This window comes from Pan paniscus, chromosome 1, assembly GCF_029289425.2.
Source record: "Pan paniscus chromosome 1, NHGRI_mPanPan1-v2.0_pri, whole genome shotgun sequence".
Classification (NCBI taxonomy): domain Eukaryota; kingdom Metazoa; phylum Chordata; class Mammalia; order Primates; family Hominidae; genus Pan; species Pan paniscus.
The window spans coordinates 34,831,585-35,064,813 of record NC_073249.2 but is presented as its reverse complement, the minus strand read 5'-3'; the positions used below and the strand labels follow the sequence as shown (position 1 = coordinate 35,064,813).

The 233,229-nt window shown below is 41.2% G+C and overlaps 2 protein-coding genes across 4 annotated transcripts; both read right to left on the bottom strand.

The window, feature by feature from the left end:
- Positions 1-11,252: 11,252 nt before the first annotated feature.
- On the bottom strand, positions 11,253-215,552 carry PTPN14 (protein tyrosine phosphatase non-receptor type 14). 3 transcript variants are annotated; one of them, XM_063597171.1, is made up of 20 exons: positions 213,047-215,548; positions 178,944-179,043; positions 126,326-126,653; positions 113,596-113,765; positions 77,112-77,209; positions 74,174-74,241; positions 65,390-65,460; positions 64,172-64,259; positions 60,381-60,469; positions 57,486-57,573; positions 56,265-56,347; positions 53,553-53,610; positions 49,355-49,433; positions 45,895-47,372; positions 40,547-40,690; positions 38,811-39,029; positions 35,328-35,456; positions 32,068-32,302; positions 27,089-27,252; positions 11,253-20,615 (listed from the first exon to the last, which is right to left on the bottom strand). In XM_063597171.1, exons 3-20 carry the CDS (start codon positions 126,497-126,499, stop codon positions 20,487-20,489), a joined length of 3,564 nt encoding a protein of 1,187 aa, XP_063453241.1. In that variant the 5' UTR covers positions 126,500-126,653; positions 178,944-179,043; positions 213,047-215,548; the 3' UTR covers positions 11,253-20,486. The 3 variants fall into 3 exon arrangements, with proteins under 3 accessions (XP_063453241.1, XP_054964142.1, XP_054964146.1); XM_055108167.2 differs by lacking the exon at positions 178,944-179,043; XM_055108171.2 differs by lacking the exons at positions 35,328-35,456; positions 178,944-179,043 and having other exon boundaries at positions 213,047-215,552.
- Positions 127,956-148,636, bottom strand: LOC100993908 (AP-3 complex subunit sigma-1-like). Its single transcript, XM_063597182.1, has one exon. The coding sequence runs from the start codon at positions 145,084-145,086 to the stop codon at positions 144,505-144,507; it is 582 nt and encodes a 193-aa protein (XP_063453252.1). The 5' UTR covers positions 145,087-148,636; the 3' UTR covers positions 127,956-144,504.
- Positions 215,553-233,229: the final 17,677 nt, after the last annotated feature.

Sequence of the window (233,229 nt, the reverse complement as noted above, 5' to 3'; positions counted from 1 at the left end):
AATCTGTTCTCTGGTGCCTGGTATTCCTTCAGTGTGTAAAGGTGCTTAGTGCGTGCTTTGCTTTCTTGGCTTTTCTGTCCCCATCTGTCTGAAAGCAGACTTGCCATCTCTCATTCTGTTGATTGTTCTGTGCAGTACTCTCCTTTTTGGAAAGACTCCAGGGTATGCTTGGGAAGGAAAAAAATTTTTTTCCTTACCAACCAACCCTGTGTTGTTGAGTAAACACTGATCTCTACCCACACAGACAACAGGAATCCAGCTTTCTGCAGCCCCACAGCCTAGACAGCAGCAACCTGGGGAGTTGTTTGTTAGCAACCATTGCACAGAAGGACCCAGCACACGTTCCTGAGTGCAGGGGTGTTACTCTTAGAAAAGCATCTTGTAGTCGAAAGAGAGGAACTTCCCCACTGGTTAATAAGTAAAGCCTGTTGAAATTTACACGTCAATTACCTTTCATAGTCATGGTCCGAAAACAGCTAGAACAGCTGTAAATCTGGTACATTTTCCTTCCCTCCTCATCTACATGCACCCACATCTTCACACACACTCATGCCCCTCTTTCACACGCAGTTTGCTGCACACAGTGGGATTTAGCAGATAGAATGCATTCTCTTGTCCTGCGTAGTCCAATAAGACATTTATTGAACACCTGGTACTATCTATGCTAAATGCTCTGAATAGCTCTCTAGGTGCAAAGAGAAGAGTAAGGCATGGTCCCAGATCAGTGGAACTTAGGTTTTTAAGAATGTTCATTTACTATACATTCTGTGACAAAGCCTAAAATAAACTTAGCCTACCATCTCTCTCTATAGGTTTTATAAAATTTGCAAAAGTAATCCTTTCTCAGTAAATTCAAGTAATGGAAAGGTATATGAAAAAGTAAACTTCTTTGTTCTTCACCAGTCCCACTGCGTGGAGCTAACTGCCATAAACAGTTTGCTTTATATGGTCCCAGGTTTTTCCATTCCTGGATGATGATGTAGCTATATAAATAGATTTAGAAGAACAAAGACAGGATGGTACTGACATAGGATTTTGTAACCTGCTTCTCCAAACGAACAAAATGGATCTCTTTGCATTTCAGCACTTACAGATTTGCCTCATTCTATTTAGAGGCAGAATATTGCATTGGATGCATGTCATCATGGACTCGGTACTTCTATTTATGGACAGGAGGTTTTTTCCCAGTTTGCTGCTATTACAAACAAACAATGCCACAGTGAATGATCTGAAACATAAAACTTTGCGTTGTGTGGTAGCATTTTTGGGGAATAGATTCCTGGAAGTGCAATTTCAAGATCCAATAGTGGGAATATTTTTAAAATTTGAATAAATATAGCCACATTTCCTTTTGTAAAAAAAAAAAAAACTGCATCAGATACAAATAAGATAGATATAATAGTATTTGCTTTCCTCTCCCTCATAACATTGTATTATCATTAAAATGTTTTTGGCAATGTAATGTGTGAAATATTTTGTTTTATACGCATTTATTAGTGAGATTGGACTGTTTTTCATATATTCAGGATTTATTTTATTTCTTCGGTGAATTGACATTCATGGCTGAGCTGTTTTTAGCACAACACTTTCTGACACCGAATGTTTGAGGTTTTATCTCACACCAGCTATTCTCTAACTCTTTGGACACCAACTGTGTGTCCTACAATTCAGTTCTATTCTGATACTGCCCTGGAGTTAGCGTCAGACTCCACAGGTTTAAAGACTCCATCCCACAAGACTTCCCTCACTTCAGATGCCAGTTGGAAGGATCTCACTCGGTCACCCAGGCTGGAGTGCAGTGGCGTTATTTTTGTTGTTGTTTTTAGAGGTGGGGTCTTGCTGTCTTGCCCAGGCTGGTCTCAAACTCCTGGCCTAAAGGGATCCTCCCACCTCGGCTTCCCAAAGTACTGGAATTACAGGCACGAACCACCTTGCCTGGCTCCCAGGTTACCCAGTTTCTATCTGACTTGGCCACAAAGTCAGGGGGTTGCCACAATCCCCTCGCCTTCATGTTCGATAATTTGCTAGAATGGCTTATCAGAGTCCGGAAAACATTTTACTTCCTATTACTGGCTTATTATAAAGGATACAAATGAACAGGCAAATGAAGGGTACATAGGGCAAGGTCTGGAAGGGTCCCGGGTACAGGAACTTCCATCCTCATGGAGCTGGGGGTGTGACATCTTCCTGGCACATGGACGTGTACACCAACTCGGAAGCCCTCCAAACCCCATTGTACGGGGTTTAAATCATTGATCATTTGACTTAAATGATCATTAGTCATTTAATAAAATCATTAGCTATTGATGATTAACTCAGTCTGCAGCCCTTCTATCTTCCCCACAGGTTGGGGAGTTGAGGCTGAACACTCCAAGCTTCTAATTAAGGCTTGGTCTTTCTGGAGGTCACCCCTCATCCTGAAGCTACCTAGAGGCACACCAAGAGTTGCTGTATTAGAACAAAAGAGACTCCTATCACTTAGGAAATTCCAAGGGTCTTAAGAGGAGCTGTGTCCCAGGAACTGAGGACAATGACCAAATAATCTTTCTATGACACTAAAGGACACCCTTTTGGTCTCTGACCACAGATTACTCATAAAAAAGGATGACATTTACCGGCACATTTCTAGCTTCCCGTGTAGTCACTGGTAATCCAGTCTATCATCCTACTGCATGAAAATGTCTCCCTAGCTGAGGCCACTCAGGCGTACAGGCTTCTATTTGATCTTGTCAGGTTCCACAGGCGAGAGTGATCTTGGCAATATGTCTTTACCCTTTCAGGCCTCTGGTATAATTGAGCTGAGACAATATCATCTCTTGTTCTGAGCCTTTTTCAAGATGTCAGCACGATACTGGATTTCCCCTATTACGTAACTCATTTAATCATTCCTTTGCCCTCAGCTGCTATTTCTCCTCTCCATTTATCCCCTTTGTTCATTCACCTTTGGAAGAGACATTAGGTTCCACCTCTGTGCTTGTCTAGGTTGCAGACAGCAATACTAGTCTAACAAAAATGCCTCCCCTTCAGTCCGCTCCCTTCAGGTAGGGTAGGATTCTGTAGGTACAGAACTAATGGGCTATTTCTGACACTAGGCAATAGAGCTGCATTCACTGGTAACCCTGATTTTGCCAGATAGGATGAAGGCCTGACCTGCCCCATCAGGCCCTTAAGAATTCTGACATAAAGGTTTAGAAACATAGTTCAGTTTCTTGCTTAGAAATCATCCCTGCTTCTAGCACTGGTAGTTGCAGCCCTGGTCCTGGGACCACTGCATCAGATAGGAAAAAGAAAGTTGAGATGATGTAGGAAAGGAAAAAAAAAAAAAAGTATGGTTATACCAGCATCTTTTCCTTGGGAAGAATGGTGGTCATACCAGCACTCTTTCCCAACCCCTCTGCCCCAGTTTCACCAGGAAAACAGGACTCTCTCCAGTGGGGACACTCCCTTAGGCCCCCCTTATTTTATGTGAGCACACACTTGTGAAGGCATGGAAGCCAGCCCTTCCTGCCTTTATCTCCCCCCATTTTAGACAGTAAATATTTCAACTGCCTGTTCCAATTCTCTATTAAGCCATTTCTCTGAGGATAATATGCAACACAAAGCGCCCATTTGCTGAGATATCTCTCCCCACTGGAGGACACGGTGGGCTGCAAAGTGTGTCCCTTGGTCTGGAATGGGTGCAGTATCTTCTGGTTCTTTTGTAGCACTCTAAGCATAGTTGCATCTACCACTGGGTAAGCAAATCCCAGTCCAGAGTCAGTGTTGATTTCTCTCGGGACCCAGTTGTAGCCTCCTGGGCCTACTGGCATTAACCTGACTTGTGAGCTATGTTCAGGGCCCCCTACCCTACCCAAAACAGCCCTTACTGGCATTTTGTTTCTCAGAGGGTGCAACAGGAGTATGTCTAGATTGAGTCCATCTCTGCATTATTGCAGCCTGTCCCTGCCATGTCCACTCATTTCATGGACCTAGGTGGCCACCTAGGTGAGCACATGAGGGTATATGCTGTTGATTCCATTTACCTTCTGATGTCAGAAGGGTTTTCTTTTGATGGGCATTGATACGTCCTACTTTAATGCACTCTTCAAATTCCTATGGTGGTTCCCATCTGTGTGGCCCGTCCCTTTAATGGCCCAGCTTTCCATTCCCCTTCTGCCTGGCCATATTCACCAGCACCAGTGAGCTGGTAAAAACCAAAACGTGGTGACAAACAGCAAGCAGTTCAGTCCACCAAGCTGACTTTTACCCTTCTCTGATCAGAGTAGTGACCTTCCAAACTAGATGTCCATTCACTTTGGAACTGTAGTCCATAAACCAAGCAGTTCTTTGTTGGTTAGTGAAAGGCTGTTTCTGGGCACTGTCCAAGTGGCAATAGATCCGACAGCTTCTCATGCAGTACCAGTCAGTCCTAGGACAAAACAGCTTCCTTGTTTGTGAATATGTCCTTGCATTCCTCAGGTAACAAGATCCTGTAGAAACCATTTCATTTTATGATGGAACTCTTCTGGGCACTGCCATCCACGTTAGAGTGCTTCTCCAACATCATCTAAGGCATTATGGGTATTTCAGGTTTCAAGATTATTTTATGCCCTTCAGTCATAGGAGTATTTTCAATTAATGTCTGATGAGATGAATTGCTTCTCAAATGGAAATTTTCTAGTCCACAGTCCCAGTAGTCATCGCTGGGAGGTGCTCACAGGCTTTTGCCATAAGTCCCAGCCAGTGCTCCACAAAGAACTATCCCACAGAGATTTTGTGTATATCAGCACTCCAGCTTTTATTCTACACTGTGTGGGCTTGGGCAATCTTACTGGTTCCCATTTAGCATGTCCAATTAATATTGCTTGAAGATGATTTATACACCTTCTTCTTTGCAGACACAGTTCCTCAGTTAAACCTAATGTCCATCTCCATAATACATTCAGATGCAACTTTTTGTACAAATTTTCACCTTAATCTCATCAACCCTTACAGTCCTAACTGTAGCCACCATCGGACATCATCAACAAGTTTTAGTTTTACAATATTAGGTAAAGAAAGTGTTCCCCAAGATGACATAATATCCATTCCCACAAAACATTCAAGTAAAGGAGACACAATTTTACAAAAAGTCTGTTTAAACATTCTAACTTTCATAATCCTGTCAACTCTTCTGTATTCCCTCAACCTAATTCTAGCTTATGTTAAGAGCTTCACCAGTGGGTTTGGATACCACAGTCCATGAAGCCCCCATGTAAAGGAGTTCCAGAAATTTCTCCACCCCCTAAATGGGTGGAGTACATAACCCATTCATGTACATAACCCATTCATTTACATAAAGCTTTGGGTCCCCAGCAGGGGGTTGAGGCAAAGAACTCTGACCTTTTTGTCAGTCTTGGTCTTGGTTAATCTTACTATTGTCCTGTGATTCCAGGTCAGGTTTCTCATTGTAATCTTGGCCTTTTGGCTTTTAAAATTTCTCCAAACTGGAGTAAATAGAGTGAACTTGTTTGGGACCCTTTAATGTTGGGTGACTGATATGTTTTTGCTGTGTCCCCACCCAAATCTCATTTTGAATTGTAGCTCCCATAATTCCCATGTGTTGTGGGAGGGACCTGGTGGGACATAATTGAATCATGGGGGTGGTTTCCCCCATACTGTTCTCATGGTAGTGAATAAGTCTCACGAGATCTGATGGTTTTATAAGGGGAAACCTCTTTCCCTTTGGCTCTCATTCTCTCTTATCTGCTGCCACGTAAGACGTGCCTTTTGCCTTCCACCATGATTGTGAGGCCACCCCAGCCACATGGAAGTGTGAGTCCGTTAAACTTCTTTTTCTTTATACCCAGTCTGATAAAGACATACCCGAGACTGGGTATGTCTTTATCAGCAGTGTGAAAATGGACTAATACCATTAGGAGACACTTTGGTCCACCCAAACTTTAATAGTGCTGTATTAAGACCTTTGTTTTAACCCTATCAATGTCTGTCTTAGTCATACCTTTTTTTTGTTTGTTTTTTTGAGATGAAGTCTCACTCTGTCACCCAGGCTGGAGTGCAATGGCATGATCTCAGCTCGCTGCAACCTCCTCCTCCCAGGTTCAAGCGATTCTCCTGCCTCAGCCTCCCAAGTAGCTGGGATTACAGGTGTGCACCACCATGCCCGGCTAATTTTTTTATTTTTAGTAGATATGGGGTTTCACCATGTCGGCCAGGCTGGTCTCAAACTCCTAACCTCAGGTGATCCACCCACCTTGTCCTCCCAAAGTGCTGAGATTACAGGCGTGAGCCACTGTACCCGGCCTCATCCCATTTTTTAATAACCATTCAAGGTTTTCACCCTGCTGGGACAAGTCTGTTGACTCTTTCCCTTTCTTTTTGCTTTTTGTTTTGCCACTATCAATGTTTTCTTTATTCACTCCATTTCTTAACCATTTAAAAATTTCTACCCTCTTAGGATGAATCCCTGGACTCATCCCTCTACCTTTCACACCTACGCCTAATTCATATTTTCCTGTGAATTAGTCTAGTGTTTTAATTAGCGTCAGTAAGAACCATGAGAGGAAGCAGAGATAGCAAATTTGATAGGGCTTCTAAGACTGTTGCTCAGTTTTGCAGCAGTAAAGTTATATGCGACACCCACGCAAAAGGTGCCCGTGCCTCTTAATCATAACATTGACCATGATCTTGGCAATGGGCATATTCAATGGGTGAGTGTCCCAATTACCAAAAAGCCAGTCCCACATGACTTGCATACACAGTTTATCAGGTACTTCATCAGAGTGTTGCTTTTAACATTTATAGGGGGAGTTGGACAGCCTCACTTCTCAGAGTAAACATACCTCATAGTGCCTTTTATCCAGTCCACCAGGCTGGTTGTTTCTTCAGGAATAACCTGCTGTGTGTCTGTGTCAGATATAGCCATCTGTGATTGTTCCACAGTGAGCAGTGAGTCCTCTGTCAACCCAGACATGCTCTTCCATTCTGCAGCATTCAAAACCAAAGATACTGTCTCTAAATCAGTTACTCTCAGAATCCACTTAAGTAAGGGTTTTTCAGGAAGCTGATGGTATTGATCTACAAATGCGACAACTCTTCCACACTATCCCCCCTGGTTTCAATAGTTTATTGGTTGTACCTTCCCCCTACACGCACCACCTTCTTAGTGACCAGAGGTCTTAGAGGTACCCTTTGTTGTCTCCACATAATTCTACCCTTTGAGGGCAGCTTCAAGGCTAGTGGCCAAAGTTCAGACTGACCAAAATCTGAGTTTGGTTTAGCATCAAAGTCCATCCAGCACTCTTTTAATTTCACTTTAGCTATTACAGATATAACAAAAACCAAGGAGTTATATGTTCTGCACTTTTCCTATTCATTTACATTTCCTTACGCATCCAAAGAACCAATTCCTCAGCAGTTAGATCCACCTCCAAATTCCATTTGTAACTAAATTTAGTCACTGATAACAGCACAGCTGTCATGCTGGTCCATATCATGGGTGACCACATGACCACCCAGGAATCAAAGGTTCTGTATCTCCCACCCTTTCATCCTTTCTCTTCCCAAACCACTTTTCCAGTAGCTAGGACCATTCTAGTGAATCCTAAATTTTCTGACACTAAATAATCAGGGTCTTTCTAATCCCACTTCTGACACCAATATGAGCTGTTTTGACTCACAACAGTTCTGAAACCAAATGTGTGGTGTTTTTGTTTTTATGCCTCACAACCATTCTCTAACTCTTCAGACACCAACTGTGTGTCCTACAATTCAATTCAACTCTGACACTAATTACCCAGAGTTAGTGTCAGACTACACTGGTTTAAGGGCTCAGTCCCACAAGACTGCCCTCACTTCAGATGCCAGTCACAAGTTATTCAGGTTCCCAGGTTAACCATACTTCTGTCTGACTTGGCTACAAAGTCAAGGGGTTCCCACAACACCTCCTCCCTTATTTTATGTTCATTAATTTGCTAGAATAGCTCACAAAACTCTAGAACACACTTTACTTTCTATTACTGGTTTATTATAAAAAAGACGAATAGGCCAATGAAGAGGGTGAACATAGGGTAAAGTCTGGAAGGATCCTGAGAGAAGCTTCTGTTCCCATGGAGTTGTGGTATGCCACAATCCTGGCATGTGGATGTATTCACCAACTCAGAAGCTCTCTGAATGCTATTGGTCAGGGGGTTTTATGGCAATTCCATTACATAAGCACAATTGATTAATTCACCATTGAAATTGACTCAATCTCTAGGATCTCTTTCTTTCCAGAGGTTGGGGATGGGGCTGAAAGTTCTAAGCTCCTAATCAAGTTTTAGTCTTTCTGAAGACCCGCCCCCATCCTGAAGCTATCTAGGGTACCACTAAGAATTGTCTCACTACAGCCGGGCGCGGTGGCTCACGCCTGTAATGCCAGCACTTTGGGAGGCCGAGGCGGGTAGATCACAATGTCAGGAGATTGAGACCATCCTGGCTAACATGGTGAAACCCCATCTCTACTAAAAATACAAAAAATTAGCCAGGCTTGGTGGCAGGCACCTGTAGTCCCAGCTACTCGGGAGGCTGAGGCAGGAGAATGGCTTGAACCTGGGAGGCGGAGCTTGCAGTGAGCCGAGATCGCACCACTTCACTCCAGCCTGGGTGACAGAGCGAGACTGTGTCTCAAAAAAAAAAAAAAAAATTGTCTCACTAAAACAAAAGAGCCTCCTATCACCCTTGATATGAAATTCCAGAATTTTCTGTGATACCACATGGCCATTGTTTGTTTTGCTATTTGTTAATGTCTTTCATAATAACTTCTGAGCTCTGTATATACTGGGGTATTAGCTCCTTGTCATATATTAAAAATATTTTTACTCTAGTTGTCCATTAACTTTGTTTTTCATGACACTTGCTGTACAAAAGCAGATTGTTTTCATCTTTAAGTGAATAAAACTATTACTGGTTTATTGTAAAAAGTAATATTAATTTTTATTTAAATCTTTGATCTAGCTAGAATTTTTTTTTTTTTTTTTTTTTTTTTGAGACTGATCTCGCTCTGTCACCCAGGCTGGAGTACAATAGCGCAATCTCGGCTCACTACAACCTCCGCCTCCTGGGTTCAAGCGATTCTCCTGTCTCAGCCTCCTAAGTAGCTGGGATTACAGGCACGCGCCACCACACCTGGCTAATTTTTGCATTTTTAGTAGAGACAGGGTTTCACCACGTTGGTCAGGCTGGTCCCAAACTCCTGACCTCGTGATCCACCCGCCTCGGCCTCCCGAAGTGCTGGGATTATAGGCGTGAGCCACCACGCCTGGCAGAATTGTTTAATAAGATATACAGGCCAAGCACGGTGGCTCATGTGTGTAATCCCAGCACTTTGGGAATCCAAGGTGGGCTGATCACTTGAGCCCAGGAGTTCAGGATGAGCCTGTGCAACATGGCAAAACCCCATCTCTATAATAAATACAAAAATTAGCCGGGCATGGTGGTGCATGCCTGTAGTCCCAGCTACTCGGGAGGCCGAGGTGGGATCACCTGCACCCAGGAGGCACAGGGTTCAGTAAGCCAAGATCGTGCCACTGCACTCCAGGCTGGGCGACAGAGCGAGACCCAGTCTTAAATAAATAAAAATAATAAAATATCCCATGGTATTCCTTAATAAATTTTAATTTTCATTTATTGAATTACTTGTTGAATTATTTATTATTTTCCCATGCTGATTTGGAAGGGTACCATTATCATTTCTCTAAGACTTTGGTTTATTTCTGCAGTATTTCATTCTATTGATCTATTCTTGTGCCAGTAAAATACTCTATTGTTGCACTGCAAAACTTTTAGTATATACTAGGGCTAATCCTTCTGGGTTCCCTTGAATTTTTCTGGTGGTGTTGTGATTTTTTTATTGGACTGGCACTAGAGTCAGTGATATACAGAGAACTGGCCTCTTCAGGAGTCTTCCTATTCAAGAATGTGGTAAGTTTATCAATTTGTCTAAGTTTTGCCTCAGAAGGAGTTTTGCTGTGTTTATACAAGTCTCGTTTATTCTTTTTGTTAGATGTTTCTTTTCTTTAGCTGAGTTTTTTTTTTTGCACCCATTATGTTTCTTAACTAGTAAATCTGGTGAGTTTTTCCCATTTATTTTCATTAAATAAAACAAGAGGTAAAATCACATAAAATAGCCATATTTGGTTCTGGTATTTTCATCTTATTGCATATTTGTGTGTGTGCGTTGCTGTTTCTTATACTTATCTTTAGTTTTGTGGGGAATTATTCTGTTTCTTTTTAAAAATTTTCTTCCCCAGCTCTGCTAACAGTATATTTGAAGACAAATACGTCTACCAGGTTACTGTTTTATCTCTCAATTATATAACAAACCTCTACTTTTTCTGTTTATCAACCAAAGAAAAGAAACTGGTTCTATTTGCTCAGCTCACAAAAGAGAAAATGAATTAGTGTATCTGTTCTCCTGCCATTCTACCCGATTTATCTCCATTTTCATTGGCCTATTTTGTCTACTATCATCTTTTTTAACATTATGTAGCCTTTCTTTCAATAATTATAATTGCTTTGTTGCCACAGTCGCCACAGAGAATTAAGTGTATGTTTAATGAGATTTGCTTGCCATATCCTCTCACCCCAGAGTGGCTTACAGTATTCTCATTTTTTTGATGTGAAACTAGTTGGGATCTCTGGTAGTTCAACAACTGCTTGTATAGTCATGGGGTTGTCAATGCATTACTGGGAGAAGTTGTTATACTTTTCTGTTACTTACCAAGGATACATAAAGCATCTACCCACATATGAGGGGTTCACCGTGAATGTGCTATGGTGGTTACTGGCTCAAAGTCTGGGACAGGATAGCCACCTTTAAACCTGGAGACAAGTTGAGCTGTTATAAAGCTGAAAGGCAAAAGCAAGAATTTAAATTTTCTACAGCAGCCTGGTTGGTGCCTGCCTTTTCCACATCAACAGTTTGGTACCTGAGTAAATGACAGTGAAGGAGGAGTGAGGAGGGGCTTGGAGCTTAACGAGGCTTATTGCTGCATTTGTGAGAAAGACCCATTTCTATGTATTCTTCACTCCACTTGCCTAGTGATCACCCCTTTCAGGTTTCTTCTAACAGTGACAACCTTGGGAATTTCAAACTAAATCTTCAGTATGATAAGGTTATGCAGGACTAAAAAGTGGGCAGCAATAAATGGGCTTTAGAAAACAAAGCATGCAGGTTTTCCCAGGCACTTTCAACTAATGCAAACATATACAGTACAGAAAAGAGAAGATGTAACTTTTCTCTGAAAAAAAGGTTTATTGCATATGGAAATCAATAGATATCTTTTACAAAAAAAGGTTAGAATAAAGATCTCACATTTGTAAAGGCACATATGAAACATTTTATAGCAAGCACAAGGGCAGTGAGAACATCAACAAGGTCCAATATCTAAATAAGACTTTATAAAAACAGATAGGAAACAGTGCAAAAAATACTGTCAAAGTCAGTTCTATACACCTCATAACTGTGTATACAACTGGCAAGCATAAGCTTATTTACTGATATAAAATAGCACATAGAATAGCATGCATAGTTTTATTTTAGGCTTTTCATATTATTAAAGTGATAGGGAGTCTATACCAAAGTACAGTTGACATGAATATTGATAAAAATCACTCCCCAGCTTAGGGAATGTCCTATAAACATCTCACCCCTCCCTCTGCTTACAACTACAGTTTGGTAGTAAGGAGACTGGGCTTCCATCTTGCAAGGTGGCAAGCGGCCACCACAGGGGGCGAATGTGCTCTCAGGATCCCAAGTCCCAACCTGGAATGCATTTCTTACGGCAACAACATAAGAGATGGTGATTAAATGTCTGGGTCAGCCCACAAAAGCCAACCAGATCTGGCTATCACAGCCCTCCATTTGGGCTGTGGTGGAGGTCAGTGGGCTTCTATGGGCTGACGCAAGAACCTTAAGAACAAACCGGTTTCTAAATTGGGGACTTGTCTGTACATCGTTTCAAAATGAAACCTAATAAATGTCATTTGTTTTGAATGATACCAAAATTCACAACATTTTGTGAAACAAAGATCAAGGAAAGCATCAAAATACTGAAGTAGGGAGCACAAGCCTAGTCCAGTGAAACAAACTAGATTAGCTTGTTACTTGGTGTAACACAAGTTACATAAGGTTACACGTTTATTAGTAATTTGCATATTTAAACCTTTTTTTCTACTGAAGTATCCTCAAGCACATTAATTAGCTATTGAAGGAACAAAGGACATACATAGGAACTCATCTCTGATGAAGAGTAACTTTATGTCAGAAAGGAGAAGGCTAATGAATTTTTAAGATTCCAAACAGTGGCAAGAAAGTTCAAAGGAAATTGCAGTAAAATTGTACAATGTTTAAGTTGAAAAAAAAAAATGGCTCTGAATTACAGCATTCAGTTCTATGCTCAAGGTATGTATTAGCTAACACTGCAGTTGTCAGAGGTGGGAGGCCCCTGAGAAATGCTGAGAATGCCAGGCACCCCAGCTCTGAGAGCCACCCTAGCTAAACTCAAAGCAGCATTCTTGAGATTTTAGCAAAAGGCTCCGCCCCAAGCCACAAAAAGATCCCAATCCAATCTTTTCAGCTTTATCCTCTAAAACCTTTTGTCAGATGAGATAGCATTTGTGTTTCCCAGGAGGAGAAGGTTGGGGAAGAAAATGAAGATAGCTTACATACAGATTTTGGATGACCCGCTAATCTTACCCCTTCCTAGGTAAGTGAAAACAGATAAAATGTTTCTGGGCAGCCCAAAGGTTTACCACCTGTTTCACTAGAATGGCCAGTCTGTGTAGAGGCTATAATGACGAAAGCATTTTCCCTGCAGGGAGAAGCTAGAAACAAATGGGTCTTCCTACACATCAGTCTGCCAAATGCAGCCTCTCAATCTATATAAGTTCACCTCGAAATACATATTAAGTGCTGCTGTCATCATTGTTTTAAACAGAGTGTCTTTCATTTTTTCTAATAGTGACTGATTCTATCGGCAAGGGAGCAAAAGGGTGAGAAAGGGAGCTTCCTGCTTGCTGAGTTTTCTAGCTATTTTCATTCTGGTTATTTTCATCCGCCAGATCTTTTTTTTTTTTTTTTTTTTTTTTTGAGACAAAGTTTCACTCTGTTGCCCAGGCTGGAGTGCAGTGGCATGATCTCGGCTCACTGCAACCTCCACCTCCCGGGTTCAAGCAATTATCCTGCCTCAGCCTCCTGAGTAGCTGGGATTACAGGCATGTGCCACCATGCCTGGCTATTTTTTTTTTTTTTTTTTTTGTATTTTTAGTAGAGACAGGATTTCACCGTGTTGGCCAGGCTGGTCTTGAACGCCTGACCTCAGGTGATCTGCCTGCCTCAGCCTCCCAAAGTGCTGGTTTGATTACAGGTGTGAGCCACCGCATCTGGCCATTTGCCAGATCTCATTCTTTGAAACTATACAAGCAATTTTTAAAAAATTAAAATAAGATTTCCTAATTACATATTTCTGAGAGGTTTAAGGCAATGATTCTCTGACGAGGTTTAACTCTTTCATCTGGGTTGCACTCATAGGGTAGGTAAAGAAAAGAAAAAGTGTACTGTTGAGAGTTGATCCATAAAGCAGATGGGGAAATATGAAAAGGCAGCAGAGGCTGGGTGTGGTGGCTCACACCTGTAATCCCAGCACTTTGGGAGGCCGAGGGGGGTCATCACGAGGTCAGAGGTTTGAGACCAGTCTGGCCAACATGGCGAAACCCCGTCTCTACTAAAAATATAAAAATTAGCCAGGTGTGGTGGTGCACGCCTATAATCCTAGCTACTTTGGAGGCTGCACTCCAGCCTGCACAACAGGAGGGAGACACGATCTCAAAAACTAAAAAAAAAAAAAAAAAAAAAAGAAAAAGAAAAAAAAAAAGGCAGCAGACCCTAAGTGAACAAGGTGCTCATGGAATGAAGAGGGTGACAGCACACAACAGTCCCACCCGTTCCCCTGAACAAGACAAGGAACACCAAAGTCACTGCATGTACATCCCAGTTTTGTGGCCTGAATAGAAACATGACTTGCTCTAAAGGGGAATGTGCTCTGCAGCACCTCTGAGATCACAGGGGAGAAGAATCAAGAAATCCAAGAGCCGGGGCTGCTAACTCTGGGAGCCACATGGGTAAGCAGAATGCTTTGCTAACAAGCAAGGCAAGGAAAGGCTGCCAGCAGCAGGCGAGGGAAGATGGTGCTTTTGATCAGCAAATCCAGGCAAATATGATAAACCACACATCATAATCCATGACATTCATCAAGCTCTACCTCAACAGTGAAGACAGTTTAAAACTATGAGCTAGGGTGAAATAGACTCCAACACTGCTGCAGGCTTTCCCTAGCATGCCACTTGGTGGTTTCCATCACTCTGACATTACAGAAAGGGAGGCAGGGAGTAGGAGAGGCATTCCAGAATTCAGAAAATTATTTGTGAAACAGAGAACTTTTGGATAGCAACTTCAGGACTGATGCAAAAATCCTTCCTCTCCCTCTTCCCATTTATAGAAACTCTTGAGCAAGTTTATGGCACTTCTGGGAAAGAATGATCCTGATGGCCCAAAGTGTGGCAGAAGGAGCAATGACTTTCTACACAAATGCTTGTCATATTCAGGCTGCCCAGTAGCTCCAGCCCTCCTGCCTTGTAACTCAATGTCCTTGAATTTATTTTTAAAATGGGAAGGCTAAAAACAAAGCTCCAAACGGTAGGAACTGATGCACATCCTCCTCTTTACTGTACCAAACAACAATCATTTTCCAGTCTATGAAATTGATGGATGCCAGACACTCAATGCTAGGCTCATGGACATTTTAATAGGGAATATCTTAGTTTGGCCTTGAGAAAGAAGATGCAGCTATATTAAGCTGGAAAGATAAGAAAGGTAGTCTACTGAATAAAAATACTTACCTATCTGAGTTTCTAACAGAAACACAAAAGCTGAGAGCAGGCTGGATAAAGGCTGAGTGTTGATGGCGCAAGCTGGTGGTCAAGTTTCACAGGGCCCCCTGAATAACACTGACTTCTGGACAACACATTTGAGGTGGCAGAATTTGATGAGATTTCCCCCACGTTTCTCCCTGGCATGTTGCTGTTACTTTCAACAGACGCCATCTGTAAGGTCCTTTGCCCCAAAATGTCTTAGAAGCTTAAGTAAAGACAAGAACTATTTTGCTTCCTTGCTCAGCGTTCAAGAGAAGTATCAAATGCAGTTTAACATCTTACAGCTTTATTTCCACCCTATAGGGACAACTAGTTTGCCAACCATAAAGCTGTAGGCCATTGGAGAATTTGTGTGGTTTCTACAGAAGACCCAAATTTCTCCATTTGGAAACCATGCTGGATGAGCTGTTGCTCTGCTCATGAAAAGAAATCACTAAATAAGAGCATGATGAGTGTCTCAAAACCATTGGCAATATAATAAAACACAGCAGCAGAATAACTATTGGTAAAACATGGGAATGCTCAATTCCCTAAAAGGGCTACCCTAAGAGCCCAACAGTAATTATGTGGTGCTTCCAGAAATTTCTTACTCTAGGAGCTCCATAGAGTTATTTCTGACACTGAGTAAGAACACAGGTCTGACCCAATCCCATCCCTTGAATCTGTGCTCCCTGGCACACATCCTAGAATGCCCTGTACCCTCCATCCCCCCAACACCCCCCCCACCTCAAGGGATTGACAGATCTTCCCCAAACAAAAATCAGTAACGAAATAGTTGTCCTTTACCAAAGGGGGCAATCAAGGACCCTCTGAGAATACCAGAATCCATGGATGTTCAAGTCTTTTATATAAAATAGCATAGTATTTGCATATAACCTGTGCACATCTCTTGTATACTTTAAATCATCTCTAGATTATTTACAATACCCAACTCAATGCCTACACATCACTTCATTTGTGTGAATTCAATGTAGTATTCAGCATGTGGCAAATTCAACTTTTGCTTTTTGGAACTTTGTGGGTTTCCCCTCTTCCCCAAATATTTTTCAATCTGTACTTGGTTGAATATAGGGATGTGGAACCCACAGATAGGGGTGGTCAACTGTACTCATCTTCACCATCGAATACACCATTAGATGGGGAAAGGGAGACTAGAAGGCACATTCTGCTTTTTGACAAAGGACACTTTTGGGACCCATATGTCACGTAACAAGTAGGCTGAGGTCAGCTAATACAGACTGCTCATCGGGAAAGGACAGCAGCTAAAAACTCCAAAGTGATAGGCCTGATGGCCAATCCGGCTTAAGAGAAGCTGCAGTGCACTATCTACCTCTGCAACTTCCATGTCCCAGGAGACGGCCCATTCACCAAGTGATGCAAGGATCACTATGAGCAGGGCAGCAGGTTCATGAAAAGAGCTGGGCCACCCAGGGTATACCTTTTGTGTTCATTAGCACTGCTCTGGAGAAATGACATCTGGTGTTGGGACCCACAGTGTATCAGGGGGAAGATATAGGTGATCCATGCGAATACTGTCTATTCGCAGAAAATATGGCCCATTATTGGAAATTTCATATGGGTCAATCTATATTAAGCTGGAAAAATAATCAGCTGGATGAAAAGGCCAGCCTGCTGTACCCACTGGAGTTTATAACTGAAAAGCACAAGCTGAAAGAAAGCAGGATAAAGGTTAAGTAGGTGTAAGCCGTGGTCAAGTCCTACAAGGCCCACCCTCAGCAGTCTACAAAGACTCTCTCTTCAGGCTGATGAAAGAGGGGGCCAGAGATGGCCAAGTGACTCTTAGGAAAACAATGGTAGTTTAGCTATAATTTTAAAAAGTGGTTCCTCTTTTCAATCTACAAAATTAAAAGTAAAATTCTCTCAATTGAAGCTCCTCAAAAGCTTACGATTCAAAATATTCCATATAGGTGTTTTTACCTTCCCTGATCTTATTGTTTAGCTCCGACTGAATAGAGCAGCTCATTCATCTCTACTCCTATGTAATCAATGTTTAACATCCTTTTTTCATGCAACTAAATCCTCCTTTACTTCCTATCTGGGGAAAGAAGTGCATACCAATGTCTATGCTATCTGTAAATGCTACCAGATACTCTTGCTAAAAGATGGTATATCCAGTATATCCTTAGAACCCAAGGAAACCAAAGAAACCTCAGCAGGACATTCCTCAGCTAAGCCAGGAGGCTCATCTCAAGGATGAAGACATCAAATTCAGCCCCCATGATTCAGGGACCACAGTAAACAAGGATGAATACCTCGGGTCAATGTATCCAAATGAGTGTGGATGAAAGAAACCAAACAGTTCAATTGGAAAACCTCGAAAACAGCGGCTGGAAAATGTTTGATGGCTTTGCTGTGAGATGGTAACTTTTTTTTCCTCCATTTTAAATTTTCTCCCTTCAAATCCAAACTGCAGCAATAGACACTGACAGCTCCAGCTTCAGACTTGATACATCATCAGGAAATCATTCCAAAAGCTCTAACTAGATAACTAATTTAATACACTTTGCTTCAAGGTTTATTCCTTGGCTTGCTTCCCAGATATAAAGCATCTCTGGGCAATTATTATGCAGATGCCACCGAAAGGACTTTAAATGGCTGCTGCTAATTTAACAGGAGATATGTTGGCATTTACTGGAGATGTGAAAAGGAATGCAAAATGTGCTAAAGAACCAAAGGCATTTGTTTTTAAAAGTGAAATATGTGGAACAACTCTTAAATGTTTTCTTTTGGGTTTCAATATAAACTTTGGCTAGAAAGTTGAATATTAAACCTACTTCCTCCCTGCATTTTGTACACTAATGCATATTCCCGTAGCATACGGCAGGGACAGTGGATGAATTTCAAGGAAGCCCATGAGCTCTGACGACCTCAAAGACACACCAGATCTATATGCTGTCCACATGAGACATATTCTAACAGTGCCCACCTTGGGGCTTAGAGATAAAAGATAAATACTGATGTTGTTCATCATGCAATAAACCAGTAACTGAGACCACTTGCTAAAACATCCCTAACAGCAGAATATCCCAAGGATGGAAAAACCTCCAAGGAAAGGAAACAAGTATCTTTTTGCTTATTGATGAGCTTCTTATAATAAGGGTTATAAGCTCTGTTCACTGAAAATACATGTAATACTAATGGTTTTCTTTCCAGGACATACAACAAAACTCCAGAATCTACAAAGATCAGCAGATTATACTCCTTCACTGAGTCTTCAGACCTTGAAGTAGAAGACAGAGGGGAAGCCCTCCATCCCCAGATATTCTGAGTCTAACTAGAGTACAGCCACCACAACACCCGGCCAGGTTGAAACAGAGGATTCCTATTCCGAAGAACTTAATGGGGAATATACACCTGTTGGCATGTGGTGATGGGATGTCACAAAGGCATACTTTTTCTGGTTGATTTGATGTCACTCCATCTTTTTAGCTCAGGGGGGACAAAAGCAGCAATGAAGAAAGGCATATGGAACTCTCACAGCAGTCAATTCTAAGAAAAAAAACTGCAATTAAATTTTCCTTTCTCCTACATCTAGTTTTTCTTGACAACCTTTTTTTCCTTTTTTTTTTTTTTGAGGCAGGGTCTCTCCGTAGCCCAGCCTGGACTGCAGTGGCAAGATCACGGCTCACTGCAGTCTCGAATTCTTAGAATCAGGTGATCCTCCCGCCTCAGCCTCCTGAGCAGCTGGGACTACCAGGGCATACCACCACGCCTGGCTAATTTTTGTACTTTTTGTAGAGATGGGGTTTCATCATGTTGCTCAGGCTGGTCTCGAACTCCTTAGCTCAAGCAATCTGCCCGCCTTGGCCTTTCAAAGTGCTGGGATTACAGGTGTGAACCACCGTGCCTGGCTGACTACAGTTTTTTAATTGCACGTTTGTTCTTTGAACTGACCACTGTGGGCATTCCATGCCTTCCTCCACTGCCGCCTTTTTCCCAAGCTGAAAAGACAAGGAAGATGTGGCATCAAATTAACTAGAAAGAGCACGCCCTGTGACTTCCCATCACCACGTAACAACAGGTGCATATCAAAGCTGTACTCAAGAAAAGGTAGACATAGAATGATAAATCCCCCAAAATGCAGTAAGAGGAAAAAAGTACAAAACATGATTTATTGTGTACCAACCTTGGAAATTCAGAAGGACACTGACCAATGAAGCCACAGGAAGAAACTAAGAACTGGGCTTCAAAGTGAAGATAACTGACCAGAGAGTGGATTTTATGAAGAAAAGGAAAGAAGCACAGGGCTTTGCCAATGACAATTCTACCATCGTTCATCAAGTGGCCCCAAGTTTGGACTATGGGGTCCCGAGTGGGATTAATTCTGATCTTGCAGACCAAAGCCTGAAGATGATACCAGCACAGTGGGGGTCACATCTGATGTGTTTCCTGGCCAGGACCCCTGTTATGTAGCTAAATGCCATACAGCTCCCATAAATCAGCTTCCCCATCTGTTTCCTTGATGGCCTTTCCAATGACTTAGTGACCTCAACTTTTAGGTCTCTGTCCAGCACACACATCTTATTTAAATAAAAAACAACGATCATCAAGGCCCTGCCTGAAAAACACAATCCTCAAAGGCCCTGCCCAACTCCTTTCTCTTTCTAGGTCTGCTATCCTCTCTCAATCAGGGTAGAGCCTTAACTGCACAAATGGTCTGGTCCAGAGCCTCAATGCCACCAGACAGGGTCCTACTGAGCAAACGGGAGAGGTAGCAACAAATACCCAAGGTACAGTCGCCAGCAGGGAAACACAAGCTCCAGAGCCCAGAATAAGGGGTGGTCAAGAAAAGCACAACACAGAGCTTGTCTTTCGGCCTCAAAGATGGCAATTACTGCACTGTAAAGGCAGCACTGTCTTTAGCTATTCTGTCTTTAACTCAAGCTTGGGGGGGAAGTTGGGGTGGGGTGTGGGGGAGAGGAGACTACTGAGGATGAGGGGTGGAAATGAAGACGAGAGGAAACTGTCTATCAAGGCTCATGAGCCCCAAAATATAAGAGAATCGTGTTTGTTCCTTCAGACCCTTTTCTTTATATTTCAGGATGAATTCATTTTCTTACCGTCTTTGCTTTGGATATAAGCAATGAATGATGAATGAATCAAGCTGATAAATGAATTAAGCTGATGAATTTCAGGGTTGGTTACAAATCTGGCTGCAACTTCACAAGAGATGTGCTCCCTCATGCCTCTGTCCTCAAAATGATCCAGCAGGCAACCTTACCTGCTGACATATATTACAATACAGATCAGTCAAGATGTGGTTCAAATGAAAAGTACTATATTACTAGGGAAACTGCATTACAATAATTCACAAAAGTTATTCCAAAGGGGAAAAAATAAATTATCTCATATAAAATAATACATGGTATGTGTGAATAATCTTGGCTACTGTCTTCAGAGAGCCTGTTTGCTGCCAGCCACCTGCACCCCTGTGGGGGGAGCAGATGTTGTCTGGAGGTGACTCTCCTCCAGCACGATGGAGCTGGGTCCCTCCTCCAGGAGCTGGATTGGGGTGATTAAATGAGTCTGGAGTTTTGGAGGAACTGGATGAGGACTTGGTAGACAAACTTGTACTGAGCGATAGTCTGGATCATGAACATCCTCTGCTCCCTGAGGAGCCTCAGCATCATGGGCACTTCCACCTTCTGCAAGAAAAGAGAGAAAGCACAAGGTCCTGAGACAGGAGGCTTCCCTTTGAGCATTCCTCATTCCCTCACTCAGGAAGCACTCACCCACTGCCCATGTCCAGGTACAAGAGAAAGCAAGGGACTCTGCCCTGGCTGGGTTTTATGCATCAAACAGTTTATACCAGCAACTGGAGAACCTGGTCATCATGTGTCACTGGTGGGATATTTTATTTTTATTTCATTTCAAATTTTCTGAGAGGGTCTTGCTGTGTCACCCAGGCTGGAGTACAGTGGCACAGTCATAGTTCACTGCAGCCTTCAACTCCTGGGCTCAAGCAATCCTCCTACCTGAGTCTCCCAAAGTGCTGGGGTTACAGGCGTGGGCCACCACACCTGTCCTGGTGTATTATTTTGAATACAGACTAGTCTGCTGGTTAAAACATAAAGGCAGGAGTTAGACCTGAATGGTACTCTCAACTCCCCCGCAACCCAATGACAGGATTTAAGACGTCTCAGGGTCTTAGTTTCCTCATCTGTAAAATCAGGATAATAATGCTTTCCTCTAACAGCAGTGTGGCCTTGCCCTAGCTAGTTACATTTCCTCAGCAATAACATGGGGTATGCAATAACATTTGCCTCATGGGATCAAATGATGAAACACCTATCAAGCATTTAGTGCACAGTGAGTGCTTAATAAATATTACTCATTATTCCTTTTTTTTTTTTTTTGAGACAGAGTTTCACTCTTGTTGCCCAGGCTGGAGTGTAGTGGTGTGATCTCGGCTCACTGCAACCTCTGCCTCCCAGGTTCAAGAAATACTCTTGCCTCAGCCTCCGGAGTAGCTGGGATTACAGGTGCGCACCACCACGCCCGGCTAATTTTTTGTATTTTTAGTAGAGGCAGGGTTTCGTCCTGTTGGCCAGGGTGGTCTCGAACTCCTGACCTCTGGTGATCCGCCCACTTAGGCCTCCCAAAGTGCTGGGATTACAGGCGTGAGCCACCCCGCCTGGCCTCATTATTCCTTTATTAACATTAATAAATGTAATTAATGCAATTATAATCTCACAGGACTGTGGTCATGATCAAGTGAGATAATTTAAGTGTAAACCTTTAAAATGTCAAAGCGCCATCTCTGAACACCAGTCCTACTTGGAGTAAAAGCCTTCAACTGAGAACACTTTTTTTCTTTTTTTTTTTTTTTTGAGACAGAGTCTCCCTCTGTCTCCCAGGCTGGAGTGCAGTGGCTCAATCTCTGCTCACTATAACCTCCGCCTCCCAGGTTCTAGCAATTCTCCTGCCTCAGCCTCCTGAGTAGCTGGGATTACAGGCACGCACCACCATGCCTGGCTAATTTTTTTTTTTTTTTTTTTTTTGTATTTTTAGTAGAGACGGGGTTTCAACATGTTGGTCAGGCTGGTCTCGAACTCCTGACCTCGTGATCCGCCCGCCTCAGCCTCCCAAAAGTGCTGGGATTATAAGCGTGAGCCACTGCGCCTGGCCGAGAACACCTATTTTGAAACAGGGTCTTGCTCTGTCGCCCAGGCTAGAGTGCGGTGGTGCGATCATAACTCATTGCAACATCAACCTCCTAGGCTCAAGCAATCCTCCCACTTCAGCCTCCTGAGTAGCTGGAACTACAGATGCACAACACCACACCCGGCTAACTTTTAAAATTTTGTGTAGAGACGAGGTCTCACTCTGTTGCCCAGGCTGGTCTCAAACTCCTGAGCTCAAGTAATCCTCCAGCCTTGGCCTCTAAAAGTCTTAGCATTATGGGCATGAGCCACTGTGCCTAGCCTTGAGTCTTAAATGAGAACATTTTGAGTATTAAATGAGATTGCCTATGTGTGAATTCTCTGAGAATATATACGATGATATATACTATCATTAATGAAAGGAAATTAATACAGTGTCATGGGTACTTGAGCAGATCAGAGGCTGTCACAGTGTCCTCTCCCCTCACCTTCACCATGTCCATCCTCCTGGACTAGCCAGGACACATACGGCTGGAGCACCCCTGAGCTGTGGAGGCCATGGTGGCCTCAGCACATTCACTCTGCTCTGGGAGCTCTTAACCCAGGGCAAATGATGGCACCCAGGAAGTTTTCAAGGGCTAAGCAAGTGTTTAAAAGAAAATAATAAAAACTCAGCTGTATGCCTGACTTTGTAACCTTTGAACCTTAAAAAATAATTTAAGCTATTTCCAAGCTGTGTATAGTTATGACATGACACGTGCCATCAGTCACTCTTGTTCAACACCAACTAAGGAATGCACATCACAAACTTGCGACGTTGCCTGGGCTAGAGTGCAGTGGTGCAATCACAGTGGTGCAAAGGGACAAAGTCAAGTCCCTGCCTAATAAGAAAAGAAAAAAAAGGCATGTGAATCTTCGAACTATGAATCAAAATACAGAGCCTAGGTTATAAGCTTCTGACAGTAACAAGTAGGTCTCTGCCTAAATTATATTGCAAAGTGACCAGTATAAGATGTGACCTAGAGCCACCTAATAATGAACTTAATTTCATGTTTGATGAGGATTACTCTGCGGTTGGGCACTGAAGATAAAAGAATAGAGAGAATAAGGCTGTTCCCTCCCCTACCCACCAAAGGTTTTAGCCAGGAGGCAGGATCACACTGGTGTTCAGAGCACAGGCTCTGAGTAAGGCTTCATCTGCTGAATCTCAGCTCTACCACTTCTTGGCTGTGGGAAGTGGGCACATTACTTCATTTACTTATGACTCAGTTTCTCTTCTGTTATGTGAGGATACTGATATGGTCTTGGCTCTGTGTCTCCACCCAAATCTCATGTTGACTGGTAATCCCCAGTGTTGGGGGAGGGACCTGGTGGGAGGTGATTGGAACATGGGGGCAGATTTCCCTCTTGCTGTTCTTGTGACAGTGAATTCTCATGAGAGCCAGTTGTTTAGAAGTATGTTGCACTTCCCCCTTTGCTCTCTCTCTCTCCTGCTGCCATGTGAAGACGTGCTTAATTCCCCTTTATCCTTCCACCATGATTGTAAGTTTCCTGAGGCCTCCCAGCCATGCTTCCTGTACAGCCTGCAGAATTATGAGTCAACTAAACCTCTTTCCTTCATAAATTACCCAGTCTCAGGTAGTTCTTTATAGCAGTGTGAGAATGGACTAACACAGATACTAACAGGACTTAGCTCACAGTGTCACTGCAAAGGCTACTTGTGTTAATACTATCAGGCTCTTAGAATAGTGCATACACATGGTAAACACTAGACACAAGTTAGCTGTTACGATATTATTTTCAATGTTGTCACCATCACCACCTCCTCCACCACCACATCCTCCTCCTCCTCCTCTACCATCATCCCCATCTCAATTATCTGTAGGACTGAGCCTAAATGACAGTATATTGTCTGATATGGACAAGTCTGGGGACATGACAAAGAAAGTTCTCCTGGTCTTCAGTGAAAGGGTCCCAGCTGGCTTAAAGATTCATTCACTCCCACAGGCTCTGCTCTTAACTGCCCCCAAGCCAAGGAAGCACAAAGCAGTTGACAATTGCTCAACCTTGTCTAGAAGACATTTTCTCCTCCTCACTTTATGAAGGAGGTATAACTTACTCAGAAAAGCAGCAAGATCAAGACATCTGCCCTTTGGCTACTGAGATCCTGACCTTTTGTAATTAGCTGTAGCTGGAACAGACAGCTACATCCAAGGGACTGAGTGTCCTGCAGACCATAAAACGAGTGCTTTCTGAAAAACTCTACGCACCTTAAAAAGTCTCAGCTAACACTCGGTGACCAAAAGCACTGGGCCACAGGGAGGCTTCCCAGAGCAGCCTGGGACAGCTGTCCCCACTCCCCACTGCACAGCTACCAACCTCATTGTAAGTGTCTGCGTTTCATTGTTTCTGCTCAACTTTTCTGTGTTTAGAATGAGACTGAGAGGGACAAGTCCAGGAAAAAGAAAGGCCATTTCATTGACAGAATTAAAACTGCATGAATTACAGACTAAAATATAAAGTATGCTAAATCCAGAAGCTGTGGAAAGAAGGCAGGGGAGTTTGGACAGGAGAAAAATGGGTCCCACAATTTAATATATATTTGTTAAAATCTTTGCTTGAAACACAAAATAAACTAAACATGGTCTACTCTTCTCCTGAAATAGGGGCTTGGATCTTACTAGCCAGGCCTGAACAGTACCAGAACAAAAGGAGAGCATTTCTCCCCGCTAACCATCTACCAATAGCAACCATGGGAAATAGGACAGATAAGACTGGCTATATTTGTGCTAGGGGAAGAGAAGTGAAAAATATGAGTCATCTTGCTATCTTTGAATATCAATGGGAACAGAAGTTCTTTTTGGGTTGACCACGTCCCAGCAAAGAATGTTCTGGCATGCAGTTGGGCACTGAGGAAATCCGCTATGTTTGGACACACCATAGAGCATTTAACCACCCTGAGCCTTCACCAAGTCCACAGGAGGCCACACTGGCCAAATCCCTTACTCCAAACTGTTCCGGATTTGATATGCTTGTCTGTGCTCTGCCAGACCAGTAACATCTGGTGTTCAGTGAGCCCCCATGTCATTGCCTCACTGAGGCTCAGCCTTTGATGGGTCTCCAAAGAGCTCAGAACAGAATAGTCTTTCATGTCAGACAAGACAGAATGGCTTCTTGAGTTGAAAAGGGGAAGTGGGGAGCGGAGCACAGGGAATGGGGAAAGAAGTGGAGTGGCCAGGCTTACGCCTGTAATCCCATCAACTCAGGAGACCGAGGTGGAAGGACTACTTGAGCCTAGGAGTTTGAGGCCAGCCTGGGCAACATAGCAAAACCCTGTCTCAAAAAAAAGAAAAAAAGAAAAGAAAACAAGGGGGGAATTTGGTGACAAAAGTGATATGAAAGGAAGGAAAGGACGATTAGGTGGGGAAGGTGATGATGAGGCCCTCAAGCCATGCACACACTGATTCTACCTCATCTTATTTTGTCTTCCTAGCAATGGATGGATTGAGACTCAGTGGCAGGTTACTCATTGTTCTAGAGATTTCTAGAGACCTCTAGTAGTGACGGGAATAGAGAGGCAAACAATAAAAAAATCCTATGTGGGGCAAAATGGTAAAAACTCAGAGGGCAAGGACATTTCTGTTATGTAGTCTCAACTGATTCCATGATGAGCATTTCGCTCAAGCTTTGTTTTATGTTTTTCTAACATTAGGCTACAGTTGGGATTGCCCCTTTTCCAATTTTTAGCAGCACAAACACTCATTCCCATGGACAGGCTAGAAGATTCTCAAAATTATCTTTTCATAGGCAGAGAGTTTAATGTCTAAGCTTAGCATTTGTTGTTTTCCTGGATGATTCAATATGACAAACTTTATGTAGCAATATTTAATCTGATTTTCAAACGATTCATGCTATTGAATAAATAGGTATATTATCATATAAATTCCTCCACAGAGTGGCAACAAATCATTCTGTAATTTAAAAACTACCAAACCACAAGTTTCCTTTAATTTTTCAAGCCATATAATTTGAAAACTGAGTAAGAACCAAATCTTATTCAGCTTTTGGAGGCAGAGTGAAGACAGGAAATAACTCTGGACCCAGACACAGACCTTGCTTCTGGCTTCAGTACCACTGCGTAAGAGCCACATGGCACTAGACAAATCATGTAATTATTTCTGGGCCTCAGTTTCCTCTTCTGTGAAACAGGAAGAGTGACATGTTCATGGCTCCTCTACTTGGCTGATATGGCAGGCAAAAGCCCCTTAAAACTTCTAATGTCCCACGTAGCTAGAAGGTAGAACTATTCCTTAGCTTTTGACTGCTGTTTGTCTCACCTACACAAAATTGAAAGTCTCTCAGTGTAACTCCCTAATCCTACGGCAGCAAAGGAATGCCATGCACCTTGTGTGCACAGGCTCAGCAGCACCCCACTTCTGCAGGGAGAAGGGGTAGGGTGACCCGCCGATGCAAAGACGGGGATGTTTGCGTGCTCAAAGTATCTACTCTGCTCCGCTACACCACGCAACAACCAGACTAGACAAGCAAACAACCCGCCAAACCTCACTCTGAAGAATGAAAAACATTTTCCAAGTAGACACATTTTCACCTAGCATTTAGGCCAGAACACATCCTAGAAATGCAAGATGCATCGAAACTATATGGAGTCAAATAACTCACCATGGAAAATTACCCACAATAAAACCAGGTTATCTACAAAATGCCAAAGACTTCTGGAAGTAGATGCCGCCTAAGATCACATTTTCTAAGTGTTTTCTATTGCACACCCTCATTTCTCCTGTTTTATCTGGGTATGTACACGGAGCAGTGGGAGGGCAAAAAGATAAGGAGGGCTGTAAATGTCAGAGTCAAACTAGGAACCAGGAGCCTGGAAAACTCTGGTTGGGAGAGAGGAAATTAACCACTGAAAATGCAAGGGTGCAGGCAAAGGTTTGGCCAGGGTGTAGACTTGTCCCCAAGGTGGAGTATCCGGAGAGAAGCCCAGAATGACTCACTTCGTTATGCTCCAAGCAGTAGATCATCAGCTCAGAAAGAATGAGCACGCCGGTCCTTCCCACCCCAGCACTACAGTGGACCACGATGGGCGGGTGCCGGTTCTTGGTGCCTTCCAGCATGCTGTTGGTATGGCGACGGACCGACTGGATCTCCTCCAAGTAGGCTGCAGGACAAAATGCAAATTCTGTCACCAAAGTCCTCCATGGCTTCGCATGTAAGTTGGGGAGGGGGGAGCGGAAGAGAACTGATGGTGAATGTGTGTGTGTGTGTGTGTGTGTGTGTGTGTGTGTGTGTGTGTGTGTGTGTGTGTGTGTGTGTTTTAAGTGACAATAATTTATAGTTCTTACAAGACACTAATTATTTGGCTGGTACCCAATGTACAGTCCTGGATCCAGAAAGGCCCAGCTGGGAGTCAATTAGTTCATGGGAGAATTTGTTCTTTAAATTAAATAGTTCTTTTTTAAAAATTAAATTCTGTTTTCCCCTCTGCAAATCCCTAAGTCCCTCAAGCAGATGATTCTAGACATTACTTACAGCAATTCCTGCTATTAACAGACTGGGATCAGAACAACTGCTAAGTCCCCTTGAAACGCCCGCCTGTCAGAGCCAATTTCTGGTGGGGAGAGAGCATCCATCTGCCCCTTCTTCCTTCCCCTCACTGATGAGTGAATGTCAACTGAGGCTTGACTTCATTTTTGGGTTTTAAAGTAGACTTTGGGGAGTCTGCTTTTCAGCATGGATTCCACGGGGCTATGTGAGTAGCCCAAGATGAACCCCCTTTCTGGAGGCAACATGTGTGTGAGGTGGAGGGGGTCATGATACCCCCCATGCCTTCTAGCATCTGCTTGGCTCAGCAGGGCTGTGCAGGGAGGGGTGTGTTCATGACTCCAATTGGGCACAAAAGAAAAATCACAGGATTCCAAGCCTTAATGACTTTTTCACAACCATGACAAAAGAGAAAAGTATGGAAATGTAATCCTCAGACACTCCAAAAACCCCCAGAATGTAATTAATAATTTAGATTTTGTAGTAGCTCAGGACAGAAACAGGTTTAAAGGTTCTTGATACTCAGTGAACCTCATCCTAAGGCAAAAGTGTAAACCAGACTATAGGGGAAATGTTTACATTGTTGAAGAGAAAAAAGTAGGTTTGAACCATTCAAATAATTTCAAAGCACCTGTTTACAGACATATATAAATAATCCATACTTTCCTTTATAAACTTATCTAATTACAAAATAATCTGAAGTGGTTTACCAAAAAACCAAACTATTATTATCACTACTACTACTACTACGATGATGATGACTAGTAGTAGTTATTAGTACTAGTCATAGCAGTACTACTAGTAGTAGTAATGTACAATGAGATAGGACAAAATAAAAAAGAAAGAAGGGCTGGGCTCAGTGGCTCATGCCTATAATCCCAGCACTTTAGGAGGCTGAGGTGGGCGGATCACCTGAGGTCAGGAGTTTGAGACCAGCCTGACCAAGATGATGAAACCCTGTCTCTACTAAAAATACAAAAATCAATCGGATGTGGTGGCACGAGCCTGTAATCCCAGCTAGTAATTCCAGCTACTCAGGAGGCTGAGACAGGAGAATTGCTTAAAAACGGGAGGCGGAGGTTGCAGTGAGCCAAGATCCCGCCACTGCACCCCAGCCTGGGCACCAAGAGCAAAACTCCGTCTCAATTAAAAAAAGAAAAAGAAAAGGAGATGCCGTGAGATGCATAGAGGGAGTAGTTACTATTAGGTACCAATACAAGCTAGATATTGTGTGTGGAATCTTCTTTACAATTTTTCTGCGAGGGGGAAAAGACATTAGGCAACTGAGTATTCTATCTGACCAAAGGCAATATTTACATACAAGAGAGAAAGCTTTACTTGAGCTAAATTTAAGAAGAAAAATAAAAGGAATGTTGGGTAATACAGTAGATGCCACTTTCAAATAGAGCTTTTCATGTAATGGAGAGAAGGTGGATTCAAAGGATGTTTCCTCTATCAGTCATACTAATAAAGTTCCTTACGCTGTAACTCAATAAAGACTTCTGGCGGGCAGTAAACAATTTGGCTCAGGTACTCTGCATCCAGGTAATCTAATTTAAACATGGGCAAAAATCTTTTAAAACCTAGGAGAAACAGATTCAACATTTCTAATGCCCTGCACAGAATACGTGTATTGACTTTCCTAAAAGCATAATACATACATTTACATTCTTTAAAAATACTATGTATTGGCCGGGCGCGGTGGCTCACGTTTGTAATCCCAGCACTTTGGGAGGCCGATTCGGGCGGATCACGAGGTCAGGAGATGGAGACCCCGTCTCTACTAAAAATACAAAAAATTAGCCAGGCGTGGTGGTGGGCACCTGTAGTCCCAGCTACTCGGAGAGGCTGAGGCAGGAGAATGGCATGAACTCGGGAGGCGGAGCTTGCAGTGAGCCGAGATCTTGCCACTGTACTCCAGCCTGGGTGACAGAGTGAGACTCCCGTCTCAAAAAAAAAAAAAAAAAAACTACTATGTATTTTTCAGTAATTTAGACAGGCTTTCCTTAATTGGTTCTGATTTAAAAGACTATACTTTAAAGTGCCTTATAAGCTCACTCTTTCATCAGAGCTGTTAGCCAATCAACAAACTGATCTATTTATATTATTTCCCTTTTCTCCTTCTTGGAGAAAATTTTAATAAGTCAATTAGCACGTGATCAGGTGAAAGAAATACAATGAGCACTGTTAGGAGGAAAAGAAGTTCTGCAAAGGTCACTGCCCTTATTTCAAGCTACAGATAACAAGCCGTTTGACTTCAGGCAAATCACGAGTCCTCTCTGGATCTTACTCTAGATTCTCTGACTCCAATCATCCTTCTACTCTCTGCTTTCAGTGCCAAACCCCTCAAGTACCATCGTCACTTTCATGGAAATGAAATGCTTGTATTGCTGGATAAGTACACATCAGAATATTTATTGGAACTTGTAAATCAGTATTTTTAGGTCTTGAGAACCTGTTCTCTCCCTCTGTCATTCCCCTTTTCTCCCATTCTAAATGAATACCAAAATAAAATCAAAGTTTTGACATGATCCAACATCTGGATCATGGTCCCTCCATGGTGGTCACAGGTCTTCCACTAGCTGGAGAGTCAACAACAGAGCAGGCACAAGGCTACAGGGAGCATCTGGGGCTCCTTTCCAGGTGGGTGAGTAAAGAACGGGGTCTCCTGACAACCACAGGACAGTTAGATGAGCACGTGGAAAGCAAGAGGGAGAGCTGCAGCCACCGCTGAAAAGCAGAGGAGGGTATCAGATCTCATCTTTGGACGATGATGACTGGCCTGTCTTTCCCATTAGGCTCTGAGTACCTCGAAAGCGAAGACTGAACTCAGTGTCATCTCTGCATTCTCAGAGCCCGATCCAGTGCCTGGCATGTAGCGGATACATGCCCAATTTTGGGTCTTTCAAATAAAAATACTGCACATAATCTGGTGAATTAGTTTCTAATATAACCACATTCTAAAAGTACACATACACAGAAATTAATGAATTAGCCATTGAGCAAATTTCAGTTTCAAAAACTACAAGAGGGTTTCAATACTTCTTAGTGTCTTCATAAAAATATGAGAAAGTACGAGAAAGTACTGAGATGCTCAACTGTAGGGAAATATAGGTCTTGTGAGATGCAAACCTTCATGAAAACAATTTTTTTAATGTTATTCGTTTTTATTTATTTATTTATTTATTTATTTATTTATTTATTTTTGAGATGGAGTTTTGCTCTTGTTGCCCAGACTGAAGTGCAATGATGCAATCTCGGTTCACTCCGCCTCCCAGGTTCAAGCAATTTTCCTGCCTCAGCCTCCCCAGTAGCTGGGATTACAGACATGCGCCACCACACCTGGCTAATTTTGTATTTTTAGTAGAGATGGGGTTTCACCATGTTGGCCACGCTGGTCTCAAACGCCTCACCTCAGGTGATCCGCCCACCTCGGCCTCCCAAAGTGCTGGGATTATAGGTGTGAGCCACCATGCCCGGCCTATTTTTAAATTTTATTTCTCCTTTTTTTTAAAATGTGCTAAAGTGGGCACAACATAAAACTTAGCAGTTTAACCATTTTTAAGTACACAGTTCAGTGGCATTAAGCATAGTCATAGTTGTGCAACCATCACCATCATCCATGTCCAGTACTTTTTCCCTGTCCCAAACAGAAATGTTGCACCCATCAAATGTAATTCCTGGCTGGGCACAGTGGCTCACACCTGTAATCCCTGCAATTTGGGAGGCTGATGCGGGCAGATCACTTGAGACCAGGAGTTCAAGACTAGCCTGGCGAACATGGTGAAACCTCATCTCTACTAAAAATACAAAAATTAGCTAGATGTGGTGGCTGTGCCTATAGTCCCAGCTACTTGGGAGGTTGAGGCAGAAGAATTGCTTGAATCTGAGAGGCGGAGGTTGCAGTGAGCTGAGATTGTGCCACTGCACTCCAGCCTGGGTGACAGAGTGAGACTCCGCCTCAGAAAAAAATTTGTAATTTCCCAATCCCCCTTTGCCCCAGCCCCTGGTAACCTCTCACCTACTTTCTGTCTCTGACCTTGCCTATTCTAGGAACCTCATATAAGTGGAATCACACAGTTTTTGTCCTTTTGTGACTGGATTATTTCCACTCAGCATCATTCCTCAAAGTTCATCCTTGTTGTAACATGTGTCAGAATAGTTACTGATTAAATGAGTAGCTAAAGGTCTGAATCAAGGTAGAGCCAATATGTTGATCACAGTCTTAGCTTATGTGCATGAAAGGTAAACAGAATAAGTGACATGTATTATTATACTCTGTTCTACATAGTAAGAAAGGAATATATATTTCAATATTATAATACTTTTGCCACTTAAGAGAAAGCATCCTCTTTTTCATCTCCAACGGATGGATTATTGACACAGATCATAAAAGTCAGTCAGGTAGCAGACTGGGAAGAAAAACACTTACATAAAAATCCTTGGACATCCTCTGGACAGCCGTGATCTGGCCAGTCAGTATATTGTAAATGCCACACTGTCCTTTCTTGCCCAGACAAAAGGTGCTTGACCTTCAAGCCCGTGGTTGCATAGCAAACAGAATCCGTTCGAAACTTCGTGGTGACCTTGAACTTGCCATAGGTAGCTGAGCTGTGCTTTGAACCTAGTTTGGGCCAGTATCGGTGGCTTTTGGTTCGTCCACCCTCCTAAATCACATATAAAAGCAAAATTGGAAATAGGTCAAGGGAAGCTCTCATCCTTTTAATCCTAAGATATGAAGACAGAAGAAAATGCAAATAGCTTCTAAATTGCTAGTTCAGTAGCACTCTGCAGTGTCTACCACAGGGTAGATCCTATAAATGCTAGTTAAGACCAATAACACAATTTACAATGACAGTTACATCACTGGAAAATTTAAAAGATTCACAACCGAGGTGCAGTAGAGTGTTAGAGAGAAGTGCAAGTGCAAAGTCTAGAAGCAGGAACAAGCTTCGTGCATTCAAGAAACAAAGGTCGGCCGGGCGTGGCGGCTCACGCCTGTAATCCCAGCACTTTGGGAGGCCAAGGCGCGTGTATCACAAGGTCAGGAGATCGAGACCATCCTGGCTAACATGGTGAAACCCCATCTCTACTAAAAATACAAACAATTAGCAAGGCGCAGTGGCGGGTGCCTGTAGTCCTAGCTGCTGGGGAGGCTGAGGCAGGAGAATGGCGTGAACCCGGGAGGCGGAGCTTGCAGTGAGCCAAGATCATGCCACTGCACCCCAGCCTGGGCAACAGAGGGGAGATTCCATCTCAAAAAAAAAAAAGAAAAAAGAAAAAAGAAACAAAGGTCTTCGGGGTGGCTGGAGTGTGACATGTGAGGGGGCAGGCGATCAGAGAGGAGACTGGAAAGGCCTCACAGTCCATGGTGGAAAGTTTGGATTTCATCCCATGGGCACGGGAAGTCATTCAAAGGTTTTAAACAAGGCGGGAAGGGGTTCCAGCAATCGCTGTAGGTCACGTTACTCCTTTCAGATGTTCAGCGCAGAGCTCTTTCTGTTACAGCACACTGACTACCCATGCTGTCTTTATCTAGTGTCGATTTCACATTTGTTTCAGCCTGACCAATGCGTTTTAGTTCAATCTACAACTAGAACTGAGAACAGCTGCTTACATCACCATTCTTTCTCCCTTGATTTTATAAACTTTTCTGAGAATATGTATTCTCAACCATTTACACAAGGTCTATGTTTCAGCTTTGCACAGTTTTAAAATCTCTGGAGAAGGGGCGGAGTGTGGAGGAGGTGGTAGCTGAGGAGATTCAGGGCAAGGAGTAGGTGGTGAGAGAGAAGGAGCACTGAACACATACAGCTGCAGTGGTGACAGGCTCTGGGAACCCTGATGGCTGTTTACAGGAACATTAGAGTTCCTCTTGTAAAGCCCACTTGTAAAGCAACACATCTTTGCAGAATATGTAAATCACCTTGCCTGGCTTCATTTGGTTTAATTGAGTCTCCTTAAGTTGGAAGCATACCTTCCTCTTTTATTTACCAATCCTGTGAAAGCAGATTTACCTCGAATTTACATTTCTGCTGAGTGTCTAAATCAGTTATGGATTTTAAAAGACTATAAGTCCCCAGCTGTCCCACAGATTACTAGATGCTACTTTGTCTTGGCAAGGCTGGCTCCTTGTCACTCCGGTCTCACCTCCAATGCCACTCCCTCAGAGGGTCCTTGGCCACCCCCCTGATCTAAAGTAGACCCCAGTCACTCTCTTTCTTAACCCTTTTTCCATTTTTAAAAATTTTCTCCCTTGAATTTATGCTCCTATTAATAAGGTTTTTACTTCCAGCCTTCCAGCAAGTGTGCGACATGATACAGAGCCTGGAGCTCAGGGTTGCACATCGTGAAGCCACCCTTTAGTAGGAGTCCCCTAGCGTGAATGACAGTTTTGCAGCTGAAACCCACACAAAGAGGAGGAGGGATGAGGCAGGAGGACCTGTACTCACCCAGACCCACTCTGGACTGTAGTTTTCCATTTCTGCCACGGCACTTACTGCTATCTGCACTGATTTTATCTGTTCACTTTTGAATGTCCCTCCCACTAGGACATAAGCTCTATGGGGACAGGGATGGTGCCTGTCTCGTTTACCGTGTACTCCTGAAGTTAGCACAGATGGTACGCTGTGTTTAGGTGAATGAATGCCTTGCAATGGTGTGATCTGATAAGGTGATAAATCTATTCTAGAAGCTTTAAGGAGGATTCATTCTCTTTGTGGGAAGGTCAAACAGGTCAGCCCAGGGAAGTACAACTGGCTTTAAAGAGCCTGATGTCCCTTTCATTATTTTCTTCTAATGGACTGTGCTGAGAAGCAAATGCTCAACACAGTCAATGAAGGAAAATATGACTTTTTCCTCCCCAATTTTCTTTGTTCCTGACCCCTTTAACATAGCTAGGAAAGGCCACTGCAATACCATGGGTATTGGTAAACACACATGAAACTAGTCCCTTGAATGATTTCAAAACATAAATTGGAATTTAATGAAAGAAATAAAAGAAGGTGGTTAAAGAAATTTTGAGAATGTGACAAGAGAAGAAATACAACACTTCTCCCCGCAAAGACAGCAAGCTGAACACCGATTGGATTGACTGGCAGTGTAGGCTGGTTTTTTATAACATCACATAGAGTTCTCTAGTTACAGCAGAAAAACTATGTTTGGCTTGGCAAAAGAAGAAAAAGATATTTTTTCTTCCCCCAAAGAACAGAGGCCTCTCCAGGAACAACAGCTTCTGGTCTCTTTTCAGCTGATAAGGATGATGCCATGTGGAGCTGGGTGCCTGGAGTCGGGCGTCTATGTCGATTTGCCCAGAGCAGCCTGAGACTCCCAAATTCCAGTGGAAAGATCACTGTTTTCGTTTGGCACAGAAAGTCAGCAGGTTGAACTAAAGTCTGTCATTTTTGGGTTTTCTGTTGTTTTATTTTCAGTTTAGTGCATTACAATCCAAGGAAAAGAGTTAAAAGCCAGATGAAAATGGGAGGAGGAAAAGCTACAACAATCAATTATCTCCAGGGGAAAAAATATCTATCTGGAAGTAAGAAAATACACGTATACCAAAGAGAAAAGCATGTGCAGAGAAACAGCACCGCAGGAAGAAGGATAGGGTAGCAAAGTTGACAGCACAAAGCCCGTCTTCTGGCCACCCTTTCCCCTGGGGAAAAAGGATATGGAGTAGGCCATTCCCCTTACCTCCTCTGCAGTGACCATGGCAATCACATTCACTCCCTGCTCCCACACCATCTGCCAGAAGTCGTGGCACGTGTGTGGCAGGGGCCCCTGGGTGGCTATGTAGTGCCATTCTGCCCCGCCAACCACCACCTAAAAACCAAGAAAAGTATCGGTAAATAAACCCCAAGTCCGGACAACATTACCTGCTGATCACCTGTCCATCTGTATCCACCTTAAAACCTTGGATATATTTTTGGGGCCAAATGAATTAGTTCAATGAACAAAAACCCTGAGATTACAGAGGCTAGTGTAGTGACACATTCTCACATGAAAATACTTTTTGCCACTCAAGCCTATTAAAATATTTATGTAATCCTGGTTTTTGAGACTGAGTCTTGCTCTGTTGCTCAGGCGGGAGTGCAGTGGCACGATCTTGGCTCACTGCAACCTCCGCCTCCTGGGTTCAAGCAATTCTCCCGTCTCAGACTCCCAAGGAGCTGGGATTACAGGCACTCGCCATCATGCCCGGCTAATTTTTGTATTTTTGTAGAGATGGCGTTTCACCATGTTGGCCAGGCTGGTCTTGAACTCCTGACTTCAGGTGATACGCCCATCTCAGCCTCCCAAAGTGCTGGGATTACAGGCCTGAGCCACCAGGCTTGGCCTTTACCTGATCTTTGTTTGCAACTCACAGTATATGCAAACTAGTGCCTATTAAAAACCATACACATACACACAAGTATAGATGCATATATATGAACATGTATAACTTAGGATTTACTTGTTACAGAAATAATAGTTAATGCTTACTATGTGCAATGTACTCTGACATTTTCCATTCTTTTCTCTTTTCTAGTCGATTTCATTGAAACACACACACACACACACACACCTGGTCATGACCACTAAACTGATTTCACATTCTACCACTGTGTTGTAATCCAGTTTGAAAAGCAGTGCTTCATGGCATCCAATTAAACAAAAAACAAACAAACAAAAAGATCATGAAACAACATCCCTTTTGGAGCACTATCTTTCTCCTGTGGATCTGAGATGAAGTGTATCATAAACCTCTGCTGTCACTGCTGCTCTGTGGTGCCATGCACGGCAGAGATGCTACGAATGCTCTTGTCAACAGCATATATTTTATCAATAGCTTCACCTTGGTAGTACCACAGCATCCAACTGAACTACAGTCATGACATGACTTTGGATAATAAAATTATTACCCCTGCAGCTCAGGGTGATCAGGGGAAGATAATTCTACAGCTATAAATACTAGCTGCAGAGAACCATAAATAAGAAGTTGTACCCAAAGTGTTAAAGGTCATGCTGTCAAGGTGAAATGGTGGCCTTTGGAGGAATTCTTTCTGTTCTCCCTTCCAGGTCTGTGCCTTGATATTGCAAAGTCAGGTCCCTTCTACATCTATACAATGCAGATCTCTGGAGAGTTCAAAAAGTAATGAAGTAATCATTGTTTGAAACTTTTTCCCCTCATTTATTTGATAAAACTGTATGCTAACTTGGTTCAAACAAAAACAATGTAAGTTATTGTCTAATTACACAAGGCATGTTTAGGTCAAAGCTGGCAAGAAAAATCCATTTTCCAAATACTGGTGGGAGATAACATTCATATATTTGCTGGCTAGGAGTTTGGTTTATCCGTGGAATTGTGATTTTAAACATTAGCCTCTCTGGCACCCAACGTATAGGAAACATAAATACTTCCAGAGAATGCTGCTGCTGCCTGGGGCCTTTCAGTATATTCCAAGTATTAACAGAAGGGTATTAAAAACTGCATTAAAAACACAACAAGCAGTGCTGCTGAGGTAGATTTCACACATGTGATTCCACCTCTGGAGCAAATAAATCTCTGTTCTGTGTTAACGGCTGCTTGGAACCCAGGGGGGAAAACACTGGCAAAATATACTCCTCTATTCCAAAACACAGGGACAAGTTCTTGCAAGCTCCACGGGTCTATTAAATGCACCCATGTCTAACCCGGATCCACAGGATGAAATGTGGGCCACAGAGAATACCAAGGAAGGGAATGCTCCTCGGTTAACAATGCCCGATGGGCTCAGTTTATACAAAGTGACAGCTTTTTTCAGAGAGCAGATGGAAAATAGTGGAAGAGATCTGGCCAAAAGAAGAAGATAATATAATATTTCTATGTAAGATTTTCATAGACACTCTATCAGGAAGCAGCTGTGTGATCTGCATCTTTGTTGGAATACATTACTTTGGTCATTGTTTCATAATGTAAACTAAGCCCATGAAACCCACCACTGACAGTTTATTTAAGAGTTTCCTAGAGTTCACTTTTTACTTCTCACTCTCAAAAATCCAAGTTAAAATTAGTAATATGATCTATGATAGTTACTCTTTTATATTTCTTTTGACAGTACTTTCTAATTATTAAAAACTATGGTTATCTGTGTATATTAATAAAAATAGTATATACCCAACCATACTATACTTTTCCCATTCTGTATCAAAACTAGTTATAATTGATACACAAGCTAGATATCTAACTCGCCTTTTACAGGCTTAAAAAAACCTGTTAATAATTCTGCTACAGTTGAAAAGTCCAATGAGGAAAGTAAGTAATTCTAGACAAGGCCGAAAACAGGTTTCTAAGGCTATTGATCACAGTGGACTATCAATTGAACCTTGTGTTATTTAACAACACCTATAACACTGGCTTTAACATTAATAGATGAACAAATCTCCCACTTCACAGTTCAGAGCAAATGGTGACATTCTAAATAAGTGTCCCTCTGTTAACAGGGACTCTGAGGAAGGTAAGCTATTTAAGAAACATTTAACTACAGGTACACATGTATCCATAAGTCAAAGTTTTAACTGCAGAAGTGCTAAACTATGTAATACTGACATATAAAGGTTTGAAGTATTTGAAATAATAACAAAAATTTAGTAACACAAATTCATTGACTAATGTGGCAAATCTTTCAAGATTCAATATTAACCACACTTTTATAGTGTAGGTGAAAATTACTCCACTCTTCTAAATATCATGCAATAATAGGACTCGCGCTTTTATAAAATGCATAACCTGCAGTATTATGAGGGAAAAACAATAGTTTCTATTGTTATTGAACATAACACTTTTATGTCAGTAATGCAATACCTGTAACTTCCAAAGTCTCCAGCACCTGCTAATTACAAACTGAAAAGGATAATCTGAGTATAGAGAGAGTTACAGCCCACAGAGAGAAGGAAAAGTTAAAGCCTCTGTAACGAGCGAGCTTCAGAAATCGCTGACCTGAAGTTCTTCCTGAGGCTGCTAGACTTCCTTCTCTCTGCAGTGATAGACATGCCCTTCCACTTGACTAAGAAAAGCACAGGAGTTCAAAAACAATCCCTGAGGGTCTGGTGACAAGCCAAAAGGTACAATTGCAGCCCACACATTTTCTTCTCCCCGCATTTTTACCTTTAACCCAGCCATCTTTACCAAACCTTCTAACAGGCTTGCCTTCTTACCTTGATGTGGGAGGCATTAATGTATCCTGTGTTATTTTCTTTGGTTGGTATCAGCTCTACTCGATTCTCCTCATAGGGGACAACTTCACGGATTCGGCTGCGCTCGGCGTTTTCTGGCAGAGCTGCTGTGCTGAAAATGCCATTCGCCTTTTTCTTTGGAATTTGCTCATATTCTGTGAACACCATTCCCTCTTCTAGTTTCTTCTTCAGGGTTCTGAACTGCAACAGAAATTGATCTTCAGCTCTCTAAATTATCTGATCCAAAAACTCAATGAAACAACCAAATTTCTTTAAATATTTAGCGATTGTGTTAAAAGAGATTTCAAGTTCTACAATCAATGCTTGGTTTGTCTCATTATCAACCATATTGATATTTTCCCTTGTCTAATAACCATTTTCCTTCTTACTCATATTATAAGTAGAACAAATCTGCAAGAACTAGCAAGAGTTGAAATTCAAAAATCAATATTTTTGCTATTAACAACTCTAAAGTCCTAATGATAAAGAGACTGTTAATCTTAATTATCCAAACATCCTTTCCTCCACCTATATAGCTGTTTTTAAGATGATACTGGTCCACAGTTCTATAGCTCTGAGGATTAAATCACTCTCTTTTTTCCTCCTTCTTGGCCAAACTACTAATTACAATAACATGGTATTAATTGGGTTAAATGATTTCTCTGAAGTCCCTTCTGGCTTTAAAAACATTCTAATTCTGGATACATACTGGCAGAAATCGAACACCCTGGTGTTATTAGTACTTTGTTACATTTATACAACCTGTTTCTTAACCTTCTGACAGCAATTTCGGGAACTAAGGATCCACCTTTCTTCACTTCTGAAACACTACCATGCAGCTGCTTTCTGCTTTTCAAAACCCATGTTGTCACAATGCATTATCCAGACAATTATAAATCAGCCTCATTTTATGGTCATACGAGGGGACAGCATTTTTAAAGAACTCTATAAATGCTTGGATACAAGGTCATGTCTTTTGCGGGAAACATGGATGGAGCTGGAGGCTATTATCCTTAGCAAACTAAAGCAGAAACAGAAAACCAAATACTGTATGTTGTCACTTATAAGTGGGAGCTAAATGATAAGAATTTATGAACACAAAGAAGGAAACAACAGACACTGGGGCCTACCTGAGGGTGGAGGGTGGAAGGAGGGAGAGGAACAGAGAGGATAACCATGGGGTACTGGGCTTAATACCTGGGTGATGAAATAATACGTACAACAAACCCCTGTGACATGTGTTTACCTATGTAATAAACCTTCACATGTGCCCCCAAAACTAAAATAAAAGTTTAAAAAAATTAAAAATAAAAATAAATGCTTGGATAAAATAATCACTTCCTAAGAAGTGGCAATTGCTCACAAAAATTATAGAAATTCAGAGCTACTGCAAGTGTTTAACTTGTGCATTTTACAAAACAGGAAGTGGGCCCAAAGAAATTGAGTGACTTGACCAAGTCATACAGCATGTTAGGGGCTGATGGTTTTAGTCAACCAATGATCCGCCAACCGGACAAAGCAGGAAGACCGGAACGGAGAAACATGAGATGCTGAAAGAGACTGATTTAATGCAACACAGTTATACCTGATCTTCCTAATCTCAGATTGAAGAAAGAATGCATCACACAAATCTCAATGCTGGCATATTCGGGCAAGGAGGGTGTTTTGGGATCCTAAGACTACAGAGAATGAATCACATTGACAAGCCTGCCACTTACCCTCTCGTCCATGGGAACCCGGGTGGCATCAACTCGATTCTCTTCCCGCCCTGAGACTCGAGCCACCGAGAGCCCGTTCAATGCTGCCAACATCAGCGGCCTCTTCTGTGCCTCCAGGCCTGCCATCTTCTGCTTCTCTAGATTCTTGCGGCAAGAAAAGGCATGTGCTCATTGTTTATAATACTAGTAGAATGTTGGAATGTGTTTTAATCTCCTCAAATCTGTAACTCCCCAGCCAAGGAATGCAGACAATCACCATCAGTAGGGCGAATTCAAACACAGCCTTCCCACTATTCCCACTGGGCCCCTGGAAGCCAGTTCCTACAGGACTCCTGAGCTTTTATTCTTAATTAACTCCTTAGCTAGATAGACCAATAAATAAGAAAAAAGACTCTCTACAAATACACCCTGCCATAGGGCAAAACAAAACAAAACAAAAACAAAATAGGGTACATGCAATACACTTTAGAAAGATAAGGATGACAGGACAAGGAAAAGAGAAACAGGGTTATATGAATCATCTAATCCAATCACAGTGACAGACCTTCTGCACAGACGGAATGGAGCAAAACTTGTAAAACAGTTTGTTGTTGATTGAGAGATCCACACACATAAACTGTAGAGGAAAATCTTCCTAAGTTTCCGTCCTGAGGGGCTAATGCTGAGGATGTTAATTCTATAATTAATCTCTGATCCTTGGAATACCTAAGGGTGGTGTCATCCCCAGAATTGAGAGCTGATGTGGTTTAGCAAACTCACTAACAGCAAAGCCTGGCTGGGGTCATCTAAGATGATCCGCAGGCATTACCCTTCAGGCTTCACCCAGAGGGCCCACAATAACAGAGACTGTGCCTCCCAACACAAATGGTGGGACATCACTGCATGCCACTAAGCTATGGGGGAACATGGACTCCGGAACTGAGCAGACCACTTAGGGAAAGGTTTTGATGTTTATACCTGGTCCTGGTTTGTGGCTTTTTGATTTCCATCCTCTATGCCCTCACCTCTAAATTGAAATTGGATTGGGCAGGGCTGGTTTTTACCCTCCTGCTGTGCTTCCTCAGGTCCTTGAAACTGACCGAGTATGAAAAAGCTCTCTTTATGCTCACTTCAAGCAAGCCACGAAGGGCCTTTCCTAAAATTAAGTGTGTCTTTGAAGTTAAGGGAAGAACACAGGCATTCCTCATAGAAGCAGATGAGTTTTGCAGGGTTTAGGGATTCACACTGAAGGGCAACCAATTTGCAGATTCATTTGACTGACACAGATGAAGAGCCATTGAATCCTTGGTTTCTTTTCAAGCCTTGAGAGACTTTTTTCCTTATTCTATGATGTATAAATTCACTCCCCAGGAAGAGGTCTTGACGGAGCCATCCCACAGGGTTATGAATTATTCTAATTGCGGGTGGGAGGACTGCATGACGCCCTTCCATGTGTCTCCACAATGTCACCTACAATCAGAATGAAGCCTGTGTGAGTGACACTGACAACAGGATGCCTATCCTGGTGGCAGCCGACTCATCAGACAAACCAAAGGAGTATCTCAGAGGAGGTTACTGGGAGAAAGTGAGAAAAGCACTGTGAAAGGAAAATATCTTGGGCCCCAAATCACTAAGCTAAAAGGAAAAGTCAAGCTGGGCACTGCTTGGGCAAACCTGCCTCCCATTCTATTCAAAGTCACCCCTCTGCTCACTGAGATAAATGCATATCTGATTGCCTCCTTTGGAGAGGCTAATCAGAAACAAAAGAATGCAACCATTTGCCTTTCACCTACCTGTGACGTGGAAGCCCCCTCCCTACTTCAAGTCTTCCTGCCTTTGCTTCAAGTTGTCCTGCCTTTCCAGACAGAAACAATATTGACTGATGTCTCATCTCTCCCTAAAATGTATAAAACCAAGCCATGCCCCGACCACCTTGGGCACATGTCATCAGGACCTCCTGAGGCTGTGTGACAGGTGTGTACCCTCAACCTTGGCAGAATAAACTTTCTACATTAACTGAGACCTGTCTCAGATTTTCTGGGTTTACAGTACCCAAGGACTTACCACCAAAAGATATAATATTCTTACAAATGGCCCTGGTCTCTCAATTCTCGGGAACCCCCTGGGGGAAGATTCTGGATTAAAATTTTTAGGTCTTTGTTTGCTTGCTGCTAGTTTTGGGGAGAAAGAGTTTTTCTTTCTTTTTTTTTATTTCTGCCACCTCTTTCACTTGGGAATCTATTTTCACTGCTCTCCAAAGTTTTGAGAAGGCAGTAGTTCTGGAAAATGGGTCCTGAGCTCCTCTCAGCAGTCCTGCTTTCTTTCCACCTGCACTGTAAGGTGACCCTAACTGGGTCTAAGACAAAAAGTAATTAACTTGTCTTTCTTGGAAAAGGATTATTACTCAGTGATAAATCAAAGTATGTCTCTTTGATCCTTCTCACTCACCCTATCAGCTTGTTACCAGAGATAAAAAATAATAATAATAATTCACAAGCTCTGATCTGTGATCAGAGGGCCTTTTCTTCTCAGCGCATCAACTTCTGGCTAGGGGACTACAAGCAGGGAAGTATCTTCAAGGAAGCAGTAGGAGCCAGAATGAGGAGCTATAAAAGCGGCGGAACCATCCATCAAACAGACAAGCAGCTCCAGGAGAGCTGCCCAGAGGGCAAATTCTCACCATACCTGCACACCCCGCCAGCCCCTGAGTTTTCTTTTGCTAAAAGTTTCTCATTGTGTTCTGATCAAGAGGGCCCTTAGAATGGCCATCACCTCTCATGAATTCCCATCAAGCTGGCAAAAGCTGCCCATAGTGAGGAGAGCAGAGAAGTATCTGACCTGTGGGGATGTTGCTTAGGCTATGGGGTGAGTTTTTGCATTAAAAACAAAACAGATGGAGACTCATCTTGGGCTCAAAGCCACTGGCATTGTCACCACCTTGCCTGGCCTCCTGGCTCACTGAAGCAGCTCCTAATCCACCTCTAAGGTCTGCCGGTGTCCTTGAGCTCCTGAGTGTAGCAGATTTGGGGGGGAAAAAATCAACAGGGAAAATGAAGTAGAAATGGGGTAATTATTTTCTTGAACTAAAGGTTAATGGCTAAAATTTGCTAGTCATTATTACCCACATGAATGGAATGGAAAAGCATCTGGAGAAAAAACAATAGTGAAAATCTCCTTGTTCCTTTGTGATAATGCAAGGAACTCTAAGGAGGAGACCCATGCCAAGATTTTGGCTACAGGCTATTTGTTTAATATGAGTAACAAGAGAAGAGGATGAATACAGCCAAAATGAGGTTATGGGACCATGTGGACATCATTAAGTATCAAGTTGGCAGGGGAAATAGCTAAATTAAATGCTTAGACTGATAGGTTCTTGATGCTAATGTTGCTTTTAAGTGGTCTGGAAGAAGTATTGAAAAATCATTTTCTACCAAAAAATTGCTTTCTTCCATGCTGGGAAAGCTCTCTCCCAACAGCACCCACCCATTTCTTCCATTCCAAGCCAAAGGTTTTCTTTGCTAGAGGCAAAGGTACACCTTGCACAATTTCCTTCTAGGTTTGCAAAAAGTCATGTCTGTATAAAAATCTCTTAGCACTACTCTAGTGGGGCTGGCCAGAACTGTGAGGTTGAGAATGTTCTTAAGGTTTTCCAAAAGTAACAAGGTTGTTACAGATTCAATTTCTGACCCCAGGAACTTGGCTTCCTTAAATCTTTGGGCCTTGATTGTTCTTTTCAGGTTGAATCCCAGTGATGGGTTAGGAAGACCTGGAAATGAAGGTGGCCTAATGGAATCCATCAAAGCAAATTTTAAGTTACAACTGTTTCGGAGTTCCTAAAATTAGGCTTGGCTACCTTATGGTGCAGCCATGGTGAATGAAGAGAAGTCAATCTGGCTTTGATTAGTTCTAGTTAATAGGTTTTTTTTAAAGGAGTGAAAATGTTCATGGCAAGCAGCAATGGAGATTTTTTTTTTGTTTTTCTGAGACGGGGTCTTGCTCTGTCATCCAGGCTGGAGTGCAGTGGTGCCATCTCGGCTCACAGCAACCTCCGCCTTGTGGGTTCAAGTGATTCTCCTGCCTCCCTCCTGAGTAACTGGGATTACAGGTGCACGCCACCACACCCGGCTAATTTTTGTATTTTTAGTACTGATGGGGTTTCACCATGTTGGTCAGGCTGGTCTTGAACTCCTGACCTTGTGATCTGCCCACCTTGGCCTCCCAAAGTGCTGGGATTACAGGCGTGAGCCACAGTGCCCAGCCGAGATTTTTTAAAGTAGCTATAATCCAAACATTTTCTCATTAGTAAGAGCAGATTCGCTTCGTTGTTCTATATGTGCCTGCATAGTCCTGTTCTGACAACTTAACTGTCTCCCCAAATTGTACAATTTTTTTTTTAAAGCGATGAGGTTTAGTCCTGTCATCCAGGCTGGAGTGCAGTGGCAAAATCATAGGTCACTAAAGCCTTGAATTCCTGGGCTCAAGCGATCCTCCCACCTCAGCCTCCTGATTAGCTAGGACTACAGGCTCCTGCCATCATGTCTGGCTGGTTCTTTTTTTATTATTATTTTATTTTAGAGATAAGATCTCATTATACTGCCCAGGCTGGCTTCATACTCCTGGCTTCAAGTGCTCTTCCTACCTCAGCCTCCCAAGTAGCTGGGACTACAGGTGTCCCCCACCATACCTGGCTCTGTACATATTATGAAGAAGAGCTATTCATGTCTAGTACTAGGATGGATCTTCAAGTGGTAATATGTATGTATATATGTACGTGTGTATTCACGTATGTGTGTGAATTTTTGACAGAATAAGTTCAATGGAGAATTATTTATCCAATTACTAAGTTATATATCCAATTACTATAATTTTCTTGAATCTGTGTGAAACATCTATTGAAAGAAAATCTGAATACAAAGCTAGACATATCACAGTCCAGACAATATTGGTGAGTCTTGACTTACGGATCTATACAGAAGGCGGTATAGGGATGTTGCTCTTTAATACCTAACTGGATGTGGGGGACAGCTTTCCTTCAAGAAAACAAAACACTAAAAGACACAGCAAGGTGAACTTCCCCAATACCAGCTTACCCAATTGGAAGTCTGAGCTTTGAATAAACAGCAAAATGCTGGCTGAGGCACTGGCCTCAATAACGTACCAAGTACACCTGTTAGAAGCCACAAATGAGAATGGAAGATTTATCTGAAAGGGCAAAAACTCAACACTTTGTGTAATAAAGTACTACCTTTTAAATGCTCAATGATTCCTTAAAAACCTACCACGTTCCCTGCATAAGCCCTGCCCCTTGCTCAGTGCCTGAAGCATGTGCTTTCACACTGGAAAATGCCCTGGGAGAGGAGGACACTCACCCTGATCATCATCTCTCTCTCTATAATGCTGTCTTCCAGGGAAAACATTTCAGACACAGGTCTCTCCTTCACAGGCTCTTTTTTGACCCGCTCCTTCACACTAGTCAGGTCGGGTTCCGAGATGGATGGGCCGAGAGAGGCCCCGTTGACAGCCGGCGGGTCAGTCCGAGACACGCTGATGGCCTTGGCTGGCCCATGCCTCAGCACCCTGGCTCTGGCCATGGCGGGAGGAAGGCTGGCTTGGTCCTGCCTCAGAGCCCCATTGCTCACACTCTTCCTTGGACCGGGGTACTCAGGCGGGGGCTTGTTGGGGATGCGGGCCAGGGCCGCCTGCAGCTGGGCACTGTACTCCATCTTCTCCCGGAGCATGGGGATCTGGGGCACCGATTCTGGAGCCTCCTCCTCCTCCTCCTCGCTCTCGCTGCTGTGGATCAGCATAGTGGCATCAGAGAAGGTCTTCTTGTGGTGATACTGAGGGAGCTGGGGGACCTCGTGGCTGCCCGACCCCTCCTCGGGCGGTCCCTGCTCCCGGAGCGTGTTGCGGCGAGCCATGGGGAGGTGGAGCGACTTGAGCGTCATGGCCTCCATGCCCCGCACCATGCTGTTCATCACCTCCAGGCTGTGGCGCTTGTTCACCGTGCCGTGGTGCTTGGTGGCCGTGAGGGGCTCGCTCACCTCCTGGAGAGACTGATGAACCACCGGAGAGCTGTCCTCTTGGAAGGTCTTCACCGAGAGCTGCACCTTCCGGGTCACCAGGTCCGGGCTGCTGCCGCTGACGTACTTGTGGCGGTGGCTGGCCAGGTCTGGGGTGCTGGTGGCAGGTCGTGGCCGTGGGTAGGGGGGCGGTGGCCTGAAGAGATAGTTCTTAAGCATGTGGGCCGTGCTGTAGTTATGGCTGCCCTGCAGCTGCATGTTGGCCAGCTCTGGGGTGCTCACCGTGTGCGAGATGGCGCTTGCCCCCGGCTTGCTTGGTACCACATTATTCTTTGGGTTCCTCTGGTCAGATGGACTGACAAGTTTGTTGCTGTAGACCCCCTGTGGCCCATAAGGGACAGTGTAGGGGTGCCTCTCCCGCATCTCCGGTTGGCTGTACACCAGATCCTCTGGCTGGTTGTAGGCATGGGCGTTGATAATGTTGAGGTTTCTCAGAGACTGGCTCTGGCTGTCTGTATGCAGGATCCCCCTCTTCATCTGGCGCATGACTGTCTCATAATCGGGGGTTGGCCTGTACGAGGGCACGATGATCGCGCTGTGCCGGTGGCTCGGGATGTAGTCGGCCCGCATGATGTCACTCCCAGGGATACTGAGGTTGGAGGATACAGGGGAGGCCTGGATGAAACTTTGCGAGCAGTTGAGGGAGTTGACGCTGTGAACGCTACACACGCTGCCATTGGTGACAGTGCCATTTAAATAATTTAAGTCCAGGCTGTTGTGAGAGTTGCAATACAAGGCTTCTTCATTCCCATGAAAAATGCTGTCTACAAGAAGTCAAACAAAGGCACGTGAACCTCCAAGCCATCCTGCCACAACAAAGTACATCCTTATACTCATGAGGTGACTTTTAATTTAAACAAGTCATAAAAAGTGAAATCCCATGGTCTCCACCCACATGTTCTATAGAATAACAGATACTATCTTGGATGAAATGCCAACATACAGAAAGAACACCTTAAGACATACTGAAAAGAAAAAGGGAAGCTAATGGAAGAAGGCATGCACACATTTGGAGTAGGTGTCACTTGAGGAAGTTCTCAATTTTGCCATAAGCTTTGAAATCAGGCACCAACAACAGCCCTCCAGTTGGGGAGGCCTGTCCTCTTGTGCAGGGCTCGGCAATAGGACTGAATATTTAGACAAGACAGTCAAGAACTTTAATAGGGCAATAGATTTCAATTACTAAGTGCTCAGAGCTGCTCTTCCTGACGGCAATGGAAAAAGCCCCTTCACCCAGGGGACTGCAGGGCATTCTAAAGACACACAAAAAAAGATGTAGCCAGGGTGTCCACACAGCTAGTTCATCCTGAGCAGCAATAAAGGGCAAAATTAGAATCAAGAGTTCTTTTTGGTAATTCCCCAAATCCCCTCTAGATCTGGTTTCATCACTTAGGTCAATTCAAGTAAAAATTAATTATAGTTTAAAGAAGTACCTAAAGAGAGAAAAAGCAGATTTCTACAATCAGGCCCATTCTAGGTGTCTGGTGTTCTCTTACACACACACACACCCCAAGGAAGGCAACCTCTTGCCTTTCTGTGGCCAAAATATATTCATTTTCACACTACAGATTTAAACATGAGCAAAACAGAGAAACAGAAAATCAGAGAAGGTGAAAAACAGAAAAGGCGACTGAAGACATTCAACTCTCTGAAGAGGAGGAATGTGGAAAGAGATCTGATCAGATGAGACAGGCACAAAAAACAGGGGGAACACAGAGACAAATGTGCCGCAATTTATCCACCTCCCATGGGGTTTGGCGCCTTCCCATAGAAATGTGGTAACTTTGCTAGTCTCCTTATAAAAAGTACTATTTTTATTAAATTAAATAGTCTTGATTGTCTTGGTTTTCATGCTCACACTTTCAGACAGCAGAGGATTCAAAATGGCCAGGAGTTGATAACGTAGAAACTATATTATCCATTTACTACATTTCCAACATCCAAGGTTTTCTACCATCTCTCTTTTTGAAATGCAGTTAGCATAATGATTACAAGTTACCGATTTTCATATATAAGTTCCATCATTAATCTCTCTGTATTCCAATTTCTATAACTGTAAAATAGAAATAATAATAGTACCTATAGGTTTATTTTAAGGATGACATAAGACAATATATAGCAAGTACTTACAGCAATACCACAATTGCTCTATGAATGTTAGTTGTTATCATGAAGTCATTACTAGCAGAAGAAGCTTTTTCACACATTTTGCATGGGAGATGTTTTGGGAGAAAGAGAGGAATAAAACAGATTTACCTTACTCAGAGAAGAAAAAAGCAAGTGTACCAAGAAAGGGGCTGGAGAAAGAGATGAGAAAAACAGCTAAAAGAAAAGGCTGACTTTGTTTATTTCTTCCAATTATTCTGCATGCCCGTGTTCTACGTCACCATGAAAAGCTGAGTGACTGCCACGAGCTTTCTGATACTGGCAATGAAGGTGAAGTGCATTCGCTTGGGCTGAGCTGTCATACTCTCTTCTCTAAGCTCCCTTAGGAAAGGGAGGAGAAAAGGACTTGCTCACTGCCTTGGCCCCGACTCCCTGAGCAGCCAATACTGGGGAAATTTTTTGATCAGAGGTAACTGACAGTCTGGGCCTTCCACAAATTGAAGCTGTTAGCTACTGTCATTCAGACGATGACAAAGTTGAAAAGAAAGCATCCCTGTCATCTTTTTTTTAAAGCCTTCTTTACTGCTTACTGGTATTCAACTTTTTGTCTTAAGAAGGGAGAACGGCAAGCCAGAGTTACCTTGCGAGGTGTGCGTTTCCGAGTAGTGCTCACCACACTGGACGTGAACGGGAGGCAGGATGTACGGCTGCTGCCTGGGCTGAAACAGAGAACACAGAGGAGTTGGGGAGGCCTGGGCAGACACAGCTGGTGACTCACACAGCCAGCCCGGGCACACGGCAGTCCCGCCACGTTGTAAGGGAGGCTCGTGGCAGCTGCTGTCCCTGCCACCCCTTTGACTCAACCTTCTTCTACCTGTCTGCACTCCCATCTCATCACTAAGTTTGGAACTGGAGAAACGGTAAGGGAGAAATGAAGTTGGTTCAAGATCAGAAAGAGAAAGAGGTTACCATCAAAGACTAAATGTAACCATTTACTATCTATGTTCTAATATATTTGCAAAGTTCTCTATGCCTTCTTTCACAAGAATAACTTTTAGAAAAGGTAAATTATTCAAGGCAGGCAGATTGACTGAGCTCAGGAGTTCAAGACCAGCCTGGGCAACACATTGAAATGCCATTTCTATTAAAAATACAAAAATTAGCCAGGCATGGTGGCGCATGCCTGTAGTCCGAGCTACTCGCGAGCTGAGGCAGGAGAATCACTTGAACCTGGGACTTGGAGGTTGCAGTGAGCCATGATCGTGCCACTGCACTTCAGGTTGGGCAACAGATTGAGACTTCGTCTCCAAGAAAAAAAGAAAAAAATTATCTGGGCGTGGCGACATGCACCTGTAGTCCCAGCTACTTGGGAGGCTGAGGCGTGAGAGTCGTTGAACCTGAGCGGCGGAGGCTGCAGTAAGCCAAGATCATGCTACTGCACTCCAGCCTGGCGACAGAGCAAGACTCCGTCAATAAAAAAAAAAGAAAGAAAGAAAGAAAAGAAAGAAAGAAAGAAAGAAAGAAAGAAAGAAAGAAAGAAAGAAAGAAAGAAAGAAAGAGAAAGTAAATTATTATAACCCATCTCAGAAATGAGAATAAGGGGGACACCTGTTTTGTTCTCAAAATTCCATTCACAAGCTCCTACACATCAACATAGCTGTGCCTGAGACCCCAGTTCACAGCTCCACATCAACCTTAAATAGGAACAGGGTTAGTGTTAAGCTGAGCCCAGGGTGAATCTATTTAAATATCTAAAATGTGGCCCACAACAATGAGTGTGTAGCTGTCAAGACCACTTGCTGACCTTCCCCACTGCAGAACCAAGTGTGCAAAGGGCCCTGTCTACCCACCACCGCAGCGCAGAATCTTCCACAGTCTATTAAAGATGGCTATTTAGACTGAACCTGAATAACTTCATGCTGCGGAAGAGGGACAAGTTTTCAGAGAAAAAAACAAAACAAAACAAAACAAAAAAACTTCAATGGATTAAATATTTGGTGAACCAACAAAGGAAAGACGGTTATGCACTAATGTAATCTAGAGCAAGCCATTTAACCTCAGTCGGTCTCAGTTTCCTGTCAGTCAAATCAAGCTCCTCTCTTCCCCTACCTCAAGCATTCTCCATTTTATTTATGTACTGAGGTTCCAGGTAAGAATTTGTTTGAAATAAGAGTTTTGATTTGCGGGGGAAAAAACCCTCAAAACCCTTACGTTTGTAAGCCACCAAACAGGATAATCTCTCATATTTCTTTTTTCTTTTTTTTTTATTTTCTGAGACATTGTCTCACTCTATTGCCCAGGCTGGACTGCAGTGGCACGATCTCGGCTCACTGCAACCTCCGCCTCCCGGGTTCAAGAGATTCTCATGCCTCAGCCTCCCTAGTAGCTGGGATTACAGACGCTGTGCCACCAGGCCCTTTTAGTTTTTGTATTTTTAGTAGAGACGGGGTTTCACCATGTTGGCCAGGCTGGTCTTGAACTCTTGACCTCAAGTGATCCACCCACCTTGGCCTCCCAAAGTGCTGGGATTACAGGTGTGAGCTACCGTGCCCAGCCAATCTCTTATATTTCTATTAGCCTTATAGATTTTAAAGGTTACTATTTTGAGAGAAGAATCTGAGATCAAACCAAGAAACCCAAATCCAGCAGGGGTCACACTTTCTCAGCATCCCTCAATGGAAGAAACGCACTGGCCAAGAGCTTGAAGCTGGGTGAATAACTCACCTATCATTTTCTTTGCCACAAACAATGCTTGATCTTCAAAGGGGTAATTAAAAAAAAGGGATCCAAGAATTAAAAGGAATCAAGACAGAAGAAATGAAGAACTGAAATCAATCTAAGAAAGCAGTTCGGGCCTACCAAAGAAAAGGTGCTATATTCCCAAGTCTCCCTTTGGCTGATTTTTGAGTTGCAATTTAAAAATATTTTTCCTTTTCTTGGCAATACATAATTCAACTAAATTTTTCCATGGTAGCACAACCATTTTAAGGCTTTAAAGAAAAACACAGTGGGGAGGGATTTGTACAAGGGAATAGAAATACACAGCAAGGCAAAATTGGTTTACTGTGTTTTCTTGCCTTATTTTAAAAAATCCAATAAGTAAGTTACGGTTTATGAACTGACATAAATGAGCAGACTTATGCCAGTTCACAAACAGCATTGTCAAAAGACAATAATAGCTAATCCCTCAAACATCATTTCAGGATTATATTATTTATTTCATCTCGTTACATATTCTAATACATTATTCCATTTCTTCCCAGACCTGCTAATAGAGAAACAAACTTGACGCCAAAATATAGACAGAAGAGGGCAGGTGAAAAACAGCAATGAGAAGTCCTGGTTATCAGCAAGGAAGCCAAGAGACAATGTTATTTGGTCTTACTCACTCATTGTAAGAAACTCTTGGTGAAATGGTTTAAACCTAAAGGACAGGGGAAAGGGGGAAGCCATGAATTGGATCAGACTTCCTATAAACTGTCTTCATCCAAATAAAATAGGTAAGCCTCTGCATCCTCTCTGGATAATGAGGACAAGATAAGATCACAAGAGAGCTTTAAAACACTTTACCTCCCATAGGGTTTCAAGGGTGTAAATGAAAAATTATTTTGCTAATAAAGACATCTATACTCTAAAGAAGGGAAAAGGAAGATAACATTCATAAAGGAGAAGAATAAATAAATCAGTGCCATGAACAAATCTATTGGTACTCGGGGGAAAGCCCAAGGTATCTGTTACATTTCCAGGGCCCAGGACCACATGTGAGATATTGTGCATAATACTGAGAGAAATAATATTCACACAGGCACTCAGGAATTACTGCGATAATATAATGACTCAACTCAAGAATTCAGAGTCCCCACATCTAAGCATTTTCAAGGAAATAAATTTTTCTCAAAACATTCCCTTCAAAAGACAAGTTAAAGACATGCTATAGTGTATACACTGAATATGAAGAAAAATTCAATTGCATTCTATCAGCTTGAAAGAATTGTTGATCTAGAGAAGTTAAAAGGTCATATGCTTATTTTGATTTTGTGTAAAAAAATCATAACCTAAAATAAAAGGATTGTGAGTTAAAACAAGTGGAAAACATTAAAGAAAACCAATTCTTAACATCTGTTATCCTTGAGTAATCCTCAAAATAAAACATAGCCTAAGACAGAACACATGCATTGAAATTAATTGTGTTTCCTTATTCACATGATGAGGAGAGCAGCTTCAAACAAACAAACAAACAAAAAAGCAGCAGCTAAAGCTAGGTCAATTCAAACTCTGCTGGCTAATTAAAGCCTAAAATTATGGAAGTGCTTTGGAATTCTGATTTTTTTTAAAAGGCCTAAAATTAGGAAATATGCAATCAATTTTCCCCATCAGATACTCTGCCTGAGACCATCAACTAGATCCGTTCAATTTTTGCTCATTTAGAAGGCATTTTCTCACTAGTTTATTAAGCTCTCTCTACGGCAGTGAACACAAAGGAATTTGTGGAGCTCGTAACTGAAGATGTATCTTCACACAACAACCAGAACAGATGAGCAAGGGAATGAAAACACACCATGGGCTGTATGCTGATGGAACATGGTCCCACGGGCCTGGAATAAGACCTACTCTCAGGGTAAACCCTCAGCCTCAGCCACACTTAGAGTAGTGGTGGGCATGGATGGGTCCAAGGGGGACAAAATGGGTGTCCATCGCGTCTGCTTGACAGAATGACGCCTCTGTGTTCTCATAAAATTTCACCTCATCATGATGCCCTCATCATCCCCCCACCTCAAATTAATAACAAAGAATGCTCAACAGTCAGATCACTTGATCACTGCAGCTTCTATACATACCAGAGAGGACCGGCTCCAGGTGGGCTGGCGTCTGATGGGGGGTGGAGAATTTGACTGTCTACATGAAGAGGTGAAAAAATGAGAATGGTTATTATTATTGATATAAAAAGACCAGATAGACAACGGAGGGAGAGGAAGAGAATAAACAAGACTGGTAATCGTTACATCAAAACATAAACGTGGCTTATTTCTGGGTGGTAACACTAAGAACAATCTTGATTTCCTTTGTTTTTCTTTATTTTCAAAATGTTCGGATAGGATACTTTTAGAATAAATTTTACAAAGTAATATTAAACCAATGGAGGCTTATTTCTATAGAAAGACTGAGGGAAATAAGCCAGACTGAAAAATATCACCATTATTACATGGATTTTAAAAAATTGTACTCTTTCTACTGTTGTATATATGTAAAATCTTTCACAGTTTTTAAAAAAAATGCAAGAAAAAATATTTTTAAAATACTTCCAGTCAAATGAAAATACAAAATAGATACAATATTTTTAGTGTGACCATATAAAGATACTTTTTATTAAGATAACACATTTTACAAACATTGATCAGATATTTTCCAGACTAAGAACCAACATATTTTTAAATGTAGAGATTAAAAAATGAATTGGAAGTATTAGCAAATTCTTTAGAGTTGAAATCAAAGACGCCTTCAAGCAACAGGTCCCAAATGCTATAATACTTTCCCTCGTTCTCAGTGTTACCATAAAAAAAAAAAAAAAAAAAAAAACCCAGGACATGTACAGTTTTTTATTAAGGTAAGTTCTTCAATTTAAAGGACTCTCCTTATTCTGAGATTTCATCCTTCCTAATTTTTTGGTGATAAAATATCTTTTATGAACTGATGGAGGTAATATAGCAATGGTGGATTTTTAAATGACTGGCTAAATAATACAATATTATCAGACCTATGTTATATATACTGCCGCCTAATTTTTCTCCCTATAACAAGAAATTGAGGAGCCACTCAATTGAGCTATACCTCCAGATGACAAGCAGCAGCTCTGCAGGAGCAGAAAAATCAATAACGATCTTTTAGAGGTCAGAGAGTATCGCCCTCTGGAGAAGGATGCTGCTGTGCATGCGTGGAGAAGGATGCTGTTAAGATTATGGAGTTCACAGAACTCCAGAGGGATGCCCCAGGCCATAACATCGTGCTGGGACGCTGAACTGCATACGGAATTTAATGGGGGAGAGAGAGAAAGAGAGAGAGAGAGCGAGAGAGAGTATAATTTTGAGAGTGTGCCCCAGGTTTTAATCAGGTAAGAGGTTAGGAACCTCTTATACTTGGTTAGGAAGAAGAAAGGAATGGTTATTACAGAAGCAGAATTGAGAAACAGAATTTCTTCTTCATTTTCAGACTAATATGTGATGTTCACTAATACTGAAGGAAAAGACCACAAAAGAAAAATAAACACTCCGTAAATTTTATAGTAAAACCATCTGCTGAGCTGTGGTTAAATCAGAAGACAAGAGTAAAATCCAGTTCTCAGTTTTTAAATTCATCCTTCAGAAGTCAAGGATAGCATTCTTGTTCGTGTCAAAGACACCCCCAGAAGTCAAAGGCAACAGCAGAGTAGAAATACACAGAAGTGACCTATCAGGAACCTGCTCAAGAGAATGGTGTGGTGCGGCACATGCGAGAATGTGTCTAGAAGAAACGTACAGCCGCTTCACTTGCCACTCCCCGATCAGGCCTTCTTCTGATTCACATTTGCAAACCAAGCGGGTAGGCCTAATACTGTCAGACATACTTTCAGACCCCGACAGTGACCAATTGCAGTGACTGGCTTGAAAGAGCCTCCACGGTGTGGAGAAAAAAGTCTGCCATGACCTGGCGCTCCAGCTATAAAGCGGCCGCGTTCTTCAGCAGGAACTGCTCTAGGACAATACTCTACATACTCTCGGATGTGTCCACTGTGGGAGTGGAAAAGCAGTTCTTCTCTTGCATTTATAACCCTGACGCTCTTTGAAACAAAATTAAACACATTGGGCGCTCAAACCGCTGAATGTATTCAGCTGAGGAACGTCTTTTGAAGGTAACCAAGAAAAAGACAACGATAGAGTGAGCCCCAGCACGCTCCATCTGAGGTCAGGCCGCATTTAAGTGCCCTCATCACACGCTTCTTTATCATCTTTATTTCCAAATTAAATTAAAAAAATACACACGGATTTGTGACACCTATGAGTGTCTTCCACATCTTCCTCTAATTACCCTGGCCTCTCATTTACAGTCAGATGACATGACCCAGGAGCACACGCAGGGTTAGCCAACTGTGTAAGCGACACGGGGCTGAGGATGACAGGAGCGTCTTCTCTTTCAAGCTAGCTCGTCACTCTGTTACCCACTTCTGAACACACTCCGCGTCTGACACGAAGGGGCACCCTGGCAAATTGGGAACTGCACCGCTTCTCCAAACTTCTAGCAGAGGGTTGGAAAGGCGCTAATGTGGGCCAACCCATCCAGGCAGCCAAGCATTCACAGTCAATTTGTGAATTATTCTCTCTCTGGGCATATGCACGACACTAGACAGTCTTCATCATTAAAGTTTTCATTCCTGCCCTGGCTTTAGCTTACTTCATTAGCTTCTACAAGGAACAAGGAAAAAGAGTGAATAGGAAAAGAGATCTACAGCACCCCAAAAGGACATTAGTTTAATCTGACAAAGCCATCAAGTCGGGGGGGATTAAATGTTTACTTACTCAGTGCAGATTTTGTTTTGTTTGTAAAACTTGTGTCGTGTGGCAAACAGCCGAGAAATATACTTGGCATTTTCGATATCATCCTTGGAAAAGAAGAGACAGAGAAAAAAATAAACATTTGTTGAATTAGTTATACATTTCATTAAGATTCTTCTGAGGAGGGACACATATCCCTTCCAACCTTCATCTCGAGCACAAAATAATACATGGGCCAGCAAAGTAAACCAGCCTGCTGAATTTCAGCAGCAGCTATGCCTACAAAGCCTGCCAAAGAGTGGCAGAACCTGCTGTCTGCTAAGGAATCCCTATGCCCAAAGTGCTGGGGTTACACTGATGAACCGGCATGTCTTTATGTAATTTCCGACCAAGTGCTTTCAAAATAAATAACTGAATCAAGGCACAGCATAGAATAAACACCAGACTTCATTAAATTGGAGGCAGTGAGATGCCTTGGCTCTCGAGGAGGCACTCAACAGGAGGTCAGTCCCTCAGCTACTTCAGATTAAGCTAAGGCTATGATGGGAAAGAAAACTTAGGTCCTCCAGCAAAAGCAAATGGAATGCAATAGAATCAGGGTGTCACTAGATGAGGGTTGTAACTAGAGTGCTGAGGAAGGCGGCACACCAGACAATGTGATCCATCACACATAAGGCAGTTGGAGGGACCAGAGTCCTAGAGTCAAAAGTCAGCTTGGAAACCTGGTATTTTATTTTCTTTTATTATTTTATTTTGTGAGACGGAGTCTAGCTCTATTGTCCAGGCCGGAGTGCAGTGGCGCGATCTCGGCTCATTGCAACCTCTGCCTCCTGGGTTCAAGCAATTCTCCTGCCTCAGCCTCCCGAGTAGCTGGGACTACAGGTGCCCGCCACCATGCTTGGGTAATTTTTGTATTTTTAGTAGAGATGGGGTTTCGCCATATTGGCCAGGCTGGTCTCAAACTCCTGACCTCAAGTGATCCACTGGCCTCGGCCTCCCAAAGTGTTGGGATTACAGGCATGAGCCACTGCGCCTGGCCAGAAACTTGGTATTTTAAACATGGGTATTTCATCACCACTATCCTGGAATGAGTAATGACAGCATTGACCAAGTATTAGAAAGCATCTCTTCAAGGGAGTATTTATTATCTCAACATATGGAGAGCAAGGAAAGGACATTAGGAGTTGAAAAGTCCAAAAGCCAGTATCTTGTCAGACCCTGACTCTGTTTGTCTGTTTTGCTTACCGTGTGAAAGAGGGCAGTCTCTTCTTTGTTGATGAGCTCCACTAGAATGGTCGACTTGTTATGAGTGATATTCCCCATGTCATTCCACCTGGTTAGAAGAAATGTCACTGTGTTTACCCAACGATATTCCAGGCATTTATGATACAGCAGAGGAGGGCTGTTTGCTGCTATCAAGTCTCATTTAACAAACTATGATTTAACTATTTTTTAAGTGAAATGTTCTTTCAAAAGAGAAAAGAAAATGCAACACATATCCATTCAAATTGCTAAAAATTCTACATAAAATACGTCTAGACATCGCTATTTATAAACTATAGTTTTCTGAGGAGCACATATTATTAAAAATCATGTGTTTCCAGGAACCTAAACAGAAGAATCCACATATTCTGTATTGCAATATGCACTACAGATTCATGATGCCACTAAGAAAAAACGCCTGTTGAAGCAGGAATGACAAGAAAGATCTTTCAGGCTATAGAATAAACTTTTTGACTTTGGACTTAGTGTCAGCTCCATATGCCTGCCACTAAGTATAAATTAATTGACTCTTTAATGTGCCTACACTTTGGGACCCAACACACACACACACACACACACACACACACACACACACACAAACACACACACAGTTTCCTTCCCTGTCTTCATGGAGACCTTATCTAAAAGGAGATACACCAAAATAAGCACCAGATGAGGAAAGATAAGCTACTGCTTCCCATCCAACTTGGAACCAATTTCTAACCATCTTTTACCCTTCACCTGGTGCCCCAACCTATAATTCCCTGCCACCGCTTTTTCACTCGTATGATGCATCTGCTCATTAATACTTCTACCATCCTCTGTTTGGATAATAATTTTGAGACTCAGCTCTGGGAGTCACCTTCTCTAGGAATCCCTTCATCACATCCCCCTACCCACACGTGAGGAGAAGAGCCTGCTGCAGTCCCCTACTGGTCACCACATTGCATTATAATTTTTACTTCTGTGACGAGATCTCTGATGAGACCAAGCAGACCACAGGCCCCATACCCGGTGCAGGGATTCTGCCTTCTTCGTTTCTGTGTTCCAAGCACTGAATCGAGTACCTGGCACAGAGCACTCAATAAATGTTTGCTAGAAGAATAAAAAGCAATAATATTGTCTCTTAACTGTATAGAGTCCGATTCTTACACCAACTCTTTATGGCAGCTATTTTTGCTCCTACTTTAAAAATGAGGCAATATAGACACAAATAAGTACCTGACTTAGCATGTTTACTCTCTATGTCAAGGATGGATGAGTTCTTTACCTGGGGTTTCCAGCCTTTCCTCCAGTCATCATTCCCTTATACCAGTACTAAATGTTTTTAGGTACCTCTGCTGGGGCAATACTCTCTAATAGTGCTGCACCCAACAACCTACAGTTCTATCAGATTACATCTACGTGGACTCATAGCTACATGCTCCTTAGTGAAGGTCTCTAGAGATAAGAGATATTTGGTTTCCTCTGGCCTCATTCCTTCAAATCAACTGCTGAAATCCTAGATATACTCGGAGCCCCGCCACATGACTTCATCTAGTGGTATAATTAACATGACACTACAGTAGATGTGAATTCTCATCTTGTAGTGGTTTCAAGATAAATGAAAAGGTCTGGAAGCAGTTTCTAAGGAAACTAAGCAAAACCTGTGAGTGGCTTATGCTCATGAAATTTCCAAATTGCAATTTTCTTCTATTTCACTTCAATAGCTGGTGTGCAAGACTTGTTTACTTCTCTGCTGTGCTGTAGGTTCAAACAGAAACTGAAACATTGATTTAACTATGAAGAACTGGTAGGACTCAATGCCTGGATAGCTTTGAATGGGTATAAAAATTTATAGTTACAACTCTGCACATATTTACATATTTTCCTCAATTAATTTATACTTTGTGGCAGATATATGGAGCTGACAGTAAGTCCAAAAGTCAAAAAATTTATTCTATAGCCTGAAAGAGCTCTCTTGTCACTCCTGCTTCAATAATGTCTCTATTGAGAGAGCAAGAGAATATCATAAAAACAATGACAGACTGGGGATCTAGGAAAATAAAAGCCTACCAGGAAGCTTTTGGTTAGAAAGCTGACTCAAAATGACCTGCTGTAGTTACTGATCCAGAGAGTACATGGCCAGTTAAGAGTCACTTCCAGAAGGTGGGCTATGCTTGCCTCCAAGAGCTATCTTTGACAGTGGGCCCTGGATACACAGATCCGCCTCAGACACACATACAAGAAAGCTGTTCTTCCAATCATGGGCCATGTTGCCCTTGTAAATGAAAGCTAGAACACAGTTTTTCAGATCGTTGGCATGATAAAATCTATGGGCACCAATACAAAGCAAGCATACTGACGTGAAATGCAGGGGGGAGATGGCTGCATCTCTACACTGGTGCCATTCCTGATAAATGGAAAAGAGGACTGAAGTGTCAAAATAATGAAAAGTACCAAAGCCCCCTAATTCATCATAATAAATAGATTGCTTTTTCAAAACACATTTTTAAAACTAATCACCTTTTGTTCACATAAAAATCAGTTTGCACTCTTGTGGCACAGGTGGTTCAGAACAATGGAAAGAAGTGTTTAGATTTAATGACTGACTGGAGAGCCAGTTTTCAACCAGACTCACGAAGTTTAGTTTCATCCTTCTAACTCAATAGGGTTCAACAATGTAGTTCCTGGAATCAGGTGGGATGGGTTTCTACGAAAAGTGAGATGAATTTAACTGCTTAAACCCTGCAGAGGGCTCACCTTATATGAGCTGAGAGAAGTCAAATCTTATCCACAGTTTGGCTCTTAATTCATTTGGATGTTAATGTAACATTAACATTACAGTTCCTCAAGGTGAAAAAGAAAAAAGAAAAACAAACAAACAAATAAGACTACCTGTATATTACCGCTTGTCTTCCAATTCTGTTCCTCACGAAAATCCCCATAAAGAAAATGCCAAGGTGTACACAGTTTCCATGATTGTCCTGGGTAAGACCAACAAAAGATACTTGTGATGACCCATGTTCACTGCAATGTTATTCACAATAGCTAAGATATGGAATTGACCTGAGTGTCCATCCACAGATGAATGGATAAAGAAAACGTGGTACATGTGTGTACAAGGGAGTACCATTCAGCCTTAAAACAGAACAAAATTGGCATTTGCCACAATACAGATAGAATTGGAGAACACAATGCTAAATGAAATAAGCCAGGTACAGAAAGCAAATAACACGTGTTCTCACTTACACACGGAATCTAAAAAACTGAACTCATAGAAGGATAGAGTATAATGGTGGTTACCAGAGGCTGGAGAATGGGAGGAATGGGGAGATGATGGTCAAAGGAAATCAAGCCTTGTTAGACAGGAGGATTAAGTTCAAGGTATCATTGTGACCATAGCACAGTTAGTAACAATATATTGGTGTTTGTTGTTGATTGTTTGTTTGTTTTGAAACAAGGTCTCACTGTTGCCCAGGGTGGAGAGCAGTGGCACAATTTTGGCTCACTGCAGCCTTGACCTCCTGGGCTCAGACAATCCTCCTACCTTAGTCTCCCAAGTAGCTGGGACTACAAGCATGCACCACCATGCCCTGCTAATTTTCTTTTTTTTTTTTTTTTTTTTTTTTTTACAGACAGGGTCTTGCTATGCTGCCCAGGCTAGTGATCCTCCATCCTCGGCCTCCCAAAGTGTTGGGATTACGGGTGTGAGCCACTGTGCCCAGCAACAATATACTGTATTCTTGAAATCACTAAAAGAGTAAATTTTTTTTTTTTTTTTTTTTGAGACGTAGTCTCACTCTGTCGCCAGGCTGGGGTGCAGTGGCGTGATCCCGGCTAACTGCAACCTCCACCTCCCAGCAGGTTCAAGCGATTCTCCTGCCTCAGCCTCCTGAGTGGCTGGGACTACAGGTGCATGTCACCACGCCTGGCTAATTTTTATATTTTTAGTAGAGACAGGGTTTCACCATGTTGGCTGGGATGGTCTCGATCTCTCGACCTCGTGATCCACCCGCCTCGGACTCCCAAAGTGCTGGGATTACAGGCGTGAGCCACCGTGCCCGGCCTAAAGGAGTAAATTTTAAGTGTTCTAACCACAAAGAAATATGTGAGGTAACGCATATGTTAACTGGTTTGATTTAGCCACTCCACAATATACACGTTATTTCAAAATCCACAGGCATCACATCCCATTTCTCACCCATGAGTAGAATAAATCATAGACAACATCATAGCAATAAGGTGACCAGCTGTGTCGGCAGGGTCAGGTCCTACAGGAACTCACCCACCACACATCCTAGTGGACTATATAGATAGAGAGAGAGATTTTTTTTTCCTTTTTTCTCAATTTGTCACAACACAGGTCCAGTTTAAGAGACAATCTCTGGATTTTCTCAGATTCACTGGCATTTGGATTTTCTCTTTCATGAACATCTATTGATGTCTTTTATTTTTTAACCTTACCAAAGTTTTTGTTTTTTAAATCGTTATACATGCAATAATTTGAAGAGTTGAATATTCTTCAGGGCTTGTTTAAAGGAAGCCAAGAGGAGACCTGTCCCTACCACTTCCTCTGCACAGAGGCCAAAACTTTCACCTCTTAAAGCTCTCGATGTGTCTCTTTGCAGCTACCATCTCTGGCCCTTTCAGTGCAGAAACTCCCATTCTTCAGTGCAGGGATATTTTCTCGAATAATTACCTTTTGTTTCCCTTGTTCACTCTTTTTAGAACTCTCATTATTCAAATATTGGACATCCTGGACAGGTCCTCTAATTCTTTTATCTCCTGTCCCTGACTTACCATTACTTTGTTTTTTGGTGAGACTTTCTCAGTTTTATCTTCTAACCTGTCTATTAGGTTGTACACTTCTGATATCACATTTTAAATTTCAGAGTTTATTTTTGTTTTCTAGATGCATCTTTTTGTAAGTATCTTACTCCTTCAAGGAGGCAAAATTTAAAAAAAATATATCCTGAGGCTCACTGGATAGTATTTTGAGCAGGGGGTTCTTCTTCCTGTACAACATCTGCATCTGCCAGTCCACTGCTGTTCTTCTACTCTTGAAAATTTTTGAGGAACCACTCACGGAAAAGTTCATGCTAAATTCAAGTATTTTTCCTAGAATATATCATGACATGCTTTTTGTCAATAAGAACCTGTACCAATCAAAAGAGACTCCAGTCCTACTCACAGTCTTTCCCTGCATATTTTCTTGTCTGCTTTTTCACTTATTGCAGAGCTGACCACATTACCACCCCCACTGGTACTGTTGCTCCCACCCTCATCCTTGGGTCACCAGGAATCATGCGGTCTATAGGTGGTCACCTTAGATATGCACACATATGTGGGGGGAAAGAGAAGAAAAAGAGGCAGTCCAGCTCAGTTACCCGAGCTTGGCAATAAGTCAGAAGCGCCTATCTTCCAACTCAGAGGAAGGTATTATAACCCTGTTGGTCCCACTAAAGAAAGAACATACTAGAAAGCACATCAGAACCAACCACAGCAGATTTCAACATGACCTCAACTGCCCCTGTTTCCCGCAGTCCACATTAAAAAACAACACAAGCAAATTGCCACAACAAAACCTCCAACTTCCAGAGATTGAGAAGTCAGTTTTCTAGAAGCAGAGAAAAGTTTACTCTGATTTTTCAATGACCCAAAATATGACTATATATGGGCTGCAGAAATGTAAGTGGGATGCAGATGGCTTCATAAGGCATTATTGCAAGGAAAATGGATTACAACCCTATGAAGGGCAGCTATTAGAGAAGCAAAAGAAAATTAAACAAATCTAAAAAAGAGCCATTTAGCCCTTTCTGAAAGCTGCGGCCACCCTGCTCGATTCTACTTGATGCACATGGGCAGTTCTCATTAAGGCAAATTGCAAACGTGCAACAGAGGGGGAACTGAACACTTATAAAACAGCCAGTGGAGCTAGTCTGGAGTGAAATGTTTTTGCTGAAATTGCAGGCATCTCCCAAATTGCTGAAATGTGCCAGTTGCTTTAGGTTTCTGATAAATCTCCATTTTTTGTAAAGTTGGTCAACAGAGAGCGGAAAATGAGTTTGGATGATGGGCTCAGCTCTATAAATGACTATGATCCATGACCCCCCCAACCACACCCACTTCAGGAGGTGGATGTGCTGCAAAGGATGTGATGTGCTATAGCAGTTTCCGAGGCATAGCTTCCATAAAACACCAAAGGGGCTAGGAACCCACAGTGGAGGGCCCTATAAAGCTGGAGAAATAAAGCATGATTGTATACAAGAAACGTTTCATTCTACCTCACAAACAATTATCCCTGTATTGGCTCAATGAAGAGAAAAAGAGAATAAGAAAACTACTGACTAGAGTCTTCATTAATGTTACACATGACATTGGCTACTTGTCCTGTTATAAGGCTGGATATCAGCCTTGATACCTCCAAGGTGCCGGATTGGCTGATGCTTGGTACTCACTTAGATGGACTGTCTTATTGAACTATTCTGCTGAGGACCATGGCAAACTTCAAAACGTCTTGGTTAAGAAAAAGCATTTGTTTATCTATAATAAATTGGACTTGCCAACTAAGGCTGCATAGCAAAAAGAAGGCCAAGCCATTCTGGCCCACTGCTATCAACACTGGTTTTCCAAATGCCAGTACCGGTCTGAGAAGGTTAAAGCCAGCACAGGGCACAGCATATTACCTTTACAGGGAAGATTTCCTGTCCAAATCCATCCAAACGTTCAACTTCATTGATGTACATCAGTTCAGCTTCTGCTGGCAGGATTCCACTAAAATCAAAATAGCATCAAAGGAAGAAATGGTTAAGGGCAGCCAGTGGAAGATCCCACTCTCCTGATGGCAAATTCCAGAGCTGTGGTTTAGCTCTAGTTTCTGGGAAGAGCAATCATTACCCAACTGTGAGGGTAGGGTGCATTACTAAGTAATTCATTGACATCTTTCCCAGTAGCCTTTTACTCAACAGCGAATAATAAGAGGAAGGTAAAGTATTTAATTAAGAGCCACAGCCCTGTAAACATGAAATCATTATTCCAGACATCCCTTCGAATATGTTGCCTACTTTAAAAAGAAGTTATTTTTCTCCCATCTGGGAGAAATCTTCATTATTAAAAAAAAAAAAGGAAAAAGTTTATCATAATATTTTGGGAGTCAAATGGCCGTGGCTCATGCCTATATTCCCAGCACTTTGGGAGGCCGAGGCAGGCAGATCACTTGAGGTCAGGCATTTGAGATCAGCCTGGCCCACATGGTGAAACCCCATCTCCACTAAAAATACAAAAATTAGCTGGGTGTGGTGGTGCATGTGCCTGTAATCCCAGCTACTCGAGAGTCTGAGGCATGAGAATTGCTTGAACCCCGGAGGTGGAGGTTGCAGTGGACCGAGATCGCACCACTGCACTCCAGCCTGGGTGACAGAGCGAGACTCTGTCAAAAAAAAAAAAAAAAAAAGCCATGATGAGAGAACTTAGGATCACTGCATAGGCCTGGATATCAAACTCCTGGTGCTTCCTTGAATTAAAGTTTCTCTCTTTTTCTTTCCTTCACCTGCCTACCACCCAACACAGCACTTTAGGTCTTCACTCTCTCAGCACAGGCTGTCTCAGGCTTCCCAGATTCTCTAAGGAAGGAAGGAAGGAAGGAAGGAAGGAAGGAAGGGAGGGAGGGAGGGAGGGAGGGAGGAAGGGAAGGAGGGAAGGAAGGAGGGAAGGAAGGAACGGAGCAGTTTTCAAGTGGACATTCACTTTTGCAGAATGGAAGTACAGAGCTGAGTCACGTGGTGGAATAAATACAAGTGTGTTGGCTCAAGCCCAGAGTTGCTGATAGGGAGATGGATGCCTCCTGCCCCATGGGCTGTAAACATCTGTTGTGCAGGCAGCCCCTTACCCTCTGCCTGCCTTACCTGTGGGCTTTGTGTTCTTGGGCTACCTTCTGGGTCAGCTCCTCCAGAACAGCCTCTTCCAGGGCCAAATCCTATAAGAATAGAAAGTGCTTAAGGTCACATGAGGGTGTGGGCATTTGCTATTTTGCTTGCAAATCTTAAAGCTCCCTTCCTCAGATGTTCCTGATTAGTCACATTTCCTCAATATCTCCTTTACTGCTGTAGAATTAAAGGTTGTAATTTTTAGAACTGAGTTATGATTTCTACTGTTATAACATGGCTCTCCATTATAACAGGTTATTTCCAGGTATATTTTGGGTTGCCGCGTAAGTTCTGTGGTGCCAGGGAATAGCTCTTTTCATTCATTCTTCCCTATCCGCCTGCCTCTCAGATGTACGTTTATAAAAAATGCTTTGCGTGTGCTTACATATTTCTAATGATTGGGGTATAGGCCAATGAGTTTCCAGGCCATCATCCCTTCAAAAGTTGAGCCTAGGAAGGGACTGTGCCAGGCCTTTCTGTATACCAGGAAACGAATTCAAAACCACTGAAGGCAGAGTAGGCTCATTCTGATGTTACTTGATGGTCACGGGGGCAGAGGAAGCCATGATGGCTAAAACATCTCCAGAGAGCTCTGTAAGGCAACAGTTGTGTAGCTGACTAGTCAGCATCTCTACCAGCTGAACCCCAGGCCCCTGGAACCTGTGATGTGCTGACTACTATGGGCTCAGAACTGATTACACACATCTTTTCCCAACTCCCCTTCCGTAACACCACAGTGGGAGGATTTACATCACAGAAATAGGCTTGCTAAACACTGGCCAGGGAAGCACTGCTTAGGATGGTGAGATGGAATCAAGAGGAATAATCCAAAATAAGCAGACCAAAGCAATACATTCTTGAGAAATTGATAGAGGTAGAGATTCTAGAGTTTGTCTCATGCCTGTGGTGGCCTGGGGCTCAAGCCCCAAGCCAGCTGCCTCTAGCTTTCCCAGGCAGCAGGTCCCACATATTCCAGGCTAGTAAGCACCAAGAGGGGCACAGATGGGCACCATTTTCCTGTGACCTCCAGAGGGGATGTCAGAAGGAACTCTGAGCTACACCCTGATGGGTACCTGAAGCTCATCCTACTAGGATGGGAGGTAGGGACTGATGTTTTGGCAGAAATCATACCAAATGCCCCATTCCCTTGATTCTAAAATACCATTTATATAAAGATTCATCTCCAACTTAACTTTACATGGATGAAAACACTACCCCTAAAAATGTACACCTCAAAACTGTGAAAAACATCCCATCTCAAATCATTAAAATCTGAAAAATCAATATATTTTAAAACTGGAAAGCACAGACATAAATATATGCTAAAAATTCTATAGCTCTGCACGTCCTGCTAATTCTAGAGTTCACGAGAGACTTTAGAGCAGACGAGGAATTATGGCAGCTCTTACTTTTCACATAACTGATTAATTTGCGGTTTCCTGTTTAGCCATCCATTGAAATGACTCAAGTCCATGATAGGAAATAAGCTCAACATTTTTAGTTTCATGTTGTGGAGTAACAAAGATATCACAAGGCTTAGAAAGTTAGCTATGTATGTGCATCCAGGTATTGAGTAAAAACCCCATTAATTTTGAAAAGCTAATGAAGGGCATGTGGCAACAGAATATAAAATAAAGTGAAGATCAAAAAGTGTTCCATTAAATCTCCGTTTCCTACTTTTAAAAAGAAGCCCAAAGGTACCCCCTCTGCTATTGTTCTCAACTTAACCGCCTCCATCTGCACCTGGGGCCTCCCTGAGGTATGTGCCCTGCCAGGGAGAGTGCGAGCATGGCCCTGTGGGAATGAAAAATGGCAGAATGCATGCCTGTACACAGCCACACACCTGTGGAGCGCCTTGTGTACTTGACTTTGTTCTTTTCTCTGCTGAAGAAATGCCATTTAACAAATTCAATTACTTCATAAGATCAAACACAGCCATTCATCCTATCTTCCCTCCCCCACCAAAGGAATGCATTCTCTTTGAAAGCTCCAGTGGAACCAAGGAGAAAGTTTACACCCTTCTAAGACTACCCCCGGCCTACTCAGCAAGGTCAACACCTGGGCCTGGCATGCAGATCATTCTTCAATGTGACTCAGCTTCCCCTTCCAGACCTCCTTGCCCAAGAGGTCAAGCCCCAGGCCGACACCTCTTCTAACACACACTGCTTTTACATTTCCATTCGGAAAGGATGGGCCTTTACATGCCCATCCCCTCTGGGAGAACCATCCCATCACATCATGCAGTGTGAAATGCCACATCATCCTTACGTCCTGTCTCAGCTACCACTTCCCTCAGTAGGGCTCTCCTCTCTCCCCAGCTGGACGTAAGCATTTTTGCCTTTTGAACTACCTCTTCCCCTTGTGCGTGTCTCTTCTCGTATTCTGCCTACTGCATTTCTTACACAGTTATGTGTATACTCGTCTTATCCTTGATCCTTGTCTCCCACCCTCTATCAGAGTACAGGCTCCTCGAGGGCAGCAATTCTTCTTCATATCACTTAAGGGGCCTATCATAGGGCTTTTGTGCAATGACAGCTTATAAGGGCTAAATATATAGTAAGTGATCAATACATGCTTCTTGAACTGAACTCACTATGCGACATGTAAATTTCATATTGTCAAACAAAAGTTTAATTACACAGAGCTGATTAACAATCACTTGTACCTTCTGCCTGCACTCTGTCTGCTCACATAACAAAATCCAAAAAAAAAAAAAAAAAAAGCATAGAGTGATGTTACCTGGAAAACACACTCTTCAACGGTCTTATATTTGCAAGACATAGAGACAGAATAATAGTGCTAATAACAATGATAATATGACAACTAAATAAACAGTTATTGAGAATTTACCATGTGGCAACTTGTATTATGTATTTCATACTAGGTATTTCACATGTATTATGTCTTTTAATGCTTACAACGAAATTAGGCTTGTTATTCTCATTTTTAGATGAGAAAACTGAGGGTTGGAAAGGTTAAATAACTTGCCCAAAGTCATATAGCCAATAAGAGGCACAGCTGGGATAGGGTCACAGCACTGCCTAGCAAAGGTGCCATGAAATTGCCAACCACAGGTCACAGTGCACCCAGGATACAATGGGGCAGGGGCAGGGGCTGAAAGTGGGCAGCTGATAACTAAAGCCTAGGAATATTCACAACTCAGATAAGGCTTCTGCCACATCATCTTCAGCGTCCAACAGGACTTTTTGGGATGACGAAAGTGTTCCATATCTGAGCTTTCCAATACAGTAGCCTCTAGACACATGCGGCTATGGTGCACTAAAAATGTAGCCAAGGCCGTTGCAGTGGCTCAGCCTGTAATACCGGCACTTTGGGAGGCCAAGGAGGGAAGATCACTTGAGGCCAAGAGTTTGAGACCAGCCTAGCCAACATGGTGAAACTCCATCTCTACTAAAAATACAAAAATTAGCCAGGCATGGTGGCACATGCCTGTTGTCACAGGAGGGACTTAGGAAGCTGAGGCAGGAGAATCGCTTGAACCCAGGAGGCGGAGGTTGCAGTGAGCTGAGATTGCGCCACTGCACTCCAGCCTGGGTGACAGAGCGAGATTGTCTGAAAAAAAAAAGAAAAAAAAAAAGTAGCCAATGCAATCTAGCAACTAAATTTTTAATTTTATTTAACTTGCATTAATTTAAATTTGAATATAAATATCCACACATGGCTAGCGGCTACCACCTTGAAGAGAGCCATTTTAGATCCAAGAATAACAATGTCAATATCTGTCTGTCCAATGATGAGATTTATGAAGTTTATGTTGTTTACATATCTGATTTGCCTAGAGTTTAGTGGAAACACAGTCTCATTCTGAAAGAGGTATGATGCACGAAATAACTCCTTTACTACTTCATAGCACTTTAACCTGTCAGAGCATTTTACCATTTACAAACTCATAAATATCATGCTGGTAATCACCTTTGAAAACTCTGAGAAGCACCCAAACCTGATCTCTTCCTAAAGGCAACGTAATAAAGGCCTTTAATGAGAGTAAGGCGAATAAAAAATAGGAAATTATCAACCCTCCAATACCAACTACCCCATTTGACACAAACATGTACACACTCTAAAATTCTAAGGTTTGAGCCTCACTTCCCTCCCACCAAGCACGTTGGGAAACACCCTGACTTTTGGGATGAGCTTCTGAGACATTAGAAATGTTGAGTCAAGCATATTGACATTAAGCCCTATGAAGAACTTGTCTGTTAAGTAATATGTTAATCTCTGGAGTTTCATTTAATGAGTAGAATTAATAAGGTATGAAAACAGCAGGCACAGCTGATAATACCACTGTTTACTTGGAGGGAAATAAAATAAGAATGGAGGCTGGACACAGTGGCTCACGCCTGTAATCCCAGCACTTTGGGAGGCTGAGGCGGGTGGATCACCTGAGGTTAGGAGTTCAAGACCAGTCTGGCCAACATGGTGAAACCCCCCGTCTCTACTAAAAATACAAAAAATTAGCTGGGCATGGTGTTGGGCATCTGTAATCCCAGCTACTCAGGAGGCTGAGGCAGGAGGCGGAGGTTGTAGTGAGCTGAGATGGTGCCATTGCATTCCAGCCTGGCAACAAGAGTGAAACTCTGTCTCAAAAAAAAAAAAAAAAAAAAAAAAAAGAATGAATGGAGTTATTCATGAAAAGTTAGAGATGTGCAATATTCCCTAACCATTAAGACCAAGATTAGCTTTGGACCAATTTAGACTGACCTCATGCACTAATATGGATAATTCCAGACTTACCTATCCCAGTCTCTCAAAACCTAAAACCTTTGTCACCAGACACTCTACTTTCTCCCATATGCCATCACTGATAAGTTGCCAGATTTTGCCTATTTTACTTCAAAATATCCCTTGCTTTGCTTTCTTGTTTTTCTTTCACTAACACCTAAATTATACCCTTTGCCCAGAACACAACAAGATTCCCAGCTGACCAGCTTGAATCCAGCAGTTCTCAAAGTGTGGGGTCTGCAGAACTCAAAGGAGCCCACGCATTCTAACTCCTCAGAAGTTTCCAGTCTCATCTGCCACAACTCCCCACCAGTAGCTACAGTCAAACCAGCCAGTGGATGCTTTCTGAACACCCAGGCCACACTGCCTCTGCTCCTTCTCTCTCTGTCTAAATCATTCCTTGCTCCCTATCTTTTTGCCTAACAGCACACATGCCATTAGTCTTTCAGCCTTCCCTAATCCCCCAAGGGCATGTGACCTCTCCCCATATAAAATTTTGATCACACTTTATCACACTTGGCTTTTTATTCTGATTTTGCAAACTTCCTATTTAAACAACCACACTGTAGTCTCCTTCAAAACAAGCACCATTTCTTATATAATTTCATCCCCTGGGTGTTAGTCCCCCAGGTCAGTGCTTGGGGTGAAAGAGTTGACGGAAAAAATAAGTAGTGAATGTTCATGATTTCTGGAACCAGAGCCAGAATGTTGATTGGTTAGAGCTGTTCCCTAAAATGGCTTTCAAAATTTTTTAATCCCTCCTCATTAACACTCTTCTCTTTTACTCTGAAGCTACCCACCAACCAACCAACAAACCAACCAACAAAAATTCCCCAGGGGTTAAAACCTAGTCTTATCTTTACTTCAACCCAGGAATGGGCATTTTACTTCATTGATTCACTCTAAAATGTTTGTGAGCACAGGCTGTGTGCCAGATGACAGTGAAGAAGACAGGGTCCCTGTTTAAAGACCATAGAACTGACCATCTAGCTGACAATAATAAATACATACATATGTACATACATAAGAATGAATAACGCCAGATACAGAACTACACATACGAAAACTGATTTAACAGGAAGGATGGTGAGGGTGTATGAGACAGGTGGTTAAGGAAAGGAAGAGCTCTCTGGGAGGTGATATTTGAATTGAGACCTGAATGTCATAAAGATCCGGAGCAGGGCATTCCAGGCAGAGGAAACCCACCTACAAAGGCTCTGGGGTGAGAAGAAGCTCAGTACGTTCAGAAAAAAAAAGAGCCAGCGTGCCAGAGGGTAGAGAGTAAATGAGAGAGAGGGAAGCAAAGCAGGGAAATGTATTTTTTGTTAAAACAAAACAAAACTTTAATTCTATTGACAAATAATAATTGCATCTATTTATAGTACAATGTGATGTTGTGACACATGTATATATTGTGGAATTGGCAAGTTAGTCTAACATATCCATCATCTCTTATAATTATCATTTCTTTGTGGTGAGAACATTTAAAATCTACTCTTTTAGCAATTTTGAAATACACATTATTATCAATGATAGTCACCTTGCTGTGCAACAGATCACCAGCACTTATTCCTAACTTTGTACCCTTTGATCAACATTTCCTCCTTCCACCCAACACTCAGCTTTGGTAACCACTATTCCACTCTCTACATCTATAAGTTCAACTTCTTTTGATTCCACATACAAGTGAGATTGGGCAGTATTTGTCTTTCTGTGCCTGGATTTTTCACTTAGCATAATGTACTCTACATTCATCCATCTTATGGCAAATGACAAAATTCTGTTCTAAGGCCAAATAGTATTCCATTGTGAGTATACACCATTTTTACCCATTGATCTGCTAGTGAGAACTTAGGTTGTTTCCATATCTTGGCAATTATGAATAATGTGGCAATGATCATGGGAGTGTAGACATCTCTTTGACATACCATTTCATTTTCTTTAGATATATACCCAGAAGTGAGACTGCTGGATTATATGGTAGTTCTATTTTTAATTTTTCAAGGAACCTCTAAACTGTTTTCCAAAATGGCTGGAAGTTATACCTCCTTTACTCCTCATGCTCAGTGACATTTGTTAGCTTTTACTCCTCATGCTCACTACTCCTCATGCTCAGTAAGACTTTACTCCTCATACTCAATAACACTTGTTATTGTTCATCTTTTTGATAACAGCCAATCCAACAGGTGTGAGGTAGTATTTCATTGTGGTTTCAATTTGCATTTCCCTGATGATTAGTGATGTTGGGCATTTTTCATATGTCTGGCCTTCTGTATATTTCTTTTGAGAAATGTCGATTCAGGTCCCTTGACCATTTTTTTAATAGGGCTATTTGTTCTCTTGTTGAGTAGTTTGAGTTCCTTACATATTTTGAGACCCTTATCTGATGTATAATTTGCAAATATTTTCTTTCAATGTGTGGGTTGTCTCTTTATATCTGTTGTTTCCTTTGTTGCACAGAAGCTTTTTAGTTTGATACAATCTCATTTATTTATTTTTACTTTTGTTGCCTATGTTTTTGGGGTCATATGCAAGAAATCGCTGCCCAGACCAATGTCATGTAGCTTTTCCCCCATGTTTTCTTCTAGTGTTTTATACTTTCAGGTCTTACATTTAAGTCTTTTATTTATTTATTTATTTATTTTTTTTTGAGACAAAGTCTTGCTTTGTTGCCAGGCTGGAGTGCAGTGGCACAATCTCTGCTCACTGCAACCGCCGCCAGGGGTTCAAGCGATTCTCCTGCCTCAGCCTCCTGAGTAGCTGGGACTAGAGGTGTGCGCCACCAAGCCCAGATAATTTTTGTAGTTTTAGTAGAGATGGGGTTTCACCATATTGTCCAGGATGGTCTCCATCTTTTGACCTTGTGATCCGGCCACCTAGGCCTCCCAAAGTGCTGGGATTATGGGCATGAGCCACCGCGCCTAGCCACATTTAAGTCTTTAATACATTTCGAATTTACTTTTGTACAAAGGGTGAGATAAGGATCCAAATTCAGTCCTCTGCATGTAGATGGCCAGTTTTCCCAGCACCAATTGCTGAATATACTGCCCTTTCACCAGTGTGTTCTTGGCCCCTCTGTTGAAAAATCTATTGGTTTTAGATGTGTGTGATTTACTTCTGGGCGTTCTATTCTTTTCCATTGGTCATTGTGCCTATTTTTTTGCTAGTCCCATATTGTTTTAATTACTATAGCTTTGAAATATAGTTTGAAATAAGGTCGTGTGGTATCTCCTGCTTAGTTCTTTTGCTCAAAATTACTTGGGCTATTTGGGGTCTTTGGTGACTCCAAATGAATTTTAGGATTGTTTTCTATTTCCATGAAGAATGATGTTGGAATTTTGATACGGATTGCATTAATTTATAGATTACTTTTCGCAGACATTTTAACAATATTGATTCTTCCGATCCACGAAGATGGGGTATCTTTCCATTTGTGTCATCTTAAATTTCTTTCATCAATGTTTTCTAGTTTCCAGCATACAGAATTTTCACCTCCTCAGTTAAATTTACTCCTAGGTATTTTTTTTTAATGCTATTGCAAATGGGATTGTTTTCTGCCAACTCTCACTACTTCTATTAAACATAGTACTGGAAGTCCTTGCCAGAGCAATTAGGCAAGAGAAATAAAAAGCAGCCAAATGGGAAAGGAAGAAGTAAAATTGTGCTTGATGATGACGTGATCTTATATGTAGAAAACCCTAAAGATTCCACAAAAAAACTGATAGAACTGAGAAACAAATTTAGTAAAGTTTCAGGTTACAAAATCAGCATAGAAAAATCAGTAGCATTTTTATATACTAAAAAGAAACTATCTGAAAAAGAAATTAGGGAAGTGTCTTGAGGCAGAAGAAGGCATTTGTACCTTCTCAGTGTGTTTTATAAAACTTGCCCCTACTTTATAAACCCATCGACTTTTTCCCCAGGGAATATGCATATGTAAAATCCTGAAATTTTCAAAGGAAAGAACTAAATGTCCAAAGAAGGTAGAAAATTAATTAAGAAAAATGAAATTACACTTACCATAGGAAATAGCACATACTCTCTGAGGAAATCTTGAGAATCAAACTGATTATAGTCTCCAAAATCAGCTGAGAAGAAAAGAAGATGGAAGGGCAGTATTTATTATATTAAATTAAAGATGGAATAAAATAGGGCAAACTCATCACTACATTATTCTTCACATTTCATCCTATTTTTATTAAATAAAAATAGTGCCAAGATATGTTTGACATAGTTACTTTTATCTAACAATATGGTAAATATCAGCATGTAAGCACCACTACATGAATTTTTAGAAATAATGAAGAAATTTGAAAACAATTCCTAAAGGCCATTTAAAAAAATTTAAACAAACCTATATCTATCTGTTTGTTAAATATGCATCAATTCGTATCTTAAGAATATCTGCCAAGAGGACTTTTTAACTCAAGGTTAATCTGGAGAACTGAAGAGCCAAACCCATCTGCATCTTTTCATATATATGCAGCTGGAAATTCCCACTGTAAATCACCCTTGGCAAGCAACCTCAAATATCTTTACACCTTCTAAATAACTTCACATGTTACAAGATGCCAAAAATTCTGTTTTCCCTGTTTTCATGTCACCGTGGTACAGTTCGAGCACATGCAAAATGAAATATATAAAGTCTTGCTTCTTATCTTGCTTGCTCTCCTAAAAACTAAACTTGCATGAAATTTTAATCTCATGTAAAATATTTAGCATCAGATAGAAATGGATCCAGGTATCTTTAAGGTAACAAGAGATATAGGATGAGAGGATACACACACCATGCACCAATGTTGAGAAGTTGCTAGAAGGTAAAAAATAAACGTCAACCTACAACCTCAGCATGTAACAAATTACCAATTAGGTGCAGCATTCAAGAATAGCAAACATCACTCACTCTGCCTATTTCCAAGTTCAATAATTGGTTATCACATTCCACCACAACTTATATTTCTGTTGATGTATCTTTCTAAAAACACAATAAGCGTTCTCAAAAAAAAGTTATTTGAAAAGGATTAGTTAGAGAAGGTTTCATCAGACTGAACAGCTAGCTTCAAGGACCCAACAAAAAGGGAATCCAGAGTAAGTTCACCAAATTCCTCGAGGATCCTCCAATATCCAGGATGCCCACAATAAGCCTAATGATTGAGTAGTGAGAGGAAAGAGTACATGCAGTAAACAAAGCTTCTTATTTATTTATTTACTTTTTTAGAGACAGGGTCTTGCTTTGTCATCTGGGCTGGGGTGTAGTGAATTGATCATAGCCCACTGCAGCCTCAAACTCCTGGTCTCAGGCAATCCTCCCACCTCAGTCTCCTGAGTAGCTGGGACTACAGGTGCACAACACCATGCTGGGCTAATTTTTTATTTTTACTTTTTTTCGTAGAGACAGAGTCTCGTTTTGTTGCCCAGGGTGGTCTCAAACTCCTGGTTTCAAGTAATCCTCTTGCCTTGGCCTCCCAAAGTGCTGGGATTACAGGCATGAGCCACCACACCCAGCCCAATGAAAGCTTTTTAAAAGAAGAAAGACCCAATTTGACAATGAGGGACATATTGATCTTCTCCATTATTTCAACAATGCTACCTCTGATTTCTCTATCATAACTGGCCATTGTTTCTTCCCCTCCAGTCTTTAAGCAGACAGAGGCGATACATCAGATTTTGCCTGTTTCCATCCACAGAATTACAACAGAAGCTAACTGTATAGAAATTGCACTTCTAACAGAAATTGTTAAGTTGTTAATACTTCAGAATGAAAGAGGTCAGGAGAAGGGCTGCCTCTTCAGACACTTAAATCTGAGATGATTCAATTCAGCCCAGTGTTTGGGATGGGAAGTCAGTTCACACCTTCTAAAACAACAGTCCATGCAGGAAGAACCCAGCTGCCGGCTGGCTCACACTTGCAGATAAGCTGGTTTTCAAGAAAATGACTAAAAGGAAAAGTTTCTTTTCAAAAACTATATTACCATCTTCTTGCTTTTTAAAAAAAATGTTTTTAATTTTTACTTTTTGAGACAGAGTCTAGCTTTGTCACCCAGGCTGGAGTGTGGTGGTATGATCTCAGCTCACTGTAACCTCCACCTCCCACGTTCAAGCAATTCTCGTGCTCCAGCCTCCTGAGTAGCTGGAATTACAGGCGTGTGCCACCATGGTTGGCTAATTCTTGTATTTTTATTAGAGACAAGGTTTTACCATGTTGGCCAGGCTGGTCTTGAACTCCTGACTTCCAGTGATTCACCTGCCTCAACCTCCCAAAGTGCTGGGATTACAGGCATGAGCCACCGCGCTGGCCTATCTTGCTTTCAATATGGCCTATCTTGCTTTTAGTGTAACTGAAGGCAGTTAAGCCACCACTCAATAAACCATAATGTATAAAATATACATATAAAGTCCCACACATAACAATTTAGAGAAGGCAAAAAACAGCTATGTAATATAAACCTTTACAGGATGGATTGAAAGATAAATTCAGTCCAATACACATTTGTTGTTTTATGTTACAATCATGGATTTTAAATTTACCTCTTTAATTGCATTAGAATGCATTATACTATAATGTTTAAAGCTATCACACTCAAAGAAGTTGTGACAGTAACACCTTTGCGCATCAAGCCACAGAATATGACCACATTGTGCCTTGGAATAATTCTGAGAAAATGTTCCACAAACCCTGAAATGTAGCCTTAATTAAAGGCAGAATAAAAGCTGCTATTTCCTCAAATAAAACTGTAATTATACAAGCATGAGCAGTTTGCAAACAGCTTTGAGAAATCTACCACCCAGCCACCAAAAATCACTAACTTTGCATTTTTCACGTAAGATAACTTGAAATAAAAAGGGAGCATTACTAAGGGATCATTTAAGTAAATCTAACTTCTCACTCTGAGAGGCCGGCAACACCATGATCAAACAGAAAATGGAATTTCACATGCTGCTCATAACTATGTCTTACCTTGCACAGCTAGGCCGGCTAGCCGAATCACCTGGTCCAACGTACATCGTAATCGCCCTTCAAGCACATCTTTTTTGACTTGCAGGTAATACTGATATCTGTTCATGGGAATAGAGGAACAAACAACCTTAAAAACACATACTTGGAATATATTCCCACAACACAGATGCCTCTAGATGTAAAACCTTGTGTACACAGCAGGACATGCCTGTGATGCTGATAAAGGTCATTTCTATAAAAGATGGAAAGTGACCTCTGCCTGTGTTTATCTTTGTTTGATGTAGCAGGTGCCACATCCTGTTCATTCTGAGCTTGAGAGGATTCTCATCACATCACTTATTTGTAGGCCAGCAGGATAAACCACTGATAAGGACCAGGTCCTCATAACAGAATCCGAGAATGAAAATACTTTTGCACACCTGGCGACCCACGACAACACGACTGCCAAAGCTACATTCAACAGTGTGCATTCCTGAATGCATTCTAGAAACACATCACCTTTCAAACTCAAAAGTTCGGTAAGGCAGATCACAAACAGGCCAAATAATTTGTAATTCCACTAAAAAATCAAATACAGTTTTCACCTTACACATCTGTGAATCAGAAAAATCTAATCTGATGCAACTTTCGAAACTGAAGTAAATTCTCAAACCAGCAAAGTACAGATGGACAGAATCGTGCCCAAACACATCAAGTCTCAGACTAGACAAGTGCCCTCAGGAGCTAATACAGTGTACTGTTTCCCTACCAATAAAATAGCACTCTTAGAATTACCTAAAACATTTAGAAAACTTCTCACTCAAGACGTTTATTTCCCAGGACTCCACTTCCTTTGCCCATACTCTCAACACATAGTCACAACGACAACAATCACACTTCTCTAGCATTAATTCCTGGTAAATGCTAACAATCCTTTTGCTCCTGGTAACTGTAACTCTGTATTTTAACTTCACTTTGGCATCTCAATCAAGGGAACCCATAAGTGAACCAAAGCCCAACTTTCCTGGAGAGAGGCAATCGGCGCTGAGAGCTAATTACTGCTGGCTCTACCATGTTGATGTCACAGGCATCATTACACGTCAGTCAATCCAATGCCTGTTTGAGGGAAGGAACTGGGCTCCGTGCATGCTCCAGTAGAGTCCTTCTTCTCTCCTCTTGGGTGTACTAAACAGGATAAAGACAGCCATACCACTCTTTGGTGGGAAAAACCTATACTCAAATCAGAAGGGCAAACACTGGGAGTTACTTAAAAATCCTTTTTAGTCAAACCTAATATGGGCTAGAAAAAATCACGAAGCAAAACAAAAAGCAAAATCTCAAGGTAGAAAAGAACGGTAAATTTCACTGATTCCTACTAATTATAAAATGTTTGAATCTCATCTACATGCCATTCATTCCTTCTTATCTTTCTGGAGTGGTTTTGACTTATTTGCTGCTCTCCAAGCCAGAAAGACAAACAGATATTTTAACCCATAGCTATCATTCATGCACTTTCTATGGGTGTAAGTCTGCTAGATGCTGAGTAGTATCTTGGAGAGTGCTAAAACAGTCTCCACCTTACAAGGATGCACATATCTTTTTGATCACTGTGATCATGTTTTTGTCTAGTGTACTATCTAAGGATTCAGTGATTAAGAACCAAGGAGTAAAACATCTGAAAAGGTGTTAACCTGGCATTATCTGCCAGAGGTAGAGCTTTGTTACCTGTTACCTTGGAGATGAAAATGATCAGCTAAGATTATTTATTAGAGAATACCTTTGGGAGTAGACCAGTAACCAATTAATCTGCCACCAAAACAATAGCTCTAGTTCTTAAAAATCTGCTGCTTCCAACTTTCATCTACAGCTATCATTTGTATAATGTGTCAGCAAGTTCTATTACAGATCCATTCTATCCTAGGAAACAGTGACTCACAATCCACTAGCAAGGAACACCAGGAACGTTCCTAATCATGTAGGTTGGGTGTAGGATTTTGCTGGAATATAAAAATAAGGAGCTGAAGCAAGCAGGGCTCTCTCCTGGAAGCCATCCAAACTAGGAGAGAATCTAAACAGCAGCAATGATAGGGTGCTATTACCACGAGATTGTGGGTACTACTGTGTAAGACTGCAGAAATGAGAATGAAATTCAAACCACTTTGAAAATTGTTTGGCTGGTACAATTTTGCACAAAAGGCAGTTTTATAAAATATTATAATTCTATCGAATATGATGACTAAATTTGACAACAGGAGTTGAAATTCTATTTCTAGAATGCCTGCTCTTTGCTTATTTCTCATTAGCGATTCAATTATAACAGTAGTAAAATATAACAGTGAATTCTATTTTGGAAGCATGCAATTTCATGGAAGTATACTCCACCCTGTCATAGCTTTGGGTGGAGGGGAAAAGGAAAAAAAAAAAAAAAACAATTTTCATGCCAGGAAAGTAAGCATTTGCCAACTTTCCAAAGAGATCCTCTTTGAAAATCCAAGCTCACAAGGAAAACTTTTTAATATTTTTCATATTCAAAGACCTGGAAATAGTCCATCTGACTCTTGAGGCCCAATGAATGGTTTTAGGTTAGGATTCTGCTCTTCCTCTAAGAATTGGTGAACATAATTTTGCTTCTCGAATGAAGGTAAAATTTTGTATTTTCAAATTTTTAAATTTTGTTTTTAAAGATTAACTTTTTATTAAATACAGATTTCTCGGGGTGAAATAAAAAAGGTGTCCTAATAATCAGTGTTATCTATTGGGAACTAACATGCTATGACCTAGTCTCTGGGGGCCTCATCTATCTAGAATCTCCTCATCCGATGGTAAGAAAATAAGTGACTTTTCCAAGTCACTTCCTCCCATAGGAGTTTGAAAAATCAAGTTTGAAAAAATGCCCTATTGGGTCAAATCAACAGAGCCTTCAGTACTTTTGACAGAGGTATCAAAGGATCCCTTCAAAATTATAGCCCATAACAATATCTTCAACATTTAGAGATGAATTGCTAAGATCTTCATGCTCTCTTTTAAATTCATGTATGAGGAATTTATCTCAGCACGTCTGCAACTGTGTTTTACTTGCAGTTCTGTTCATGCTTCTCAGAGTGAGCAGGTCCGTGTGGTGTTCTGAAAGGCATGGGCTGTATTACCACAGAACTACAAATAAGGCACCAGGAACTCAGAGGCCGGGTACGTGTTGCTTTTAAAATATTTCACCCACCCCTCCCCACAAGTGAAATCTTCATTCCAAGTCCAGTTCAGCAGACGTGCCCAAAACAGGAGAGAGCCATGTAAAATGGTTAAAGCCTTGGCATCTGATTTTGGTCATACTACCACCCTAGGATGCAACATGCTCAGCGTTAAGTCACAGGATGGTGAAGACAGGAGGAGCAGGGCCCTTGCCACGGTTCCAAATGTCTGCTGCCTTCCCAACAGGGTCATGCCTGCCTACCTCATTACTCCTGGGACTAGCTTTGGGGCCAGTGAAATGGGAATGGAAGCGGGAAGTGATTGTTGCTCCCAAGCAAAAGTGTCCAGAGCCAGTGACCGGTTCTCCACCTCTGCTTCCCTTTGCTCTGAGGCCTGCAGTGAGCAGGGAGGGCAGGCTGCTCAGTGAGCCTGAGCCCTGGGCAAAGACAGCTGAGAACAGAGCCTCAGACGACCCACAGTGGATCTGTCAGGTGGGCAGCAAATAAACCTTTGTTTGTGAAAGCCACAGAGGCTTGGGGGCCATACATCACTGCAGCATGATGGAGCCTAAGCTATTTAATAAGGGAAGGATTTTTAAATTCCCAGTCCAATCCTTTCATTTCTTAGAGAAGGCAACTGTGTTGAGGGAGGAGAATGACTTGTCCAAGGTAATACTGCTTCCTTAAAGACATGGCCAGAACCAGATCTGAGCATGAACAACCACAGGGATGAAGGCAGGATCTGATCCCTGCCCATTCTGGGCAAACCACCAATTTCACTGAAGTCTAAAAATAAAAGTGAAAATAAAACACCACTACCCGGTGATTTTTATGACGCTTCTAAAGAAGGGCTTCAATCACCAAGCTTTTCTCCACCCCTACTTAGACAGTCTGAGCTACAGCATATGAGGCAAATGTTGAAATGAGAAACTTTTCCATAAAAATCCTATTACAGGACATGTTTCATACTGTGGCCAATGGTTATTCAGATCTGTTTTTTCTCCTGGCAGCAGCCTCTGAGATATTTCACTTTTCTGCCCCAGAGATAGAAGGAAGGGAAAGAAGACTGAGTTATACATTTTAACTACATGTTAATTTTCGAAGAAGGATGGAGGGATAGAAGTAAAATCTATAGACCAGAGTTTCTGATTGTAGGCTCCCATCTGGAAGGAGTGGCTGTGTCCAACAGCAGGTACAAACTGGGCCGTTATGTGTATATATTTCTAAATGCAGATTTTTAAAAAGTAAAATGCAATTCATCGTCAGTATCACACACAGGCGTTTACTTGTTTGCACTGAGCAGCTTCTATATTATCGATCATAAAAAATGTTATCCAAATTTAATAGCACATATCAACTATTCATTACTCCTTCTCCCCCTACTCTCAAGGAGGTCTGAGTAAGAAAGAAAACTTTCTTTCCTAATTTGAAAAACAGGTTAGTGAAAGCACTCTGTAAGCTGTAACTACCAACCTGCAGAATCATTATCATCACACACGGCTCCCGGTCTGCTCTTCCCTCCTCTAGAATTCAAATTTAGTTAAACCAACTTATCTCTCCCCATAGGCACGGTCAGTAGGGATGTGACAATTTGGAGAGAGGGGCCATCCTTAAATTCCTCACTTTTTGAAGCCTTTCCATAAAACTACTGGAGTGGAGGACCAGACCAGGACCCGGAAAGACAAATTGTCCTGTCAGTGTTATGAAGAGCAGGGTAAGACTTAAAATGTGCTTTCCTCACTAGAAAACTTTCTTCATAACTAGCAATATCAGAGGAATCTTGCTAGAATGTACTGGAACCCAGTTCTCCCAAGTGCAGCATGTACCAAAGTGCCAGACAGCATTGGTTTCTGGCTGATGTTATATTCTGCAAATGGAAACGTTTCTCTACTATAAAAGACAAAAAAAAAGAGGGAAAAGAGGACAAGTAGTCCTAGAGTCCTGGGGTACAGGAGAGCAAAGGGGAATAATTTAAAATCTTAGATTGACAGAGATACCCATAGGAGGGAACCAACGCATTCCATCCATTCCAGCGGGTGTTCACAGCTGTAAATCCAGATAAAGGACAGGGTGGCCCATGCTGTTCTCGGTCTGCCAGGACCAGATAAATACTATGTATGCAGGCATGCAACCAGATAAACCTGAATGCCTCCCTCCCTCCATCCCTCTATCCTCAAAACTCTTGAGAAGAATTTCAGTTTATGACTATTAAAGTCTAATAATGCGTTTGGTACCTGACCCATGCACTATCTAAAAGCTTTTACATTTAATGACTGTTCAAGTTGACAGTCAATTAAAAGTCTGCACTGTCTAACAAACTACAAAGCGAATACTCCTGCAACTATGCAAAACTGAAATAACCCCATAGGGAGGGGGAAAACACAAACAAACAAAAGGAAAAGCTACAACTAAAACTCTAGCAAAGATACCCTTAAAAGGGAAAGTTTTTCTTCTAGGCTTTTTCATACTATAAGCTAATACATGTACATGCATGAGAAGAAAAGCATGTGCATATACCCAAACACAGACAAGATTTTCTTGGCAAACGTTCAAGTCTAGAAGTTTTCAACATTCATTGATCAATAAATACCCTATTTTGCCAGAGACACCCAACTTCTTAATAAGATTCCTTCAGTTTCAATGAGCCAAAGGATTGCAATTATTTCCTAAAAAGGATAATATTTGTTTAAATGCATACAAAGACACACACAGGCCTTAACTAGTGAAAAAAGGCCAATGATAGCAAGGTGTTGCAAAAGAGAAAGACATGCCACGACCTGATCCTTGCTTTCTGCTCTTGAACTCTTGCATTAATTATAACAAATTACAGGGAATCCAAGTACTGTTTATAAGTATAATAAATTCCCTAATAGTAGCCTATCATCTAATCAGGGGTTCTGTTTAGAAAAGAAAAACTCATTTCTGAAATACACCATACAGGGAGAGAGAATGTCCTGACACCACTTCTTTCTGTCCTATCCTATGCTATTGGGTACAGATTTCTTTATAGCAATCAATCCATAGCATTTAAAAGAGCCCGACATGGTTCCCTGCTGAGGGCTGTGATGCCCTGAATTAGGAAAACATGCCAACAGAAGTAGAAATAGTTAGCATCGAAAGAAAATACTGTGCTAAAGTGTTTGATGTTAAAATGAAATGAGTCTGTTTTGATCTGTCTTAAAAATCTCCAATGACTTGGGAAAGTTTTTCAGTTCCTTCAGAAGTTAAACATAGAATTATCACATGATTCAGCAATTATGCTCCTCAGTATATAGCCACACAAACTGAGAACACATGTTCACACCAAAACTGATACATGAATGGCAATGTTATTCGCAACAGCCAAAAAGAGGAAACAACCCAAAAGTCCAACACCTGACGGATGGATAAACAAAATGTGGTCTCTTCAAACAATGGAATATTATTCAGCCATAAAAAGAATGATATATTGATACATGCTGTGACATGGATGAACTCTGAGGCATTATGCTAAGTAAAAGATGCCAGACACAAAGAGTCACATCTGTGATTCCATTCATAAGAAATGTCCAGAATAGGCAAATTCATAGAGACAGAAAATAGACGAATGGTTGCCAGAGGTTGAGGGAAGAAGAGGCTGAGGAATGCCTGCTAACGTTTTGAAATTAGCCAGTGACAGTGGCTGCACAACTTTGTTAAAACACTAAAAGTCACTGAATTGTATACTTTAAAGTGGTTAAAATGATGGATTTACTCAGCACCATAAGACAGGGTGAGGAGAAAAAAAAATTTAATGGTGAATTTACATTATGTGGATTTTAGCTCAAAAAAATCAGAACAAAACACCCAATGATCCTAATCAGGAAAAAATCCAAACTCTTGACACAGTACACCAGGCTCTTCACGATCCAGTCAAAACTATTTTTTTTTCCAACTTCATATCTCACCACATACCCCATACCTGAGCTGTCGTAAGTGTGTGGTGCTCCCCAATAGTTGCCATGTTCTTTCCTGCCTCCTCGCCATTTCCTTGGTCTAACCACCCTTGCCTATCCTCCATTTGCCCAATCATCTGTCCATGCTCCAAGGCTCAGAGGAAATGTATCTCCTCTCCAAAAGCTTCCCAAACCCTCTCAACAAGTTAGTGAACCCTTTCACATCCGCCACTATACTTCCCCCAGGCCTCTCCTGCACTGGCACCAGCGCCTCCCCAACTCTGTCGTGATCAGTACCTGGCACTAAGTAGAAGCTCAATAAACATTTCTGAGTAGATGAAATAATGACAGAGAGACAAAGACAGAAGAAAGGAGGGAGAAAGGGAGGAAGATTAATCACCTCCTAGCAAAGCTATTAGATGTTATTTCTATAATATGAAAGAGCGCCTAAAAATTCTAGAAATGGAACTCATCACACATCAAGCAGGAAGTCTTGGGAAACTTGTCTTTATGCAAAGAGCAAAACTACTCATTCAGTGTGAAATGTTTATTTATTTTTAAATGACTTAAACTGATCTCTGAGCCACCATGCAGCAAAGAAAGAACTCAAGGATGAATCACAGTCAGGGACCAACAGCATTAAACCAGGTGGGCAAAAGGAGCACAGATCAGGGAACACCAATGCTCCATGCTAATTGGCCAACCAAAACTACTCCTCTAAATTGCAGCTGTCAACTACGGAGCCTCATCCCTCTTACACTAGCAATAAATATGTCTTGACTCATCAGCTCAAAATACATATCTGCCTGCCCTGAAAATCGTGTGTTCATAATATTACCTACAACTCACTGTGGGAAAAGGGAGCTCAAATTATATCTGGAAGCTGGGTGAGTCAATTGCCCAAAGATTTGTCTTCCTGGTAAACAGCCACGTTCCCGGCTAAGGATTCTGCATAACATCCTTGAAGCTTTGGTGAGCTACCAGGTGGAAGTACAGTGCTGTTATTACTGATATGCCTGGTCTGAAGGATAAAATACATAAAAATCAACAAATGAAAGGCAAGAAGATCATCTCTGTGAATGGGCACGAGTTCTTCCCTAGAATCCCTAATTAAAGGTAGTCCCTACCTTTTCACAGGTAAGCAACTGCTAAAAGATGTCAATTCTCTGTCGATGAAGTAATGTCCCAGAAATGAGTAGGAAATACTATGTGCTTAATAAATGTCTGATGAACGAATGAGGCAATGAAAGTAAATACTTCATTCTATGTCCCTCAAGACTATGACAAAAATGGAAAGAATAGAATTTCCTGCCAAAAGCAGAGGCTCATGTCTGTCATCTCAGCACTTTGAGGGGCTGAGGTGAGGAGATCGCTTCAGCCCAGACCAGCCTGGGCAACATGGCGAAACCCAAAAGAAACAAAAAAGGAAAGGGAAGAGGGAAAGGGGAGAGGGAGGGAGGGAGGGAGGGGAAGGAAAGTCAGCCAAACTAGCTGGACGTGGTGGCATGCACCTATTGTCCCAGGTACTCAGGAGGCGGAGGTGGGAGAATCAGTTGAGCCCAGGATTTTGGAGGCTGCGGTGAGTTGTGATTGCACCACTGCACTACAAGCTGAGCAACAGAATGAGACTGTCTCCCCGCAACACCCCCCAAAAAAAGAAAGATAAAGAAAAAGAAATTCCCAGCCCATGTTAAGTCATATGGCTAGGCACACTTCCGGTGACCACAGACTCTGTATGAATGGGAGTGCCATCTACATTCCTTACTCCAGCATCTCTGTCACTGTAACCATGAGCCCACTTTCCAAGTTTTGTCCCGAAGAGCCAGCCAAGCCTAACTTTAAACTTTGGTTGATGTTTTGTTTACTGGCCAGTCTAAATTTTGAAAATTTCTAATTGCTGGCTTCTAGGCTTTTGTGCTTCATCACTGCAGGTGCCCCTACTCACCCCATGCTCTCTTAATCACTGAAGGCGCATTTTCTCATATTCACAGCTTAAAAATATCTGAGTACCTGCAGGGCGTTGTGGCTCATGCCTGTAATCCCAGCACTTTGGAAGGCTGAGGCAAGTGGATCACAAGGTCAGGAGTTCAAGACCAGCCTGGCCAAGATGGTGAAACCCCATCTCTATGAAAAATACAAAAAGTAGGTGGGTGTGGTGGCGGGCGCCTGTAATCCCAGCTACTCAGGAGGCTGAGGCAGAGAATTGCCTGAACTTGGGAGGTGGAGGTTGCAGTGAGCCGAGATTGCACCACTGCACTCCAGCCTGGGCAACAGAGTGAGACTCTATTAAAAAAAAAAAAAATCAGAGTACCACACAAGTAACCCATATTAAAAGAACATTTGAAAACACAGACATAATAAACAAACACAAAAGCTGGATGGAATGTTTATCAGAAATAGCAAAATAGGGGCTATCTGCTCAGAAGTCAGCAATATGAGAGATAATTCGGAGATCCTGCTGGATGACTTTAATTTCCATAGCATGGACCTGTGGTGAGACAGTTGAGTGGGACACCCCACCTTCTTTTTTTTTTTTTTAGACAGAGTCTTGCTCTGTTGCCCAGGCTGGAGTGCGGTGATGCAATCTTGGCTCATTGCAACCTCCATCTCCCGGGTTCAAGTGATTCTCCTGCCTCAGCCTCCCGAGTAGCTGGGACTAAAGGTGTGTGCCACCACACCTGGCTAATTTTTTTTTATTTTTTTTTATTTTTGGTATTTTTAGTAGAGATGCAGTTTTGCCATGTTGGCAAGGCTGGTCTTGAACTCCTGACCTCAGACGATCTCCATGCCTTGGCCTTCCAAAGTGCTGGGATTGCAGGTGTGAGACACCGTGCCTGGCCCGCCCACCCTACATTCCATGTGGCCACTATGATCCATGTTCAGCCTCTCCCCAATCACAGCAATTTAATATTAAAGATTTTATGCATTTGTAATGATAACATGCCTATCCATCTCTGTTTTTTTTTAGTAGAGGCAGAGGTTATGCCATGTTGGCCAGGCTGGTCCCGAATTCCTGGCCTCAAGTGATCCACCTGCCTCGGCCTCCCAAAGCGCTGGGATTACAGCCATGGGCCACCAGGTCCAGCCCATCAATCTCTATTTAGCACCCTACTAGCCCAGAAGTACCTTGAAGGCGGGAACCACCTCTCTCTATTCTATAATTCACAGACTCAGTAGATGATCCTAGACTTGGTAGTTGCACAAAAAGCATTATGATCATTTACTGACTCAGAGACACCCAGTGGGTAAAAAAGAATGCTTTTCTGGAAGTTAGCCACCCAAATAGTTGGCATAAAACAACACTGGACTCAGCAGAAAGAAAAAAACAAAATCACCTATACTCTAGGTATTACATAATATAAAGCCTTTCCCCAGTCAACAAATTGGAATAACTCATTCCGCCCTCTGTGTTCCCATTGATTTTGTAACTCTAACATGGTACTGATCAAACAACTTAATTATGTGCATCTATTTTGCCTCCTTTGCTGTTTTATAAGACTGCCTTGTTCATGTCTGTACTTCCCCCAACAGACCGCCTTACTATGCATTCACATTAAAGCAGGATATTATTATGGCCACATATTTAAAAGACAGTCAATTACATACTGGCTGAAAGAAACTTTACGTTGTTCCTAGTGTACTATGAAAAAAATAATAAAAACACACCACATGTCTATCAAAAGCTTTGGAAGAACTGAATTCTCCACAATTGGAATTTTTATCAATTTCTCTAGATATTAAGAAATCAGAGCCTTCAAATAGTTATTAACAATGATAGCCCTTTGCATTTGCGCAGTTGTTTTCCAAGAATTGTCATGTATAATATTTCCTGTCATTTAATATTCGCAACAACCCTGCAAGATAGCCACTATCCCATTTATCCACGGGGAAACGGAGGCTCCCAGGGGGTAGGTGACTTGCCAAGTCTTCTGATTTTACAGTCAAGTGCTCTTTTATTACAACATTGTGCCTGCGTAGTAGGTTAGTCTATAGTTTCTACAAGTCTGGAGCATAAATCGCAAAAAAAAAAAAAAAAAAGGAAGGAAGAAGAGAAAAAAACTACAGAAGGCTATAAACAGATCACAACATGAATCCATTGACAACATAATGAATTTTTAATGTTAGAAATGAATAATTTTCTTTTGCAGAATCTTCAAAGCAGCTGAAGACATCAAATGTGGCAACAACTGCCAGAGATAAAATACCAAACCAGCAAACATCTCACTGCCCAAGAATCTAGTATCTTCCTATGCTGTGATTTCTGCCAAAATCATGCTTGATATTTTCAAGCATGGAAATGTCTCTCTACAATTCTTCCTTTCAAACCCTTCTTGAGGCTCTAGGATTAAAGGAGGAGATACTTCATTTGTTAAATGCAATTTAAAAATCATTTTGAACATCCTTTCTTCTTTTAGAGTTTTAGTTTTCTAATTGCCTCAGTTTCTACAAGACCATCTTTTATAACTCTTGACACATAGTAAACTTTAAGTTAGAAACTGTAACTTCCTAGAGAAAAAAAAAAATGATGGCCAAAGTGACAAGTAACTACACATAAATATAGGAAACCTTTTGTTTAGGACATGGGTAGAGGGATGGAGGATTGCCAAGCAGAGAACTATAATTCCCAAATCAGAGAAATTCTTCAATTCTTTCATTTCATGAAAGAAGGCTGCTATAAACACACTCCTCCTTTTCATCCTAGACTTAAGAACTTAAAACTCTCTCATTAGAAACCAGAATAGGAGCGCATTAAATGTCTCTTTAGGAACCAAAAATTCAGGGGCATGAAGCCCAGGGAAGATGCCAGTGTGGGGCAGTCAGTGGCTGTACGGGGCACACCCTGCGGGCATCAGGCCATATTCAAAGGAGAGCACTCTCCAGAAAAGAAGTACTAAGTAGGTATTCAAATTCTCTCTTTAAAAACAAAAATAAAATAAAAAAATCTCAGCAGGCTTCTCCTAAAAAAAATTACGATTACAGGCCGGCGTGGTGGCTCACGCCTGTAATCCCAGCACTTTGTGGGGCCGAGGCGGGCGGATCACAAGGTCAGGAGATCGAGACCATCCTGGCCAACCTGGTAAAACCCCATCTCTACTAAAAATACAAAAATTAGCCAGGCATGGTGTGCATGCCTATAGTCCCAGCTGCTCGGGAGGCTAAGGCAGGAGAATCACTTGAACCAGGGAGTTGGAGTTTGCAGGGAGCCGAGATCGTGCCACTGCACTCCAGCTTGGCGACAGAGTGAGTCTCCATCTCAAAAACAAAAAACAAAAAATTATGATTGCAGAAAATATAAGGCCTCCTATAATTTGTTAATATGTTCATGAAACCAGCACAAAATGTATTGAATAGAAATCATTATAAAAGCTGTCAGATTCTATTAAATTAGTATAACGATTTCTTATCCTTTTATAGTACTTTCATTTAAAAAGTAAACCAACTTAGTTTACTGGTAAAATATCAGAAGTATATACATACATATATTCCATTATTTATTCATTCATATTTGACAAAAGCTTAATGAGCACCTACTACATGCCAGAAGTTATTCTAGGCACTAGGGATATCACAGTGAACAAAACAAACCCATTCTCTGCTCTTGCTCATGGAGCTCACAGTCTAGTGGGGAAGAAAAGCAAAAATCAAGTAAATAAACAATAGGTCCAATGAGAAAAAAGCAGGCAAGAGACACAGAGAGTAACAAGGTAGGAGGTGGTCAAGAAAGGTTTCTCTAATAAAAGCGAACTCTGAGCAAAGATCTGAAAAAAAAATGAGGAACTAGCCATGTGGATATTTGGGGGATGGAGGTTTTCACTTCAAACAAAGGGAATGGCAAGTAGAAAGGCTTTCAGGAGAGCTAGCACCGTGCATTCATGAATGTTCAAGAGGTCAATGTAGCAAAGAGTGAGCAAGAGGATGAATTGTTGGGCTGACAGAAAAGGCAGGAAGTGGTACAAACCACAAAAGGCCTCGCAGGGCACGGTAAGGGTTCTGACTACAGTAAGATGGCAAACCAGTGGAAGGTACTGAGCAAAGGAGCTGCATAAACAGGCACCCATTTAACAAGATGGTACTGGCTGCTTTGTAGACACTGGACTGTGAGGGGCAAGGGTGGAAGCGGAAATGCCAGTCAGAAAAAATGACAGCAGACTGGATTAGAGAGGTAACAGTGGACGCAGAAGGAAGTAGTCAGAATCTAGACATATTTTGAAGGCTGGATGTGGTGTATGGGAGAAAGAATTCAAGGATAACTGCAAGATTTTTGGCCTGAGCAACTAAACTAAACCTTTCAGATAAAGACTTCTCACTTTTTGAAAACTGACAGACAAAACAGATTTGGGGGAAACGGATTTGACTGTCTTCTAAAAATTATAACCACATAATCTTTCATTAAAACCTACATATTCAAAATAGTCATCAAACCACGTCAGTCAAACATTTTATCTAATCATTTTAAAAGAGGAAGTATCTTTGATATAGTAATGGATTCTCCCTTTTCCTTTTTATCATCTTCTTCCTCTTCCTTGTCCCTCAAATCCTCTGCCTATTTTTGTAAAAGAACTATCTTTATAGAACGAAGTCCACACATATTTCCCTCTGATTTCTATTATTTGACTTTTGAGTCCAGATTAAGAATGGCAAAGAGACCGTGTAGTAAATGTGCAGTGAATAAGTGGACAGGTGGTAGGAATCGGGAAATGAAACACTGCTCTCACCCAGGGTTTGGCAAAATCTCTGGAAGGCCCAAATAAAGGGTATTTCCTTTCTTCCCACTTGAGCCCTATTATCAAACCACTACACTTTAAAAACATCATCATTTTTTGTAACTTTAAAAATGGTCTTTGCAGTATAACTTGATCAAAAGGCATGCACTAAAAAGACTGGGGAGAAAAAACAAGTTTGTGCAATTAATAATATAGTTACTAAGCCATGCATTTCTGCCATCTGAAGTTTCTTATTTCTATGAAAACTCATCTAGAGCCACCACCGACTTTACATTGGTAAACTAAGTCCAGTACATTTTCCTCACAGAATGAAATCCCAAATATTGCCTCACTTTTTCATGTTAGCCCGTTCCGTATAATTTTCATGAATTCTTAAAGGCATGACCATGCTTATAGACAGGATGATTTCCTCATAAAAGTCATGATCACAGATTTAAGTCTAAAGAAGAATATGATCATAAGTATATGCAAATAAGAATAAACATAATGGACTCCTTTATAGTTTACCACCCAGAAATAGATATGTTCACATGACCATCTTCTATATGTTTATCATCTTCTCAGTGAAGGAGATCTGTAATAATATTACATGAAAACAAGCTATTATTTAGGAATTAAAATGCATTGTTTCACAATTGTTTGAGAGAATACAATACAATTTGGTAGCTGATTTTGATGATTCAGATAGCTAGAGTACTACATGCTTTTATAATTCTTAATTTGAACTCTGTAAAAACATTGACAGTCATAAACTACTACAAATATTTGAAAAAAGGTGACTTTCAGGAGATCAAGGACTTCATCTGTTTTGTTCAGTGCTGTATTACCAGTAACCAGAAGTTTCCTTGTATATAACAGATGCTCAGTAAATATTTATTTTTTTATCCCCCAAATGGTCTTCAAGTAAACTTATTGAATGCATGCATGAACAATGAATGAAAAATCCTTGATATTTTGCCCAAAATGGGCTGTCCAAGCCAACTAGAATATTAATTATGTAAAATTGTGTTAAGTTACACTACTTACTTCATGCTAAGGATCAATATAGGGTATTTGACAAAATAATTTTAGGAAGTACTAAAGGTAGATACATTTTTTCAAAACATAGGGTTTTATGAGAAGAAAGAAAAGGAATTTATTTTATAATGAACATACTGGGAATTCTAGATTAAGAAAATATTTTTCCTTAATGACCTCATCAGATTAAAATTCTAAAGAAGAAATTGCATGACTTAGTTTCAAGATACAGAAGGAGATTTCATCCTGTGAACGTGTGACCCAACAGTAATAGGGAAACCTTGAACTTTAAGAAATTCTTTAGCTGAAATATAAATCCAGGGCTAACTGTGCTATGATTATTTGCTTCTTACCACATTCTAGGTATCCTTGAGGACTTTGCACTGCAATTTTCCTCCCCTCTTACATAATTTCCTTGGCTCGGAATGTTCTCCCTTCACACTTTCCGCTCATCCATCAGTGAGCCCTTGATACTGATGGGAGCTACCGCTTTAGGTATCTGGGAGAGATAACAGGCTTATAGCCCCTGGTCCAGGCTGTTTTCCTGCCTAACAATGCTGACTCACCAAAATCCAATGTCTTCTTCAAAGCCCCAATTCCAGGGACATCTCTTGTCATGGTTAATTTTATGTGTCAATTTGGCTAGGCCACGATATCCATATATTTGGTCATTTTTCTAGATGCTTCTGTGAAGGTATTTTTTGATGAGATTAACACATTTAAATCAGTAGACTTTGAGTAAAGCAGAATGCTTGTCACAATATGAATGGGTCTCATCCAATCAGTTGAAGGTCTTACAGAGAAAAGATGGACCACGCAGAAGGAAGAATTTGTGTTTGGACTTGAACTACAATCTTCCCTGGGTCTCCAGCCTGCTGGCCTGCCCTGCAGATTTTGCATTTGTCAAGTCTCCCCATTTATGTGAGCCAATTCCTTAAAATAAGTTTCTCTCCCTATTTACATATACATCTCATTAGTTCTGTTTCTCTGGAGATCACTGAATAATGCCCGTCTCCAAAGCTCCTCCTTATCATTCCACCCATGAAAGGTACCTTCAGCTGGCATCCAACACATACTAATATGTTGCTCAAATATTTTTATGTGACCATCTAATCTACCCAAATAGATTGAAAACCCCATTCAGGACAGGACTGACATCTTGTGCCACTCTATATCTTGCAGAATACCTTATACTTTGAAAATCATTAATGTGTTGAATGAATGCCCAGAGGTGAGTCTGGAAGGCAAAGGAGGCTTCTAAGGCAAGAAGGAAAGAGGAAAAGGGAGATACTTCAAGTACTGCAAAGAGCAGAGGAAGAAGTGAGAAACCCAGGGTGTCCAGAGACACTGAACGGCACAGACAAGTAAAATAGGGCTATGTAAGGAAGCAGAAGACAAAAAGGAAGATAGAGGCTTGCCGTGCTTCAAATGCCTCTGGATGTCTGTCTTTATCTTCTAAGCAATGGTAAGACATTATGTATTTTTGACAAAGGAAGGAAAATGATGAAAGCAATCCTTTAGAAGGATGCTTTAGAGTTGGTATGTACACCACATTATATAAATGGGTGGTACAGATACAAATTAGGAGGTCAAATAATAATGATGATAGTGTTAGGTACTACAAAGTGTGCTTTTCTGTTTATTAACCAGTATAATCTTCACAAGAGCTTCTGTTCATGGAGAAACTGAGTCTTAAGAAGGATAAATAACTCACCTGAACATACAAAGAGTGAATGGCAGAGCAGAATTCAAATCCAAGTCTGTCTGACTGTAAAGCCTGTGCTCTTTACCATTTCGTTATATTTAAGGCTGGAGGTAAGAAGACATAAATTGGGGGCAGAGCGGACTAGAATGGATTTAACTGGAAAGGCACAGCACATAGTGGTAAATGTGTGGATTCTGGAGCTACACTGTGTAGGCTTGGATCACAGCTCTGTCATGTACTCAAACTGCGGGCAAGTTACTCAACCTCTCTGTGCCTTAGTTTCCTATTCTGTGAAATCAGAATAATAGTACTAACTCAAAAAGTTGTTACAAGGGCTAAACGGGTTAATATGGATGAAGAGCTTAGAATTGTGCTTGGCCATAAACACTCATGAAATGTCAGGAGTCATCATTGTTAATATTAAGAAAGATCAGCCAAGCGCAGTGGCTCACGCCTATAATCCCAGCACTTTGGGAGGCCAAGGCAGAAGGATTGCTTGAGCCCAGGAGTTCAAGACCAACCTGAGCAATACGGTGAGACCTTGTATCTACAAAAAAGTTTTTAAAAAATTAGCCAGGCATGGTGGCACATGCCTGTAGTCCCAGCTACACCCAGGCTGAGGTAGGAGGATCTCCTGGGCCAGGAACTATGGGCAAGGAGGCTGCAGTGAGCTATGATTGCAACACTGCACTACAGCCTGGATGAAAGAACAAGACCCTGTCTCAAGAAAAAAAAAAAAAAATCAATAGGATTTGCAACTAAATAAATGCCACAATACTTGCTTTTATGATTACTGATATCCCTTGAGGGCCTCAAACATAAAAGGTACTTAACATTTGTTTAATGAATAACAAATTCAATACAGAAAGAAAGAAAAAAGAAACATAAGACCAAGTATTTAAGATTTCTCAGCCTTACAATTTGCTTTTCATTTCGCTGGCAGTAATACAATTTTTGGAAAACTACTAACTAGCATATGCATATTCAGCAGAAATAAGTACATTCATGAGAGCCTGTGTGAGACTGTCCATAAAACATGTACTAGAAATGTTCACAGCAACACAGTTCCATTTGTAATAGCTCCCAAATGTAAACAATTCAAATGTCCTTTGTAGAATGGGTAAATTGTAATGTATGTCTTCCTTTGATAGAATATTAGGCAGCAATGAAAATGAATGATCTCTATACACAACAATATAGATGACTCACAAAATGTTGATCAATGAAGTAAGACATCAAAGAGCATATACTGTATTACTCTACCTAAAAAGTTTTTTTTTAAAAGAAAAGCAAAACTAATATATGATATTAGAATTCAGGATCATGGTTATCCTGATCCATAGACACTGAGAGGGAGCACAAAGAAGGATTCTGAGTGGCTGGTGATGCTCTGATTCTTGAACTAGTGACTGACTGCATGGGTGTGTTCACTTTACAAAGATTCATTGAGCTGTACACTTTTCTTACAGTCTCATCTGTCGCCCAGGCTGGAGTGCAGTGGCACGATCTCGGTTCACTGCAAGCTCTGCCTCCCAGGTTCACACCATTCTCCTGCCTCAGCCTCCTGAGTAGCTAGGACTACAGGCGCCCACCACCACGCCCGGCTATTTTTTTGTATTTTTAGTAGAGACAGGGTTTCCCAGTGTTTGCCAGGATGGTCTTCATCTCCTGACCTCATGATCCATCCACCTCGGCCTCCCAAAGTGCTGGGATTACAGGTGTGAGCCCGGCCTCACTTTTCATTTTTGCACTTGTCTGTGCATATGTTATATTTCACCAAAAAGCCTATCTTAAAAAATGACCACTAGCACAAAGACAACAATTTGACTCCAAGTATGGAAATGTCTACCAAGCAGAGGTGGAGCTTGAAGAAACTGGCAGGGTCTAGTGTAACAAATGACATGAGGAAGTGGGGGGCTCTGGTGACAGATTTGCAATTTGTGACAGTGAAAGAATCTTAGAGCTACTTATAGAAAAATGGGATATTTAAGGGAGGATTTAAAATCAAGAGAAGGCAGCAAGTAACTAACAGTTCATCACTGTCTACCTTTCTGATTCCTACAAGGATTGATTGAGCCAGAGTATTGTGGGTAGAGATGATTGACAAATAGTCGTCATCACCACTCTGAGGACACTGAAGCAAGAATGTAACAACAAGCAGAGGGGCCATAAATACACGCTTAAGAAAAAGGTTGTATTCTGCTTATACATCCAGTTCCCAGCACACAGCAGATATTCAATATATAAATGAATGAATGACTGTCTTCTGTCAGCAAGAAATCAAGACTAAGATGTGGGTAAATGGTAAAAAGTTAGGCCACATCTGTCAAAAATTACTTCTAGAGCCGGGCGTGGTAGCTCATGCCTGTAGCTCTAGCACTTTGAGAGGCTGAGGCAGGACGACTGCTTGAGCCGAGGGGTTCTAGACCAGCCTGGGCAACATAGTGAGACATTATTTCCACACACACACACACACACACACACACACACACACTCAAAAAATTTAGCCAGGCATGGTGGTGCATGCCTGTGCTCCCAGTTACTTGGGAGGCTGAGGTGGGAGGTTCACTTGAGCCCAGGAGTTTAGGGCTGCAGTGAGCTGTGATTGTGCCACTGTACTCCAGCCTGGGCGACAGAGTAAGACCCTGTCTCAAGAAAAACCCAAAAAAGTACTTCTAAAGGCTAAAGACAATTGAGCTGTATTGCACAGCAAATATAAAGAGGGAAAAAATTAGAAGAAGGACAGGGTTCCAGTAAATTGGAGATTGCAAGATGAAAATAGGCAGGTCAGAGATGAGATAAGGTGAAGGTCACCAAAAGCCAAGGAAAGAGAGGATTTTGAGGAGTGGGCTCTCCATGTGTAACGTTGTCTAAAAGTGAGAAAAGGCCCCTGGCCCAGGGCTGGCAGTGTCCTCTGGTAACCTTCAAGAGGCAAATATAAGCAAAATCAACGATGGACATGCTTTTTCAAGGACTCAAGAAGGAACAGATAAAAACTGATGAAAGCAATGAGTAAGTTAACAGAAAGCGAATCAAAAGAAAAAAAAAAGAAAAGGCATCCAATGGTAGTAGAGATATTAAATAGTAATTAGGAAGTATAAAAGTGTGAAACATTTTGTGGTTAATTTTTAATATAGAAAAAGCAAAGTGTGGTTGGAAATCAAAAGCAAGGAATCTATGAGAAGCAGATATTAAAGATATTTGAAAATTACATGAAATTGGAGTCGCCCTGGATGAAGTGTTGAGGACCCAGAGAAAAGGTGGAAGAACCGAGAGCAGAATAGGGAGTCGGTCTTTGGGCTGCACACAGGGTGGGAGAGGGACCCACGGCGAAACATGTTTAGTGGAGGATGTGGCACAGGATGCCATTCCAAAAGCACATGCCTGGACTTCTTTGCCCTGGTCAATAATCATGTGACTATGAGACTGGTTTCTTGAAAGAGGGATTCAATTTGATGATTTGTAACGCCCTTATCCTTACAAAATTCTGTTTCTTAAGTGAAAGCCACAAGAGGAGAATCTGTACAATGCCCATGTGAATTTGTATTGGGCTGCATTCAAAGCCATCCTAGGCTGCATGTGGCCCGCAGGCTGCGGGTTGCACAAACTTGATCTAAACAATTAAAAATATAGGAGTACTTCATTCCCATTATCAAAAGTGAAATTGATTCCCCCTCACCTACTTTAATGCTCTCTAATCAATTATTTATATATTGGGCCAGGATGAAAAGAAGTAAAATGGTTCAGTCCGGTAGTGTGTCTGCTGTGTGTGTGTGTGTGTGTGTGTGTGTGTGTGTGTTGAGATAAAATGCAGGTATCACAGAGCAACAGGCAACAATATCCGTAATTCAACCCACCATTCTTCTTTAGATGTTCAAAGCTTTAAATGAAGTTCTAATCATATTCTAGTTATAATTATGTTATAATTATACAATGTCCTAAATTAGAAAATAATCATTTTAAACCAGAAAGGAAAAATGCCTGCTTTAGAGTATAATGGTTAAATAGTTCATGAAACCCTTTAAAAAAAAAAAGTATTCAGTGAACTGGGTGTAAACAATACAGATTTTCAAATTAACAAGGAAAAAACAAACAATCCCATTAAAAAGTAAGCAAAGGACATGAATACTTTTCAGAAGAAGACATATATGTGGCCAACAAGCATAAGAAAAAATGCTCATCACCACTAATCATTACAGAAATGCAAATCAAAACCACCATGAGGTATACACCACCTTACATCAGTCAGAGAATGTAAATTAGTCATGGTAAATCAGCCATGGTAGAAAGCAGTTTGGCGATTTCTCAAAGAACTTAAGGCAGAATTTCCATTCGACCCAGCAATCTCATTATGGGGTATATACCCAAAGGAATATAAATCATTCTATTATAAAGACACATGCACATGTACGTTCACTGCAGCACCATTCACAATAGCAAAGACATGGAATCAACCTAAATATCCATCGGTGGTAGACTGGATAAAGAAAATATGTTACATATACACCATGGAATACTATGCAGCCACAAAAAATGACAAGATCATGTCCTCTGCAGCAACATGGATGCAGGTGGAGGTCATTATTCTAAGTGAGCTAACATAGGAACAGAAAACCAAATACCGCATGTTCTCACTTTTAAGTGGGAGCTAAACATCTAGAACACATGGACACAAAGAAGGGAATAACAAACACCAGGGCCTACTTGAGGATGGAGGGTGAGAGGAGGGTAAGGATTGAAAAACTACTTATCAGGTGCTATGCTTATTGCCTGGGTGATGAAATAATCTGTACACTAAACTCCCGTGACACACAATTTACCTATATAACAAACCCACACGTATACCCCTGTATCTAAAATAAAGTTAAAAAAAAATACAGTTTTCTTTTACCTGGCATTTGCCAACTTGTGGTGGATAAAATATTTTCAAACCATATTTTTTAAAGTAAGTGTGAGATTTTTGGTTAAAGACAGTTAGGGCTGGGTACAGTGGCTCATGCCTGTAATCCCAGCACTTTGGGAGGCTGAGGCGGGCAGATCACCTGAGGTCAGGAGTTCAAGACCAGCTGGCCAACATGGTGAAACCCCTTCTCTAAAAAAATTAGCTGGTATGGTGGTGGCGCCTGTAATCCCAGCTACTGGGGAGGCTGAGGCAGGAGAATCACTTGAACCCGGGAGGCGGAGGTTGCAGTGAGCCGAGATCGCACCATTGCACTCCAGCCTGGGCGACAGAGAAAGACTCCGTCTCAAAAAAAAAAAAAAGGTTTGTCAGAATATTAGCTCTCAGGATAATGCTTTTCAAGTACTCTTAACAAGAGTCAGCACATCACAAAATCATGGGTGTGTTTGTATGCATGCAAATGCAACACACAAAATCTCTCAATGTATATAGTAAGGAAGTAGTCACAGATGTCTGGAAAATTAAGATAACTGCTATCTAGAACCAAGCCTCTCTGTATTTCTTTTTTTACTTAAATATAGTGTACTTCTAGTTGGTAGTTGAAATCAAGTATTTCATGAACCAGTGCCAGAAATAATATTTTTTCAAATAACTGATAATGGAAAGAAAGAATGTTTTCACAACCTTGAATTTTATTTGGCTGAAATTATTTTATTTTTTTCTTAATTTACCTATTATTTCGTCTTACACTTACCTAAATGCAGTAAATATCAATAAATCAGACAGTGGCAAAAGAATTACTGAAATCCATATGTAGAATTCTCAGTTTTGCAAAATTCTCACTTTAAAAATTAAAATTCAATCTGTAACTTCAAAGCCTGCAGAAACAGTGGGAAGTTGTGTTTAAGGTTTTAGGGTCCTAGAGTAGTATAATTCAGGCCAGTTTTTATTATTCTTATAGGAATAATAAATTTAATAATAAATAAAGGATGCACAAAAGGCTAAATTCTTATGCAATAAATAGTATTTAATATATCCCCTAAACCCACTTAGGAGATGTATTACTCATTATATTATGCATAATCTATTGTGCATTACAGAAGTTGACCTAGAAGGCTAAAATATTCTGAAAGAGAGGAAATACAATCAAACTGTACAAAATTGCTACAGAAGAACCTTGGATTCTCCATTCTGTTCCTTCTAGGATCCCCAGGAAGACGCCCATAATTTTTCTACTAAATAAGACCACGCCATCTATTCTCTAAATTCCTCAGCCTGAACCAAATGTTTTAAGCTTTGCAACTCTTTAATTCCTTCCCAGTTCCCCAAAATCCCCCCTGAGATTCTCCAACATCCATCTACTAACAGAAAAGACCAGCTACAGCTGAAAAGACATCAGGATACGGTTGTCTTCCATTTAACCAAACTTAAATGATAAGAATCACCCATGGCAATGATCAAAAACAGATTTTGATTCAGGGAGTCAGGACTGGGGTACAATAACCTATATATGTTTTAAAATGCCATAGGCAATACTGATGCACGTAGTGTGAAGACCACACTCAAAGAACCAACAGGCTCCCAATGTCTTATTTTTATTTTTTAAATAACTGTCACTCATCAGGAGTCCATCATCTCTTTAAATAATCTTTCACTGGAATCTGTTTATCTTTTCAGACTACAGTCTCTTCAAGTTACAAGTACTGCGAGATTACCATTGGGTCAGCCTGGCCCGTCCTGTGGCAGCCAACCTGGCTTCCCTGTTCTGAACAGCTGCTCTGACCATCTGGGAAGCTGTGAGGCAAGGCCCACTTTATCCTGTCTCCTTGCACGGGCCTGATAACCTTAGCCTTCCTACACTCGGCACAGGACAAAGCACCAGCCCGCGTCCTCTGCAGCAGATCTGCTCCCTCATATGGGACTGGAATGAGGGTGGGGAACCTCCCTGGGAATACATGTCTATGATAATAACACAAAATGTTTGCTTAAATTATTGTTTGCAATTCCACTTTTGGGAATTGCCTGAGGGAATTAGGGACAAATTTGAAGTTATCTTCAATAATATCAAATCATTTGTTTTGAGGGAGTAATTCTGAATTTTGGAACTCGCCAGTCAGTACAAAATTTGTACTCAGTAGAGTTTCTAGTAGGGTATGGTTTACAGTGATTTGGGTTTTACTAATCATTAATAATGTACGAAGCCTCACAGTGGCATTGTAATGTCTCAACCTGACTAGGCTGCACTCCATTTCCCAGAATGTTCTTCCCCTATGTTTCTGGTTAGTGTAGGTCACAGAGAATCTTCTGCCAGGTGACTGATACCAGCACAGCTCTCTGAGGGATGCAGCAGTTTCCTGCTACCTTCTAGTATATCTTTTCGTTTAAAAAAATATATATTATTTGAAGACCTACTATATGCTAAGCACAATGGCAAATGCTTTCTGAACTCATCCTTACAATAGCTATGCTAGCATCATCTCCTGATTCTAAACACAAGAACTTAATTTTGGGGAGTTTACAGAGCCTGACCAAGAAACAAACACCAGAGAGTGAGGTCTTCAAGTCTGTTCTCCTTCTTTTTCCTTTTTTTTTTCCCTACTTCCCACATTAATGTATGTTCTCCTTTGTAGTGTTTTTTTTATTGTTTTATTTCCAGCTATTATTTTCCTTGAAGATTAAACCAAAAAATACTAGTTCTTTGCTGATTCCAACAATCATTCAAAACATACAGAGCTCTAGCAGATACATAACTTGCTTCAAATTTTCCATCAGTATCCTCATCAGTAGCTATCTTTTCACAGTTGGCCATTTTATTTCAAGGATCCAAATTACCGACCTTTTTCATGTTTTCCTTAGTTAGACCTATGGGTTTCTCACATTAGTCACTGTCATAAACATCTATCTTTTCTACCTTCTTCAAAACATTTATGCTGGTCAAAAGCATTTGCTTCCAACATTGCTTCATCTCTGTGATTTTCTACTAAAGGACCATGTGTCTAACTCGCATTTCAGTTAAACTTACGTCAGAGTTGCTGGGATTTGCTCTGAATAACGGTAACTCATTTTTATGCTGGCAGCAAACGTCAGGCGAAATGTCTACTCACTCTTCCCAGCTGCAAGCACAAGATTGACGAGCTGACCTTGAGAGTTAGGAGGCTGTAAACTGAAACATGTTGCAACATGTCCCGCTATGATTACGCCTCCTCTGCTTTTACAAAGTACACCAGAAAGCAGTATCATTATTTGAGTCACACCTGGTAACTTGACACCTGCTGACACCTTTCTACTGTTTACTTGCAATGTCTCAATTTTCCACCCTTCTAAAGGACTTAGTGTCATCTGAAAGCTTGGCACTTTCACTATGTGCCCAGGGCTGGAGATCACTGATAAAGACTTTAAATAAAACCCATTTTAGTTCCACTCTCTACATAATGCTCGCTATTTAAAGGACTCACTCAAAGAAGTGCCTGTTTCCCTCTACCCTTTGTTTCTTCTGTCTGAACTACTTCCTTCTCTTTGACAAAACTCATCCCTTCCAATTCCACAGTGTGTCTTAGCTGTTACAGCTAAGGGGAGGGGAGGGGAGGATTGGCAAAGACTTTTTGAACGTTTAAATAAATCCTATCTATGGGCTCTCCCATGTCAGCATGCTTGGTTCACCTAAAACCATTCCAGAACCAGCTTAAAAGCCAGGCTTGTCACTAAACAGCTGTGTGACTATGGGCAGAGTCCCTTTATCTGTCTGTTTCTCAGTTTCTTCATCTGTAAAACAAAGCAACTGGTCTCTGTGATTTATTGATACGTGGGGTCTCATATTTAGATATAAAACTCTATCATTCTGGTCTGTCTTGATATAAGGCAAAGGGCTCTTTCTCAAATAGGCTGTGTTTATTTAAGATTTGAACGATGTCTTTATTGGCCTATAAGACGCTTGGTACTCTTTCTATGCATGAACCTTTTATGGGTAATCAGAGATGAGACAGATATTGTGAGCAATAAAGAGAGGAAATCTGAATAATTTGAGCCATGGCTCTGCAGTAGAAAGTTGACAGGGACATATAATCTAGCCCTCCGGAGTGATCTTTACACAGAAATAAAGTTTTCAAATGAGCACTTAGGGAAGTTATACTCTCACACTCAGCTCAACCACCTACAGTCTCTTATAGGCAGCTAAAGTGTTAATACAGCTGGACACTGAATGACATAAAATCAACTGGGTCAATGAAGAGATATGGGCTGACCCAAGTACTGAGATGCACTTCAAGTTATACAGAAAGTGCAAGTATCGGCAGTCAGGACCTAAATACCTACAAGGCCAGACAGGTCACAGGAATGTGTAAATGCTGCTGACTATTAACTCCCTAGGGAGTGGAGAACTAGGCCCAGTTAGACAGCACATGCCTCTCTGCAAGGCATCCCAATTCAGTTCTTTCAAAAATGATCCTGGTGAAACAAAACCCACCTGAAGACCAGAATCAGCCCTCATAGTACTAGTTTATAATCTCTGATCTTACTGGTAGGTCAGCCCTCTGGATTTCTTTGTTGACTTTTTATAGAACTAAACTCCCTGTTACTCTGATAAAGCCAGTGAAGAAAGGCATGAACGGATGTATTTCTCTGGCAAAGTAATATAAAAGACTCCATTTATGTGATGACCTAAATCTACTCCACTTGTTAGAGAAAAAAACTTTCTCTATTATTTAAACTTTCTCTGTTATTTAAAAAACAAACAGTTCTTTTTCAGGGTGCCCACTTTATAGAGTTCTAGTGAAGACTGAAAAAGATAATAATCTGAGATACTTAGCATAGCATCTTGCACATAAATGTTAGCTGCTACCATGACTACTACTGTTACATTATATCCGGTGATGGAACGCAACTACATTTTTCCACAGAACCACAAAGAACTATAATATCCTCAGGCTGGGGAAGTTTTGAGGTTTTGGATTCTTGTGCTTTCTAGATTCTGCTGCTGCTCAGACACTGTAAGTTTCTTTAACGTGTGGATGTAGCACATCTGTCACTTCCCTCCTCTCTCTCCACCCACTCCACTCCAGCTGAATGTCCCAATGCTGATATTCAGGAAAAAAGGTAGAGCAAACAATTATAAAACATCTATTCTTTGCACCTCTTCCAACGTCAAGATTTTTTTTTAAATCCTTTTTTTTTTTTTTTTTTTTTGAAATTAACACACCATTCTCAATCCCACCCATTGTAATGATACCCCTACAATCTTGAGAATCCTTTATGGGGAAGCGGATGTCTCTTAAAAATTCATAAGGCACAGCCTACATGCTTCAACATGACAAAACACCTCTTCATATAGCTTCTGTTGTTTTTCCCCCTTCTTTTCACACCTTTGTTAAAGGTAAACACTACAATGTGGCATCATCGTATTCTACTCAAGCTTTAGAAAAAGTAGACTATTTTAACATTTTAACTCATGCTCTATTACAAATCTTTATTATTTCATGGGTTCAATTGTTTAATCTTTCTCAGTCCTGCAATGTAACACTAATAAAGAACAATTTGGAATCAATGAATGAATGAACAAATGAATGAATGTATCTTTGAAAAATCAAGGAATTCACAAAGGATAAAAATCAATACCTCTGCTTAAGAACTTATTTTCAAAATAGCTCAATAGCACATTATTTTTGTTTGCTTTTGAGAAAAGTTCCAAATAGACCAAATACTAACAAACACATTAACCATGTGATTTAAAGATGTAATAATAAAATTATCACTTCTTTGAAGTATACTAAACAGGTTAGTACCCCTTATGCAAAATGTTAGGGACGAGAAGTGTTTGGGATTTCAGATTTTGAAATATTTGCTATACTTACCCAGTAGAGCATCTCTCATCCAAAAATCAGAAATCCTGAATGCTTCAACGAGCATTTCCTTTGAGCATCATGTTGGTGCTCAAAAAGTTTTCAATTTTGGTGCATTATAGATTTTGAATTTTTGAATTAGGGATGCTCAACCTATTTTTTTGGTAAACTTTGTTTTTCTAACGGTTAAAACATACATATAAGCATATCTTGCTTTATAAAGCATCTCAATCAAACATCTCAGATGCATTAAAGAACACAAACATTACATGAAGACTCCTTTTGAAATACGAATAATGCCTCTGATTTATTTCCTTTTGAAATTCTGAGTTTCCTCTTCATTATAGGACACCTACAATAAATAATAAGTTATGCCAAGTGATATTACAAAAGAACACTGATTTATTTTACTATTTGTTTTCCCTAAAGGGAAAGAATATCAGAGAAACAGCTAGATTATGTTTACGGCTAAGTTAACTTCGGCTAAGTTAACTTCATCTTATTTGTCTATACTTCATTGTTCTAGTAGCAGTAGGTTGCCTCAATAGCTAACTACCTAACTGCATAGCTTTCTTTTTTTTTTTTCTCTTTGCGACGGAGTTTCACTCTTGTTGCCCAGACTGGAGTGCTATGGTGCGATCTCCGCTCACCACAACCTCTTGCTCCTGGGTTCAAGCGATTCTCCCGCCTCAGCCTCCTGAGTAGCTGGGATTACAGGTATGTGCCACCATGCCAGGCTAATTTTGTACTTTTAGTAGAGACAGGGTTTCTCCACATTGGTCAGACTGGTCTCGAACTCCCGACCTCAAGTGATCCACCCGCCTCAGCCTCCCAAAGTGCTGGGATTACAGGCGTGAACCACCGCGCCCAGCCTAACTGCATATCTTTCACACCATATCTTTTTCTTAAGAGCAAAGAAAGAAACAAGAAGCAACTTCATGTATTTGGACAACTTGTACTATGAAGTAGGCATCTACTGTATAGTCTTGATTTATAGTCTTCTTCACAGTAAAACATAAGAAAATCCTAGTTGAGGATCAAGACAAGCTAATCCAATCAGCTTTCCTAAAAGAAATCAAATTGACTTTACACCACCTCCCCAATTCCTGCAAGGATTTCCCAGTGAGTCAGATCCAGAAGCAGAAATGGTTACCAGCGCTACATTTCTATTTTCTTATTTGCAAAGACAGTGAAAATTTTAGTTTTGTTCCCTTGAGGGTTTATTAAATTTACTTTTTCTCTTTGATCACACCCATAACAGTAGATTCAAATCAGTAAATCCACCGATACTTAAGAATAAATCGCAAGATAACAACAAAACAAGCAGAGGTGAATGAACAGAGATGCATGTATGAGGAACAGGAGGCTGTCCTTGTCCTGGGAAGGGCTGGTTACTTAATTTGCAGAGTCTAGCGCAAAGTGAAAATGCAGAATCCACTGTTGAAAAACCAAAAACTTCAGGATGGCAACAGCAGAGCACTAAACCAACTACAGGGCACTTCTGAGCATGGGGTACTGTGCAACTAACTGCACAGGTCACAGACCCATGAAGCTGGTCCTGGTCCCAGGAGACATTTGCCCTTGGGTTTCACCAAAGCAGTGGCATTGCCTTGTCCTGGAAGTAAATAGGGTCAGCAATGTAGACGTTAAAGACAAATTCAAATAAACTTCTAGTAAATCAAATACACGGAAATGAAATAAAAGCTGCTTGGAGATACAGCTCTGTGGTGGGAGTGAGAGTGGGAGGGAGGTGGGGAGTTGAGACCTATTTGTTATTACATTCCCACTAACTAGCAAAGTGTCTAACACAGAATAGGTACTTAATAAAGGTTGAAATAAAAAACAATGCAAATGACAATCAACTTATCTCATTTTGGGAAGGTAATTCTTCTTCCCTCCAAGGTTGCACTGTTTATTACAGACAGCCATCTTCTCTCATCACATTGTACATTACATTAACCACACAGAATGTTTGAGATTAGATCCCAATGTCAACTGCATCTTAAAATATCTAAAATATCTGGCAGAAATAATTCCATTCTCAATAACCAACATAAAGAGAACAATTTCCCATTCACTAGCTGGAGCTGGCCAGGAGGAGAATCTGCTATTCTCAGCAAATTATATTATCCACAGGGAATTCATGCTGAATCTTAAGACTTGAAGGGAGTCCCTATATCCCAGCCCACGGGTAGACTTTAAATATCCAGTAAAATGACATTTCAAAATAATAAAAAGAACTAAAAGAACTGGAGGAACAAAATAAAGGGTGTTGTAAAAGGAAATGGAAATACTACCATAATTAGAGCTTTTAAAACAGACACTTTAAACACTGGTTGAACACTAACTTGTTTACAACAGCACACAAGGCAGATTGCAGGAGTCTAAGGGGGAAAAGTATTGGTATTTATAAGAAAGAAAATGTGAAGAAAGCTACTGTAAGGTCACTTCCTGAAACCTAGTTTAAGCACACACATGCACACACACAGAGAGACACACACATGCACACACCAAAACACCATTTTAACCCTTATGAAGATATACAGCTTCACTTAGTCTGGCTTTCCCATCAACATGCCATGGGCCCAAATATGTGACTGGAAAAAGGAGACCCCCATCATAGTTTAAAAATGCATTAACCTAACTCCCTTGTCACTCACTTCACACGCAGAAATGCACTTACCCTCTTTCTGGTACCTAAACAGCACAGCTTTAAATGTGGGTATTTATTCTCAGTTGGGTGAAAGACAACCTGTCCACTTGGTTCTTCCCAGACAGGAACCATCTTTAACATTTAAGAATGCTCCATGCAAGCCCATACAGAGATTAAGTATTTTAAAAATCCTCCTGGTGATAACTGCTAGGCAGTTTTACCTGGCTGACTAGAATACCCAGGACTTTGGAAGAACTGGGAGATGTACAATAGATCACTGATCCTAAGAGTAGGGGATACCCATAGCTGCTGAGAAGCACCGAAAACAGACATAGCATCCACCAGATAGAGGGTACTTGGAACAGGTCCTGTGGACCTGATGTGTCTGCCAGATGTACGACAGTGTACTAAAATCGTCCTTGGCAAATGGAATGACTGTGCTGGCTACAGCAGTAGTTGCACTCTGTCAATTCTGTAGAGTGCTCACCATTAATAGGGTGGACAGCCCCACCCAAACAGGCAGGCTACTAAGATGTCCTGGAAAAGTAGGAAATGTTATCTGACCTCATTAGGACAATTAGAAGCTCCTGTGCACTGTGCAACCATAACATTCAACAGTGAGTAATGCAAAGACAAACATGTTTTGGTTAAAAAAAAAAAAACACACAAAATTAAAAATTTTAGAAACCATGCATGCACTCAGCAACTTAGAAGTTTGTAGCCTAAATTCACTCTTCAAAAATTAAGTTTTCTTTTAAAAGTTTTCTCTCTAGTATTGAAGAAATTAAAGAGGGACTTCCATGCTTGAGGAAGACTTGGAAAAACCCCAGACCTAAACTAAAAGCAGTGATCTTGGCCAGCAATTTTCTGGCTTCCCCTTGCTATTATTAAGTATCCTTCTGTTTGAGTAAGAATTTATCCACCTCTCAGAAGCCATCTTTTTTCTTTCCGTGTCCAGAAAAATGTGAAAACCATGTGTTTATAATGAGCCTGTTGCTATGCAAATCATTAAAACACATTACAAAAATCTTTCCTTTGAGTCAGGAGAACATGCTGGGGAAGATGAACTGCTCAAGAGTCCCTTTGCTGGACAGAAAAGCTGGCAAAAAGGAATCTGAGAAGCAAAGCAAAATGGAAAAAATGACAGTGGTCCCATCCCTTGAGTCATTTTAACCAACAGGGGAAAACTAACATTTTCAAAGCCCCAAGGTAATAAATCTTACAGTTTGGGGTTAACAAACTCGGTGGTTCTTAATCTCTTTAAATCCTATGGTTTCATGACTCATCCCCCATCTGTCTACCAGAGTGTGTCCTTCTTTTCACTATTTTCTTTTAACACTTCTATAACAATATCAAGGGATTTCTTCTTTTTTCCTTTTATTTGTAGCCCTGTGTGTATTTTCCTTTTAATATATTTTGTTTTCTCATTCAATTAACACCTTAAAGTAGGGCCTGAGTTATCCATTTCTTATCCAACACAATCATAGTGTCTTGGCAGGTTTCCCTCACTTATGAAGGGACTTGCCCCTCAAAAGCCATATCTAGCAGATGAGACACAGTATGTCAAATTAATGTCAAAAAAAGCAGTGCTTCCTAATTTTCTAATTTAAACCAATTTGGACTTGATAATTTTAATAAAGCCAATCACTTTATTAAACAATTTGCAATCAATGTCACTCTCAAATTTTTGTTGTGTTGTTCTGAATACACTACTGACCTAAAAATTTCCATGGGTGTGATTCTCTGGGGACAATAAATTAAATAAACAGCTTTTAAATGTATCTTCCTTTGACTCCTATGTGTCTTGATATATATATGGGTTCATATACACAGCAAAAAAAAAAAAAAAAAAAAAGGAAAACCCAACCAGAGTATTAATCTAGACTCTTTGTCCTTGTTCAGAGAGAAGAAATGGCTGGTCATGACTAATGCTATAGAACCTGTTCTCAAACAGAAGTAGCCAAACCATTGCAAACATGTGTTGGATGAAAACAAGTTTGGTTGGCTCCAGACAAAGGCTTATTTTTTTCAGCACAGATGGTTGAATGGTTGCCTCCTCCAACGGGTTGCCGGCAAATGAAAGACAGATTTCTATTTCTAATCTATGCAAATACCTTACTCTGCAGGGCATCACAAAGACTAACTGTTTTGTGTCAGACACTGCAGATCCCAGGTGCTCTCAGAGATGCCAAAGCCCATCTCCACCTGAGATGCCTGGTAACTGGGATAACAGCGGATGACTGGAGAGTTAGTCATTAACCCGCTCCTAATGAATGTTGTTGGGGCCTTCTGTGAAACATTCCTCTGGAATCCTGCCCCACCACCACTGCTTCCCCTTGGCTGAGCTGCCTGGAAGGCAGTTTCAATATTCAGTTCGGACCTCAGATGCTGCTAAAACCTCCCAAGAAGGCTGAGATTCCCAAAGGCTCTTAAGGACTGTAGCATTTTTCACCTTGTGTTCAGCACATCTGTCCATCTCCAACACCACACCAAGAAAACTCAAGCATTTAAAAATGTTATTCTGTCCAAACCAGATCTCCTTTATTCTCTAGTCCATAAGCCTACAACCTACGGCATGTCTTGCTGAATCACACCTGATCGTTGTTGGTGGCCCTCAACCTTCCCAAATAAATGTAATTCCTTTTTTCTTTTCTTCCTAACAACTTTTCTTTGATTTCTTACATTTCTTTTCTCATGTTCCTCCATATTCCCAGCTTAAATCTTTTACTCACTCTGACACCCCTTGGCACATTCCAGTTTTAGGGCCCCTTGGAGGCAACAAAAATTTCTGCAATGCTGCAAACATACACACATACTCACGCACAGACAAAATGTTGCATGCTAATCCAACTCCTAACTTTCAACATTCTTTGCCATAAAGAGTTGGTTAGACCTGAAATCTACATAATTTAGTTCCAGCGCTTAAATCTAAAAATATCTTTCAAAGTTGAAAATTTTTTGTTAGTTTTTCTGATCAAATGTCAGCAACACAGTTTGCTTCAAAATCCTGTGTTGGAAAACACTTCTTTCCCTCCTTATTAACCTTCATCTGAAATAAACCAGGCTAATTAAGCAAAAAGAAATTCTAAAGAAAAAAGAAAAGTCCTTCCTAAATCCCACAGTTAATAACCACCACTACCAAAACTTTTTACTCTATACCTCCCTCTTTGAAATTTAAATACCTTTTGTTTTAGTCTATGAATGCAAACATTGACAGTCAAACAATGCAGCATTAAGTTTACTTCCTTGGAAAATCTAAAATTGTAAAGAGTTTTAGAGGTTAACTGATTCATTGATTCCTGAGGCTGGGTGAGTGTCAGAAACACCAGAGGAGTACTATTCATTTTCTCTTTTTTTTTTGAGATGGAATCTCGCTCTGTCGCCCAGGCTGGAGTGCAGTGGCGCGATCTCGGCTCACTGCAAGCTCCGCCTCCCAGGTTCACGCCATTCTCCTGCCTCAGACTCCCGCGTAGCTGGGACTACAGGTGCCCCTAACCAAGCCCGGCTAATTTTTTTTTTTTTTTTTGTATTTTTTTAGTAGAGATCGGGTTTCACCATGTTAGCCAGGATGGTCTCAATCTCCTGACCTCGTGATCCGCCCGCCTCGGTCTCCCAAAGTGCTGGAATTACAGGCGTGAGCCACCGTGTGTCAGACACTGCCCGGCCTATTCATTTTAAACAATAACATCCTCTTGATTCTCAGCTCTAGACATTACAACCAGACTTCTGGTACAGCTCTAGAATTATTTATAAGTGCTCCAGGTAACTATGATACAGCAGGCCCTGTTCTTTTGAGAACCACTGATCTATTCCAACATCCTACCCAATATGGTGGCTCCCTCTACAGGATACCACATGGGCTACCTGATCCACGTGACAACATTCACAGAGACCAGTGCTCTCACCCTTTTGTAAGTCTTGTTCCATTTTTAGATGGCTTAGTTACTAGAAACTGTATTCTTACATTGAGCCAAATAGTCAAAGTTCTTTGGCTCCTTGGACTTCACTTACTTAGACCCTAATTTTGTGCTCCAGAACTGACAAAGAATTCCCCCTTCTACAACAGTCTGTAAATATCTAAAGGCAGCTACTACTGTGCCCTTGTAAGACTTAATTTTTCTAAGCTTAAACAACCTTTTTCTTTTAACTTCATAAAGCATAACTTCTGAGTCCCTCCTTATTTCAACTGCTTTCTCACCAATAGGCCTTACAGGATAGGTCTGTCTAGAGTAACAATTCTTCATTTTTCTTACAGACAGAACTTTTTTCAATATGCACTAATTTCTAGTCCACGTTTCACCCTCATCACTCATTACCTTGCAGTTAATGGCCGAGAGCCAAGAATCAGCAAGTATTTATTAACTTAATGCTGTGTTCCTAGCACCGTGTAAAGTACTCAAGGAGGATTCAAAAGCCAACGGAAATCATCACATTTTGAGGAGTTAATAATTTCTTGTACAGGAAGAACTTGGATATGTGAATCAACTTGAAAACAGGGAGCAATGGTATGCAACAGAGTGCTTTAAATGTCTATCACATGAAAAACTGAACACTAGGTTTTTTGGATCAAGCTGTAAGCTAACTCACGGCCTCTGTTTGCAATTATGCCATCTACTTACAATACCTTTTGATTTAAAAATAAAAATAAAAAAAAAGGAAAGAACGAAAGTGAAAAAAATAAGCACTTTGGGAGGCCAAGGTAGAAGGATCACCTGAGGCCAGGAGTTCAAGACAGCCTGGGAAATACAGCGAGACTTCATCTCTACAAAATTAGAAGAAAATTTAGCCAGGCTTGGTGGCACATGCCTGTAGTCCCAGCTACTCAGGAGGCTGACGCAGGAGGATTGCGGGAGCCCAGGAGTTTGTGGCTGCAGTGAACTATGATTGTGCCACTGCACTCCAGTGTAAGTGATAGAGCAAGACTCCGTCTCAAAATAAATAAATAAATAAATAAAAGCCAAATTAAAGAAAGCAAGCAGAGGCCGGGCGCAGTGGCTCACGCCTGTCATCCTAGCACTTTGGAAGGCCAAGGCGGGCAGATCATTTGAGGTCAGGAGTTCGAGACCAGCCTGGCCAACATGGTGAAACCCCGTCTCTACCATAAATACAAAAATTAGCCAGCCGTGGTGGCAGGCGCCTATAATCCCAGCCACTCGGGAGGCTCAGGCACGAGAATCGCTTGAACCTGGGAGGTGGAGGCTGCAGTAAGCCAAGATCGTGCCACTGCACTCCAGCTTGGGTGACAGAGCAAGACTCCGTCTCAAATTAAAAAAAAGAAAGAAAGAAAAAAGAAAAAGCAAGCAAGCAGAATATTGCCTTAAAATACACTTAAAAATTTCAAGAGCATCCTTACATCAGAAATTTAAAATCTAAAAACTACACAAAAGTCAGGTAGAATACTCTTCCTTCTTCAAAGCATGTTCCCGCATTGCTTCCCAAGCATTCAGAATGACAAGGTCCGGGTAAAAGGCAAAAAGTAAAGGGTTTATGTGATTCCTTTTCTTACCAGAAATATCCATTTGATGAGGAGACTTCCCAGGTATTTTAATGGAAAACTCTTACCAATAAATGAACTATACCAACATCAAAAAAAGCACTTATTCCATTCACTGAATATGCTTTATGAACTTACACAAATCCCTCACTTTACAGATGAGAGGGGAAAACATCATTTCAAAGGCAGCACACGGTTTCTCCAAGCTAAAGCAGACACTGAGTAGCTGCAATACCTGGTTCTCCTCTTCTACTGATGGCTTCTTGTCTCCTCTTATTTAGTAGGGACAATCATCAAAACTCCTGCTCTCGCAACATTTTCCTCCTTAGCTTTACTCCCACTTTTAGTTACCTTTCCAATCTTCAAATTCGAAGTCTGATACCACATTTTGTTTGGGGATATTTTTAGGAAAAGGGTGGACAAAACAGAATTAGGTTTTTGTTTTTGTTTTTGAGACAGGGTCTCAGTCTGTTGCCCAGGCTGGAGTACAGTGGCATGATCACGGCTCACTGCAGCCTTGAACTTCTGGGCTCAAGTGATCTTCCAACCTCAGTGTCCCGAGGAGCTGGAACTAAAAGCACAAAACACCATGTCTAGCTAGTTTTTATATTTTTTTCTTTTTGTAGAGACAGGGTCTTGCTATGCTGCCCAGGCTGGTCTCAAACTCTTGGCCTCAAGCTCTCCTCCCACCTCAGCTTCCCAAAGTGTTGATATTACAGGTATGAGCCACCATGCCTGGCCAGGTCATTAATTTTTTATTAAATCCTTGCATGCCTATTTTACCCACAGTCTCTGATGAATATTTCCACGCTGCTAGAGACGAAATTCTGCCTGGCTCAGGATCCCTACTGCCTTACCAGCATTACAGAAAACTGCTGGGGTTAGCTACATGGATTCAACCAAAACTCTAAAGCTGCAAAGCAATGAGTAAACAACCCCCAACTATTTTACCCTCTCCCCCACCACACACCCGCACCCACACCCACACACCCCTACATCAACCAGCTCATCTACTTCATTGGAAGCTTCACAGTTAGTCAACACCCTTATATGGCACACAGGGGGAAAATGCACCTACCTTGTGGCCTCTTGCTGAAGCCATGACACATTTGGCACATAGAACATGACTCCAAAGAAAAGCAAAGGCTCATTAGCGAATTTGTCCAGATGTTTCTTCAGAGGTTTCTCCAGCTCCACCCATCGTGCTTGCTGGCTCTTGCTGAGAAACCAAAGGCCAAAGTAGTGCGTCTAGATAAAAGGGTAAAATAGCATCAGTTCGTGCTCACCACAAGCATCCCAAGGCCACACAAGAAACGAGACTCCAGCATGCTGCATCCCACCCTGGGTTCCCCGGCCCATATACAAGATCCAGCTTTGACATATAACTTTGGGACTAATCAAAAGAAACCACAACCACACACTACTGTAACATACATGGAGTATCCAGATGCAGTATCCCTACTCATTACTACTGTTTGTGCTTGTAGATACCAAAGCGCCCATGTAAGGTAAGGGGAGTCGTGCAGGGAAGGGACAGTGCTGACTTTTCCCCTGATATCTGAAGACTGCCTTTTCTGTGTGCCTTCTGCATGCTTCATGATCTCACATGGAGCACACTGGCAAAGACCAACACCGCTCCTGCACCTGCTGCAATGTAACTTATTACTCAATTCCTAAGACAAAACCGCCTGCCAACTGAAAGCTTCTGCACTGTAGAATATTTTCATACAGTACCAGATTTTAAAGGAGAATTTATTCACTCTTTTCGTGTACTTTAAAAAGTATCATCCTCTTCCACTTTATTATACACGAACCGCAGCAAATCTCTCCCCATATCAAGCTTTGAGAGAGGAAGGATCGCCTCTTCACAGCTGCTGCAGGAGCCCCTGGTGGCTGTTCTTGGCAGATTATGGTGGGATTTGTTAGATGAAAGTGAGATTTTCGCCCTTAGACTTGAAGCCTAAACCAGTTTAGTTTTGAACAACATGCTAAATGATTAAAACAGGTACTTTTATGCACCCAATCCCATCTTTTATATTAATTCATGCTAGGATTTCAGGATTAGCACAACAATCACCAAAAAATAGATCACTGCTTTTGAAGATTCTTTTATATCTCAATTATAGCCTAGAATGGTTTACAGCACACCTGGAAATCTGCCTTCAAAAGAATGTTTTCATTACAATGTTTAATTTCCAAAGGCATTCTTATGCTGATGTTCCCACTCCAGCTGGCTGCCCCCTCAACATTACACAGATCAATCCCTGCCACAACGCCACCAAAATCTCTCATGAAGCTTTGACTCTGACTTTACTAGAAAACCAGACGTGCCCTTGCCTATATAAAGCTGCAGACCCAGATGCTTTAAAGATATTTTAAATGGATTTACTTTGAGATGGGGGTAATGATTTGATTAGCTTTCCCCCATGATGTTCCAAAGGACAAGTTCACATCAGAAATCTATGCATTTCTTGAGCAACAAAATGCCAACCAGAGCCAAGGTTATATTTCTATCAACTTAGACAAACTTACTTGGATGAATTCTGACCCTATTATTCATTTCCTAGCTCCACTGAGTCCATTAGTTGTTCCAACCTGAGTGATGACATAGAGGAAATGAAATGTGGCTGAATAGAAAGAAAACAGACTTGGAGGTCAGTCCATCTCCCATCTTTTGCACTCACTGTCTCAGTAACTTTACACAAGTCATTGAGCCTTCTAGACTCTCAAGAGTTTTCTCCTCTGCAAAATGGGGATGATGGTTACAACTTTTGCCCACAGGCTCTGAGAGGTGTAAATGAGATAATGCCTGTCAATCACCTGCATGACACATGGTAAGTAACTACCTCATAAGTGGTACCTTCTATTGCTGCTGCGGCTGCACGACTACTACTCCTGTTACCACCACCACCACCACCATCATCATCATCAGTAAATCAAAGCAGGTAAACCTCATGAATCTTTTTCATCAGCACTACTGACATCTCTGTGAACCAGAGAATTAGGAAACAGAGGTTATCTGGGAGTCAGTGAGAAAAAGCAGGCAAAGGTAGAAGCTGGAACATCTACAAATAACATAAATATCCAAAAGATGTAAGGAAAAAAAAATCACAAAGCTATACCTCCACTAAGATTTTGAGGATCTCATGACAGATGATATTGGGACACTGGAACATCGCTCTGATGCTATCCTCTGAGATCTATGATGTAGGCTTAAGCTAACCTTAACATGAAGTCATTTGGGTATTCAATTCAAGAAACTTATCTGAAAAGGGTCCAAAGTAGCTCTGCATTATACTGAATTCCTGTATGGAACACAGGGCTGTATGAGGGTATTCCACGGTATTTCGGATGCCTAGGAGTGAGTCTCCATATAATAAATTATGTAATATATGTAATTAACATGCTATGCAGCAATTATTAAAGTTGGAAAAGAGCCCTTTTATAAGCATGAGTGGAAAAACAGAGGGCAAACTTCACAATTGCTTAACAGGCTAACCATGATTTATCATCTTTCACTAAAAGTAGTTTTGACATTTGGGAGATATTTTTATGGTCCACACTTCATTCAAATTAGTAATATTCAAATTATAGAGGGCCACAGTAACTGCATAAATGTTCTACAATCGATTTTAAAAAACGGTTAAAATTTTTATTGCTTCTTTGTCTTGAAAGCTATTTTAAATTTCCTTTTCTCATTCCCATCCATCCAGATCATTAAACCAGACCTGACCTCCACCCCAGAAATCCCTCAGAGAAAGAATATTCCATGGAGTATACACACACGAACATGTATGTGCACACATACAACACACACAAAATGCACACTACAGCTGCACATACACACACTCCTGTGCATACACACATATGGATATGTTGAGGAGGATGATGAGGTACAAGAGAAATGACAGTAAGGCAATAATCTTGAGCCAGAGCTCTAAATAACAAAGTAAACCACTTCTAATAGAAAAACCTAATTCATGGCATAAATTCATCACTGCTGTTGTACAGCACCTTCCAGAGGACACAGAATATTTCAGGGTGACTCACCAGGTAATTATCCAGTGAAATAATTACATAACTATGGAAGAAACGGGGTGTCCAGTGCAGGGCAGAATTGGGGGAGGCAGGTAATCTGGAGGACAGAGTTTGTATCTACTCACAGCCAGAACATCCTAACTTTAGAACTGTCAAATTCAGTTCTCTAGCAGGAAGAAAAGTCCATCCCCACCCTGATTTTTGAAGCTATGCCCAAAGTAACCTTTTCCATTCCCACCCTACTCCTCCCGTTCTTCCTCTAGCTATTTTCCTACTCTGGAGTAGAAAGACCCTGCCTTGAAAGTCCAATACAGCACACGTTTATTCTCCCACGTCTACACAGTGCCTCACAGGAAATGGAATCAGAGCCTAGGCTTTCATTTCAACTAGCATGTGCACCAATCAACTTCCTGTGTATTATCCAAGGAACTACTAATCCTGTCAAGCCCAGCTGAGACCCCACCAGGCTGGTTTGTGGTTGACTTGCCAATTTAAACTCTAGCTCAATTTTGAAAGCTGAGCTTAGCTGCTAACCATTGCCACATGGTTGAAGAAAGCATGGTGGATGATTGCAAATAGAAACCACCTTCTCCATGACAGCAAGAGGATCCCATCATATTACCTGAGTAAATGCCTGAAATATCTGTTCTGTCTATATCTCAGGCACCAAAAGTAAGCCAGACTCATTTAATCCTCATGATACCTCCTCTGGGTGAGGTATGAATCCCATTTTATTGCTCCAGTTTTCTTAAGAAAACTAGAACACACAGCTCTGGTGCCATGAGTTCTGCAATAAGTTTACTGCAATGATGAGAAAAGAAGACAGAAGAGCCAGTCCTCAGGGACAAGAACCACATCCCTGAACCACTTACAAAAAATGCACTACGATGAAACCAAGTAGGGAAAGCCACACTAAAATGTCATTTTTATGTGAGCAGCTTCCTCATTTATTTGGTTTGGTGTACTGCATTTTAACACAGGAAACATACATTTAAGCATATACTAAAAAATCGGCTAGTTTCTTCAGTGGCAGATTGGTGTGTGGATACTACAGCGTCAAAATGTCCATCTTTTGGTATTATGGAAAGATTCTAGAGAATAAGGGCCCTTAAAAGTAGTTTTGAGGGCAGGGGACATATGGGAACTCTCCGTACCTTTTGCTCAATCTTGCTGTGAAACTAAAACTGCTCTAAAGAAATAAAATCTATTAAAAAGTAGTTTGGGGTGGTTTTTATTTGTTTGTTCATTTATTTGTAAAGAGATGGTATAATCCCCCACCTTAGCTATTAAAAGGGAAATATTTTTTGAGGGTTTTGTTTTTCCAGTTTTGTGACAATGGCACAGACTTTAATGCTATTTGTAAGAGGTTTAGATGCAGTCTTGGCAATTACCAAGGATTAAAGCCATGATCTTATCTCAAGCATTTTGAAGAGTTACTCATCCAGAAGCAAAAGTTTAAAATATCTTGCATTTAGTTGTAATAGGTTGCCTATCTTACCCAGTATTTCAGCTGTAAATTAAGAAACGGTGTGCTTCCACATAAAATATATGAATTACATATTATACAAGCACGAACAGTTTCACTGAGGCATGGAAAATACTTCAAAAGATGACTATAAGCAGACTCTGAAATAGCACTTCATGCAATTACATTCCAATGGCTTTGGAAAATAAGCCACTGTACATCAGTTGGATAACGGTAGAAAAGAACTTGTGTGTAATCAACCTCTACTCTGGGTAGGTCTGAGATTTCTATAACTGACACATCTATAATTAACAACTGCACCCTCTTCATTTTCCTAGCCAATCTCTTTATAAAAGTACATGAAAAGAAACTGCAGAGTAACACAGACCCAAGAAGCAAGTCCCATAGCCAAGAAAAACCACTCTTCTGAGACTGTACGACTCACCTAGAATACACAGAAAGATGAAGACGTACAAGTTAAGACTGGCGAATAGTTCACCCACAATCTCTATACCTAGAAAATGGAGATGCCGGTGCCATTACATTCTAGGACTGACATTAAGCTAATAATGTTTCACACTGTCATTTTTACAAGGACAAAAAGCAACACAAAACTTAAAGATGAGAAATCTCCCCCAGCAGTCTACTCTTCAGTCGATTCTTAATCAGCATTGATTATTTTAATCCTTTGCAAATACACATATATACTGACGTGATTAAACAAGCTATAAAATACAGCAGAATTCCACTATTATCTGCCAGGGCATGAGGTGTTGCATTTAATTGAGTACCCCCCAAATCCCACATAAATTATTAATTGCCAAAAGATTAGCATGAAATCAAACCACAGAAATATTCTTCATGTAAGTTAACTTTTATGTGATAATAGGAAATGCATGTTAAGTTTCTTATCTTTATAATCTCTAGTCATTATGAAAATAGCAAAATGTGGAAAATTTCTACTGTAGTGATAGCTTTGGGTAAAACAGCTTTTAGTAAAGATCAAAATATAAATTTGCAAAAGAAAACGGGGATAAATTAGAGGATAAGGACTTACTCTTTGAAATGATTATAGTTTGGTTTTTAAAAGCTTTTTTACACTCTTTTAAAAACCAAGGCTCTTAGGCTTAGCCTTAGGAGAGAGCCGAGAGTTATGAAAGTCACCATTCTCCAGAGCACTGGATTTCCCCAGAGCAGTTCTCTACCTCAAATAGGGTTTACCAATGAACTGAAGGGTATCTCAGGTGCCTTTGTTATATCATTTATCCTTCTTCCACTTGTTAAAAGTAGAGCCAAGGTTATTCTAGCATATTTTTACATTTTATTAGAATGCTTATACTCACTATTACCATTAAATGCCCCCCTTGCGTTTCTTAGAATAGCACTGTTCAGCAGAAATCAAATGTGAGTTACATATTTAATTTTAAATCTTCTAGAAGCCACATTGATTTAAAAGTACCAAAAGTGAAATTACTTTTAATAAATATTATTTAAAACACGTTCAAAATATCATTGCAACCTGTACTCAAACATACATATAATTAATGAGTATTTTAGTTTTCTCATACTATGTCTTCAAAATCTGATGTGTTTTTACACTTACCACACATTTCAGTTCAAAATAGCCACATTTCACGTGTTCCATAACCACATGTGGCTACCATATTGGACAGCACAACCTTAAATTAATCCTAGCTATTCGAGGAACTGAAAGACTTTGCTATTTTAACTCAATATAAGATCACAGTTTCATCTATATCTATATCTATACCGAGAGAGAGAGAGAGAGAGAGAGAGAGAGAGACAGAGAGATTCACTCTGTCACCCAGGCTGGAGTGCAGTAGTATGTTAATAGCTCACTGCAGCCTCGTTCTCCCAAGCTCAAGGGATCTTCCTGCCTCAGACTCCCAAGTAGCTGGGACTACAGGCATGCATCACCATGCCTGGCTAATTTTTTATTTTTTTTGTAGAGCTGGATCTCACTATGTTCTCAGGCTGGTCTTGAACCCCTGAGCTCATGTGACCTTCCATCTTGGCCTCCCAGTGTTAGGACTATAGTTGTGAGCTACCAGGCCTGGCCCCAGTTTCTCATAATTAAAGTCATCTAAAAATGGAACAAGCAGACTTACAAAAGGGTGACAGCCCAGTCTCTGGAAGTGTCATGGCAGAGGCTGGATGGCTTGGGTGGTGTTTTGCAAAGAAGGCAGCCACGTCAAGTGCTTCCTATGCCAGGCACTGTGATACTGTGGCAACTATGAAAAACTAACTCTCTGAATCCTCCCAACAATTTGTAGAGGTGGCTACTATTACCATCTCCATTTTACAGATAAGAAAACTGAGGCACAGGGTACTTCAGTAGCTATTTAAGGTTACATAGCTAGTAAATGGCAGAACCAGGATTCAAACTCAGGCAGTTTGGTCCAAGCTGACATTCCTAGCCACCAAACTCTGCTGTGTTTTCATGTACTTCTTTTTTAAACCATGAGAATCAGTCATAAGGCACCAGTGTTTTAACTCTTTTTCCCTTAACCTAGGCTAGTTATTTTCAAACTGAGATAGGGCTCCAGATATCCTATCTCCTCTGTAAAAGGCCCAGCTCCATTTACACATCCATGTTCTACCAAAGATTTGCAGAAAAGGGTTAAACCCACTGATCCAGACATATTATAATGACATTATCAGAATTCTGATTTTCTGAGCTTCCTATATCTCTGGAATGTCTTTGTTAATAGAGCTCCCAAGCAGCAACTTATCCCTGATTTTTCCCTCATCTTTAAAACAATGAAAACACACTTTTCCTAAGCAGTTCATCTCATGACCTCTTGCCAGGTTTACAGTTGTGCCCACTGGCATCTCTGTTCCTCCCCTCTGATCCCCACTCTTTTCTTCTTTTTTTTTTTTTTTGAGACAGAGTCTCACTCTGTCACCCAGGCTGCAGTGCAGTGGCACAATCTCAATCTCGCCTCACTGCAACCTCCACCTCCCAGATTCAAGCGATTCTCCTGCCTCAGCCTCCTGAGTGGCTGGGATTACAGGCATGCACCACCTTGCCCGGGTAATTTCTGTATTTTTAGTAGAGATGGGGTTTCACTATGTTGGCCAGGCTGGTCTCGAACTCCTGACTTCAGGCGATCTGCCCGCCTCAGCCTCCCAAAGTGCTGGGATTACAGGCATGAGCCACTGTGCCCAGCTGATCCCCACTCTTTTCTTTTTTTTTTTTTGAGACGGTATCTCACTCTGTCACCAAGCTGGAGTGCAGTGGCGCGATCTTGGTTCACTGCAACCTCCAACTCCCTGGTTCAAGCGATTCTCCTCCCTCAGCCTCCCAAATAGTTGGGATTACAGGCATGTGCCACCACGCCCAGATAATTTTTTGTATTTTAGTAGGGACGGGGTTTCACCATGTTGGCCAGGATGGACTCGATCTCCTGACCTCGTGATCCGCCTGCCTCGGCCTCCCAAAGTGCTGGGATTACAGGCGCAAGCCACCACGCCTGGCCGATCCCCACTCTTTTCTACTACTGAGTTCTACTGAGTTCTTTACCTAACATGCAAGGTAACCATGTCATGCTCCTCCTTGGAGTCCTCTGATGACCTTACACTTCACAGCAATGTTTTATTCCCCACATAGTTCAAAAGAGTATTTTCTGGAAGGCTAGGATAACTGTGAAACACTTACTGGAACACCGTTTTCTTTCTTTTACTATAGAATTGAGGAAAGAATGTTTCCCAAAGCATTTTACCATACTCCCTGTTCCCCCACTACAAGTCTCTGGGAACTGGAACAGTGGCGTCAGCTGCCAGGGTTTGAACCGGCCTCACAACTTACCAGCCCAGTGACTGTGGGCAGGTCACCCTATGCTGCAGCCTCCCCATCTGTAACATAGGAACAACAAGAGTAGGGACACATCACAGACTTGTTATGAGAACTACATGAGCTGATATATGGAAACTGCTCAGCAGAGTATATACAATCAAAAGGTGGTAATCATCCTTTGTAACTTATTTTAGAAATACTATCCTATAGATCTAGTTAAAACTCCCTAGGCAGACACAGCAAACCCTTCAAAAGCAGACTCCATCCTGCCCCTTCCTCCTTTACCCTCCTTCCCTTCCATGACCCTTTCATACACACACATAAACAACACACACACACACACACATCAGTGCAAACTGAACTCTGCCTTTCCCTGAAAATTCCCCTCCACACACACACACACACACACAGAGATCAGTGCAAACTGAACTCTGCCTTTCCCTGAAAATTCTAACACACACACACACACACACACATCAGTGCAAACTGAATTCCGCCTTTCCCTGAAAATTCCATGTTCTTTCCTGTTTCTGTACGCAGCACAAGCCGTTCCCTTTGCTTTGTTTCTTGTTTGTCCTGTTCTCTAAACTCTAGGAGCAAAGACCCTATCTGGTTTCTGGGAGCAGGGACCCTATCACATTCAGCTTTCCCAGAGCATGACTGTTTGCTGACAATAGGAACCAGGCCTGGATCCTTCTGAATGCCACGTTAAATAGCAGCATATCATATTTGTCCAAATCTATAGAATGTACAACACCAAAAGTAAGCCCTAATGTAAACTCCAGACTCTGGATGATAATGATGTGTCAATGTAGGTTCAATAATCATAACAAATGTACCACTCGGGGGGTGATGTTGACAGTGGGGGAGGGTGTACATGCACGGGGCCAGGGGTATATGGAAATTCTCTGTACCTTCCTCTCAATTTTACTGTGAATCTAAAATTGCTCTAAGAAATCAAAGTCTTAAAAGTAAAAATAAAGTCTATTAAAAATTATCTAATAAAATTTAGTGGCAAAACAATTAATGTAAATAAAAAATTTAATAAAAAAATTTTAATCCACCATACATCCTTTCCTAATATAAAGCTATTACAAAATTTATGATATACCTAAACTACTTCTAATGGCAAAGCCAAATATCCACCATAATCTAGTTTCCAAGACTTCATAAAGGCTAAACATATTGCCCTGGGCACAGTGTCTCACATCTATAATCCCAGCACTTTGGGAGGCTGAAGCGGGAGGATCACTTGAGCCCAGGAGTTTGAGACCAGCCTGGGCAATACAGTGAGATCCCATCTGTACAAAAAATTTAAAAATTTGCTGGGCATGGTAGCATGTGCCTGTAGTCTCAGCTACTTGGGAGGCTGAGGTGGGAGGATCACTTGAGCCCAGGAGGTTGAGGCTGTAGTGAGTCATGATCGTACCAGTGCACTCCAGTCTGGGCAATAGAGCAAGATCCTGTCTCAACTGGAAAAAAAAAAAAAAAAAGATTAAATATATTTTGGCTGGGTGTGTGGCTCACACCTGTAATCCCAGCACTTTGGGAGACCAAGGCAGGAAGATCACTTGAGCCAGGAGGTGGAGGCTGAATGAGCCATGATCGTGCCACTGCACTCCATCTTGTGCAACAGAGTTAGGCCCCAACACCCCTCCCAAAAAAGACTAAACTTTTTGTTATATTTTAGATTGGCTGTCACCTTCTCCTCTAAAGCAGCATCGGCTCTATTTGAAAAATGACCCAAATACAAATTCAAGGTATGAGGAGCAGACCCTGAGTTCACCTCCTCTTACTTCTGCTTTTGGATAGAGGATGCATTCTTCTTTAAGGTGTGTGTGTGCAAAAGAAGAACAAAGTATCAGATTACTCTATCTGATCCTTTAATTCAGGAGAATCCAGAGGATTGATTCCCAAAAGGGCACAACTTCAATGTTACCTGTCATGGAAGGAAAGCATAAAATTCAAAAAGAAAGTGATTTGGTCGAATGTGGATGCACCCATTAGGACGTGTCAAAATAAAGTCAGTATTAAACACAAACCCCACCTCAGCAATGGAATGTGAATCACACTACGGCACACATTTGGCAATGCACTGCTTTATTCTTTGTGATAAGGTAGTTGTGGGATGATCCAGGGTTGACTTTTGCCTTCTCACTGAGAAAACCAATAGTCTGCTGAAAGCCATTATTACCATACACATCTCCACACACCCCCCACCATTTGTTATAAACTCTTGCTTGACCTAGTGATTCAGAGGGATGCCTTCTCAGCCCCCAAAATGTTGGCTGCTCTTTCACATCCTTGGATCTTTGATAATCCAGTCCCCCACACTAAAGATGACATGGTCTTCTTTTCTACCTGCTGGACTCATACATATCCTTCAAGTTTTGGTTCAGAGTGAAGGCTTTGTTCATCTTCCATCAACTCTTTCACTCTCAACAGCAAGACTGCAGTGTTCAGTGGGCTGGATTGCGCACTGCACAACACTAAGGAAGCCATCGCCTTTTGGGCCTACCCCTGCATTCTATTTTAGCTTGGACCACATTCGATATTAACTGTTCATCTAAAGGCTGGACTCCCCTATTGTTCTGTGCATGTCTTGAAGGTAAAATTGTACCTTATTTATCTTCATTTCACCAAGTTCTAAAAAAGTGCCTGGCACAAAATGGTTGTTCAATATTTTCTTTAACAAAAAATGTTTTTTTTTAAGTTGTTTATTAAGACTCTCAAATTTGAACAATTATAAATTATTAAACACAGCACTATACATTTTCCATACAGGAACTCTTTTAATATTTACAACAGCCCTGTGAAGTAAGCGTTATTATTGCCATTTTATAGGTAGGAAACTTATGCCTCAAAAGATTCAGTAACTTTTCCATTGTCACCCAGCTAATAAATGACAGAAGAGTAAGCTGAACCCAAGACCAAGATTCCAATGCCTATCCTTGTAACCACATGCTACACTGTCCCCCGATGCATATGAGGAATAATTAGTTGCTCTAATTTGAGTGACTGGAAGTACTTAAAAGTAAAAATACTAGTTTTCTATAAGAACTTAGACAAGTCTCTTCCCCAATCAGTATTTGTTTTTCCTTTATGCCCAGGCATACATGCAAATGTGTGTTTAAATGTGTGTATCCTAATGTGTTACCAACGAGAAAAAGAGAGCCAGCTACCCATCAACAAGATGAGAACATTTCACACATTTATTCTACTGTGGCAGTTACCAAGCTACTAATACATACATCCATTGTCCAAGACAGTCTCCTGCACAGAAAAATATACCTAAAAGGAATACCTGATCACTGAAACCAAAGTATAAACACCAAGAACAGCAGGAGACAGATGCATTTCAGGTGAAACAGTTTCCCTGAGAAAAACAGCCAGCCTGTAGAAGACGTCTTTAGAAGGGACTTTCAGAGCAGGAAAGGGGAGAGGAAGACCCTCCTGGGCCCCCATTCCTTTGTAAGCAGGTGGAGAGAGGCCACATGCAATCACTTCCAACAGTGATTGCCACCCCTCTTCTGTCATCGAGGTCCTGGGCAATGCTGTCACTTGGACTCTCCAAGAGCCCAGGGACCTAGGACAATTACACACAGCTTTTCCTTGCCCTCAGGAATGTCTCAGCCTCAGGGGCTTGCAGTCATTCAGTATTGGCAACCACTCAACCATACCACCTTCCCCACTGCTCAATATGTCAGACAGCTCTCAAGACACAGATGCTGAAGTGTGGATTGCTCACAAAAGTTTCTTGTCCTAAACGTCTGTATGACTGAAAACAGAAGGGCTTGGCTGTCATAAACAACATACTGCTCTGAAAGTCCCTTCTAAAGAGTGATAGCATGACTTTCTAAGTGGTCAGCCCTGCTTTTGCTTAAAAGCCATCTCACAGACGGCGTGAAGGCAACGAGGGCTGTGAGGAATCTTAAAAAGAAGAAAACCTCTGTTTTGCAGGCTCCCACAAAAAGCCTCACTGGTCATGCTCACTCTAAATGGTTTTTCTCTTTATTCGGTGGGGTTTTTTTTTTTTAGAGGAAAATATAGAAACAACCAAAAAAAAAAAAAAAAAAAAAAAGGCAGCTGCATGCATCCGTATGTGGGCGTTTTTTCTCCTTAATGTGCAGCCAGAATGCCAAAATACCAGCTACCCACTCAATTGTTTTAAAGAGAGAAAATGACTTTGGTGGGGAGAGTCTCTCATTTTCAACTCCCCCAAAACCTCTTCCCCAGCTGAAATAAAAGGAAACCTGCCACGCCATGCAGCTCTACGCGGTGTTCACATCAGCACAAGTCTCCCCATCCAATGATGGATAAGATCACAGCCGTGCTAAGAATAACAGGATTCTTATAAACACATCGTCGCTTAGGCCAAAAAACACGACAGATGCCAAGAAACAGATGGCTGGTCCCTTCGGTGAGTTCTCCTTCACGTACCCAACACGCATGCACGCGCACATGCGCACACAGACACACCCCTCTTACCTCTCGCAGCTCCAGCCTCTGGGCCACAGCCTCCAGGCATTCTTGCCCTGTGCTTTCCACCGACAGCGTGCACTCGATAACATTGCTGTCCAGCAGGCGAATCCGTGTGACAAAGCAGTTCTTGCTCAGGACGTTGTAGCGCCGTGTCCGGCGGAGCTTCAGACCAAAAGGCATGGCTATGTGGTCCTCGGACGCCGCCCTCCTATCCTGGCGCACACGCCCCTGAGATGGCCTTAGCAGTTTCGTGACTGGAAAATTACACTATCACCTGTGCTCCTCCAGGCAGGGAAAAGGGTGTCCATGCCCAGTGTGGCCCTCTGGAAGATAGCTGTAAATGCAAAAGAAACGCCATGGTCATGCTCCAGAAGGGACCTGTCAATGGTACCATATTCCACACACACAGAAGCCCCTCCCGCCCAAACGGATCAACACTCAGGTTTGATAAGCTGCAAGTTCTGGAGTTCCTAAGTGTCTTGGCAGAGCCCATGCCCTATGCCTTATCTTACAAGGGTGATACGATAAAAGCTACTTTACAGTTGAAGAAAGGAAGGTTCAAAGAGATTAAAGCATTCATTCACAGGTGCACAGTGTAAATGGCAAAGCCAGAATTTAAACCAATGTCTATGTAACTTCAGTTCACATGCGTTTTTCACTATGCAATACTGTCCACTCAAGAAAGTGCTAGGAGGCTGGGCGTGGTGGCTCATGCCTGTAATCCCAGCATTTTGGGAGGTTGAGGCGGAAGGGTTACTTAAGCCCAGGAGTCCAAAACCAGCCTGGACAACACAATGAGACCCTGTCTGTACAAAAAAATAAATAAATAAATAAAAATTAGCCAGGCATGATGGCGTGTGCCTGTAGTCCCAGCTACTTGGGAGGCTGAGATGGGAGGATCTCTTGAGCCTGGGAGGCCAAGGCTGCAGTGACCCATGATCATGCCTGCACTCCAGCTTGGGCAACAGAGTAAGATTCTGTCTCAAATAAAAAAAAATTAAATTAAATTTAAAAGCCCACTAGGAATGGAACTTGAACACTGGTGTTTTGTTTTTTAAATTTCTAAATATATTGTCTCATTCCAACTTCATGAACAACCCTATGGTGTCTATTTTACAGATGAAAACAGTAAGGTTTAATGACTTAAGTGCCTCACTGAATTTAAAATTTGATCTTGTTCCTCCTCACTCTTTGTAACACTGCCTCTTTACTCTTATTAACATTATTTACTTTTATTTTCATGTCTTATGTTTTAACTTTATTATTTACTTAGAATGAATGATAAAGTGGTGGGAATATGCATTTAATATAATCAGTTACTTCCTTTTTTTTTTTTTTTTTTTTGTGAAGACGGAGTCTCACCTTGTTGCCCAGGCTGGAGTGCAGTGGTGCAATCTTGGCTCAGTGCAACCTCCGCCTCCCAGGTCCAAGAGATTCTCCTGCCTCAGCTTCCCAAGTAGCTGGGATTACAGGCACCCGCCACCACACCTGGCTATTTTTTTAATTTTATTTTTAATAGAGCCGGGGTTTCACCATATTGGCCAGGCTGGTCTTGAACTCCTGAACTCATGTGATCCACCCGCCTTGGCCTCCCAAAGTACTGGGGTTACAAGCGTGAGCCAACGCACCCGGCCAGTTACTTCCTTTTTTTTTTTTTTTAATGGAAAGATATGAATTATTCAAAGCACTTAAAAATCACAACTCTTTGTCCTTTTTTTAACAAATATTTAGACAGATGTGGGGAACCACCCTACCATCATCTTGTTCCTTTACAAAATCTTGATGCAAAAGTCCTGTAACCAAATCACAGATAATTTAATTTACTATTATAGTAACAAGACTTACTGACACCCTGATGTCCCACCAAATGAAAATGATGACATTATTGCCATGGACAACACAAGAATAAAATAACAACAAAAGTGGCCTTATTGCTCCACCCTGAGCCAGCAATCTTGCTGGAAGGCTCATTAAACTTGTCTTTCAAAGAAGCCAGAAATGTCCAGAAAACTTTTCTGTCCAAATGTTCTGTTCTCCATTAAGCCCAACGGACTATCTCTTGCTCATCTGATTGTTTTGTTAACTTGATTCCCTAACTCAGGCAGATCCACTAGGATTTACACTCTTCATCCATCTGCCGACACAGGATTACCCCCTGAGCCCCAAGACACTTGGATGTACAAATAGGAATAGCTACTACTTGTAGGAATTCTTAAAGTAATAAATAAAATGGCTTCAATATTTATAAACCACTCCCTGCCAGTACTCATGCCTCATGGAGGTTGTCAGGTTATAACCCTGCAACACAGCAAAACACACTCCTCAGCCTCCCACAGCAGGTCTTTGATACTTGCCGTGGGCACATTCCTTAACATGACAGGTATATGTTTTATGACGGCTTAAAATACATATGCTAGAAACTCTGGCTTGGTAAAATATATTAACATTTCTAAATCACTTTATGTTGGCAGAGTATCATGTTTACCTCTAAGGTAAGCCAATCTGATTTCTTGATAGGTACAGAAAAGAATATGAAATGACCCACCCACCCCCAACCCCAAGAAAAACAGTGGGGGGAAGCCAAAATTCAAATAGACAGCCCTTAGATGTTTACTACTCATGAATTCCCCTCAACTTATTAAAGCACAGAACACAAGAGGCCAAGATTCAATTCCTGCATTAACCAGAGAGCCTCAAACAGAGAAAAATATTTGCTCTGTGGGCACAAGCCACATTTCTAACCCTGAGCCAGGCACTTTACATTTGGGTGTGTCTCACTGTAAACACCTAGGAAAGAATGTGGCTGGCTTGGTACGCATTTATCCCAGCAAAAACAATCTCTACTACATATTCTATGGGACATCATTTGCAATGCATAACTAGTGAAATAAAAAGTAAACTTTAAACAACATGTATAGATGATTGGAATTTTTATGATACACAAAAACACATTAACAGGAAAGAATGTAAGTTTGGCAAAATTATTATCTCAGAGCTACTTGATATTAAATAGAATTCTAACCTTAGGCATTTCTACATTGTTCTAGCATCTTACAGCTGCCTTATATTATTTTTGTAAATAAAGATTATTTTAAAGTACATTATCTACTGAAAATGGTGTATCAGGAGCGATGGCTTTATATTCATGGCTAGCAGATAATCTGGTAATATATCTCCTAGAAAATACATATTTTGATTTCTAAAAGACTTTTAAAATCTCCAGTTGACAAAAATACTTGCAAGATACGGTATCAGCAAAATGTAAGAAAACTGGTCTGATCCTTTTAAAAGTCAATGTCATGAAACAAAAATTGGGCATGAGGAGGGGGAGGCCGTACAGGCTGCTGTAGAATAAAAGAGATTTAGGAATTATGAAAACAAAATGTAGTGTGTGAACCCTGACTAAATCCAGGTGTGAAAAAAAAATAGCTGTAAAAGATACAGATAATTAGGGAAGTTTGAAAAACAGAAATTAGATGATATTAATGTATTTTTATTAATTTTCTTCAGATTTTGATAGAATTGTGGTTATGTAGGAGAATAGATGGAATTGTGTTAAGAGATGCCAGTGGATATATCAGGGGTAAAGAAGTCATGATGCCTGTAACTTGCTTTCCAATGGTTTTTTGCAAAACCAACACATACGGCTGGGTGCGGTGGCTCACACCCATAATCCTAGCACTTTGGGAGGCCAAGGCCAGTGGATCACCTGAGGTCAAGAGTTTGAGACCAGCCTGGCCAACATGGTGAAACCTAGTCTCTACCAAAAATACAAAAATTAGCCAGGCATGGTGGTGTGTGCCTGTAATCCCAGCTACTCGGGAGGCTGAGGCAGGAGAATTGCCTGAACCCAGGAGGCAGAGGTTGCAGTGAGCTGAGATGGCACTATTGCACTCCAGCCTGAGCAACAGAGCAAAAACTCTCAAAAACAAAAAAAAGAAAAGAAAAGAAAAGAAAAACCAACACATACACCATACACACATAAGCACATCTATAAATTCAAAGTTAAAATAAATATACAAAATGTTAACAGTTGTTGAATCTGTGAGTATACAGATACTCACTCTACTGTTCTTTTAGGTTTTCTATATACCTAAAAGTTTTCATAATCAAAAGTTAAAAAGAAGGCAATCCTCAATGCCGATAGTAAACATGCTCATATCTAGTCACTGCTGAATTTAAATGATGCTGCCTCTTTCTATGGACTTCTCTGATCCTTAATATCACAGGTAATCTTTTCTGTCTGAATTCCCACAGCCATTGGTGCTTATTTTAATATACTAATCTAGCTTATGTTAAAAATATCAGCACACTTTGACACTAAACTTCCTCAGAGCTAGAAACACATTTTTTTCACCTCTAACACACACATCGTTTACCTACATTAAAAGCTCATGACATTTTCACCCAGAATTTGCATAGCCACAGAGCCGTGCTTCTGGAAAGAACTTTCAGGCACTCATTTAAGGCATCTCTTACCTTTAGGAAAGGCTACACCTAAATTATTCCAGGTAAACAATCTGCTTGACACTAATCTATAATAATAGGATTAGAGAAGAAGATCTCTTAGTCCCTTTCATTTCAACATTTTTATATTCTATGAATTTATCCACTACGTTTAAGCTCTCAAAAAAGCCACTGCACATATGTTAAAATTCCATCTTTTAGCCATTCACACAGGCGTAGAGTTCCACCTCAAACTCAGCTCCCTCCTATATTTTATGTCCAATAGGAATACCTCTGCTTTGTCATTAGAGCAGGGAGCAAAATATCCACTATAAAATGGACTTGATGTGAAATCCACTCTAAGCATCTCCTTTCTGTTAAATAGTCTGGCCTCCTGGAACCTTTCCAACTTTCCCCATGTGGCTCTCTGGGGCCCCATCATATTCATTTTATCACACATACATTATAAAACCACATGCTCACAGAAAGGTCACAGGTTTAGACACTTTAGATTTTCCTAATAAAAACTGTTTTTCAAAAGAGATAAAAGTATAGAGCCCTCATTCTATTTACTGTAATTTTTTTTTTTAAGAGAAAGGTCCATTAAAAATAAAAAGTCAGAGTGAGCCCTAATGGAAACTATGGACTTTGGGTGCTAGAGATGTGTCAATTTAGGTTCAATAATTGTAACCAAGGAACCACTCTAGTGGGGGATGGTGATAGTGGGGGCGCATGGGGAAAGGCGGGGGTATGTGGGAAATCCTTAAGACTTCCTTTCAATTTTGCTGTGAACCTAAAAGTGCTCCCAAAAATCGAGTCTATTTTTAAAAAATAAACAGAAATAAGTTACTTAATATATAGTTTTATTGATCTATTCTTTAAGAACATATCTAATAAATACTACTAAGCTGCAACTCTTGCTGAGACCCATTTATAGAAATTAAAGAAACTACATATCTGGGAGGCCAGAGTGGGAGGGTCACTTGAGTCCACGAATTCAAGAACAGCCTGGGCAAAATAGCGAGACTTTGACCCTACAAAATAAAAATAAAAATAGCTGGACATGGTTTTGTGCACCTGTAGTCTCAGCTACTTGGGAGGCTGAGGCAGGAGGATCACTTGAGCCCAGGAATTTGAGACTGCAGTGAGCTATAATCATGCCACTGCACTCCAGCTGGGCAATAGAGCAAGACTCTATTTCTAAGTAAAATATAGATCATAAAGCTAACAATGCTGACTCCTAATTTTTTTCAATACTGTGATTTTTTTCGAATTTCAAAACAATCTTCTAACCCTCTTTTTCCTAGGCGCATCTTATAAAGAAAAGTAGCCTGGGACACTATTGGGGTAATGGTTACACTAAAAGCCCAGACTTCACCATTATGCAATATAGCCACGTAAAAACACTGCACTTGGCCAGGCACGGTGACTCAGGCCTGTAATCCCAACACTTTTGGAGGCCGGGGCGAGTGGATCACTTGAGATCAGGAGTTCAGGACCAGCCTGGCCAATATGGTAAAACCCCATCGCTACTAAAAATACAAAAAATTAGCCGGATGTGGTGGCAGATGCCCGTAATCCCAGCTGCTCGGGAGGCTGAGGCAGGAGAGTCGCTTGAACTCAGGAAGCAGAGGTTGCAGTGAGCCGAGATCGTGCCACTGCACTCCAGCCTGGGCAACAAGAGTGAAATTCCATCTCAAAAAAAAAAAAAAAAAAAAAAAAAACTGCACTTGAGTGCCCAACCGGGCCAACATGGCGAAACCCCATCTCTACTAAAAAAAAATATATATATATAAAAATTAGCCGGGCATGGTGGCAGGTGCCTGTAATCCCAGCTACTCGGGAGGCTGAGACAGGAGAATCACTTGAACCTGGGAGGCAGAGGTTTCAGTGAACCAAGATCACACCACGGCACTCCAGCCTAGGTGACAAGAGCAAAATTCCATCTCAAAAAAACAAAAAAAAACAACTACACTTGAACCCCCTAAATCTTTTTTTTTTTTTTAAACACTTAGACTTTCACCCTTCCGTGATGAAAGTAATTTGGAATACAAAGTACAGGGGGAATGACAGGGAAAGTGCAGTAAACCCTGGACTCTTCAACTTCTAGGGTCTTTGTCTCAGTAAAGCAACTGGAAACCGAAAACTAAAGACTAAAGAAAGGGAAAAATCCTCACTCGACTGAAGTTGAGCTGAGGGGTTCTAAGAACCAAGGTTTACTATTAGGGATAGGAACATGCACAAACTTTCATGCAAGTACTGGCTTTAACCAGAGAGGGGCAGAATGAATGGCAAAGTACTTATCCTCTTTTAGCCTCAGTCTACTCACTTATGAAGTTAATACATATCCTACCTATTTGTGAGAAGTAAATCAGAAAACAGTGCTAGTGAGCACTCAGAAAGTGTGGACAAGTTCCCTTCCTACTCTTCTCATAGTTTCAGAGTATGCTAGGTTTGCTCAAAGCATGGCCAAGCAGTTGTGCAAAGAGGAAATTGAGTACTTGACCTACTGTAGAGAAAGTCTTTTAAAAGGTTAAAAATGAAGGTGGGGGGTGAGGTGGCAAAGCATAGAGTTTAACATGAAGCTATGACAATCCCATGGAAAAACTGACCGAGTAGAATGCTGAATCATGCATTCTCTTAGTCCAACCACGGCTACCTGGTTATCCCACAAACTCAGACACCTGAAGCATAAAGGAGAGAATCTTAGACTAAATGTCCTCTGAAGAGCCCATCCTGGGTGGGAAGAAGATTTCTTATTCTAGCCAACAGCATGTGTATATCATCCAGTGTTGCCCATTGTTCTTTTTTTTCCCCAGGGGAAATTGATATGAAATTCCCTTGGTCTTATAAAATCCATGAGGCCATGTCTCTACAGCTCCTGGTGTATCACAGAGTCTCTCATCCTACAATCACTCTCAGGTGTGTCTCACCTCCCCCGTCAGAGTCCTGAAGGGAAAGACCTGTGTGGGCGTCAGCTTTGTAACCTTCTATAATCATAACATGGAGCTTTATACATGGCAGGAAGTGAAATAAATGTTTCTCATTGATATGGTTTGAATATATGTCCTCACCAAATCACATGTTGAATTGTAATCCCCGATGTCAGAGGTGTTCAGGTCATAGGGGTGGATCCCTTCTGGCTTGGTGCTATCCTCAGGATACTGAGTTCTCCCGAGATCTAGTTGTTGTAAAGTCTAGCACCTCCCCTGACCCCGCTCGCTCTCTTGCCCCCTCCTCTCCTGCCATATGCGATGCCTGCTCCCCTCCTTCACCTTCCACCATGATTGAAAGCTCCCTGAGGCCCTCACCAGAAGCAGAGCAGATGCTGGTGCCATGCTTCCTGTACAGCCTGCAGAAGCATGAGCCAATTCAATCCCTTTTCTTGTAAGTTACCCAGTCTCAGGTATTTCTTCATAGCCATGCAAGAACAGACTAACACAGTCATTATGAAGAAAGAATGAATCCTGAGATCACTAGCTTTTTGACATTAAGGCAGGGCAGGAGTCTCCAGCATGACCTCAGTGACTCTTCCAATCATTTAAGGAATCTGGAACCTTAGATGGGTCTGAATTCTGGCTTCTTAAGAGAGGGTTAAGCTACAGAGAAAAGGGATGAGAGTTAAGTTATTCCACTGACTCATGCTTTTTCAGGGGAAAAAATTGAACTTGGGTTTCCAAAAGAACATTCCCACCACCCAAGTTTTCCTTTTCTAGCCCCTGATCTGTTTTATACTGGGGGTATTCTCACAGACAGAGATTGCAGATCCAGACACGTTCCTTGCAACAAATACAATGGAACTACTGAGATAATAAAAAGTGTTGTAGTGTGCCCATGCTTGCTGAAAGCAATTCGTTGAGATATTTGCTCTGTAAACATCACATCTTAAAGGTCTTTTATATAGAATAGGCTACATTGCAAGAGAACATACAGAAAACCTTCAGGCACTTCTAAAATTCACTTCTGAGTAGTCAATCAGCTTCCTAAGCTCTAAAGTGTAAGTTTCGATCTTTACCTATTAACTGTGGATTTCCAGTATTTTGTTCTCTCATTTTTAATTAAAAAAAATTTTTCAAAGTTAAAAACACAAAGCAAAGAAAGACAGCTTTCTCACAATTTAGAAAAGGTCATTTGGCAGAGCAAGTAAATCTTTAAATATGATGGATAAGCAGAGGAGAGATCTTTCACAAATATCAACCAAATGCATCGTATTCCTCTTTATTGAATTACCTGCACAGTCTTTGTTTAGTCTTTTATTGAATTACCTGCACAGGCAAATGAAAGACAGAAGTTCAAATCCAAATCCTAACCATGGTCACCGCACTTTCTTTTTAGCTCCCATGCTATGCTATGTATACTTAACTCTTTATTTTTTTTCTTAAAGATAAGTTCTGAAATCACCAAAAGAAGCTAACTGCTATTCAATTGCATCCTATATTTACCAACAGTCTTTGGAATTTCTCCAGCATTCCATACTATTACAACTCCCAAGGACATCTCACAGAGCTATGTAATCTTGGTGAGGGTGTAAGAAAGGAAAAACTGATGCAACCAGTCTGTGCTGTGTATAAACCTGCATATGGCACGTCTCAGTTTTGATAGTACTAGGTCATTTTCCTAAGGAAAGGCTAAAAGAAGGGATGAGGTGGGAGGGGATGGGAAATAAAAGAATACTAAAAATGTCTACTCTTATTTTCCTTTAAAGGAAGGCAGAAAGGAAATTAGTTTTGTGCAGTGCAAATGAGATTATTAGTTTCTTCTATCAATCAGTTTTAGAGCTGTACAGTACCCAAATCATATCCATACATCAAATTATTTTTAGCCAAGTAAAGCTCTTTCTGCAAAGTTTAAAACACAAGCCCCTGACTTTAGTTGCTAATGAAAATAACATCAACAACAAAAACTTTAAAAAGCACATTTTAAGATTCCATTATTTCCCTCCTAACTCACTTTTAGTCAGTGGTGAGATGGAAACTTGTCCTAAAACACATTTTCCATCTCTCTTACGCACTAACCACGTAAATGACCTTTCAAGCCTTTCTAAAGCTGTATGTGAAATTGGAAAACAAAGATTCCTACTGTGTTATAATTCATTACAGTAATACCTCACCTATACGAAACATGGCTACACAGCAACCTGATCTATGTAGAACACAGCCAAAAACCAAGAAATGGAGCCAAAACATCCTTTGAGCAGTTGAATATCACCAAATCCTTAATTCCAACATTATACACTTTGCTCAGGAAACAAAAGAACACCCTCAGTTCATTTACTCTGACTTTAAGTACAGTTCTTTACAAGTTCCTTGACCTGACTTCTCAGCCCTTAACAGATTTCAAAGAGACAAGGGGCTGTCATTACAGACAAGCACATTGACATAGGATAAAAAATGGCAACAAGGGAGGTGACACGTAAATGATTAACATACACACTCCACAGCATACAAATCGGTGTCCAAAACTCCCTGTAGTAAATAGGAACAATAGTACCCAGCATAATCTGTTTAAGAAGGAAGAAAATAAATACATTTTTAAGTAAGTCCCATCCATGGTGGTTAAAAAGCCTCCATAACCCGGAAGCACTTTCCCCAAAGAGGTGGTTCTCTATCTTGTACATCTCTAACACTTTCTGTGAACTCTTGGAGTAAGGGGATGGCTTCAGCAGGCAATCTTCTAGGAGGACAAGTTAGTCTGAAAAAGCTCCCCGGTTATTGTTTAAAAAGATCATTTCTCCACCCCCTGCTTTAAGGATTACTGTCTTGAGATTTCCAGAGAGACATGATTTTCCCACAGGAAGCAACTTAGAACATGCAGGTTTTCATTTTTGACCTTAGCGAAACTTTCCTCTGAAGGCATTCTAAGCACATCTTGAATACTTATGGATAAAATAATGTTGTCTGGGATTTGCTTTAAAAATCATGAGGGTTTGGGAACGGGGTGGGGCTGCAGATGAGGCACCACTATGAGTTGACAGTTCTTGAAGGTGGGAGACAGGTATGTCAGGGGTCTCACCATTCTCTATGTATGTGCCTTTGTATGTGCCTAAAATTTCCATAATAATAAGCTGGAGTTTGTAAAATAAAAAAATTTACTAAATGATACTTTTTAAAGTAACCTGGTAAAACAGATAACAGTGCTCACTAAAAAGGGTCAGAATTTTCCCTCCAAACTAACTCCTTTGTCCTTCCAAAACAGAACGTGGATTTCACTAGATAAAACCAAAAGCAACAGTTTTTCCCTTCCTTATTAAAAGGCAGTAGGAAAAATTCTTTCTGTAAGTAAAATGACAAGTTCTTTAAAATGTAAAGAACCGTCAATTGGGCATAAAATAAAGGACTCTTCCTGGTCCAGCTTGCATAATCAATTCCATCAGAAGAATACCTGACTCTGGTTTACTCTCAAATGAGCTTTGTCTAGTCACGCCAGGAATGCTTTGTTGTAAGACACCCCACCCTTCTTTGGGAGATGTGCAATCTGCAACTCTTCAATTCCACTTCTTTTTGCTGTCAGTATCTATATCCACAATGATGTATGTCCTGGAATGTCAGAGCTTATTATACCTAAAAATCAGAATGGGAAATTCCCCACAAGTGTCAGAGCACTAAGAAGATGATAATCAGCACCGCCATTTGTGAAGCAGACACATTGATGGGGGCACTCTGCTGAGCACAACCTCAACACCCCTATGACGACAGGGCTTCTCTTACTATATCACCCCATTTTACACACTAAGGACTGAGGCTAAAGAGAGGAAATAACTTCCCCCCACGATCACTCAGTGACTAAAGACAATCAAGTTCAAACCCAGAGCTTCATCTGACCCCATGTTCTTACCCAATGAGCCATGCTGATATGACGCAGAAAGAGGGTTATCAGCTATGACCTTATGATATAAAAGTAACAATGACAATAGCAAGCACCCACATTCTACAAAAAACAACTATGACATACCATCAGCAGTTTATCTTTGCTCACCCACAGCGGACATTACTCAGACATGGTGGAGGGGGCCCTGAGGCTGGGACCCAATTTCAGCCCAAGGAAGCTCTATCCAGAAGGCATGGCGGCAGAATCAGGGTCCCATCCCAGCCGTACCACCCTGCCAGAGCCTCTTACCTAGACGGCCTATTCTACTGTACCACTGTGTTGTGGAGTGAGAGAACCTGAGCATGTCGCATAGAACCTCTTCAAAAACCAATTTGAAAAACACAATCACAAAAGCAAATGGAAAGGTTTTCCAGCCAGGGCAGATGACTCACTCATCAAATCAAAAGAAACTCGCTGAGGATAAACATACCTTGAGCTTGCTTCGCTCTTCTCCAGAGAGGTGCGCCCTGCAGGGACAGAAGTAGCCAAGAAAGAAGGGCTCTCCTGGAGAGACAGTTGCTTGTGACCTCCCTCAGCAAAGCTTTCCACACCTTCCTTTCCCCCGTTTCCTTCCTCCCATGCCTGAGTGAGTTCCCTCAACTTCTCTCCCATGTCCAGGGTGTCACTTCCTATCCAAACAGTGAGCAGCAGCTAAGCCACTCTGCCAGCTCTCTCCATCTGGGTCTGAGCATCCAGCACTGAGCTTCCCTGGGAATGTCGCCTCATTCACCAGTTTCTCCAGCCCCACCAGCAAGCCTCACCCAGAAGCAGTCATTTCCATGCCTAAGCCACTTACACACTGCATAACCATGGGTCCGAAGCTGGCTCGCTCCCTGCATTTCTAACATGGGGATGAAAACGGTCCCCACCACCTAGAGTTGTTGGGAGGGTTATGAGTTAATAATCTATAAATTCCTGGCACATGGTAAGCATTGTTTATGTGTTTGCTATCACCGCCATTATTATCCTTGCTACTTCACGGAATACTGCAGGAAACCCAAGGAAACACAATGACTGCTAAATACCACAGCTGTAAAAATGTTTTCCCAACAAGCCAATTGTTACAGAGCAGAGAATTTTTAAAGTTAAGGCTGTTCATCACAAAGAGAAAAAATATGAAACCAAAACATGCAACTACAGGTCCCACTGACTGGAAACCACGACAGGGTGCCCAGTGGGTTTCAGATATGTGACCACTCCAGTGAATCAGTACAACCAAGTGGATTCTAGTGTATAACGCAATCACTTCTCCAGAGCCAAGAAGCTGAATCAGAGGGGAGAAAGAATGAAAACAGGTATGAACTAGTATCAGCTGTTAAAGAGTTGTATAATCCCAACTGATGTAACCAAATGTTAATTACTAACAGGGAAAAACAAAGCTTCTAAACAGACATGGTCGTGCTGCTCATTAAAGGTATACTGTGGCCACACATGCACGTACATGCACCACAAACCCATTACAATTGTTCTTTCTTCTCTCTGTCCCCTGCCTTGTAAAGACACACAACACACACATACCCCACACTACTTAAGTGGACACTTGGAACAACTTATGTTGTACTAAGTAGCTCTCAGTGATATTACAAAGAAAAAGAACCTGTCTAATGCTAACACAGTAACTTTACTGTTGTAAAAGTAATTTGTTAGCATACTATCATTCCTGTTACCATCGGTGACCTCAAAACAAGATTTGTTCAGCTGCTTGCATCAGTGCTGAGCAAGCCTGGGCCTCTAGAGAGGAGATACTGCATGTGGGGATGGCTCTTCCCCTGTCTGCAACCCTGTAGGGTGTAAGCACACTAAGGAACAAGAGGGCAAAAGTCAGGTGCTTCAGTTTTCAAGTGGGACTCTTAGCTCTTAAAAACTGCAAGACTTAACTATGTACAATTTCTAACAAATTTGTGTCTAATAAATACAGCAAACACTATACAGAGTAAACCTAATTCAAGAGACTCTTTTTGCTCTTCTGATTTATGTTTCAGAATGCTAAGGATTTCAAACCTCCCTAGGAATAAACACCATTTACTAAAATTGTTGTACATAAGCAAAGAAATCCACAGAAAAATAAATGCATACTTCTTCTACAATTAGATTATAAAAGGGCAGAAACCAACAAAGTTTTATATATTATTTGCACCCCAAATCCCTTTGCACTATAATTAGCACTGACTCTGAACTCAGCAGTGTCACTCTAGGGAAACTTTCGTTGGAAATAAAAGCAATGAATCTTAAAAATTCTGTATAAGGATGCTGCATTCAACGTCATTTGTAGTAGAGGGTGGCAATTTGTAACAACCTGAGTATCCATAATACATAGTTCAAGTACATTTTGGCATATCTATATTATTTAGGCTATTCTGCAGTTATTAAAAATTAGTTCAATCTATATTAGCTCTGAACAATGCTCATGATGTGTTACTAAGTAGGAAAAGTTGCAGAGTAATATATAAGGCAAAACCAAAGCAAATAAACCAGTTACCTTGTGTATGTTTAGGTTTATATGAGCTTGGAGAAAACCAGGGAGTATTTCCATACTCAGAGATATAAGAGGAGGAACAGAGAAGAAACATCTACTTTCTCTTACACAATCTTTGGATTATCACCATTGTATTCGGAAAAAAAACAAAAAACAAAAAAACCTTAATCACCTAACATATATCCCTCCTAAATACTATATGTAAGAAAATTTGGAAGAAGGGTTCTTTCAGTAGAACACTCATGATTCATTGATCGTTTCAGCTATAATAGCCTTTAAATGATTACTATGTGCCAAGAAGTGTGCTAAAGAATTTTACGTGTATTTTCTCATTTATCTTCACACGTCCAATTTACAGATAAGGAAACTGAGGCTACATAACCTGGCCAAAGTTCCAGAGCTAGCAGGTGGCAAAGGCTGGCTCCAAAGCTCAATCTTTCACCATTAGGTTATACCATAAGATGTACATTTACATAATAAGTACCAACAGTTAATTATTTATTAATAAATACTATTTAGAGCACTCTCCCATTATCACATGGCTTTCAGCACCATATACAATCATACATTGACTAAATACAAAATGTACAAAGTAGTACATTTTGCTTAAAAAAAAAGGGATCAAGCATTCCTTTTTAAAATTAGAATTTTTTGGTCTGGCACAGTGGCTCATGCCTATAATCTTGGCACTTTGGGAGATCGAGGTGGAATGATCACTAGAGTCCAGGAGTTTGTGACCAGCCTGGTCAACAAAGCAAGACCCACATCTCTACAAAAAATTTAAACATTAACTGAATGTGGTGGTGCATGCATGTAGTCTCAGCTACTCAGGAGGCTGAGGCAGGAGGATTGCTTGAGCCTAGGAGTTCAAGGCTGCAGTGAGCTATTGCATCACTGCCCTCCAACTGGGGCAACAGAGCAAAACCCTGTCTTTTTTTTTTTTTTTTTTGAGATGCAGTCTCGCTCTGTCACCCAGGCTGGAGTGCAATGGCGTGATCTTGGCTCACTGCAACCTCTGCCTCCCAGGTTCAAACGATTCTCCTGCCTCAGTCTCCCAAGTAGCTGGGATTATAGGCGCCCACCACCAAGCCCGGCTAATTTTTGTATTTTTAGTGGAGATAGGGTTTCACCATGTTGGCCAGGCTGGTCTCAAACTCCTGACCTCAGTTCATCTATCGCCTCAGCCTCCCAAATTGCTGAGATTACAGGCGTGAGCCACCGCACCCGACCCTGTCTTTATTATCCCAAAAAAACAAACAAAAAAAGACTTATTAAAACAGCTTATGTCCTGAAATTTATTCTTTTGAATTATTAGGGTTAGAAAGCTCAGTCGTTTTCTACTTTACCTAAATATTTTAATAACCTTTAATATTTTCTGATTATAATTCATTATAAGAATATTGGAAATGACAGAAAACTAAAAGAAAAAAATCACCCACGTCACCACCCACAGAGGACCAATATTAAAATGTTTGCGTATTTTATTTCATTTTAATTAAGTACGTTTAATTCATTGTAACTGAGATTGTACCATCTTATTTGATATCTTTCATTATTTATGATTACTATGTATTATTTTCTCATGCTATTAAAAATTTTTCAAAAACAATTTTAAACTGTTGCATAATATTCCAGTGTATGGCTCACCATTTATTTAACCATTTGCTATTGTTGACAACTTAGGTTGGTTCTAATTTTTTGCTATTTTTCAAAAAGAGTTCCCTATACTTCTGATTCTTTCATTGGAATAGATTCTTCAAGACTGTTATTGAGTCAAAAACTACACATTTTTAGAAGTCTCTTATTGCATACTCCTAAATTGCTTCCCAAATAACTGTTAAATGCAGAGGCTATCACAAATGACTATGATTTCCATTTCTTCACTTGTAAGATGACTGAAACAATATGTTTTCTTAACCACTTCAATAAAAAGAAAAGACCCACGCTTGGAGTCAAAAGAACCAAGTTCTTGCTATAGCTTTTTTCTCTTACTGGGTTACCTTAAGCATGATTCCTCAAGATGGCAGAAAAGCTTTAGTAAAGGAGAATATCGATCCCAAAAGGGATACCTCAAAGTCTCAATGTCCTCATGTGACAGGAAGTCTAAGAAGCAGAAAGCCTCCCAAAATCCAGTCTGTAACAAATAGGTGAACTGTGAATCTTAGGCATGGCCCTGGGTATGATCAACCATCAAAAATATCAACAATCCTATCTCTCAATAGCTACAGTGCCATGTCACAGCACCTCAACCTCGGAAGCAGATCTAAGGATAGCTTTTGAGAAATGTAATACTGCTGCCCCCCACCAAGTGTTAACCACAGAAACATTACTTGGCCCAAACATCAAATGACTGTACTCCCTTATATTTATATATCATTTTCTCAAAAACCATTATTCGCACAGCACATAATATTGATCTCAATATTCCCCAAAGAACAAGAAAAGGCACCCTCTCTGCCTACCAAGTCGTATGAAGTGATAGGTAAGGATATGAATAGAGCAGCAGATATGCTGGGCGGCTGGGAAGAGAAGAGCCCACACAGAGGCAAGGGCGAGAAAGAAACAAGAAGCAGATGAAAATTTGCAGCCATCCACACACTGTTCTAGGGCTCAGGATAATCTACAAAACGTGTCAAGTAAAAAAGGAGAAAAGGAGATGACAAGGGTACATAATGGCTCAAAGAGAAAATAAGAACTTCAAGTAAGTTTTTTTGAGTAAAGATTAAATCCAATCTCACTTTATTTCACATAAATGCAACATTTGAAACAGAAGCAACTGCAGGGTCAAACAAATGCAGCACAAGAATAAAAACTGCCGGGTGCAGTGGCTCACGCCTATAATCCCCAGCACTTTGGGAGGCCAAGGTGGGCAGATCATCTGAGGTCAGGAGTTCGAGACCACCATGGCCAACATGGTGAAACCCCATCTCTACTAAAAATACAAAAAAAATTTAGCTGGGCGTGGTGGCATGCGCCTGTAGTCCCACCTACTTGGGAGGCTGAGGCAGGAGAATTGCTCGAACCTGGGAGGCCAAGGTTGCAGTGAGCCAAGATGGCACCATTGCACTCCAGCCTGGGAAACAAGAGCGAAACTCTCGCTCAAAAAAAAAAAAAAAGAATAAAAATTAAAATACTCTAGTTACCTATTACATATGATTTTTGAAAACTGTCTCATTTACACAGACACTGGAGCCTTATGAAGTCATTAGTTTTCTCAAGAGTACTGCTGCTCTGAAGTAAGATTGGTAAACAAGGATTCCAATATAGACATTAAAATAGGTAAGAATGAGCTAGGCACGGTGGCTCACGCCTGTAATTCCAACACTTTGGGAAGCCGAGGCGGGTGGATCACGAGGTCAGGAGATCAAGATCATCCTGGCTAACACAGTGAAACCCCATCTCTACTAAAAATACAAAAAAAATTAGCTGGGCATGGTGGCGGGCACCTGTAGTCCCAGCTACTTGGGAGGCTGAGGCAGGAGAATGGCGTGAACTCAGGAGGCGGAGCTTGCAGCGAGCCCAGATCACGCCACTGCACTCCAGCCTGGGTGACAGAGCAAGAGTCTGTCTCCAAAAAAAAAAAAAAAAAAAAAAAGGCAAGAATGAAGACTTCTTTCTATTACCTGTGCATGGATACTCTCAAGACACTCAAGACAAAATGAACTGATTTGGACACACAAAAAAAGTAATGGTGCTTAGTCATTTATTAGCTAAATTAGAACCTGTAGGTGATGCTAAACACTATCAAATAAAAATTATTCAAGGTGACCATCCCTTGATAGCTCATTCCAGTAACAACTTTTTTTTTTTTTAGTGATAAAATATACTTTTATTTACTTTGTTGAGTCAGAGGGTTGTAAAAAAAATTATTGCTAAAGTAGATATCAGGCAAACAGAAAGGTGCTTTAGAAGTCCAGTTACCTTGGAGTTTATTTAAACTAAGAGAAAAAAGTCATAATGTTTTCATGCAATACATACTTGGTTCTTTAAATAACAATTGTGTGACAAATAGCAGAAGGAATTAAGGAATGCTGCACTTGTGATCCATACAAAACACCAACATTTTAGGTTGTACGTAATTAAAGAAATATCTGAAACACTTTTTAAAACACTGTAGTAGCTAATACATAGAGGCATGCCGTAGATGGGCACCCGAATGCAGTTTAGAAAAGAAAAAAAAATCACATAGAAACTACTCAATTTCTTTAAAATCACTGAGCAAGAAAAGCAACGTTGAACTTTCATACTGATTTTACACAACTTCTATATAGTACCTTGACTTAAATTCAAGAGCAAAAGTTAAGACTCTCCTCCTCTATTTTTGGTAAACAACTGCATGGTAAACTTAGATGACTCTTCCCCCTGGATTTTACCTGGGAGTGGCCTTTTTACATTTTTATTTAAAAGAGGACAGGTTTGGCACTTTTATACTGATGTCACCAATGTTAATATTTCTTGGGATCTCAGGAAGATTCATATTCTTTACAGCTGATACAGCACAGGCTGGAGCTCCCACTAAGCCAGCCTCAGGTTTTTCCAGCTTATTTTGTGCATCAATTTGTGTAACAATCTCATTCATGTTTGTCTCCAATACCATTCCCCCCATCACTATTTCTGCAAGAATACTGTGAACCTTGTCTACATGGAAAATCAAATCCAGTTCACAGACATTTTCAAAACATTTGTCTAATGTTTCCACAAATACTTGAATGAGATCTAAAGTGTCAAGTTCACTTTCTGAAGAATCTACACAGAAGACAAAATATAACGTGGTGTAATGTCTATAAATCAGTTTGTTGTCAGATGCTTCAATTAATAATCCCCCTTCTAGGAAATTACAAACATTTTCATCTCTCTTAGATACCAAATGGAAAGTCTCCCTGATGATTTGCTGTTGTGTATCTTCACTGTAGGGCTGGTAGAACTTGGAGAGCCGCGGCTTCCCGTGGTTGTTGAAAATTAGGATCGCCTTGATCATGGCTGTGCCAGGCCGACCGGGTGGGCACTGGTGGCCAGGGCGGGAGCGGGCGCACAAGCCTCGCCTAGTAATCTTGCCTGCGACCCTTCCCCACCCGCCTCCAGTTAACCACTTTCACTGTCTTGAAGTTTCTTCTTTGTAAAATATACTTACTCTACTGCTATTTTTATACTCTGTTATGCTATTTACAGACTCTACTGCTAATTTAATCTATTTCCTCTTGAAGTCTTTCATTTTAAAAGGGCAACTGGGTGCCATCTTCTCTACACTGCACCTTTATATATTTAACTCTCATTATGACACTCACTCCCTCATATACTCCGATATAAATAATCCTACCTTTCTTACTTTTTCTTTTTAGGTATTATTTCTTCACCTTTTAATTATCTCAGTGGTTCTCCCTTAACTCTAAATTCTCCTTGTCTTCTTAAGTTATAGTACTAAAATGAAACAAATTACCTTTACCACCTGACTCATAGAGATGGGCTTATTTAACAGAAAACACAGAGCAGGCCAGTTGGATTTTCCCATAAAATCTGCATTTGAAAGAAAAGAGTTCTCACTAGAGAAAGACCCTTTCATCTCCAAAAGATAAGCATGCTATCATTTGTATCCAATAATAAAGAATAGGACAAAAGGAAAAAGAAATCGTAGAATGGGTCTAGAAAATATAGGTGTATTTAGTTCCTTGCCTGGCATGGTTATTTTAATCCAGTCAATCATTAGGAATTTGGTGTTGGATGTGGTGGCTCATGCCTGTAATCCCAGCACTTCAGGAAGCCAAGGCATGACGATCTCTTGAGCCCAGGAGTTCAAGACCAGCCTGATCAACACAGTATCACCTAGTCTCTATAAAAAATTTAAAAATTAGCCAGGCATGGCAGCACACACCTGTGGTCCTAGCTCCTCGGGAAGCTGGGGCAAGAGAATAGCTTGTATCTGGGAGATCAAGGCTGCAATGAGCCATGATCCTATGATTGCATTACTGCACTAAGCCTAGGTGACAGAGTGAGACCCTATCTCTTTAAAAAATAATAAATAAACATGAATTTGGAACTAGAAGTTAGGAGATGGCTGAGTTAAAGTGGTAAAATGCAGGTGTTCCCATTTTTTCCCCAACTGAAAAATCGCTTCAAATCATTGAGAAAACAAGATACAGATGCAAAGAGTTCCATGTTTGATGAAACAAGGGGGTTTCAGAAACCCCCCCAACACAACATATAAATACAGAAGGTAAAAACCTGGCAGAGAAAGCTAAACTTGCTGTCTGTACACTTAACTTTAGAGACGCAAGGTACCAGGTGTTTTGTTTTGCGAGGGAAATGGGTAGGTTATGGGTAGGGAAGGACTTGAAAATAGGAGACTTGTGTGAATGTCTTTATTCCTCTCCATGCAGATGGGAACAGAAGGTCATTAAAGGTCTCCAAGAGGGATGTCTTCAGGGGAAGCAAAAGTGCGAGGTGCTGAGATTATCTGAAAAGGTTGGACAATGTGGAAAGTTATACAAGAGGCGTTTGTTTCACAAAGCAGTTGGAGGTGTGTGGGAAGACTTAGATGCTCAAAGAAAACCAAGAGAATGAAAAGGTTAGGCATTTTTTCAAGGAAAAACAAAAATGTGTTCAACAAAGAAAATGCCATCTCAACACCACACTTGTCTTAGCAGTAAACAATACTCACTTATTCATATCGAATAGAAAGCATTGAGCTGAGTCTAACCAGATTATTAGTGCTGCTAATTATCCTGGAAGGACAGTGGAGGAGAAGATGGAGCATAAATGAGATTAAATCATTTATCACCCACCACCACCACCATCCTAGCTAACATTATTGAGCACTTACTGTGTTTTGTATTTTTATTCTGAGCACTTATAAGTGAGCCTCGTATCTCGTATCTCTCCCAGGAAGCTGCCACAAGACAAAAAGCACCGTGAAGCATTCTAGACTCACAACAGAGGAATGCTTCTAGCAGAAGGAAGGATCCCCTTGACTGCGTTGACGGAAGCTTTGGAATTCTTTCAGAAAGGGGAATAAGTGGAGCATTTCATTCAATTTTGGGAAATCTGTGATAACCACCGGGATCAAGGCCTCATTAGACAAGTGGTATGAAATTCTCCTTCCTGTAATTGCTGAGAACAGATGAATACGGAAGAGCTAATGGACTCTGAGCTGGCAGAAGTGGACCTACAGGTAAATTCAAAGTACAACTGACCTAGACTTCCAACTCCTCACCTCCAACCACTGAGTAATACAGAGGCGAATGTAACCACAGACATGGAGAGTTTCTGTACTGCGCCTAAATGCATGAAGAGGAACCACCACAGGGCTGAAGACATCTAGTCTTTTATACTTCTTTTTTTTTTTTTTTTTTTTGAGACGGAGTCTCACTCTGTCACCCAGGCCGGAGTGCAGTGGCGCGGTCTCAGCTCACTGCAAGCTCCGCCTCCCGGGTTCACGTCATTCTCCTGCCTCAGCCTCCCGAGTAGCTGGGACTACAGGCACCCGCCGCCACACCCAGCTAATTTTTTGTATTTTTTAGTAGAGACGGGGTTTCACCATGTTAGCCAGGATGGTCTCGATCTCCTGACCTCATGATCCGCCCGCCTTGGCCTCTCAAAGTACTGGGATTACAGGCGTGAGCCACCGCACCCGGCCTAGTCTTTTATATTTCATTGGTGAGTCCTTGTTCACAGATATCCACAGGTGCTGGCACTTAAAATGATCAGAATTACTCTGCAGGCAGGGATAGAGGGAGGGGTGTTAATAAGTTATTATCAATAAATGTTCATGTCCCAAAACCATACCCTAATTTAACCAAAAATCATAGTTACCATCTATGGAGCACTTCCTCCATACTAAACTGTACATATGTTATCTCTCATACTCATGTCATCAACTCTGTAGAGGCATTATCCTCAGTCTACAGAACAGTAAATCAAACTTTAGAGAGTCTAATTAACTTACCTGAGATACACTAGCTAGTGATGGAACTCACACTGTCTCCATTAGGCTACATGGTCTCCCATCTTCCAGAATGTCTTAAAGTATGAGCCTTTATTGTGATTTTTCCTTAGATTCTAGTGGGATACAGCAAAGTAAGTCTCTACCAATGGAAATATAACTTACAGCTCACCGCCTGCTGACAGTGTTGTATAAAACTACTTACCACATTAGAGAAATAGATTCTTCGGAATACTTAGGGTTCGGACAATAGGAACAAAGTTGCTAGACTACCCAGGGCCCAGAACAAAAAGGAAAAAAACTGAGATGAGAGGCAATGGGAGGCTAGAAATCAGGGTCTTTACCCAATGTATGTGTTTGCTGGAGGCACACACCCAGGGGCATTTGCTAAGCATTGTTCCCCTTCTGTTTGAAAAACAAAAACAACCTCCCTGAACCCTCTCCCATTCCCCCTAGTAGTGAACATAGGCCAATCTCAATACTGCAGTGAAAAAAATAAATCAAAACATGCCAAGTTCTCAGATGTTTACATGGCATATCCCATGTTTTAACTTTGGTACATCTCCGTAAATCTGGAAAAGTTGACCCCCTGTCACCCAGATGCATCAACCTTCAGCTATTCACATTAATTTATGCGCTTTGATCAGATCCCCAAAGCATCTATTTTTTTTCATTCTACCACAAAATAATAAATACTGGAAAAAAATCTATATGCCTTTATATTTTCACAGGTAAGTGCAGAAATGAACTGCATTGCATCCACTTCTTTTAACCCAATTCCTATACTAAAACAAATTCAAGTAAAATATGCCTATTTTTCAAAGCACAAACCTAAAGTCACTAATTCATGGGTAGTTCACATATGACTAGAGAAAGAAAAGGAGAAGGAAAGACAGGAATTAAAGTGAAGGAAGGAGGAGGAGGCAGGGAACACCTTATGAGAGGTCCCCCAAACTTAGCCAGACTAGAATTAAAGAAGGTGCATCAAAGACTATTACATCCAGCTGGGTGCGGTGGCTCATGCCTGTAATCCCAGCATGTTGGGAGGCTGAGGTGGGCAGATCAGCTGAGGTCAGGAGTTCGAGACCAGCCTGGCCAACACGGTGAAACCCCGTCTCTGCTAAAAATACAAAAGTTAGCCAGGCATAGTGGCATGTGCCTGTAATCCCAGTTGCTCAGGAGGCTGAGGCAGGAGAATCACTTGAACCCTTGAACCCGGGAAGGAGAGGTTGCAACAAGCAGAGATCACGCCACTGCACTCCAGCCTGGGAGACAGAGCAAGACTCCGTCTCAAAAAAAAAAAACGACTGTTACATCCAATTAGAAGAGCAACAGGGCAAAAAAGCTCCATCAACATATACTTTGCAAATAGTCTGTGAAGAAGGTTTGAAAGCACTTTGTTGAGAGCTAACATGTTAAGCAGTGACCTAAAAGATGAAAGATAAGCGGCTGGGTTGTAGGGGCCCTTCTCTAACACACCTGGGAAGAAGAGGTAGATGCTGTCCATATGATCTTGGGCCAATGGCAACATAAATAGCTGCATTTGAGAGAGAACGAGGACCAAGCATTACAGGATCGCTTTCCTAGAGATGCTATGACATTCCTCCAACATTGCAGTCATGTTGTCAAGAGCAGACAGATGCAGTGCAGAGTTGGGGCCTAAAGTCGACATCTAAAACACTGTAGCCATTCAGCCCAAAGACCTTACCTTATAACAACAGTGAATGACACAAGGGAGAAAGCAAGGGTCCTATACACCATACAACATAGAAGCCAACCTTTTAAACATTAAGAGCATCTCCACCCAAACTTGAATGAAATTTTGTATTGAGCACAGATAATCTTCTACTTGTACTTATGGGCCAAGAAAAGTAAGTTAAATTTGTTAAATTAAGATTATGTTTCAGAGTAATTTGACCCACATTTTTAATAGAAATTTATTATTACAAATATTTATCATGTCCCTTGTAGGGGCCAGGCACTACATTAGACAATAGGGATAAAACTGTTTAAGACAGACACAGCTGTGCTGCTCTCACAAAGCCCACCTACCATAAAACACTTTAATCATCTCCAAAACAACTCTCTGTACAGGCACACAAAAGAATCAAAATCACTAAAGCATCTAAGCAGGGCAATATCAGAGCTGAGCACATAAAACCCATGTAAAAGGAATGAAACAGCATGCTGTCATAAGTCTTATCTTTTTCTTAACAATATCTGCCCTTTGTAAAATGCCAAATACCAGAACATTCAGGAGCATCATTAACTTTCACCCATTTTCACTGAGCAACTGAAAGGCGTCAGACACTGTGGATCTAAAGATGAGTACAACCTGGCTTTTGTCTTCAGAAAGCTCATAATCTAGTGGGGATGAATTCTTCAGGATCACAGAGGGCAAATGGCCTTCTCTGGAAAGAGGTTTTTGACAGCTGTGCTTAAGAAGATTTTTGCAAAAGTGACACTGTAATATTATTGCCTTTTCCTCAATACAAATTTTCCCATCACAAGCACAGACATCAGAAAAGGCTCTTGACCTCTCTGCTATGTTGTAATACATTTCATCAAAATGAACTTGTTACCGCTTCTCGAAACATGAAATTCTCTCTATCCTTCCACCCAGCATTCAAAGACATCAGAATTTCCGCTAGTTCATGGTGTAGCTAAGGCTGCATCGAAAGACAACATAAGGTGGTTTGAGAAAGGTCCTTTAAGATCTGGGCCTTGCCTACCTAAATAATGAGGAAAAGGAAGACAGTGACAATAATGATGGTGATTAGTAACCGCAGCTTCAATGGACTGAGCATTTATGATGTGTCAAGCATGGTGTTAAGCATTTTCAGTTTGTTGTATCATTTGGCCCTCATAACAGTACTGAGGTAAGTATATTATTTATCCTCATGTTATGGGTGACGAAACTGAGGCTTGCGGAGGTTGAGATTTTGCTCAAGGACACAAAGCTAGGAAGTGGCAGAGCCAAACCCAAAACCGTATCCATCTGTACCATGCCCTCTCCCCTTGCCCACCCTTTTCCCATATGCGCCAGTCACCTGCAAAGAGCAGGAACCATGGAACCACCATACCATTTCTAATCTCCAAGCCTTTGAGTATTATTGCTTCTGAGAGGCCACACTTCCCAATTTTCATCCAGTTGACTCCTATTTGTCTTTCAGAACGCGTTTGGAGTCAACTTTCCAGGAAAGTTCTCTAAATTGCCCCTCTCTAAGGTTTGATGCCTCATCTCTGGATTTGCTTAGCCCTGGACATAGACTCCCTCTCTCCCAGCACTTGTCCCACTGTGCCATGCAGTCATGAGCTGCTCAAGGTCATGGATCATTTTATATTCAACTCTGCAGCTCCAGAGCCTCGTAGGGTACTTACTAGCAGCAGGCATCACATCACTGTGTTGGCTGACTGAACAAATGCATGAGAAAGAGAACTGAAGTTAAGGACTTATTCTAGGATGGTCTCTCTGGAGCTAGAGATGCCTGAATTCAAGTCCTGACTCCACCTCTTATCAACTGGCCAATTTATTTAACCTCTCTAAGCCTCAGTGTCTCGTCTATAAAATAAAGGCTAACAGTAGCATCTAGCTCTAAAGTCTCTTCTGAGAGTTTAGATTTTGCAGCTTAGCTCGGTAAGTGACACATATGTTAATAAATGTTAGTTACTAGTAATAAAGTATAGGCCAAAGCCAATCCTCTTATAATAAACCACTTTGCCCTTGGTTCCCAGCTTTGCTTTTTCCTCCAATCCCAAGGCTTTGAGCAAGCACAAAGTCACTCCTCTTACAATGAGGCAATGGGGTGGTGGAATCACTTCGTCAACCAACCCAGGTCCCTTCCAGAGCTAGATATTTAAGGATCCTTTAGGTTTTTCCACAAAGTTACAAGGGGGAAATGTTTCACATATAACCTTGAAGTAAATCTTTTCTCCCAAAATAAGCATTTCCCTGGGAATTGATACCCCAGCTGAGAATAAAGCAGCTGTTGCTGTTAACATTTACCTTTGACAGAGCACTATTAATTCTATCATGTTGATCAGATCACAGTAAAACTGTATAGTTAAAAATCATATTGTTTCATGTCATATTCAACAAAGCATCTTTGGCTATAAATAGGACAAACAAGTGTCTCCCATTGTGTATGCATAAATGAGAATACTGTGGAAGATGTTAGAATTCACAGTTATATTTGTGTTCCTTTAAGAAACACAAATTGTGGCTCACACCTGTAATCTCAATACTTTGGGAGGCCAAGGCTGGCAGATCATTTGAGGGCAGAAGTTCACGACCAGCCTAGCCAACATGGTGAAACCCTGTCTCTACTAAAAATACAAAAGTTAGCCAGGCGTGGTGGTGCGCGCCTGTAATCCCAGCTACTTTGGAAGCTACGGCAGAAGAATCACTTGAACCCGGGAGGTGGAGGTTGCAGTGAGCTGAGATTGCGCCACTGCACTCCAGCCTGGGTGACAGAGCGAGACCTTGTGAAAGAAAGAAAGAAAAGAAAGAAAAGAAAAGAAAAAAGAAAAGAAAAGAGAAAAGAGAAAAGAAAAGAAAGTAAAGAAAGAAAGGAAGGAAGGAAGGAAGGAAGGAAGGAAAGAAACAAAGAAAGAAAGAAAGAAAGAAAGAAAGAAAGAAAGAAAGAAAGAAAGAAAGAAAGAAAGAAAGAGAAGGGAAGGGAAGGAAAGGAAGGAAAGGAAGGAAAGGAAGGAAGGAAGGAAGGAAGGAAGGAAGGAAGGAAGGAAGAAAGAAAGAAAGGAAAGAAAGAAAGAAAAAGAAAGAAAGACAAATTGCTTAATATGGTATAACCCCCTACCCAGTGGCATGGGCAAGATTTTTTAAATTATATTTTCTTTAATATGATTTTTAAATCCATAGATGATAGTAATGATGTAGGACTGAGAATGGCCTGGTAAAACTCTAAACCCAAACTTCATTTTATATGCTCTCACAATGCTGCAATGTAATGTTAGTTCACAGATAAAACTGCTGTGTATGAGCTCTATCTACAGCGGCTGCAGGCTGCCTGTTCTGCCAGGGTATTCCAACTTTTATTCACTGGTCGATAAAGCAGAGGTCCCCAACCTTTTTGACACTAGGGACTGGTTTCAAGGAAGACAATCTTTCCACAAATGGGAGTGGGGAGCGATGGTTTTGGAATAAAACCGTTGCACCTCAGATCATCAGGCATGAGTTAGATTCTCATAAGGAGTGTGCAACCTAGATCCCTGGCTTGAGCTGTTCACGATAGGGTTCCTGCTCCCATGAGAATCAACTGCTGCTGTGGATCCAACAGGAGGTGGAGCTCAGGCGGTACTCACCTCCTCCTGTGACGCCAGTTCCTAACAGGCCAGGGACTGGTACTGGTCTGGGACCCCTGTGATAAAGCACAACTGGATGGCCCTCTAGGCTTACAATGAAAAACTTCAGCACTTAGAAAGCTGGATTTGGAAGGAGACTAAAGGACAAGACAGGAACACAAGACTTGGGGAAATCTTTCCCCAAGTCTAGTTCATCTGGGTCACCTGCCAGAGCAAACGTCCACCTGCTTCCTTCCATCCTTTTCTTTTCTATCCTCCCCCTCAAAAGCAGTTTAGTTACTACACTCGATCTTGGTTTAAAGACCCAGGTGTCATATCTCACAAATACAGCACTTACAGTCACATCTAGATTACTCAGTCTATTCTTAAACCCTGACTTGTCGCTTCCATTTTCAGGTTGCCCATCCTCATTTCAAATAGAGGATTTTCTTTTTCTACTCCATTCTCTACTTATTTCCATTTTGGGATGAGATTTTATTTTAAAATATGATATTCATTAATTCATTTAATGAAGACACATTTACTAAAGGAACCTATCAAATGCAGGATACTGTGTTAAAAAAAAAAAAGAAAAAGAAAAACTTCGGGAGAATATAATAATGAGTAAAAGATCATCCCTGCCCCCCAAAAGGCAGAAGAAATAAGCAGACATGTCCACAACCATGTAGCTATCACTTAGGAGATAGATGGCCCCTAGGAAAATCAGTTTGGGCCTCTGGCATCTGCAGATTCAGCATCTGTAAATTCAACCCCAAAGGTCCATAAATAATGAGTTACAAACCTGTAGAGACACACATATAACACTGATTTAATTTTAATGGCACAATTCATTTAAATGCCTTTATAAATGATTTTAGCTTTGCATGACCCTAAGGAGAATCAGATTAAAGTTTTGTGTATACGTTGGGACATTTGATGATGACAGAGTGTAACAATGGTATCATCAAATGAGGCATTCCTTGCTGGTGCCGCATGCCTGGCTACAAAGAATGTGTTGTCGGCCGGGCATGGTGGCTCAGACCTGTAATCCAAGCCCTTTGGGAGGCCATGGCAGGTGGATCACTTGAGGTCAGGAGTTTGATACCAGCCTGGCCAACATGGCAAAACCCCGTCTCGATTAAAGATACAAAAATTAGCTGGGGGTGGTGGTGCATGCCTGTAATCCTAGCTACCCAGGAGGCTGAGGCATGAGAATTGCAAGGCAGAGGTTGCAGTGAGCCAAGATCACACTACAGCATTCCAGCCCGGGCAAGAGTGCAAGAATCTGTCTCAAAGAAAAAAAAAAAAAAAAAGAATGCGGCAGAATTCACAACACATAGCAGGAGGGTATGAGGGTATGAGAAAGGTGCCATTAAGGAAACTGAGCTAAGGCTTTATTTATGTCTAGCAGGATTCCAACAGGCAGTGGTGGTGACTGTTTTCAGAGGGGGGATGATCATTCCCAGTGTTTCTAATTCCTAAGTGGGAAAGCAAGACATGTTTGGAGGTCAGAAGGCCCAAATCGGGCTGGCTGCAGGGCAGAGGGGTCCTGGGTGCAAGGAAGCCTCAGAACGGACTGCCTATGAGGTTCTGACTGGGGACAGCTGCAAGTGAAGCCAATGGTCAGAGTGATGGCCTGGGCGATGTGTTGGAAACAGGAACTTCTGATCAAGAACCTGCAGGTGGAAGGGCTCCAAGAGATGAAAAAGAAGTGAATCAGTTTCTTGGGGAACCTCCAAGCTAATCCTCCACGGTGGTTGTACTAATTTACATTCCCACCAACCATGTACAAGACAGCACAAAGGATAAATCCTTGAGGGGATGGGTACCCCATTTTCCATGATGTGATTATTATGTATTATATGCCTGTATCAAAATAGCTCATGTGCTCCATAAGTATATATACTTACTATGTACCCACAAAAATTAAAAATAAAAAAGTATTAAAAAAAGAAATGAATTAGGCAATCAATAAAGAGTCATCACATTCCAACGAATTAGGAGAGATGGCGAGCGAGCATAACAGGAAATTGATCTTTTATACATAACTGTAATCTATTCAGAGACACAGTGGGATCAGTGACAATGATACATGCTAACATACTGACCCAGGTTAAACACATTTTATATGCAAGACTCGTATATATAATGTCACACATATATGGTCAAGATTTCAAATGTGAAATGACAGAATGATTACACTAGTTAAGATCTTTCACAGAACATATTCTTGTTGGCATCTATCAAAAAAAAGTAAGAACAACTTCTGCACCTGTACCCCAGAACTTAAAATTTAAAAAATTTAAAAATACAAATAAGTTTTTTAAAAAGAACCACTTCTAAAGGTGTAGCACTCAATTTACGTGGACACATCAAAGAAAGAGAACCAAAGAAATCACTGGCAGCACTCCACCAGTGTCCTCTCTCCCATCCTTAGTGCCTTCCTTTTCCTCTTCTCTCTTTCTTTCTCTTTTTTTTTCTTTTGAGACCGAGTCTCGCACTGTCGCCCAGGCTGGAGTGCAGTGGCGCGATCTCAGCTCACTGCAAGCTCCGCCTCCCAGGTTCACGCCATTCTCCTGCCTCAGCCTCCAGAGCAGCTGGGACTACAGGCGCCCAGCTAATTTTTTGTGTTTTTAGTAGAGACAGGGTTTCACCATGTTAGCCAGGATGGTGTCTCTCGATCTCCTGACCTCGTGATCCACCCGCCTTGGCTTCCCAAAGTGCTGGGATTACAGGTGTGAGCCACAGCGCCCGGCCCCTCTTCTCTCTTTCTTACCTTACTCCTTGTACCAGTCATCTTGTTGTCAGCCCTATTACACAGGCTAATGTTCCCCAAGCTTAGAGAGGTTGGCGATTCCTGCCATATAAGAATACACTTTAATGCTTTTTGGTCAAAATAGGAACAAGCCCTGGATGTACTTCTTTTTACCCTGCCAAGTTAGCCAACTTTAACTTTATGCTCTATTGTGGTGCACTGTTATTGTGTTGCCTTGTCATCTAACATTAAGCTCTTTTTTTGCAATGGTAGAAAGAGATGACACTAGGGAATTGGTCATATAAATGAAGCTTTACATGAACAAAGCAGGGAGAACTAAAGCTAACAAAATGTTTGGACGTCTAAAGGAAGAGTGGCCTCTCCTGATGTTTCTAAGACTGAGTTACCACTACACTACTGAATGGAAGGGAGGGAAGGGGGAAGGGCAGTTGTGTTCCTTGACAATATTCAAGGAAAAGGAAGACCAAAGTATAATTAGAAACACTGACCACGTGTCATCTTCACCACAAGTGAACCTGAGGGAAGTTGATGCCTGAAAGACCTGGAATTCTTCTTGCTTGACTCATGAAACTCAACAGGTCTTAGAGATGACTGCACATTAAAATCACTTTGGACCAAGAAGCAACTGTCTGAGAACTGGGACCAGCATTAGTGGTGAGATGTATTTTCTCCTCTCTCAGCATCATCCCAGAAAGGGACACACAGAGTTACTCATTAAGATGAAAAAATCTAAAGACACTATACTAGTGAAAAGCTTGGGATCTGAAGAAAGAGCACTGAATTTCAATACTATGTTTGAATTTCAGCCAACTGTAAAATCTTTGGCATACTATTTAAACTCTCTGAGCCTCGGTTTCCTCATCTGTAAGATGAAAACAGTAACTACATGTCACAGCGTCAGTGAAAAGATTAAATAAGATAATGTATATAAAGCACTATCAGAGTCCCTGGCCCAGATAACAATGCCTAATAATTACCTATTACTGTAGCTATTACAAGTAGGGGGACAGTGGTTTAAAAATCAACACTGAAGGAATAAAAAGGAGATCTGAAAGATGACACCAAAACCAAAATTTAATTCAAATCTTCTGAAGCAAACTAAGTACCATTAAGGAGAGGAATAACAATTGGTCAGAAAATCTGCAGTAATTCAAGAGTCTAAAAAAATAGTGTTCCATTAATCCACTCCAGGAGAAAAGGTACTTAGACAAGACTGACATTATCAAATTAAGATGGGGGAGGAAAAGTGCTTTTCAGAATAGTTATCATGTGCTATTTTATTTTATTTATTATTTATTTATTTATTTATTTATTTATTTACTTCGCGACGGAAATTCGCTCTTGTTGCCCAGGCTGGAGTGCAATGGTGAGATCTCAGCTCACCGCAACCTCCGCCTCCCTGGTTCAAGCGATGTTCCTGCCTCAGCCTCCCGAGTGGCTGGGATTACAGGCACACGCCACCATGCCCAGCTAATTTTGTATTTTTAGTAGAGACGGGGGTTTCACCATGTTGGTCAGGCTGGTCTCGAACTCCCGACCTCCGGCGATCTGCCCTGCCTCGGCCTCCCAAAGTGCTGGGATTACAGGCATGAGCCACCACACTCGGCCTCATGTGTTATTTTAATACATTTTTCACACCCACAGATAAACAACACTTCATGTTTCTTTTCTAAACAAAAAACTCTCCTGGCATTCTTGGTCCTGAGCTTATAATTTGCTCAGTAATTTTCCATTTCAGTTTCGTGCTCACAGATTTAGAAACGTACTTCATTTCCTAACAAAAATACTTATGCTCTGCAGTATTTATTGCTTCTGCATAACTAGATCCCAGTGAACAGATGAGAGAGGTATCCAAGAGGAAATGTGGAATAATAGTGTGCAAAGTGTTCTAGAGCAGAAGGTCACACTGCGGAACATACTTTATAACTGTAACAGGATACGGCTTAGCCCAGTGTTAGGCTTAGCCCAGCTCTGTCAGGGGAGCTCAGCCAAGGTCCTCAGGGGCAAGGAATTCTAGTTATACTGCACACTGACCTCACTCATGACCCATACCAACTCACTGAAACCCCTCAGGGAAAATGAGTTACTAGTACCTGCCCTGCTCCCCAAACTTCCAATGGAATAGCAAATTGTGGGTTTTCTGTTTCTTGTTTTCAGCAGCACCTTTATTTTCAAATGAAATATTACAGATAAAAGCAGAACTGATTTGATGATACCTGTATATTCTTTTTAAACACTCCTTACCCCCTACCCAAGTGCTGGGATCCCTAAGGGAGCAGAGAACACTATTAGAAACTAAATGACAGCTGGAGAGAGATTTTTAAAGTCCTAAAGAACAATTTATCCATAATCTGAATTTCTATGATTCAGTTTTAACTTAATATCTAATTTGATCTATATTCCACAGAACTGCTTTGGTAAGTCATAAAAATCCTATATAAAAATATATCAATTTTCATGATTAAACTACAAAGGAAAAGAAATAAAGTTCAATCATTCCTTCAGTCTAGCTCAGTCTTTGTAAGAAAACAAAATCATAAAAGTGCTAGAAAAAAAACATAAGAAAATACATTTTTAAATTGGAGGGTCTTTGTAAATAAGATCCAAAACTGAGAGACCATACAGATTTTATTAAATAAATTAAAACTCCTGTATGGCTAAAGACAACAAGAAATAAGTTAGCAAACAACAACCTGGTCTCCAGAAATTGAGCTCTATTGGGGCAGCGGTGGGGGGTCGGGGGGAAGAAAGAAAGAAAGAAAACAACAACCTGGAGGAAAATACTTGCAACATATGTAACAGACAAAAAAGTTAATATCAAAGAAATCTCAATAATCGATCAGAAACTAGAAAAATGGAAAACTTATAGCTGAAAGACACACAGCTAAGAAGCATATGAAAACATTCAACCTTACCATCAGGAAAATGTAAATGAAACATGCACAAGAGGCAATGTTTTTAATCTATCAAGTTAAAAAAATTAAAGAGATCATTTTCAGAGCTGATGAGGATAGTGAGGCTATTTATTGGAATACACACAGGTAAAACATTTTTAAGCAGAAATTTGGCATTATCCATCAAAATTTAAGTGTGTATAGCATTTAGCCCAGTCATTCCACTTTTAATCTCTGCTACAAGGTTCTACATACATCTATGAAAAAGGATGTCACTTTTGCATTATTTATAATACAGAAAACATGGTATCACTGGAAGCCTATGGGACCTGGTGCAAAGGTACAAACATTTATAAGAACTAGAATGATCTATACTTACTCCTGAGACAGGCAGCTTACCACATATTACTGAGTGGCAAAAGCAAATGCAGCATTATGCATAGTACAATTTTGTTTCTAATGTCTTTTTTCAAAACTTTCTCTACATTTCATATTATGTATATATACATGCATAGGAAAAGTTCTGTGAGGAAATACCCCAAGCCATCAGCTATTCTTAGGGGGAAAAAAAAGGAAAATATAAAACTATATCAGCATGTTGCTGTCAATTTCATTAGAAACACACATGAGAGAGAGAGAGAAACACACAATGAGAAAGAAAAGGACAAAAGAAATGATGGCCATGAGTACTCATAGCTGATAGGGTTCTGGGTGATTTTTATTTTCTGCTTTATAAAATGTTTTATATTTCTTATATTTTCTATAATGATCATTATTACTTTTATATTCAGAAAAATAATACAAGTTATGCTTAAAATATTATAACAAAGTACTGGGGGAAGTATTTCTTATTTAAAACTAAGAAAATAGTATCTACTGAATGTTATTGTTTCTGTCCCTAGAGCTAGATAAAAATCACAGGGCAAAGCCAAGAGTTAAGCTCCTCCTTGCTCTTTCCCTTCTAATGCTGTGAGTCTCCTAACATGGCACACAAACATGATACTGTAGAGATTCATTCTAATAAAAGCATATCACTGAGTACAGGCTCTGCTACCCCAGGTCAATAAGAGCTGGAATAATTGTGGAAGGTTTCATGGAAGAAGGCAAGACTCAGTTGGATCTTAAATAATTCAGAGCGATGTAAGGGAGAAAGGGCAAGAAACTAAAAGTTCCTCAGATTACCTTATTATCCATATTTTTTCAACCTAATAGCTCTCAATGTTTGAAAACTGCCACATAAACTTACCTAGCCTCCAAAAAGAGAATCAAATATGATTACTCAATAATAAAATATATGGAAACATACCTAAATATGCATATATACTTAACATATTATTCTAAAGATGCATATTTTAAAATTCTCAATTTCCCATCCACAAGAAAATGTGTTCAAAGCCAATAGTCTACACAGCACCACAATATATTGCTGAAAATTTGGTATAATTTCCATGGCAAACAATTTGGCCATATAAATTAAAATTTAAAATACCCATATGCCCATACCCTTTAAAATTTTTTTTTTCCTGCGAGATCCTTGTTCTGATTTAAGAGATAGGGTCTCACTCTGTTGCCCAAGCTGGAGTACAGTGGTGTGATCATAGCTCATAACAGCCTTGACCTCCTGGACTCAAGTGATCCTCCCATTTCAGCCTCCTGAAAAGCTACGACTACAGGTATGCGCCACCACCCTTGGCTAATTTTTTTATTTTATAGAGACAGTCTCACTATGTTGTCCAGGCTGGCCTCAAACTCCCAGACTCAAGCCATCCTCCCACCTCTGCCTCCCAAAGTACTGGGATAAGAGATACTAGCCACCACACCTGGCGGCCCACACCCTTTGACCTACCATTACACTAACAGGAGTTTATTCTAAGACTCATACTTATGTGAGAAAATTCTTCGTTCACTGCAAAATCTGGAAGCAACATAGAAACTGCACCACAGAGAGGTTATGTGGACAGTCTGTGCATGTAACAGAAAAAAATGAATGAGGAGGTTCGCTATATACTAGAATTAATGCCTGTCAAAATAAGAGACCATAGTGATATAGAACCCTAGAGAGACTGATCAGTAGAATGAGTGTGTGGAAAAAGAGGGTAGGCATATATATATATGCTGGTATACATACAAAATATCTCTGAAGAATATATTAATAACTATCAACTATTGGCCTCTGGAAGGTGGACCAGGAGACTGCCGAGCAGGAGTGGAATGAAAACTTTTTACTGTACGCCAAAAAGATCTGTACTTTTAAAATTTGCATCATGTTCATCTTTCAGCCATTCAAACAAAAACAAACATAATTTAATTTTAACGCATTTTATCTCTTCCCTCAAAAGAAAACTTCAAAGCTAACACTTTACATGGTAAAACTATCCATTTATGTGAATTCAGAAAGTTTGCCAGAGTTCACGTAACTGCAGTTTTTTAAATGGTTAGGCTATCAAATGAATGCTCCATAAATTTGTTATATTATTTCTAATTTAAGCATTCATTTTTTTAGATTGCCTAGGAGACAACTCTTAAAAAGAAAATAATACTCAGTTTTGTTTTATGTCTCAAATACAGAAAGCCTCTTCACATTACAGGAAACTCAACTTCAAAAGCCATTACATTTCCTACAGGAACTCTTACTCTCGTGACACTTCTGTGCCAGCAGGCTTGAGGAGGGGAAAGGACAAATGGTTCTACCTTCCAGAGCGTTTCAGTAACACTCTTGAAGCAACATCATCTAGAATGAGAAAATGTCACACATTGTCCGCAAATGTCCACAAATGTGTGACATTTTCTCATTCTAGATGATGGATCATGATTCCAGTTTATGGCATTTTTGCTTTATATTTTATTCTAATGTATCAATAAGGATATGACCAAGAATCAAAGTTTCCAGAAAAATATTCCCCCAAATATGTAAGACATACCCACATGGGTCCATATTCTTGTATTTGTGGCAATTGTCAAAGACACTGGAAAAATAATCTTAGCAGCCTGGGACAAAGGCAGACTCTGGACACAAACTCTTAATTAGAAGGAGCCAGAGATCTACCCCCTTCCCTTCCTAAATAAGATGCAATCTCAATAACATCCCATGTCAACTCAAACTTTGTTTAAACACCCAGATTTTCCTAGTTCTTTGGATTCAACTCTCTACTTGAAAGGCTTCTTATAATCAGATCCATCTTTCCGGCAACAAAGAAAGCCACCAACACCCTCCTCCTTCAACTTGGTGAACTGACAGCTCTTGTATGGTTCCAAATACAAGTGGCTTGAGGTATCGGCTCACTGAGTGAAGTGCTGAGATTTCTCTCAAGAAGGACAACCTCCTAATGTTTCAGAACCACTGAGGGGCAGACAGAAGCAATCAATTCACCACAGGTTTCACCAGATTTTAACCAATATAAGGCACCTTGGCTCTCACAGAAGGGGAAAAGGGGATAATCTGTTACATCCTATCTAAGGTCTTCATTAAAAAAGAAAAAAAAAATTATTGAAAGAAATCTGAAGCCAGCAAATGACTGCCCTGACTACCCTGGAATGACAACATCTGTGGGGCATGTGGAGCCTCAGGTCCCTCATCATTAACATGAAGAAAAGGCAGATTAGCTTGGAAGGATGGCTGTGAGCATTAGAGGAAAGGTTTAAAAACATCTGGTCCTTGGTAATTATTCATTACTGCTAGAAACTATGTAAAACACTAACAATGAAAAGATTCACCATGCCCAAGAGCAGCTTGAGAAAACTAAATATAGCAAAGATAAAAATGTATTCTTCATTGATAGGCTGTACAATTTTAAGGCAACACCAAAGTTCAAGGAATAATGTGATAAATAGTGCAATTCGTCTCATGGAGCTGGGTAAAATGCCAAATTCGTCTTTTCATATTTTAATAATGTTACAGTGTGACTGTTATTAAGCCATGTGAGAGCTGGTTAAACACAGAAAACTTAATCCATGAAAACAGAGTAAGCATTCTTTTTTTTTGGAGACGGAGTTTCACTCTTTTCACCCAGACTGCAGTCCAGTGGCACTCTCAACTCAGTGCAACCTCCGCCTCCCAGGTTCAAGTGATTCTCCTTCCTCAGCCTCCTGAGTGGCTGGGACTACAGGTGCCCACCACCACACCCTGCTAATTTTTTGTACTTTTTAGTAGAGACGGGGCTTCGCCATGTTGGGCAGGCTGGTCTTGAACTCCTGACCTCAAGTGATCCACCCTCCTCAGCCTCCCAAAGTGCTGGGATTACAGGCATGAATGACCACGCCCAGCCCAAAACAGAGTAAGTATTCTATGAACAATTAGGCTATAAACTCCTTCAGAGGTAACCCTATGCCTCTCTTTTTCCTGTTGAACTCCCACCTAACACTGGGCCTGGAATAATAAACAATATTTAGTGGCTCAATAAACACTAATTAAGGAAATGAATTGGGATCACCAGGTGTAGTATAGAGAAAAACCAAGTTAAATCCATTTTTCATGGCACATAACTTCAAAAGTTATTTTTTAGGCCAGGTGCAGTGGCTCACGCCTGTAATCCCAGCACTTTGGGAGGCCAAGGCCGGTGGATCACAAGTTCAGGAGATCCAGACCATCCTGGCTAACACGGTGAAACCCCATCTCTATAAAAAATACAAAAAATTAGCCAGGCATGGTGGTGGGCGCCTGTAGTCCCAGCTACTGGGGAGGCTGAGGCAGGAGAATGGCATGAACTCAGGAGGCGGAGCTTGCAGTGAGCCGAGACTGTGCCACTGCCCTCCAGCCTGGGCAACGGTGCAAGGCTGTGTCTCAAAAAAAAAAAAAAAAAAAAAAAAAAAGTTATTTTTCAAACCACTTTATAAGGTATGATTGACATACAAAAAGTTGCACATATTTAATGCACAGAACTGAATTTGGGAGCCCTCATAATGATTTTTCATCCCTGGAGGGTTGTTAAATAGGTGCTTCTATGGGGGGAAGAGGGCTGGACCCCCTATTCCACCATCCTACTGATGGCGGTAGGGTCATTTTGAAAAAGTTTTACCATGATAATTAAGAGCCTGAGATTAACAGAGAGAGATCTGTGTTCAACCCAACTCTGTTCTTTACTAGCCAAACAATGATGTGCATTTTATAAACCTGTTTTCCTATATGCAAAATAGCTTCATTGTCCTATAATACAATACAGCTCAGAGTGGTAAACAAGAAAAACATATGCAAATAGTGTGCAACACACAGCAGGTCTTGAAAAATATTTGTAATATTCATTCAACTTATTTTTTATTTATTTATTTTTAGAGACAGGATCTCACTATGTTGCCCAGGCTGGTCTCATACTCCCGGTATCAAGTAACCCTCCCACCTCAGCCTCCTAAAGTGCTGGGATTACAGGCAGGAGCCACTGTGCGGGGCCAACTAAACAGTTTTAGCATTTAAACGTTAAGAAAAAATGTTGAAGACTTGGAACAAATGATCAAAATAAAGACAGAGTGATTTAGTTGTGTAAAAAAGTGTTCCATAATAAAATATAGCACAATAATGTTAAAAATAACAATATCACAGAAAAAAATAGGGAAAACATAAATGAAACTGTGTTATCCTTATGTCAATTATTTGCATAGGATGTATTCAGGCTTCCCTCAGTTTTTGCAGAAGATCTTAGAAAAATTAAGTGAAAAGTTGCTCAAATCTGTCATTTTAAAAACCTATTAGTATTGATTATTGAAAATATATATTACCAGCCTAACTCTACAAAAGTTGACAAAGTATCTCTAAAGGAAATTCCAACCAAAAGGATAAGATCCAATTAAATGAGAGATTCAGAGTTTTAAATTCACACTGTGAAAATTATACTAGCATACACTTGGAGAAACATGTCACTACAAGCAAATTTAAATATAATTTTTGTTAAAAATAAGCAATAACAATAATAAAATGGCAAACACTATACAGTATTTATTATGAAAGGCACTATTCTAAGTACTTTACAGGAACTCATTAAATCTTCAAAACTAATATCTAATGACATGTAAGAGATAATCTGTTCTAAGTATATGTGAGTATTGAAGATGAAGTAGGAAAGACGTTGACTTCTTTTTTAGATATGGCATCTTTGACACAGCTCAGTAATCAGAAGGACTGAATCTTAGAAGAGACTGCAGCCAGAATTTAACGGCAGCTGCCTCGCTTCCATTTTTATGTCTAATATGTAGACGTACATTTGTAAGACAAAATAAACATTTAAAATAGAGTTTAAGAAACAGAAAACTCAAAATTGGCATTCTATTTTCACTTCAAATCTCGGTACAGAATTATTACATTTCAGTCAGCTCTCCTCAGGTTCATTCTTCCCTTTCCTCTCTCAAAGCAAAGTGCAGCACTGTCATATGTGGTCTTGTGATCCCACTAGTGTGATGTTGGTCAATGAACAATTAGTCGGTGTAATTCGGTAAAATCCTATGATGTACTTAGCTGCAGGAAGAACATACACTAATGTCAGCAATGTTGTGAGTCATTTTATTTTATCTGCATATAAAGTGTTTGTATGTGTTCAGCAGCAAACACACCCGACATCACCTACTTCAGTAAGGTTTGCCTTATGGCTTTTTGTTTATTTATTTTAGATCAAAGGTGAGTCTCTGAGCTTCCACAGTAAGGACAAGCCTAGAGCAAATGATGCTTCTTGGGACTCTCATCATTTTGTACATAGAGCTTTCTTGTGATGGAGAAGTGTGAGAAATAGTCAGGAAACTTGGGTGCCTTCCTCAAACACACCTCTTCTGTAGAACCAGAGAATGGTCATAGGAATGCTGCGAATAATGTCACCACTTTCCAATTCCTCCCCAACTAGTAATGAGAATGTGGAAAACTCAGCTTAAAACTAAAGAAAAATCTTTCAATTTACATTATAGAACATTGAACAACTGCCGCTGCCTCTCCGTTAGCCCTACCTCTGCGAAGATCTTTATATTACACTCGAGGAGTCAGAAATACAATAGGAAGGCGACCCACAGTCAATCACCACATAGCCAGATAGGAAACCTTTTAGCCATGGTTGCATCCAAGCACATGGCAAGCACCGGGCAATGGGCAGCTGCCTCAAACACACCATTCCTGAGAACAGACTCAGCATCAGGTACTTCTGATGCATTATTCTCTCCTGATCTTACAGCAAAGCCCTGGAAGCCTGTGCTCTTCCTGTCGCACCAAAACTGCCTTCTGCCCTCAATCATTTTCCCGTAGCTGTCATGTCCAACTTGACGCAAGCAAATGGCAGGCACCCAGGAACAGGGCTCTTAGGACCACAATGTCCACAGAGGTGATGTCCCAGCCCCATCTCTGAATGACAAGAGTAGCACGCCCATTAGCCATGAAATCGTACTAAGACACTTCCACCAAATTACATTATTTCCAAGGCACCACCCTGCTAGGCCCTGGGGAAATGATGGTGAATGAGGCAAGGCACCAGCCTGAATGAGCTTAATCGAGGGGAGACCAATCCCAGGATAAGGGCTGGGTACAGAATGCTGGGGAATTTTCCTGCAGGAGGTAAGGTAACATACTGAATCTGCAGACAAGTAGGACTGGCTTGGACTAGGAAAAAGGAACTACCTTAGAGTAACAGGAAAGACTTGGTACTTACTGCATAAAGAGGGTGAAGGAAAATGAGTTTAGGTTGATCCAAACCCCCAGTGTGTTTAACTTCATCAGAGGTGACACCCTCACCAAGGTAGGGAATATAGGAGAAAAGATAGGTTTGAGGAAAAAGTAGATGAATTCTGTCTAAGAATTCTCTGTTTAAGATACTTGTGGCCAGTCTCATGGAAAGATCCTGACAAGCAGCTGAAATGTGGGGGGCCCCCAACGAGAGGTTACGTATGAGTTCAATGTGGCGGTCATGTAAACAAACCCAGCTGTGAATACCCGCCAGGGAAAAAAAAAAAAGTGTGACAGGAGGACATGGGATCCAATGCTAGATGACACCTGACACCTACATTCAATGGGTGACCAGCAGGAGGAGAACCTTCAACAAACAGTGAAAGGGAACACCCAGGGAAGCAGGAGAAACATCTCGAGCAGGGGACTACCCGAGATGGTAACGCTTCAAGGAGAAGGATCTGGTCAATGTCCAATTCCAAAGGGAGGTCAGATAAGGACTGAAAAACATTCACCATGGCCAACAGGAGATGGCTGGTCCCTTCGGGGGGGTGGGGTGGTCAGTGCCCACACAGTGGTGGAGCTGCCAGCTGCGATGTAAGGAGCTGAGGACGGAATGGGAGATGCAGCAGCCTCAGAACTTTCTCAAGAGGCTTAGCTACAAAGAAAGGAGCTCAGCCTTTCATTACTTTTTCTTAATAGTTTGCAGCTGGGTGCAGTGTCTCACACCTGTAACCCCAAAACTTTGAGAGGACAAAGCTGGAGGATTGCTTGAATTCAGAAATTTGAGACATGCCTGGGCAACACAGCAAGACCTCACCTCTCCCAAAACTTTTTAAAATTAGCCGATGTGGTGGCATGTGTCTGTAGTCCCAGCTACTGGGGAGGCTGAGGCAGGAGGATCACTTGAGTCTGGGAGTTTGAGGCTGCAGTAAGTTATGATTGTGCCACTGGACTCCTGCCTGGACAACAGAGTTAGACTTTGTCTCAAAAAAAATCGAGTTTGTAATAAGCAAAAAATATTCCAACTCAGAGCGAATAGTCAGTTCAGCACAGATTTACAATGAACTCTCTCAGGGTAAACCTAAGCCCAGACACAGAGACAGAGAGACACTGGCCACATAACCATGAATCCACTGCTTAGGCAGCAGTGAGATTACTATGAAGAAGGGAAGCCAAGGACAATTCCTTCGATTACTAAGGAAAGGAAACTAAGACTGATAACAAGTTAGGAATCATCAATAGCATTAATCGAAAAACTTCTCAGAACTGGGAAGAGCCAATTTCCGCTAGCTTTCTTCCTAAATATAAAAACTGGCCAGGCACGGTGGCTCACACCCTGTAACCTCAATGCTATGGGAGGCCACAGTGGGAGGATTGCTTGAGGTCAGGAATTCGAGACCAGATTGGGCAACACAGGAGGCCCCGTCTCTTAAATTTTTTTTTTTAATTTTTTAAATGAGCTGGGTGTTGGTGGCATGTGCCTATAATTCCAGCTACTCCCGAGGCTGAGACGGGAGGACCACCTGAGTTGCAGAGTTCAGGGCTGCAGTAAGTTGTGATGGTGCCACTGCACTCCAACCTGGAAGACAGAGATCCTGTGTCTAAAAGAAGAAAATAAATAAATAAATAAATAAATAAATAAATATAAAAACTATTTCTAATGTTTACAGAATGTTTTTTAAGTAGGCAAGAATGCCAAAACCTTTAATTGGATGTGACAAACGGTAAAAGTGAAACTGCATCTTCGTGGTAGTGGGGTTCTGCCAGGTGGCCAATGCTCATTAACCAGCGATACAGGTGGCTCTCTCCCTGGAGTTAGCCATCAGATAACTGACGCTGCACCCAGCCCAAAACAGCCCCTGTGAGGGGAGGGAGGCCTCGAATTTTTCTTTGCTCCCTTTATTTTCTTTTAAAAATCTTTTTCCAGTCCAGATGACTGGTCCTCATAAATAAGAATGTCTCGGTGGCATGTGCAGCGTAACACACTAACATCTGCTAACAAGAGCGCGGGTTTTTTTTTTTTTCCATGTTTTGTACTGAGGAAAGGACCACTTTATATTGTCTCTACACAGCTGTGTTTAAGTTAAATGAAAATTCGATAGCAATCATTCTACTAGTCTCTAAAAGATGACAAACTATTCATGGATATCACCTGCTTTCTTTGCCAGGAATGAGTCATAAAACTTCCGTGATATGTAAATGTTATTTGCAAAAGAAAAAAAACTTCACAGTTCCACATACTTTAAAAAACAAACTATGAAAGGTATATGGTCTTAGTCAAAGGTAAGGAATGGTTAACCATTATTCATTCTGAGCAGTAGGTCTCATCAAAGATTAGGTGTATCTCTGGCATGTTGCAGGGATTAACCATTAATCCACTGGCTAACAATCTCCACTACCATGCCCCACCCCCATCCTTTTCAGCCCTCCATGTCTGCAAACCAGAAAGGCAGGAATGCCTCCTGTCTCTAAGGCTACAGATATGATTAATCCTGCATCCATGCTCTATCAGTAAAGGACATCTCAGAAGTCAAGACACAGCATATATACCTTTTATAATTAATCCTGAGTCAGTATAGCTCATCCTAGAAGAACACTTTCAAGACATATATAGAACACCTTTTAACAATGAAACTACAAATCAGCTGTCACAGAGTTAAATTTGTTCTTCTCTAGGATTTGGGGACAGTAGACATGACCACTATTTGCACCAAACTGATGTAATCAACTTTCTTTTGTTCCAGTCAATATCAATTACAGGCATATCTCGGAGACATTGTGGGTTTGGCTCCATACCACTGCGATAAAACGAATCTCACAATAAAGCAAGTCACACAAACTTTTTGCTTTCCCAGTGCATATAAAAGTTATGTTTGTTTTACACTATTAGTCTATAAAGTGTGCAAACGCATCATGTCTAAAAAGCCAATGTTACCTTAATTTTAAAATGCTTTATTGTAGTCCCCACTACTCAGGAGGCTGAGGCGGAAGGATCCATTGAACCCAGGAGTTCCAGGCTGCAGTGAGCTATGATTGAACCTGTCAATAGTCACAGCACACCGGCCTGCGCAACATAATGAGACTCTATCTCTAAGAAAAAAAGAATACTGTATTGCTAAAAAAGGCTAAGGATCATCTAAGCCTTCAGCAAGTCCTAATGTTTTTGCTGGTGGAGGGTCTTGCCTTGATGTTGATGGCTGCTGATCAGCATGGTGGCTGCTGGAAGTTGGGTGGCTATGGCCATTTCTTAAAATAAAGACAATGAAGTTTGCCATATCAGTTGACTCTTCCTTTCATGAAAGATTTCTCTGGAGAACCCAATGCTGTTTGACAGCATTTTACCCACAGTAGAGTATCTTTCCAAATTGGAGTCAATCCTCTCACACTCTGCCACTGCTTTATCAACTAAGTATATGTTATATTCTAAATCCTTTCTTGTCGTTTTAACAATGTTCACAGCATCATCACCAGGAGTAGATTCCATCTCAGGAAACCACTTTTTTTGCTCATCCATAAAAAGTAACCCTCATCCTTTCAAGTTTTATCATGAGACCGCAGCAATTCAGTCCCATATTCAGGCTCCACTTCTAATTCTAGTTCTCTTGCTATTTCCACCACCTCTGCAGTTACTTCCTCTGCTAAAGTTTGAACCCCTCAAAATCATTCATGAGACTTGGAATCAACATCTTCCAAACTCCTGTTATTATTATTTTAACCTCCTCTCATGAATTGGGAATGTTGTTAATGGCACTGAGAATGGTAAATCCATTCCAGGTCTGCAATTTACTCTGCCCAGATCCATCACAGGAAACACTATCTACGGCAGCTATAGCCTTAAAAAATGTAGTTCTTAAATAATAAGACTTGAAAGTCGAAATTACTCCTTGATCCATGGGCTGCTGAATGGATGCTGTGTTAACAAGCATGAAAGCAACGTTCATCTTCTTATACATCTCCATCAGAACTCTTGGGTGACAAGATGCATTGTCAATGAGCAATAACATTTTGAAAGAAATTTTGTTAGAGCCGTAGGTCTCAACAGTGAGCTTAAAATATTCAGTAAACCATGCTGAAAACAGATGTGCTATCGTCCAGGCTTTGTTGTTCCATTTACAGAGCACAGGTAGAGTAGATTTAGCATAATTCTTAAAGACTCTAGGATTTGGGGAATGATCAATGAGCACTTACTTCAACTTAAAGTCATCAGCTGCAATAGCCCCTAAGAAGAAAGCCTGTCCCTTGAAGTTTTGAAGCCAGGCACTGACTTCTCCCTAGCTATGAAATTTCTAGAAAAGGCTGTTTCATCCACATTGAAAATCTGTTATTTAGTGTAGCCACCTTCATCAGTGATCTTAGCTAGATCTTCTGGATAACTTGCTGCAGCTTCTACATCAGCACTTGCTGCTTAAACTTGCACTTTCATGTTATGGAGACAGCTTCTTTCCTTAAACTTCATCAATCAACCTCTGCTAGCTCCAGCTTTTCTTCTGCAGCTTTCTCACCTCTCTCAGTCTTCACAGAATTGAAGAGAGTTAGGGCTTAGCTCGGGATTAGGCTTTAGCTTAAGGAAAGTTTGTGGTTGGTTCAATCTATCCAGACCACTCAATTTTTCTCCCTATTAGCAATAAGGCTGTTTTGCTGTTGCTGTTGCACATGTTATCATTCATGTGGTTCACTGGAGTAGCAATTTTTATTTCTTTCAAGAACTTTTCCTTTCAGTCACAACTTAGCAAACTGGCACAAGAGGATTATAAATCATGCTACTATAAAGACACATGCACACGTATGTTTATTGCAGCACTATTCACAATAGCAAAGACTTGGAACCAACCCAAATGTCCATCAGTGATAGACTGGATTAAGAAAATGTGGCACACATACACCATGGAATACTATACAGCCATAAAAAATGATGAGTTCACATCCTTTGTAGGGACATGGATGAAGCTGGAAACTATCATTCTGAGCAAACTATTGCAAGGACAGAAAACCAAACACCGCATGTTCTCACTCGTAGGTGGGAATTGAACAATGTGAACACTTGGACACAGGGTGGGGAACATCACACACCGGGGCCTTTCAGGTAGCTTTCAGGCTATCTTGGCTTTCAATGTCTCCCTCACTAAATTTAATCATTTCTAGATGTTGCTGAGGTAACTGTAGGGTTCTTAATTGGCCTAATTTCAATATTGTTGTGTCTCAGGGAATAGGGAGGCGGGAGGAGAGGGAGAGATAAGGGAGGGAGTGGCTGGGCCATAGAACAGTCAAAACACACACAACTTTTATCAATTTAGTTTGCCATCTTATGTGGCACGGTTTGTGACACCCCAAAACAACTACAACATTAACATCAAAGATCCCTGATCACAGATCACTTTAACAGATATCAAGATAATGAAAGCGTCTGAAATATTGTGAGAAATGCCAAAATGTGACACAGAGACTTGAAGTAAGCACGTGCTGTTGGAAAAACAGACTTGCTCAATGCATGGTTGTCACAAACCTTCCATCTATACAAGAAAACAGCAATACCTGTGAAACGCAATAAAATGGTGTATGCCTGTAATGACATTGCAATGAAATATAAAGATCACTTATTTACTTTTCCTATAGGTCCACTTTAGTTTTTCAATCCTTTCTAAATACACTAAACTCTGCCATTATCAGATGGTTCAGCTTTCTGAATAAAAACTCACACTCAGTTCTACTTCTCCTTCACCTGATTTGCCCTCCCAATCTCACCCCAAAAAGTTTAATCAGCTTCCATAGAGAAGTGCTCTCAGGATGTAAGGCAATCCCTCTACTTTGGACACATAGCTAGAGACCATCTCCATATGTTTGGACTTGGTCTGGGCAGTTCTATGCCTTGGCTACCACACAGTAGGTCCTCTGTGAATGAATGATCTGCCCTCCAAGTGCTTAAAGCCAGAGGCCACAGTCCCCAGGTATAGTTATCAATTTGTTTTTTGTTTTGTTTTTTTTTTAAGAGATGAGGTCTTGCTCTGTCACCTAGGCTGAAGTGCAGTGGCACAATCACAACTCACTGCAGCCTCGAACTGCTGGGCTCAAGCAAGTCTCCCACCTCAGCTCCTGAGTATCTGTGACTACAGGCACACATGCCACCAGGCCAAACTAAGTTTTTGGGTTTTTTTTTATTTTTAAAACCACATCTCGCTGTGTTGCCCAAGCTGATCTCAAACTCCTGGTGTCAAGTGATCCTCCTGCTTTCCAAGTCACTAGGATTACAAGGCATAAGCCACTGCTAGTTGCTGATTCTTTAACAGCTTCTGAAGTTAGGCTGAATGGATAACCTTTTGCCTCTCTGTGCAAAAAAGCAATCACCTTGAGAAGACTTTCCCGTACTACAAAAGGTACTAATAAAAAATACGTTTTTATAACTCTTCAAAACTCACACTTAAATTGTGTGACTCAATTTAAAAACACAGACTACCAAATTGTAAAATACAAAAGCATCACTAATAAGCACATGAAAAGATGCTTAGCAACACTAATCATCAGTAGAAATCAAAGCCACAGTGAGACAATGAGGTATCACCTCACAGGATGGCCCTTATCAAAAAAAAAGAAAGAAAGAAAGAAAAGAAAATAACAAGTGTTGGCGAGGATGTGGGAAAAATTGGAACTCTTGTGCACTGTTGGTGGGAATACAGAATGGTGCAGCTGCTACAGAAAACAGTTCAGCAGTACCTTTAACAAATTAAAAACAGAATTCCCTTAGGATCTATGGATTCTCTTTCTGAGTATAGACCCAAAAGAATTTAAAACAGAGTCTTGAAGAGATATTTGCACACCCATGTCACAGCAGCATTATTCATGGCAGGCAAAAGGTGGAAGCAACCCAAGTGTCCATCAACACATGAATGGTTGGATAAACAACTTGTGGTCTATACATACAATGGAAGGAAATCCTGATACATGCTACAACATGGATGAACCTTGAGGATATTATGCTGAGTGGATTAAGTGTTCTGTCTTTTTTTAGATTCTATAATTCTCTGTTTGGCATCCATCACAGGGCCAGTTGCTATAAACTACATTGTATTATTTTCTGCCTTCTCGATGGTCTTAGATTTGTGGCCTTGCTGACTGGGGAAAGGCTGCATCTCCCAGGGCTAGTCAATTCTTAGAGGGCTAGTAAATTCTGAGGCCCCTGCCCCAGCACATCTTCCACAGGCAAACTCACCAACTCAGTGCCCACACCCCCAACCATCTCCTTTATCAAAAGCCAGTGTTCCATCTTGCCTTAAATCCACCCAGGGCCACCCACCAGACTGCTGTACCCCACAGCCTACCAGATTTACTCAAACTTGCCAGTCTTAGCTGCTTACCCTGTCCTACCTCACCTTTCCTAAGGAAAACAAAATAAGGGTTTGGCCTAGGCTGTCCCCTCACTCCTTCTGCCTCCTAACCAATCCTGCTGCTTCTCCATGTGGCCCTATAGGGTTTGGCATGCTCCTTCTTCTTAGGAAATTTAATAAAATTAAAATCCCTTGGGTACAACTGACACAATCAGTCAGTCACAAAAAGCCAAATTCTGTATGATTCCATTTATATGAACTATCTAAAGTAGTAAAGTTCATGGAAACAGAGCAGAATGGGGGTTACCAGGGGCTGAGGGCAGGAGAAAATGGAGAGGTGTTGTTTAATGGGTGGAGTTTCAGTTTTGCAAGATGAAAATTTCTGGAGATTGCAGCACAACTAATGAATTGCACACTTAAAAAATTTTATGTCTTTTTCACTACAATGTTTTTAGATGGTAAAAAAATACATATTATTTTTTGAGACAGCATCTCGCTCTGTTGCCCAGGCTAGAGTGCAGTAATGCAATCTTGGCTCACTGCAACCTCTCTCTCCAGGCTCAAGCAATCCTCCCACCTCAACCTCTCAAGTAGCTGGGACCACAGGCGCACATCATCATGCCTGGTTAATTTTTGTGGTTTTTTTGTAGAGACAAGTTTTTGCCATGTTGGCCAGGCTGGTCTTGAACTCCTAGACTCATGCGATCTGCCCGCCTCAGCCTCCCAAAATACTGAGATTACAGGCATGAGCTACCGCACCCAGCCAAAAAATAAGTTTTTAAATCAATTTTAAAATCCCCACCAAGAATCCTGGTCCAAACACCAATTCAAACTAGAAGGATGTAACCTTTGAAGTACACATGGTCTATATACTTAGCTGAAAAATGAAAAATGATCTGGTCTGGGATAGGAAGCAGCAGAAAAACCTAAAAGATAGTTGGGGGAAGCAGTAGGAAAGTTGGAAACTGGCTGCCTGTAAGTGTAATGCAGTCCACAAATATTCATTCAATCATCTGTTCAACAAGCATGTACTTAGTACCTACTATGTGCCAAGCACTGTTTTAGATGCTGTGCAAGTGGCAGTAAACAAAACAGATTTAAGACCCTGCTTACAATCTGATGTTTGTTTGGCTCAGTGTTCTTTAAAAATTTGAACATGTTGCCACCATTTAAACATCAAAATATCTCACATAAAAATACTGATTTCCATTAGTTCTTCAAAAAAAAAAAAATCTGATAGCACTGGCCTGAATTTCAGTCTAGGCACTTAAACATCAAAATATCTCACATAAAAATACTGATTTCCATTAGTTCTTCAAAAAAAAAAAAATCTGATAGCACTGGCCTGAATTTCAGTCTAGGCACAATTATCTAGGACTTAACTGACTACCCTCATTGACAGGGCAAGCATTCTCTTCTTGGCCACAGTCCCACCACTCTCTGTGAGCTACGGGTGTGCTTTACTCATTTACTCTTCCTGCCTAGCCCCATAGGCATTTGGATTTTTAACCTGCATTCCATCTTGTGCCTGGGCTTCCAAGTCAGATTTCACAAAGTTCGAATCCCACATCTGCTACTGCTAGCTGTGTCAGTTGAGCTATATTTTTTCTGTCTCGGTTTCTCGATCGGTAAAATGGGGGCAATAATAATGGTATCTATTTCATAGCGTTGTCATAAAGATTAAATGAGATAATGTGTGCAAGGTGGGTAGCACAGTGCTTGGCAAAAGTCGATTCTCATTAAATTCCTGATATTTTTATTATTTTTGGTTGCTGTGTTATTACTCTTGTTCACCATCACCATCATTAGAACCAGCAGCAGCAGCAGCAGCAGGATTGCAAGAAAAATACTTAAAATAGGGACAGAATTTCAGGACCTGCCCAATTGTGAAAGGTCCCCTTCTTGTACCATTCCTCCCCCTCCCTCAATTTTCCTTTTTTCTCTCCTTGTCTTTTTTTAAATCCAGGATAATTTTGAAAGTTGACTCAGTAACTCCAGGGGGTCTTTTACCATCTGGATGCTCCCAGGCTACAAATTCCAGAGCAGCGGGCAGAGTCAACATATAACCTCAGGGGGCAAAATTAACAGTCTGAGGTAGTCCTCAAACAGGATAAAACACCCTATTTTAAAAGGCAATAAACCTAGTGCTTGAAAGGCCTCAAACCCTCTACAAAGATATCATGAAGCCACGACTATGATTTTAAGACATGCCACATGTATGGGTCCTACTGATGCATAAGAATTGCTCTGGGCCACTCACCCACCATCCCGTAGATGCAGCATTTGAGGGAAGATTTTCCAAATTTGCCATATAGACTTAGAGCAGTCCTCTATGGATAGGAAAGTATGAACCAGTGGTTTTACAACTGAAAATTTACAGGGAATTTGTAAAGGTGCAGATTGCCAACAGATTCCCAGACTCTCTCTACTAGACAGTCTGATTCCCTGAGCCTGGGGTCCCCCTCGATGGTGCTGGTGCCTGAGTTTTAATGTGCTCCCGGGCAGGCGGGCGGGGCTGACTCAGGCAGTCCCCATACTACTGAAAATAATACTGAGGATGTGTGCCAACTCCTCCATCATCCAAACAAGCCTTCACCCCATGACCCCAGCTCAAACCACTTTGTGCAACACCACACATTTAAGGCTGCAAAAGAGACTTGCAGTGTGCCCTCCAGTCCTTCCTCTTTAGAAGGGAAATAAGAACTGTTGAGAGAATTGAACAAAGCAGAGAATCTGAGAGCCCCTAAACCCAGCGTGTGGACCAGAGCAGGCACTGGAGGCATCGGTACAAGTCACATACTAAGCAGAACTTTGTTCGGTCGCCTGGCAGCTCCCCTCCTGTAGCCAACAATAAACAAGCATCCATCTCTCTCCATCATCCACTGCCGTGACCAAGCAGGACTAACAGCAAGAACAGAAATTCTTCCTCCTATTACATCTTCTAAATAAATCAAATGGCAACAGAGCCCAGGGAATGGCAGCGTTTCCATGCCTTTTGACCAGTCAACTATCAATAAATCAGGAGAGAAATCCCTCCGTAAGTAGAAAAAAGCCTTATTTCAGTGATTAAAAGACAATGAAAAATTTACACATTAGTTAATGGAGTTTTTAAAAACTGAGTTCAGCATCTGGGAGAAAAAATACTCTTAGATGTAAAAGTATCCACTAGTCACTTATTTTTTTTTTAACGATAATATGTCTATCTTCCTGCCAGCACCACACTCTTTTGTTTATTGGAGATTTGTAGTGAGTTTTGAAATTAGAAAATGTGAGTCTTCCTATTTTTTTTCCAAGATTGTTTGACTACTAAGGGTATATTGTAATTCTATATATATTTTAGGATCAGCTTCTCTATTTAAGAAAAAAAAATAAGCCAGTAGGGTTTTAGTAAAGATTGCACTGAATCTATATATTGCTTTGTGTAGTGCTATCATGTTAATAACAGCTTCCAATTCATAAGTAGGGAATATCTTTTCATTTATTTAAATCTGATATTTCTGTCATTGATGTTTTGTGGTTTTTCAGTGTGCCTCCTTAGAGAAATTTGTTTCTAAATATTTCAACATTTTTAGTGCTATTGCAACAGGAATTGTTTTCTGAATTTCGTCTTAGCATTCTCTATTGCTAGCATAAAAACAAATGATTCTCAAATGTGAAAAAAAGAAAAAAAAACTGAGTCAGGATACTTACTGAATTTTTAATCCCATAAAAGGGATTTTCCTTTCTACTTCCTTCTCTTGAGAAATATCTTGCTATTTCACTGACCCTGGAAAAGTTACCTTTGGCAAAGTACAATTTTCCTGGAAAAACTGCAATTGGGCTGATATTCTCAGTTAGGCCTGCTATATCTGATAAAGAGCTTTGTACTCAACTTTTCAAAGCTCTTAATACCTAGGTATAATTTCCTGCACTCCTCTTTCGATAACATAAAAGCAGGAAGTACACCTCCACCTCACCCCAGAGGAGCTAGATTAACCCTGCCACTGCCAGGTTCTCAAGAAAATTTCTCTGTATTGGCACCTGCATAGCTGATGAGCCCAATATTAAAATAAAACAAATTTTTGCTTCTACAGTGTCTTCACCCTTCCTTTTTTCACAGTTGAAGCCACACTATTGAAGGGGTAGGAATAATTTCTCTATGACGTCTTGTGTGTTTTGGTTTTGTTTTCAGTGCCAACAATGCAAGAGGCCAAGGTACCATATACGAATTGAAAAGTAATTCACAGCCCTTCAGAGTATCCTTTGCAAGGATGGCAGTGACCAGTGAGAGACATTGCTGTCCCCACTGAAATATATTTAAAAGAGTCATCACTGTGCAGTGTATGCTGGGCTGATATGACATCTGCCAGAAAGCTAGCATTCCTATAAAAGCGGACAGTTTATTAAGATATGTTGACTTTCCTGCTGGACATCATTCTTGCCAGATTAGCACCAGAGCAAAACAAACACAAAATGTGGTTGGTAAAGTTTGTTTGAAGTTACCTACTACTAACAGCTTACCGCGGCAATACATAGTATTACCAGGACTGTAAATATTTATTTTCCTTGGGTATACATTCAAAGGAAATAGAAAGGCAATGTTTGTTTGAAAACACTGAATTAATTTTGATATTGAAAAAAAAACTCAGGCAGGCAGGTGCTAAGTGTTCCACCTAGGGAAATTATAATCTTTACAAACAGAAAATGCACACACATTCCTTTGCTACTATCATATCCCCACTTGATAGCAATTCCTGTTCCCCACCCCACCCCACTCCACCTACGCTACGCACCAGGCATACTCCTCCTGGCTTCTGGACAATGCCTTGAACTTTAAGGCACCTGCTCTCCTCTCTCACAGTTCATGTTCCCTCTTTCCTCCTGGAGAAATTCTTTCTCATCTTCCCACCAAATATGTCCTATCCAACCTTCCAGGCCCAGCTATCTCCTCCGCTCCTAAGGCTGTCACCTGTCATCCAGGCAAATGTAATCGGTCCTACCTCTAAGCCTTTACAATGTCGTGTCCACATCTTTCACAGGGCAATTGCCAGCCCTGCACAGCTACCTCCTTCTGCCTCAAGGACACGGTCACCTCCATTTCTGTGAAGACATGGTCAGTGTACTATAAAATTTCCGCATAAACAAACTTTATGTATGTATGACAAAATGCATGATATGTCTTCCTTTCTGAAATAATTACTGCATCAAAACTTAAGGATCCTAAATGGAGAAGGGAAAAGCCTTCAAGTATGTCTCCTTGGCACACTAACCACCAAGGTTAAGATTAACTCAAGACAAAGTGCACATTGAATCTAAAGAAGCTTGAGATGGTACTGCTAGGTCAACTCACCAAATTTAATGAGCATAATACTAAAAAAAAAAAAAAAAAAAAGTAAAGTAAGAAATACCCAAAAATCTAATCATAGCACTAGCCAGAGGCCATAAATGAAAATATGCAGGAACACATCAGCAAAGTGAAACTTACCTTTCTTCTGAGATGACACGGAAAGAAAAATATAACTGGAGGCAGGAGGAGTAGGGAGGGAAAGGGACCCTTCCCTAGTCTCTCTAGACTATACAAAGTTTTATATCCGTGATCCGAGGCAGGCGGATAGCTTGAGCTCAGGAGTTTGAGACCAGCCTGGCCAACATAGCGAAACTGTGTCTCTATAAAAAATACAAAAATTATCCAGGAGTCGTGGCACATGCCTGTAATCCCAGCTACTCTAGAGGCTAAGGTGGGAGGATCACTTGAGCCTGGGAGGCAAGGGTTGCAGTGAGCCAAGATCGTGCCACTGCACTCCAGCCTGGGTGACAGAGAGAGACTCAATCTCTAAAAATAAAATAAAATATAGAAAGCTTATAATATAAAGACCTCTAAAGAAGGTACTTAAAATATAAAAAACTTATAAAATCCTCCCCAGAAGGAACAATGCGTTGGTATCTTTTCATAACCCCTGAGCTACCATATTTATTTCACCTAGCACATGGTAAACAATAAATGTTTGTCAAAAGATTGAACTGGGTACTGTATCCGAAAATCCATCATGGATGCGATGAATTTCTCTTCCCGAGGATGAAATTATTGTTTTGGAGAAGATGGGAAAACACATCATGTAAAAATGTCAGAGATATTTCTACCCCACTAAAATATGACACCAATATATCCAAACCACTACTCTCTATTCGCCACTACTAATAAAAGAAACTCCCTAACCAGATTCAGAAACAGCCCTTTTAGAATCTGATAAATGATATCCCCAGAATGACAATAGTTTATTTCACATCTTCATTTCATTAAGGTCATTAAGCATATTAAATATGTTACATTACATAAACTATTCCAAATATAGGCTTTTGTCTTGAATAGTATTATCCTCTATTATCCACTGTGGTAGATGATCTATTTCACAAAGAATGAAAAACAGTAGATAATGACCAAGGAATTTATTCATACAGAGAGGATGAGACTTCAAAAATGAACTTCCTCTGGGTTCTCTTGAGCCCAAGGACTGAAACCATTTAAAATCCCACTGGGCAGATCGGTTGGCTGGGTGCAAGTGGGACAGAACAAGGAAGGGGTACAGTTACCCTATTATTTGTGCTACTTCTAAATACAACAGCTATTCACTTTATTTTAGATAAAGTTATATTCAGCTAAACTGAAACAAAAAAAGAGGTAAAATTAAGTAACTACGCTACCCAAAAAAAAGTCTTTATGTTCAGGCAGCAAGATAAATAAATGTTAGTTTGAGGAAAATGTCCTAAGAATATCTGCCTTGTGTTCTGTTTTATATTTTAGGTATGTTGGCTTTAAACTAATTTCCTAGATAATTTGATCATTGCCTTTAATTAAAAAGAACAAAACGAAACAGGCTAGGCACAGCAGCTCATGCCTGTAATCCTAGCACTTTGGGAGTCCAAGGCAAGCAGATCACCTGAGGTCAGGAGTTCAAGACCAGCCTGGCCAACATGGTGAAACCCCACCTCCACTAAAAATACAAAAATCAGCCAGGCATGGTGGTGGGCACCTGTAATCCCAGCTACTTGGGAGGCTGAGGGAGGAGAATTGCTTGAACCTGGGAGATGCAGGCTGCAGTGAGCTGAGATCATGACACCGCACTCCAGCCTGGGTGACAGAGCAAGACTCTGTCTCAAAAAACAAAACAAAACAAAACTCAACAATCAAGAGGGAAGCACCTTTATACAGCATTGCATTCCTGTATCAAAGCCCTCACCACTCCAAAAATGATCTGACTGAGTCTGTTCCTCTACCCCCATCTCCAACTAGAAGCACCTTATTTATTTTCAGAGTTACTGCCCCAAACTTGCAACACAGTGAGTTCTCAATAATGCCTGCTGGTCCATAATATACTGAAGTAACTTCCTAATATACATTGATACATTCCAGGGACAGTTTCAGATACTAAAGCACTCTTATTTGTATAGCAGGCTAACACTAAATTATTCTTATTTACTTGTTAAACCAATCCTGCCTAGCCTTCTGCTAGGTGATAGAGATAATCGCTTGCATATACTGTTTTTTGAGTAGCATATTACATGAAAGTTCTTTCAAATTAATCTGGATTATTAATATTCACAAAGAGTTTTAACTCTCCCGCCCCATGAAATCTTTTATTCAAAATATAAGCAAGCAGGCTGGGTGTTGTGGCTCATGCTTGTCATCCTAGCACTTTGGGAGGCCAAGGGGGGCGGACGGCTTTAGCGCAGGAGTTCAAAACCACCTGGACAACAAAGAAAGTTCTGTCTCTACAAAAAATAAAAAATTAGCTGGGCATGGTGGCTAGCGCCTATAGTACCAGCTACTTGGGAGGGTGAGGTGGGAGGATCCCTTGAGCCCGCGGGGTTCGAGGCCACAGTAAGCTATGATCGTGCCACTGCACTCCAGCCTGAGTGACAGAGCAAAACCCTGTCTCAAAAAAAAAAAAAAAATATATATATATATATGCAGAGCAGTCAGGTATGAATCAGTCTGTCTGCCCATCATTTGGTAGAGATGCAATGAGAAAATGAACAACAGCTAAGCCGGCAATGACTACTGACCCCAGAGCTTACTATGTGGCAGGCTTTCTTGAGGAGAAAAGGTTATGAACGTCTTATCCAAAGAAACTGTCCTCTTTTCTTTTGATTCTCTACAAACTACATCTAAACCAATAAATATATAGTAACAATAAAAATGACGAAACTGAGAAGGTTTTAGAATGCTTTTGTTTTAAATTAGACTGTGGTAAACAATGGAATCAAGTCATCAACTCCAGCATAACAGATACAACACTAAGAATGGTGGAACAGAAGTTTTGATTCAAGAAAGTTACACAAAAAGAATGAAGAATTTTCAGCAAAACAGAATTTAAATACTTCAGGATGCCTGGAATCTAAAAGAAAATGTCAAGTAGTTCAGCAGCAGGTGGGAACAGAAAGGGGCTCATTACCTTCCTCATCAAACTCACCCATAACCACTGCACTGATGGTCATCTCTCCACGGTAGGAAGAGAGGAGCAGGCTAAATGCAATCTACAGGCCCCCCTCCAGTCCCCGCTTTTACTGTTCTGCATGCACCATATACTTTCCTCCATCACTCTGACTTGTTGAGTTTATTGGGATCAGTCTTGTGATTAAGTGCCTTGTAAATAAATACAAAACATTTCACCAGTTCACTCAAATGTTTTACTGCCTGACCTCCTGCTTGGAGGTTACACATGGAGCTGATGAAAAGAATGTCATAAGCATTCTTTTCTACCCACCTGGACTAAATTGTTATTTACCCCAGGCCAGTGTCTCTTTAAAGAAGCTAAAATTGCCTTCCTTCTTTCTGTAACACTGGGGTAAATAAAACAGATTCACAATGCCTAACAGCTCCACATGTCATTTCACAGAAGGCATTTGAGGGAAAAAGAGTCCTCTGTTTTCCTAAGTAGAAAATGAAATTTATCTTTGGAGAAATAACAGTTTTTTTAAAGGAAGCTCAATGCAATTTAAAAAATAAAAACATGTTTTCTTGAAAACACATGAATCAGTGAGAGATCCATGGCCCACATGGCATGTTAATCACTTTATAAAAATATTTCTCATATAAATGCATACACGAGTATGCTGTTTTCATAAAGTACTTGGCAGGCCCTTAGTTAATGGCAAAAAGGACTTCTCAGCTACCTGCTCTAGCTAAGATATAGAAAAGAGCCCTCTGATACAATCATCCAATTAAAACGGCAGATGCCTTCCTTGAGAGAAAAAGATGTATAAATACTAAATGTGACAGTATAAACAAACAGAAACAAGAAAGAACGGCCAGGCGTGGTGGCTCACGCCTATAATCCCAGCACTTTGGGAGACCAAAATGGGTGGATCACCTGAGGTCAGGAGTTTGAAACCAGCCTGGCTAACATGGTGAAACCCCATTTCTACTAAAAAATACAAAAAATTAGGTGGGCGTGGTGGCGTGCGCCTGTAATCCCAGCTACTCAGGAGGCTGAGACGGGAGAACCGCCTGAACCAGGGAGGCGGAGGTTGCAGTGAGCCGAGATAGCGCCACTGCATTCCAGCTTGGGCAACAAGAGCGAAGCTCCATCTCAAAACACACCCACCCACACACACACACACACGAACAAAAGAACTAGAAGAGTTCAATAAGAAAAACAACTAAAGGTAGGAAAATACGCAGTTAGGAAAAGTATGGGCAGAACTGATGCAGCACATCCCCCAGTTGTTTGTCAGAAGGTACCTAAAACCATGTTTCATAAGATTTTTGTTTTTTTTTTTCCTTAATCTTCAACAAAATATAAATCTGAAGCTTTTTTTTTTTTTTTTTGAAATGGAGTCTCGCTCTGTTGCCCAGGCTGGAATGCAGTGGCACGATCTCGGCTCACTGCAACCTCCACTTCCCAGGTTCAAGCAGTTCTCCTGCCTCAGCCTCCCTAGTAGCTGGAATTAGAGGTGTGCACCATCACACCCGGCTAATTTTTGTATTTTTAGTAGAGACAGAGTTTCGCCATGTTGCCCAGGCTGATCTTCAACTCCTGGCCTCAAGTGATCTGCCCGCCTCAGCCTCCCAAAGTGCTGAGATTACAGGTGTGAGCCACTATGTCCGGCCTGAAGCTTCTTATATCATCTTTTCCCCACAACTATGAGAGATTTCATACCAGTCATGTAGCATCTTAAGGATCAAAAGCAGCTTCAATGGAATATGGAAACCTACGGCAAGTTTGGAAGTAGGTACAATCACTACCAAAGTAAGCTTTGATTAAATTAATATCTTGTTTTCAAAAACAGTAACTTGCAAAATGGCCAGTCAACAAATAGCTAATTCAACTCAAATAACTATCTGTGTTCAGAAAAGGAACAAGCAGGATACAAACATCCAAGCCTGCAGAACGTAACCACTAAATATATATGCAATACCTGTTTTCCATCAGGTTCTGAAACAAATTCGCTGTCCTAATTATATTCAGTTTAAACCAGTGTAAAAAACAGTTAACATTCATTGAGCCTACACCAAATGGTGGTAAGTGGAGGAGGTTGCTGAGAAGTGCAGTTAACCAATTCAAGGCCGTTTTAAATAAAGGACAAGAAAAGTGAAAATGAAGACCACCAGAGGGCAAAAGTAAAGACCGCAAGCAGTAAAAGCTTTACTTATAAACAAAAGACAACCAATTGTGAAAATAAATGCCATGGTGTTTTAAATGACTTAATGTGGGCAACTCCTTGTTTAGGACGGCATAAAATTGCAGGTGATATCAATTACATTTAAAATGCTGGCAAGATAAGACTGAGGAGAAAGAAGGCAGTCACTCGGCCTATTCAGAAGCAGGGAAACACTAAATCGAGATCTTTTGAAATTGTGGTGGTGATCAGAAGCTGACTACAGACCAAAATAATGAAAATTATTCTCACTCCTAAGACTTAATCATACTTAGTGAGGCACCTAAGGTTATGGGAGACTAATGTGCTATTCATCCTTGGACAATCCTTACATTGTCACAATATAGGATCTACAAGGACAGGTCAGATCCATCTTTATAGAGGCAGTGCCCTTGAACCTGGCATCCCGAGGTCAACACAGTCTCTCGCAGAAACACATCCACTTCCCCACATATCCCCATAGCATCCCATTTTTCTTATATACCTCTTACTGGAAGTCCTTCCTAACCAAGAATGAACCCAGAGCAATCTGTCATGCACTACATGACATCTCAATTAATGACGGACCACATACACGACAGTAGCCCCAGAAGATTATAATACCATATTTTTACTGTGCTCTATGTTTCGATACACAGATACTTACCATTATGTTACAACTGTCTACAGTATTCAGTACAGTAACATGCTATACAGGTCTGTAGCCTAGGAGCAATAGGCTACACCATCTAGCCTAGGTGTGTAGTAGGCTCTACCATCTAGGTTTGTGTAAATATATTCTATAATGTTTGCTCAACGACTAAATTGCCTAATAAGTCAATTCTCAGAACATACCCCCTTGTTAAGCAACCACAGATTTGACAACTAGGGGCCCTGAGTGCAGTTTCAGTGACCCCACTTCCGGAGGTATCCGGGCTGCTGGCCCCAGGAGTACTGGCCACCACCACAAGGCCCGGAGTCCCTCCTCCTCCTGCGGTGGCTGACCAGGATCCTTGAGTTCCTGTCACTGAACACTGGGGCTGGGAATCTATTTTTGCACTGAAATAGTATTTGAGAGTAATCAGATTCTTTTTTTTTTTTTTTTTTTTTTTTTTTGAGATAGAGTCTTGCTCTGTCACCCAGGCTGGAGTGCAGTGGTACAATCTCGGCTCTCTGCAACCTCTGCCTCCTGGGTTCAAGTGATTCTCCTGCCTCAGCCTCCCAAGTAGCTAGGATTATAAGCATGCACCAACACGCCTGGCTAATTTTTGTATTTTTAGTAGAGGCAGGGTTTCACCATGTTGGCCAGGCTGGTCTCAAACTCCTCACCTCGGGTGATCTACCTGCCTCGGCCTCCCAAAGTGCTGGGATTACAGGCATGAGCCACCACGTCTGGCTGACTAGATTCTATAGTATGCTACGTAAGAGGCAAGAAGGCTTTTGCCAGACAGCTGAGAACTAAAGCACCAATTTTCACATCGTTCTATAGAACGATTTTCTTATAAGAAAATCAATTCCTCATTGCAAGCTGATTTACAAGTTTTTGAAACTACTTCTATATGAAGTGGGCCTAGAAGAGGAAACAGTATGCACGTATCAAGGCAGTAAAAGTGAAGAGGGCTGGGCGTGGTGGCTCATGCCTGTAATCCCAGCTACTTGGGAGGCTGAGGCAGTAGGACTGCTTGAGTCCAGGAGTTCAAGACCAGCCTGGGCAAAAAAACAAGACTCTGTCTCTAACAAAAATGTAAAAATTAGCTAGGCAGGATGCTGCACACCTGTAGTCCCAGCTCCTCGGAAGGCTGAGGCAAGAGGATCCCTTGAGCCCAGGAGGTCAAGGCTGCAGTGGGCTATGATGGTGCCACTGCATTCCAGCCTGGACAACAAAGAGAGACCCTATCTCTTAAAAAAAAGGCGGGAGGGGGCGAGTGGAGAAGGATTCAAAATATAATAGGATCAATGGAAAGACAACATATCTCCTGTGAAATTTATTTTTTCAGACTATGCTCCTCTCCAGCAACCTCTAACATATCAGCTATGGCTTCCTATTTCAAAATCCTTCACCCACCTCCCAATCTTCTCTTCTCTCTCTTGTCTATCACATCCTGTTCTCTAGAGATTTCCAGCCCAGAATTTGAAACACCCCAAGTGTCTCAAATTATTTCAAAATAAGTTATGAAACTTTCAAAACAAATTAATGTAGTAAGTGTACACTATAAAGGAATCTGCCATGGAGGGTGTCAGGAAACCCAAAACCCTGGAGATCATGTTGCAATTCCCAAAAGGAAGCAAACCACAGCTCAGGAGAGGCCAAGGAGGTATATATGCAACATATAGCAGTACCACAAACACTTTAAAGAACTACACAGAATCAGCACTAAATCTCTGCGAAGATTCAGAAGTCGGTGCCAGCACTGTGACAGAAGGCAACGTTTTGCAGAGGGCAGTGGAGGTACAACAGAATATGTATCTTTTTCCACAGTGGAGCAAAACTTCGGCTAAATTCTACTAAACCTCTTACCCCAACCACTTCCAACCTCTGATGGGACACTTTTCTAAAATGATCCCAACAACCCTGGTGAACCTCTGAAAATATATCCAAACAAAATTAATTGTAATGTAAACAAATGTAAAAACAAGTATACTGCATACGTTATAGTCCCATTTCTCATGGGAAGGGTCAGCTGCGAATGCTAAGATCATTCAAATAACATGACTTATCACTGCAAAACAAAAGTTTAAATTTACTATTTAAATTTGCTACTTGAATCTTTCCTGGACAAAAACAAACCTGGCAACTAGTTTCTTCTGAAGAGTAAACAGCACAGAAGTTTACTCTTTCACTCTGACCGCAAATTCAACCACAGAGTTAAAACAAAAAGTTTTCTAGAATTCATGAATCTGTACAGAGGTGTTCAGCTGGGAAGCTTAGGAATCATATTCTACTAGATCAACTAAGTCAACAAAGACAAAGAAACTGAGTCATGGGTGGCTAAGTAACTTGCCTAAAACCAAAATAGCTAATTAGTGACTTGGGACTCAGGTTTCTGAAATTCCACAGGCGTGCACTTTCCACTAGACCACATGGGTGAGGATGGGGGATGGTAGGAGGAGGTGCAAAAATTCAAAATGGACTTGGCCCGTTACACATCTGCCCAGAGTAGTTTCATCTTACATGGCCTAAGGGACTCTCAAGGAACAAGCTAAAGTCAACTTTTTTTTTTTTTTTTTTTTTAAGACGGAGGCTTGCGCTGTCACCCAGGCTGGAGTGCAGTGGCATGATCTCACCTCGCTGCAGCCCCTGTCTCCTGGGTTCCAGCGATTTTCCTGCCTCAGCCTCCTGGGTAGCTGGGATTACAGGCGCACACCACCATGCCCAGCTAATTTTTATATTTTTAGTAGACAGGGGTTTTCACCATGTTGGCCAGGCTGGTCTCGAACTCCTGACTTCAGGTGATCCGCCTGCTTCCACCTCCAAAAGTGCTGGGATTACACGCGTGAGCCACCACGCCCGGCCAAGCTAGAGTCACTTCTAATGGTGCCTGGGTAGCGTTTTTAGACAATAAAGTGACTAACATTAATTTGGAGTCAGAGTATACACATACCAACAGGAATTCAAATACCATTCCAAAAGTCACTATCTGATTTTCTAAAGGTCAGATAGGAATTAAAGGAAAAATGCCATTTGAATATATTCAATTGCCAATAAAATATACACTCCAAGGAGACTGACTACCCTTAGAATCTGTTAAGTAAGGACTCAAGGTCCCCAGATGGTTAAAAGAAAAAAAAAATAGAAAAAGAGAGGTAGCCCTGGTAGAAAAAAAAACGGTTCTTAGATCACCACAACCACAGCAATGAAAGGAACCCAAGATTATATCCAAGTACTGACTGGCCCAAACACAGCAGAGAAGAATAGGCATTCTGATTATCAGTGTTTGAAAAATCCAGGTTTAGTTTAGGTTTGAGATGTGTGGAAGAAGTGATGAGACAGAAAAGAGGAAAAATTAGAAAACCAGAGGAGAGGAAAGAAAGTCATGAAGTGGTAAAGAGAGCAGGTGGGCCGGGCGCGGTGGCTCATGCCTGTAATCCCAGCACTTTGGGAGGCCAACGCGGGGGGATCACCTGAGGTTGGTAGTTTGAGACCAGCCTGACCAACATTGAGAAACCCTGTCTCTACTAAAAATATAAAATTAGCTGGGCATGGTGGCACATGCCTGTAATCCCAGCTACTGGGGAGGCTGAGTCAGGAGAATCACTTGAACCCGGGAGACAGAGGTTGCGATGAGCCAAGATCACGTCATTGCACTCCAGCCTGGGCAACAAGAGCAAAACTCCATCTCCCAAAAAGAAAAAAAGAAAAGAGAAGGTGATAAGGCAAGAAGGTGTGGATCTCAGAGCCTTGGCAGGAAAGCCCCCACCTTCTGCAGAGGAAAGCTCCGGTCAAGACATACACATTAGACCAGATGGTAAAGGACATTTGTAGGTTTCTGTCTGCGTGCAGGCAGAGGTTTCTACAGAATATATTGGGTCTATACTTTTGCTCTCCCTGTTCCAGAACTTGATCTTATGCATTCGATCAGGAGTGACCAATGCCAACTTAGAAATTTATACTGCGAAGCCCTAATTCTCAAGGGGACTCAGCTCATTCTTAACCCAAAAGGCCTAGTATCTGGGGAAATCACTTCAGAATTCAAAAATTCTGAATAAAGGGATTTAATCACCCTAACCATTATAATGAAAGGAGGATAGGCTTGAAGCATGCATCAGTAATTCCACTGCTATTTCAGAGTCTTCTCTAAAAATTAATTATATATTTTTTAATAATTTCCTTTTTAGCATTCCTTTCTATTAACCAAAAACTTCTATTGACATAACAGTGTTTCCTCTTGCTTCCAAGATTCTGAACGGTCATGTGGCTAAAACATGGACTGGATCTCAGACTAAGGCAGAAATGCATGCTGAGGAACACATGCCTAGTCAAACACAATGAAGTAGAAAAATCTATAAGGTGGTAGAGAAAGTAGGTAAGCTGAACTTGCAGCCTATCAGCCAAATGCGGTCCGGTGGTTTTAAAATGTTTTTCTCTTCATAGCTTTTTTACTAAATGTCTGTAAGGAACGTTTAAGCATCAGTAAGATACACAGAAAGAAGAATGGTTACAATATTGAAAATAGTAACACTGATAAGCACTTCTCTCGACAGCTTCTCTCTAAAGTCACTCCTCTCTAAAGTCAAAAGTTACTGAGCACCTACCAAGGATCAATATTGCAATAAGACACTCTAACTTTAAGTCATCGATATCTTAATAAATATTTAATATTCATGTATAAAACAAAACAGTGACTAAATACAGCCTTACAAATTATAAAATCTGGCAGTATGTAAACTGGGCAATCCTTGGAAGAGAAGTTTTGGCAACGAAGAACATAAAAATGTATATGTTATTTTATTTCATGCATTAAACCTCCTCCTGGGAATTCAACCCAACGGAATAACTGGAAAGAAAAAAAGACATTATATGTACAAAGACGTTAATGGTATTTTATTTATAGTAGCCAAACAAACACCTGGAAATAACCCAAATAGTCAACAAATGGAAATTGTTAATTATAACGTACTACTCAATGAGCTATACATCCATTAACATTATAAGTATATTAAGAATATGTGGCAACAGAGAAAAGTGTGACTAAAAAGATAAATGGGAAGAAAAACAGAAAAAGTATTCTCACAATATATTGCTCTATATGACTATTATTCTAAATATATGACATGATTACAGTTATATAATTAATAGAAAGTTTAGAAATAATATATAAAAACACAGTGGATATACTTGAGTGGTAGGGTAATTGGTTTTAATATTCTTGAGATACTTTAAGAACTGAGGTATGGGGGCTGGGTGCAGTGGCTCACGCCTCTAATGCCAGCACTTTGGGAGGCCGAGGTGGGCGGATCACTGGAGGTCAGGAGTTCAAGACCAGTTTGGCCAATATGGTGAAACTCCGTCTCTACTAAAAATACAAAAATTAGCCAGGCGTGGTGGTATATGCCTATAATCCCAGCTACTCAGGAGACTGAGGCACAAGAATCACTTAAATCTGGGAGGTGGGGGTTGCAGTGAGCCGAGATCATGCCACTGCACTCCAGCCTGGGTGACAGAGCAAGACTCCATCTCAAAAAAAAAAAAAAGAATTGAGGTATGGTTGTTTTAAAAAATGGGCTTTAGCTTGATGATACCCACAGCCTATGTAAGTCAAGAAGATGGGGCCGGGTATGGTGGCTCACACCTGTAGTTCTAAGACTTTGGGAGGCCAAGGTGGGAAAATTACTTGAAGCCAGGAGTTTGAGACCAGCCTGGGGATATAGCAAGATCTTCATCTCTACCAAAAAATAAAAATTAAAATTAAAAAATTTAGCTGTGTGTGGTGGCGCATGTCTGTAGCCCCAGATACACAGGAAGCTGAGGTGGGAGGATCACTTAAGCCCAGGAGTTTGAGGCTGCAGTGAACTGTGATCACACCACTATACTCTAGCCTGGGCATGACAGAGTGAGACACTGTCTCTCTGCCCAAAAAAGTCAAGAAGATGGGTCCTAATCTCTATGGTCATAGATACCTGACCAAAAGTATGTGTTTCAGAGACCAAGGTCTTCAAAGCAGCAGAGTGAAGGAGAAAAGACGATTGGTCACACACAAGTTGGCTATCTATTTGACAACTGAGTACACTAGCAAAATAGAGCGTGCTGCACAGGTTTTCCTTCTACAGAGACATGGGAGAAATTAACACAGTTTTGGCTACCATCCTCCTTATAAACAACCTCTAACAACTTGTGGACATCAACAAACATGTGCTGGGGACGGTGGCTCATGCCTGTAGTCCCAGCACTTTGGGAGACTGAGGCGGGCAGATCACTTGACGCCAGGAGTTTGAGACCAGCCTGGCCAACGTGGCAAAACCCCATCTCTACTAAGAATATAAAAATTAGCCGGGCATGGTGGCACATGCCTGTAGTCTCAACTACTTGGAAGGCTGAAGCATGAGAATCGCTTGAACCTGGGAGGTGGAGGTTGCAGTGAGCCGAAGTGGCACCACTGCACTCTAGCCTGGGCGAAAGAGTGTGTCTCAAAAAAAAAAAAAAATTAACCACTATATGACAATGGATTCTAAAGAACCACAAATTTGCCATATGTTTTAAAAAGCTATTCCTTGCATTGAACATTCACTGTTGGTAATGGATAAACCTCTACTTAAGAAAAACAGAGCTGACTACAGATACCTCATAGATGCAGGTATGTTAAAACAGACTAATAGTCACAGGCCTTCTTAGGTCAACAACTACAACATATTGTCTGTTAATTACCCATCAGGTTAGGCCATAAGCAGATTTCACTGGTAGGCCAACATTCAGGCTAGGAGGGAAGAAAAAAGGAATGGAAGGAAAATGCAAGAGAAAGGAGAAAGTATTAGGGAGTGAACATGGTAACACTAACTCTTTGAGGGCAACACAGTGTGGGGTCCCATAAGTGATCAACCCCTAACCAAAAAGCTCTAAAAATCTATAATACTTTCTTTTTTCTTTTCTTTTCTTTTTTTTTTTTTTTTTGAGACAGGGTCTCCTTCGGTCACCCAGGCTGGTGTGCATCAGTGGTAGGATCTCAGCTTACAGCAACCTCTGCCTCCAAGGCTCAAGCAATCCTCCCACCTCAGTCTCCAAAGAAGCTGGGACTACAGGGGTGCACCACCATGCCTGGCTACTTTTTGTATTTTTTGTAGAGATGGGGTTTCACCATGTTGCCCAGGCTGGTCTCGAACTCCTGGGCTCAAGCAGTCCACCCACATTGACCTCCCTAAGTGCTGGGATCACAGGCGTGCACCATGATGCCTGGCCCTATAATATATTTTGTACCCTTAGCCTCAACTCTTCCAAAATAAATAATTCAGTGAAGGAGAATATATTCCAAAGATAAGCACTCCTTTTGTTGTCAAAACTATTAGCAGTTTACGAAAATATTTACGACGAGCATGATAACCTTTAAGAGTTCAGTAGTAACCTTCTTTTTATAAATTCAGCCAAGATATCTAACAATTCAATATAAACAAGCACCCTATTTTACTGCACTAATTTTTAAAAGCTTTTACTCTGTAATTACTTAACTTCTATATTAATAATAAAACATCCTCATTCCCATTTACTCTGAACCTCAGTACCAACTTTTCCTCAAATATTTACCTCCTAAAAAATCAAAACTTCATAAACAAATGGGTCCTTACCTTTCAAAAGAAATTTGCAATGAATTCCAGGGAGACTCATATAAAATGAACTGAAATTGAAATAAAATCCATTCCAGGAAAAAAAATCCGAAGACTTTCATAGCAAATCTATTCAAGTTCACATTTCTTCAACACTAATCCAAGTCTTAATAGTCACATCATTAATACTCTTAATACTCACATTTTTAACATTCTGCCACCAGCAACTACTACTGTTCAAATAAACTCTGGTTCACACACTGATGTCTGCTTCACACATCAACTTGCTTCTCCCACACTTGCACTTGCTTCCCACAGAGCTGTAATAATTTCTTACAAGTTTTACCAGGCTGTGTCCCAAAATAAAGAGAATGGATTCTTCCGTTCTGAGGATTTTTGACGTTTCTCCGCCAAATGAGGGAGGAGGCATTTGCACTCCAATAGTAGTTTCAAGACCCAACTATCATTTCCAAAACCCATCTCTACAACCCAGCCTAACACACACACACACACACACACACACACACACACACACACACACACACACATTCTCTGCCTATTCTGCCAATGGACTCTGAATTGAGTGGCCTGAAGATTTCTCGTATCTGCCCTGCAAGTCTTCTTGCCCCTGCTGTGAAGTCTCAGAGCCTTAAATGAGGAACTATAACCCAGGATATTTATGGGTCTGTCTAGACACCACTATTTCTGAGCAGACGCCAAAGACAAGTGTAACAGCAGGCAACATGACACTTGTAAGTTAAACCAAATGAGAGGATACAGTCAGTAATAAAAAGTTTTCATTTACAGTTTGTGGGGGGAAAGCCGTAGGAAAGACCCGTTCTTATGTTTCAGGTGGTATTTTGTATGTAAACCATATGGCAATAGGCAATTCTGAAAACCATGGAATTAAAGCCATCCAATATTAGGCAACAGGGCAATAAATAAATTCCCTCCTAAGACTTTAAAATATGAAACAAAACTCAGCAATCTGAGCAGGTTTGACCACTTGTTCAATTCTGTAGTGATAATTACTATGATTTGATTGAGATAAAAGCTATAAAACCTTGTATCAAGTATGTTTTGTTTTTACTTTTTCACTGTCTTATTTTAATGTCAGAATAAATATGTATTGAAGTAGTAGTATACTGAGGTCGTTGGCAAAGCCTGGGTCCTGTCCTCTCGTTCTCCTCCCCAGACAGCATGAGTTTCACCACTTGCTCCAACTTCTCCACCAATTACTGGTCCCTGGGCTCCGTCCAGCCGCCCAGCTGGTCAACAGCGTGGCCAGAACCTATGCACGTGCCAGGGGCTCTGGTTTCCAGATCTCCGTGTCCTGCTCCACCAGCTTCTGGGATGGCTTGGGGTCCCGGGGCCTGGCCGCAGGGATGGCTGGGGGCCTGGCAGGAATAGGAGGCATCCAGAACGAGAAGGAGACCATGCAAAGCCTGAAAGACCACCTGGCCTCCTACCTGGACAGACTGAGGAGCCTGGAGATCGAGAACTGGAGGCTGGAGAGCAAAATCTGGGAGCACCTGGAGAAGGGACCCCAGGTCAGAGACTGGGGGCCATTACTTCAAGATCATCGAGGACCTGAAGGCTCAGATCTTAGCAAATACTGTGGACAATGCCTGCATCGTTCTGCAGACTGACAATGCCCATCTTGCTGCTGATGACTTTAGAGTCAAGAATGAGACAGACTCTCAGGCGCCAGTCTGTGGAGAGCAGCATTACGGGCTCTGCAAGGTCACTGATGACACCAATGTCACTTGGCCACAGCTGGAGACAGAGATCGAGGCTCTCAAGGAGGAGCTGCTCTTCATGAAGAACCACAAAGATGAACTAAAAGGCCTACAAGCCCAGATTGCCAGCTCTGGGTTGACCATGGAGGTTGATGCCCCCAAATCTCAGGACCTCGCCACGATCATGGCAGACATCTGGGCCCAATATGACAAGCTGGCTCGGAAGAACCGAGAGGAGCTGGACAAGTGCTGGTCTGAGCGGACTGAGGAGAGCACCACAGTGGTCACCACCCAGTCCACCCAGGTTGGAGCTGCTGAGATGACGCTCACGGAGCTGGGACGTACGGTCCAGTCCTTGGAGATCGACCTGGACTCCATGAAAAATCTGAAGGCCAGCTTGGAGAACAGCCTGAGGGACGTGGAGGTCCGCTACACCCTGCAGATGGAGCAGCTCAACGAGATCCTGCTGCACCTGGCGTCAGGGCTGGCCCAGACCCAGGAAGAGGCGCAACACCAAGCCCGGGAGTGCGAGGCCCTGCTGAACATCAAGGTCAAGCTGGAGGCTAGGGTCACCACCTACCGCTGCCTGCTGGAAGACGGTGAGGACTTCAATCTTCAATCTTGGTGATGGACAGCAGCAACTCCATGCAAACCATTCAAAAGACCACCACCTGCCGCAAAGTGAGTGGCAAAGTGGTGTCTCAGTCCAACGACACTAAAGTTCTGAGACATTAAGCCAGCAGAAGCAGGGTACCCTTTGGGGAGCAGGAGGCCAATAAAAAGTTCAGCGGTTTAAAAAAAAAAAAAAAAAAAAAAGGCTGGGTGCGGTGGCTCACGCCTGTAATCCCAGCACTTTGGGAGGCCGAGGCGGGCGGATCACGAGGTCAGGAAATCAAGACCATCCTGGCTAACACGGTGAAACCCCATCTCTACTAAAAATACAAAAACAAAAAATTAGCCGGGCGTGGTGGCGGGCGCCTGTAGTCCCAAATAATCTGGAGACTGAGGCGGGAGAATGGCGTGAACCCGGGAGGCGGAGCTTGCAGTGAGCCGAGATTGTCCCACTGCACTCCAGCCTGGGTGACAGAGTGAGACTCCGTCTCAAAAAACAAAAAATAAAAAAAAGAGAGAGAAAAAGAAAAAAAAAAGTAGTATACTGAGAAAAATATGGGGCCAAGAAAACAAGGAGGATGAAAGTGAGTTGTGTTTTTGTATTTTTTAATGACTTTCAAAACAAGGTAAGAAAATTATAAGTGGCTCTTGTTTTACTCAATGTAATAGATCAATAACAATAGAATTAGTTCTAAATATTTTTTAAATACCATCATTCGTAATTACAAAAATTAAATGGTAAGCAATTATGAAATCAACAAAATGAAAATTTCAAAACCCAGCACTAGCAGGATGTGAGGAAAGTTGTAAACTTAAAGATTGATGATGCTGCTATAAGCTGATAGTTTTTCCAGGGAGCAATCTGGCCATATGTAACAAGATCTACAAGCAATTCTTGCCTCTAACCCACAGAACCTACCTTGGAAACTAAACCCTAATGAAGAACTCTCCAAGTAAAATAAATGTAATTTGTTCATCTATGTTTATAGTGATACTTTTTGTAATAGTTAAAATTGGGGAAAATCTGAGTATCAAGCCACAAGAGAATGATTAAATAACCAATCGTGGTATAATAAAAGACGTTATTGGCCGGGCGCGGTGGCTCAAGCCTGTAATCCCAGCACTTTGGGAGGCCGAGGCGGGCGGATCAAGAGGTCAGGAGATCGAGACCATCCTGGCTAACACGGTGAAACCCCGTCTCTACTAAAAATACAAAAAATTAGCCGGGCATGGTGGTGGGTGCCTGTGGTCCCAGCTACTTGGGAGGCTGAGGCAGGAGAATGGCGTGAATGCGGGAGGCGGAGCTTGCAGTGAGCCAAGACCGCGCCACTGCTCTCCAGCCTGGGCAACAAAGCAAGACTCCGTCTCAAAAAAATAAATAAATAAATAAAAAGATGGAATTATTGATCCCGAATCTTTGCTCCCTTCCTATAAGATATCCCATCCAGTTCCCTGTGACTTGCCTGGGAATCATGTGGGATGAGTGGAAGTCCTCAACCCAGTGAGTCTTGGCTTGGTCATGTGATACACTTTGGCCAATGGGATGTGAAGAGACAACCTATTCGCCATCCCCTCGCACAACAGCTTTCAATGCCGTTACATGCTTCTCATTACACTACCACTCTTTGATGACAATAACTTGTCATCAAAACATGACAAGTTATATAGTAGCGGATATAGCAAACATATATTTGAAAAAAGGTCATGAAAAAGTAAATAAAAAATAGGTAGACACAAAAGATATCGATATAAGGCAAGCCAATGAGTACCAGAAATTAATTGAAAATGATATAATCATTTATAATTATTTTTGTCAATGAAGTATCTGTTTATACTCATCTGCACCTACATCTATATCGCCACATCTTTTCATTCTCATTTAGATGCTACCTCTTTATAAATATATTTTTCAACAATTCTGTACATACCATATTCATAACAGAAATATTTCTATCCAACACGCTTTGTCTGCTTCAATGACATAAAGATTAGTGAACACTTATCGCAAAAGTAAATCTAGTGCAAAGGTTATTATTCAACCTTTCACATGTACGATTTAGGGTTCAACAATTCTTTTGTCAGATTATAAAGAAGGCAACTGTAAAAAACAGACAAAAGCAAGAGTTAGAAGAAAGTGTTTGCTGGGCTGGGCATGGTGGCTCACACCTGTAATCCCAGAACTTTGGGAGGCTGAGGAGGGCAGATCACCTGATGTCAGAAATTGGAGACCAGCCTGGCCAATATAGTGAAACCCCATCTCTACTAAAAAATACAAAAATTAGCCAGGCCTGGTGGCACATGCCGGTAATCCCAGCTACTTAGGAGGTTGAGGCAGGAGAATTGCTTGAACCTGGGAAGCGGAGGTTGCAGTGAGCCGAGATCATGCCATTGCACTCCAGTCTGGGCAACACAGCAAGACTCCATCTCAAAAAAAAAAAAAAGGATTTGCTGAGATAATCCACTTCCTTGTCATCAAACATTGTGTGAAAGCAAGATCTCAAAGACCCTCACCTATATGAGGGTAAAGCTGTGTTACCACTGAATTTATCTTTATGACCTACATTAGAAATTCCATTGCATCTGTATGATTCAAGAATCACAAAAATGTTCACTATATCAATCTCACTCATAATTAATCCTAAAATAAATTCAACAGCAAAAAAAGTATTAATGTGAATTATTTTCACTATCATCTTCTATGCGATAGCAAGAAATGTAAAATGTGCATACTTTCAATAATAACAACAACAAAAAAAGGCCAGGTACAGTAGCTCACACCTATAATCCCAGAATTTTGGAAGGCCAAGGCGGGGGTGGGGTGGGGGTGGGGGAGATCACTTGGGGCCAGGAACTCGAGACCAGCCTGGGCAACATGATGAAACCCATAACTATGAAAAATAAAAAAATTTGGCACAGGATGTTGGCATACACCTATGGTCTTAGCTACTTAGGAGGCTGAGGTGGAAGGATTGCTTGAGCCCAGGAATTCAAGGTTGCAGTGAGCTATAATCACACCACTGCACTCCAGCCTGGGCAACAGAGCAAGACCTTGTCTTTAAAAAATTAATTAATTAGTTTGTTAAAAAATATTAAGAGGATTTATAGTATATCAATTGTAAAGATACTACAAATATTAGTTATTAAGACTACAAGATAGCTGGGCATGGTGGCTCACACCTATAATCCCAGCACTTTGGAAGGCTGAGGCGGGAGGATCACTTGAGCCCAAGAGTTTGAGACCAGCTTGCGTAACCTAGTGATACCCTGTCTCTACAAAAAAATTAAAAATTAGCTGGGCATGGTAGCACATGCCTGTATTCCTAGCTACTCAGGAGGCTGAGGTAGGAGGATCTCAAGATCTTGTCTCAAAAAAATAAAAAAATACAGAAATTATGTATATATTATGAAGGAGTATATAAAATTACAAGTATAAAATTATGTCTACACATGAACATTAACTATTAGGTTGATGTCAAAGTAATTGTGGGTTTTGCCATTACTTTTAATTGCAAAAACTGTGATTACTTTTGCGCCAACCTATAAAAAACATCAAAAAATTTTTAAATAGCTGGTCATAGGTTTTTGGCTAAGTTTATACCAATTTTTTAAACATGTTGGTACACTGAGAGAAAAAATGTCTAATATTTGTATTTACAAAATCTGTACTTGCTATGAAATATACCCACGTCTCTCAGTTACAAAAGAATCTGGTATGCTTCAAGTTTCTAAAAACAATTTATTTTAAATATCTTTCTAATTAGGACAACCTTGAGTTAGTAAACGAAGCACATCCAGTTTGATTTTTATCATTTCCTGATAACTTGAGCTCATTCCTGGAACATCAATGGTTTTTACTATATTCCCTAGTTTAAAGATGATACCTTTCACTGCTAGGGAAAATAATGGGTACCCCCGGTAGATACTAATGAGCAGAAGGGCTGCTGCAGATCAGGTCTAGGTAATGTTTTCCTTTTTGCCTTTGAGAAGTGGTGATGAAGAGTGGATACAAGCACAAGCTCTGGATTCATGCCCAGATTTGACACTAGGCTCCATCATTCACTAGTATTTGCATGCCATGATGTTACATAGTAAACCAGTATTTATTTACTAGCTGTAGGATCTTGTGCAAGTTACTTAGCCTTTCTAAGCCCGAGTTGTCTCATCTATAATAGGCCAAAGATAGTGCTTACTTCACAGGGTTGCCGTAAGGATCAAGAAAGATAATCCACTGGACAAAGCACTTGCACACGGTAAGTACTATACTAACTAAATGCCAATTAATATCAGTCTCTCTCTGCTGGTCATCTAAGGTGTCATCAGGCTTACATTTTACCATCACCTATAACTACTTTTACTTTGTCTCTAACTACTTTTCCTCCAGTCCTCTTAAGCATCACTGAAGAACTAGGGCACCTAAGAGTAGTTTGATAACCATCTATGACGGTGCTGTCCAAAAGAAATATAATGTGATCCATAAATGCAAGCCACCTGTGTAATTGTCGATTCCCTTGTAGTCACATACAAAAGTAAATCAAGACAGGTGAAATTAATTTTGACAACAGATTTACCTCAATATACACAAAATATTATGTCAACATATAATAAATAAAAAATTATGAGATATTTTACTTTTTTTTTTATAACAAGTCTTCAAGGTCCCATGTGTATTTGACACTGACAGCAATATCCCAACTCAGACTAGCCACATTTCAAATGCTAAACAGCCACATGGGGCTAAAGGCTATGTTATTAGTTGCTGATTCTTTTCAAGATTATGACCACAGAAAAACATCTCCACTTTCGAAAACATCAAAATGCATTTATTAAACAAGCTGGTGGATAGACAAAAGGAAAGAATGAATGGAAGGAGGAAGGAACACATGTACTTGACCTACACAGACTTCTGAGCCTAACGTGGTGGTTAAGAACTTGGGCTGTGGAATCAGAGAGAACGGGTTCACGTGCCACTTACTCCACTTACTAGCTGTGAGAGCTGAGCAAATAACTTCTTTAATTCTCACATTTCTCAAGGATAAACTATAGATAAAAATAACATCTCTTTCATAACGTTGTTACAAGTTTAAAGGTTATAGCAGAAAGGGGGTTTCTATACATAAAGCTCTGCTGTATAAAAGGCCAAAGATAGGAGTGGGGAAAACTGATGAAGAGAATACTGAGCAAATTAGCTCGACAGAAGTAAAGAGGCCATGGTGGAGAAAAGCTGTTCATATTATTTATATTCACAATGCCTGTTACGTGCCCAATTACACAAAACAATTTGAACAGAGGCAGCTATTAATAAAATAATTGCAATGGCATTTCTAAAGCTCTCAGTGGCTTACAACTCCCCAGCCTGCTTGCTTGCTTGCTTGCTTGCTTCTTGGCAGTATTCTAAGTAAGTAAGTGGGGGAGATGGAGGGCAGAAGGCCAGAATTTGCAGAACGAAGATTTTTCCATACTGTATATATTAATATTAACCACATTTTCTAGCCTCCATAAGCCAAATGGATATATCTGAATTTTTCTTTGAAGGATGAGATTCTCACAATGTCTCAAATTTAAACTGAACATTACTCTTCAATGTACTATAAAGACATTAAACTAAATGCCTACTGCTCTTTAAACTTTTCTTGAAAATTGATTTGCTGAATAATTCCTGATATTTTGCTTTGAATTTGCTCTTGTTATGTGCTACAAAACACAAAAGTCTAGCTATTTAAAAAATTAAAGTTAGTTCTGGTCTGCTAATGATGACTTTAAATGTTTAATCATTTTAACGATCCAAGTCACTACATGGTCTAAATTAGATGTTGAGTTTCTTAAAGACCACAAACATGTCTTCTCTATCCAGGTACCTTCTAAACCAAGATTTCTCCGGTAGGTATTCCATTTATTATTAGTGCCCTTCCATATTACAGGTGTTCTATAACATAGATTTTTTTTTTAAAAGATTCTTACTAAAATGAATTTAGCTTTGAAACATTTTCATTTACTGCAAGACTTTTCAGAGCCTTTAATGTCAACACACACAGATTTCAAAGTACTGAGCTCAGTCACTATTATAGTTTTATCATCTACAAATGAGAAAAAAATGCAAACCAAGAACCAAACAATAAGGAGATAGCCTAATTGCCCCATGGAAATAGGTGGTCTTTGCACTTCTGGCCTGATGTGCTGCTCACTGTGCATTCTCTTTTATCATACCCAAAAAGATATTAATGTTGAATACATATACGGTAATTAATCTATCAGAATCCTCCAAACTAATTTATTCCAAAGGAATAATTTACTATTATTTGAGCTAATTTATTCCAAAGGAAGGAAGGGAAGAAGGAGGAGGGAGGAGTGAGAAAGGGAATAAAGAAGAGGGAGGAGGGAAGAGAGGCGGAGGGAGGAAACCAGTTTGAATAACTACTAAATATTAGTGCATATTCACGGGCAAAGCTAAAATTCCTAAACACATTCATAAGGATGAAGGGGCACAAAGTACACACTCATACCTAACCTGGCACTCAGAAAACGTGCCTCATTTTAGGAACAACCAAACAGCTGCTCAGCAGAAGCACTGCACAAATCATCCTCCCCAGCCTTTATTTTTAGACACTTCTTAGGTAAAACAATAATTTTCTAAAGAATATAATTAAGACTGGTAGATGTCATTTCATTATTTTGGAGTTTTAATTTGTTTCACATCAGTCCCATTTTTCCCCTCATAAATCACATAATTATATAATATTCCATAAGAAATTCCTTACCTTTGAATAAAAGAATGTATATGATCTTTTAAAAATGTACTGATTTAAAAAGCACAATCCACCCAGGATGTTAGTCATTATAACCCACGGATTTAAACACACAGGGAGTGTAAAAGTCAGCCCCATTTTTCAAATGATAAATTGAAGACTTGCTTATGTGTCAAAAAATGTGTACCTTCATCATTTAAAGCACATTTTACAAAATGTATAATGCAAAAGAATAGGCCTAATAGATCACAGTATTTCCTGAGCAGAAGGGAATGCTAATTGCCTCCTGGAGTCTTAAATGAAACCTAATTGCTGGCTTGAGCTGTCACCACTGACCCTAGAAACAGACTGGTGCACCCTTCATAAACCTAATACGGCATAATCCTCCTTTATTATGGTTATTACAGCTCTTCAGTGGGACACATCTGCCACAAAAATAAACTGCAGCTTCTCCTCTAAATGGAGGTGTCACTTCTCCACCCCAGAGCAAGCAGCGCTGATGGCAGAAATCACTCTGTACAAGTGGTACCACTTCGCAGCCTAGAGCTACTTCCCAACTGGGACTCACACACGTCCACAGATACTACTACAGCAACCATGAAGCTACTCCATGGTGATGGGGGAAAAGAGAGGACGAGGAGCGTGAACAGCTATTTATTTATTTAAAAAAAAAATCCACCACCATAAAGCAAATGGGAAAAGCAGAAGAAGAGTATCTAATACAAATCATGGGTTTGAGCTAAGAAATCCATGTGTAAATCCATTAGATTTACAAACAAAATTTCAGATATTGAACCCAAGAAATATTCCTTTCAATTTGTTTTGAAGTTTTTTTGGACACACTCTTAAAAAAATTACTTCAATTAGAAACATTTCTCTTACATCTATTACTCATCAATTCCCTAAACATTTATTGAACATGTACTCTGCATCAGATGCCATAAACCCAAGTATAAATAAATTACAAAATATGTCTCCAAAGGTGTGAAAATAAGCAAACAGTACAGTATTATAGGAAGGCAGAGAAGATGGCAATGATAATATAACTATTATTAGGGATATTATTATCCCTAATAATAAAAAGGGAACATCAGATAAAACCTCCAAAAAGGACATAAAAATCATATACACATTAAAGAATCAGAAAGAGATTATGTGATCAGATGTAAAAAAGAATTGCAGTGGGGGCAGGAAGTAACAATAACAGCATAAGTCAAAGCAACAAGGTTTCAACCCTGAGAAATGTTTGGAGAAGGTTCACAGGGAGCCAAGAGATGTTTAGGGGAGAGGCCAGACAAGGCTAGGAAGTTAGGTGTGATCAAGAGCTATGCAGAGCCCTGACTGTGTTCACACCTGATCTCACCTGCCCTTCCCTCCCACATCCCTGAGTATGAGAGATTGAGAGTTGAGGGGTTAGTTTCTTGATCTTGTCCAAATTTAGTGAAATGTGGAAGTCAACCAGGCCAATGACGGAATTAAATGTAAACTCCAAGAGGGCTTTCGCAGGCCACAGGGTTCCAGGGACTTGGGTAACAGATGTTATTCTTAGCTCATCTGTTAGGTGATGGTGATTTACCTGTCCATTTCCTACCCAAAAGCCCATCAGAAAGCATTATTTAGAGAAAACCACTTTACATTGTTGTTAAACTCCTGATTGCTGCTCTTAAGAATATATACATATGTATTCATGGGAACATTTTTTCTCAATATTTGTATGATTCGCTTATTGTATTGTGCTGAGTGAGCTCCTGTGTGCTTCAGACAAAAATAAATGAGACTTTCTGTTTACATTTTAAAAAAAGAGCTATGCAGAGCCTTGAGTGCTCTGCTAGAGAGTGTGTACTTTAATCATAAGCAGTTTTTAAATGAAATATTTTAGAAGGGAGAATGTAATAAACACACGTTTCCATCACTCAGCTTAGGAAACAAAACAGTATCACATGTCTGTCCTCACCTCCACCCCTGCTCACCATACCCTGTCTTTTGTGTTTATCCTTCTGGTATTTCCTTATACCTTTACTACATACACACACATATATATGTATGTATGTTATATGTACACACATAGTATGTATGTTATATGTACACACACATATAGTATGCATGTATATATGTAGTAAAGGTATAAAGAAAATGTGTATGTGTGTGCCTGTGTATATGTGTAAACAATATATGGTGGCAAGAAAGATTTTAAGCAGGAGAGCGAAAATATCAGACATATCTTAGAAAAGACTCTAGCATAGAAGGGAGACTGGTGCCCGCACCAAGAGAGGGGACAGCATACACAAAGTGGTGCCACAACAGGTGTCTGTCATAATGACGCAGGGGGGGCAGCCTCAGCCTCACAGGGCATTCTTGGGCAAGGGGCAGGCAGACCTGCATGGACAGTTACAGGCAGGGACGTGGGGGAGTGAAGCAGTGGCAGTTCCCAGGCAGCTGACAGGCCAGTGAGGGGGTGAGGCAGGTTAACCAGGACACAGAGCACAGTGAGGTCAATGCCAAGGCCAGAATGGCAAGAGGGCCTGACCCAGAGAGAGATTAGGGAAGGCTGCCCAGAGAAAGTGGTATTGAAGGAGGGCTTGGAGGGATGGTTTTGACAGGCAATGATGAGTGTTAGGATTTTTAGGCAAGGAAACAGCACAACATTAGGTGGAAAATGACTGGGCCTGTTCAGGAAACACCTGCAGTTTGGCATAACCCTGAGGAATAGTGGGACATAAATCTGAAGAAATCAGACGCCCACCTGGGAATCATTTGGGGAGAACCTTAAACATCAAGCTGAAGTATATACGTAATTCATGACAAATTCACTTTCATGACCATGAAATCTGCCTTAATCCCATTGACTTAGGAGCTAAAATAACGGTGAGAGCCAAGCTTGTGATTTGGGGGGGAATATCAATGATATCACTGCTGCTTATTATAGTTCTATAAGTAGAACAGGCTGTCTTGGATATGCGTGAGCTGGCAAATCTGCCTTGACATGGTGTCATAGGGTCTCTCCATCTTTCTCTCACTGTAAAAACTAGTAACTTTGAGTTTGAATAATGGGGGATTCTGCCTTTTTCTCTTTTCTGTATGATACAAAAGACAATAATGCATAGGACGGAAACTAAGCATATTCTAATCAGTAAATCCAAACCTGAAAGGTTTATATCTTAACCCTGAGATGTTCCTCCTTCCTAACCCTTCAGTGATATTTATTCTCCCATGATCTACAACATTTCCTAGACTTGAAAATGAGAGGAAAAATTACCATGTTTTTTAAGTATCCAAGTATAGCAAAATATTAAGAACCATAGTATGAGTAACTTCAGAAAATAGCTTAAAAATGGAATTTGTCTCCTCAAATGAACAAAGATAATAAGATATGTATAATACATACTGATACCTGTTTAATTTTTAAAAATTACATATAGTCATTAACAAGATGTAATTTTCCCAGAGCATAGTAATTATTTATCAAAGAATAAATAATAAATTACAAACTAGGGTGAGCTCTTATCCCTCAGGTCAGCATTTCAGAAATGCATTCATTCACTGATTCTATAACACGTTTTTTTTTTTTAGATGGAGTCTCGCTCTGTCTCCCAGGCTGGTGTGCAGTGGTGCCATCTCAGCTCACTGCAACCTCCGCCTCCTGGGTTCAAGTGATTCTCCTGAGTAGCTGGGACTACAGGTGCACGCCACCATGCCCAGCTAATTTTTGTATTTTTAGTAGAGACGGGGGTTATTACTATGTTGGCCAGGATGGTCTCGATCTCTTGACCTCATTATCCCCTTGCCTCAGCCTCCCAAAATCCTGGGATTACAGGCGTGAGCCACTGCTCCCGGCCACACTTTTAAAAAATAATCAACTCCAATTCATTATCTGCAAAATGGCAACATCATCGTCATCACGGCTATGGCTACCCAACCTCCACCTAAGATGAACTGAATAAGATCCCTACCAGAGAGGCTTGTAACTTAGTAGAGGAGATAGGAAGGTAAACAAGCATAATATGGTTAACTTACTAATGCTGGTAATTTCAAAGTGCTATGGGACTATAAAGAAAAGAATGGGCTGGGCACAGGGGCCCACGCCTGGAATCCCAATACTTTGGGAAGCCGAAGTAGGAGGATCGCTTGAGCCCAGGAGTTCAGGACCAGCCTGGGTTTGAACATAGGGAGACTCCATCTGTACAAAAATTTTTTAAAAATTAGCCAGGCAAGGTGGCTGGCACCTGTGGTCCAAGCTACTTGAGAGGCTGAGGTAGAAGGATCACTTAAATCCAGGAGGTCAAGGTACAGTAAGCCATGATCACCCCACTGCACTCCAGCCTTGGTGACAGGGTAAAACCCTGTCAAAGAAAGAAGGAAAAGAAAAGAATGAGAAAGAAAAGAAAGGCTGGGCTCAGTGGCTCACGCCTGTAATCCCAACCCTTTGGGAGGCCAAGGTGGGAGGATCACCTGAGGTCAGGAGTTCGAGACCAGCCTGGCCAACACAGCAAAACCCCATCTCTACTAAAAATTAAAAAATTAGCCAGGTGTGGTGGCTGTGTGCCTGTAATCCCAGCTACTCAGGAGGCTGAGGTAGGAGAATCGCTTGAACCTGGGAGGTGGAGGTTGCAGTGAGCCGAGATAGCACCACTGCACTCCAGCCTGGGAGACAGAGCGAGACTCCATCTCAAAACGAGAAAGAAAAAAAAGAAAGGAACAGAAGAAAGAGACAGAGAGAAAAAAGAGGAGGGAAGAGGAGGTAAGAGAGAAAAAAGAGGAGGGAAGAGGAGGTGAGAGAGAAAAAAGAGGAGGGAAGGGGAGGTGAGAAAGAGAAAAGAAAGGAACGGAAAGGAAGGCTTCAGTGGGAAGGAGCAGAGTGAAGGTGGAGCCTTAGTTGACCACAAAGAGGTTAAGCAGGCAGGAAGGGGTAAGACCACTCTGGGTCTGAATGTAACAAAGGAGAAGAGAATTAAACACCACTAAGTGTTAGGGGCGCTAGCACAGATAGAGAGAAAGAGCAGCAGATGGGTATGAGAAGATAGGAATCCATATCATAAGGGGAAAAACAAGTGAAAGACTTTAAATAGTACTCAAAAAAGTAAAATCTTCAAAAATTTGTGATCAAAAACCCTTTCTGCAGCGCTGAAAGAGTAAAAATAATTTTCTGCTGCTATAACAGAATATCACAGATTAGGTAATTTATAAAGAGCAGAAGTTTATTTGGCTCACAGTTCTGGAGGCTGGAAAAGTCCAAAAGCATGGTGCTGGTATTTGGCCAGGGTCATCCCACGGTGCAAAGGTGGAAGGCAGAGGCAAGCACAGAACATGGAGAAAGGCACCAGGGGCCAGACTCCCTTTATCACAATCTACTCTTGAGATAACCAATCTGACATTAATCCCTTCATGAAGGCTCCTCCTAATCACCTCGTAAAGGTCCCACCTTTTAACACTGTTTACAATGGCAATCAAATTTTACCATGAGTTTTGGAGGGGACATTCAAACCACAGCAATGCTCTTGGAACAATCTCAAGAGGCCAGTAAGGATGGAGGGAAAGGAGCAAATGGAAAATACTTTTACAGACTCAAACTCGAAGGGACCTAATGACTGATGGGATTTGTTACTGGGGTTTGAGAAAGGGATTGAGGGTGCTAAGAATGACAGGTTGAAGAAAACTCCAAATGCCTGGCTTGAGCAGCTAACTCAATAGATAGCAATGTCACTGAGATAGGTAATTTGGAAGCAGCACATTTTGTGACAAGAAACTGGAGAGTTCAAGTTGGGACAGGTAGGATGTGGCATGTATGGCAGACACTCAGATGGATCTAAGCACCAGATAAACCCAACTGTTTGGTAGCAAGCAGAGAGGTCTGGACTGGAGATGATAGCCAAGGAGATCCAGTAACATGGAAACATCTAATTAGTGCTTTACATGAACCTGGCTAGGGATACGAGGCCATTAACCAAGCCTCTCTGCAGCTCTAAAGCAACCAGGAATGGAATCATTCAAACTGGTGCAGTGAAAAAGTGACCACCATACATACCAAGCCTGAGGAACAGGGATGGGTGAACCAAGCAAGACTTCTTAGCTCAGTGCTTCTCAAAATGCAGTTGGTCAGGACCAAGAGCATCACCCAGGAGCTCTTTGGAAATGGAAATTCTCAGGCCTACCTTAAACGTGCTGAATCCAGAAACCGAGGGAGGCATGGGGAACGGCAACCTTTGTTTAAGAAGCCCTGCAGGTGATGCTCACTGGAGGTTGACAATCTACTGCCTTGGCTAATGCCCCAATTACTTGAGGAATGTAGTGTGAACAAATTAACCCCCAGAGGTGAATTTCCAAAGACACAAGGAAATTAAGTAGAAATAAAGTACACATTTCATACGAAAATATGCATTAGGAACTGTGGCTAATTTTCAACTGTGAGTAATGTTTCCCTGTGAACGCAAAACTTGTAAGGCAAAGTAGATCAAGTCAGTGGCCCACATGGTACGGCTTCCTAACTTAGAAATACAGTTCAGCACTAAAATCTCAAACAATCTAAACGTGAAGAGGATATTTTTCTACTTAGAGACGATGCTACATCACCAAAGGATCCCTTTCTCATTTTCTCACCAGACTCCTCCCTATTGACCAACATAAAGCATTTATGGGATGGCCAGCCAGGGTTACGGCTCTCTGGATATGCAGTAGTCCTCTGGGTCAAACTAATTGACCAGGCTCAGGATGAAACTCTTGACCTGGGCCTAATTTAGCCCCTAAGGAAACTAAGCTAAATCAACTACATATCAAATTTTACATGTAAGGTTGATCTAAGAATGGCTATGAAATGTTTTTTCCAATTGCAAGGATCCTGAAGAAAATCAAACAAAAGCTTGAGAGGGGAAGAAAAGTCAAGAAACACAGAACCAACAGGAAAAAGGAAAGGAAAGTAAAACAATGTTAATATGTCATTTATAACCCAACCTAGAGCCAGAACTACCCTTATCACACAAAAAGGCACTTAGTCACTATTACCTTTTACACAGCTACTCTGTGTCCTTCATCCACAAGCATTGCATCATATCCTTTAATTCAGAATTATAAATAATTATAAGATTATTTATGTTCATAATCAGCATGCATGCAATATATGGCAAAGGCACTGCTGGTCTGGGCAAGATACATTTCCTCTCCCCTCCTATTACAAAAATCCAGGTCAGGCCTGCATTTTCCTGGGCTCTCTCCCCGATTCCCTAAAGGGGTAGGATACCTTCATATGATCTCCAGGCCTGCATGCAATCCTGCAGAAAAGATGTAACCAATTCTTTGCCATCCTGTTTCAAGAACACACGCTGCATACCTGCCCTTTTTTCTAACATTGTTCTAACATTGTTCATTCCTTCTAACATTCCCTTCCGCTTTGAGGTTGATATGAAGATCTATGATTTAACGTTTGTCAAATACTCTAGGCTTCTCAGATGAAAGACAACATTAAAGTTCAAATAACCAGTGGCTGGCATTACACTAGAAGTGTTGCAGTTTACTCTTTATATTTGGGCTTCAAAAAGGGAAATCAAGGCTGCAAAGATACAGCAGCTAGCTTCTGTACTCTAGTTAAAGGCAGACAGAGTTATCCTAACATTCTTTAATTAACTAGATTTCAACATTAGAAATACAAGGATCCTTATATAAAACACTGGACCATCATTACAGTAAGAAGTATACAAGGAAAAGGATCTTGTTCTCTGCCCTTCTAATCTCTCAGTGGCTTTCCCTCTTCAAACTTCTCTACTGCCTGGTCCCCCACCTCTCAATTTCCTCTTGTAGGAGGAGCCACATGGCAGCTGCCAGCCAACATGTTTGTTTTGAGCCAATAGACTGAAAAAAAAAAAAAAAAGTCAAAAACAAAGCTTTATGTGTATGTTGGCACACATGTGAATTCAGGCTGCTGAAAAAAATCACACACAAAGAGCACATTCATGGCCACATACAAGTCCTTGAACATATAAATAGCCATCCTTGACCTATTCTGTGTGAGGTACTGTTATACAGCATGACACTGAATTCTCCATACATATCCTGAGAGACCAAATGTTACCAGATCCATTTTGCAGATGAAGAAACTGAGGCTCAGAAGGGCTATGACGTTCATCCAACATCACACAGCTAAAAAATGGCAGCGCTAGAATTCCAACCTAGCTATATTTCAAACTCCCAAACCTGGACCGCCTGCTCCAGCACACTGACAGCCAGGAAAAGCTACAGAATTTGCCACACATACCCCTTGGACCACTCAATAAGCCCTCCATGGGACGCATACAGAGGAAGCGTAAATTAAATTAATTTAAATCCGTAAGGGGAGATCCAAAAGCGTATTTTAACATTAACTTGAACCTCCTCCCTACCAAAGCTTTCGTGTTTGTTTTCCCTCATTCCTTAATTGGCTAATTCAGTATTTCATCTTATCTTTCTCATGCCTTATCTCTAACAAAGCTCACAACACTGTTATGAGGCTTAAAATGAATTTTTTAAAAACACAGCATTTGGTGACTAAGTAATGAAGCTCAAATGCAAGAATTTGATGAAATCCTTGTTCAAAAATAACAAGAATATGGAACCCAGGGGGGCTATAATATGTAATCAAAGGGTTGATGTTTGCTTCCCCGGAGCAAATTTAAACCTCTAATAAGGAAGGAAGTCACTGGAAAATAAAAAATCCTCATAGTTCTTGACACTTAGCCCATCCGTTCAGGGCAAATAAGAATTATTCTAAAAATTCTGATTTTTCTCTGAATTCCTTATGGTGCTTCCCTATTAAAAGTCTAACTGTCCTTTCTATTACAGCTACCAGCATGACACAGTATGCACAAACCTGAATAACTCAAGTGTTAATAATAATTACATGTTTAAGCCAATGATGGAAACTGGGCAAATGCCTGGGATTAGTGGGAGTGGGCTTCTCTTCAGCCATTTCTCTCATGCAGGTCCCTACACCTTCAGGAAAACTTCTGTGAAGGGGCTGTTCCTGAGATAAGAAAAGATGCTGGTAGAGGGGCTTGGATAAACACCCAAAGTTGTAGGAAGTCAGTGTGTTCTTCCCACTCTGATGTACTGGCCTGAGGTCACCAAAAGCTGGATGTCTGCCACTTCAGCCAGGACTCAGCCACTATGAACAATACTACAACACCACTTCAGTCCAGTGAAGAGACACCCTTGAAAGGCAAACCACGTACAGAATGCTACTGCATTGTAAGAAACTTTTCTAGGCAGGATTTGCTGAATCCTGGGCCATTAGGCTACAAAAATGTGCAAGATAGTGTTTTCTATTTTCATAAAGTTTCAGAGAAAAGAACGACTTTAGCACAACTGTGCTAAAGCAATAGTAATGACTTAAAAGCAGAGAAAAGTATAACAAACTTAGTGACATACAGATGAACGAATTTTGCACCTCATGGCCACCCATTCAGACTGGGCAAAAAGGGCATCATGCCATTCAGCTCCCGCTCATTAAGGCTGTCATTCCTATGGCACAAGCTTCAACCTCATCACCAAACAATTAGCTAACTTTATAATACAAGGTCCGTAATGCTGCGGTATTACCACACCTACGGCTGTCAAACAGCCTTTTTAAAAAAGGAATCATTGCTTGAATGTGGGGGACAAAAAAGAAGAATCAATACCATTTTAATGAAACCGAGCATGGGCCAATTAAAATGTAGATGATCATACAACAGCTGCTTGTGGTAAAACAGCAGCAGGCATGGAGGTGTATCCAATTAGGGAGGCCTTGGCTCCTCTGTAAGCTACTTGTGGTTCCCATAAGTGGCTAACGTGCTTCTAGATTTATTTCTGATATTGGGGGTGGAGGGAATGCTATCCCAGCAACACTGCACCAACATGGCCATAAATGCCCCTCGGGCCCCCAGATGGCTAGGGAAACTTTCTATCCTTCTTGTGTTCACTCTGCACGAGCTGTTTCCTCTGCCTGGAATACACCCTCCAGAGGAGCACAACCTCTATCCTCTAAGTGCAGTGCACCCTTCACCAGGACCAAGCTCGCCTCAGACTCTCACAGAACCCCTCTTCCATGCATTATCATTCTTCACCGGCCTTCAAGTTTCCTCCACTAGGCTGCAGACTCCTGCCCTGTGATCTCATTTAGCATCTTTCTATCCTCTGTTCCTAGCAGAGTAGAAGCTGGGTTTGTTGGATGAATGAGTAAACTAATCCATTTCAAGAAGTTAACACATTGGTGGAAACTCTGTAACTGCCCGCACCTGCAGTCTAGAGATTCCTCACCTTCACAAAGAACCTGCGACAGCCAGTCCCTAGACTTAAGCGGAAACCCCACAATTTCTGAAATTGTAGGTGGGGATGAGAAGGTTGGAGAACAAGAACCCAAGGAAGTGAGAGGTTAAGGGAGATAGGGGCAGCGTTACCTCACTGCTCTCTCCAAACGAAAAGGTGTAAACCCCATTTACAAGTATTCAAACCTGAGATCTGGGGGTCACGTGGGGAAGGAGAGGCTGTTAATACCTACAACTTTGAAAGTTTGAGGTGGAGACCTGATCTGAAATTGTTTGGCCACAGCTTTTTTTCTACGAGCCAGCTCGACCACCCAAGTAGGAGCCTCGACGCCCAGGAGTTCGGTGGCACCACTGGGGCCTAGTGAGAGGGCAGGAAAACTCCGCTCCCCTCAAGATTCCTTCCCGGTGGTGGTGGGGTGTGATTGGGGGCGTCGGGCAGCTGCATCCCCCTACCGCTGCAGCGACCGCGACGTCGTTCGTCTTTCATCCTCTAGCCCCCAAGGTCTAGGTATCTCCAGTTGCCCTTCCGAGGCCCTCTCTCGTTCCCAAAACGCAGAAGGGAATGGAGAGAGGGGACCAGGGTGTGGGTTTAACCACAAACTCCCCAGACTGCGCTCACCTTCCAGCTCGCTCCCGGGACAAGCTTTGCGCCTCACCGCGGGCAGCTCCCACCGCGAGATAACACCCCTGCGGCCCGGCCACCCCGCGCCCCAGGCTGCCCTGCCAGGCGTCCCGGGCCGCCAATCGCAAGTTGGCGTTGCCAGCGTCTGCCCAAGTCATCTGCAGGGCGCCCGGAGCGCCAAGGCGGCCTCCAACCTCGGGCCCAACTCCCGGCTTGGACGGGGCTTACCTGCTTACATGGCCCCCGTGGCGCCCCGGAGTCCCGCGCGGAAAGACTGTCCTTCGCGGCGGCGGAGCCCCGATTCCCCACGGAATTGATTCCAGTGACTGGCGGAGGAGGGGCGAAGGGAAGGAGCCGCAGGAGGCGAAAGGGGAGGGAGGTTTCCGCCGCGATCCCGGCGCGAGAGTCCGAGCAGAGGCGCACCGGGGGAGAAAAGGAGAAAAACCTAAGCACGGGGCTGTCCCGCCCGAGGAGGCCGGGGAGGATGGCTCAGCTGGGAGGGGAAGGAGCGCCAGTGGCCACTTGATGTCTGTCTAGGGCTCCCCGAGGACCTGAGCCAGGAGAGCAGGCGGCTGAGCCCGGAGAAGCACAGCAACCTGCCCCCGAGTCTGCGCCCGCTGCGCTCACTCCGCCGAGAAAAAGTTGGAAAGAACTTTGAGGGGCCGGGAGAGCCAGAGCGGCAGGAAATGCGAGCGGCCGGGAGAGGAGGGAGGAAGGGGCCGTGCGAGTGGGAGGGGACGGAGCAGGCGCCGGCGGCCGCAGCTCCCCCACCCCAGAGCCGGGCTCCGCGGCGCTGGGGGCCGGGAGGCGGAGGGAGCGCGGGGCGCGCGGCCGGGGGCGGGGAGGAATGCGGCCCGGGAGGGCGCGCGCCGGGGGCGCCGCGGGCGCGCGCTGAAACGTGGAGCCCCGGCTCCCGAGCTCCCGAGCTGGAGGCGCGCCGTCCTTGGGGACGTCACAGCGCTGGAATCCGAGGAATGCCGGGCTGCAGGAGCTCCTTCTGCAGGCCCGGAGAAGTCGCACACTTTTAATGGGGTAGTTTTGGAAAATGTTTTAAAAGGTGGGGGCCGAGGACGGAGGACCGGATGAAACTCCCTGGAGTAAGAGACGTGGAAGTGGAGAGAGCAAGGCGACCGCAGCCACCCCAACCCTGGGCTGCTCCCGCCGTTGGGGAGAAAGAGGCAAGGAAAGGAAGAGCCCACCTAGACTTCCGAGGACCGCAGAGACGGGGCGGCGGCAGGAACTTGCTCACCCCGACCTACATTCAGGATAGTCCACCTTATATTGGGGAACCCTCCAAGCAGGACGTTTCATGCAGCCACCCCACAGGGGAAAACAGACCGGGAGAAAGTAAGGTGGCCTCACCAAGTAGGCAATCTCAGAGATCTCTCCCTAGAACCTCTGGGTACTGGACCCGGTGTCTTAGCCTTCTCTCCCTGCCCCCTCCTGCCCCGTAGGAATGATAAAAAGCAGCCTGTGTGCTGAGAGTTGGAAAATGTCGTTTTCCCGGTTTGTTCCATGCCACAGAATCGCCCCACCCTGCCTGGGTAGGCACTGGGAGGGAACTTCCTTAGCACTTTCGGAGGTGGAGTTAATGAGACGCAGCTGGTATGATGGAAAAAGCTCGGAGCCAGGCGACTGAACCTGGGTTTTAGGCCCTGCCCGATTGGATAACTGAGGAGTATCCCAGCCCCTGAGATCCTAGGTTTCTGTAGCTGCAAAATTAAATAATTTGTCTAGATTTCTGTGGTCCTTTGCATTGCTACAAACATGTCTTGGGATTTATCTCGGTAAGATTCCAGTCCTTTGTTGAAAAGGGACCTTGAAGTCGTTGGCACACAATGTATTGTCCCAAATCACTTCAGTGTCCGGCAACTCATGCAAAAATTCCTGGCCTCTTGGGGAAGAGAACTGGAAACCAAAAAGCGCGGTGGCTCACACCTGTAATCCCAGCACTTTGGGAAGCCAAGGCTGGGGGATTGGCTGAGCTCAGAAGTTCGACACCAGCCCGGGCAACACGGTGAAACCCCGTCTCTACCAAAATTCAAAAAATGTTTCGGGGGTGGCGGGGTGCGCCTGTAGTCCCAGCTACTCGGGGGCTGAGGCAGGTTAATTGCTTGAACTTGGGAGGCGGAGGTTGCAGTGAGCCGAGATCGCGCCACTGCACTCCAGCCTGGGCTACAGGGCCAGACTCCATCTCAAAAAAATAAAATAAAATAAAATAAAATAAATAAATCCGTAGTGACTCTGATTTTCTTCGAGCATCTGCCAATCTCTAGAACTGTAAATTAGAGAAAACGCCGAGTGCAATGCAAAAGTGATGGAAAGAAAAGGTTGAAGGGAAATCAACTTTCTCACATTTTAAAGGAAATAGCTGTACAGACGTGCTGGGTTTCCAAAGAAAACATTAGGCAGTGCCTGACTGTGTTCCAGAAAGTGTGGAAAGCACTCCCCCATTCCTAGATGAGGAAAGTGAGGCATGAAGAAATTACCTGTCTCACTGAGGGTCATACAACTAGGAAGATATGATCAGGGCCCTAGTCTGTCAGGCCTAAAGTGCATGCTCTTCATCTCTTTGAAATTGGACCCAAACAGGATTAGGATTAAAGATAAGAAAATGCCTTCAGGATCTTAATGTAAAACTCTGGCTTTTGCTCTTTCCTGGGAGATGGGAGACCTCTTGCTTGGTGTCTTTTCTAGTGAAAAGACACTAGGAAATACATTGTGTTGCTCTAACATCACTGTGCTACCAAACTGAGCACAGCACCCTGAGGCTGTTGTGGCATAAAAGAAGCAGCAAAGGACTTGTTGTCCTTCTTCGGCAGACACAAGGGTTCCGGTTCTGCCTCTGACCAGCCTTGGGACCCTGATCAAGCCACTTCACCTCTAGGCCTGAATTTATTTTCTAAGTAGAGTGTGGCAAAGAGGGCAGAGCTTGGTTGGAATAGTTCATCTCTGAGGTCTTTCCCAGCACTAAACTTCCATCAAAGTACTCTTCTCCAGATAGATGGCATGCCTATGGAGGAAGCTAAGCAATAAAGCCAGTGGATAAAGCCAGTGTCTGGGGACAGGACTGTTTTCACACCACCTTCAGATGAAAATGAATGTTGAGACTCCAATGAATGTGGCTGAGTGTTCAATGATAAGTAAAGCTAAGATTTAGCACTAACCCTGTGGACACATTTTAAAAATTTAGATAATTTTACTTACAGGAAGACAGTCTGGGCAACATGGCGAAACCCCAACTCTACACAAAATACAAAAATTAGTCAGGTATGGTAGCTCGAGGCTTGTAGTCCCAGCTACTAGAGAGGCTGAGGTGGGAGGATTGCATGAGCCTGAGAGACCGAGGCTGCAATGAGCTGAGATCACACCACTGCACTCCAGCCTGCGTGACAGAGTGAGATCCTCTCTTGAAAAAGAAAAAAAATATGCGTTATTAACTTAAAAGCCTATAGAGTGTATCTGACTAGCCATATTTCTTTTTCTTTAGAATAGATCACAGAAAGGCAATACAAATAAGAATATTTTCTAAGGCCGGGCGCGGTGGCTCACACCTATAATCCCAGCACTTTGGGAGGCCGAGGCGGGTGGATCACGAGGTCAGGAGATCGAGACCACGGTGAAACCCCTTCTCTACTAAAAATACAAAAATTAGCCAGGCGTGGTGGTGGGCGCCTGCAGTCCCATCTACTCGGGAGGCTGAGGCAGGAGAATGGCGTGAATCCGGGAGGTGGAGCTTGCAGTGACCCGAGATCGCGCCACAGCACTCCAGCCTGGGCGACAGAGCAAGGCTCCGTCTCAAAAAAAAAAAAAAAGAATATTTTCTAAATAGAAAGTACAGCTTGAAGTGACAAAAACCTTTCATTCTCAGGATAAATATATAAAAGCTAGTTTCAAGCTTCTTTCAAAAAGAAAAAAGAAACCCATTTCCTAAATCTTTGTCACACTCAAGTCTCCTTATACTACATCAGGGTGAAAAGGAATTCGACTCATGGAATAGGTCCTGAACACATCACTACATGTTTGCTTTAAAGCTTTGCAATTGTAAGAACTTATCAATATTACATTTCTCAAAGCAATTACCAGCTTCTTATAAGCCCAATTCAAACTACAAATACAAAGAAGAATCCCGTGGGCTTCCACGATTCCTCCCAGCCCCAATGTGTTCCTCTCATTAACGCATTCATTTTACACCTTCAAAGATGCTGAAGCCACTGAAAGCAGAACAAGTTCCCCAAATCAAAGCCAACTGGAAAGTAAGCCTGCTTTGTTAAGAAAACTCTGATGATCTCTAGGGGCCTTTTACAAATTTTTAAGTTTTATATGTACATGTATGTATATAGTCCAGCTTAATTCCAATTCCTAAAAGGATGTTTGGCAACTTGGAGTAATGGAGAGAAGTGGGAAGCTTTTTCAAATATACATCCTCTCTGAATGCTCTGCTTCTGTATCTTATGCCCTGGGTCTAGGGTAGAGATGGGTTATGGTGGGAGTTGGGAGGAGTGTAATATTTTTAGACAGTATTTTAGGAAGATACAATTCACATTCAATAAAAAGCACAACTCTTAAGTGTAGATGCAGCTTGAAGACCTTTTCATGTGTATACATGCATGGGGCCACCACCCAGGTCAAATTATAGAAAACGTCCATCTCCTCAGGAAATTCCCTTGTGTGACTTTTTAGTCAGTATCACCCTTCTACCACCATGGATTTGTTTTGCTGGTTATTAAACTTCATATAAATGGAATCATGTTTGTGTGTGTGTGTGTGTGTGTGTGGTGTGTAATACATATAAATTTGGAGGAGGAGGAAACACCAGAGCTCCTCCTCTCTACACATGTGAGGACACAATGAGAAGCCTGCAAGCCAAGGAGAGAGATCTCACCAGAAACCAACCCTGACAGCACCTAATCTTGGACTTTCAGCCTCCAGAACTGTGAGAAAATTAATTTCTGTTGTGTAAGCTACATAGCCTGTGGTATTTTGTTACTGTTTCGTTATTGCAGCTCAGTCAGACTAATATACCGAGGTAAGTGGTTGCGGGGGGTGTGTGTGTGTGTGTGTGTGTGTGTGTGTGTGTGTGTGTGTGTGTCTGCTTTAACATGGAAATAAACTTGAGACTTCAAGTGCCCTGTATTTATATGTGTACCAGGCCATGCAGTACCTAAGTACATGATAGAGCCAAGATTCAAACCTGGACCTTTCTCATTCCAGTTTGTGTTCTTTCTATTCCACCTTGTTGCTGTACAGATTATTCAGCACTGCTGTATGTCAGGAATAGCATTAGGAAGTAGCAGAAAGTATATGGTGAAAACAGAAAATAAAAGCATTAGCAGGATAGTGTGTGTGTTTAAAATTCTCCATCACCAAAGTTTACCAGGGGACAGCTGGTACTTCGCTGATATCAAATTGGGGTAATGGGAAAAGACATGTCTGGAGTACGTGTCTCCAGTTGTTTTAAATCCTTCTTTTTTCACGTTCTTCTGAGCGCAGCCATTACAAAGGGGAGTGGAAGCTGCTACTGTAAGATCAGAGAACAAGTCCTTTCGAAGGACTTTGATACCTAGGTACTATTTATTTTGTTAGTTTCCAAGATTCCTATGAGTTAATGTCCTCACCTATAAGCCACGTGGAGTCCAAGAGGCGTCAGGTTGGGTGAAGGGTCCTTCTAGCACACAGGAGGCTGCCTCTGGCGGGCCTGAAGTCACATTTTCTTGACTTTCTCAGAATGTGGAATAGTTTTTGTTCGTGACATCAATCTCCAAAAATCAGAAATACCCTAATTTCTAAGAATAGTTAGTTATTAATTTCTCATTCATGAACTGAGCTAAACTGTTCTTCGTGCTGTTTATATCTCTACCTGGGCCAACTCCTAGGAAGGTACACAGCTATAGAATTCACTGTGACTGGCCAAGGAGCCAATAACACCTTCACGGAGTTGAATGAGAGCAGGTAAATGATATCTGTAATTAGCCCCATTTAGTACTCTCCAAAATACCTACTTGCTGCCATTTTGTGGCATGATAGTGAGAATAGATATTAGGTGAAATCATTGTTCATAGGAGATAAAGTGATGATGTTGTAAAAAGTCAAGTCAGGCAGGACATTTCTGACTTAAATAGTCAACAGATACCCCTCCTCCAATATGTACATTTTTTTTAGTCCTTTCCCACCAAACTTGGAAGAAAATTATTTGAAGCTAGGAGTCTTTCCCTTCTCATAATGATGATGTTTAGATCAAAGGGGCCAGTCCAGATGTAGCCCTCTTGCTGACACTGTCTCTGGTAATATTTGTAGCTGCACTGACTTTCTGAAACTGTATCTTATTTGAAGGAAAAGCCTGAGAAAGCTGAATTTAAGTCTTTTTTTTTTTTCTTTTGAGACAGAGTCTCACTCTGTCACCAGGCCGGAGTGCAGTGGCGCGATCTCGGCTCACTGCAACCTCTGCCTCTGGGGTTCAAGCAGTTCTCCTGCCTCAGCCTCTCCAGTAGCTGGGACTACAGGAGCCTGTCACCACGCCAGGCTAATTTTTTGTATTTTTAGTAGAGACGGGTTTCACCGTGTTAGCCAGGATGGTCTCCATCTCCTGACCTCTGATCCACCAGCCTTGGCCTCCCAAAGTGCTGGGATTACAGGCATGAGCCACCACACCCGGCCAGATTTAAGTCTTATGGGCCACTGACTCTTCTCCTTATAGTAGTCCTAGATGCCAAATTTAAATAAAGCCCTAAATAGGTGGCAATTCATTCATTTGTCTTTTATATCCCTAGTTCTGGGCTTTTTAAAAAAATTTTATGCGTGGACTATGAGACTTAATGTTTTTTTTTAATGTACTTTAAACACCTAGATAAAGCTGTCAACAAATAATAATGCAAACCAGGTTCATGAAGATGAAAACTGGATAGGCTTCCAGACTGGTTACAAATTCAGAGGTATCTGGAAAGTCAAATAAGAACAGGGATGCATTTGTTTCCGATATCAGCAGCTGTGACCAGAACACCTCTCTGAGAGGTATGGGACCTGAAAGGAATCTTCTGCTGTGATTAGTGACAAGGAACAACCTTCACTGGGGGAGGAAGGATCGAGTTGTGTTTGGGATGCCTTTCTAAAGAACATGGCCACCCCAGCCTGAAGGGGTGAGATAGGGTTACCCACGGGGTATGGGCAGGGTTGTGTAAGAGAATCCAACAGCACTAAATCAAAACCTCCCCCAAGACCGGCTGCTTCCTGGCTGCCTCCCCTAGAATGAGGGGGTGACTCAGAGTGTGACTGACTCTGGTACTTCAAACATGTCTGAGTAACTCCCACAGACCTGGACAAGGGCAATTAGGGGACTGGTTTGGAATGACCACTGAGGATTGAAAGATACTTCCTGTGGCCAGCAGAGAAAAGGCAAATTGTCTGGGAAACTCAGTTTTAAGATGTCTTCTGCCTCAACTGCGAGGCAGATGTGTCTTCTAAAATAATAAATCTTAGAAGCCAGAAAAAGCGGATTAACATATGAAGGCAAACGCTGGACTTCACTCCATGATGGACACCTCTGATTTCATGTGACGTGCAAGACAAAAATTTTCAAATGGTGAAAGAGGAACTGACTTTTTTTTTTTTTTTTAATGGAGACTTGCTCTGTTGCCCAGGCTGGAGTGCAGTGGTGCATTCTCAGCTCACTGCAGCCTCTGCTTCCCAGCTTCTAGCAATTCTCCTGCCTCAGCCTCCCAAGTAGCTGGGGTTACAGGCGTGCACCACGCCTGGCTAATTTTCATATTTTTAGTAGAGACTGGGTTTCACCATGTTGGCCAGGCTGGTCTCAAACTCCTGAACTCAAGTGATCCACTTCCCTCGGACCCCCAAAATGCTGGGATTGCAGTACGTGCCACTGCACCCAACCCAACAAATATTTATTAAATGAAAAAATAAAATTTTTATTATTTTTATTAGAGTCTCTTCTCACATAAAAATAACTGCCAGTTATTTTCCTGTGCTCTGAATTCTACATCTATTCTGTTATTTAATCTTTATAACAACCCTAGGAGATAGGTGTTACAATCGCTTCCGTTTATAGATAAGGAAACTAAGGATTAAAGAGATGAAGTAACTTGTCTCTTTTTGTTGCTATTTTAGATTGTGGCTTTCCATATTTTCAGGATTTTGATATTTGTTTGTTTATTTAGGATCTCGTCACATAGAGTTGAGACACCCACACTTTATCCTCATTCCTAACACATTCTCTTCCTCACTTCAAGCACTGCCTCTCTTCTGTTTATTTTATAATTCCTCCCCCTTTATTTCCTATTCCTAACTGAATTCTCCCCCTGCAGCCCGGCTTCTGAGGTAGTGCAGCTAAGGCAGTAAATAACAGTTAATCATATACAGTACACTCAAGCTAGATTGCCTGGGCAGACCTCCTTGCTTTGCAGTTTACTAGCTGTGTGACATTAGGAAGTTCTCTGTCATTATTACTTGAACCATTTGCTTCCCACCATTTTATTTTTTCTTCCGGTATTTCTAATAGACTTGGACACCTGATTATCAAATTCCTTCATTTTCTCTCTTTTTTTTTTTCTTCCATTCTCTATCCTTATCCTTTCCTAATGCATCCCAGGGTAACTCCTTGACTTAATCTTCCAGATCATGTCTTTACTAGATACCTTGAATATTGAAGCAATCCATCAAATTCTTTATTCAATAACTGCAGGATTCATTCTCAATATTTCTAATTCTTTTACTGAACTGTCTATTCTCACTCCATGTTTCTAGTATCTTCTCTCAACTTTTCAAGCGTATTTGTTCTTTTCTTAAATGTTATTTTTAATTGATACATAATAAATGTACATATTTTCATGGCACTTGTGATAATTTAATACATTCATATAATTTGTAAAGATCAAATCAGTTAAATTGAAATATTCATCACCTTAAATCAATCTTTCTTCTTTTTTTTTTTTTTTTTTTGAGACAATCTTGCTCTGTCGCCCAGGCTGGAGTGCAGTGGCACAACCTCGGCTCACTGCAACCTCCACCTCCCGAGTTGAAGCAATTCTCCTGCCTCAGCCTCCTGAGTAGCTGGAACAACAGATACATGCTATCACAGCCAGCTAATTTTTTTTTTTTTTTTTTTTTTTGTATTTTTTGATAGAAACAAGGTTTCACCATGTTGGCCAGGCTGGTCTTGAACTCCTGTCCTCAAGTGATCTGCTCGCCTTGGCCTCCCAAAGTGCTGGGTGGGATTACAAGCATGAGTCACTGCCCCCAGCCAAATATTTCTTTTCTTTAGGCTAGAAATTACTTTCTTCCAGATATTTTGAAATATATGACAGGTTATTGTTATTATTTTTGTTTGAAATTCTTTTTCTGTTTTCCACTAGTTCTACTTTCTCTGGTGTAAGCTGTTTCCTTGGTTTGTTGTTTCTCAAACTTATAGTTCTCAGAATTTTCCCTCTGAGCTCATCCTTGTTCCTTTGGGACCATTTGCTGCCTTACTAGTAAAATGCATCCATGGAAAGGGGCACAAGTCTAGCCAAGTGTGTGCTTCTCCAGGTGAATTGGTGTCTATGTTGTTGTGTGTGATTATGTGAGGGGCATAGCATTGTGCTCAACTGGTCTCCAAGCAACCTCTGAATAATCTTTTATTGGACACAGCCACTCTATCATAAGTGGATGCCCACAGGGTAGTGAGAGCAGGGATGTATGTGTGTGTGCAGTGGTGAGGGGGTTAATTCTCAGGAGCTGGTCAAACCAACTACATGCATTGCCATCTGCTCATAAGCACACTAAGCTATGGCACTGCCTTGCAGCTATTATGCTGCCACTAGCCTGTACTGCTAATGTCCTGCCTCTGCAGTACTAAGTTGGGGGTGGCACAGGGAATCTGCCTAGGGGATGAGGAAAGGGCAAAACTAAAACAAAATTTTTCCCAAACCCGTTCCCTATTTGTGACCTCAGACCCACTTCACCTGCTAACCAGTGGACCAAATCAACTTCTATCCACCCCAAGGATTTCTGCGGTTTGTTGCTGAGCACAGCCTGAAGATCCATCTTCTCCTCTATCTTCCTGCAGCATCTCCTCCAGAAGACAACTCTCAGTCTGTGCTGCTGTGCTGCTTGTCTTTTCTTCCTTTTTTTTTTTTTTAATATATGGAATCTTGCTCTGTTATCAGGCAGGAGTGAGGTGGCGCGATCTCGGCTCACTGCAACCTCTGCCTCCCGGGTTCAAGCAATTCTCCTGCCTCAGCCTCCTGAGTAGTTGGGACTGCAGGTGCACGCTATCACGCCCAGCTAATTTTTGTATTTTTAGTAGAGATGGGGTTTCACCATGTTGGCCAGTATCGTCTTCATCTCCTGACCTCGTGATATGCTCCCCTCGGCCTCCCAAAGTGCTGGGATTACAGGCGTGAGCCACCGTGCCCGGCCCATGCTGCTTTTCTGTCTTGTCCAAAACCAGAAGCCTTGTAAGTTTTCCAAGATCACCAAGCTGGTCAATGATAGAGCTGGGGCTCAAACTCTAATCTGTCTGACTCTAAACCTTGTGCTTTTAACCCCAGCACTACACTCAGGGTTTTCTGAGACTTTAAAGATGATCACGTCAAATTATCCATTCAGCTAAAAATTTTATTTTATTCCAAATATTTCCTACTAAAGGAAACCTGGGCTCCTTGGAGAAATGGCAAACTCTTGGTCTCAGGGTGAAAAATATACAAGAAAACTTACAAAAGAACATGGGTTTCGGTGTGATTTTTTCCTTCACTGTGTTAATGTGGTATATCACATTAGTGGATTTCATATGTTGAACTGTCCCTGCATCTGAGGAATAAATCCCAGTTGGTCATGGTGTATGGTCCTTTTACTGTGCTGTTGAATTTGTTTTTTTGCTAGCATTTTGTTGAGGATTTTTATATGTATACTCAAAAGGAATATTGGCCTGTAATTTTCTTTTCTTGTGCGTCCTTGTCTGGCTTTGGTATCAAGGTTTCAAAATAAATTGCAAAGCCATAGTATTTAAAACAGTATGCTACTGGCATAAAGACAGACATATAGGCCTATGAAATAAAACAGAGGTCCCAGAAAAAAATCCACACATATATGGTCAATTGATCTTCAACAAGGGTGCCAAGAATACGTAATGAGGAAAGGACAGTTTCTTCAACAGATTGTGTTGGGAAAACTGGATATCCCCATGCAAAAGAATGAAATTGGACCCATATCTTACACCATATGCAAAAATCAACTCAAAACACACTAAATATTGAAATGTAAGTTGTGAAACTGTAAAAGTTCTAGAAGAAAACATAGGGGAAAACTTCATGATACTGGCCTTGGCAATGATTTCGTGCATATGATCCCAAAAACACAGGTAACAAAAGCAAAAACAGACAAGTGAGACTACATCAAACTAAAAAGCTTCTGCACAGCAAAATAATCAACAGAGTGAAAAGGTAACCTACAAAATTGGAGAAAATATTTGCAAACTGTATATCTAATAAGGGGTTAATTCCCAAAGTATGTAAGGAACTCTTACAACTCAGTTGCAAAAATCTAACAACCTGATTTTAAAAAGGGCTAAAAACCTGAATAGAGGCTGGGTGTGGTGGCTCACACCTATAATTCCAGCATTTTGGAAGGCCGAGGAGGGAGGACTGCTTGAACCTAGGAGTTCAAGACCAGCCTGGGCAACAAAGTAAGATCCGAGATCCCATGTACACAAAAAATTAAAAAAATCAGACATGGTGCATGTGTCTGTACTCCCAGCTACAGAAGGGTGTATCGCTTCAGCCCAGGAGACTGAAGTTGCAGTGATGACCCATGATCACAGCCCTGTACTCCAGCCTGGGCAACAGAGCAAGATCCTGTCTCAAAAACAAAATAGCACAAAAGTTATACATAACCAAAGGACCAAATGACTCAGAAACTACCTTGAAATACACTTTCGTGGCTAAAGAAGGGCCAATTTTACCATCAACAGGAAAATAATGGCAATTAGTTGAAACACTTCAACTGTGTTTAAATCCCTAAGTTCACGATGGTGCAAGAGAAAAAAAGTAATTCGTCACCAATGGAACCAACTTGTTATTTTGAAAAACGATAAATGCATAGAAATAAATCATTCATCTTTTTTTCTAAAAAATGATACCACTGATTAGTCATAGATGAGAATGGGTTTTCCATTATGGAAATATTCTAGATAATAAATGAAAAAGGATGATAAAATTAAAATACCACCATTTTGTGGCTTTTGGTACAGTAATGGATCCAGGCATGAGTATCAGTGGTTGCTAACATGACAAAAACAGAGATGATCAGACATTAGACTATCACCATTTTGTTCTAGGAAAGATAGCCTCAATCTACCAAATCTGTAGAACAGATTCAGCTACCAATTTACAAAAAATACCTGAACAAAGGAATATGTTCAAACAGACTCAGAGACGCAATCAGAGGAATCTAGGCTGTGGAAAACAATAGCAAATTTTTTTTTTTTTGAGACGGAGTCTCACTGCTGCCCAGGCTGGAGTGCAATGGCACGATCTCGGCTCACTGAAACCTCCGCTTCCCAGGTTCAAGTAATTCTTCTGCCTCAGACTCCCAAGTAGCTGGAATTACAGGTGTGTGCCACCACGCCCGGCTAAATTTTGTATTTTTAGTAGAGATGGGATTTCACCATGGTGGCCAGGCTGGTCTCGAACTCCTAACCTCGTGATCCGCCCGCCTCAGCCTCCCAAAGTGCTGGGATTACAGGCGTGAGCCACCACGCCCGGCAGGAAATTTTTTTTTAACAAATACATTTCAAAAAGAGGGGGAAAAAATAGGAGTACTCTATAGATTAAAAAGGACTTAAAAGACATATCAACTATCTATCTCATGTGACCTTACTTGTATCCTAATTCAAATAAACTCTAAAACAAGAAAGCCATTTATGCTCTTTATGAAGAAATTTGCACACTGGCTGGATAGATATTAAGGAATTATTGTAAAATATTTTAGATGTCATAGCTGGCATTGAGTTTATGTAACATTAAAGAATCCTTCTCTTTTAGAGTATTATTGAAATACTTATGGTTGAAATGTTCTGGCATCTGGGTTTTGTTTCCAAATAACACAGACGTGGGAAAGGGGTATATAGGCAAAGCAAGATTGGGCAATGAGTTGATGACTCATGAAGCTGGGTGATGGCTATGTGGGGGTTAATTATACTATTATGTGTTATGTTTAATTTTGAAAAAGTATGAAATAATAATGAAGTTAAAAACCTAAAAGTTTTTAAGAGAAATATATATTACAAAATTATATATTTTCTTTCTCTCTCTCTCTCTTTTTTTTTCTTTTTTTTTTTTTTTTTTTTTTTTTTTTTTTGGTGAGACAAGGTCTTGTTCTGTTACCCAGGCTGGAGTGCAGCGGTGCAATCTTGGTTCACTGCAATCTCTGCTACCCTCCTACCCCCATGGCTCAAGCGTCCATCCTCCATCCTCCCACCTCAGCCTGCTAAGTAGCTGGGACCATTTTTTGTATTTTTAGTAGAGATGGGGTCTCTGCCATGATGCCCAGGCTAGTCTCGAAATCCTGGGCTCAAGTGATCCACCTGCGTCGGCCTCCCAGAGCAAAATAATATATTTTCATCTCAAACAATGTTGAAGTACATAATTAAAAGATGGGTTGTCTGTTTTGATATCCCGTTTCTGTCTTAACATTCCCTGAAGGTAATCACTTTAACTCTATACTGATGCAAACAAAAGTATTATGTGGTATGTATTATATAAATAATGTATTATGAATTATATATTTATATATGTAAATATATTTTGGTGCAAGAAAAATCTGAAGTTAAACCTTAGCTACTATAAAATGCTGACTGTGAGTCATTCCACATATTTGGGTGAGACAAGTTTTTTTTTTTTTAGTTATATATGTGTATATATATATATCTCTCTCAAACTGTTAAAAATATGGAGAAAAAGTGACATTTTTATTGGTGTCAAATTTGGGATTTGAACTTGTCAGAGTAAGTTCAAAGGTGTCTCACTTTGGAGAAAACACAATATAAAAATTTTGAACTTACGAAACAAATTTGTTTTGGATTGGTTAGAAGGAATCTTCACTAAAAACAAGTAGCCATATATAACCAAGGGCTCCCTTAAATTGTGAATGCCACTACTGATTTTGATTTTTACATTTTGTTAAATTTAGGCACAACTTTACAAACACACCCCATGGTTTATGATCTGGATTTGAAGTCAGGAGACCTGAGTCTTTAGACAGGTAACCTTTGTGTTGGGCATAAAAATAACTGGTCAATCCTATTAATTCAGTTTTTTTAAGCATCTGTTTCAGCTAGAATTGTTCCATTAAAATAGCTAGTTAGTAAATCACAGTAGACTTGTCCAGGAAAGAAAAGGAGAAAATAAACTCGGCAAGCATAAAAACATAAATAGAAACTAAGTATCATATCTACATGGACCTTACTTAAAAACACTTAGTGTGTGCATGGATCTTATTGTTCTGTCTTCTGACAAGAAGCAGAAAGATGAATTTGTAGGGTCCTTATGCATGCAGGGAACCACCTACTCCCACCCATCTGTTAAGGCAGCTCCATATGTTCTACAAAATCAATGTAATCTTTTTGTTAAAATTTCTCCAATTAGGGAGATAATGTTTCTGTCCAGTTTTCCCACAAACTCCTTATAAACAGTAGAATGTAATCTATTACAAGCTATATGCAGATTAATATTGACTAATGTGGATAATTTTTTTCCATGTACATAAGGTAATGTTAACATGAATTCCAAAACTTTTTTTTTTTGAGATGGGCTCTCGCTTTGTTAGCCAGACTGAAGTGCAGTGGTGCAATCATAGCTCACCGCAGCCTTGAGCTCCCAGATTCAAGTGATCTCTTGCTTCAGCCACCTGAGTAGTTGGGACCACAGGTGCGTGCCACCATGCCAGGCTGATTTTTTTCTTTTTAGTAGGGATGGGGTCTCTCTATGTTACCCAGGCTGGTGTCAAACTCCTGAGCTCAAGGGATCTTCCACTTCAGCCTCCCAAAGTGCTGGATTTACAGGCATGAGCCACCATGGCTGGCCTCAAAAACATTTAATAAGCCCCTCTTGTTTGCTAAATGATGATAATACAAGGTTGAGTAAGACATGTTTTGGGCTGAACTTTTAAAACATCTTCCATATTTAGACCGAAGCAGGTCTTTGTCATCATTTTTCTCTCTTCCTGTACTTAACAAAGCATTTTGAATAAATACATGAAATTTGATAATGATGAAGAATGTGGTTTTTTTAAAATAATAGAATATAGGGAAAATGTTCAATAGCTAATTTTCTTGAAGAATATTACTACCACATTTTTCTGTATTCTTTAAAGAAGAATCATTCAAATTAAATGATGCTTGACATAAAACTTCAACAAATATTATGACATCATGAAATGAAAACAGGAATAAGATTCAAGAAAATAATCCTCAGTAGAAACATTGACCATCATTTCTCTAAAATAGCATTTTTCTGTAAGAGCTATAAATGAAACATAGAAGAATATTCTAACTTCACAATTCCTAAAATATGAAAATCATACAAAGGAAGTAAACAATGCAAAAATAAGGACCAAAACATTCCAATATAAATAATAGCTGTTATGCAAAGTGAGTTACATTCCTCTGTGTATTTAATATATGACTGAATATGTGCCTTTACTGATTTGCAGCCAGCAAATGCACTGGTATCAATTTTAGTGTAGAAAGCAAATGTTACAAAAAAGAAGTTTGAGAAATTCCCTGTATCTGTGGAGGATTAGTCATTTCTTAAATTCTGTAACCAAGAACATAAATGTTAATATATATTTGTACAAAACTATCAGTTTCTTCAAAAATGTGCAGAAATAAGTGACTTATTAAAAAATTGGCAGGATAGGAATTTATGATTCATGTGTAAGAGACCCTCCATTCCAGCTGTTGGTAGCCATGCCTGGGCTCCGGCCTCCCTGTGTGACACATGGTGAGCTCACCACCGTGTCTTAGCAAGAGTTTGTAAGGGGAGAAAGTGACATTTTCACTTGTACTAAAATTGAGATTTCATCACAGAAGTTCAGCAGTGCCTTACTTTGGAGAAAACCTAATATAAAAATTCCAAACTTATGAAATACATATTTTGGGGGTGGCTTCTCATTCAAGGTAAATCACCAGAGCTGTCAGCATAGGCTTTTTAATATTATGTGCAGCAGCATTGATTATTAAGTATGAATTCAATATCTACACTAATTTTCATACCCACACCTTTGATTTAGGATTGGGACATGAGGTCAGACATATGTGATTATGACAAGTTGTAACAGCTGGCTGTGTGACTCTGCAGTTCACTTATAGGCCCTTTTACCCTAAAAATACAATAAGGGGAATTGGCCTGAAGACTTCTTTCATTCTAAAATTGTATGATTTGCTGATTTCTCTAAGATAACTCTCTGGTGCATTTCTGGCCTCAGACGTTCACAGTTTCCTCACATGTTCCTTCCCCCAAATGTCTGATTTTAAAGAGCAGTGGTTTTGGCTAATGCTGTAGGAACTACGCTAGTAGTGGGTTTCCCACAGTTCTAGGACTATAGCTATCTTACATCTGGGTTTTTCAGGATATACCAATAAAAAATAATCGCCTAGTCTCCAAACGCCAGCACAGGATCTGGGTACTGAGGTGCCCTACAGCTAAAATATACTAATGACTGTCTCTAAAAAGTTAATACATAAAATTTCTTCAATTTCCTGTGTATCTCTCATACAGTGTTTTAAATTTCTAGTGCCTGTTACCACTTGTCTATTAGTGGAAAATAGCAGTGTAAACAAGTAGCAAATTAACATATGTGGGAAAACACAGACCACTGACTTTTAATTCTCTGTTTATGCCTATAAGCTTATGGCTATAATTTTCTATTTCTACATATCCCATCATCATTTATTAATTCAACAGCTATATCTTGAACTCTTACTATCTGCCAGGCCTCATGCTGGGCTCTAGTTGCAAGTGCACAAAACTAGACAGGCTCTTTGCCTCATGGAAGCTACAGTCCCACATGGACATAAATGTCAAATAAATTATTATGCCAAATGTATTCATAACTGAAAATTGAGTTAAATGTCATGAAGTAAAAAAGGAAAAACAATATTAAGGAAGAAAATAAGTCTCCAAACCCAGAACTTGGGATATTTGAATCTTCAAAGCAATTCATCCTTACATAGGGTGCCTCCTATAGATAATGCATGGTCTCTGAGGAAAGGCTGGGGAGTGCAGAACAGCCTGTCCTTCTTTTATATCCTCAGGTGCCCAGGTATCAACTTTTCTTTTTCCTCCTTCAGGAAAACAACAACAACAACAAACAGGCCCTTGTGTACATCAGGTTATGAAAAGCGATACCTAGCAGGTCCAGTGACCACCTAGAATTAGCTGTGACAGTGGGCTCCCTGTTGCACGTTGTAAATGGCAAGTGAGAAGGCATTAAGTAGACTACTAGACATCAAGACTCACAGCTAGGCCATGGGGCCAAACCCTGTGTTTGTTTTTCTGTCCTCATTTTGCTTGGCTTCTTGGCAGCATTTCACATGTTGACTTAGACCTCTTTCCTGAAGCACAACTCCTCTTGGAACATTCATTTTTGTTTTTGGCTTTTTTCCCCATCCCTCTAGCTGTTCCTTCTCTACCTTATCTCTAAATGTCATTACCTAGGGTTCAGTCCTGAGTACTCTCTGTCTTCTCTCCTCGATTAATCACAACCATTCATGTAACTTCAGATGCCATCTGTATACTATGACTCCCAAATTTATATCTCATTTTGAACCTTCTCTTCTGAGCTCCACTATCAAAACTGAACACTTGGCTGGGCACAGTGGCTCACACCTGTAATCCCAGCACTTTGGGAGGCCGAGGTGAGCGGATCACCTGAGGTCAGTAGTTTGAGACCAGCCTGGCCAACATGGTGAAACCCCGTCTCTACTAAAAATACAAAAAAAAAATAAATAAATAAAATAAAAGTTAGCCAGGTGTGGTGGCACTTGCCTGTAATCCCAGCTACTCAGGAGGCTGAAGCAGGAGAATCACTTGAACCCCGGAGGTGGAGGTTGCAGTGAACTGAGATCGCGCCACTACACTCCAGCCTGGGTGACAGAGAGAGACTCCATCTCAAAAAAACAAAAAACAAAAAACAAAAAACAAAACAAAACAAAACCTGAACACATCATTTGCATGCTTTGTGTTCCTCCCTCAGTCTACCCTGTTGCATTAAATAACACCACTATCTATCCAGTTCTTCAAGCCAGAAATCTAGGAACATCCTTGATGCCCTTACCTCCCACCACCTTCTTCATCCATCCCATCATGTCATCTCCAATCAGCTCACCTCTTCCCACACTCTGCCAACACACTAGGCCAAGCTACCATCATTTTCCACCTGAACCGCTACAGTCACCTTCTAAGTGTTTGTCTGCCTCCATTCTTGGCCCCTCCAATCTCTTTTCCATGATGCAGCCATTTTTCTCCAAGTTAAAAACCTTCAATGGCTTCCTACAGTAGTTTGAAAAATAAGCCCAAATATTTTACTATGAATCCTGCATGATCTAACCTCTGCAAACCTCTCCAACCTCATCCTGAGTCATCATTGTGCACTGTGCCCAACATACTGATTTCTTTTTCATGATCTTATTTATGCCAAAGTTGTTCCTATCTCAGGGCCCTTGGGTATGTTCTTCCCTGTGTAAGGGGCATGGTTAATCTCTGCTTTTCACATAGTCAGCTCCTTATCCGTTGAAGGCTCAGTTTAAATATCACTTCCTCAGGTCTTCCAGATCACTCTCTGTATCAGGGTTCTCCAGAGAAACAGAACCAGTAGGATGGATGGATGGATGGATGGATGGATGGATGGATGGACAGACAGATAGATGGATAGGTGGGTAGGTAGATTAGATAGATAGATAGATGATTGATTGATTGATAGATAGATAGATAGATAGATAGATAGATAGATAGATAGATAGATAGACAGACAGGCCGACAGCCAGCCAGATGCTTTCACATTGTCAGGGCTGGCAGGTCTGAAATTTGTAGCAAAGGCTGGCAGGCTGGAAACATTTGGGCAGGAGCTGCAGTCATGGGGCAGAATTTATTCTCTTCCTCAGGGAAATCTTAGTTTTGCTCTTAAGCCCTTTTAACTGATTATAGGAGGCTCATCCACATTATCCAAGATAATCTTCTTTACTTAAAGTCAACTGCTTGTAGATGTTAACCAGATCTACAAAATGCCTCCACAGCAACACCTAGATTAGTGTTTGATTGAAAACTGGGTACTATAGCCTCACCAAGTTGACAAATAAAGCTAGCCAATCACTCTCTGCTAGAAAGATTTGACTCTTTTCCATCTTTATGTAGTTGGCATATGCATCTTATTTCCTCCTATCAGTATCTTGATAAAAGCCTAGAATATTTTCCTTATTACTGTTCCCAGGGCTGGACTGAGACACTTTTGACATGCAATAGACTTTCTGGGCTAGGGAATTGCTTTTATAAACTCCCCCTCACCTGTATTTTTCCATTCCAAAATGTTGCCAATTAGATATAATGTTTAAGCATCAAAGACTGTAAAAATGTAAACTCCACAAGTAGTGATGGTTATCCTGCCATTGGGAATTCTAAGCAGGTCTTGGTAAAGAAAGGAAAAGGGAAGATGTTTGTCCAGTTCACGGTTTTGAGTCAGGCTCACTCTGACTCACAGAAAAGTACCTTCTGTGACTCCTTTTCCTTCTAGCCTCTACTGTTTATATCTTTGCTTTAATTTCCTCCTCTGTCTTCACCATGGATTCCTATAACTCCAAATAGTCTTGCACTCGAAGCTGATTATTTCAGAATACTTAATGTCTGAAATTCCCCCAAATTAGCATCCAGATGTGTTATTTAGCATTCGTGAATACTGAAATTTTCCTTGCAAGAAAATAGTTCTTCTATAATGATAGAACAATGATGCACTTTCCCTCTTATACAATAATAGGAAGAGTACAAATTGTAAAATGGCAGAGGAAAACATTGTTTGAAAGAGACAGAGCCTCAATCAATTAACAGGCATGTCCTGCAAAAAGCTATGCAAAACTCCCCCCTTACCAGATAATGGGAGGGAGAGTGGAGATGGAGAAGTTCACTTACTGTAGTCAGGTGACTTCTTTAGCCATAATGACGCTAAGGTTCTTAAACATGGCAAAATCTGAGGTACTGACACATTGGAAGCAGACAAAGACTAGACATGATTTTCATTAATTCTCATCCATATTAAATAAGTGACATCTACAATCTTTGCACAGTGAAGGGATGAGGGAGAAACTAGTGGGGTTGTCAGTCATGTGAACCACTTGCTTTGCCTCCTTCTTCTGATAATGATCTTCCACCCAA

What these genes read in the sequence shown, in the direction of transcription:
- PTPN14 (XM_063597171.1), bottom strand. Translation starts at nt 126,499, where the DNA reads ATGCCTTTTGGTCTGAAGCTCCGCCGGACACGGCGCTACAACGTCCTG. An exon ending in AGAGGCTGGAGCTGCGAGAG is followed by an intron (nt 113,766 to 126,325) that starts GTAAGAGGGGTG and finishes CCTTTTATCTAG; the next exon opens with ACGCACTACTTTGGCCTTTG. An exon ending in CAAAACAAAATCTGCACTGA is followed by an intron (nt 53,611 to 56,264) that starts GTAAGTAAACAT and finishes CTCTTCATGTAG; the next exon opens with ACAGTCAAATTCTCCACCCC.
- LOC100993908 (XM_063597182.1), bottom strand. Translation starts at nt 145,086, where the DNA reads ATGATCAAGGCGATCCTAATTTTCAACAACCACGGGAAGCCGCGGCTC.